The sequence below is a fragment of the Equus przewalskii genome, chromosome 16, assembly GCF_037783145.1.
Source record: "Equus przewalskii isolate Varuska chromosome 16, EquPr2, whole genome shotgun sequence".
NCBI lineage: Eukaryota > Metazoa > Chordata > Mammalia > Perissodactyla > Equidae > Equus > Equus przewalskii.
Window position 1 is genome coordinate 80,028,429 of NC_091846.1, and position 282,640 is coordinate 80,311,068.

Genomic DNA, 282,640 nt, shown 5'->3' on the forward strand with positions numbered 1-282,640 from the left:
GCTTCACTCGGGGCCCACACGCGAGCTGGTGCTGAGCCGTGGACCGAGAACAAGAGAAAACCCGCAGTTTCTAGAGCAGCTTCCCTTTGCACAAAGGGACAAGCAGCTCTCAGACTTGGTAATTCTGCACAGATGAACTGAAACAGCTTACTGAGTTCTCTTCTTTAGCGAGTTTTGTGTAAACAGTGGAAACGTGCATTCCCTGAAAAGTGGCAGCCTAAATACCCGGAAAACTTAAACCAAACTCCATTCAGTTTGTAAAAAGAAGCCTGAAGCATTTTGATCACATAAAATGTTCAAACTTAACATATAAAAATTGATGTAACCCAGAGGATATAATAAAGAATACGCCATTTGTATAAACTCAGAATGCTTTTTATAGAAACAATTATACAAAAGTTACAAAGATACCTTTGTGAACAACACTTATAAGAAGTAAACTACAGCTGCCTTGGAGACAGAGCCCCTCATAGGGTTTCACCAACCTCCAGAGCCAATGGAGGCGTCTGCGTTTTCTGAAAAGGAACTCCAGGTCTCCGTGAGGCTGACATCACCTATGAGCGAGGGTGGAGATTTCACGGGATCCGTGTGCTGGCAGACCCAGCCTCAGCATCCCTGAGAAAGAGCCCACGAGACGCAGCTGCAGAGGACGTCTCGGCCCAGGACTGATTCTGTCCGCGTGACTGGAAACAGGAGGAGCACTGGGCTCCCTCCTCAGGGCTGCGCATCAACACACTGTGGACAGTGGAGGGAAGGGGTTCTGCTTGCTGACGACCAGCTTCTGGTGCTGATGGGAGATATAGCCTTTAATGTGACCCTGCAGGGGAGAGAGGCGGGTGTATGTGTCCGATGAGTTACATCGAGGATGCTGGGTGAGTTAACCACTTAGTCCCAGGGCATAAGCATTCTTCCCCCGTCATTGTGCAATTCGATTCACTGGGAGGACAATGAATAAACACATATATGGTGGAAAATAGAGAAATACCTATTAAATCCACCCACCACACCCCATAAAGCCCTTTGAATATCATGTATTTCCCAGGAGTAAATCAGTTCTCTTAGAAAATGCCTTCACAAAAGCAAAGGGCCTGAAGGTGTCTTTAAGGACATGGTATCAAAGCTTCAAATTCCAGCCCGCATCCGACTACTGGACCAAGAGCTCACACACCATGTAAATCAGGTTGGCCAGAATACACTGGACCTCGTCGATGTCCACGTCTTCCACTTGCATGAATTTCAAGGCAACCAGAAAGGCGTCCAGAGACAGCTGGTGTGTTCTGAGCAACAGGTACCTGGAGAAGGAAACAGGTCACACTGGTTCTAATAGGACGCAAGTCCTCACAGGCCAGGAAAAGGAGTGCTGGCTGAGGCAGGACAGCGTCTGACAGACCCCGTTCCAAAGGGACAGAAAGCCTTCACCTCCCAGACACACTCTAACAATGAGAGCTCTTGAATACAACCCTGACTTTCAATTTAAAAAGCCATGGTACAAATGTAATTTTTTATATCTACTCAATGTTTCATTGACTCTAGGATGCAACTTTTCGCATTTTGACCTCTCTGAGATGAGGACTCGCCTCACAGTGGAGTGTCTTCCAGATTCAAGGACTCACTCTGGGATACTGCCCCCGGCCACAGAAAGCCTGGCTTTGTCTGAAGGTGAATTAACCGTGATCCTGTTGAGACCAGGCCTGAGGGAGTCAACTCCTGGTGTCACGCGGAAGAAAAGGAACAAGTGCAGAAAGAGTCCATTTCTGTCAGCAGGGGCAGCAAGGGTGGCCAGCGGGTCACAGACAAAGGAACGGAGCACTGAGTCCCAGGCGCTCTGATAAAACGGGCAGCACGTGCTTCTTAGGGCTGGCATGTTGAAGCGTCCGTTATGAAGCCCTCTTACCACACACGACCCGATCACCCCTCTCACAGGGCAGGCAGAGCCCTCGCCTGCTCGGAGAAGTGTGGCTGCACCCACAGAATTAAAGAAGTGCTGGCCAGTCCCCGGACGGACACCCAGGCCATCTCAGGACATGCACCTGTCACAGGAAGGCCCTCCACAGCCTGGCGACTCCACTGCGTGAGTCATGCCAGAGTTTAAACTTATCAGAAAGAAAACACTTTGCTTACACTTTCTTAAAAAGGTTCCTGTAGGTGATGATCTTCAGCTTCTCGAGGATGAGGAAAATGCCACAGCGAATGAAGAAGGTCTCGTGCTTTGTGAGAGCCTCGTTCAGCAGGAGGAGATTGCCTTCGCTGGGGACGGTGAAGGATGCACAAGCGCGGGCACAGAACGAAATCCCAGGACGAGACGGCATCAAAAAGCAGTTAGTTTTCACATGACACGCGTGACGTTTTTTAAAACTTCATATTTTAAAAGATCCCAAGTGGAAAAGGTGGAACACTCTACCTTACAGCTTTGGTCACTTCAGCAAACTGCATGAGATGGTACTTTTTCAAGAGCTCAATGGTTGGCATATGACCCTAAGACCGAGAGTTAATTTTCCAGATTGAGAACCCTTTTATTTTTGAGAAGCGTCTTAGATAAAATTCTTATCAAGGATTCAAGTTTTAAAACATGCAACCTGTGTTTCTTAGAATATCTTCTTAAGTAGCTGAACAAAGATGAAAAAGATCATAATATGCTAGAAAAAGACAGACATTGGTCTAGAAATCAGGAAACCCGGGTACAATACAGCTTTGTCATTCAGTGACATCTGACCTTGATCTTGACCTTTGCTAGTCTCTTATGCTTTATATGATAAGAGGGGAGTGACAACTGAAGAAATACTAGTATAAGATTTAGGAATATGGAAACATCTTCCAGAATAAGCAGCTAAAAAATTTAAAACTGGTCACTTCTGTGAAGCAGGGTTAGAAGTGGGGGGCGGGGGGGGAAGGTACAACATCGTTGCTTTCCCATTACAAGCTCTACCCTGAACTATTTAACTTTTAACCATATGTGTATTGCTTTGATAATTAAAAACAATTTTTTAAATGGAAGCTCCATCTATGACTTTGAAGACGTTTTAGTCAATTAACTTGCTAGTTACTTGTCATTTCTTTTCAAGTATCAAAAATAACTTTTGGTGACCAAATAAGATACCTGCAGACAGGCTGGAATGATATTTTCATTTCTTGGTTAACCCATTTATATTAATTTAGATTTTTATGGGGAACAGAAATAACATGCACTCATGTTATTGTCTTACGTACATTAAACCTTTGGGTTAGCTACTGCGAGAGAGAGGAAGCACAGTCTCTCCAGAAGGGCCGGGAAGTGTCAGTCACGGAGATGCACGGCTCAGGCCACACAAAAGCTGACTCTCCCTCTGTCTTTGGGGTGCGCTCACATGCACCTCTGTGATCAACTACACACCATCTGCTGTATTTTAAAAAGTCTGTCAACTTCTTCAAAGCAACGAGATCTCTAAGAACTGAGTAACAGTCACTCACCAGCAGCATTTTCACTGGAAGCAGGTATATCAGAATCATCCTTTTGTTCTTCTGACTGGAGCGGTGGCAGTGCTCAAAGGCAAAGGACAGGTACTCCTCCGCTGCGGACGCGGGCGAGGCGACGAGTCAGACAAGGCAGGCTCAGTGGCCTTCGTGCGCTCTGCACAGCACGCGGCTGCCACAGCCCCCCTGCGCCTCATCCCACCATTTCTCCTTACAGACAGGCTGCAAAGGCCTCAGAACCTGCACACCTCTACCCTTCTTACTAACCAAGGCTTTCTTGCTGGGTTAGGTATTCAAACATACTACTCAATGACTCTTCAGAGGAAAAACATATCGACACCTAGAGAGGCTTCAACAGGATATAATGTAAAAGCTTCTATTCTTATGCTTCATATTTTAAAGAAAAAAAACTGATGGAGAATAACCAAGGACAGCCCTTCTTTGAGAGCTGTAGATCCATTAAAAATTTTGTGAAAGAAAATGAAAAGTTGGTCTGTATAACGCCACAGTATAAAACCCAGAGCAGTGACTGTCAAGGAGCTGCTGGCCCTGTGCGTGGAGGATCCCTGCTACAGCGCACAGAGAGAAAGCGATCTCATGGGTCCTGTGCGAACGCTGCTGAAGAAGTGACTTTAAAGTCTGGTCTGAGTACAACAGGAGAGGTCGGAAAGGAGAGCCTCATGCCAGCTAATCACCTAATTTAAAGTGAAAAAGAATGGGCTTCATGTCCTTGAGAAAGTTAATGGAATAAACTACAAAATAATGTGATTTCATGAAAGAGCAGCTCTGATGTGGCAACGAGGCCATCATTCGTGGACACAAACCCCAAAGCTGACCACAGTCCCAGGACATGTCCCCACCGCCCGCTTGGCCGCTCCACGTGGGATTTCTGAGTCGAGACCAGGAGAGGCAATGGGAGAAAACATTACTTCTGTTCAGTGCAAAGACAGTGGTGTGTAATCATCTCACACAAAAAGGGCCATCATGACAAGAGACTCTCACGTGTATTTCAGACACCCAGTGTGGATTAAGAAACTCCCACTAGGATTCTCCTTTATTTAACCACTTTACTGTTAAAAGTTAACAAAAGAAATATAACTTGGACATGGTTTCTACCTATACTCCACCTTAAGTAATAATAAAATGCAGTAATTATGTTTTCAGAAATTGTACCACTTAAGTTGTTCAGAATGCAATGTCTTCAAGATTCTGGAAGAAACATTAACAACATACCTTGCTTAAAGTCACTATCGAACATAGCCTTCCGCCCAACGTAGTACCTGTACGTCACCCTCTGCGCGGTGCTGTAATCGTCTCTCAGGTTGGAGCTGTCGATGGCTCGGATTAGGGGTTTGCACAGATGGAGCTTGTTGATCTATAACAAACAACAAGCATTTTAAGTATTACTAAAAGAAAACAAGACGGGGAGGACAAACGTAAACTTCTACTTTACCAAGTCTACACCTCCTTACAGTGGGAACCACACTATTAATCATCAAAATTCATTATTTAATAAGAAGAACTAGACACAAGCTGCACGGCATAGGTTACATCCCCTTTGGAAGGCCCACCCAAGGTGTGCGATGGAGGCCCCTGCACCGGGCCAACCTGGCGGGGCAAAGGCTCACTGCTTTATCCACCCACACACGCATCTGTTCCACTCGGCTCCGGTTATGCTAACAGCAGGCAGAAGGCTGCAGACTGCGGCCTCCCTCAGAGCCCAGTCCCACCCGGGCACACTCCTCACTGTCGGTGCCTTAGCTTCCCTGGAGCCAAGAGCTCTGACTTCACAGCACTGAGGTTGAAGTGCGACAACACTTGCAAAGCACTGACGAGACCGCCTCTTAGGGGCCACAGGGCCTGCACTTAGCAGGCGCTCAGCAAACGGTGCTTCTTAGGGACCACGGGGCCTGCACTTAGCAGGCGCTCGGCAAACGGTGCCTCTTAGGGACCACAGGGCCTGCATTTAGCAGGCGCTTGGCAAACGGTACCTCTTAGGGTTATGAGTATGGTTGGGTGATGCCCATTTCCCAAGCAACGTCAGGGAGGCTAGTAGTAATTAATAGAAAGGATATCCAGGAAGATGGGGAGAAAGAAAACTTAAAAAGATATATTACACAGTATTCAAACAGAAGCATACCTTAAAGTAAATCTTGAATAACTGATTCACCAGAAACAGCATCCCCCACTTCTTAGAATCCTCTATACCAGCGCGACTATGGAAAAATAATGTTTTAAAGTTACATAGGAAATAAAAATTTTATTTATAAATCACAAAATAAACTGCCTGAACAAATTAAAATCTTGAGATAAAATCCAACAGCTCAAGTCATATTCATGAAATACAGCAACATTATGAAAGAAGATGTCCTATCTGACAGGTAAAATTGAAAAGACCAAACCAGGAGTTCTAACCCCAGCTAGACATCTGGGAAACACACCCCCTCACTGCAGCAGGTGAAAACTGACTAGTTTGCAGCAATATATGTAAAGGCTAATTGTTATGAAGCATTTCTGAAACATGGAAAAAGTATTCTCTCTTATTATTGCAACAAAATAAACTACTGAAAGACACAACAACATGGAGGAACCTCAAAAAGAGGAAGACACAGAGCATGTGGCGTGTAGGTCCGTTTACATGAAGTCACCAAGTGGGAAGAACTGATCTACAGTGGGAAACACCAGGACCATGCTGACAGTAAGGTCCTTTCTCTCAACAGGGGTTTGGGTTATACAGTGTGTATACTTGTCAAAACTCAGCAAATAGGCAGTTAAGATTTGTGTGGTTCATTGTATGAAAATTTTACCTCAAAATACAAAAGAGAATCTGAAGTATTCAGGGAAAAGTTTACTGATGCATGCAATTGACAATGAAATGCACTGCCTCACACCAAAAAAAGAAAGACAAGAAAAACTGATACAGCTTACATGGGTCGAACTAAAATAAACATCAACGACAGACAAAGGACAGGAGGGCAATGTGCTGTGATGGGCCACGGGGATGTCTCCATCCAAAGCCTCACTCACGTGTCACTGGCACAGACGCGGAAACAGCTCATCAACAATTCAGCTGCCTTTTCCAACATGTCCCCGACTTTGCTTTTTCCTTTCTTCACCAACTGCTGATCTGCCTAATGGAACAGAAAAACATTTATTTTTTATTTCTTCTTGATTCCTTAATTAAAAAGAAAATCACAGTGCAGCCAGAAGCACAAATGGCTACAACCAAGAGTCAGAGTCCGTAAGGTTCTGAAGAAATCATGTCTACACTACAGTATTTTTAAAAATTGAGAAATCTATAGCTTATTCCACCTCTTCCACAAATCAAATCTCTCTTCAGCCAGTTCCAGCTAGTAAGTCAGTCACCAACTGAAGCCTGCATGGCATGTGGCCCTGTGCTGCTAAGAAGCCCTTCCTTACTCGGTCACTGGACTCACCATCCCACGCACCGCTAGTCAAAGCCCTGGAAACACTTTCGATAGGTGTCCACGTCACTACCAAGTCTGACTCTCCTTGTTTTTGGGACAGTCTTGGTGAAAGAAGAACCTGTCTTCTCACTCTCATCTTCTCTCCAACACAGGATCTTGAAGTGTGGCCTGCAAACCCCAGCCCACCTTCAAGACGTTTGCAGATGACTGACATGGTCAAAAGTATTTCACGATAACACTGAGCCATTCTTTCTTTTTATATTGCACTGACATTTGCATGGAAGGCGGGTGGAACCACGGGAGCCTCCCCAGTGGTGCCAAACTGAACCAGTAGTCACAGTGCCCTCGACATCACACACCCGCAACCCCTCATCACGGTGCCCTCAGCATCACACACCTGCAACCCCTCAAGCAGTCAATCAATGGTAAAGCTCATTTCACTTTAAAATGTCCTGTTAACGCAGACATATCAATTTTTTAAGTCTTGGTCCTTGAATATGTATATTTTCAATATCCTTTGTGATGAAACAGGTACAAAGCGTGACGAAGCGTGTACAAAGCAGGTCTGCTGCACACTGAAGTACGACAGCTGTCTAAGGAAAAGCACTTGAGCAGCCAGTGGAGTGGAGCTGGAACGTGGACAGAAAACTGACAGACGAGCGTGGTGGTTCAGTGTGGGCTCTGGGGACAATTTGCTCGAAAGTGAATGAAAGAAGCCTGTCACTTCTAGGCAAACTGACAGCATTTGTCACCAACGAGAACATCTGTGCTTTCAAGAAAAAAACAGAATTTTGGAAAATTTGTATTAAACACCATGAGCTTGGCAGCTTTCCATAGCTTCAAGACTTTTCTGATGAGGTCACTGGAGACACGAACAAACGGAGAGTTTTTCAAACGTTTGGTTTTTTACATAATGATGCACGTCAACATTTGGAACATCTGCACAACTCAGTGAACCAAAATTTTCCAGATGATCAACGTATGATGTTACAAAATCATGCAAGGGTATAAGATCCATTCAAAGTGTGTGACACACCAGTGGGTTTTGATGTAACAGTAGAAAAAGTTCACTGCTAAGCTTCAGAGGCCACAACATGACTAACCTTTAACAAGGACCTCTTGGAGTTTTGGTGTAGCTCAAAGGATATCTACAATGATCCGAAAAGGCCACTAAAATACTCCACCCTTTTCCATCGACATCTGTGAGCCCACTGTCCTCATACGTTCAACCAAAACAACATACAGCACAGAGTGAGTACAGAAGCAGACAGGAGAATCCGTGAGTCTTCTGTTAAACCCGACATTAGAGATTAAAATGTAAAAAAGCCACTCTTCTTAGCACATCTTGTTCATTTTGAAAATATAGTTATTTTTTACTTAAAAAGTCAATTACGTTACCATGTAAAGATTTATTATTTTAGATGAATAAAAATTAAAAATTTTCCCAGTTAAAATTTCTAATACAGTAAATACAGATATAACACATATAAACAGAAGCTCTTTGGGGTCCTCAATAATTTCTATTTGTTATTATATCGTTCAGTTCTAAAATCTCCATTTGGTTCTTTCCAACTCCCATTTCTCTGCTGAGGCTGTCTGCATTTTCCTTTGTTTTAAGCCTGTCAACTGCTCCTGGGGCTTCTTCACGATGGCTGGTGCCAAACCCTGCCAGGGAATTCCACCATTCGTCTCATCTCGGTGTTGTGTTCATTGTCTTTCCTCACTCAAAATCTCAAAAGGCTGACACTCTCCTGATTCTTGGTATGACAGGGATTTTCGATTATATCCTGGACATCTGAGGTATGATGTCATGAGACTGTGGACCTTATTTATCGCATGTCGGTGGGCCTCTGCTGACACCATGCTCGCGGGGAAACGGGGGCTCCAGCTCTTTGCACGGGGTGAGGCGGGTCCAGCTCCCCACGGGCTTGCTGAAGGTGGGGGTACCTGCAGACTTGTGTGTAGTGCAGCAGGAATTGTGGAAAGGGTCTGTCCTGCTGGGCTGCCCCCCCTTCCTGCTCTCCTTGGGTCTTCTTCATCTCTGCCTGTTGGTGTTCCTGGGTCTCAGGCTTCTCCGGGAACATCAGGACAAACAGGAGGCAGACAAGGAGCTCGGGGATCTCACTGCCCCTTGCTCTGCGAGTCGGCCCCTTCTTCTCTCCAGCTCTCAGGGCCTCACTAGCTTCATAACTCCCAGCAGGAGGGAGCAGACAAATGTGCCTGCTCCATCTTGTCTGGAACTGGAAGTCATCAATAATTGTTTTTTTTTTTTTAGGAAGATTAACCCTGAGCTAACTACTCCCAATCCTCCTCTTTTTGCTGAGGAAGCCTGGCCCTGAACTAACATCTGTCCCATCTTCCTCTGCTTTATATGTGGGATGCCTGCCACAGCATGGCTTTTGCTGAGCAGTGCCATGTCCACACCTGGGATCCGAACCGGCGAACCCCGGGCCGCCAAGAAGCGGAAAGTGCGAACTTAACCGCTGCACCACTGGGCCGGCCCCTCATCAATAATTTTTAAAACTGTAAAAGGGTGTTAGGACCAAAAAGTTGAGACCCGCTGCTTCAAAACTAGCTTATACTGACCCACAAGGGGAATCAACCCCACAAAATCCAGGCTCTTCATCTCCTCACAGCAGAGAGACCCTTAGCTACTGTCTGAATCCACTCAGGTGGGATTCTTTAAGACGGGAGGCAGGCCACATCTGAACAGAAAAAGCAGGACCGCTCATCTATTATCGCTCCACCCCTTTTAAAAACAGTGCATGCCATAAACGGCCAACTACACACAGAACAACTCCCTCTACATCTAAAGCGTGAAGACTGATGTTTATTTAAATCTGTTCACATCAACCCAGAAAGAACAATGAGTCAAGCCATCCCCTGTTCTTTTGCTCTCTACAACAGATACATCCCAACCCTAGTCACTTGCTAAAACTTTTGGAAAGAATGACACGAGGGCCTGGCCCCAAAGCTGAGTGGTTAAAGTCTCGTGCACTCTACTTGCGTGACCCAGGTTCACAGCTTCGGATCTTGGGCGTGGACCTACTTCACTCATCAGCCATGCTGTGGAGGCATCCCACGTACGAAATAGAGGAAGATGGGCACAGATGTTAGCTCAGAGCTAATCTTCCTCAAGCAAAGAGGAAAAAAAAAGGAGAAGATTGACAACTGATGTTAGCTCAGGGCAAATCTTCCTCACCAGAAAAAAAAAACAAAAACAAAATCACATGAAATTAAGCAACAGACTGACACCGAGCTTGGGTTTTAAAACAAAAGTGATAGAAATTAAACTTACGTTATTGGCAAATACTCGAAGGTCAAGTGCCACCGCATACATGACAGGCAGAGCCCTGCAGGGGCGGAAAAGCAAGGACGTTTGGGGAGGCTTTGAGGCCACAGATCCCACCACCAGGAGTGGGACAACACCCACACCTGGGGCTACTGTCCAGAACAGGGTCACCACCCTCCAAGAGCCCAAGGGCACTGCTGCCTTCCTCACCTCCACCAGGGCGGGCTGCAGCGCCCTGCCCTCTTGATCAGCAGAGGCCAGACGCGGACGTGCTTCACGCCCACTGCCCTGACCGCCTCAGAGGCCTAGGCCCCTGTCTACCTGGGGTCCCGCAGGCTGTTCCAGGACCCTCTGCTTCCCCTCAACTCCCCACCATTATCCAGACAGCTCCACTGAAACAAGATGGAGTCTAGTAAGATTTCCTAACAGGACACAGATGTGTAATAGACAAAATGTCAGAAAACAATCTTTCAAAAATCAAGCTGGCAGTATTAGTTTTACATGTAAGGTAAGTGTTCACTTAAATAAAAGTGTTTTGGTTTTCTCAGTAAAAGGTATTTGCAAGCCTTCAGTTATTTTAGTGTAAACAAAATTTCAGTATTTACCTACAGTTTGTTAATAACTCATAAATCATAGAATTAAGAATTAGTTTGTTAAGGAATTTAAAATAACCCAATTACTATGTATTATATCACCCCAAACGCACTGTAGTTGATTCTTCTCTTTTACCCAAGTTTAAAACCAAAAGTAAATTCAAAATTGACAACTGAAGGAAAAAAATAGCATTTAATAAATTTTGGGGGTCATGAGAGGACTGAAATAAAAATAATACTTCATCTTTACATAAACACACTGCAAATCATCTAGCTGATCTGCCACCTAGGCTGACATTGACTATTAAAACTCCATTATCCGTGTTTATACTATCACATGTCTACACGTGATAGTAAATATCCCTATAGAAAACACATAAATATTTATTTAGAATAAATTTCTGAAAAGCTTCTGAAAAACAGCCATCTGCTAATCTCCAGCTGCTTCTGTTCACACTTACCAGTTCTCTTCTTTGTGAGCCTGAAATGCCCGCAGGAACGACGTGCTGTGTTAAGGAGGGCATCGCACACAAAACTCAAGTTACGCTACACACAAAAGCAAAGGACAAAGATTTCATTTTTCCTTTTTCTCCCCAAAGCCCCCCAGTACATAGTTGTGTATTTTCGTTGTGGGTCCTTCTAGTTGTGGCATGTGGGATGCCGCCTCAGCATGGCCTGATGAGCGGTGCCACGTCTGCACCCAGGATCCGAACCAGCGAAACCCTGGGCCACTGAGGCGGAGCGTGCGAACTTTACCACTCGGCCACGGGGCGGCCCCAAGAAGAAGAAGGACTTTAAATTTTAGGGTATACTGCTCACCATTTAGAAGATTATGTGTCACAGCAGTAAGTTCTTGAAGAAAAACAATATATATGCCCACACTACAAATATCTGAGCATCGTTAGGTATAAGTGTAGTAGATATATTTATTTCTTACATACTTTCTCCAAACTAAGGAAAAGACTATTGTTATAAGAGTTTTTTAATCAGCAATTTCAAACATTATTTGGTTTCTCTAAGCCCAGATAATCACAAGTTATATGTAATGGACTTCGGAATCTGTAGTATAAAGTTTATTTCATTGATTATAGAATTCCTGAATTTAAAGGAGGTTTAGCTAGTTAGTAACTGACTCTCTTCTGTGTATATTTAAACAAGACGGCTAAAACAAAGGCAAACCGAGGTCAAGAGACACATATCCACGTTAGAAGATCACTGTCTAGGTCCTTAGCTCCAATACACCACAAACGATTTCAGTCAGAAACTGCTTGATTCAAGTCTTTAGTGACCGTCATTAAATGACAGTGTGCGTTGAGTCCACTCTTGTCCACCCATGCCTGGACGCTGGAGTTCTAACCAGTCCCTGTAAAATACTTAATGCTTTAAAGGCAACAAAATATTATTCTTCAGAACATAATTAAATAAAATCCTTAATCATAACCAGTGCTCTTCCTTACTATATAAGTAACTGGACAACAGTCCTAAGGTCCATGGTAAATTTATGTACCCGAGTGAAATAGCTAAATGAGTTTCTCTTCCAAAAGGTTTTAATTCCTTTCTAATTAAAGGTATGAATAAAATTGGCCCAATGTTTCAAGATCTTAAATCCCAAACAATCCACTGTATGTGTTATAAATTGAACAGGAACACAAATGATCAAAGATATTGGACGATGACAGTCTGACATTTGTACGCCTCTATGAAGTCATGGTTCCCCACCGCGTAAGTGCACCTGGAAAAGAAACGTTGGAGACTGAGGACAGAGGCAGCAGAAAGTGCATTCACATGATTAAACCCTAGACGTGAACTCTGTAGACCACACGCCTTTCTTCCATCACAGACACTCTATTCTCTCCCGATCCAGGAGTAAAAGCGGGAGCTCCTGCCCTGCAGGTTACAAAAAGGTGAGGGATGGTAAGAAACACACGAATGACTTCTGGCACCAGAACAAGCTGGTATAAGACGAAACCTGCATTAAGTTTTGAGACTTTTCTTGCAAGCCCCAGAAGAAAAAACCCAGTTGCAGCAGGTTTTATTGGTAACACGCACTGATACACAGTATGGCCCTCTCCTGGATCAGCAGGCAATAACATTCAAACTAGACGCCTGGCTGGGTGGAGTCAGTACTAGTCAGCTCATCACCAAACCTGGAACCCCACGGCACACTGCACAGGCTAGGAAAGTGCAGGTGCCTCCCATGACAGGAGCACAGTGGCACCCCAGCTTTTCCAGGTCTCATAGGTCTGCCCCCACCTGCCCCACACTCCAGCTTGCTCCGAGACACTGGAGGCACGAGGCAGCAGGGCAATCAAACACCACAGGCTCTAGGACACCAGCTTTGCCTGAATTGATGCTCTGGACATGAAACAGGAGCTCTGAAATGTAAATAGAAAGCAGGATTTCGTTTGCTTTGCTCAGCTCGTCTCTTTGCGGGAAAGGCAAAGAGGTTAAAAAATGGGCATACTTCCATGAAAAATGCTAGTCAACAGTGGGCTCTCACCCTCTGAAACAAAAGACCACTATGCAGCCGAGATGGTGAGTAGTAAGTGATTTTACAGTATTACACAATAGATATATAGAGATACATGGTCACAATTTAATTTTAACTTTTAAAAACATATGATCCTTGAAATGAAAAAAATCATATTAAAATTTTAAAGTATTTTAAACTTCACAAAATTTTCACAGGCTTTACCAAAGTGAAATTACAAACGCAATTTTCTACTTTTTCAAAGTAAATTATTCACTGCTGCAAGCATAAGATGCTGTGAAATAAAATCCCTTCAGTTCAGCCATTTCCAGGTCTGCTTGCATTTCCCACTAAGGGATCACCCTCACCAATGGATTACCGTAAATGAGCGGCAAACATTTCATCATAAGGGGGTTCCAAAACCTGTTGACACTTCTCTTCTGGAGAGGCCATCTAAATGACAAGAAGAGAAAGGACAGAAACAAAATCAGCAAGCAAGGAGAGAACACAGCGTGCAGAAAGAGATTTAGACAAACCTCTGTTTCAAAAGAATTCATACTTTAGAGTTAACAGTAACACTTTACACTTCAGCACTTCTAAAGGAAAAGCTCACCACCTCCACACATATTTATGAAGCACGACCTAGGTGTGGGTACCAGAGGAACACAGGCCGTCTCGTCTACCACAGGCCAGATAATATATCTATCTCACTGTTTAACAGCCAGCCAGTCAAGAAATACTTCCTAAGCACCAACTATATGGTTAATAAATAAGGCATAATAAAGCATATAATACATCACACAAAGGCCGACTGAGTGAGAGACAATGCCACGTTAGGAATCTCTCCTCGCTTCCCAGTGACAGAACCACCCTCTCTGCGTCCTGGGCTAGACTAGCTCACGTTTATTTCTAAGTTTTCATTACCTCTCAATGACCAAATTTTAGACAATATAAGCATCACGATAGATTATATAGAACATTGAATTTAAAAAAAAGGAATCAGTGAGTACACCGGTACAACAAATACATATGCATATCTACACATACAAATGTGGGAGGAAAGATGACAACATCAGAAAAATCACCATTCTGCAGTCCCTAATGAAATAACTGACTGAAGACACCAGCTACCAGTGGATGGAACCATCAGATGCAAGGCTACTGGGGAGTTCTATAGCGAACGGGTCAGCCTTGGATTACAACCGGGCAGAGACGCGTGTGGCTGAGCGACAGAGCAGGAAGCAGGCAGCACCAGCTGTGGAGCACCTGGCCTGCAAGCTGAACCTGAATCTCGTCACGTCTCCGGCAAGAACTCCTATCTAGAGCAGTGGTTTTCAACACTGTCTGCACCGTCGAACAACCTAGGGAACTTTAAATTTTACAAAAGCCTGCCTCGGGGCTGGCCCCGTGGCCGAGTGGTGAAGTTCACGTGCTCCACTTCGTGGCCCAGGGTTTCACTGGTTCGGATCCTGGTTGAGGACATGGCAGCGCTCATTAGGCCACGCTGAGGTGGCGTCCCACATGCCACAACTAGAAGGACCCATAATTAAAAATACAACTACGGACTGGGGGGATTTGAGGAAGAAAACAAAAAAGAGAGAGAAGATTGGCAACGGCTGTTAGCTCAGGTGCCAATCTTTGAAGAAAAAAAAAAGCCGGCCTGCACCCAGAAACCGGTTTACTTGGTCTGAGGTACAGACTGTGTGCTGCCAAATACAATCACCGAGTATACAAGCCCCTTTTTCTTTCAGAGGAAAAACTGAGTTCTCTGATAGAAAGACACTCCAATGAATCAACGACGACAGGGGACTTTACAAAATATCAACACTATTTTCTACAGACAATACTGCTTGGGTATCATTTATCCTCTATAACAAGGACACTCATGTTTTAGAGCAGGAGTCAGCAAATGCTTTCTAGACAAGGCAAGACAGTCAACTGTGTAGGCTTTGCAGGTCACAGACCTCTGTCCACCTGTGCCTCCGCAGCAGGAAGGCAGCCACAGACAGCTCATGAACGAGCAAGCGTGGCTCTGCCCCAGTGAAACTTCACTTACAACAACATGGCACATCTCAGGGCTTGGGGGCAGACAGGCTGGGCAGAGCCTAAGTCCTATCGCCTGTCCACTGGATGACCTTGTTAGGCTGCTGCACCTGCCTGAACCTCAGAGTGGTGTGGGAACTAAATATAGGAAGATGAGACACATTGTCTCAGGACAGTATCTGACACATAGTGCTCAATAAATGAGCTGGAGTAACGCAAATCATACAGAGCTTTGACATTTTCAAACAAGAGCAGCAATGTCAGTCTCCTTCTTACTCAAGCTCTGAACTTCTCTCAGGAAGGCTGTTACCCTGCAGCCCTCTCAGACACCTGTGCGCCCTCCTTTCACCTACCTGAAGCCGTGGGTTGGCAACATGAGGATGCTTGAAAGACACCAGCTCTGCACAGGACGCCCCATCTCGGGTGTCGATTGCTTCGTAGACCTGAAGCATTTGAGATGAGAAAAGCTCAGCAGAAAATAAAACACTGTATTCTAACAGAACCTAAACAACACAATGTATACCACTAAAATTCATTCTTGCCTACTTGATAGCAGTCAGAATAATCGAAATACAACAAGGCAGTATTCTCTCTAGTCAGCAAATATCCATTTCAAAGTGAGATCTTCTGGAAGCAAATAAATAGGTGACTTACTGTTAAAAAAAAGTGAAAAACCAGAATAAGCTAGTGGTTTATTATTTAGTTATTAATGAAGGTGAATTATTCTAGTTTTACTGAGTCATACAAACATACATTTGAAAATTCACTGATACAGCTTATGGAAAAAAAGAGCCTAAAAATCACATCTATCCAAAATTCAAAAGGCTTCCACTCAATGTACACACAAAATAAAACAGGAATGGCAATGCTGAATCAACGATGTCACAGTCACAAATAATGACCTGAGTGCTGTGATGTGACAACGTGGGAAAGCGCCCGCAATAGTCTTATTGGTAAGAAAAAAAAAGTTAGTCGGAAAACTGTGTAAGCAGATCCAGGAGAAAAAGAGAAACGGTACGATGTGTCGGCAGAAGAGGAAACGCAGGCCCCCACACCACAGCAGCTGACCCCTGCCCAGAGGGGTGGGGCTGGGGGCCTGAGGAGACTTTATTTCTACACTGCAGGTTTGTGTTACAGCAGACACCTTGTAATCAGAAAACCAAATGATATTTTAAAATTATATTTACCAAAAAATGACATAAAAATCCTATTTATATAAGTGAAGAGAAAGCCAAGCATGAAGCTGCTTACATAGTACAATTTATCTACAATAAAATTAGATACATAAATTTTAGGCCCACACAAGACTCTGAGCAGGGACGTCATAAAGAGGACATCAAATGGCACACGTGAGAAGGTGCTCACGTCACTACCCGCCAGTGAAATGCAACGGGATCCCTGTCCACACCCACAGAAGAGTCAAAGTGGACAGGGCTGACCGCACTAAGCGCTGCCAAGAATATACAGCAACCACAGCCCTCCCTCACTGCCAGGGGCAGGGGGGCATCCGCTCGGGAAGCTGTCAGGTACGGCTGCCAAAGGGAGCAACGCCATTCCCCCACCACCCTCCAGGGCCGCAGGAACAGAGGCCCAGGCCGCCGGGACCCTACAGGACCCGACTCCACCTCTGCTGCACCCCTCGGGGCCTTGACTGGGGAAGTTTACCCCGTCTTTCCTGAGACAAACTACATCACCAAGAACTTGCCACTTCACCATCCAACAAAACCACGCATGCACCTGCATTCTGAGCCAGCAACCCCACTCCTGGGGTTTTACCTTACAAGAAACAAAAGGGTTACTGCATGCATCAGGAGTAACCACAGAACACTGGTCCCCTTGGTGCCCCTGCCTCACAGAAGGTAAGAAAGCCTGCAAAGTTCCCATCACGGGGCGTGAACGAAAACAGAGGGATGGCAACAGGCTACCGCAAACTTCCAAGGGATGCGTCCTCAGTGGACGCCAAGGTCACGGGCAACCCAGTGCCTGGCCTTAGTCACCAAGAACGGACGCATCCTCAGTGGACGCCAGGGTCACGGGCAACCCAGTGCCTGGCCTTAGTCACCAAGAAGGGATGCGTCCTCAGTGGGCACCAGGGTCACGGGCAACCCAGTGCCTGGCCTTAGTCACCAAGAATAGATGCGTCCTCAGTGGGTGCCAGGGTCACGGGCAACCCAGTGCCTGGCCTTAGTCACCAAGAACGGATGCATCCTCTGTGGGAGCCAGGGTCACGGGCAACCCAGGGCCTGGCCTTAGTCACCGAGAATACATCACGCCCCAGAACCTTCCTTCTTTTAACTTAAACACCCTGCACTGGACCACATGGCTGCACTCCGGGGAGCCCGTCCAGCAGTGCCCTCTGGGCCTGGTCCAGGGACTGCAGGGCTTGTCGGGCGAAACTCCCTGGCTCTGGGCACTCCCAGGAAGAAGTTCTCATTCTCACCTGCTGCTGGTCAACTCACATCCTCCAGGCTCCAAGCTGATCCATGGGGTGGATCATCTGCTCTTGGAACTCAGAATGCCTTAAAAATAAATTTACTAGGGGCTAGTCCCTTGGCGTAGTGATTGAGTTTGCACACTCTGCTTCAGCAAACCCGGGATTCGTGGGTTTGGATCCAGGGCACAGACCTACACACTGCTCATCAAGCCATACTATGGTGGCATCTGACATACAAAAAAGAAACAGAGGAAGATTGGCACAGATGTTAGCGCAGGGTCAATCTTCCTCACACACATACACACACACACACACACACACACACACACAAATCAAAACAGCGTGTCTGGAGTGTATTTTGAGGTTTACTGAGACCTGACTGACACACGTGGTGCCTGTCTCCATTTCCCAAGCTACAAGCAGGGACGTGGCGAAAAGATGGAGCCAACCAGGATCTGGTCGTGCCACGCTGGTGCAACGAAGCGAGAGGGCGTCCAGGTGAGGAGCACTTGGAGCGTGATGCTGACGAGGATGGAACGCGGCGTCAGAAGGGAGAGAGGACATCGCAGGTGAGAGATGGGAAGTGGGAAGATCAGCCAACTCACTCTGTCATCTCCCCAAAGACTGAGTGAAACATAAGGGACTCAAGCAGGAGCTCAGAAGGTTTTTAAACAAGAAATAAAGCACAAGAAATAGAGATGAAAGCAGAAATGAATGAATTAGAAATTGGAAAACCACCAGAATTACAGTTAAAAACTGGTTTCTGGAAACAGAAGAAACAAAGTGGATCTATTGGCCAACCTCATCAAGAAAAAGAAGAGACGCACCAAGACTCAAAACAAGAAATGAAAGGGGAAAATGGTCTTGGAATAAGAAAAGTTTAAAAATCGTAAGCAATTACTTTGTATAACTACACAATTATGTTTGAAAACCTGGGTAAAATGGGTAATTTTCAGGGAACATATAACTTATCAAACAGACCAACTTCCATAGAAGAAAGAGAAAAAGTTGCCAAGAGCTACTCCTTCCAAAAGCACCAAGACCAGGACGGTTCCAAAGGGGGACTGTATCAAACCTTTACGGAATGGGTAATTCTGATGCTACTGTCCACCCCAGGGGCAGAAAGAGGACAACTCACAAGTTCTCTTTATGAAGAGAACAAAGCATTGAGACAAAATCTGACGGAGACCGAACAGAGGGAAGGTTACAGATCGTCTCACTTATGAGAACCAGTGTAAATATTCCCTCCCCTGGGTGTGGGCTACACGTGGCAACCCGGTTCCAAAGAGAACGACCCGGAAAGGGGAGAGGGTAACCGTGCAGTGGAGACACCTGACAAACACACCTCAGCCAGGTGGTCGGGGTCGACCCCCACGGTGACGAGCCTGGTGACAGCACACCCTGATGTGACGTGATGGGAAGGGCACTCAATCTCTGGGGCCTTCTTCCCTAAACACAGCACCCCAGCCTAATCACGAGAAAAATATCACATTGCAGTTAAGGGGCATCCTACAAAATACCAGACCAGTCCTCCTCAAAGCCGTCAAGGCATGAAAAACAAGGAAAGTCTGAGAACCTGTCACAGCCCAGAGGAACCTAAGGAGACGTGACAACTAAATATCATGTGAGATGCTAAAAACTAAGGAAATCTGGATAAAGCACGGGCTTTATTAAATAAACGCAGATCAACGTTGGTTCATGAATTGTAACAAATGTACCACAAAAATGTAAGATGTTATTAACAGGGGGAACTGGGTGCAGGGCAGACATGAACTCTGCACTATCTTCACAATGTTTCGTTAATCTAAAACTGTCCTAAAAAATAAAATCTGTTTTAAAAAGGAGAGCTGTCCAACAGTTAAAGTATGCCACATCTGAAATACAACACGAGGTCAGTCTGTGTGAACTGACGTGGAAAGGTTTCCAGCACACAGTACATGTAAATCTCAAACTGGAAAGAAAGGAAGAAAGAAAGAAACGGGACTAAACAGAGTCCAGCATCACAGGAAGAGAGCGGTCCACGACTGGCTGGATTTACGTGAGAAACGCAGAGGAGGCTGCAGAGGATTAAATATGGGAAAACTTACGAATATATCACCTCCTCATGTCATACCCAAATAAGAATGTTGCGACCATCTCCACAGACACCGAAGAAGCACTTGATAAATCAACATTCATTCTCAATCTAAAAAACACTCAACAAAAGAAACTGACGGATATCTCAATACCCACAGACACACCTTCTAAAGAGCCCATCTCAGGGGCCAGCCTGGTGGCATAGTGGTTGAGTTGCATGCTCCACTTTGGAGGCCCAGGGTTCGCAGGTTCAGATCCTAGCAGAAGACCTACACTGCTCGCTCATCAAGCCATGCTGTGGTCACATCCCACATACAAAATAGAGGAAGACTGGCACAGATGTTAGCTCAGGGCCAATCTTCTTTACCAAAAAAAGAACAAAAAACAAAAAACATTTATTAGCTCCATCCACTGAAAAGGCCCAGAAGTAAAGACTCGCTGGCAGCAATGTGCACACCTAGCACTCAGACTGTTTTCTAAACTTCATTCCCCACTAAAAGGGACCAGAACTCCCTAGAGAAAAGACCGATCTAGTGCTGGGACAGGGAAAGAACTAAGAGCCTGGAGCAGATACGTTATTGTGCCAGAAAGCAAGACAGAGGTCAAAGAAGGATGGAGACACGTCAAAAAGCCACAGAAATCAGTTTGAAGGGGCTCCTTCAAACCAAATCTGGGACAATTTGAGCTTCAAAAAGAATGATAATATTATTATTGGTACTGGTTTATAACTTGGCATTAAAAATAATCCATAAGGATACTTTTTAAAAGAGGGGCACAGGGGAAAGTATGTTTAAGTGATGAAAAACTAGTTAATAAAATGTAGAAAGAATGATAGAAAATCACCACTTGGCAGACGTTAACATAATACCTGCCTTGGGAAAGGGCCACGAATGACCCCAGACTGTGCTAATTACAGTGGGAAAGGCAGCTAGCACTGCAGCTCTAACAGCTTCTCCCAGCGAGCCACCCAGTCAGTGTCACCAACACGGGCCTCCTGAGTGAGGCCACATGACACCTACTGCCAATCTGACCTGAACCTAACCACCAGGAAACAGGCAAATGAAGGCAGACTGAGACATCCACAAGTCAACTGGTCTGGACATTTAAAAAAGGTTAAATGTCACAAAAGACCCCCTCCTCCCAGAAAACGGCAAGATGCTTAGATAAAAGACTAGAGAGCAAAGAAAGAAACCCACCAAATGCATGTGGATCCTGGATTTAAAAAAAGAAGTTCTAAAGAACGCTTTGGGGGGACATGAAGTTAAACCACGGATTCTATATTAGAAAGTACTGAGGTTAACACTGACGTTCAATTTCTCGGGCGCACTAAGGGGACAGCAGGTACACGGAGGAAGAGCCTGGCCTGGGTGAATCCCAGCAAGGGGCAGGGCGTCAGTGACTGCCTTTCAGGGGGTTCACGTGCTCAGAGACAGGACAAGGGAGGCTGCTGGCCCAGGTAAGGGGTACGCACGTCTTCATTGCACTTCTTCCAACTTTTCTGTAGGTTTGAAACTTTTCAGAATAAAAGTTAGAGGAAAATAAAAATTTTAACGTAGACACAGTTTTTAAAAAGTAATTTGCCATCTGAAATAAAAGTGTGTGGAACGGACAAAAGAATGAAATAAAGGACACTAAAAAAATAATACCAGCCCTCAAAACCATACTCGAAATGATGAAGAGAGCCCCCTCTGGGGGAGATGTACGAGAAATTAATTCAACCTGTCCCCTCCAAACAGAAACTAAATTGGAAGCCTGCTGACACTTAGAGCACTGAATGAAGGGGGCCTCACTAGATGAGGGCACAGCTTGGCTCAGCTGGTTGTTGGGACACAGCCCTCCTCGGGCCTCTTGCACTGGGTGTGCCAGCATAGCAGAGGCCCTGACCACTGGCTCTCACTCAAGCTGTTACTCAGGGCTGTTTATGCAGCTGGACACCTTGAGAAATGAAGTAATGTCTCCCCCACCCCCAACCCTGGACAAAAAGTAGACTCGCTTACAGCCTGCTATAGAATGAGTGGGTTTCCCAAGTTCCATGTTTGTCTCAGATGCACGTGTAGGTGACCTTCTGGGCCATGGCAATACCATCGTGCTGATGCCATGTTGCTTGCTATGCTGAGTACTAAGGTCCTTGGTCTCTGACCCAGGAACTGCATGTATCCTGCCAGCACCTAAAAACCTGAGAGGAGCACTCCTAAGCTATGAGGAGGGTAAAATGAAAGCCAAGACCCAACAACTAATAGGATGTTATGACAGAACACATGGAGAACGAAAGACACAGCACTTGTCCACAGGTAGCAGCCGGCCGCAGGTATGGTGAAGGAGTGAAATAAGGAATGGAGATGTTTCCAAGTTGACTGAGATTGATTCCAAGGTCACTGAGATTCAAAAAATGTATACTTCGGGAACTGAGAAATAGGCAGGTTCTGACTAGGACAGGAAATGTTGGCTGAAACTTAGGTTAACAGAGGCAGTAAGCTTCGTGTTAAAAGCATGGATTCAGGCTGGAACTCCCAATGTGAACGTGCCACTTACTTGCCGATGACTTTGGAAAGCCACTGCTCTTCTCTGCAAAACGGGGCTTGCAACAGACCTAGCTCCTAGAAAAACAGCAGTGATAACCACACACAAGGGCCTGGCTCTCTGCAAGCTTTCAACGTGCACTGAACATCCCTGTGCTGCTTCTCATCACCGCCCCACTGCTCCATCGACCAAGACACACAAAAGAGGGATTCTCAGAGTGCTCCTCTGGGAACACAGGGAACAGGGCCAAGCGGCAGTCTAGTGAAACAGAGGAGTCAGACAGACCAGTACGAATCCTAACCTTACTGCTCACTAGACTGAGGAGGTCTGAGGCCTGGCAAATTACTCCGGTTTACACCCAGCCCTATGGGCGGGCTTCACCTCCTTCTATTTGCCACCATTTATCCAGTCACCAAATTGGACTGAGCATCCACACAGGTCAGACACCGTTCGAGGCACACAGAATGTCAAAAAGCAATAAGAAAGAAAAAGGAATTAGGTGTGGGCAAGAAACTTGTAAGAGACTGGAGCTGGCCCCACGGCCTAGGGGTTAGGTTTGGCGCACTCTGCTTGGGCAGAGTTTGGATCCTGGGCACAGACCTATACCACTTGTCAGCGGCCATGCAGTGGCTGCAACCCACATACAAAATAGAGGAAGATTGGCACAGATGTTAGCTCAGAGCAAATCTTCCTCAGAAAAAAAAAAGGATTAAGAAAAACAAAATTCTAGAGAGATTCTGTATTCAAATTGGTTCTCAGATGTCTATATTCTTGTTCAACTTCAAACTGTTATTGGAAAATGTTTAACTACAAGGATAAAGCCAAGGCAGATCTATCCTTAAAGAAGAGGTCTTAGGCTTCAATCAAAAGATTGGCAAATGAATGTATATTTGTATGTTTCAAATTAAAATAAAAGCATGTATCTGTTTTTTCATGATTCCCGTCTTAACCAACTTTCTCAATTAACTGAGCAACTAATGGTCCCAATCATGTTAAACCAATCTTCAACTGCCAACTAGATATCTTTACCTGGTTGTCAAGAACCACCTCCAACTCCACATGTCCAAAACTAAACTGATTTTTTCCTCCAAATCTGTTCTGCTCATCTGTTGCCCAGGCTGGAAACCTGGAAACCATTCTTGACTCCTCCCGGTCCCTCAACCACACACTCTTAATCTCCAAGTCGTGGTGACGCTTCCTTCAGGCATTTTTTAAACCCACCCCCTCTTTTCCTCATCCTTATAACCACGGCTCCAGTTCTGCGAAGTGGCATAGCCTAGCGGGAAGAATGCGCGCTTTGAATCCATAAACAGTGTCTGAACTATGCTTCTGCCGCTGACAGCCTGTACCGGCGAAGCCCCTGCGACACCCCCAGGGGCCAACAGCGCGCGTCCACGCGGGAGCTGCGCCGGGGCGCGCGGGACTGCTCGCTGGCCCCATCTCCTACGCCCACCAGCGTCCGTCCGAAACAAAACCCCACGTCCCGCCCGGGCTCAGGCCAACAATGGCCGAGCCCCGCTCCTAGGGGCGGCCGACGCGCCGTGGGGGATCCGCTCGTCCTCCGCACGCCCCTAAGTGCGGCCCCACGACACCCGGGAGGCTGCCGCTTCCCTCGCCCCGCTGCTCGCCGGCGGCCAGGGCTCAGGCACCGTCGGCGAGCAGACTGGCGCGGGCCCGCGGTGCCGACCCCGGCCCGGAGGCCCCGGAGGCCCGAGAGGAGGAGGAGAGCCCGCCCCGGCGCGCGACGGGCCGCGCGACCTCTACCTGCTGCAGGTACTGGTTGATGGTGATGTGCGCCATGGCAGCCCCCACCACCGGTCCCGGACGGCGCCTGCGCGCCCAGTCACGCGTCACTTCCGGCCGGCGGTCCGTCCCAGGCCCCGCGTCCCCGGCGTCCCCGCACGTCGGTTCCGGAGAGAGAGCGTCCGCGGGAGCGCGAGCCCCGGCCGGCATGGCGGCGCGCCCCGGCTGAGGAAGGCTGGGGTCCGGCCGCCATTCCCTGCCTCCCCTCGGCGAGGACGCCTCGTCCGCGCCCGTGGGCGCTCGGGCCGCCGGAGCCGACAGGGCTTGCGCGCCGCCGACCCTTCTGCTGCGTGGCGCTTTCCGCACGGCCCGCGGCGGCCGCGCTCGCGAGCCTCGGGGTCGCGGTCGGGGTCGGGGTCGCGGTCGGGGCCGCGGTCGCGGTCGCGGTCGGGGTCGCGGGCGCCGGCGCGGCGGCGGTTGGGAGGGCCGCGGCGGGAGCGGCGGGGCAGCGCGGGCGGCCGGGCGGGGCCCCTCGCGGCGCCATGGCCGACGAGCCCCCGCGGAAGGGCAGCTTCTCGGCGCTGGTCGGGCACACCAACGGCCTCACCAAGCCCGCGGCGCTGGCCGCGGCCGCCGCCTCCGCCTCCGCGGCCGCGGCCGCCAAGCCGGGCGGCTCCAGGAAGCTGGTCATCAAGAACTTCCGAGGTGGGTGCGGGCCGGCGCTGGGCCGCGCGGCGGGGGTACCGTTCGCGCTCCCCGGCCCTGTGCCCTCCCGCCCTCCTCCCCTCCCCTCCTCCCTTCCTGTCCGCCCGGGGGTCCGCGGGCGGCCGTTCGCGCGTCCCCGGCCCTGTCCCCTTCCCGCCTTCCTCTCCTCCTGTCTTCCGCCCCTGTCCCCCTCCCCATCCCTCCTCCTAGCCCTCCTCCCCCCCGTCCTCCTGCCCTGTCCCCCTCCCCATCCCTCTTCTCCGTACCTCCTCCCAACCCTACTCCCCATCCCTTCTCCCCGTCCCCCTCCGGGCCCTCCTCCCCATCCCTCCTCTCCGTACTCCCTCCCGGCCCTCCCCATCCCTTCTCCCCGTCCCCCTCCGGGCCCTCCTCCCCATCCCTCCTCTCCGTACTCCCTCCCGGCCCTCCCCATCCCTTCTCCCCGTCCCCCTCCCGGCCCTCCTCCCCATCCCTCCTCCCGGGCACTCCTCCCCATCTCTCCTCCCTGTCCTCCTGCCCTCTCCTCCTGTCCTCCCGGGGTGGGGGTTGGGGGGGGCGGTCCGCTCGCCTCCCCGTCCCTGTCCCCCTCCCGCCCTCCCGGGCCCCCCCGCGGCATTAGTCGGCCGGCCTCCGTCCTCCCCTGCCCCCTGTCCCCCGCCGTCACCGGGAGCCCCCTCGCGCGTACCTGCACGTCCCCCGGCGCCTTGACTGTGCCGTGTGCATACGCTTGTAAAGTCAGCTTATTAAGGAAAAGAAACCTTTAAGGTGTGTATATTGGCTCTGTATATTCATCTTAGGTCTCAATACTAAATGTACTTAAGAAAACGAAGGTGTTATGGTTGTACAGTCTGTGACCCAAAGAATCTATAAATACAGTGCTTTGTATTGGGAAAACCTAATTTCTGTGTTCCTTGCCTATGTCTTTTAAGTGCTTTATCCCCCCTGATTTGCTGAGGAAGATCGTCCCTGAGCTAACATCTAGGCAGTCTTCCTCTATCGGATGGGGGTTGGATGCCTCCACAGCATGGCTCAGAGTGGAGTAGGTCCGCCCCTGGGATCGGAACCCAGCAACTGGGCCCGCGGGGGCCCGCGGAAGCCGAGCGAGGAACTTTGACCCCCTCGGCCAGGGAGACCCGCCCCCTTAAGTAGAATGTCTTTTAAAAGATGTCTGACTTAGCGCGGATGCCTTTCCCCACTGACTCTATCTGGATTTACAGACAGACCGAAATTGCCTGATAACTACACTCAGGACACCTGGCAGAAGCTTCATGAGGCCGTGAAAGCCATACAAAGTAGTACCTCCATCAGATACAACCTGGAGGAGCTGTACCAGGTGAGCCGCGGCGTGTGGGGGAAGTGGAGCGCTAGAATGCTGGTTGCAGTATAAATGCAGACTTTCTTTGGCAGGGAGAATGTCAAGACATGGCAAGGCCAGCATCCTGTGTCTCACCTGGTGGTTTTTCCTCGTTGTCCAAATAACACAATTATCCAACTCCAGTGAAATGTGATACACACGCTGATTGTGTGGTCCTGTATTGTTTCAGAGTCAATAATGAAGAAAAATCCAAGTATCTGCCTCCGACAAGAACAGTAGGGGTCCTATGACAGCATGTCCCCAGAGTCAATGAGTGTTTTTGGTGGTTGTGGGATTTTTATTTTATTTTCACGCTACATGACTCTTAACATTTACCAAATATGAAGCAAATTATTATTACAATTCCATTAGGTTATATATGAAACTCTTATTATGGTTTCACTTGTTAAAGAGATTTTCCCCCTTCTTTGTGTGTGATTAATTATTGCAATTAAAACACAGATTTTGCTGCATTTAACTTAAAATAATGAAGCTCCATTTCTAACATAAAAAAAATGCTCACAAGTATATTTTACTGTTTGGTTATTCCATTTACCAGCAGACTGGTTTTTCTAATATCTTGTTTTTAATGAATAGCATTCATTAATATTATCTACATTTTTAGGTAACAATATGATATCACAATTTCTGTTAAGAGACTTAAATTTTTTTTCTGTTTACATAAGTGATTACATTATAAAAATTTTGGAAACTACAAAAAAGCACAAAGAAGAACATTAAAATCACCTATACTCCCACCACCCAAAGAAGACTTCTATTGGCAGTTTAATGGACATACATCCCTTCTTTGTCTTAAGTTTGTGTGTTTACTATTTTTTAATCAACTTTATTGAGGTATGACTTACCTATAATATGGATTTCAGTCAGTTTTAACAAATGTATCCAGTTGTGTAATGGCCACCATAATCAAGATATAGAGGCGCCGGCCCCGTGGCCGAGTGGTTAAGTTCGAGCGCTGTGCTTCACCGGGCCAGGGTTTCGCCTGTTTGGATCCTGGGCGCCAACAAGGCACCACTCGTCAGGCCATGCTGAGGCGGCGTCCCACATGCCACAACCGGAGGCACTCACAACTAGAATATACAACTGTGTACTTGGGGGTTTCAGGGAGAAGGAGAAGGAGAAGAAGAAGAGAAAAAAAGATCGTTAAATACCATTCTTTTAAAAAAAAAAGCAATATTAAAACCATTGTTTAAAACAAAAAAGATAGAGGCTGTTTCCATCACCTGGAAGTCCCCTGAGGCCCCTGTGCATTTAGTCTTCCCCACGACCCCAGCCCTTGGCAGTCAATCACTGATTTACTGTCTGTCGGTCTACTTCACCACTCCTAGAATCTCATCTACGTGGAACCAGGCATTTTGCAGTCTTTTCAGTCTGGCTTCTTCCACTTCGGAGAGTGCTGGTGAGACTCGTGCGCCCTGTGTGATAGTGTGTTTCTTTGTTGCTGGTATGGGCAGCATGCGTACCAAATCGGTTATCCTTTCACCAGTTAACGCACATTTGGGTTTCCAGTTTTTGGTTATTATGAATAAAGCTGCTGTGAACATTAACAAATGTCTTTGTGTGGATATATAGTCTCATTCCTCATGGATCAATATCTAGAAGTGGGTTCTAGGGTCATAAGGAAAGTGTATATTTCAGATGTTTCCTAACTTTTTAGAAATGGCTACACCGTTTTGGGTCTCTGCTGGCAGTGATGAGAGTTCTAGTTGTTTCATGTCCTTGCCAATGTTTGATGTTGTCAGTCTTTTTAACTTTAGCTATTCTAGTGGGTATCTAGTGGAATGTTGTGGTTTTGATTTGCATTTCCCTAATGATAGTAAGCATCTTTTCATGTGTCCATTGCCATTCCATATACCTTCTTTAACGAAGTGTGTGTTCAAATCTTTTCTCATTTTCTATGGGGTTATTTTCTTATTGTGCAGTATTTGAGTTTATTCTGTATTCTGAGTACAAGTCCTATACCGGATAGTGGCCTTGCCAATATTTTTCTCCCAGTTCACAGCTCATCTTTTGATTCTCTTAACTCTGTCTTTCAGAGAGCAGAAGTTTTAAATTTTAATGAAGTCTGTGTGTCACTTTGGTCTTTTATGGGTTGTGCTTTTAGTATCAATCTGAAAAATCTTTGCCTAATGTCAGGTTGTAAAGATTTTCCCTTGTATTTCCTTACAGACATTTTAGGATCTTAGGTTCTGGATTTAGGTCTATCATCTCTTTGGAGTGAATTTTTGCATATGTTGTGAGGTACAGATCCAAATTCAGTCTTTTTCCTGTAGGTGTCCAGTTGCTCCAGATGTTGCCGTTTGTTGAGGAGACGGTCCTTTCCCCCACTGAATTACCTTTGCTCTTTTGTCAGAAGTCATTGTCCATATGGGTGTGGGTGTAAGAAGTCTCAAAATCAGGGAGTGTTGTCCCTCTAACTTAATCCTGTTTCAAAGTTGTTTTGGGTCTTCTAGGTCCTTTGTATTTGCATATGAATTTTAGAATCTGCCAATTTCTACAAAAAAGCCTACTAGGATTTTGATTGGAGTTATGTCAAATCATAGATCAGTGTGGGGAGAATTGACGTCTTGACAACACTGAGTCTACTGATTGATGACAACGGACTGCTCTGCCTTCATTTAGGTCTTCCCTCATTTCTCTCGGCAGTGTTGTTTAGTTCCAGTGTACAGGTCTTATACATCTTTAGTGAAATTTATCCCTAAACACTTCATGTTTCTTGATGGTAGTATAAACGGTAGTATAGATTTTAATTTCTGATTCTTGCTGGTGTATAGAAATACAAATAATTTTTATACATTGCTTTTGTATACTGCTGTCTGGCTAACCTCGCTTACTTCTAGTAGCTTTTTGTAGATCCCGTTGGGTTTTCTACATAGGCAGTCACGTCGCCTGTGGGCAGAGATGTTTTTGCTTCTTCCTCTCTAATCTGCGTGCCTTTTATTTCCTTCTCTTGCCCCACTGCACTGTTTAGAACCTGCAGAACAGTGGCTAACAGAAGTGGTAAAGGCAAGCATCCTTGTTTTGTTCCTGATCTTAAGGGGAAAAGTTTTCAGTCTTTCATCAGTGAGTATTATGTTAGCTGTGGGCTTTTCAAAAATACCCATTATCAGAGTTGAGGAAGTTCCTCTACTCCTAGTTTGCTGAGAGTTTTTTGTCAGAAATACATGTTGAATTTTGACAGTTTCTTCTGTGGCTGTCGAGGTGATCATTTGATTTTTGTTTTTTAGTTTTTAAATTATATTGATTGATTTTTCAAATATTGATCCAGTCTTGTATTGCTGGGATAAATCCTCTTGGTTGTGATATATCATGTTTTTTTACATATTGTTGGATTCAATTTGCTAACGTTTTGTTAATTTTTACATCGATGATGACAAAAGATATTGGTGTGTTGTGTTTTTTTTCTTGTAATGTCTTTGTCTGGTTTTGGTATCAGAGTAATGCTGGCCTCGTAGAATGATTTGGAAATATGCCCTCCTTTTCATTTTCTAGAAGAGTTGGTAGAGAGTTGGTGTTATTTCTTTCTTAAATGTTTGAGAGGATTCCCTGGTGAAGCCACCTTGGCTTTCTTTGTGGGAAGATTTTAAACTACAAATTTCTTTAGTAGATGTAGAACTATTCAGATTATCCGTTTCTTCAAGTTCACTGATCTGCAGTGTCTAATCTGCCGTTCCTACCATTTGGTGTATGTTGACGTCACGCATTGTTTTCTTCTCTGGGTGTTCAGTTTGAATCTTTTCAGTGTCTTCCTTGTCTCTCCTTAGCTTTGTAAACATGTGGAGTACAGTCGTAATAGCCCTTTCCCTCTCCTTGTCTGCCAGGTCTGTCATCTCCGTCAGCTCCATTGAGGGTTGTGTTTTTCTACTTTGCATGTCTGATAACTTTGGATGTCAGACATTGTGAATTTTGACTTGTATGGTAGATATTTTTGTATTCCTGTAAATATTCTTGAGCTTTGTTCTGGACATAGTTAAATTATTTGGAAACAGTTTGATCTTTAGAATCTTGCTTTTATGATTTGTTAGGCAAGACTAGAGGAGTGTTTTGTCCAGGGCAGATTGCCCCCACTACTGAGGCAGAACCTTCCTGAATCTCTGCCCCCTGTCCTGTGGTTTTCCAGTCTGACTGGTGGGCAGGTGCTATTCCCGGCCCCGTGTGAGCACCAGACACTGTTGTCTCTAAACGTTTTGGGTGGTTCTTTCCCTGGCCCTGGTAGTCTCCTCACACATACGTGCTGGTCAGAGCTCTGCTGAATACTTGAGGGGCCTTGAGGTCTCCTTGCCCATCTCCTAGCCCCTCTCTGGCTGTGTCTCTCCTCCTGGACCTTCATCTTGCAGACTTGAGCCTCAGCTCAGGGCGCTGGCCCCAGAGCCTGGAAACTGGTTTGGGAAGCTGAGCAGTCAGGGCTCATTTGTTTCCCGCCTCCCGGAGATCACTGTCTTTCACAGCTCATTGTGCAGTCTGGTGAAAACTCTTATTTTATATATTTTTGTGTTTATTTGGTTGTTTCAGGCAGAAGGGTTAGTCTAGTCCCTTTACTTCATCTTGACCAGAACCAGGAATCCCATCAAGTGTCTAAACTCTCGTAGGTTTTTTTTTTTTCTTTTTTTTTTTGACTTTTGAGTTGTTTAATCCAAGTGTAAATAATTTTCTCTGAAGGTATTTTTTTTTTTTAATGTATGATAGATTACAACCTTGTGAGATTTCAGTTGTAGATTATTGTTAGTCATGTTGTGGGTACCCCACTTCCCCCTTTGTGCCCTCCCCCCACCCCCCTTTTCCCTGGTAACCACCGATCAGATCTCCTTGTCAATATGTTAACTTCCACCTATGAGTGGAGTCATATAGAGTTCGTCTTTCTCTGACTGGCTTATTTCGCTTAACATAATACCCTCGAGGTCCATCCACGTTGCTGCTAATGGGCCAATTTTGTCTTTTTTTATGGCTGAGTAGTATTCCATTGTGTATATATACCATATCTTCTTTATCCAGTCATCAGTTTCTGGGCATGTAGGTTGGTTCCACGTCTTGGCTATTGTAAATAATGCTGCGATGAACATAGGGGTGCAAGGGACTCTTGGGATTTCTGATTTCAGGTTCTTAGGATAGCTACCCAGTAATGGGATGGCTGGGTCATAGGGTATTTCTATTTTTAACTTTTTGAGAAATCTCCATACTGTTTTCCATAGTGGCTGTACCAGTTTGCATTCCCACCAACAGTGTATGAGGGTTCCTTTTTCTCCACAACCTCTCCAACATTTGTCGCTCTTGGTTTTGGATGTTTTTGCCAATCTAACGGGTGTAAGGTGATATCTTAGTGTAGTTTTGATTTGCATTTCCCTGATGGTTAGCGATGATGAACATCTTTTCATGTGTCTATTGGCCATATTTATATCTTCTTTTGAGAAATGTCTGTTCATGTCCTCTGCCCATTTTTTGATCGGGTTGTTTGTTTTTTTGTTATTAAGCCGTGTGAGTTCTTTGTATATTGTGGAGATTAACCGTTTGTCGGATAAGTGGCTTGTAAATATTCTTTCCCAATTAGTGAGCTGTTTTTTTGTTTCAATCCTGTTTTCCCTTGCCTTAAAGAAGCTCTTTAGTCTGATGAAGTCCCATTTGTTTATTCTTTCTATTGTTTCTCTCAACTGAGGAGTTATAGTGTCCGAAAAGATTTCTCATAGGTTTTTAATTAATAAAATGCTATATCTTACAGCCAGGGCTTATTATTCCTCTTTCCTGGAGATTTGACTGTCTATATCAATTGCTCATCATTTTTCTTAGTAGAATGACTTTGCTGTACCTTTTGCCTAGCAATACGTCATGTAATGGTCACCACAGATATTACCATAAACTGTTTCCAGATGCCCCGGGTGTCCATGTGCGTGTCTTGAGACCCTGAGGGCTAGGATGCTTACCCCCAAAAGTGCATCATGCATTCCAGCGGACACCTCGGAGGGCCCATGTGGGGTTCATTTGATCGGCTTCTGGAGGGGCCTGTGCATGGGCAGGCTCGTGGCCACTCACAGAGAGGTGCCAGGCAGGCTGAGTCCATCTCTCTGGAGCAAGCTGTCCCGTTCTCAGCAAGCAGATGGGGTAGAAATAGTAAGTGACATCACTGAAGTTGTTGACTGCTCACTTTATCCTGATCTCTGATAATGTAATCAGACAGCGCATTTGACCTGGTAGTTCAAAATTAAGTTTTTGTCGTATATACTTTGCCAAAGAATCTTATGTGAAAGTAACAATTCTCACCAAAGTTTGAAAGTTTGTTTTGTTTTGAGGAAGTTTTCAGGATGATTTGAGGGAGAACCTCTTATGTTTCGATATTGATGTCTCCCCATAGTAGGGTCTCTTCTCTCCCTGTGAAGGCGTCCTCTACCACTCTAGAACCTTTAGGAGGCCTAGGTAGAAGGAGACACCCACTGCAGCCTGTCTGCTGCGGCTGCCTATGGCTCCTTATTACTTTGTTTTTGTTTGGTGAAAAGGGAGATTCAAAGTATGGTGATGAAGAAGTCTTAAAGACACACTCCACCTGTGGTCATTTTCCTCGTCTGATGTGAGGAGAATATTTTGAATGTCTTGATCTTTTCTGTCTGTTTTTTTGCTGAGGAGGATTAGCCCTGAGCTAACATCTGTTGCCAATCTTCCGCTTTATTTGCTTGAGGAAGATTAGCCCTGAGCTAACATCTGTGCCCGTCTTCCTCCACATTACATGTGGGTCTCCGCCACAGCATGACTGGCGAGTGGTGGAGGTCCACGCCTGGGATCCGAACCCTTGAACCTGGGCCACCAAAACAGAGCACGCCGAACTCAACCACTGTGCCACGGGGCCAGCCCCCTTTTCTGTCTGTTTTTGAGGACCTGAGTTTAGACGGGTCATCACTACTCGCTGAAGAAAGTGTATCTTGTGTATCTTATGTCTACATGATTTTGTCCTACTTGTCAACTTAATGAGACAACAGAAAATTGGAGACTACATTTTCACAAAGGGTTTCAGAGAAAGGCTAAGTGTTGATTTCAGACTAGTTTTTTTTTTTGAGGAAGATTAGTCCTGAGCTAACATCCACCACCAATCCTTCTCTTTTTGCTGAGGAAGGCTGGCCCTGAGCTAACATCCGTGCCCATCTTACTTTACTTTCTATGTGGGATGCCTCCCACAGCATGGCTTGCTAAGCAGTGCCATGTCCGCACCTGGGATCCCAACCAGTGAACCCCGGGCTGCCGAAGCGGAACGTGGGAACTTAACTGCTGTGCCACCGGGCCGGCCCCTCAGACTAGTTTTGATGCACAAAAACAAACCCCTCACAGAGGACTTGTGGTTCTGAGAAAAGCCATGCTTTTGTCTCAAGTCTTGGAGTGACGTCTCGGCAGTCCTCCTCCCTGGTGATCGTTTGGTGAGGAAAAAGGAGTGGAGTTAGGTATTGATGTAGTAGTAGGACGCCTAGGACCCGTTAGAGACATGAGAAAGCCCAGAAGGTAGTAGACACTAATTTGAGAAAGTAACAGATTAATTGAGTGAATTCAACACACAAGATATTCAGAAACCAAGAGGAACACATTCAAACTCAAATGAATTAGGCCTCATAGAAAGTATTTCATAATTCAACAATATTCATCACTGAGTGAAATTAGTCATTTGTATTAGGTAACTTACTTTTAACATTTGGAACCGGGAAGCTGTTGTGCAGTCCATGTTGGTGAATACAGCCATAGGCTGCCTGTGGTTTTCTGTAAAGCTCTCGTCCCAGGAAGCGTCCCTCTCGTGATTTACCCTCACTCGGATTTGGGTCCTACTTAGTCTCTGCACCGTAGTTCACTCATTTCTTACGGGCAGGAGCCTGGCGGGGTGGAGCCCTGCTGGCACCTTCTCCCCGGGTCGTTGGCCGGGCCCTCGGAAAGAGGCTTGAAAGAGGCCTGCCGCTGGGAGGGGTCCGTCCTCACTGCTCACTGTTTGTGGAGAGGCCGTCCCCGCTGAGGGAACCCTCCATCCTGGACTGCTGCTCGGGTCTGTAAGAGCGCTGCCAGCCTCTAACCGAGGCAAGTGTGGGCCCAGCCTCGTGCCCTGTCCAGGGCCTCTTCGTGATAATAGTGACAGGGGCATGGCTCCCCCCTAGGGCTGGGGGGAGTTGTTTGTTTTTTTTTCGTTTTCCCCTTCATCTACATAAATAACTCTCAGTGCTTGCCTGCTGTTTTCCTTTCTGATTTCTCAAAGGGGGATATGTTTCACTCCTTTGTCTCTCTGATCTCAGCTTTGGCCTTCCAGGTCTTTATGTGAAGAGAGAATCTTCCAGAACTGGTGTACCCTGGCCTTGGGAATGCTGCGTAGCTCTTCCTGGTTTGGTGCACCCTGCCTGGGGGAGCATTTTGTTTGAGCAGCGTGAGTGCACCTGAGGGTGAGAGTGTGACACCACGAGCAGACAAGCATTGGACGTTGACGTGCTTGTCTGTTTGCTTTAACACCATCCTGTCTGTCCTCAGACAGACAACCATCTGAAGACTCAGGTGCGGTGGCCTGGCAGACCTGATTAGAGAGCAGCCATAATGTGGGGAAAATTCAGATGAGGACAGTTTTCCTTTGGCTAAGTTGATACAAGGAAAACATCTTTATCCTAACACAAGTAGAAGCCAGGTGTTGCTGCTTTCCCATCTCCAATTACTGGATTAGTTAAGTCCCTTTTCTCTGCAGTGACTTTTGACTGTGAAAAGCCACAGCAGACTAAGGTGAAGCACGGGACCCGTCAGATTAGGTGCTTTATACCCCTCGAGAAGGCGTTTCTAAATCTCAAAATATGACTAGATCTCCACAACTTATTTTGGGGAGGGAGACTCCTGTGTTGTGCTGACCCTTGTAACAGTGCAGAACAGTCTGCCAGGTCCCTGCTGGCACGGTGAGAGTGGGGCCACCTCTGTCCTCCGAGGTCACGAGGCGCCTGTAACTTGAAGATGCCAGCAGTGACTCAGCAAAAGGCACAGAGAAATGAGGCACCCACAGCAAACCCGAGTTTACCCCAGGGTTTGGCTAGTTGTTTTAAGAAGTCCCCAAATTCTCAGTTTTAAAAGCAAAATAAGTCTCATAGTGCTTCATGAAAATAATAAATATATGTCAAATAGGACATATACCAGAAAGACTTGGTTATAAAGTTCCTCAGTGACACTGTGTCACAACTGGGAAAAGGTTGTTTTGAGGGTGTTTAGGAATTAGAGCATTCAGACAATGGTGCTAAGAAGAGGTTGTTCTATGAAAGACATGTACCACTAAGCTGATCTGGACTTTTACCAAAGAAAATGCATTTTCTTCATGTATTTTGTTTAGAACTTATTTTGTGATAATTATGTTTGTGAAATTTATAATGATTAACTACTGGAGCAAAAGCCTTTGTCATGAGGTTATCCTGGTTTTTAAGAGAGAAAAGGATAGTAGATATTCAGCTAAATTGTAAATCTGTGACAACAAAGTGATGGAATTGAAGAGTTTGGGAAAGGAATTGAAGGATGTAAGGACAAAACGCAGATGGGAATCCCTAATTTCTATTGTAAGACAAAATGTAGGGGAATGGTTGTATTTTTTTATTATGCTGATAATAAACTTGCCAGAAAACAGGTTATAATTTTTAAATTATTGTCATTGTTCCATGTTCTCTTTCGACCTTTGTAAATATGCGTGTGTTTTATGTGGTAGTGATTACTGTATTTATTTAATTTAGGTTAATATGTAGCAGTTCTCCTAATATTAAATATTGAGACTATTTATACTTACAAGTATTGCTACAATGAATATCTTTATAAAAATTTAAGTTACCTTTTTTCCTTTGGGAATATAGTATTTGAGTTAAATTTAGATTCTAAAGTGTTTCCAATTCTGTATATGTCCGTATTTTTTTTAATGGTTTAAAACTAGTCAGTAGAAAAACTACATTTCTCTTTATAGTATTTCACATTTGGATTGAATGAGATGCTGCTTTTGTATGTGAGATTTGAAAAGAAATTTTATTAGAACTGGGAAGAGTATACAAACATTTCTTTGATATGGATAAAAGTATTTTAAGAAGATGTTTCTCAAAAATGTGTTTCTTGATTAATTTAAGACAAACTTAATTACATATCTAGGCTGCAGAGAAATAATAGGAAACGATTCAACCTGGCCTGTGTCGCCTGGGCATTTGGGGTTTTTTCCTTTAGCTCATGGGCAGCAGGGAACTGGGATTCCTGTTGTTCCCCCGCCTGTTTGGAAGGTAGTCACTGGGGATGTGGAGCGGTCATTTCCTGCCCCAGTTTCACATCATAATCATCAGGGTAAAGTCACACACACATTCCTGAGGCCCCCACCTCCGACGAATGCATCGGAACATCCAGAAACAGGGCCCTGGGGACCAGCTTGTGCATTGCAGCCAGGTTTTAGAGACTGTTGCGCTAGGAAAAGAATGGAATACTGTGAGATGCTCAGACATGGTGCAGGCACACCACCTGGGATCCCAGGTGGCATGGGCTGTCGCAGGTGTGCCATCGAGTCTGTGTTCGATATTAACTAGTGTTACGTACCATTTTACCACACTTTTACTGGGGGTTCAGTGTTCCGACAGTGATTGCCCCAAACTTAAACATAATCATTTATTTGTAGATGACATGGCTATGGGGGGATGCCTGTCTGTTCTCATTGTCTCCATATGTACAAGTAGGTTTCTTTAAAGAATAGTGTTTCATAGTAAATAATTCATTTATTTATTTTGTTTTTAGGCTGTTGAAAATCTTTGTTCTCACAAAGTTTCCCCAACACTCTACAAGCAGCTACGCCAGGTCTGTGAAGATCATGTCCAAGCACAGATTCTTCAGTTTAGAGAATATCCTTTTTTTGGGTCATGAAGTTTCTATTCATTACCTGAATCTTTTGAAACTGAACATTAATAGGATGAAGAACTAATGAGTCTTCTTAATATTAAAACAAATAAAACCTCTTTTATTTATTGAACAAAAACCTTAAATTTGTTTGACAGCCCAATATAATAGATTTTTTTTAAGTGGAATTTTTACCATTTAAATTGCTTTGATCTGATTAAAGCGAAACTGTCCATTTATTAGGTCTGGTTGAAGTATTTAGAAAGGGTTCTGAAAAATGTCTGGAAGTTTGGGTCCGCTATCCTTTATTCTTGTAAAAACCATCTTTATTACTTTTTCTATGATGTGTAACAAATTCCCACAAACTTTGCGACATAAACCAACACCCTTTGGTCAGCTCGCAGTTGTGTTAAGTCTGTGGTCTCGCCTGGGGTCGTGTCCCGGACTCATCCAGGTATTGGCGGAATCCAGCCCTCAGTGCAGGGACTGAGGTCTCTCTGCCCCGAGAGGCCCCTTCCCTGACATGTGTTTATGGCTTCTTCTGAGCCGTCAGGCATATCCTCCTCTCTGGTCTGCTAGGACAGAGTCTTAGGTAGCGATATAAACCATTGTATTCACAGCCCTACTCACAACTGAGGGGAGGGAGTTATAGGCATGTACATGGGGGCAGGGACGTCTTGTAATTCTACCACCACCCCATCTATGACCAGACATCTACCAAGGAAACGCTTAGATCCTTAGCATCCTGCAGGCAGTCCTTTACCATCTGGCCTCAGTCTCGTTCCCCAGCCCCCTCTCATTACTGTAGCCACCCTCACGTCTCACTGAGTGGGAATTAGAAAGTGATTTATAGAATTGCAGACAGTCTGCTTGTGGCTGCACTTTTCTAGGCCTCTGTTTCTTCATTTGTGAACTTAGGTAGTTGGAGCCCGCTTGTTTCTAAGTTTTCTTCTAGCTGAAGGAACTTTCTCTCCCCTGTCACCCTCACCTTGAGAAACGGAAGCATCCAGAGCTCGTGGAGGTCTCCCTTGGGGCAGCAGAAGCTCTGACACCTGGTATCGAGGTTCTGGATTATCCATGACAGTGAAGCCTGGGGATCCAGAGTGGGGGGTCTCCATTTAGGACAGTATTCGCTCTGCTCCTCGAAAAAGGATGAGTGAAGTCAATTCCAGCTATGTTGCATTGGCATCTGTAAATACACCTCTACAGAACTTTCTGGCAAGGCTCTATCCTAAAGCCTGTGAGGTCATTCAGGATAATGGTGACCGCTCCTTTGGAACTTTGGAACCTGACCAGTATGTACTACATCTCAGAGAGAGACATCCTCTAAAGGCACACAGAGGCACCCCACGCACCTTGGTGCCACAGCTCAGGAATCCCAGGGTCTGGGTTAATGGGTCCAGGAACTCAATCCCAGGATGTTGGCATCTGAAAAGTAGCCGTATACCCAGGCGTGGTGGAAGTCATCAGCAGATTGCCAAGCTTTCTCCCCAAGACAGGCACTGGCAGGGGTGAGCTGGTGTGACTTTGTCATAATCCAGTTGTTGTCCTAGCTTACTTAAAGACTAATTTTGGATTACCTGATCAAATTATCCTCCTGCCAGTTAATCTTACTCTGTGGGTTACATGAATGTGTTCATTAATTCACTCATTCAGCAATTACTTCCTTCTGTCTGCTGTACTAGAAAATAGAAAAATGATTGCCATGCCTGATTTCTGCTCTCCGAGAAGTCACAGTGCTGTGATAGAGGCTAGGGAATGACTGTATTTCCTTGATGCTGTGATGAAACCATGATTATAAAAATTACCATTTTTTCATAAAAGAAGAAAGAGAAAAAGACACTCTGCCATATTAAGTGTCCTTATTGGTGTGAGGCATCTTGACTTCAAAAATGGTAAACTCTTAGAGTCGGGGACAGGAACTGTAGTATATGAAGCTTTTGGGGCAGAGCTTCCCAGAGGAAGTGACACTAGAATTCTGTCTTAAAGGATGAGTAGGATCTAGCCAGCTGGAGACTGAAGGAGGCATCAGAACGTGGAGTGTGGAAGGGGTGTTCGTGAAAACCTGGAGCGGGCTGGCATGACTAGAACCTGTGAGAGTTGGGAGAATTGAGGGCTGTAACGCCACCTTGCGGCTTGGATTCTAATCTCGTGTGCACCGTCAAGGGTTTGGACCTGAGTGTGTGACCATCTGAGAGTCCTTACCGATTTTTAAAGCAAGAACACAATGTAATTAGATTGTGTTTTGGGAAAGTCACTTTGGCAGAATGATAATTAAAAGTAGACCAGAGACAGCACACATTGCGTATCTGCTCTGTGCCAGGTGTAGTGCTAGGCCCTGGGAAAAATAAACATGAATTAAATGGGATTGACAGAAGCATAAAGATAAGCATTTATGAAACCATGCGGTCAGAGTTTAAAAGGTTTAGATAAGCTCCTAGGACGTAAAGGAAGAGCACTGGTCTGCCTGGGCACGTGAGAACGAGGCAGTGCTGTGCACTGGGGACAGAGTGGGTGACGAGGGATGCAGTCCTGCCCTGGGAGCTCATTTTTGCTGAAAGAGGGATGTAACCTACCCTGGTCTTAACGGCCCAGTGTTAGTGCTGTTGCAGGTGCCCAGACACTGACTGGCCAGGAACATTCCAAGGTGAGCAGTTCAGATTTCTCTTGCCTCTGGGGTATCCCAGTATTTGGTGTAACTCTCCTCTCTTAAGATTTAAGGACTGCCACCTACTGTGTATTGATCGCATGCCGCTGTTGAGCCCAAGAGAAGAAGAACTCAGGGAGGCTTCAGGAAGCCCTTCATAGGTTAAACACATCAGGTGTCCAGGTGGAAAAAAGACTCCTGTGGAATCGAGTCATCTGCTGTTATTTTCTTAGGTTTCCATATCCGTTGCCTGTTCATGTGTTTGATAAATTCTGCACTTATCTGTCCTTTCAAAATAAGTTGCCTACTATTGGTGACATGCCCTTCCCCAAAACAAGAGACTCGTGCACATGCACACCTCCACCCAGAGCAGCCTGTGCTGATGCAGGCCTCCCAGTGTGGAAGGAAGCACGTACCTAGGCTCAGCACGTGAGGAGTTCTTCTAAAATGGCAAGCCAAACTCTCCTTGGAATCCAAACCTGTCAATAACTATAGACAGAACTCACTTTTTCCTTTCCCTGATTCAGCTTCACAGCCTCACAGCTTTGGTTAGCCGCAGAAATGTGAGCTGGCCTGGGGCATCAGTGGTCGAATCACACTTGAAGACGGCACAGTCCACCGAAGAGAAGGACCTGTGTGAAACCAAAGCCTTTGCTGCTAGGGAATCATGAAGCCGCATGGCTCCCTCAAAGCCTGTCTTCGTGGCCTGTGCTGATGCCAGCAGGCTGTAGCTCCTTTATGAAGACCCTCTGCCTGCACTCATGAACAGTGTGCAGGGAGTGCTTCTGGCAGTAGGCTGGCTCTGTGCATCCGCACAGCACTCCAAGTCCCCAGTGGCTTCCTTAGACGGGGGCCCAGACCGTGGGGCTGGTGCCTTGCTCTGGGTTAGTGCTGGGCTCGGCCTTGAGCATGGCAGGCCTGCCTCCGTGGGCTTTGTAGACCACAGGCTTACGAGGAGGCAGTGATTAAATAGTCCAAAATGCGAACTTTGATCAACGTGATGAAAGGAAATGTTATTCTTAGCGAGCATAACAAGGGGATCTGATTTAGGTGAGGGGTGTCAGTTGGGCTGTAGTGTGGGATCATTATCGTCTGCTCTGTCCGCTACTGCAGGGGCCACTCAGTGCCACTCTCTTCTCTGAGATTCGAACAGCAGGATGACCTGTGGGCAAAAATCGGACCTGTCACTTCTCTACTCCAGTGTAAGCACTGTCTTTTTGTTGTTGTTTTTAATTCCTGTAATCACAGATCTAGGTAGTTTTCTCCGTGGTACATTATGAGCATTTTGCTGCTGGATTTTTATTTGTTGTTTGAAGACTTGCCTAACTCACCTTGGTAGACTGTGTCACTTCTTTAACTAGGATTGGCCCTTCTATGGAATTAGAAAAAGGGTGGTTGTTGGAGAAGCTGCCTGAAGAATACACTGTTGACAGGCTCTCGGCATGTCTGCCTTACATCCTGGACTACTCATACAGCTTTGTGGCTGCTGCTACAGCTCAGGGTCTGGAATTGGTTCTGCTATTTAGATGTCTGGAGCTTAGTAAATGCTACACCGTGGGGTGTTAGCTTACCATTTCATATTTTTTCCCCTGGGAAATGGCAAAGTTCTTGATTGAAGATCTATATTGATTTTATAGAGCTATTTAAGGGAAAGTGTCTCATTAATGAACCCTTCATCTTGGACCTTCCCGTCCTAACAAAACTTTGTGCTGGTGGAGCTCTGCCTTGCTCAGTTGCAGCGCCTGCGCTGCCCAGTGGAGTCAGATTGGCTGGTGTGAGTTTAACCCTGTGCACCTTGCCTTCTAACAGAGCTCGGCCCAGAGCCAGTGCAGACTGCCTGTGGAGACCTGCCATGGTGTCTGCCACGTGTCAAGTGCCACGTGTCAAGTGCCTCGTGTCTAGCACTGGGCCAGAGCTGCTGGGTTGCCATTGCTATGGCACCTGTCTGAATGTGCTTGTGACTGATGCTTAGTTTGTTTTTTCAGACTGTTTGTATGAGGTTCTAATACAGTGGGTCATTATACTTTTGAGTAATTATAAAAGAGTTCCAGAATAACTTGTTAACCATTGAACTATGAGGTCTTTGCTATGACTGCCTATTTTTAATTTATTAGCAAAGCCTCAAGAGAAAATAAGTAAGATGTTTGGCCAGACCCACTGTGATTGTGGTCAGCTACTCTTACTAGTATGACAAGGACACATGTGTGCCCTCAGTCCCTCCACCGCTCTCCTGATCTTCTGTCCTCTTCCCAAAGTCCTGGCTGGTGTCCTGTCCTCCGCTGGCCACACCTCCCTCTGTCAGAGATCCCTGCTGACTGAAGACTGCAATACCTGCCTGATTTTACATGTCACACACTGGCTGGTGTGTTTTTTTCTTCCTCTCTACATGCCAAGAATTTTCTCTATAAGCCTCACAAGACTCTGAGGGGTGTGTTCTGTTACTTGTGGAGAAACTGAGGCCTAGGGAAGTCGATTGCTTGTCCAGTGGGATAGAGCTAAGAGAACTGAAGCCTGGGGAACCGTGTCTCCCCTCAAGAAGCTGCTCTGTTCGTCTGTGCGAAGGGAGTGGTGTCTGCGTTGTGCTGTGGGAGGCTGAGTGGGCACGGACGTGAAACGTGCTCTGCAGACTGCAAGCACTGTGTGGACAGTTAGCACTCGCCTGCTTGTGTGACCTGTGAAGGCGGTGCTCAGGCACTTTGCCATGGCTTGCTCTAGGAGCCTGTGTTTGGGTTTCTTTTTCCTGTAAACAGCATTTTGAGCCGTTCTTAAAAACACATTCTAAGAGTCAACCTGTGTGGGTGCCTGATTTGGCGCATGAAGGGGCCTTCATGTCAGTTTTCATTGAGACTGAAAGCTAAAGTTAAACCTCAGCCGTTTTCCTCTGGCTGCCAGTCCCCAGTGCTATTACTAGTTGACCTGCTTCCTCAGCCCTGGGACAGCGTCTCCAGGAGCTCAGGTGTGGGACGAGTCAAGAGCTGCCCTTTGCGGAGTAGGGCCTTTGGTCCAGCCACCAGAACCATGAGCCTATGGCCCGGTTGTTAGGTTCAGCTGCCAGGGCTCTGAAAGTAGTCTGGCAGCGAAGTAATACGGGGGCCGGAAGCGGGCAAGACGAGATGAAAGACAGGTGAGTGCAGATGGGATTAATCACAGATAGGCGATGTGAGATGGAAGTGGGAAAAACCACATTTATGGTTTTTGAGCTTATGGTCTTTCAGCGTTGTGATTACTAAATGATGTATAATATTCTCTGTCAAAGAGAGCTGAAATTGAAGGGTTAAAATTGCAATAATTAAATTGGCCAACATTTCTAAAGTTTTCCTTAGCAGGTCTGCACAGACTCATTAGATAGTGTTTTATTTTTAAAGAAGATTAACACATGCTGGCAGGATCATTGCAGACAAATGGTAAGCTGCTTGACTTTTTTACTAATGTCGGTTTTATGTGTAGTGCCCTCCCTGAGTCTTCATCAGTACTGTGTCTCTGTCTCACTGAACACTTTGTCTCTGCTCTTACGTGGCTTCTGGTCTTGCTAGAAAGAAATGAGATTTGAGTAGCTGGGAGTTTGTACCCTCTTTTATTCTGTCTGTCTTTTTCTTTTTAATCCAAGCCTGGCCTCATCCCTCATCCCTCACCCGCCTGAGGAAGGCGTGGGCCCGGTCGTGAGCTGGCATAGGGAAGTTCTGTTTGGGCTTCTGTTTTGGGTCAGTGCTGCTGTCCAGCTCCAGCGTAGGTGGGCCGAAGAGTAAAGTGGGGAAGGTGACTGTGCTCTTGCGCGTGGGGTGGCTGCTTGCTTGGCCCTCCAACCGACCTGACAGGCAGCTCCTGGTTCCCATGATTCCTGAACGGGTCTCTCACTTTCCCTAATGCTAGTTTATGCCTGTTAATCAAGCCTAAGTTCCAGAACTTCTACAAGTAGACAACCAGTCTTAGACTTTGTTATAGATGTATTGATTCCAGTTTGATTTTATGTATGTAAGTTTTTAGTGTGACCTGAGAGAAAAGATAGTATCAGCTTTCCTAAGTAGCTAGGTTCTTTTGTTTCCTAAATGAGGTAAGTAAGAGACAATGAATGAGTCTCTGTTCTGACCAGGTCCCATGGTTTAAAAAGCTTAGGATGGCTCCCCAGTCTCATGAGATTTACCACATCTGTCAGGAAGTGACCAAATTTCAAAGGTGTCCTTCAGGCCTAGTGCTTTAAAATCCCTCCAGTCAGATTTTCCGGATAAAAGGAGATCAAATGCCAAGGAATAAATTCAGGAAAAAGTCAATTTTGAGGGTCTTGGTGGGAAACATCTGTTCATCAAGAAACAGTTATTGTTAGATTTGAGACAACTAGCGTAGTTACACTTCAAAAGGCCTAATCTTGAATATTTTGTTAGTAAGGTACATAAGTATGTTAAGTTCTTTTCTGATTTCCAGATCATGATCAGGAGCATTTTCCTGTTTCTGGATCGCACTTATGTACTTCAGAATTCCATGCTTCCTTCTATCTGGTGAGTGTCCCAGACAGTAGAGCTGCGTCTGCCGCTGTGACTAAGACTGCACGCCTGGCTTGTGTCTTCTGCCAGTTAATCTGTTGACGTGTCTGTAGTCCTTTATGTCAGCCAAAATCTCTAGTGCACACATCCGGGCCTAGGTGGATCTTAGCCCTGGAGTGTCTCTATCACCCGTGAGGGTGATGGGGTGGAGCCGAGGCAGGCCATGCCCTGGAGGAGCAAGTTCTAGCATGTTCCCCAGCCTGCCCTGAGTGACAGCGGGAGGCAAGCACAGAAGTACTGTGTGAAGCCACGTTTCTGTAACTGGACTCTGGACTTGCGGGCTGTCTCGAGCCCATGCCACACTGCTCACCTCTGCTGTGAGGGAAAGGCCAGCAGACTCAGATGTGCTCTCTGACAGCTGGAATTTGAGCCCAGAACAGCTCCTTCCAGTGCTCTGATGAAACTGTGACCCTGAGGTTCTGAAGCCCCCCAACCCAGCTGACCACCGGAGGGCACAGGGCCTAGTTTCCTTCAGGACGTCGAAGCCTGTCGTTTCAATCTGCTCATCCCAAGTCATCTTTTGGGGACATTTTAAATCAGGAACTCCTCCCCCATATTGCTGAGTCCCTAGTCATGGACTTGTACAGCCTTTGCCAAATGATGCCCTTCGCCTCTCTGCCCTCTGCTCCTCCCAAAGGCCTGCCTGCCTTGGACAAAAGCTCGTCCTTGATCTCGTCCGCCTCCTTCCTGGTCTCTGGATGCAGAAGTTCAATCTCCCATTCAGAAGTGATGCTGTGCACTCATTACCTTTAAACCCAAGTTCTTTAGAGAATTGCTTTCTTTTCCAGCTTCCTCACCATCCATTCGCTCCAGCACAAGGCGATGTGATTTCTCCTTTCAGCACAGAAACTGCTCTTTGTCTCTATTTCGCATAACCTAGTATCTGTGCAGCTTTGGACACTCCCTCCTTAATCCCACTTTCCGCTTTGCTCCTCTCACTTCTCCGACCTCCCCTGACTCCTGCACATCTCGTGCTGGACGCCCACGTGTGTCTGCAGGGAGGCTCGCACTGCACAGGGAGGCGGCCTTCGCTCAGAGAGGCGTAAGGGCGGTCAAGCTGATGCTGGCGGCAAATTGCAGAGCTTCTACTCTGCAAGGCCCTGTTCTGAGTGCTTCAGCACCTGCTCATTTACTTAAATTCTTAGAGCAGCTCTAGAAGGGATGACTGTGACCGTCCCTATTTTATAGATGGAGGAACTGAGGCACAGAGAGTTCAGATTCCTTGCTCTACCCAGGTTGTCAGGCTCCCTAGCCTGAACTCTTAATTTATAAACATGTAAACAATGCCACCCCCCAGTCCACTGCAGCAGGAGGAGAAATGGACATGCCAGTATGCCAAGACTGTGGTGCAGGTGCACGAGAAGCTCCCAGGGAGGGACGAGGAAAGAGAGCCCTGGCTAGGCTTCGGAGTAGGCGGGAGTAGTAAGGGAGCCGAGATCAACAGAGGTGGTGAGAGGGGAAGCAGGGAGCTCACAGTGTTGCCCACGGTGGAACCAGGACGCAGCATGCCCAGAAGGCACCGTTTGTGGGAGAGTTGGGGAGATGGAGCTGATATGACCTGACGGCTGTCTTGGGGAGCTACTGAAGCCTCCAGCTGGGGTTTAGAGTTTAGGAAGAAGGTTCTAGTGGCAGTAGAGCAGGTGCGTTAGAGTGGACTGTTAGTGCTTCCTGTGCACCAGAACCTTCTGCCCTGCGTTGAAGTGTTTTACAGGCATAGAAATACGTGTGATCCCCATTTACAGTTAAGGAAGGCACAGGCACAGAGAGGTTAAGGTCCTTGCCCAGGGTCACGGTGAGCAAGGACTGGGACCAGGATTCAAACCCAGCTGGCTGGCTTCAGCCCGCATGGCTGACCACTGTGCTTAACTACCCTGTCTTTGAAGTGCATGGAGGACCACAGCCTGCGGATCCTCCAGGGAGGAGGGGAGGTCCATTGTGATGTAGGAGCAGTGTAGCAAGAGCGGGTTCTCCACCTCAGATGGGGCTCCCCAGAATTCGTGCTCACCTGCGCACTGCTCTTTGCAACTGGCGCTCACCACTGCTGCTGCTCGCCATTTACCACCAGCACCGCCACTGCCCTGAGCTGCCCATTCAGGAGACCTGGCAGGGCCCGGGCGTCTGAGTTTTGTCCCCCTTCTCAGTGTTCGGCACCTAGGGGACCTGCAGAGGTGTTTCACCCAAGGAGGGTCTGTTGCCACATGGTTTTTGTGGACAATAACTGACAGCTGAATTTAGTAATTTTCCTAAATCTCTTAGGCAACAAGCTAAGGAAGTATGATGGACTCTTAAAGTCACATTTTAAATTCCTTCCTCCAATGGAAAGGACCAAACAGGAGAGAACCGAGTGCCAGGGAGGAACAGTGGACAGCAGGCCCCAAAGAAGGCTCAAAGAAAGGGACAGGAAGGGCACGGCGGGCTGGGAGGGTCGTGGAGCAGGGAGGGCAGAGGTTCCTGGAGCCCTGAGCATCTCTCATCCTGCCCCCAGGAAGAGTGGTGTGAGCCATGGGCTGAAGACGCAGGTTTTTGCAGGATCAGTGTACTTTTCAGTGACACGCTGACATGGTAAGGCCTCAGCACTCCTCCTGTGACAGTTGCCTGACCACATCAGGAGAACAGACAGCCTTGAGAGGGAAGGACATACAAGGCACACCAGACTGGCCCAGAATGAAAATTTAAAGTAGGAATTCTTGACACCTGCATTTAGAGAATTAGCAACAGTTTGGGGATGGTATTCATAGTGTAGCTGGAGCTTCACCTGAAACTTCTGAAAAATGAAACTAAAATAATAGTTTTGTTTTTACTGTTTGTACAGGGATATGGGATTAGAACTATTTAGAAACCATATTATTAGTGATAAAATGGTTCAGAGTAAAACTATTGATGGAATTCTGCTGTTAATTGAACGAGAGAGAAGTGGTGAAGCCGTGGACCGAAGCTTATTGCGAAGTCTGCTGAGTATGCTCTCTGATCTTCAGGTAAATATCTCACTGTTCCAATTGTACCAATAATTTTTAGTAGTTGATGAGAAAAACTTGGATCCCTGCCTAACTACTTATGACAAAATAAATGGATGTATCAAAGATTTAAGTGTAAAAAATGAAAACACAAAACTTTGTTGAAAATATGGGAGATTTTTTTAACCCCTGGAAAGGGCATGATTCTTAAGCTAACACTACACCAGGAGGCGCAAAAGGAAAGAGCCCTTAGAACACAGACCCAGTGCTCCATAGAAAGGGGGCTAGGGCCTGTTGGCATTCTCAGGGGAGCAGTGAGGTGTGCTGGGTTGTCTTAGTCCACCAAGCCGGGGTCAGCTAAGCCTCCAGGGTCAGCTGGGCCGGCATTGGCCAAGAAGACTTCAGCTAGGCCAGGATCAGCCGAGTAGAGGTCAGCCAGCCAGGAGTCAGCTGAACCAAAGTCAGCTGAGCAGAGGTCAGCTAAGCCTCCGGGGTTGGCTGAGCAGGGTTAGCTAGGCCAGGGTCAGCCAGCCAGGAGTCAACCAAGCAGAGGTCCAGCTCTGGAGTCAGCTAAGCTGGGGTCGGCTGAGCCAGCCTCCGGGGCCTCAGCAGAGGAGTGGCAGCTATGCACAGCTTAACAGTGCAGGTCACTGCAGCCATGCTCCCTCAAAATTTGGGGTGCATCAGTACTTCTAAAGGTAGGTTTCTTGGGGCTAGCCTGGTGGCATAGTGGCTGAGTTCACACATTCTACTTTGGTGGCCCAGGGTTCACATTTTCAGATCTCGGGCATGGACCTACATACTGCTTGTCAAACTGTGCTGTGGTGGTGTCCCACATAAAAAATAAAGGGAGATTGGCACAGATATTAACTCAGCAACAATCTTCCTTACCAAAAGAAAGATTGCTTTACTGTAATTCGTCAATAACTCTGCTCATTTTTTAGGTGTATAAAGATTCATTTGAACTGAAATTTTTGGAAGAAACTAATTGTTTATACGCTGCAGAAGGCCAAAGATTAATGCAAGAAAGAGAGGTGAGATAACAAAATGTTTCTGAATTGCCTTATTTCATTTTTATAGATGTGCATCTGTGTGATTTCTATAGGTTTGTCTTTTCACACATGCATTTTATTGAAAATCTTCTGAAAGCTTCAATCTAGCTGAAATTCTCAGTAATGAGCTTCATTCTTATTTGAGTAAGGATTTAATTTCTTTCCCTTAACTTAGAAATTCTTTTATTGTCCTCCTCCCCAAATAAAACCAGTAAGATAGCTTCTAAAATATGTAAAGGAACTCAAGTAGAAGCAAGAGGATAAAGGTAAATCTCAGACGTGGAAGATAAGTCTGACAGATCAGAAGTTTTCATCTGTGTGAGCCGCTGAAAAATTCACCCAAGTGAGCGTCAGGAAAAACATGTAATAGTGACATAAACCCAAAACACTTGATAACCAGTTTCGCAGGTATTAGAGCACAGTCCTGAAGAAAGCCCCTTGGGGCCGTCACCCAGATGTCACTTGTTACTGTACAGGATGGACGTGACTATTGGTTCCTTCATCCTGGTTTTGGGGGAGTTGCATGTCAGATTCCAGGCCTGGCTGCCACCACTAGATCAGAACCGCCAAGATCCTTGTCTTGGGGCCTTTCCTGTGCTATCAGGTGACAGCAGGGACAGCCTTTGCCCCTGGAAAGGTGAGGAGCATTTTGAGGTCTTCCGCAACCTCATGTGAGGGATCCTCACGTTGAACAGCCAGTCTGTTGATGATCTTTTGCTGGCCCCTCTGTGGGCCAGGGAGGGCCATTGGGCTCTGCACTCTTCACCCAATGTGCTGCTGCTCACCTGTCTCTGGGGGCTCAGTGATGGGGGGACGCAGGGCATCCGCCCCCAGCTGCTCACCTGTCTCTGGGGCCTCAGTGATGGGGGGGACCCAGGGCATCCACCCCCAGCTGCCCACCTGTCCGTGGGGCCTCAGTGATGGGGGGACCCAGGCACTGACCAGGAACTTCACTGTGAACAGGCCATGACAGTGCTGCCTTGGCTCCAATTCTAGAGGTTAATTTTAATCTCCAGGATTGAGTTTAAAGAAACTTTCTGCGGTGTATCCACACACACATATACTTCCCATTTTACCACCACCCCACCCCGATTAAATCTGTATTCATATTTGGCTTGAACGTATATTCTGCCTTTTTTTTTAAATTTTATAAAGAAAACAGTATTTCAGCTTCTTGAGTCACGTCTTTTTGTTACTAACATATTTCAATGTTTTGTTTGGAAGGTTCCGGAATATCTTAACCATGTAAGTAAACGTTTAGAGGAAGAAGGAGACCGAGTAATCACGTATTTAGACCACAGCACACAGTAAGTACTATTCATTTATTTAGTTTTTGCAATTTGACCGTAGGTGAAACTTTCCCTGGTTGGTTAAACTCAGTACATCTGCGTGTATGTTTACTCCCAGCACATTTTTCGTACGTTATTTGTGATTATTCAGCACTCCCTATCACGCATTACTGTCCAGAGGGAGAAATTCAGGCTGAGATACTTGGCATCTTTGGGTTTTGGGACAGGTTCTATTTATGTTAATGGGTATAATTGCATATTAGGCAATTTAAATTGTAAACATATTGTTATACATCTAATACAGCTGAAGTTTTTATTTATGGTACTCAGTCATATTATTTTCTCTTTTCATCTAATGTTTTTTTCCCTCTAAACTTGAGGTTGATGAGTTAGCTAGGGAAAAATAAATGGGAAAAATTTTATGAGTGTCTGTGTTAGGCACATCATGTTTATTCAAGTGAGGAGAGATAAGAACAGAAACGTGAGAGACAGAAAAGAAAGAGATGATTTTAAGAGACTAAAGTGGTAAAATGTTTAGAAATTGTTGACTCATTGGTGGGGAAGGAGCTGGGCAAGATGGTGACAGTTTGAGAATACAGAGAATGGAGGGTTGTGAGAGAAAAGATGAAGTCACTTTTAGACTCGTTGGGTATGAGATGCCCGTGGGAAATCCAGGATCTGCAGAGAAGTGACACTCGAGCCGCAGCCCAGGGTTACGTCGGGGGGCTACCCTTCTGCTGGGAGTGGGAGGGCCCACGGGGGCTGGAAACAGACAGCGTGGAGAGACCAGGGGAATGGAGGAGAGAGCTGTGTCGGAAAAGCCAGGGAGAAAATGCGAGTGGTGTCAGATCTTACCAGTAGGTCAAGTCAAGGAAGGATGAAATCTTTGTTGTCTGTTATGTACATTTCTATTAATGATATTCTCCATATAGCTTATTCCATTTGTACGTCTGAAGTTCAAGAATGTGCCAAGCTACACAGTGTACTGATCAGGGAGATACATGTATATATGGTCGAATCATGCGGGAAAGCACAGACATTGCACACACAGGCTTCAGTGTAGAGGAGGGGTGGGGACAGCAGCTGATGAGAGGTTCCCCTTTGTGGCCCTGGGGGCAGTGGGCGCAGTGGTTCCTTCCTTTACAGTCTTATATATGCTCATACGCTCTTTGATATGGATGGTATGTTTTAAACTCCTCTCCCCAGTTTTAAAAAATACATTACCTAGAAGTGTATGTAAGTTATTTAAGCAAATGAATCCTAGATAAGGGTGGCTCACCTCTGGCCTCAAGTCTAGATGGGTTGGAGGACTGTGTGGAGTGCTGACGGAGGTGGCTTCTGTGGTACTGGATGATGCAAATAGCATAAAATAGAAAATAATTTTCAGAGAAAGAAGAGGGAGACTGAGGATAAGCGAGCCACACGTTCTTAGGGCTCCCAGGGTCCCGCCAGCCTCAGAGCCCACATGTCCCACCTGCCTTCAGTCAGGGCACGGTGGATGGCAGTGCAGAGGGAAGGGGTGCTTAACAGCAGCAGTGGATTGCTGTCTAGGCCCTACCTCCTTGCTGAGCCACGTGGAACCTCATGCTGGAGAACACGGCCAGGTCACTTGGCAGGCCCTGCCCGAGGGACGCGTTCTTTGTTCTCCAGGACTTGGGCCTGTCAGTGTTGGTCTCCTGAAAGCACCCGCTCTCCTGTTGACTGGAATCACTCGATGCCATGGCGGGAGTTCTCATACTGCAAATCAGTGTGTTGTCACTGAAGTTTATGAATCAGTTTTCAGGGACTCGGACGCTATGGACAGTTACTTCCCCAAGACTGCTCCTGAGCTCTGTGCCCCTCTGAGTCCGAGGAGTTTGTGGTATCGGCCCCTTGGCTTGTGACCTCTCATAGCACCTGGGCTATGACAGGCACTCTATGAACTGTTGGACTGAAAAATGTGATTGAGTTTCTCACCTGCAGAACCAAAGTCTAGACTGTAAATTGTGAAGAAGTGGCGATTCCATGAATCCATGAAAAGCTGCTCAACATTGTCAGTTGTCAGGGAAATGCAAATCAAAACCACAGTGCAACCCCACTTCACACCCACAGGATGGCTGTAACAGGAAAGGCAAGCAGTACAAAGCATCGGTGAGGGTGTGAAGACATTGGGCCCTTGTGTACTGCTGGGGAGAATGTGAAACGGGGCAGCCACTCTGGAAAACAATTTGGTAGTTGCTCAAAATGTTAAACATTGAGTTACCATGTGTTTCTCCAACATACCAGTTCTACTCCTAAATACATAGAGAAATGAAAACATGTCCACACAAAACTTGCACAGGTATGTCCACAGCGGCATTACTCATAATAATCAAAAAGTAGAAACGACCCATTGTCAGCTGATGAATGGGTAAACATACTATGGAATATTATTCGGCAATAAAAAATACTGGAGTATGGACATATGCTACAACATGGATGAACCTTGAAAACATGCTAAGAAAAGGAAGCCGGTTCCAGATGTCACGTGTTATACAATTCCATTTATAGGAAAGGCCCAGGATAGGCAAACATGTAGAAATTAGGGGCTGCCTCGGACTGGGAGGCAGGAGGGGGACAGAGGGAATGGGAGTGACTGCTGATGGCTACCAAGATTCTTTTGGGATAATGACAATGTTCTAAAATTAGATTATGGTAGTGGTTATACAGCTCTGTAAATAGACTAAAAACCATTGAATTTTACACTTTAAATGGGTGAATTTTATGGTATGTAATTACATGTCAAAGCGGTGAAGAGGGGAACAGCAGCAGTGACTGGCCCTTGTGGGATGCTTCCTCTCTGTCCGTCTCACTCCCTCACCTGGCTCACTGGAGGCAGCCTGGAGCAGGTGCTGGCTCGCTGGACTCTACTCCGATTCCCACTCAGTAGCCGTATGCCTGGCAAGTCGCCTGTCTCTGCACTGTTTGCTAACCTGTGCAGGGGAACCAGAATGACTGCTCTGCTCCTCTCTAGGGTTGCTGTGACCATTAAGGAAGATGATGCCTTGAAAAGTTCCTTATAAAATGAAGGCTTGGGAAGATGGCCAAAATGAATAATCCTGGGAATAAAGCAAATGCTTTAATCCTCTAATAGAAAAAAAAAAAACTAAATGAACCGTGGATAACAAACCTAGGAATAGCTGTGCGTGTCCCTATGAATATGGCAGTCACACTTGTGAATTTCCAGATTTTCAGATGCTCTGTTCTGTGTGACACCTACACAACTTAGCCCTCACAGAGGAGCTGCTATGATCAGTAGGATTTTGAGAAGTGGTGATGGTAGAAAACAGGCAGAAAGAAGTGAGGATGGAGAGACAGAGCTCTAGCAGTAGAGGACGGGGTTTCCTGGGACCTGGAGCCAGGAAAGGAATGGGATGGAAGACGAGGGCAGACCTGTGGCCACAGCCTGGGTAGTAACGCACATTGTGTCGAGCAAGACTTAAAACTTTCGAAAACTGGCTCAAGCGAGAGTGCCAGCTGCCATCCACGCTGAGGGTCTACTTGCCTGAAGGCACTGTGTGATTGCCTGTCTGGTGGTGTCCCCTTTTCCCTGGACCCAGTGGCCTGTTCATGTCATCCAGTAAATTGTTTTTGGAGAGACTTCCGCGTCTGTGTCAGTGACAGTGATGCTGTGTGAGAGGGAAGTGCTTGTTCTGTAACCCTTTGGTTTCTGATTGACTCCACACTGTGTCTGTGTAGATGGTAAACTCCCATCCTTTCCAGCTAACTGGAGTCTCTCCTTTAATTTGGTTCCTGATGCTGTCTCTTCTGCCTTCTCTAGGAAACCACTGATTGCTTGTGTGGAGAAACAGCTGTTAGGAGAACATTTAACAGCAATTCTGCAGAAAGGTAGATTTTCCTAACTCTTGTGTCACACTGAATAATAGTCTTTAATTCATTAAGAAAGTAAGTGAAACATTGTAAGTAACAATGTAAGGGTATTTGTTCTTGTAATAAAAGTCACCAAGAATTATTACAAATAACGAGATGTGAGCCCTTGAGGGGAGATCAGTTGAGAGAAGCAGTGAAAGGCGTGGTGGAGCTGCGGTAAATGCTGATGGGACGGGAAGCCCGCACAGGCAGAGAGGTTCCGAGAGGCCCTCCGGACTGCAGGCAGCCCGCAGCTGGGCTCTGACCCAGCATTCGTGTGTCCTTGTCCATGTACGCAACATGCGGGGGGCACTGCAAGGGTAGACGTGTGTGCTTGGGCAGGCTGTTGGATTCTCAGGGATGCTTTGTGTGGCTGAGTGTCAGGTGACATGCCACACGTGTGGTCCACTTAAGCCAGAGGACACCTTTCTATGCTGATTATCTTGAAAAAACAAGCAGACAGAAAAGAACACATTCTATTGCTAATTGTCCAGTTTTGACCCCCTCACATTCCCTGGTGGTCCTAGAGCTTTGCTAAGAGTAATTCAAACTGCTCTGCAGCAACTGTGACACTGATGCTTTTGTAGCTTGTACGTTTATAGTCGATAGGATATATTCACTCAATCTGTCCTTTTTTTATTTCTGCCCTTCAAAGTGTGCTTAATTCTCTGGAAAATTATAATAAGCACAGTCTAACCTTTTGTAACACTTTAGTACTTATTGTTATTTTTTATAGCTCTTACATATTTAATGTTACCGATTGAAACTCATTTTAGAACTACAAGATCTATGTCAAGGTATTGGAAACCTTAAAGTTTAATTTGGGGAACGCCCTACGTAGTACCCAAATATATTCTGGTTTAGGTTCTACTTTTCCAGATAGTAGTATTATCTCTTAAGATTTACCTACAAGTGGAACTTTCCAGTGAAACCAGAATATAAAATCGAAAGGGGAGAGAATTAGCATTATTGAGCATCTCCTGTACTTCCTGTAAATATCTTACAGTCCTCGAACAACCTTGTGAGATCATTACCCCCACTTTACAAGTAAGAAAACTGAGGCTCAAAGCAGCTTAACGCTGGTGCCTAAATCATAGCCCATAAAGAGAGAGCTGGGGTGCAAACCTGGGTGTCTGTCTGCTTAGACTACACTGAACCCACACAGGCCATCTGTTTGTACATGAAGGAGGTCTTAATTTACTGTCCACCTGAAGCAGATGCATTCAGAATTCATGCTAGGTGTTTTCTAAAAAGGAGTCACTTTATAAGAAAAAAGCACTTCAAGGAAATAGTGGAAATTTGCATAAATTGTTTCAATGCAGTTTTCGACAAGCAAAATTATTTCCAAAAAATGGTAAATTTTATATATATATATATATTTATATATATATATATAAAGCTTAATCTAAATTTTATTAGAGACATTTAAAAATATAAAGCTGTAGGGGCCGGCCCCGTGGCCGAGTGGTTGGGTTCACGAGCTCCGCTTCAGCAGCCCAGGGTTTCACTGGTTCGGCTCCTGGGTGAGGACCTAGCGCCACTCATCAGGCCATGCTGAGGCAGTGTCCCACATGCCACAACTGGAAGGACCCACAACTAAAATATACAACTATGTACTGGGGGGCTTTGGGGAGAAGGAAAAAACATACATATATATATAAAGCTGTAATTTTTGAGTTCTTAAAGAAGATATTATTTAGGGTTACAGTAAATTATAAAATAAAAGTTATTTACGTCAGTAGATCAAAATGTAATTTAGAGAAATAACATTCAGAGACCTTGCTAAGGATTTGCAATTATAGCCCCACAATGTGTTTATGCACGTCTTTCAACCACCTTTGATATGTGGACACTGTGCCCGTTTCACAGAGGACCCTGAGACTCGGTGAAGTAACACGAAAGCTCATAGCTTTTCTCCTCTAACTCAGTTGCCTCTCCATACTTAGCATAAAGCAAACATTTAGAAAATCTTCTATGAAAGCTCCTCTGGTTGTGGTATGGTTTTAGAAAATCTTTATAAAATTTATCTAAAACAGTAAAATCTTTTAAAATGCTTTGTTAAGTACTTCAGAATATCTGATAAACAAATGTTTTTCTCTCACAGTTTATTATATCTGGGAATAAAGTTAATCAACTCGAGACTAGATTTCATAGCTTGTCCTTTGATAAATATGCTTTCTGACTGATGGCTAATGAGGAGTAACTTTGAGTCATGGACCTTCCAGGACAGAGGTGGCAAGCGTGTCCTCAGACCATTGCTGCTTTAATGACATGAAGAAATAAAGAATACACCTCCCAGCGTGGTCAGAAAAATGAGTCACCTAATGAGATAATAAAGCTTAATGTATAATTTAAGCACAGTGAGAGATTAACAACAATAGCTTCTCTTTGGCATACCCGAATTGCCAGCATCACTACCCTTGCACTTTGGGGCCGTTATTAGGTAAAATAAGGGTGACTTGAACACAAACCCTGCAGTACCCAACAGTCAATATGATAACCAAGATGGCTACCAAGTAACTAATGGTCAGGTAGCATAAGGAGTACAGATTCTCTGGACACAGGGATGATTCATGTCCAGGGAGGGACAGAGCAGGACAGCACAAGATTTCATCACACTACAGATAATAGTGTGCGATTTAAAACTTATGAATTGTTTTTTGGTGGAATTTTCCGTTTAATACTTTCAGACCACTGTTGACCACAGGTGACTGAAACCACAGATAACAAGGGAGTACTGTACAGAAATAAGCAATATTCCCTAAATTTCTAAATTACGTGTTAACTTTGTTGTCCCGCACACCATATTCTGGTTTAGCATTTATTCGTGCTGATTTATTCGTGTGATACGCTAACGCTGACTGTGTGATTTCAGGGCTTGATCACTTGCTTGATGAGAACAGAGTGCCCGACCTCACTCAGATGTACCAGCTGTTCAGCCGTGTGAAGGGCGGGCAGCAGATCCTGCTGCAGCACTGGAGCGAGTACATCAAGGTGTGTGGGTCTGTCCTGACAGTTGTACTAACTGCTTTGTGCGAGGGCTGGGTGGCCATCTCCAGGAAGCCGCAGCACCCTGGCAGAGTGACCTGGATGATGCAGAGGGACGTGTTTCACTCCCGGTCCTTGGGTGGATGGTGGTCTTCCGTTTCCTTCCAGATACTTGTGCACACTTTTCTTTGTAAGATGACAGCGATGGTGGTGAGCTCCATCCGGGTAGAAACATGACTTAAAGGGCTGCGCTTTGGCTGTTCGTCATCAGCATGAGGACTAGTTTAATTCCACAGTCATGGTTTTCAAAAAGTAATCATTTTTGGTGAATCTGCTTTTTAAACTTGTGTCATGCCTTTGCTCAGTGAGAACTATTACACGTTTTGATATATCAGGTTGGTGTGCATGCTTTATTTCCTAGAATCCAGGATTTATTAAACATACGCTTTTATGTTTCTGTACTGCGTGTGTGTGTGTGCGTGTCCCTGTGCTTATGGTCATAAAAAGGCAACAGGAGGAATCCTTGTGCTGCTAGCATGTTCGACATCTTGACCGTGGTGATGAATACACAAGTGTGCGCAGGTGGTAAAGTCTGGAGGACTTGATACACAGACAGATGAGTTGTGGAACCTGGGGTGGCCTGGGTGAGACGGGGGGTGGCCCAGTGATGATGCTGCTCTAGTTTTGCCAAATGTTACCAGGCAAAATGTGCAGGGATCTCTTTACTATTTCTATTGCATGTGACTCAGTAATTATGGCAAGAAAAATTTCAATTAAATAAAAAAGATAAAGGGAAGCTTGCATACTGCTTTCAAAGCTGATCCTTGCAGTATGTGTACATTATTTTTAAATGCAGTCAGTACAAAGGATACAGAGTAAAAAGTAAGTCCCCCTACTCTTGCTGGTCGTACAGTTTCCCTCTCCAGAAGAGATTTATGCCACTTTCATTAGCATTTCATTACTTTTCACCAGTAATCTTCCACATGCACGTGTGATGTCTAAGTAAATGTGTGTATACTGTTAGATGAATTTTTAAAATATGTATATTACATTGAGTAGTAATTTCATTCACTACCTCTTCAGTTGGTAGTTTATATCATCAGACAGCTAATTGTTGTTGTCATACATAGACTTTTAGTAATATTTAATATAGCATTTCTTTTTTGTTTTTATGATTAGCTGGGTTTTTTTTCCCTAGATTGGCACCTGAGCTAACTGTTGGCCAATCTTTTTTTTTTTTTCTGCTTTATCTCCCCAAACTGCCCCCTGTACATAGTTGTATATCCTAGTTGCAGGTCCTTCTAGTTGTGGGATGTGGGACGCCGCCTCAACGTGGCCTGTCAAGCGGTGCCATGTCCGGCCCAGGATCTGAACCGGCGAAACCCTGGGCCGCCGCAGCAGAGTGCGCGAACTTAACCACTCTGCCATGGGGCTGGCCCCTGATATAGCATTTCTGAATTAAAAATACAAGCTGAAAACTGGGCTATTCATGGTTAGAAGTCAAGGGGAAAGAAAATTAGGGTCAGAAGCTCCAAGTAGGTGTCTCAGGTTAATGGGAATGAATTTCTGTTTGAGGAATTTTTAAGTGAAAGTCCTTTAAAAAACAATGGACAGGGGGCCGGCCCCGTGGCCGAGTGGTTAAGTTTGCGCCTTCCACTTTGGTGGCCCAGGGTTTCGCCGGTTCGGACCCTGGGCGCGGACATGGCAACACTCATCAGGCCATGCTTAGGCGGTGTCCCACATGCCACAACTAGAAGGACCTACAACTAAAATATACAACTATGTACTGGGGGGCTTTGGGGAGAAAAAGCAGAAGAAACAAAAAGAAGATTGGCAACAGTTGTTAGCTCAGGTGCCAATCTTTTAAAAAAAAAAAAAGCACTGGACATTTCCCTGTAATTTATAAATTCTTCCAGAAGCAGAATTGTAACACTAAAACATTAATTGTGTACTCACATAATTTTTAGAACGTGGACTGAATTTGTGAAACTTTTGAAACCAATATTTAATACCTACAGTGATTAATTTATATTAAACAATTGTGATTCTTTGATGGCAGGAGAAAATGTTTCATAAACCTGTCGATGACTTGGGATGTGTGTGTTCTGTAGACTTTTGGGACAACAATTGTTATCAATCCTGAAAAAGATAAAGATATGGTGCAGGACCTGCTGGACTTCAAGGACAGAGTGGACCACGTGATAGACGTGTGCTTTCAGAGGAATGAGAAGTTCATCAACTTGATGAAGGAATCCTTTGAAACATTTATCAACAAGAGGCCAAATAAGCCTGCAGAACTGATCGGTAGAAAAACATTTCTATACATTTTTTTAAATATGGGAGACTAAGCCTAAAGTCAAGGAATTTTTTCCCAGAATATTCAAGCTCCTTGTGGGGAGGGTGAGGGAAAGACTTGTATCATGCCCTATTAGGATACACATTTTCAAAGCTCATGTACACATGTGTGCACATACACACTATATATGTGTAAGTGTGTATATAAGTATGTGATGTTTCCATAAGGGAGAATGTAGTAGTAATTTTGTAAAGAAATGAAGCTTGGCTTCACAAAGGAAGGAAGGGACAGTAAAGATTTGTTCTGGTTTGTATTTCTGGTATTAGTAGCTCCAGAACTGTATTTTGTAAAGATAAACCTTGATTCTCTGTCTTGATTACTAGCAAGTAATTTCTGCTCAGAAATTTGATTGAGGTTTGCTATATTTGAATACTTCTGTGTCATGAGGACAACTTTATAAATCTCTAGATAATATTTAACGTGAGGTGGTATTTAGTCACTATCTTTGCATCCTCTAATCAGTATTAAAATAGGATAAAATTAGATAGAATCTCAAAGATAGCATATTTTAAGATGAAACAGTTTTTAAATTACGACTTTGTATAATTATTTCATGGTAATATCAAAATGTACTCAGGATTTATAGAATTTCACTAAAAGTTTTTAAAAATTTGCAGGAGGGAAACGGCAAAGAAGAGTGTAATACAGTGATACAAGATTGGGCTCATGTTGATTGTGCTGAATATGTATGATGGGAACATGAAGTTCATTATATAATTGTCTACTTGAGTGTGTGTTCAGAGTATTTCATGATAAAAAATTAGCAGAAAAATACTAATAAAAGCAGTGATAGAAGAAATTCACGAGGCAGCTTACTTTGGCCTCTTTGGAGTCTGGGCTTCTGGAAATCTTGGCCTCCCCTTTCCTTAAGCCAGGTCGTGGCTGGTTTGTGTCGCCAAGAGACCAGAAGCCAAGCAGAGCTGTTCTCATGCCTGCATTCAGGGAGGCCACCCCTCGAAGCCCTGAGAAAAATCCTTTCTCTTTAGGAAAGTCTCCTCCAAATCTGTCATGCCGCATTTTGAAGATGAGGCATTCCAGTTTCTGGAGCAATAATGTGTCATGAAACCCAAGCATGTAATTAAAGTATTTATTCTCACCTGACTTGAAAGTACCCATCTTAGGAAATGAGATATTTGCCTTTTTTCATTTAATGTCATTTTGGAGAGTTTCCGAAGTGTTACTGTCCAATTTTTGCTTGTAGAAATTAAAGACTTGCTTTTCTGTTTAGGACATGTATTACATATCAAATCCTTGTTTTTCACATAATTTAAACTCTTAATCTCACAGCGAAGCACGTTGATTCAAAATTGAGAGCAGGTAATAAAGAAGCAACGGATGAAGAGCTGGAGAGGATCCTCGACAAAATCATGATAATATTCAGGTTTATTCACGGTGAGAAATACTCCACGTTATTTCTGTTAACATTGGGCATATTGAAAATGCTATATAATCGGGGCTGACCCCGTGGCCGAGTGGTTAAGTTCGCGCTCCCCTGCAGGTGGCCCAGTGGTTCGTTGGTTCGAATCCTGGGTGCGGACATGGCACTGCTCATCAAACCACGCTGGGGCAGCGTCCCACATGCCACAACTAGAAGGACCCACAACAAAGAATATACAACTATGTATTGGGGGGCTTTGGGGAGGAAAAGGAAAAAAATAAAATCTTTTAAAAAAAATTAAAAAAAAAAAGAAAATGCTGTGTAATCAAAATACCAATATTTGGGCCCTATCTTTCCTTGAGAAAAATTGACTGAAACATTTCCACTTTCATGTTAATACAGCAGATAAATGTGATGGCCATGGGTGATTGTTTTGAAAGTATTCTTTTGTGGAAATTTAACAGAAGGATCTGGTGTTCAACTTGCATCAGAATGCATACTTCTTAGGGTTTTCCAGCAGTTGAAGTGAACATTTGCATATTAACTAACGTCTCATGTTATTCTCATTTGGTTATGAATAGGTAAAGACGTCTTTGAAGCATTTTATAAAAAAGATTTGGCAAAAAGACTCCTGGTTGGAAAAAGTGCCTCAGTCGATGCTGAAAAATCTATGTTGTCGAAACTAAAGCATGGTGAGCATGTGGCCTGGGGCTCTGTCCTGCCTGGGGCTGGGGGATCGCTGCACCGATGGGATGCGGGTAGCTCCGGGTGTTTTCATCTGTCCTTCACTTGTTCCCAGAGTGTGGCGCCGCTTTCACCAGCAAGCTGGAAGGCATGTTCAAGGACATGGAGCTCTCCAAGGACATCATGGTTCATTTCAAGCAGGTGAGTTTTGTTCTTTTCAAGTAAAACAGGTTTTTAAAAGATAACTCACTTTAAATTGTGTGAAATAATTGTGTAAATTACATACATAATTATGTAAATTATGTAAAATCTTGGTCCTTAAAAATTGCATTATTAATGTCTCACATATTCAAATAACTTAAATTCAAAATGAAAAGAAAAATAATCCCTAAAAATGTAGAACAAAAACTTGACTTAATGAGTGTAGTGGTCTTGTGTTGGTGACGCAACCAAAGAGACAGAGTATCTCAGGTAACTTTGGGACACATGTGGCTTCAGGGACTGTGTTCTAGGGACTAAAATAAATGCAAACATGTGTTAAGCTCTATTTTGAAAACTGCACCATTTACTTTTTTACAGATTAGTTATTTTTGACGACATTCTAAAGTAATTTATCATCTTGATTTTGTTTTTAGTATATGCAGAATCAGAGTGACCCAGGCTCTATAGATCTAACAGTGAATATACTTACGATGGGATACTGGCCGACGTACACACCTATGGAAGTCCATTTAACTCCAGAAGTAAGACTTTTAAAGACTATTTGTTGTCTATTGTTAATGTACTAGTCCTGCCGCAGGACTATAGACTTCTTGCCTTGTTACACCCGTACCATGCACAGACATGTTATCTTTCAAGAAGTATTTAATGAGAGGTTTTTAAAACCACACACAGTCAGCAATCACAGTGCTCCTAGTGTTTTGAAGTGACTGCTTCTGTTGCAGTCCGCAGCTCCTGACTCACCCGTGTCTGCTGGCTGACTGTCCAGAAGGCATTGGCACAGCCCTTGTTTCAGAAGTTACTGCTTGTTGAGTGTGACACCATTGGTCTGGTTATTATTTCTTTCCGTCGCAGACAGAGCCAGAGTCTTGTAAACAGCACTGCTGAGGGCCCTGTGTCAGTCAACCACAACTTTGGGTGCTTGGGATTGGCAGATATGAAGGAGAACCCTGGGCTCAGGAACTTAAAACCCAGTCAGGGAAGCAGCATGTGCACCATTATGATACAGGTGCTGTGGAAAAGGGCTGGTTCCAGTGTGCAGACTGGGAATTAAAGATGAGCAGGAATGAGGGCCTTCCAGAAAGGGCAAAGAAAGTAGTAGGAAGTGGGAGCCTGGGTCAGAAACAGTCCCTCTTGAAGCTGTTCTTTCTTTTCTTGATTTTTCTCCTCTTTCTGACCCCACTAGTCACTTGCCTTTGTAGTTTTCTTCTCTTTTTTTTCCTCCACCTATATCCCGAGTGCTGATGTTCTCCAGAATCCCCCTCAGCTCCCTTCTCATCCCACACCCCCACTCTGGCAGCTTAGCCCACACTGGCTCTCAGCCTCTAGCCTGTGTGTCTGCTTTCCCGCCAGACGCACACAGACGTGCCCAACTCAGCATCCAGGAGCGCTCCTCACCTCCTCCCTGCCTCCCTGAATCTCCATCCTGCAGGGGATGGGGTGACATTCTAACCAGTTTGTCCACTAGCTGTGGAGGCTTGGTGTGGCCCAGCCCCCCACGTGGACGTCATACTCTCTCGATTCTGAACTCTGATGGGCCCCAAACCCACCCAGCACGCTGATTCTCTCAGGCTCCATGTGTAACCCTCAAAATGGAGCGTCCTTCTCCAGAAACCCTCCACACCCTATCCGCCCCAGCACTCAACTGTTGTTAGGACTTATCTCCCTAGTCACCTTCTCCAGAGCCCCGCCCTGGCCACCTCACCCCGTTTCACCTCAGCTGGTTGCAGACTCCACCCTGTGCCTGCCTCACTCGTGGCACTGTGAGTTTTTTCACTTTTTATTTGGAAATAGTTCAGACTTAGAGGAAATTTGCAGGAATCGTTCAAAGAATTCCTGGCACCGTCACCCATTTTTTTGAGCATTGCCACACACGCTTCGTCCTTCTCTCTCTCCATCTGTGCACTTTTTCCTGTCCATTTGAGAGGAGGCTGCATCGTGCCTTTACTCTTAGTACTTAGTGGGTGTTTTCTGAAAACACAGCCAGAGCGCGTTGTCAAATTCAGAAAATTTGCCGCCTTGTGAGGCTTCCGTCAGCGTGTAGCCACGTTCCAACTTGGTCAGTTGTTCCCGCTCTGTCCTTTGTGCCAGGTGCAGGCAGGACTCACGGTGCGTTCAGGCCTGTCTCAGTCCCCTTTCCTCCTGACAGCTGCACAGCCTGTCTCTTTCATGATATGCACATTTGAAAGCATAGGACAATTTTCCTGGATGGCTCTGAGTTCAGGTCTGTGTGATTAGACTCGAGTCATACCATCCAGCCGGAATCTGGAGAAGTCGTTTCTTCCCAGGATCACGCTGCAAAGCATTCGCTGTTCCTTTGCCTCCGTTGGGATGTTACCGACAGTCATTTGGTTAGGGTGTTACTGGTTTCTCCACAGTATTGTTTAGAATTTTCCTTTTGTAATTAGTAATTTATGGGGAGATATTTTAGACTGTGTAAAACCTCTCATTCCCCGTGACACTCACACCTGCTAAATGATCCTGCCGGAGTCCGTTTTACCGTGATGGAAAGTGATTTTTTCCAGCTCCATCGTTTCTCTGTATTTAGAAGTTGGTGTTGTGCTCTAAGGAAGAGCCTTCCCTTCTGTCCCATTAATTGACTCATTTATTTCTGTCTTTATCAGTATGAACTCATGGATTCTTACTTTATTTACTCATTTTATCCTCAGATTGTCCCATATTTGGCCAGTGGGAACACCTGTGAGCTGTCTCCTTGTCCTTTAACGTGCCCCCTGCATTTTTGAGAACCTTTTTGTTTTCCAGCAAAAGAAGTTTGAGGCTTACCGTACTGTATGGTGTTTTCAATTGTGAAATATACCTGCAACTCATCATGTTAAAGTGTGCAGTGCAGTAGCGTTAAATTGTGCAACCATCACCTCTGTCTAGTTCAGAACCTTTTCATCATCCCAAACAGAAACCCTGGACCCATGAACCTGTCACTCCCAGTCCACTTCCGCCCCAGACCTGGACAGCCACTGATCCGCTTTCTCTCTGTGGATTTGCCTATTTTGGACATTTCGTGTAAACAGAATCATACATTGTGTGGCCTTTCGTGTCTGAGTATGTTTCTTCTTTCACTCAGTATATGTTTTCAGGTTTCATCCGTGTTGCAGTGTGTCAGTGCTTCATTCGTTTTTAAGGCTGAATGATATTCCATCATATGGATAGAGCGCGTTTTGTTTATCCAGCCATCCACTGATGGGCGTTGGATTGTTTCCACCTTTGGGCTGTTGTGAATAATGCTGCTGTGAACATGAGTGTGCGGTTTTTGTTTGAACACCTGCTGTCAGTTCTTAGGGCGTATCCCTGGGAGCAGAAGTGCTGGGTCGCGGGGTAATTCTGGTTAACTCAGAGGAACTGCCACGCACTGTGTACCGCACCACGGTTTTCCTCAGCATCCACACCACTAGCATTCCCATGCAGTGCACAAGGATTCCAGTTTCCCCACGTCCTCCCCAAGGTTTATTTCCAGTTTTTGATTGTAGGCATATTAGTGGGTGCCAGTTGGTATCTCCTTTTGGTTTGATGTGCTCTTCCCCAATGACTGCTGGCGTTGAGCTTCTCTCATGTGCTTATCGACCAGGCGTAGATCTTCTGTGAAGAACGGCCTATTCATGTCCTTCGCTCATTTTTCAATTCTATTGTCTGTTGTCAAGTTGTAAGACTTCTTTATATATATCTATATACTAGATCCTTATCAGATAAGTGATTTGCAAATATCTTCTCCCATCCTGTAAGCTGTCTTTTTACTTTCTTGATAGTGTCCTTTGCACAAAAGTTTTTAATTTTGATAAAGTCCAATTAATCTATTTTTTCTGTTGTTACTTGTACTTTTGGTGTCATATCTAAAAAACTGTTGCCAAATCTAAGGTCATGAAAGTTTACCCCTATGTTTTCTTCTAAGAGTTTTATAGTTTTAGCTGTTACCATTAGGTCTTTGATCCATTTTGAGCCTGGAATGGTAACTAGCAGAGTTAAGCACCCAGTGTTAGCTGCTGCTACCTAATTATAATCATTATTATTACCACTCTTAGGAATTAATCTCAAGGAAATAATTTTTAGGAAAGGTATGCATTAAGAGGTTTATCACATTATCGACATTAATTTTTTAGGTGTGATAGGATGTAGTAGATAATGTTTTCTAAGAGTCCTTATCTTTTAGGTATATACTGAAACACTTAGAAACAAAATCATATCATGCCTGGGATTTGATGCTGTTGGAGATGGCTAATGGGTCTGTGGGGTGATCATGACTGTTGAGCTGAGCTTTGAAGCAGGAAGAGATGTTTGCCAAGCAGACATGAGCTGGTACACATTTCCTACAGAGGGACCACTTGGACAGACCTCAGAGGCACTGAGGGGCCTGTCGGGCCCAGGAGCAGCAGGCATCAGCTTACAAGGCTGTATGGGGCATAGCAGTGAAAAAGCCGGACCTGGCCTGCCCTCTTTATGAATAAGTTGTTATGAATGCTATCAGAGTTAAGAGCGTGGGAGAAGGCTTCTGAGGAGGCAGTTCTGAAAAATGAGTTGATACTGTTAGTGAGGTGGGTGGGAGGGGGGTCCCCAGATCTGGTAGGGGAAACAAGGTCTGTGAAAACCTGAGGGAGGATAAGGTGGTGCACTCAGTAAAATGGAGGAAGGGACCATGGAGAGCCAGGGTAGGGAGGCACAGGACAGGCCAGTAAGTTCAGACGTTCCAGAGGAAAGGGGCCCTGGTAAGCCATGGGAACCTTGCACTGTTTATCCTAAGAACTCGAAAGTGGCCAAGGACACTGACAGGGAATGTGCGGAGTGTAGAATGGGAGGAGCCGGACCTTAGGGGTGCCAGCCTGTGTGGAGTGGGCTGGAAGACAAACCAGAAATGACCCAGAAGGCGTGGACACACATCGGAGAGACACAGAAGTCCAAGCGACAAGTGTCCCAGATACCAGGAGGGCAAGAGGAGGCTGCTGGTGGAAAGGGGTCATCTCACAAGATGAAGCCTGATGAGAGCCCATTGGATTTGGCAGCACAGCCCATCAGTGATCCTGGGTGCAGAGTGAAGGGGATGTGAAAGGAACTACAGTAAATAACCAGCGAGAGGAAGTCAGAGGAAACCTGGAGTGCACCAGGAAATGTTGACCAACCCTCTCAGAGATGAGAGAGTTGGTCCTTAGATCAGAGCAGGATGCAGGCGTGGACACTGGGGAGGATGAGGAGCTCAGGAACGGAAAGTGAGGTGACAGCAGTAACACCAGCAGAAAGTCTGGAAGATGTGAGAAATCCTCCCAGGAAATGAGGAACAGTGAAAATAGTGGCTGGCTCATGTCGTGCCTCCTGCACACGGGCTGTCCTGAGTGTTGGACGTCATGCCTCGCAGCAGCGTGCCGTGGGGCCTCGCGTGCCTGGGCTCACTGGTGAGGCAGCCAAAACCCTGAGAGCAGTTAGGAGTCGGTGAGAGCCTGAGCTCAGACCTGGCAGGGGCTGGCTGGGTCTGCAGACAGTGTCCCCCGAGGACTGCCCCTTTCGTCCTGGTTCTATGCCACTGGCCAAGGGGAGCTCCGGGTGGGGTGTGCAGACTGCAGAGCATAATGTTTGTACGTTAAACACCAGTTCAAGCATTATCTGGGTGTGAGGGGAAACCCCAATGTCCTAACGTGGTGGGCGTTTTCACAGGTAATAGAATCAAGAAAAATAACTGTCATGGTGTAGAACTGATCTTTTCAGTTGTGAAGAGTTGTAAAAACTTTATAAATTGAACAGTATGTGGTTCTTTAGATTAGTGGTGTTTAGCATAATTTAATTTGTTGTTTTCCTGTGATTGACAGATGGTTAAACTTCAGGAAGTATTTAAGACATTTTATCTCGGAAAGCACAGTGGTCGAAAACTTCAATGGCAAACCACGTTGGGGCATGCTGTTTTAAAAGCAGAGTTTAAGGAAGTAAGTTCTTTGTTTCGTTTATATTTTATTTTTTGTAAGTATATTAATAGAATTTTTGAAAATTGTGATTGAACTTCTGTTCCTAGAAAAGCACTTTCTTTTCTAGGTCAGTAAAATTAAACAGTTGAAGGATTAATATTCCAATCAATAAGAGGAGCCGGCCCCATGGCTGAGTGGTTGAGTTTGTGTGCTGCGCTTCAGTGGCCTGGGGTTTCACCAGTTTAAGTCCTGGGCGTGGACATGGCACGGCTCATCGGGCCACGCTGAGGCAGCATCCCACATGCCACAACTAGAAGGACCCACAGCTAAAAATATACAACTGTGTACTGGGGGGATTTGGAGAGAAAAAGGAAAAACAAAATCTTAAAAAAAAAATCAGTAAGAATAGAAAAGCATTGACCTAATTGAAAAAAGCACAGAGACTGTGAAGTGGCGGCTCATAAAAGCAAGACTAGAAAATGGATGAGAATGTGCCGCACTTACTTCTCTGCCCACCAAAGGGCTGCAGATGGAAAGGCAGCGAAGCGGCACTGCTGGACCCACGGGATTTCTGGGGCCAGGCCGGACAAGACAGCAGTGCGCCCCTCTGGAGCAAGGGTGTGAGCGTCTCCAGGGTGTTTGGGCAGTGCATCTCAAAACCTCTAGAACCACATGCTTTGTTTTGGTAGTTCCAATTCTGCAAATTCATCTTAATAAGACATTTTCACAGGTGGATGGATAAGGGTACGCATTTGCGATCTGCTATTAAAAGTGCCCATTTAAGAGGGGAAAATGCATACATTGTAGTGGTGAATGAAGGAAGCACATCACAGAACAGTCCCTTCATATTTGCATTTAACTTCAGTTTTGTAAATAAAATTCAATTATGAATACAAAGCAAAAAAGATTTCAAAATTCCCATTTTGCTAGCTGTTATAATACATTATCTCTGTACGTTATCATATAAATTATATATACATATATACACAAGTACATATAAGTTATACATACCATATTTCATTGTGTGTTATTGTGCAGGCTTATATACATAAAACCACACGTACTATTCTTCAGGGTACGATGAGAGTTGAGTTGCACGACCCCCTTACTGGCCAGCTTCAGAACTGAGCCTCTACAGGATGCTCGCAGGGCTGCGGTTCTGCCTTGCCATGGGCAGGGCCTGAGTGTGGAGCGCTCACACAGGACACCCCGTCATCCCTGCCATGCTTCTACACACACAGCGAGCATGTGGCCAGTCTCTGCAGTGGGGACTCTAAACAGCAGCGGGGAATCACGTGAGGTCCAAGGCCAGGCTTGCGTTGGTCGTGTGCATCACAGGCACATGCAGCGGGAAGCTGGGCCGAGGCTTTGTGATGGTCCATGTGCTGCGTATGGTCACTCTTCTTTAACAGAGGTGTTGGCTGGATCTTTTGCCAGCTTCCCCTTCCATGCAGGTTTTGTCACTGCATCTTCTCATGCTCTGTCCACTCCAGGAGCGTTCCCACTGCCACTAAGAGGACCTTGGCTGGCTAGAAATAGGACGGAAGGGCGCTGTTAGACAGGTGTCAGCAACATCTGACTTCAAGTAACAATAGTACCTTCTGTTCAACCTGATTTGCTGAAGAACTTTCTTACTACTTTAAAAACTATTTCAAAAGAAGAACTTTTAAGTGGAATACTGAGTCATTTTATTCTTGTATAATCAGTAACTTAATTTCTTCTTATTTGGTGGCTAGTTAGTAATTTCTCACATTCCCCCAACAAAGTTTGAGAGCAGAAAGAAGCCTCTTAAAATTTTCTGAAGATTGTGCACACACAACTTTACATGTGGCGTGTCCATTCTCTTTAAGGGAAAGAAGGAGTTCCAGGTGTCCCTCTTCCAGACACTGGTGCTTCTCATGTTCAACGAAGGAGATGAGTTCAGCTTTGAAGAAATAAAAACAGCCACCGGGATAGGTATGAAAACCCCCTTCGTGAATGTGCAGCTTCTGAATGTCCTCATGTTTAGAACACTTACTTGTTTAAGAATGGACTTGGTCTCTGCTGGCCAACTTGAGGGCGTGGTTTCTTTGTGTCAGGTGTCTAGTTCATTTTCACTGACCTGTGCCCAAATTTCCTCCCCATGCAGAGGACAGTGAGTTGCGAAGAACGTTACAGTCTCTGGCCTGTGGCAAGGCACGAGTTCTGATTAAAAGTCCCAAAGGAAAGGAGGTGGAAGATGGAGACAAATTCATTTTTAATGGAGAATTCAAGCACAAGTTGTTTCGAATAAAGATCAATCAAATTCAGATGAAGGAAACAGTATGTATAAACTTTCTGGTTTTTACTTAACAGAGTATTCACTAAAGAATCATTAGGTTTTATAGTAATTTCTTGAAGTAGGGTTCTGAAGCATATTTCTAAAGTACCTAATTTGAATACATAATGTTTATAATAGTACTCGTTTTAATGTAGCTTTCATTAACTTTACATTCATAATAGGAATGATAATCAGAAAGAAATGCACTTAATAGTTGTCACTCCTGTTCACAAAAATGGTGTGATAAGTCAGGTCTTCCTATATCAGATTCTGTTAGCATAGGGAGCATGTCATTTCCAATACCAGGGACTTACTTTTTATTTTTGTACAGCACATTTCAGCTACTCTGTCAGCTCGGCCTTGGCCAGGGCCCTGGGGTGGGAGTGGTGAGGGTTATGGGTGGAAGTGGCCCACTGATGCCGTATCTGTGATCTGCGTACAGCTGGAGTGTCTGAAGCTTGGAACAGACTCTCATGTCAGGTGGCCTGAGCAGGTTCTGGACCACTGCCCTCAGGCCTTTCCTAATGCATACACCCTTGCACCCCCGGCACCACTTAGATAGCAGGATGTCCATGCCCTGCTTATACATGTGAGGGAATGAGGAGTGAGGTCAGTTCAGACAGGTGGTGTCACAAATGCCTACCTCCAGCAGTAGACAGTGATTGCTTCACTAACCAAGAGGGGTTCATATGTAGCCCAGTCGGAAAATGTGTTCAGATTACACAGAAAGAAATATGGAAGGATAAATATATAAAGGAGGTTCATTGTTGTCAGTAATCTTCCTTAATTGAAATTAAAATAGTATTCCATTTTTCATCTATCAATTTTGGAAATGTTTAAAAGTTTGATAATAGCCACTGTTGGCAAGTAGATAGGAAAACAGGCATCCTTTTTTATGTTTTTATTTTTTAAAAGATGTTTGGATTAGTGCAGGATTTTTAGTGAGGAATTTGACATACATGCTAAAGATAAATGCACATATCCTTTGATCCATCTTTTTACTATTGGGAATTTATAACAGACTGATTAAAGGGTGTAAAATTTTGGAGTTATAATTTCAAAGTGGGGCTGTCATCTCTTTCTCCTGGGGAGTACCACTGCTTCCACCGCAGCTCTTGGTGATGTACATATATAAACCTTTCTTTGTTAAATGGGATCATTCTCTGTATGCCGTTTGTGTGTGCCGTTTTGTACCCTGTTCTTACTCTTCATCATGGCCTCGTTTCCCTGTCAGCACTCAGTGTTTAATGGGAGCGGAGAATCCATTGTGTGAACCCGCGGGAGCCTGGCAGTGCCCTTGTGGAAAGGCACTTAGGTTGTTTCCATTTCTTCCTGCTGGAAATGAGGTTTCGTTAGACATTCTCTGTGCCTGGCGTTGGACTGTTTCCTTAGTGTAAAATCCTTGCCCTGGAAGGGCTGGGTCAAAGAAGCTGTCCTTCCGTTAGATTGACCACTCTTTTCCAAATTACAGTATGGCAGACTTTACTGGATTCCAGTGTCCAGTCTCACAAGAGTGCCTGCCCTCCCTCCACCTGCCCCTGCCCACCTGTTCTCACAGGCATGAAGATCGTTCACTGCCGGTTTAGTTTGAATTCCTATGACTCCTCTCAGCATCTTTATGCCATTTAGTAGCTTATATGAATTACGTAATCTTTCCAGTCTTTGATTCTTCGTCTTTTAAAATAGGCATAATACTACTTCAGGTTTTGAGAATTGAAGAAAAATGTTTATAAAACTCTTGGGCAGGTGCTTGTAAGCACTTTATAAATGCTGGCACTGCTCTCTTATAGTTAACTATTTATATTTTCCTCTTTTTAATTAATTGTTCAAGGTACATCTATCTATCAGAAATTAGTAGATCGTATATTAGGGAGATTGACCTTTTGTCATTTGTAACAGATAATTTTTTTGTTTTGAGAGAGTTTTTCCCCATATGAAAATTTTAAGTTCTCAAATGTTGTCTTATCCTTTATGGTTTCTGACTTGAGTTCACAAGGACCTTCCTTTAATCCAAAATTTTAAAAATATTTACCTGTATTTTCCTAGTAGTTTTCACATTTAAATCTTTCTTTGAGCAACGTAGAAATTATTTTTAGTATCAGAAAGCATTCCGACCCCTCTCTGTTCCAAAGCTGAATTGAAAACACCATTCTCTGACAGCGTAATTGAATCGCCACCTTTCCTGCACAGCAGATGCCTACGTTATGGGCCAGTCTCTCAGTTCTGTACTGCAGAGTCTGTTGACCTATTTCATAGCCAGTGCCCAAATTCTTTTAATTAATGTACTTATTCCTATAAATTTTTTCTCCCAACGAACATGAAAATGATTTTCTCATGTCTTTGCCCCTCCAAATAAGAACATTGACTTTTTATTCAGAGTGTGTTAATTTGAAGTTTCTGTCTTTTTTGTTTGTTTGTTTGTTTGAGGAAGATTAGCCCTGAGCTAACATCTGCTGCCAGTCCTCCTCTTTTTGCTGAAGAAGGCTGGCCCTGAGCTAGCATCCGTGCCCATCTTACTCCACTTTTTATATGTGGGACGCCTACCACAGCATGGCTTGCCAAGCGGTGCCGTGTCCACACCCAACATACAAACTGGTGAACCCTGGGCCGCCGAGAAGCGGAACGTGCGCTCTTAACTGCTGCGCCACCGGGCTGGCCCCTGAAGTTTTCATCTTTATCATACTAAATATTCTGATTCATACCTGTGTGTGTGTGTGTATATATATTCATATATATATGAATATATATAAATCTCTTATCTTCCTCAGAGTTTTCTTCTATGAGTTTTGCATATTTCTTATTTGATAATTAAACAAATACTGGTAAGGCACCTACTGTGGTTCAGGTCCTCTTTGAAGCCCTGAAAACTCAGCTGTTAGCAATAAAGAATAAGTCTCTGTTTCAAGGAGCTTTCAGTCTTGTCCAGCAGACGGGTGCCAGATGACCACACGCTGATGAACTCGTTACAACTGAGGGAAAGGTTATGATGGAGAAGCACAGGGAAGCCCAGTCTGTTAGCTGTGGTCAGAGAAGGCTTCCCGCAAAGGGAAGCTGAGCCAGATCACAGGGAGACCCGGCAGACTTAGGAAGGGTTTGGAAAGTACTAAAGGTTTTAAGCCTGAAGGGCCAGTGAAATGCTGGCACCCTGTAAAGGGGGTGTTTTCTCTTTACACATATAACTAGCTGTTGGCAGTGTGTAGATAGTAGCGCCATTTATCTTTGTGCATTTATCTTGTATCCAGTCAGTTCACGAAACTCTCATTGGCTTTGATGGTTTTTCAGTCGATTTTCTTGGATTTTCGATTCTGCAGCTCATCTACAAATAAAGATCAGGTGTCTGCTCCTCTTCATTGTGCCCCTTTAGGCTGTGCTTTTACCGCATAGCTGGAACCTCTAAAAGTCATACTTTTAAGAAACAGCAGTGGTCAGACTAGGCTTTCCCTTCTCTTCCTGAGGTTTTGTTTCTAGTACAGGAAACATTAACCTTTATGGGGTCATGGACCCCTTTGAAAACAGGAAAGTTTGGGTCCTCCCTTCCTGAAACATACTTACATGCCTGCCTCCCCTCCCCGCCGCTGCCCGCCCCCCCCATCTGCAGACCCCATCAGGCTGCCGTGTGACTAACATGAAGAGGCTACCAGTATTTGCTACTTGTTTCTAATAACACTTCTTTATCATGTTCAGGTTCTTTTTTTTTAATTATTCCTTATATGCTAAAGTTGTTTTAAATCAAAAATAGATTTTCAATTTTATCATGCCTTTGCAGCATCTATCAAGATGACCACATAATCTAACTCAGAAATGCTTGTTATGATCTCAGTTAGATTAGTAGGTTTCCTAACTTTTGAGCAAATGTTTAATCCAGGATTATATAGGGGTTTTGCAGTTTTTTTATAAAAGACATACAACTTTTTCAAGTTTTGGTACTGAAATTGTACTGTTCTTGGGAAGCTAGCTTTTACTAGAACAAATAAAAATGTGTAACAAGAAGATTCATCCAAAGTTTGGCCTTTCTTTGCATCAAAATTTTCTCATCAGACTTATCCTATGAAATAATTAATACTGAAATGTATCTGTACCCTTCACTTTTCTCTTTTTCGTGCAGGTTGAAGAACAAGTCAGCACCACTGAGAGAGTGTTTCAGGACCGGCAGTATCAGATTGACGCTGCCATCGTCAGAATTATGAAGATGAGGAAGACGCTTGGTCATAACCTTCTAGTTTCTGAATTGTATAATCAGCTGAAATTTCCAGTAAAGGTAAATGTATATTAGCTTAATTAAACTTGTGTTATTGTACTAACCAATTGGCAAAGCATGTTCAGTTCTCAGTACCTTCAGAATCATTTCATTTGTCCTACATTGTCAGTGGTCATTTGTGATGAAAATTTACCTTTGTGTACACACTAAGTGTAGAAAAACTGGCAGGTGATGATAGTAGGGACTTGATCCTGAAGCTTCTTCATCACCATTGTAAGAATGATAGACCCCTAAACTCCCACTTGCAAGGAGATTGACCTTGCTTAGACCTTAAGAAGGGAAGAGGCACTGCATGGAAATCTGGACACATTTTTTTCTCATAGTTGTGGCAGTTCAGGTTATATCACAAGATTTTAAGGAAATCATTTTAACAACTAAGTTACTCAGCATTTTACAAGCAGGACAGCGTTTTTTACCTGAGTAATATTTCCTCTATGCTGTTGTGTAAGAAAGTCCACACTAAAAGCTTTCGGTCCGTGCATGTTTCCCGGACTGAGAGTTACTGCCTTGACTGTATTTGGACACAAGTAAGTTGGGGGAGCATCATGAAGAACTCCTGAGAGCATGTGTACCCACCTAGAATGCATGGGACTCGTGAGACCTGGCTGCACGTGCTTTTGGGGTGCAAGTTCCCTTATTCCCTGCTGTCCAGTCTGACGGAAGAGCCACTGACCCCCCTCACCAAGGGAGTCAAGACGAGGTGGACCAGTGAGTCGACATGGGAGTGGCTGGGGGGAGTGCCAGCTGACTTCAGCCAACATTGGGCTCCTGTACCCTCCAGAAGTGACGTGTGCTCTGTCGTACTCTGCACGGTCACAGAATGCTGCTGCATACACCGTTCTTTCCTACCACGAGCCAGGGCCAGTGCCAATTTTCCCTTTGCAGATGTGAGGCCTGGCAATTAAACAAAACACTCAGCAGGGAGTAAGGTGTACAGCCGGCCACAGCACCTCTTCTGCTTTGATAGGTAATTGGGTTTCAGCCGCATCTTGTAAGATGTGTGATCTATCACTGACTAGAATGTCCTGCTGTTTGGAAGACAGAGCCTACCCTCACAGGGAGAAGTCTGCTCATAAATGTCAGCCTCAGCGTGCTTCCCACCACAGCAGAGCCGGAGGCCCCTTCCTGGGCAGACGTGTCAATTCATTTGTCTGCTTTGAACAGGGGAACACTCAGAGTCTGTGGTTCTGCTATATATAGCATGTATACATATATATACGCACCATATGTAATAATAAAACATAGTACTTTGGGAGAAATGACCTTACAAAGGATGAAAGTGCCGTGAGACATTATCAGATGTCCCTTTCAAACAAACAAAAATGCATTACCTAATACGACCAGCCATGGGAACGTGCTCATTAGCAATCCTTAGTGATGTGTTTGCATTTCCCACAGGAAGCCTGGCTCTGACAGTAAAATCACATGGAAGCACTTGATCAAGAGATCTTGTTAAGATTGTCCTTGAAGTAGGGAGTTTTATTCTATTCATTTTATAATTATAAATAGTTTGTATGTAAATATGATTATATATGTAATATATGTACATAATTAGAATCACAGACTTCATGATATGTATATTTCTCTATGTTTGTAAATTTAATGCCACTATAATTGGGGGGTTTTGTTTTTCTCTTTTAGCCTGGAGACTTGAAAAAGAGAATTGAATCTCTTATAGACAGAGACTATATGGAGAGAGACAAAGACAATCCAAACCAGTACCACTACGTGGCCTGAGGCTCAGCCGGCTGTTGCTCAGTGAGACGCGAGAATGTACCTTCCGAGCCGCGGAGCCCGGCTGCACTGCTTCCAGGACTTTCTGGACTGAGCAGCCTGGATGCTCTTGGATTAGGACAGGAGACGACTCCTGCACCCCGCTCTCGGGCTCCAGGATTTGCAAAAGGCACATGTATCTTTTTTCCTCCAGTTCTTCCTCTTGTTCTTTTCAGCGTTTAAATGTTTTCTGTTGCTCTGTGCACAAAGACTTTTGAGATTGGACAAGAAGATATTGGTTAAAAGAGGTTTCTTTCTAAGGTGGCTTTTTTTGTGGCAAAAAGCTGAAAGTTTGGTTTGTTTTTGTGTGTGTGATCATGAATGCACAATTAAAAAGACCCTCCATGCTGCATTCTTTAGCTACAAAGATTACTTAGGGATTCCTGAAGACAAGCTGTCTCAGTTTATGGACACTTAGATTGAAAACAAGAGCCCTTAATTGGTGAACATTAGGAAGAAGAGTCAGTGTTCAAGACTGGCTAATCAATTATGCAAGCTAAATACTGGCATCTGTTTGTTTCATTTATTTTCAGCAAGTTTTACACTTTGATGACTGGTTGTTTCATAATGAGGTTTCTCAGTGAGATCTCTGATGTGCCAAGAGACGTCGGGTCTGATGTGTCTGTCACGGTGAACCCATCAGTGTCTTATTTCATTTCCACTGAGTTATTTGTGACTTTTCTGTTCAAGGGTTTGGGGGATGGGGTGTTTGTGTTTACCATCCTAAGATTGAGTCTAGCAGTCCCTGTTTTTTGCCTTGGGGTAACTGCTGTTTGATTTTTAATTGCAGTATTTGTGTGATTGCCGTAATGAGGTTTGGTTTTACAGTCACGTGCAGGGACGTCATTGTTCCCTGTGCTGTAACCACTGTAGAAAGTTTTATAGGGACTTAAAGTCTTGATATGTGAAGCAGAGGTTAGTTTGTCGAAAGAGGAAAAGGATTTTGTTGGCACCTGGTTTCATGTTGTGTATGTATAGGTGAGGTTGAACAGCGGATGATGATGTTGGTATGGTAACTATAACAAAGACACTTTTGTGATAACATTTAAAAGTACTTTATATTTTACATAATAGCATGTTTCATTTTGATTAAAAGCTACCAAAGGAATTTTGATCATGGTATAAGTGTTTAAAGCAATATTTTCTGGAATATACCAAGTTTATATAATTTGATTTTGTGCTAAATTATTAAAAGATTCTCCCTTTTTGAAACATGCGTGTTTAAAATATGACATCTTATGGGTTTCCATATGAAAATCCTCACTCTTTAAGTATCATCATTATTTCTATATTTGTAAATTTTCATTTGTGAGTTCTATAATACGTGGTCTATCAGAGACCAAATAGATTTCTACTTCTTCTATTTTAAGTTCATTGTCTCTAGAGATTATTAATATTGTAATTTAATGTAGACTTACTCTGAATAAAATTAGTTTAAATGGCCTTAAAATTAGAATAATAAAACTTTGTGTTATGCAAACTACACATTCTTCATAACTCTTCAGCAACTTAACATCCATTCCTCGTACATCAGAGGCCAGCCCCTTGGGTGGTGGTTCTGTCCTGTCCTCCACAAGCCGGCACCCAGCAGAACATTGCAGACCCGGCTCTGACTCCACGGTGATTAAGAGCAAAGTATGCAGTTTCCTTTAGTGTTTTATTATAGTTAAAGGTTAATGTGGTAAAACAAATATTGTAAAGGAAATTGATTGAAAAGGAAAAGGCACTTAGGCAAGAAAAAAGTTGTTATTTACAGATGACTGATTGTGCACCCAGAAAATCTAAGAGAAGCAACTGCAAAGCTGTGGCTAAAAAAGAATTCACTAAGTTTTTACTGAACACAAAATTTACAGGAAAGTCAAAATATAGTGGAAGGTCATTTTTTCAATAGCAACAGAAAATTATAAAATAACCTAATAACAAACAAGAAAATATCTATATGAAAAGCATTTTAAAATGATTTAGAAACACGAAGAAAATCTGAATAAGTGAAAGGTATGGGGTATTCTTAACATTTATTGAGACGGTATTGTAAGATGTCAGATGTCCTACTTCAAAACAGAGACGAGGAGATTGTAACATTAAAACTGAAAAGCCAATGGGACAGAACAGCCAGAAACCGCTTAAACCATCATCACGGACACGGTGTGACTGAAGTGGCATCTGCGGGCACATCCGCGGGCCTCTGCACAGAGCAAATGAATAACAAATAAACCAGATTCACTGGAATGTGGTGTCCTGAAAAGCACGTCAGTGAAAGGGAGACTTTCCAACAAATAATGGAAAATTTGTGTCGCCACCTTGAGAAAAGCAAATAAATTATACTCATTTTTCATACTAACAAGTTCTAAGTGGTCAAAGATTTAAGAGTTTTTAAAAAATGAATTCATAAGAAGAAAACAGACTTTTTTTTTAACTCAGTGGAAAAAAGTCGAATCGTGAATTAAGATCCATTTTTTTCAAAAGAGAATGATAAATGTGAGATGAGTTTTAAGAGAATGGGAGCAGAGGAGACCATGATGTCGAGGAAATGAATGAGACAGCTGGAGCAAGAGTGGAATGCAGGGACAAGCCTTTTCAGCAACTTTGCAGGTGTCTGGGCATCGTCTTGTAGAGAGGCTTACTGACCCGGGAGAGGACGGCAGTAGGAGAGGCCCCGGCTGGCCAGTGTCTGGATGCAGGCAGGCTGGGCAGGAGTGCGACCAGCAGGCGAAGGCTGAAGCCAGGTCGGTCTGTGGGGTGCTGAGAGTCAGGGGGTGCTGGTTATGACAAGGACCCTAGAATCAGCCCCATGAGGAGGGGAACGGGTCAGCACTCTCTGTGGGGCTGTGGCCATTACAGGGTCTGGGGAAGGAGGAGGAGGCTGAAGTGAGATCGGAGCTGGAAAGACAGGAACTGGATGGGTCCAAGCAATGATGGGAGCAGCGGAGGGAACCACCAGTGAGTGACAGGTAGTGACCAAGGGCCTGGAGGTGACCCCCACGTAGAGGGAAGGTCATGGCCCTCGGTAAGTGCAGGAAACAGTGACAACAGGGAAGCCCCTCCCTGTGTCCAGGCCCAGAGACAGGACAGCTCCCATGTGCTGGGCTTCAGGGAAGGTCGGGTCCTCAGGAGAGGCTTCGGGCAGAGGACGGAGGTGGAGCATCAGGACAGGGATGGGGCTCTGCTGGCCAACAACCCCAGTCTCTGTCCCCTCTGATGACTCCCCCAGGGGAGGAGAAGTAACTCTCTGAGGAGTCTGGAAGGAGAGACAAGACTGCACAGCCCACCTCCCCATGGGAACTGAAGAGGCCCTGGCCCGCGTGGGCCGCCTGGGCCATCCCTGCGCCAGACTGTGGCGGGGGAGAGGAATGCTCTTTCTAAGGAACACCTGGTGCGAATGTTCGAGAGACGGGGTTTTATTGATAAGAGACTGAGTTCTGAGAGGTCAGCAGAAAGGGCTGGGTTGGGGGAGGTGGGAAATTGGGGGTACGGTGGAGGACATGGCGTGTGGGCCTCCTTATGGAAGGTCAGCAGAGACGTGGGGCATGGTGGGGTCAGAACTTGTGGGCTCTCGTGGGCTCTCGTGGGAAGTGGGCCCTCAGTCACGATGTGGGATCATGGTTTCTCAGGTAAACTTAAAATCTATTTTAAACTAAAAAACCTCCATACCTTTGACCCAACAAATTCCATTTCTAGGCAAGTATCCTATGACACATTGCCACTCATAGGGAATGACTTCTGGTAACATAATGGCATGTATAGAAAAAAATCCTAAATGTCCGTCCACACGTGTATGATGCTGTGTTCTGGAAGCTTTAACCACAATGACGTCTAGACACTAAGACGGTGCGCATGTCAGGACATACTGTGATGTGAGAGAAGAAAGGTATAGGACAGCAGGACGGTGCGCTCACACCAACACCGTTTGTGGAGGAACAGGGACAGGCATGGATGGGATGGCAACACTGCCCCTCAGGGCGTTCTGCAAGCGGGAGTCAGAGGGACACTTCTCGCTGCACACCCTTCTGCACTGTTTGAATTTTTATCAAAACGATGTTTGTAAATAAAACCAATCACAAATTGTTAAACAAAATGGCTCCACCTACCATACCCTACAGCATCCTATCCCCCCGTAAGAGATGAGGAATCACAACCCAAAGGAACTCTACCACCCCTCCTCCCAGTCTGGCCAACTGTATCATTTTTAGTTCTATATTTATTGTAAATAATACACTGAGACCTCCATTTTCTTGATCCATGAATTTACTGTTTCTTTAGAATGTCTACCCTGAAAATGAGGAAATTAGGGCCTATATTTTTCCCCATGATTTCACCGTCTCTCCTTTCTCCCAATTTCTGATGGCTCTTATCAGATTACTTTTATGTTTATATATTCATATTAATGATTAAACTTTGTACATTTTGTTTCAAAGTTGAAAACTCATTTTTTATATTAGAATTCACCCTAGAACCAAGGAGTGTGCCTAGCCCAAAAACAGTGAAGTAATCTTATACCACCACAGCTCTAAGAATATTCTCATCATCAGAGACAAATGAACTATCTTTTTCCATACTCCATCAAATGCTCAAAATTCATGTCATGTTTTAACTTGCTTTATATTTGGACTGTGGCATTCTTGTCCAGCTTTCTGTTTTCCCTGGAGTTTTTGGTTTTTTTTTTTTTTTGCCAATCCTCCTCTTTTTGCTTGAGGAAGACTGTCACTGAGCTAACATCTGTGCCAATCTTCCTCTATTTTATGTGGGATGCCACCACAGCGTGGCTTGAGCAGTGCTGGGTCCACGACGGATGCAGGCCTGTGAACCCCGGGCCGCCAGAGCACAGTGCACAAACTTAACCACTAGGCCACCAGGCCCGCCTGTTTTCCCTGGAGTTTTTCATTGGTATTATTGGCAAAAGAAACACGTCTTTGTCTTATCACTAAGATCAGTGATTTTCTTATTTCACTATTTGCATGAATCCAATTTCTTCCTAAAGATGTTCTTCTCAGAACCCTCTGACACTCTTCGTTCGCACCATGTGGTTTCCAGATCGGCTGCACAGCTGTGGTCCTGGAAGCCCCTTTCCATTCCTCTTTAGGTCCACATCTCAAATCCCAGTCTTCCTTATTTTCCCAATTTGTTTTACTAAAGTAGACCCTTAGATGATTTTCTCAGAGAGAATGCATGGGAGACAAACTTTCCTAATCCTTGCTTGTCTGACTTATTTTGTACTTACGCTTAATAGTTTGGCTGCATATAAAATTCTAGGTTCAAAATCATTTTCCTCAGAAGTCTGAAGGCACTGCTCTATAGTCTTCTGGCTTCCAGCTCTAAAGTCTGATGCCATTTTGTAATGGACCTGTTTTTTTTCCCACAAGACTTTTGAAATCTTCTATTCCTGAGTTTTTCTGTTTCACAAGAATGTGTCCAGATCTGAGCCCATTTTCACTTGTCCACCAGGACTCAGCGAATCTTCTTCCTCAGAAGACTCGTGACTTCCTTCTTTCTGGGAAGTGTTTCTCACTTACTTTCTATGTTGCATCTTCCCCTCTGGCTTTTTTGCTCTCACTTTCTCTAACAGGAACTTGTCTTAAGCAAATAGGCCAGAAGATCTTATAACGAAAATCAACAGTGTCTGGCCTCCCCCTCCGCACCCCTACAGTAGACTGCTCCATTTTTGTTTCTGGTTAGTTTTTCTGGCAGTGGCCTCTATCAGATTATCATTCCTTGTTTTCTGATTTCTCAATTTTAATAGTACACTGTTTTTTGGTTTGGGGTTTTTTACAGCTACAATATCTTCTTGAAACTCTGAGATGAGGGCACTAATTCAATTGTTTTTTAAGATTTTATTTTTCCTTTTTCTCCCCAAAGCCCCTCGGTACATAGTTGTGTATTCTAGTTGTGGCATGTGGGATGCTGCCTCAGCATGGCTTGACGAGTGGTGCCATGTCCCGGCCCAGGATCCTAACCGGCAAAACCCTGGACGGCCAAAGCAGAGCGCACGAACTTAACCACTCGGCCACGGAGCCGGCCCCGGCACTAATTCAAAGTTTTAAAGTTCTTTTTTCTTCCCTCATGTGTAGGGCAGGGTTGGTAAACTTTGTCTGTAAAGGGCCAGATAGTAAATAGTAAACAGAAACTAGAAGGCAAAAAACATTGGTTCCTTAATCGAGGCTTTTTTTAGTTGGAGTCATAGCCATGTGATCTTTCTTAACGTTTCTGTCTTGGTCTTACACTTTTCTTTTATTAAGCAAGAACAGACAAGGGCCAGATTAACTGATGACTAAGACTACAGGAGCCCCGTAACAGGTATCAAGCCGCACACGTCTGAATTTACGCGCTCGTCTGAAGATCTGTCACACTCCTACTTTTGCTTACGGCCTTCTCAGCCGTAATTTGAACAAAGTTTTGACACACTGGCATATTGCTGCCAGCTTCTGGGTTGCACTGGCAGCACGGAACTGTTGTGAAATCCACCCCTCCCCTCTGACTTACAACCACGAGTTACAAATGTCAAGAGTGGCTTCATGTAGATTTCAGTTCCCATTCTGCATGCTCCACTCTTAGGAAAAGGCTCTGCTTAACCACATTTCATTTCTCAGACAAGCACAGGCCCCAGATAACACTGCCTCAGACCCCCAGGGTTCACAGACAGCGACCAGGTGAGTGTGTAATTGGAAACGTGAACATAACTGAAATTGCACAATTTCTCGTGCTGCAAATGAAACTTAATTTAATCTTCTTTCTAAGAAAGTAAAAGTTTTGGTTCTTTTTTTGGTAAGAGGCTTCCTTTTTCATAACCTCCTAAAAGGAAGACTACCATGGTTTAAGTATTTCAAGGAATCTACCAAAAGGAAATTATTAAAGATGTGCACAAGATATGTGTATAAAAGATACTTTCAATGGCATTATTTTAAATACCATCCTCATTGCTTAATTTTAAAAAAAGGATATCTCCAAAAGAATCAGAAGACATGGAGTTCATTTTCTTTGGTTTTCTTTTTTTTTTTTTTGAGGAAGATTAACCCTGAGCTAACTACTGCCAATCCTCCTCTTTTTTTTTTTTTTTTGCTGAGGAAGACTGGCCCTGAGCTAACATCCGTGCCCATTTTCCACTTTATACGTGGGATTCCTACCACAACATGGCTCTTGCCAAGCGGTGCCATGTCCACACCCCGGATCCAAACCGGCAAACCCTGGGCCACCAAGAAGCAGAACTTGTGCACTTAACCGCTATGCCACCAGGCCAGCCCCTTGTTTGGTTTTCCAGTCTTCCCTTAAATCAGAAATAGATCTGACCTCGCCTATTTTGAGGATTCAACAAAAACGAAAACCAAACAATTAAAACCCAACTGTATTACTTTCCCACAGTCTTTAAAAATGTAGCATCATAGAACATCATTTACTGCTGGGTTTTTATACTCTGTTCTTCTGCTGACAAACTACTTTCAGTCTCTAGTGAGGTTATAATATTAAAAAAAGAAGATTTTAAGTACAGCATGTATCGGGCAAGGAGTCTAAATTGTACACAGTAGAAATGAAATCTGACTGATCTAAGCAGAAAAATAATGTGCTGACAGGACTTTGAGAAGCTCACAGAATTTCCAAAAAGGATGTAGAATAAGGCTAGGGAAATGGCAGGTACCAGGGACCACAGCTAAAACACAGAACAAACAAACTGCTGAAGACCCGGGCCATGCTGGCCCTTCACCCCCGCCTCAGAAATTCCAGAGGCGGGAAAGCACAATTATTAGTCTTTTTATTTCTGTACTCAAGATAATCTGGTAGTTTCTCATCAGAATGTTCAGAAGAAGGATACATTTTAGAACTTCTCCAATTATGTCTGAACTTAACACTCTACTTCGTAGGAACAACCCGGGTTCAAATAACATTTTCACATTGATAAACAAGTGGCAAGCAATAGGATATTCTGGAGTGTATGAAGAAGCCATTTGGTATAAACCTAATTCTGCCTGACCTTGGTTTTCCAAAAGGGCCTGACTGTGGCTGTTGAGCACGCATTGTACATCTGCTTTAAGCATTTGCTGTGTCCCAAAGAATAAATGCCCTTAAGATAAAGGTGCAACTTCCCCACACTGGCATTTCCTTAAGGATAAGCATCTCTCCCTAGGCTAGGAGCTGATTGCTGCACTCAACTGTGACCACCCAGCTCGAGACAGCAGACCTGCCACCTGCTGTGTCCATCGATTGCTGTGCTGACAGGGCAGTCTTGTGACTGTTGTAAAAGGGACATTCCAATCACATGTGATCCGTGCTCTTTGAGGGTATGTAACCACTCTGAACACCCCACTTCTTTGGAGTGTTCCATTCCTTTGTGGAAGGACTCTCCCAGGCTATGTGGTCCTCAGATCTGGCTCATAATAAACTCACCCCAATTTTGATCTATAGATTGGTTATGGACTATTTGCGTCGACAATATATTGGACCAATATCACACATAAACAAATGATTGTTGATAAACTCTTCACAGGGACAGTATGAGCAGATGCCAGGTTCCACATTCCTCTTCCCACAGTGCCCCTCAGGTGGACAGCACCTCACCTCACCTCATTGGCAATCTGCTGCTTAAGCTCTTACCCCGTTTGGAACAGCAACAAACGAAAAATCCAAAGTGAGTTTCAATAGCTAAACCAGATGTCAGCAAATCTACTCTTTAGTAAAAGGACATTTCTGCCCCAAACAAGAGAACAAGTCTCGGGCTCTCTCAGAGCCTGTGCTCCCATTTTACTTTGTCTTATTCAGCCTCGAGACTTTTTCCAGCTGATATGTTAGAAGCTGGAGGGGAAGGGAAGGGAAACTGGACAGGAAGAATTGACAACGGAAGAAGACAAAATCTACAAAAACCAAATGTAAGAACTAAGGAAAAAACGCCACAAGCAGCAAGGGCTCTGCAGGAGAGTGACAGGCAGGATCAGCACACCTGCGCCGACGGGGCTCAAGGCACACCTCCGGAGGCGGTGGGATGGCAGAGTCTCAACTGAAGCAGCCGGGCAGGGTCAGGGGAAGGGGAGGCGGGCGCCCTCGCTGTGCTTGTAAGGGCACCTGCCCAGGCAGAGGCAGGCCAGCGGAAGGGCCAGCGTGGCCAGAGCGCGGGCAGCCAGGGAGGCAGAGAAGAACCACACAAAGAACCTCTAGGAAGACCAAGGAAAGGGACCTTTTCCTGCAGGCATCAGGGAGTGGGCAAGAGGGGTACTTTAGGAAAGTTCCAGAAGCAGCGAGACTGCGATTTCCTTTTCTGTGGAATGTACGGAGCATACAGGATGTACCCGTGTTCCTGGACATTTTTGGTAAGTGCTACACAGCCCTCCCCTCCATCCTTCAGGAGGGTGTCACAGCTGGGAATCACTGGAACTGCTGAACCCCCTTCAACTAAGATTTTGTCTAGCTTACATTCCGTACTTTGTGTTGTTTTAAAAAAAAAACATTTTTGTTTTGTTTTCTGACACACAAATGGCAAGCAATAGGATATACTGGAATATATGAGGAAGCCATTTGGTGTAAAACTAATTCGGCCTGACCTCGTTCTTTCAAAAGGGCCTGAGGTGGCCATTGAGCGTGCATTGTACATCTGCTTTGAGCATTTGCTGTGTCCCAAAGACGAGAACAAATGGCCTTAAGATAAAGATGCAACTTCCCCCACATTGGTACTTCCTTAAGGATAAGCGTCTTTCCTTAGGCTAGGAATTGATTGCTGCTGCTCACCTGTGACCACCCAGCTCAAGACAACAGACCTGCCACCCTGCCGTGTCCACTGACACAGCAGACCTACTACCTGCTGTGTCCGTCAATCACTACGCCGACAGTCTCATGACTCTTGTAAAAGGGACATTCCAATCATATGTGATACGTGCTCTTTCACTACCGTCTCTGTACACCCCACTTCTTTCATGCCCTTCCTTCCCCGGGCTAAGCTAGTCCTCAGATTTGGCTCAGAATAAACTCACCCCAATTTTCATTTATAGATTGGTCATGGATTATTTTCATCAACTCTTCAAACACAAATTGTAATACACATTCAACACGCGTGTTCAAACATCTCCATTCCTTTCTAATGCCCACTTCCATCCTCCCTGAGAACCACGGACTAGAGGACCCCAAAGTTAAAGATGCCAGGACTCGGAGAACTTCCTAACCCCACGAAGGAGAGAAGCGTGTAGGACTCAGGTTGAAGCCGGGTACCTGAGGGGTACTGTAGATACTAAACCAATTTGCTGTTTGCTTAACTTGAGAGGTGACTCGGGTCTCGAGGATTTGTGAGCTTGTCTTGCAGGAGAGAGAGCCCTCGGGAGGTTTCGGTCACCGGACGGCCCTCGGCAGGTCGAAGGCCAGGAGTCAGACTGCCCAGGGGCTGATCGGGAGGGACCCCTTTGTTTCCCAAAGCTCCTCCTGTCAAGCCCCTTAGCGCTGTAAACCCCCTGCTGTCCGCTCTTGGGGGCCGATTCGAGTGAACTCAGGCTGCGGGCTACTCGTTTTGGCCGACTCCAATGAATCTTTCTCCATCTCCAAGCACCCCCGTCGCAGTGTGTGGCTTCCCGGCCTCAGGCATGAACTTGAGATCAAGAAGCCCGGCACCAAGGTCCTTGTGGAAGCCCCACTCCCCCAGGGACAGGCCCCGGGGCCCCTCCCGCCGGCAGGGGGCCCAGGCGACCCACTGCACCTACGACGAGGAGCGGGTCTCCGGGGGTACGCCGCGCTTCTCCGAGTTCAAACCCGGCTTCTCCTCCCGCCGCGCGGCGGCCCTGACGGAGCCCCTGCCCGGCCGCGCCGCCCCTCCGCCCTCCTCTCCCGGACCCGCCGCCCACTTTCCGCCTCAGGCCGCAGCGGACCAGGGGGCTCCCGGCACCCAGCCCGGGTCACGTGGCACCGCGGTCACGTGCCCGGCGGGGTCACGTGTCCGACCCCGGTCACGTGCGAGGCGGGCCCTCGGCGCGGGGAGGACGTCGCACTCGCAGGAGCCGGGCCCCGGGCGCCCGCACGCTCTCGCGAGATCCGCAAGGTCACGTGACGGCACGGGCGCGGCGGGGCCTCACGTGACAGGCGCTGCCGGCCGCGGGTCTCCTTCCAGCCGCGGGCGCCCAAGAGGCCGGGCCTCTAGACCGCGGGACCGCCGCCCCTCGCGCCCGGCCCCCCTGCCCGCGGCCCAACCGCCCCGCGCGCGCGGCTCCCGCTCCGCCTCGCGGCCCTCGCGCCCATGGCGGCTCCCAGCGGCGCCCGGCGGCGGCCGCTTCTCCTGCTGCTGCTCGGTGAGGCCGGCGGGCGGGGTACTCACGTCCGGGGGGCGGCGGCGGGGTCGGGGGGGCGACACACGGCCCGGGGGGCGGCGGCGGGGTCGGGGCGGGGGACACACGGCCCGGGGGGCTGTGGCGGGGTCGGGGGGGCGACTCACGGCCCGGGGGGCAGCGGGGTCGGGGGGACTCACGTCCGGGGGGCTTCGGCGGGGTCGGGGGGGCGACTCACGGCCCGGGGGGCAGCGGGGTCGGGGGGACACACGGCCCGGGGGGCGGCGGCGGGGTCGGGGGGAACACAAGGCCCCGGGGGGCAGTGGTGTCGGGGGGACACACGGCCCCGGGGTGCAGCGGGGTCGGGGGACGACACACGGCCTAGGGGGCAGCGACGGGGTCGAGGGATGGCACAAGGACCCGAGGGGCAGCGGTGTCGGGGGTCACACGGCGGGGGGCGGCGGCGGGGTCGGGGGGCAGTGGGAGCCGCAGGCCGGCGTGGCCCGCGAGTCGTGCCCGCCCCGGCCGAAGTCCACGCGTGGCGTCCTGCTCGGAGCCCGCTGGCCGCTGCCTGGGGAGCCGGGTCCGGGTGGCCGAGGGATCGGGTCTCGGGCGTCAGGTTGGAGTCTGCTCGCGTGGCTTGCTGGCTGCTGGACGGCTGTGGTGGTCCTTGGCTTAGGGCAGGGCTGGCCGCGGAGGTCCATGGGGCGCTGTGCATCCCGGGACGGCAAGGCCTGCGGGGTCCCTGCGACCCCCATCCCGGCGGGTGAGCCCCCGCAGCTCTGCCCCACGGACTGTGCCCGGAGGAGCGCTGGGCGGCGGCGCCCCTTTGAGCGTGGCGTGCGGTGCTGGTGTTACTGGGACTCTGCACTTAGGCGGAGTGCCTGGCAGTTGTCTTGAGTTTAGGAGAACCCACAGTGGCCAGGACGCACGGTAGGACTGGCCTCGACCGACAGCGGCCGTGTTCGTTTCCAGTGAGTCGTGGCACAGCGCGGCCCTGTTCTGTGTGCCGGTCCCTGTGGGTCGGAACGAGGGGCTCCATCCACGCGTTGGGCAGAGTCTGGCTCTCCTTCAGTCTGCCCAAGTCATAGAAGCGCTCAGCGTCTTATTGAGGAATTCTGCTCTCATTTATCTGTCGTAACAATAAAGAGGAGTGTGTGCTGTCCCGTCAACGGACCTCACCACGTGGTTTGACTTTGTCTTTAGAGGCCCTTGGTGAACCCCTCTCCATGCCACCCTCATCTCTCCCCCAGGAACATGGGATGGTTTATGTAAGTGTCAGGGTCCGAAATATACAGAAGACGACTGGCAGGAGGTCGTGAGTTAAGTAGACACGCATACTCTGAGCACACCTGCCCGTGAATTCTTTAAACATCTCTAGGTCTCATCCTACTCTCAAATTATGGTATTGCCACTGAATGGATCTTGGTTTCACATTTAATTGGGTGTGTTGTGTGAAAGGGATTTCTGAGCTGCATGAATAGCCACGAGGGACGACCTCATTGGAGCAGTGAGCTGTGCCCTTCTCTGGCAGGTGTGATCAGCTGCAGGACGAGTTGCTGGAACAAGTTTTGTCCCATCAGAGCAGCTGCACTGACTTTTTTTAATAAAACTCAGACACATTAAAACTTTAATATTTTGTGTCATGTCTTAAAAATTCTGCTTAAAAATGAAGAGAAAAATCCATAATTTCCTTACGTTCTGATACCTTGGTGTGTTGTGCTTATAATTAGCTTTTTAATGCCTATTCTGTCATATCGTTTAAATTTCATATTCAATTAAAATCCAACTTTTGGGAAAGATCTGTTAACAACGATTTAGATTTCTTTAAAATAATGTTTATTTTATTGCAGAATTTCACTAAAAAGCATCTTTTCTAAAAATATTTCAAACTTCTAAATTACTAATTCCTCCTGCATTAATAATTAGAAATTACGTAAAGCTTCTTTTGTGTTTGAGTACTTGGTAGAAAGACTAGACAAGCATGAACTGAAACTTTTTGATATGTGAGATTAAATGTAATTGTGTAATGAGACTCTTTAAACTGTTGATGTCAGCTGGATGACCTCCTTCCCCTTTCCAAATAAAGAGCTGTCACTTAGGAAGTTTGAAAAGTTTATACTAATTAATGTTACCCTTGATTGTGGGAGTTTGTCAGTTACTCAGGTTGGTGGCCAAATTCTTCCCTACCTTTGAGGTCAAAATGTGTTTAGGTCCATAATTTTTAATTTATGTTATTAGACCCATCCCAGGCAGTGTTAGTCCTCCCTTCTCTCTGGGTCCACAGGACTTGACTACATGTGTGCATAGCGTGTGCTTTACTAGAGTATCAGTGCAGCTGTGTTTTGATTATTTGTGCACAAGTCTCCCTTCCTCATCTTACAGCCTCCTCGTGCCTCACGTAGGAAGTACCCAGGACATAGTTGAGACGTCCAGTTTTACAGCTGTGATCCCGAATGAAACGTGCATACGTCGGCTTTTTAGAAATGTGCATACTGGTGCCCTACCCTTAGAGGTGGTGATTCAGTGTCTGCGATGGAACCTTGGTCTTCTTTGTCTTCCTTTAAATCTTGATAGATGATTATATATCTCTGGTTAAAAAGAAGAAGAAAAATACTGGATTTAAAAGAAGCCAAGACAAACTAGAAATAATTTTTTATAAAAATCTTAATGAAGAAATTTATTGACTCATTTCTTTAGATGGCAATCTCTTTCATTTCAAAGGCAAGTGTTTCATAATTTGAAGTGTGTTCCCTCGCTCACCAAATGCTGGCTAGAACGGTGGCTCAGATGTGGCGCTCACTCTGCAGGCAGCCACGGCAGCACAGACGGGCACATGTTTTGAACGGTGGCTCAGACGTGGCGCTCACTCTGCAGGCAGCCCACGGCAGCACAGACCCGGTTGTAGATCTGGCTCTGCACCCTCACTAGCTGTGTGACCTTGAGCAAGTTAACTTCTCTGTGCCTTAGTCTCCACATCTGTAAAAGGGAATTGTAATAGTGTCTACCTATGATGGTTGTCATGATGACTTAGTCACCTGCAGAGTGTTTGGAGTGGCACCTGGCACAGAGCAAGTGTGTTGCAAGAGCTTGTTAAGTGCAGTGCTTGCTTGACTTTGTCAGGTACTGAGGATTCAGTGAACTTGATAGATGAGGTCTGTGTACCACTGGATGTTTAGATGGTAACAGCTGATATTAGAGCCCGTGCTAATGCCCTGTACTGAATGCTCTGCATGCATTGGCTCCTCTGGTGCTCTAATGACCCTGAGGTGTCAGCACCCTCTCTTCCACTTCACGGGTGCCTAGACTCAGGGCGTGGCGGCTGCTGCTGGCCCCAGGTCACACAGCCAGTAAGTGGTGGGGGAACCTGTTGCACAGCAGATCTTACTCAGAAGCAGGCGTGCTTCCCAGCGCTGTACTTGTTTTCTGCAAGGAGGGTGTTTTGAAGGAATATCCCGAAGTTACTCCTTTTTCTGACCCTGGAGCAGTGATGGAGTTCACAGCTGAGTGCAGTACTGCTGGCGATCAGCAGTTGTCAGCAGGCCAGGGGGCTGGCTTGAGAGGGCACGCCTCAAAGGATCGGGCACATTTTACCTGATTTGAGGAGGGTTTTTTTAATCAACTGCTCCTGTTACAGAATTAAAAAAAACAAAAACCGAAAAATTTCTGGCCATTAGCATACATACGTTTCTCTTAGAATTTTGTATTCTAACGGTCTTGTAGACATTTTCCTCTTGACCGAAAGTGGCTTCTGGGGTAAGTGCCTTATTTTAATAATTGAAAGTTTCTGCACCTCTCCAGAATAAATGTCGGCATCTAGTGCTCCTAGAGCTTATTTTAAATTTTAGTAATACTTCTTTGTTTTCCTTTGAAATCTCAGCATATTTACTAAATGAAAAAGTTGTATGAGAAGTTGTTTAATCCGCACTGTTTCTCATGAAGTGCTGTGAGTCAGTAGAAAGTTTTTAATGATTTAGGGAACTTTTTGGAAGGGCAGCTCAGTAAGAACTGACCTGTGCGTGCTCCCATGGGAGGGAGCAGCCTGCTGTGCCACGGCACACGTGATTGCATGGGACCCTCCAGCAGCTGGGCCAGGGCCAGGGGAGGGTGGCTCAGACCTGAGGGAGCCTGCGCCCAGGGCAGGCAGCGGCCCACGTGCGTGATGAGCTGGGTCAGTGTCCACTGTTCCTCTGGCTTTAGCCCCTGTGCTTTAACACGCACTTCTATTTCTGCCTCCTGAACCTGCTTCTTTGCCTTGCTGACCTCACTCCATTGCTCTTGTGCTCTTACCCGATCCCTCTCAGAAGGCCTGAGAACCAGCTTGTGTGTTTTTAGAAACTTTTACTTTGTCAAAAACAAGTTATGGAATTTTCTCTATGTTTTTAAAATGGAATATTCATTCATTAGAAGTGCTTTTAGTGTAGTTTTGCCCAAGTATCTGAGGGGAGGAGATGTTAGAAATTTGCCAAGCAAAACACAAAAAGTGGCATGGCACGGATTTCCTTGTTTGCTATGGTTTATGTTTTCATTATGTAGCAACTTTTCTTTACGATAGGTTTTGGTATCTCATTTACCAGAGGCTTAAGGGGAGATGATGAGGTTTCTGCTCTAGGTCTGTGCTGTAGGTTTGAATAGTAGTTGGCTCTAAAGAGTTTGTTTTGTGGAAGTCCCAGGGGTAAACTGAAGTGGGTTCGTTGCAGTCATTTGCTTTGTCAGGACAGGGATTTTATCTCCTTTTCTTTTTGCTGGGAAAGATTTGCCCTGAGCTAACATCCATGCCAGTCTTCCTCTATTTTTAGTATGTGGATGCCACCACAGCATGTCCACTAACGGAGCGGTATAGGTCCACGCCCGGGAACCAAGCCCAGCGCACTGAACTTAACTGCTAGGCCACTGGGGCCGGCTCAGGGACGGGATTTCAGAGTGAAAAGTTAGAGCGTCCTTTGAGGATGCTGCCTTCCAAGTGTGCCTGTCACATTTACCCTTGGAGCCATCAGAGCCGGGTGTGTAAACGCCTGGTGGAAGGGCGAGCGGGAGCCTGTGGCAGCGCAGACAGGAGGGCACGTCAGCTCTGAGCGTTCCAGCAGACAGTGGTGCCTGACACCTGTGGGGCTTTAGACTAGCAAATGCACCTATTTTTGCCCATCTATAAAAAACAATGCGCTAAAATGTGTGGCTCGTAAAACTACTCAGTTGTCTACCACAGTGATCAGATTACATTTGCCACTAAACTGCTTGGTCAGGGCTGTGGGAGGTGAAGAAGCCAGAGACGGCCTGGCCCTGAGAACTCACTCAAGGAGGAAGCGTGGCGGTGATGGCTCTCGAGCTGCAAGGACACTTGGGAGCTTCGTCTGTCTCTTCCCTCTTGGGTACAGCAGACCTACCCCAAGACATGTTGAGTGATGTTCTAAACTCACACAGCTAACTCCAGGTTCAATTGAAACACTGTTTTTTGAGAACCTTTCTGAAACTGGGCAGAGAGCTCAGACCTTTGAGTCCGTGGCTTTTCTTGCCATACCAGCAGTCCGTGAGAGGCACAAACAGATCCAAGTTTAAATAGCAGTTGAGGATCACAGTGAAAGAGATTGCCAGCCTTCCCAGGGATCTCTGTAGAAGGCCAGTATTTAGGTTGAGTTGTGCCTCCAGAACCCCACCACATATCCCAGAGATCCTCTGAGGAATGAGTGTGGAGCAGCCTATGCCAAGGGGTGACCCAGGAATTGACATGCGACTTCTGCTAAGTATTCTGAAGTAAAGCATTAAAGAGCTGTTGACCAGATTGGCAAACTGATTGGATGGGTTTAGAGTTAACATTTTCAGAATGTGTCCAGGAGGCCAGAAGGCCCAGCTGAACCCAGCCTGGGTATTCCATGTGTGTAGTTCTTTAGTGGTTTAAGAAGCACAGTGCAGTCTCCTAATAAAATCCATTATTGCTACAGCTGTAGACAGCAGAAATATCCAGCTGTGTTTTCAAAAAGGCTTTTGGTCATTTCTGTCTTTCCTGGAGTTAGCAGGCCTCATGCACGGTGCATCAGCAGTGTTTGTGGTGAAAGATGGCAACGGGACAGCTTGTATAATGGCCAACTTCTCCGCTGCCTTCTTGACCAACTATGATACCAACAGTGGTTTTAAGGTAGGACAGCCGCGTGCCGCGTGCATTGCTTGTGCGTGTGTGTTAAGATTAATTTCATCCTTGAAAAAGGATACCACCTTAACACAGTTGTTTTCACGTATGCATATTTCCTTCTGGGCTCATCAGTAGACTATGCCTATATATTATGTACTGCCTTTATTTTACAGATTATGACTGCCTGTAGAAGCCTATGCTGTTTTATCTACTGAAGCTGCAGTCGTAACCTACAGTCCATTTTGTTCTGTGCTGTCACTGATTTTTCCTGTTTTCTTCATGATTATCTTTTACAATCACAATGTAGCACTTCATTATGTTAACCAGCCTGATTTGTTACATCATCCCCTTATTGGTAGTTGTTTTCTTATGTTCTTTTTCATGCCCAATGTATAGCTCTGTGAAGATAGCATTTTTGATTTGTCAAATTTGCCTTAAACTGTTATGTTCTGAGAATTGCGTATAAACAGTTGTTTGATGTGCAGTGCTGTCAGCATTATACCAGTTTGATTAAAATGTCCCTTTGTTCTTTTGTTAAAACAGGCTTTTTGCGTTTACCTGAGTTCTAACAAATGAGCAGCATCTTTTTGTATGTCTTCCTCTGTCAGTTACCTGTTAATGGACATTTCACTTACTCATTCTACTTAACATTCACTCGTTTAAATGTATCCCTAAACCACACTGTCAGTTCTTTGTTGAAACGTCACCCTTCCTTGCCCACCTCCATGTCACAGCACTGTATCTTTCCTGCCGCTCAGAGGCAGTGGTGGGCCTGCGTTGCTGGGGATGTGCAGTTCTCGAGAGCACTTGGACTTTGTGCCAGCTGCTCGGGCCTCATTAGTTCATACAGGCTCTGTACACATGTGGTCGCTGTCAAAACAGAAGAAAACCAGGAAGGTTTGTGTCCATAGAAATATCTCAAATTATAAAGAGTTGTCCAGGCACCTTTTATTTTAATTTCTACTTCACTTTTTTTTTGTTTGGGTTTTTAAAATATTTCGTTACATATTAATTGTGTTACAGTAATGTGATCATCCACATGTTGTTATGTGCCTTACTGTTGCACAAAACATGTCCTTGTCACCTCATGTAGTTCTGTCATTTTTTAGGACAGCTTAACCATAGTACATTTAGCCATTTAGTTAACCATTTAGTTCATTTTGATGGACATTAGGTTGTTTTCTAGTTGTTTGTTTGGCTTGTAATAGTAAGTTAAAACAGTTCTGCAGTAAACACCCTCTTCTCTTTGTTTAAAAAGACGTATTCTTCTAACACACATTTCTATAGCTAACAAGTAGTAATAACTTTTTTTCGAATATAAATACACAGCTCATTCTGAAGCCCATTATAATTATTTCGGTTTGCTAAGATAGCTTTAGTTTTAATTCTATTGTAAATTAAAGTTATATTAATAAAGAATATTTAATTCTATGAATAATTAAGTCAACTTTATCTTACACTTGAATTACTTACTTTTTGGTCTATTACTGACATGTCATATTGACCTTTTTTGTGTTTTTTACTTTTATTAAAAATGAATACCTTAACGGTGATATCTGATCTGGGCCTGAGGTCTCAGTTTGTGTCAGACTCAGATCTTTCTTTGGTATTTCTGATTCCCTTAATAGCCTGCGTTCTAATTGGGGTCTCTCATCGCTGTGTGTGTTCTAGAATGTGACCTTCGACCTGCCCTCTGATGCAGTGGTATTAAACAGCAGCTCTTGTGGCAAAGACAATGCTTCTGGCCCCAGTCTCGTGGTTGCTTTTGGAAGAGGACATACACTGACCCTCACCTTTGCAAGAAATGCCACACGTTACAGGGTCCAGCTGATGCGTTTTGTTTACAACTTGTCAGATGCACAGATTTTCCCCAACGCAAGCTCCAAGGGTACGAACCAAAACTCACCAATTATGAAGGGAAGAAAATTGGGTTGGGGAGTATCTAAAATTACTTTTCACCAAGCACTTCAAGTAGTGAGAACTGGATTTTTTTTTCATACAGAAGTCAAGACTGTGGAATCCGTAACTGACATCAAGGCAGACATAAATAAAACATACAGGTGTGTAAGCAGCGATCAGATCCACATGAGTAACGTGACTGTCACGCTACATGATGCCACCATCCAGGCGTACCTCTCCAGCAACAGCTTCAGTAAGGAAGGTAAGACACTGCCTGCCCTCAGCCCTGGTGCCGTTTGTCTAACTCACGGATGCCGAAGCCACCTTGTGTCCAGGTGCCTGAGGGCCATGTGTGTGAGTGAGCCTCTGTGCCGCCCACGCCTGAGGCGGCGGCTCTCATCTTTACAGTGCTGTCCACCAAACCTTTTTTCTCTTTAGAGAAGGTGACCTCTTTAGATGAGGGTGGACAAGCATTGGTTAAAAAGGGTGAAAGGGCAAAGCAATTGAAATCCTCTCTGTGTCTTCCCTTGTTAGAGAGCTAACGGGGTCAGGGTCACAGGGCCTCTTCCAGTTCAGTCCAGTTGTCTTTACACAGAGACTAGTCTGACCTCATTCCAGCTCAGGCAGGCGTGGGGGCAGGTGGTGGAAGGACAAGGAGTGCCTTTCAGAGAGGTCATGATCCCTTGAGGTGCACCTGCCACCTGAGCTCCAGCCGTGGGCTCTGGGTCCCACAGGCAGGGGCTCCAAGCCCCTCCAGGGTCCCTGGTCTCTGGTTAGGCAGTCAGCCTCCGGTTCCTTCACTTGGAAAATAAGGATCATAACCTGGCTCAGAAGCTTGTTAGGATTAAAAGGGAGATTTATGCAAAGTGCTTATCTCAGTGCCTGGCCCAGAGTAAGTAGTGAATAGTGTCATTTTACTCTGACTTGAGGAAATTCTCTTCCCAAATCCTGCCCGTCAGCTCCCAGATGCCTGTCACTCTCCTGGAGGGAGACCTTGGGCGAGTTGTCCCCATGGACAGAGTGTGAGAGACAGCGCCTCCTTCTAGGCTGCTGGGCCTTTGGTTTGCAGTGTTCCCCAGCAGTCTGGCTGGAACGCTCAGAGTGGCTATGGGAGAGTGGCTAATTTGTGCTGTGTTGCCAGTGCTCGGTGGCACGATGGACCTGTCAGCCCTCTGGGAGGCTTGTCACAGTCCTTCTCAGAGATGTGCGTGCTCCCAGCAGAGCCGGCAGACACCTCTGGGCTGTTTACTGGCTGACCCTTTATGGAGAAAATTTCCTCACCCCTGACCTACTGGGAAGACTGTTAGTGACAGAGCTAGAACTGAGAGAGACCCCGTGTAACTGGGAGAAATACAGCCAGCGGCAAGGTGCAGGGCTAACGGTGGAGGTCAGAGTGAGCTTGACTTTTCCACCACGGAGCCTCTTTCAGACTGCGCCTGGCGGGCCGGGTGGGCGTGCACCTTCACCTGGAAGGGCTCGCAGAAGGTGAGGACTGCCCCCTTGGGCTGGCGTGAGCAGTGTGTGTTTGAGGGCAGCCGGTCCAGGCGTGTGTGAGTCTCACATCCCCCTCCTCAGGCAGGTGCAAGGTGACTTCAGTCAGAGTGGGTAAGTGAGCGAGGCTTAGAGTAACGAGGTAAACACTTCAAGTAATTACTGATTTCTTCACAATCACACGTCTCTGAATAGCTGGGTTTCCATACCTCACACAACACACCTGGGTTGCATCTGTCGTCTTGCTCAGGTCTCAAGAGCAGAAGGAAAAAGCAAAACCCGTCAGAGGGCCTTAGAAAATGATAGTGTCTCTGGTTGCTGGCTCCCTGGAGTGACCTCACTGCCAGCTGGGCCTGAATTTGGCCGTAGAATATGGCTCCTCACCTTCATGACTTGTTTTCTTCTGCTTCAGAGGCTTCTGAACGTGGACGAGATGGCTGGGAGTCCCGGCAGGGCGTGGTGCTTTGAAGTGAGGTGCTGCGCGGCCTGCGTCGTGAGGGCGTTGGGGCCCTGTGACAGGGCTGCCTTTTCTAGTTGAGGGACAGATATGGCAATGTAAAGAGGCTGATTTTGTTTTGTTTTGTGAGGAAGATTAGCCCTGAGCTAACTACTGCCAGTCCTTCTCTTTTTGCTGAGGAAGACTGGCCCTGAGTTAACATCCATGCCCATCTTCCTCTACTTTATATGTGGGATGCCTCCCACAGCATGGCATGCCAAGCAGTGCCATGTCTGCACCTGGGATCCAAACCGGGGAGCCGCGGGCCGCCAAAGCGGAATGTGCACACTTAACCACTGTGCCACCAAGCCAGCCCTAATTACTTTTCTAATGGAGGACATATTCACGTGATTCCAAGTGAAAAAGGTACAAGTGCAAGGCTGTCCTCACACCTGAGACCCAGCCACTGGCCCCTTCTCCGAGGCAGGCTCGTGTCCCACTTAGGGTCACTTGGGGTTTGGCCTTTCAGCTTGGGGCTCGGTGGTTACTTGGAGCTTGTGGGTGGCCCGTCAGTCTGTGCTTTCCAAGACACTGCCACACTCTTAGTAAGTTCTCCTGGGAACAGGAGGGTTAAGAGGCATTCTGAAGTTACATCTTGGAGAAGTTCAAGTGTCTTCTTCTCATAGGCCAGGAGGGCTGGGTGAAGTTCGGGCCACCTGCAGACTCGTCACTGGAATGGAAGAATTCCCTCTGGGGCTTGTGGAGCTCATCTCCTTACACACCCTCTGCAGTAACCCTTATCACTGTGGGCTTCTGGCACTGAGACACAGAGAGGAAGCAAGACAGCAAAGCGACCCCAGGCCCTCTTTTGAGGCTCCTTTGCTAAGGCCTGTGCCTCTTGCCTTGACAGCTGCTCCTGCCCCACCTCTCACACAGCCCCTGACTTCTTGCTCAACACACTGTCTTATGGGATGTGGTCCTCCTGTGGCCTGGATCCTAGGACCAGTGATTAGAGGAGCTCTCGGGCCAGCCACTGGCAGGCAGCTGCTGAGGATGCAGTGCAAGGGGGAGGAGTTGAGGCCTCGTATCCCTAGTGGGGCGGACACTCCATAGGTGAGGGGCTATGCTGTGCAACAGAATATGCTAATTGATGACATGATCTGAATTGTTTTTACACCTCAGCGATTAGCATATTCCACAGTTACTCAACTCGCGGTGAACGTGACTGGAGTCTGATCCTTGGAGAGCCTAACCAGCCAGCATTTTGTTAGACCACTTTTTGTCTATTCTTCGTGTCTTGTTGGGTGTTTGTTTTTATTGAGGTCGTAATAGTTTATAACATTGTCAATTTCAGCTATGCATTATTATTTGTCACCATACATATGCGCCCCTTTACACCTTATGCCCACCCCCTGACCCCCTCCCCCTGGTAACCACTAAACAGTTCTGTTTGTCCATGTGTTTGTCTTCCACATATGAGTGGAATAATACGGTGTTTGTCTTTCTCTGGCTTATTTCACTTAACATAGTTCCCTCAAGGTCCATCCTTGTTGCAAATGGGACAATTTTGTCTTTTTTATGGCTGAGTAGTATTCCATTGTATATATATACCACCTCTTCTTTATCCAGTCATGAGTCCATGGGCACTTGGGTTGCTTCACTTCTTGGCTATTGTGAATAATGCTGCAATGAACATAGGGGTGCATGGGTCTCTTTGAATTGTTGGTTTCAAGTTCTTTGGACAAATACCCAGTAGTGAGATAGCTGGGTCGTATGGTAGTTACATTTTTAGTTTTTTGAGAAATCTCCATACTGTTTTCCATAGTGGCCACACCAGTTTGCATTCCCACCAGCAGTGTACAAGGGTTCCCTTTTCTCCACATCCTCTCCAACATTTGTTGTTTTTTGTTTTGGTAATTTTAGCCATTCTACCAGGTGTAAGATGGCATCTTAGTATAGTTTAGATTTGCACTTCCCTGATGATCAGTGATGTTGAATCTTTTCATGTGTCTATTGGCTATCTGTATATCTCCTTTGGGAAAATGTTCGTATCCCGTGCCCATTTTTTGATCAAGCTGTTTGTTTTGTTGTTGAGTTGTGTGAATTCTTTATATATTATGGAGATTAACCCTCTATCAGGTATATGATTTGCAAATATTTTCTCCCAGTTGGTCAATTGTCTTTTCGTTTGGTTCCTGGTTTCCTTTGCCGTGCAGAAGCTCTTTAGCCTGATGAACTCCCACTTGTTTATTTTTTCTTTTGTTTCCTTTGCCTGAGGAGACGTGGTATTTGAAAAGATCCTTCTAAGACCAATGCCAAAGAGCGTACTGCCTATATCTTCTAGGAGTTTTATGATTTCAAGACTTACCTTCAAGTCTTTGATCCATTTTGAGTTAATTTTTGTGTATGGCCTAAGATAATGGTCTACTTGCATTCTTTTGCATGTGGCTGTCCAGTTTTCCCAACACCACTTATTGAAGACACTTTCCTTTCTCCATTGTATGTTCTTAGCTCCTTTGTCGAAAATCAGCTGTCCATAGATGTGTGGTTTTATTTCTGGGCTTTCAATTCTATTCCATTGCTCTCTGTGCCTGTTTTTGTGCCAGGACCATGCCATTTTGATTAGCATAGCTTTGTAGTATACTTCTTTTTAATTTTAATTCTTTTCCCTGAGGAAGAGTCATCCTAAGCTAACATCCATTGCCAATCCTCCCCTTTTTTTGCTTGAGGAAGATTAGCCCTGAGCTAACATCTGTGCCAGTCCTCCTCTGTTTTTTCCTTTGTATGTGAGACACCTCCACAGCGTGGCTGATGAGTGGAGTAAGTCCACGCCTGGGATCTGAGGCCATGAACCCGGTTGCTGAAGTGGAGCGTGCAGAACTTTAACCACCTGGCCACAGTGCCAGGCCCAACTTTCTGGTATATTTTGAAGTCAGGGATTGTGATGTCTCCAGCTTTGTTCTTTTTTTCAGGATTGCTTTAGCTATTTGGAGTTTTTTGTTATCCCATATGATTCTTAGGATTCTTTGTTCTATTTCCATGAAGAATGTCAGTGGGATTCTCATTGGGATTGCACTAAATCTGTAGATTGCTTTAAGTAATATGGACATTTTTACTATGTTTATTATTCCAATCCACGTGCACGGAATATTTTCCCATTTCTTTATGTCATCTTCAATTTCTTTCAGTAATGTCTTATAGTTTTCGTTGTATGGGTCTTCACCTCCTTAGTGAAATTTATTTCTAGATATTTTATTCTTTTTGCAATTGTAAATGAGATTGATTCTTGACTTCTCTTTCTGCTAGTTTGTTATTAGAGTATAGAAATGCAACTGGTTTTTGTAAGTTGATTTTGTACCCTGCCACTTTGCTGTAGTTGTTGATTATTTTTGATAGTTTTCCAATGGATTCTTTAGGGTTTTCTGTATATGAGATCATGTCGTCTGCAAACAGTGAGAGTTTCACTTCTTCATTGCCTATTTGGATTCCCCTTATTTCTTTTTCTTGCCTAATTCCTCTGGCCAGAACCTCCAGCACTGTGTTGCGTAAGAGTGGTGAGAGTGGGCATCCTTGTTTTGTTCCTGTTCTCAGAGGGATGGCGTTCAGTTTTTCCCTGTTGAGTATGATATTAGCTGTGGGTTTGTCATGTATGGGCTTTATTATGTTGAGGTGCTTTCCTTCTATACCCATTTTATTGAGAGTTTTTATTGCAAATGGATGTTAGATCTTGTCAAATGCATTCTCTGCGTCTATTGGGATGATCATGTGGTTTTTATTCCTCATTTTGTTGATGTGGTGTATCACGTTGATTGATTTGTGGATGTTGAACCATCCCTGTGTCCCTGATATAAATCCTACCAGATCGTGGTGTGTGATCCTTTTCATGTGTTGCTGTATTTGGTTTGCCAATATTTTGTTGAGGATTTTTGCGTCTATGGTCATCAGCAGTATTGGCCTGTAATTTTCCTTCTCTGTGGTGTCCTTGTCCAGCTTTGGGATCAGGACGATGTTGGCTTTGTAGAATGTGTTAAGAAGTGTTCGTTGTTCTTCAGTTTTTTGGGATAGTTTGAGAAGGAGGGGTATTAAGTCTTTTCTGAATGTTTGGGAGAATTTTCCACAGAAGCCATCTGGTCCTGGAATTCTATTTTTGGGAGGTTTTTGATTACTGTTTCAATCTCTTTACTTGTGATTGCTCTGTTCAGATTCTGTATTTCTTAGTGCCTCAGTTTTGGGAGGTTGTAAGAGTTTAAGAATTTATCCATTTCTTCTAGATTATCCAATTTGTTGGCATATAGTTTTCCATAGCACTCTCTTATAATCCTTTGTATTTCTGTGCTATCCATTGTAATTTCTCCTTTTTAATTTCTAATTTTATTTATTTGAGCCTGCTCTTTTTCTCAGTAAATCTGGTTAAGGGTTTGTCAGTTTTGTTGATCTTCTCAAACAACCAGCTCTTTCATTCATTGATCCTTTCTACTGTCTTTTTTGTTTCAATTTAGTTTACTTCTGCCCTTATTTTTATCATTTTCCTCTTACTGACTTTGACCTTTGTTCTCATTTTTCAAGATCTGTTAGGTGTAGTTTAGGGTTGCTTGAGATTTTTCTTGTTTCTTAAGGTGGGCCTGTATTTCTATGAATTTTCCTCTTAGGACTGCTTTTGCTGCATTCTCTAATAGTTGGTATGATGTATTTTCATTTTCATTTGTCTCCACATATTTTTTGATTTCTCCTTTAATTTCTAAAGTGATCCATTGCTTGTTCAGTAGCATGTTATTTAGTCTCCACATCTTTGTCCTTTTCACAGCTTTTTTCTTGTAGTTGATTTCTAGTTTCATAGCATTATGGTTGGAAAAGATGCTTGATATCATTTCAGTCTTCTTAAATATATTGAGGCTTGCCTTGTTTCCCAACATATGGTCTATCCTTGAGAATGTTCCCTGTGCACTTGATAAGAATGTGTATTCTGCTGTTTTTGGATAGAGTATTCTATATGTATCTGTAAAGTCCATCTGATCTAGTTTTTTGTTAAATGTCACTGTTTCCTTGTTGACTTTCTGTCTGGGTGATCTATCCATTGATGTGAGTGGGATGGTAAGGTCCCCTACTCTTATGTTGTTAATATCTCCTTTTAGGTTTTACTAGTTGCCTTATGTGCTTTGGTGCCTCCTGTGTTGGGTGCATACACATTTATACGTGTTATGTCTTGGTGGAGTGTTCTTTTCATCAGTATATACTGCCCCTCTTTGTCTCTCATTGCCTGTTTTATCTTGAAGTCTGCTTTCTCTCTTGTAAGTATGGCAACACTTGCTTTCTTTTATTTGCCATTAGCTGGGAGTATCGTCTTCCATCCCTTCACTCTGAGCCTGTGTTTGTCTTTGGAGCTGAGATGTGTTTCCTGGAGGCAGCATATTGTTGGGTCTTCTTTTTTAAACCATCCTGCCACTCTGTGTCTTTTCATTGAAGAATTCAATGCATTTACGTTTAGAGTGATTACTGATAAATAAGGGTTTAATGCTGCTATTTTATCGCTCATTTTCTGGTTTTTCTGCATTTCCCTTATTTCTTGTCCCATGTATTTCAGACTGCCAATGCAGTTAGGTAATTTCTATGATGGTTTTCTTAGTTTTCTCTTCACTTATTATTTGCGTTTCTCTTCTCATTACTTGTTTAATGGTTTCCATGAGGTATGTATAAAAAATCTCATAGTAGTCCATTTTCTGATAGCCTCTTATTTCCTTAGACTCAGCCAATTCTATCCCTCTCCTCTTCTCTTTCTAAGTTGTTGTTGTCACAACTTATTCCATCTTGTGTTGTGAGTTTATGGTTAAAATGACGAGATTATTTTTGATGTTTTCCTTCCCTTTATCTTTAATGTTATAATTAAGTGTTGGCTAAGCTGTTCTGATAGAGAGCTGCAATTGTATGATTTTGTCTGCCTGTTTATCTCTTGCTCAAGGCTTTCTAAACCTTGTCTTCTTTTTGTTCAGGTTTGAGGGCCTTCTTGATCATTTCCTGTGTGTGTGTGTGTGTGTTGGGGTGAGGTGGGGATCTTGTGGCAATGAATTCCCTTAGCTTTTGTTTACCTGGGAAAGTTTATTTTTCCACCATATCTGAAGGCTATTTTTGCTGGATAGGGTATTTTTGGCTGAAAGTTTTTGTCTTTCAGGATTTTGAATATAACGTTCCACTCTCTCCCAGCCTGTAAGGTTTCTGCTGAAAAATCCACTGAAAGCCTGATAAGGGTTCCTTTGTAGGTTATTTTCTTCTGCCTTGCTGCCCTTAGTATTTTTTCTCTGTCATTGACTTTTGCCAGCTTTACTACCACCTGCCTTGTAGAAGATCTTTTTACATTGATATAGTTAGGAGATCTGTTGGCCTCTTTCACTTGTGTCTCTAGCTCCTTCCCCAGGTTTCAGATGTTCTCAGCTATTATTTCTTTTTTTTAGGAAGATTAGCCCTGAGCTAACTACTGCCAGTCCTCTTTCTGCTGAGGAAGACTGGCCCTAAGCTAATATCCATGCCCATCTTCCTCTCCTTTATATGTGGGATGCCTACCACAGCATGGCTTTTGCTAAGCAGTGCCAAGTCCACACCCAGGATCTGAAGCGGCAAACCCTGGGCTACCGAGAAGTGGAACGTGCATACTTAACCACTGCACCACCGGGCCAGTCCCCCAGCTCTTATTTCTTTGAATGAGCTTTCTGCTCCATTCTCCTCCTCGTCTCCCTCTGGAATACCTGTAATCCTTATGTTGCATTTCCTAATTGAATTGGATGTTTCTTGGAGAATTTCTTCATTTCTTTTTAGTCTTAGCTCGCTCTCCTCCATCTGAAGCATTTCTATTTCTGTCCTCCAGACTGCTGATTCATTCCTCCCTAATATCAGCTCTGTTGTTCAAGGAGTCCAGATTCTTCTTCATCTCATCCATTGTGTCTTTCATCTCCAACATTTCTGATTGGTTTTTCTTTATAGTTTCAATCTCTTTTGTGAAGAAGTTCCTGATTTCATTGAACTGTCTGTCTGTACTTTCTTGTAACTCATTGAGTTTTTTTGTGATAGCTGTTTTCACTTCTCTGTCATTTAGATTATACATTTCTGTGCCTTCAGGATTGATTTCTGCATGCTTGTCATTTTCCTTCTGGTCTGGAGAATTATTTTTTCAGACTATTTGACAGCGTGGATTTGTGCCTTTGTGTACTTATAGTATCTGGTTGCAGCTTCTACCTGCCATGACTGGGTGGGGTCAGAAGCTCTGTATTCTGAGCCCATGACAATCCACAGCTCCTTCGCTCCAGCTGCTGGCTGCTTTTCTGTCTGTGCTGGCTCTGGCCAACTGCTGAGCTGTGATGCCAGGCTGGGGGTCAGGGCTGTCTTGGCATGTGCAATCCTGGGGGTGTTCTTGCTCTGCCCTCACTATCTCCTCTCCTGGGGTGCTGGCTCAATAAAGACACCCCTGCGACAGCTTAGCCATGCCTGTGTGGGGCTTTCCCTCAGGCTCTGGGGGAACTTGGAGAGCAAGGGTGTTCCCATGGAGGGCTGCCCCACCCCCTCTTTTCTCAGAGCCGCGTGGTCCTGCACCCAGGGTCGCTGCCCTTGGGGGAGGGAGAGGAGATCCCTTTCCTCCTTCCACTTCGTCTTGGGGTCCAGCACCTCCACCGTCAGACGTGTGGCTGTGTGGGTCTCTCAGACGTCTTTGTGTTGTGTGCATGTCCTCTGTTGGTGTATGAATGTCCTTTTTGTTGTATCTTAGGGGAGAGAGGCTAAGGGGAGAGAGCATTCCGCCATGATGCTGGTGTCACTCCCTGTCTTGTGTGTCTTTTGATACTGCTAGGTTTTAATGTCACTTTACAATTAAAGGGACAAGTATTTTCCATACAAGTAGGGAATTTGGCATACTCACCACATATACTATCATGACAGCATAAGTCACTTAAAAATAGTTCATTTCCACTAAAACCGAGCCATATTTTTATCCCCTCTTGTACCAATTTTATTCCTTTGGTTCTTAGGCACTTTTTTTAAACTTACTTTTTCCTTGTCTGTTAACTAAATTGAAAGTTTCTTCAGAGAAAAGATTCCTTATCAAATTTGTTCAGTATGTTTTTAGATGCCTCTATTCTCTTGTGCTCGTGGGCTCTTAATAAAGAATTGTTGAATTAACGCATTTCCAGTGAGTCAGTAAGGTTTTGGTCATAAAAGCCCATGCAAAGCTTTTATCTGATGGACTGCAGGCTTAGGGTTAGACGAGGCTCGTGGGGCCTCACTCAGCAGGATGTGGTAGTGGCCTTGACTGACAGCCACCGTGAGTCCTGCCTTTCATGTGTCATCCTGAGAAACCTCAGGGACTTAGAGATTTCATTTTGGAAGGACATAAAGCACAAGCTGAGGCTGAACTTCCCCTGTCAGTTTCACTGATGGAGATGAGTGCTGAAGAAGACAGGTGTCGTCTTTCGTGAAGGGCTGTGAAGTGGGGCAGATGATTATCGTTCTGGAATGGGCTGAGTGGAGCTCTGCTGGAGGCTGAAGTGAACCAGATGGATGGGTGTCACTCTGTGTCCGTCAGGATTGGATTTCCAGCCCCAGGCCCACGCTGGGTTAGTGGGTTGGGATAAGGCCTACCCAGGCATCTGGGTTTAATGACTCACCAGAGGACTTGGATTTTTTCATCTGTTTATCTTTAAGATCTGATACGTGAGTACTTGTCAACTACTATGACCATTAGTTCAGAATGGAAACTACTTTTAAATATAGTTCATCATATAACTGACTTAATACCCAATTTGGCAGTATCTCTTTTTCATTCCTTAGGAACCAGAGTCTCGCTCAGTGTCTAGTTTAAACTGAAGGAATTGATGTTAAAACATCTCTTTCCATCTGAGACTCTTATTAATTACAGCTTCTGGGTTTATTGGAACGTCTGCTGCTGCCAGGAGATCGTTTGGGGCCTTCAGGATGTATAAGCTTCTGCACTTTGTGAGAAGAGCTGCTAGAAGGGTGCCCAGCCCTGGGTCTCCTCTCCCATTGTCTCCTTTGTGGAGAGGACTAAAGGTGACCCATGGTAACCCTGCGTCCCCTGGTCTTCCCAGAGGCTTTCCTGCAGGTGGCACTTTGCAGACTCCAGTGCACTTTATTTGTGATTATCTCTGCGTGGGTTGTGAGCCCTCTGCAGGAAGGACTTTGGTGTTTGTAGTAGGTGACAGCCTGGTTAGAGAGAGGATTTTACGTTTATAAGTAAGATAGAAGAAAGAGGGCATTTTATCCATGCAGATTTCTAAGTCCTGCCTTTTTCTGACTAGCACTTAGACCTAACTGTGTTATTCATGTTTGCAAGTTGACATTTTGTAACTGCTTAATGAAAACAGTGGATTATACCTTGAAAATGACAGTCAAATCCGTGTAGGTTACTCTTCCAGTGTGTTATGGTGAGAAAAACAACTTTGTTTTTCTGAGTTGCTGCCCAGGCCTTTTACAGCTTGACAGCCCTGCTTGCATGTTCTGGACGCTTGGACAGGGACCTGGGCTTAGGGTTCCCACACGCCTGTGCTGTGCCTTTCCCAGGGCACCTTTTAAAATAACCACTTCAGAGTTAAGTTGGTGAAAAGTTAGTGACCTTACCCCAGCCACCTTAGGAGGAGTAGGTGCTTGCCACCCTGCTCTCGTGGCCTGGGTAGGGTACTGTCCTCCCCCGCCGCTGTGCCCCCTCCCTTCCGGGGTCTGTGAGTAACTGATCTTGTGCTTCCTTTGTTTGAGTGCAGTGAAACTGCACCTTGGATCCAACGACCCTGTAGGCTTCGCTTTCCCAGAGCGGTAGCTGGGATGCTGAGGGAGCCTGGCTGCTGAGGCCCTGTGTGGGTGGCTTGTGCCCCTCATTCGGCAGGTCGTAGTCTGCACATTCTTCCTTCAGTCCGCCAGCTCCAGCTTCTGAGTGCAGTTTGTGGCCAGAATTTGGAGACTGGCCTGTTCTCTGTTTTGATGTGGTTTTGCACATATGATATGTTCTCTTCTGTAACAATTTATAAAGTAATGGTGAAGCTACTTGTAAAAGTACAGTTATAACATCAACTTGAAGCTTGGCTCCAGGGTAAGTGGCAGATGGTGTGGGCCAGGACACCTGTGGCAGTATTTGACTTGCCATCATCAGCCCAAGATTAAATCCACTTCACAGAGGTGGGGTTTTGTTGTGTTTTGTTTTGCTATCTTTATCCTCGGTCTAGGAAGGCATTTTGCTCTAGAAGATGGCCTGGTGTGAAGCTGTTAAGTTGCCCTGTGTTGTAGTCCTGCGGGGCAGTTTTCCTGTCTCGCCTCCCTGAGTAGATGGAATATGGAGGCAGAGTCGGCAACTGAAAAAGAATGAAATTCACTGTAGCTTGGAGTAAGAAGGGAGCAGACGGTCAATAAAGTTAGAGCAGATCCCTGGTGGGCTCCCCACGCTGGATATTGGGGCCACCTTCCTGTGGTTCAGCCTAGCAGAAATGTGGAGAGTCGGAATTGGATGGAAATTGTGTAAATAGAATTCTAAACTACTTGATAGTCCACAGAAACAGAGTAGTAGAAGAAAGAACCTAATTTTGGGGGTGACAGTCTCCTAGAAGTGCTGAGTATCTTACTGTTTTAGATCGTTAAGTAATTTTCTGCAATCTTTCATAGAAGGCGTGCATCCATCCTGTCTGCTCCTGTAGAAAATGTTCAGTTGTCTTTCTCCTTTACCTTGATTTTCGATCTAAATTTTTGTTGTACACTATCATGGTGGATAAAATTCTGAGGGACAGAATAACATTCAAATTCCTCAGCATGTCTTCAAGGGGGTGCCATGTGCCCTCTCCCCCGCCAAGCACCCTCTCCCCACCCCGCCGTGCGCCCTCTTCCCCCACACCCCTGCCCCGTGTGCCCTCTCCACACTCACTGCCCTCTCCCGATAGTCACCCCGCCGTGCGCCCTCCACACACACACACACACACACACACACACACACACACACACACACACACACACACACACACACACACACACACACACCCCCGTCATCCTGCACACCCGGGTCTCTGGGTCAGTGGCCCCTGCCCACTCTGAGTGGAATGTTGTCTGTGATGATTTACTCCTGTCCTGTGCTTCCTGAACGGTGTGAGCACATGCCCACTCTGAGTGGAATGTTGTCTGTAGTGATTTACTCCTGTCCTGTGCTTCCTGAACGGTGTGAGCACATGCCCACTCTGAGTGGAATGTTGTCTGTAGTGATTTACTCCTGTCCTGTGCTTCCTGAACGGTGTGAGCACATGCCCACTCTGAGTGGAATGCGGTCTGTAGTGATTTACTCCTGTCCTGTGCTTCCTGAACGGTGTGAGCACATGCCCACTCTGAGTGGAATGCGGTCTGTAGTGATTTACTCCTGTCCTGTGCTTCCTGAACGGTGTGAGCACATGCCCACTCTGAGTGGAATGTTGTCTGTAGTGATTTACTCCTGTCCTGTGCTTCCTGAACGGTGTGAGCACATGCCCACTCTGAGTGGAATGCGGTCTGTAGTGATTTACTCCTGTCCTGTGCTTCCTGAACGGTGTGAGCACATGCCCACTCTGAGTGGAATGCGGTCTGTAGTGATTTACTCCTGTCCTGTGCTTCCTGAACGGTGTGAGCACATGCCCACTCTGAGTGGAATGTTGTCTGTAGTGATTTACTCCTGTCCTGTGCTTCCTGAACGGTGTGAGCACATGCCCATTCTGAGTGGAATGCGGTCTGTAGTGATTTACTCCTGTCCTGTACTTCCTGAACGGTGTGAGCACATGCCCACTCTGAGTGGAATGCGGTCTGTAGTGATTTACTCCTGTCCTGTACTTCCTGAACGGTGTGGGCACATGCCATTCTTGGTGATTGAGAAATTGTGTTCTCCGGTGCTTTTTAGGACAGTCTGCTGGGGTCCGCAGTGAGCTCAGCAGGGTTTGTAGCTCCTGGCAGCTCTAGGGACCCAGGACTTTGCTGGCCTTCCTGTGGGGCATGATTCATTCCCATTTGTCCCTCCAGAGACACGCTGTGAGCAAGATAGACCTTCCCCGACACCAACGCCGCCAGTGACCCCCCACCCTTCACCATCCCCTACGCCTGAGAGCCCCTCAGTGAACAAGTACAACGTGAGTGGCACCAACGGGACCTGTCTGCTGGCCACCATGGGGCTGCAGCTGAACGTCACTTACGAGAACAGGGACAACATGGTAGGCTGGGCTCTGAGGAGTCCTTTCTCTCTCTGTGTTGGCGTGTTGGTGCGCATGAGCATTGGGGTGGGCACGCATGTGTAGTCTCCTAGATGTGGATTGTAGGGAGCAGGTCAGTGTGCCTGTGTCTGTCACAGCCATCCCACCTGTCCACACACTATGGCACTTCTCTCTGACTCAGCAGCATTGAGGCGTTGTGATGGAGACGTCACGTGGTCCACAAAGCCTAAGGCGTGTGTTGTTTGGCACTTTAAGGGACAAGTTTGTTGACCCCTGAAAGAACATGAAATTTTGCTCCAACATTTAAGTGTTGTTTTTGTACTTCTCCTTTGAGATAATATTTCTCCCTACTGATGACAGAGTCTGTGGGGCTGTGGCAGGTAACTCACTTGTGTTGCATGTAAAGTCTGTGGCCATTGGAGGACGGGGTCAGAATGGGGCTGGGATCTGCACCTTTCCTACAGGGACGTGTCCTTCTGAGAGTAGCAAGCAGAAGTAGCTGGACAAGCAGTTTTGGAACCAGAAATCCACACTAGGATAAACTTCTAATGTTTTCCTTCTGGTTTCGGTCAAAATGAACGTGGCCTTGATGTTACTGCTTTAGGATTCTTTGTTTTTTCCAAAGTGGGGAGGACTTGGCATGAGATGGAATGGTAACTTGTTTTTGTCTCTTTCTTAGACTGTGACAAGAGTATTCAATATCAACCCAAATAAGACCCGTGTCAATGGGAGCTGCACTGCCCAACTGGTGACCCTGGAGCTCCGGGACGAGGATGTCACTCTCCTTGTCTTCCACTTTGGAATGGTGAGGGCCCATGTTCCTTTGTCACTTGGGGGCTTCCGTGTCAGCCCTGCCTGGCGTCTTAGCGTGCGCCTGACCTGGTTTTCTTTTGACTGTTTTCTCGTGCGCTTGGTGCCATGTGGCCACAGTGGCGAAGCTGAGTATGTGGTGCACAAGCCGGGGTGAAGGTCGGACACAGGTCCTGAACCCACAGCTCTGCCTTAGGCAGGAGGAGTCTTTTCTCTGCCTTCCTCTGTCAGTCTTTTTGGGCCCTCTGCTCCCCCCCCTTTTTTGTTAACAAATGCCTGCGTTTGTTTATTCAGCATTCATCAGGCCGTGCCTACTGGGTACCCGACAGCCACTGTTAGCACCACCTGTCTGTAGTCAGCGTGGCTGCCGAGAGGGAAGAGGGACTTCAGGGCGGGCGCTCAGCTTGGCCTCCTGCCTCATGTGGTCCCTGCCCCTTTACTGAGGAGCAGTGTCTCTGTGTCCTGTGCCTTCTTGTTTTCTTACCTGCCTCGGCAGAGTCATATGTAACGTTAGCGAAATATGGGAAGAATGGAAATGTCACTCATGAATATTTGTAATACACTATGCAAATGAACTGATTAACAGTTGGGTTTCTCCTAATAAAGTTTAACTTTCAGAATATTTATTGAACTTTTTAGGAAAAGGTTTTCTTTTTACAATACAACTCCTTCAATCCCCATTTTAGCAGAGAATCTGATTCTGTAGAATGGTTTGGAAGGAACTAATCAAAATTTGTTCATGAGAGTTATGCGATGCCTTTTACAGACAGGATACTCTGGTTTTATTCTAAAGCTAGAACTATGGGAGGTCAAATTTATTACCAAATGAGCCTTCAAGTTTGACAGTAAAAATCTGAGTGGTTATAAGGACTGTCTTCTTCTTTTTAAGAATGCAACTTCTAGCCAGTTTTTCCTGCAAGAAATCCAGTTGGATATGACTCTTCCTGACGCCAGAGGTAAGACTCCCACAATTCACGTGCCCGTCCAGGTGCTCCGTGGCACTCACTCTCACGTGCCTTTGCAGACCCCACCTTCAAGGCTGCCAACAGCTCGCTGAGGGCACTTCAGGCCACCATCGGGAACTCCTACAGGTGTAATGCCGAGGAGCGCCTGCGCGTCACAGAGGCCCTTTCTGTCAACGTCTTCAGAGTGTGGGTTCAGGCTTTCCAGGTGGAAGGTGACAAGTTTGGGTCCGGTGAGTAGCATCAAGGGCAGCATTTCAGACTTGCACAGGCTCCGACAGGCTATGGTTCTGTTTGGATATTGAACAGCTTGTGTGTGGGAGGTGGGGGTGGGGGTCCCCTTTCCCAGTCTATGATTTTTAGAGCAAGTTCTTCCTGCGCCACTTCACTGTCGAAAGGGCCAGCAAATGCATGTCAGCTTTGAGCACAGGTGATCGTTTTAAGAAGTAGTGTGGCTCCACCCCTGTGAAAGCAGTCAGTGTTCCAGAAGGGCCCAGGGGCCTGGACTGCACGCCGACTGGCCACATCTGTAACTTCCCAGCCATGTGGAAAGCCCCGTCTCTATAGGGGCTTCTCCGTGTGCTAGCTGATTGGAATTGGAGCCCCTTCTTCAGTTAATCCTCCCCTGCTGGGCTGTGGGAAGGAGGAGGAGGCAGAGGCCAGTCTGTCTGGTCCATGTGGTGACAGCCGAGTGAGCACAGGTCCCTCTGTCTCCACAGTGGAGGAATGCCAGCTGGATGAGAACAACATGATGATCCCCATCGCCGTGGGCGGTGCCCTGGCCGGGCTGGTCCTCATCGTCCTCATTGCCTACCTCATCGGCAGGAAGAGGAGCCACGCGGGCTACCAGACAATTTAGCGCTGCCGCACCACAGACCAGCAGCGGCTGCAGGCCCGCCGTTCGTTTCCCTGAGCTCAGACTGGTTGAGGGAGGCACACTTGCCTGCACACGATTTCCAAATCTGCTTTATCCAATTTGAAGTTCATCTTGCAACATTTACTATGCACAAAAGAGTAACTATTGAAATGACGGTGTTAATTTTGCTAACTGGGTTAAATATTTTGCTAACTGGTTAAATGTTAATATTTACCAAAGTAGAACTCTAAGAAGGGGTGGGTAAGAGGGCTTTTCAAGGGGCACTGGCTCCATATCATTTGGCTTTCTAAGATTCTGGTGTTTGGTCTCTTCACTCTTGATTCAGATCTAAGCCTTACAAAGGGAGAGTCTCTGATCTTAACACTTAGGACTGATGAAAGCTGGCTAATATTAGGCTGATGTGCTTAAGGGATTAGTAGAGAAAGAAAATTGCAAAACAGAAGTACTCCAAAAGACGGAAATCTGGAACGCTTAAATTAAGCTTTAGAAGCCAGGACAGGCCCCGCCCCCATGGGCTGCACACCTCAGCCATCAAGTATCAGAGCTACTGCTGGGGTCTGCCATGCAAGAGCTGGCACTTTTTTAAATAGCAAACTGGGTGTTATTTTTATTTACTTCTTTGTAAAGTGGTTTTCGGTCTTCTGTTTGAGGTTCAGGTGGTCCTGCGTCTGCACTTGTTTGTGTACAGTGATCGCTCTCACTCTGATTTACTGCTTGCAGCTCAGCGGCCTGGGCACTGAGGACCCTCCTGTGTGCAATGCCGTAACAATGCTAATAAAGTGTCTCTTTCTCTTTTTGTCTGGACCCAGCCCTTTTGTCCACTCGTGGTGAGCGGTTGCAATGGGACGAAGGGTGGGTGGTGGTGTGTGAGCTGGGGGCAGCAGCCACAGGTGGGCACTGCCCGTCACCCTGCTTTCAGGAGAGCTGACGTTGTAGCCAGTCTTTGGGGTGGTGACTCGAGAGTGTGAGTGGTATCTTAAGGTCAGTTGTGAGTTGTGACCGTGAGAACGAGGAGGGAGGGGGAAGGGCCACGTGGCTCCCACACAGCACTGTCGGGGGTCCTGGGCTCAGCGCTGGAGGAGGAGCCTCCCCTGGTCCTCAGGAGGCAGCAGCTCGGAGCTCCAGAGCAGGGGCTTGAGCTGGAGCTTGCTTTAATCTTTCCTCTGAGGGCCTGTGGGCTGAGGGCCCTGGGACTGGGCTGTCCCTGACTGCCGTCCACACACTCGAACCCCAGGGCCTGCCCCGGAATCTGCTTTCCACATGGGACCTGGCAGTCGGCCTCCAGATGCCGGGTGGAGATCTGCTATAGAGCTGAGTGGCCCCGTGTGGCTCTTACTTTGTGGCAGTCCTTTTTGAATCGAGCACAGCAGAGTGGGGCCGTGTGAGGAGTTCAAGGTGGGCAGGCCTGCGGTCTCAGGCAGTGTGCGAGCTCTGGACCGCAGGGCAGGGTTCACGGCTCTCGGCAGCAGCGTGATCACAGGCGTCAGAAGGCTCAGATTTTAGTCTCCCCAGTCTGGGTAGTCCAGACACTTTATGCCTGGGCCAGAGCTGAGGGAAACTGGCACCCGGCCTGTCATGCTGGGGTCAGGTCTTTGCAGGTGTGGCATTTGTACATCATCAAAGTTAGGAGAACATTAGAAAAGTAGCAGGTTCTGCATGGAGGGGTGAAGTTTCCAGACGGAGTGCTGTGGCACCGAGGGCTTGGTGCCTGGGCCAGTGATGGGGGTGGTGCCCTAGAGGTGCAGCTGTTCATGTTTCAAGAAGGGGAGCCTTTCTTACTTCGAGGTCCTTCCAGGGAGAGCCCCACTGACTGTTTATCAGCTACAGCCCCAAGTCGTTCAGTCTGGGGTGAGTGCTGCGCAGTTCCTGGGGCAAGGGGCTTGGGGCCACATGACTAGCATCCAAGTGTCAGGACTAGGAGTTCCGAGGTCCCTCTGGACAGTTGTGCCAGCCCCATGGTGGGAGGTGACCACTGGGAAGCAGGTGTGCTCCTTGCTGGACACACCAGGCTTGTGAGAATTTGGGGTGAAAGCGAGGACTGGGAGCGCCTGAGTCAGCCTGCGGGCACCAGTGGCCCCATGCACTCCGCTGTACCATGAGGCTGGCCTCGACGGCCTCCCCCAGCTCTGGCGACCCGCTCAGGCCACCCTTTCCTGCTACATGATCATCCGCAGGTGGGTTGAGATGTTAGTATGCTGTTTGGGTCCCAGTCCGGCTTCATCAGCGCAGAGCCGCAGCTGAAGGTGAGGACAGCCCAGGCTGCTGCTGTCGGGGGCACAGCTGCCAGCACCCAGGTGCCCATACCTGCTCTTCCTTTGGGGCAAGACACCGTGGTAGCAGGGTGCTGACACGCAACCACAGCCCAGTGGATGGGGACGGGGGTTTGTAAATGGAAGGATGATTTGGAGAAACCCAGGGTGTGTACAGGGCAGGTGAGCTTGGGGCTGCTTCGGGGGACGGGTGGGCAAGCTGCCCTGAGTGTGCCCCTCCTGGCCAGCGTGTCCCCACCTGGGCCTGTGTGTCCCCTGCAGGGCTCAGGTTTCTCAGCCAGCCCGAGGCAGCACCACCGACAGGGTGGGATGTTTGGGGCCTCCAGCCCTGAGAGGACGTCCTGCTGGGGGAGGAGGGGTCTTCTGCCTCCAGGGCCAGGATGCAGTGCTGCGTGGAGCATGCGTGGGCCGAACCAGACGCCTGCCATTCCCTGGACCTCACGCACGCATGTGACAGAAACCTAAAAAACCATCTTTAAAAATTTCCTTTCTACCCAGAGATAAAACCACACATCTATGGACAGCTAATCTTCGACAAAGGAGCAGAGGGCCTACAATGGAGAAAAGAAAGTCTCTTCAACAAATGGTGCTGGGAAAACTGGACAGCCACATGTAAAAGATTGAAAATTGACCATTCTTTTTCACCACACACCAAAATAAACTCAAAATGGATCAAAGACCTAAAGATTAGGCCTGAGACAATAAGTCTTCTGGAAGAGAATATAGGCAGTACACTCTTTGACATCAGTTTCAAAAGAATCTTTTCGGACACTATAACTCCTCAGTTGAGGGAAACAATAGAAAGAATAAACAAATGGGACTTCATCAGACTAAAGAGCTTCTTCAAGGCAAGGGAAAACAGGATTGAAACAAAAAAACAGCTCACTAATTGGGAAAAAATATTTACAAGCCACTTATCCGACAAAGGGTTAATCTCCATAATATACAAAGAACTCACACGGCTTAACAACAAAAAAACAAACAACCCAATCAAAAAATGGGCAGAGGACATGAACAGACATTTCTCAAAAGAAGATATGAATATGGCCAATAGACACATGAAAAGATGTTCATCATCGCTAATCATCAGGGAAATGCAAATCAAAACTACACTAAGATATCACCTTACACCCGTTAGAATGGCAAAAACATCCAAAACCAAGAGTGACAAATGTTGGAGAGGTTGTGGAGAAAAAGGCACCCTCATACACTGTTGGTGGGAATGCAAACTGGTACAGCCACTATGGAAAACAGGATGGAGATTTCTCAAAAAGTTAAAAATAGAAATACCCTATGACCCAGCCATCCCATTACTGGGTATCTATCCTAAGAACCTGAAATCAGAAATCCCAAGAGTCCCTTGCACCCCTATGTTCATCGCAGCATTATTTACAATAGCCAAGACGTGGAACCAACCTACAGTGCCCAGAAACTGATGATTGGATAAAGAAGATGTGGTATATATACACAATGGAATACTACTCAGCCATAAAAAAAAGACAAAATTGGCCCATTAGCAGCAACGTGGATGGACCTCGAGGGTATTATGTTAAGCGAAATAAGCCAGTCAGAGAAAGATGAACTCTGTATGACTCCACTCATAGGTGGAAGTTAGTGTATTGACAAGGAGATCTGATCGGTGGTTACCAGGGAAAAGGGGGGGGTGGGGGGAGGGCACAAAGGGGGAAGTGGGGTACCCACAACATGACTAACAATAATGTACAACTGAAATCTCACAAGGTTGTAATCTATCATAACATTAATGAAAAAAAAAAAAATTTCCTTTCTAAAGAGGAGTCACTTGCTATGTGCACAGACCTCGCCCAAAGGTTAACAAACGCCACAGAGAGGAAGTAAGAACACTGACAGCAGCTCACTGCTTTGGTTTTAACTTTGAATCCACTGAGAAGCCGATAATCACAAACTCATAGGTGTTGACATACTTTATTAAATACAAACACGCATCTCACATTTTATATATTATCCATGTTTCAGGTAAAAATATATTTTTAGAAATTCATGACTTCATAGCTCATAAAGAGTTACAGAATGACAATTTTAAATCGGTCTTATAAAAATTTCACAACTCCAGTGTGGACACATTGACTATGTACAGGACTTTGAGACGAGTGGTAGAAACTGGTCAGTGCAGGAGGCGCTCGTCACCCCTGCGCCAGCAGCTTGGCCCTGCAGCGCTCCCGGAGCCTGGTGATGGTGCTCGTGGACAAGCTGCCCGGCTCGGAGAAGATCTTCTGGGACAGAAATGGAGTGAGTTTAAGAACAAACCAGCCAACAACACACTTTTACCTTAGCTGTCCCCTGTTCAACACTAGACTGTGGCAGACAGACAGACCAAAGACGCCCGAGTCCCCAGCCGGGTGGACACCCCCAGTTTGCTGTGTCCCGTTCCTGCCCTGGGGGCCCAGGGCTGCAGGTTGGCTGCCTGACAGTATTAAACCAATCACCTGAATGAAGAAAAGGTCACCTGTTTCCTTTATACCCTTTTCAAAATCAAAGAGTGGGACTGCGACACAATAACGAGTACCCACCACAGACACCACTCAGAGGGGAGCCGCCAGACCCTCCCACACAGCCCCAGGAGGGCCCCGGCCCCACACACGCAGCCATCCGTTTTAGCAGCAGGCCCCAAAGGCCAGCTGGCGGGAGGGGAGCCACCGCGGGGCTTGAGTGTCTCGTTACCTCCACCAGCAGCAAGGCTAGACCCTGCACAGCCACACAGACATTCGCTCATGAACGAGAGCTGTGAAGCGCTGGATCATGTTCTGAAACGCCTCACAGGAGCGGCACGCGCCACTCCAACTGTGCGGACACATCGTTTGGTCTTCAGTCAACGGTGAGGGACATCCCACAGCACAGAGGGCGCGAAGGGAGCTCTGGACACGGGCGTGTACCCGTTCAGGCAAGCGTTCGTTCCAGGCGAGCATGAACATGAGGCAGGACCTCGCTGTGTAGCAGGTCCCAGCGGCTGTCTTCTCGGATGCTCCGATGTTCGCGCAGTGAGCAAACACGACCTGTGCTCTTCTGTGGCCACGTTTCCTTGCCCCCTTTTGCACTTTTAAAAGTTTTGAATCAAATCCATAAAGTAAACATGTCAGATTCTGAAGTCATGGGCTCCAAGCCCTTGGAATTAAAATCAGGTAGCATCTTGTCCAATTTCTGTTTTAGTTGTTTTTTTTATTGTAGTAAAACCCACATACTATAAATTTACCATCTTCACCATTTCTAAGTGTGCAGTTCAGCAAGCTTAACTATTCACACTGCTGTGTATCAGATCTCCACAAGTCTTCCATCTCCCCAAACGGAAACTTTCCCCGCTAAACCCTGAGTCCCCATCCCTCAGCCCCCGGCACCACCATCTACTCTGTCTCTGAACTGGGCTCCTCTCTGTCCCTCGTGTAAGTGGAACCCTACAGCATTTGTCTTTTGTGACTGGCTTGTGTCAGCATAATGTCGAGGTTCCGCCATGTTGTGCCTGTGTTGGAATTCCCTTCCTCTATAAAAATGCTGAGTAACGGTGCATTGCATGTTTATCCACTTGTCTGTTGATGGGCAGTTGGGTTTATTCCACATCTTGGCTATTGGGAATAATCTAGCTATGCACATAGGTGTACAAATATGTGTTCAAGTCCCTCCTTTCAGTTCTTTTGGGTAAATACTCAGAAGTGGAATTGCTGGACCTATGGTAATTCTGTTTAATTTTCTGAGGAACTGCCATACTCTTTTCCACAGTGGCTACAGTATTTTACATCCCCACCAGCAGTGGACAAAGCTTCCAGTCTCTCCACACCCTCACCAGCACTTGTTCTGTTCTGTTCTTGACAGTGACCATCCTAGTGGGTGTGAGGCAGTATCTCACGTGGTTCTGATTTGCATTTCCCTCATGACCAGTGATACTGAGCATCTTTTTATGGGCTTGTTGGCCATTGGTATGTCTTCTTTGGAGAAATGTCTGTTCAGTCCTTTGCCTATTTTTAAATGGAATTATCTGCTTTTTTGCTGTTGAGTTGTAGTTCTTCATATATTCTGGATATTAACTCCTTATCAGATGCATGGTTTGCAAAAATCTTCTCCCTTTCTGCAGGTTTCGCATTTCCTTTGCTGTGCGGGAGTCTTTAAGTTCGAGGTCGTCCTGTTTGCCTGTTTCTGCTTCTGTCGCCTGAGCTCTGTTCTTGCAGCTTTGACCCTTTAACTGTCATGCCCTGTAGCAGCTCTGAAGCCAGTCAGGGCTGTGAGAAACCAGATTTGAGGAGTGGAAGCAGGAAGAGACTCAGAGTCATTTCTAGCAAGTGAGGAACCACCCCACGATGAGGAGAAAAGATGGTGCTTCAGGGAGGGATGCGGGGAGGGACTGAGGCAGCACAGGGCACCAGCGGAGGCGGCCACAGCCTGGAGCTCCAGAGGCTGGCGCGTGACCAGCATGAGAACTAACATTTTAGACCGGGAAACGCACCATCGCGTCCTTCATGCATAATAATTTAATAATTATTTGTGCAGTTACCACTGAGAAATCCACGGTTATAAATTAGGCCAAGTGTAAGGCTAGCATTATAATAGGTTTTTCTTAAAGAAATTTCATTTCAGAAATTCTTCGGTAGGTCCGTGACACACGTCACCCACGGTTGGAGTAGAGCAGTTACGTGGCAACGCCTGCATCCCTGAAATGTGGGAAGTAAATCCAGTCCTCTGCCGTGGGCCCGGACCCCTGTGTTCAGCTGTCCGTGTCCTGCTACCTTGCACTGAGCTCCGATGGGAGGCCGCCGCGTTTATTCTCCAGGAAATTCTAGATGTTCCTGTGAGGACTTCAAGGAGGTCTGTGCTGATGTGTTTGATACAGAAACACAGCCCTGACCTTGTAGAGGTCACTGAGAAAGCAGGACCCACTGTCCGGGGCCGCCTCCCGGCCAGCTCCCCTCACGTGGCTCCATCCACTCTGTCGATGACACACAGCCTTTCTGTTTCGATGTGGGCAGACTGGTGGAACCTGCCTAGTGCCCCCGGGACCCTCTGTGCTTCCCTCGAGCCTGCTCAGCGCTCAGGGCCCAGAGCACCTTCGGGCAGAAGCCCTGCAAAGCCCCGCCGTGGTCGGCCGTCCTCCTGCAGCTGGCCCACGGGCAGGAGACCTGTCGCTGCGCTGCCTCTCGCACTTTACAAGCTCGGGCGCTCCCTGAGCGCTTCCTGTGTGCGGGGACTCACTCAACACGGCGACAGACGACGCCCGTCAGAACCTGACCACCGTGACAGCACACGCGGAGTGAGAAGCTGGACACACAAAGGCACTGTTGACACGTTGACGGGCAAATCCACGGGGACAGAAAGTAGACTGGTGGCTGCCAGCGGGAAGGGAGGAAGTACAGGTTCACTTTTGGGGTGATGAGAATGTTCTGGAACTAGATAGTGATGGTACTTGTCCCATCTTTGAATGTACATGTTACAAGGGTGAATTTTATGATATGGGAATTCTATCTCATTAAAACTAAAAGCACTCAGCAACCGTAGCATGCAGGAACTATTATGATCTCCTCCCGATATTAATGAGGAAACCGAGTCTAAAGGGACCATGAAGCCAGTCAGCGGTCATGTGGAAAGGCCTGTGATTCAGTGTCGGCCTGCGAGCTCCTGGACGCACAGCACAGGCGCGCTGACGGCCTGGGAGAGCTCCCTCCCGCAGTCTGCTGCTGCAGTTTCCCTGTGACACCCTCACTGAGGGGCGCCAGTGTCCTGAAGACTTCCTAGGACAGAGAAGCCGCCCCTCGTGGAGGACTCATTCTGTCACGGGGAGGGGTGCCAGTTCCACCTGGCAAGCCTCTGAACGGGCTGCTGACAGATCTCCCACTTGTCTCATCCGTCATCGTCACCTTCCATTTGTCACAGCCGCTGGCGGGTGAGCACGCCTGGAATGTCAGCGCCCACACCCACCTGCCTGCCATTCAGAGGACACCGGAGCCTGGTGACTGCATGTCCCCGCCACGGCAGTGAAACAGGAGGTCGTCCTGTTCTTCCCAAGGCTGGGGGGGGGGGGGGGCGGAACCCCGTCCCTTAATGGAGCCAGGGGCAGAGGCCGGGGTTTCCTCCACTCCGCCCACGCTGCTCCCTGGAGCCGCCTCGCACCCGCACCTCGCTTCCAGAGTGGCGTGGAGCAGCTCAGGCCGCAGGCTCTGGCTCAGTGGCCTCGATTCTTCCTAAGCCAGCCCCAGCCGTCAGAAGGCTGCCCCTCAGTCGCCTGACACGCCCCCAGGCCAAGCCGCCTCAGCACAGTGGCTGCTGCTCCCAGGAGGTGAGCACCACCTGGCCTTCCTGGGCGTGGGAATAATGCTTCACGAGGCCCCAGCTGTCTGTGCCTCTGTTGCCTCCTCTGAACTGGTATTTCAAACGGAAAGATGAGACACGAGACAAGCCAGGCATCTGCGCTCAAGGCTGCTCAGGCGCCAGCATCCCCTCCCGCCAGGGTCCTTCAGGCTTCAGCCTTTGTTTCCAGGCTCTCGCCCTCTTCCCACTAGTCCACCTACAACCTGCCTCTCCAGCCTCCACAGCCTCATCCTCCTGTCGGACGCAGCTCCACTTCCTTCACTCAGCAGATCCAAGTCGTCTACACAGCCTGCGCCAGGCCCAGTCCCAGTGGGGAGGCCCCCGGCTCGGGGAGCTGCCCTTCCGGGGGTACCGGCAACAGACAGTGTGACCCCAGCAGGGCCAGGTGAGAAGTCGACAGTGGTCGGGCCGAGGAGAGATGGCCCTACCACAGGCGGTGATCAGGAAAGCCCTGAGACTGGAAACGCGGTGCAGCTTGGGAAGGGCCCCAGGAGGGGACAGCAGACCGAGGCCCCGCACCACGCCTTGACTCAGGGGACCCCGCCACCTCCCAGGCCTGGGAGAGACTGCAGTGCCAGCGAGACCGGTTCTGCCCCAGCTGCTTCGACCCAGTGAGCCTGGACTGGGTCTGCAGGGGTTCCCGGTGGCACTGGGCCCCGCCGTCCTCAGGGCCTATGGCACGGGAGCTGGGGAACAGCCACTGGGCTCCAGGTGGGTGGTCACCACCGGTCTGCCGGTCGGCCCCAGGCTCCGGGGGAAGGCGGGCCTAGAAGGGGCTGCTTGCGAGGGTGGGGTGAAGGGGACCTCGGAGGCAGAGGTCTGGAGGGAACACAGGGACAGTCGCCGTGCCAGACAGACAGGCAGAGCCAGGGCACCTGCCTCGCGGGCCGAAGGCAGCAGCAGAGCGCAGCGCACGCTGAGCCCCAACACTCACCTGCATGAAGGTGTGGCACTCGGTCACAAACCTCCCTCTGGTGAGCTCCTTGAACTTTTCACAAACGTCTGCGAAACTGGTGGCTTCCAAAATCAAAGCCTGGTGTTGCTTAATCAGGGTCAGGGCCACCCGGAAGATAATCTTCGAGCCTTCATTGAACAAACAGTCCCAGATCCGAAGCACCGTCTGCAGAGAGACAGACAGGCACAGCATCACTGCACGACGGCCCCAGCGGCCCCGGTCTGAGCGAGCCGTGCGCCCCGCTCACCTCCACGGGCAGGATGTCCACGAACAGGCAGATGAACCATCGAGACACAAGCAGGGTCCACAGGACACCGTGCCCATCCATCAGGGCCGCCACTGCTGGCAGCTTGGTCCTCACCAGCTCCCCCAGGACCTCCTGGTCCGTCTTCAGGCCCAGCATTGCGGGGCTGTAGTAATCTGCCAAGGGGACGAGATGAGAAACCAAGAAACCTGCGTCAGTCGCTCCACAAACCACAGCCCCCGACAGCCTCGTCCCTCCTTCCTGCTTAGCCAGGGACAGAAGACAGGGCTCTCTGCGGAGGATCCTTCCCAGAAGAGGAGGCAAGGTTAGAGGACCCAGGCAGGAGGCTGAGCTGTGCCGAGGCGGGGCCTCCTGGGAGCGACTCCCAAAGCGAGGCCCCAGGGGCCCCCGAGCTCTGGACAGCAAGGCCCTGCTGGTGGGAAGCAGGGATGTTCACATGCCCACCTTCAGAGCAGCATTATTCACACCCACCAAAAGATGTGCACAACTGAGCGTCCACCTATGGGTGACGGAGAAACAGAATGTGTCCGTCCACACAATGAGATATTATTCAGCCTTAAAAAGGAAGGAAATTCTGGGGCTGGCCCCATGGTGGAGTGGTTAAGCTGGTGCACTCTGCTTTGGCGGCCCAGGGTTTCGCTGGTTTGGATCCTAGGTGCGGACATGGCCATGCTGGGGTGGTGTCCCACATGCCACAGCTGGAGGGACCCACAACTAAAAATATACAACTATGTACCAGGGGCTTTGGGGAAAAGAAGGAAAATAAAATCTTTAAATTAGGAAGGAAATCCTGACACCCACTACAACATGGATGGAGCTTGGGGACATCATGCTGAGTGAAAAAAAACCAGTCACAAAATACAAATACTTCTATGAGGTCCGTAAAGGAATCAAGTTCACAGACAGGAAGTAGACGGTGGGGCCAGGGGCTGGGGGAGGGGAGGAGACCGGGAGTGAGCGTTTAACGGGGACAGAGTTTCAGTTTGGGACGATGAAAGTTCTGGAGATGGAGTGTGGTGATGGTTGCACAACAATATGAATGTACTTAATGCCATGGAACTGCACTGAAAAACAGTTACGATGAGACCGGCCCCGTGGTGCAGCGGTTAAGTTCACATGCTCTGCTCTGGCGGCCTGGGGTTCACAGGTTCGGATCCCGGGTACAGACCTACACATGGCTCATTAATTCATGCTGTGGAAGCGTCCCACATAAAAGAGAGGAAGACTGCTACAGATGTTAGCTCAGCAACAGTCTTCCTCACCCAAAAAAAGAAAAAAAAGAGTGGTTAGGATGGTAAATTTTATGTTATATGTATTTTAACACATAAAAATACAACCGTTTAAAATCTGCAGGCGACAGCTGCCGTTTCCCGTCATCCCGACTGAGGGAGAGTCCAGCAGCCATGGCCACGTGGCCACCTCAATGGCCTTCAGCAGCTGGGGCTCTACCTGCCCGGGCTAAGGGAGGCCATGGGGACAGGCACGGGCGCAGGCAGGGCCAGCACTGCCTGACGGCGAGCTCCCTCCTGGGAGCAAGAGGCCACCACAGGGCGGGGGCTGCTGGGCTGAGGACAAGGGTCCAGCCGCAAGTGAACCCGGTGTGCGTCTGACACTATGGACACGCGCACTTGTCCCGCCGACGGGACCCTGCTGTGAAACCCTGCGAAAGGTGTTGCTCTTCCCTTTGCAAACCTCCGGCCCCTCTGACCGTGCCGTGGGGGCCCCATGGCTGGCACCTCCGCAGGGAGGGGCTGGGACCCGCTTCGCTGGCCCCCGGCTGACGGGCCTTCAGATGCTGTGCCCCCTCACGCGTGTGCTCAGGGCGCAGGGACGTCAGCATGTGCAGCTGCTGGAAGCTCTCCTCGCGCTCGTGTGACTGCCACACGCTCCAGCTGGAGGGCGAGGACGCATCATTGCTTTTACCAGATTCCAGGAGGAGCTGACGTCCCCACAGAACACAGAAGGCAGAGGCCACGTTTAGTCTGAATATCTCTCCTCATTCCCAACGAGGGCTGACGGCTTAACTGGGAGAAAGTCCTTTTACTCCACTTAATGGCTTGGGGGCCTCGGAAAGCGGGACCCGCTAAGGGGACCTCACAGCCACTCTGCTCCTCCCACCCAACCAGCCGGCAGCCAGCAGCCGGCAGTGCGCACAGCTCTGTGACCATGTGCTCAGAGGGACAGACAGACCGACACTTTCAACAGGGCGTTACCTGCTGAATGGACGTTTGTCTTACCAAGAACTTTCTAGCTTGTTAATGTGACATGTTGCAACAAACTTTAATGCTTAATTTTTGATATAAAAAATTCAGTAAGTAATCTATGTAATAAAATAGGAAATCTAGCACACACATCCTGTGCCAAACACAGCATCTCGTCCTGCCACCCGTGTTCACCATGGTCACTCACCACGGCAAAGGGACCAGGTGTCCCTGTTAATCAATTATTTTGGTTAAAACAGAATCATTATGAATATTGGCATGATATTGTGCTCATGTTACTAATTTTTAAAGACTAGTATACAATAAACTACGTTTAATACTAAAATACCCTGAAAATAATTTAATAGAAGCCAATTCAGTTACAAAATATTCTTCCCTCTCATATCCTTACTTTGCATCTCTCTTTCTCCCTCTCTCGATGTTTTAATTTTAAGAGCAACATTCTGGTCCAGCTGGGGAGAAGGGAGCACAGATTCTCAGTGTCCTGAGAGCCAGGCGACCCAATTCTGTGAGTGACGGTGATGTCTCAGAGGGAGCCAGGTTCGAGCACAGGAGCGCTAAGGGGATTTGCTGAGCTGCCAGCACAGCACGACCTCCTTCTCCGTTAGCGGCTTACACCAGCTTCCAGAAATAGAGACCTTGAAGTCCCACGCAAGCCGCCACAGGCCTGAGCGGTTCAGGGGCAGGACCGCTGGAGCCCTCGAACACTTTGTAAGACAGACAAGCCGCACCCCTGGCCCGCCTGCAGCCGTCCCTGCCCACTGTCTGAGCCAGAGACGGCACGGCCAGCGCTGGGCTGTGCACAGGAACATCCTAAGCAGCCCCCAAATGGGCCTCGCCCCCTGGAGCCCAAGTCACCTCCTCCTGGGCAGTCCTGCCTTGCAAGCGACGTGGTGGCTGCGTCAGCACCTGGGAGGGCTGACCCTGCTGCGGGCGGGGCACAGATGTAGAAACCTGCCCATGATCATTACTGCCACGTGAGTAGTCAGCGCCAGGGCTGGCACTTAGACCTGTGTGGTCTAAGTCCAACACTGATGCTCGTCAGCCCAGGACGAAGTGCCTGCCGGTGACAAGGCAAACGCTGTGCCACAGGAGTAGGGCGCAGGCGGTGGGGTATGACTCAAGGTAGGGGAGACCCCACAGGGCAGTTCACCAGAGCACAAGCGGAACACCTGCCCGGGTGCGGCTGCAACGAACAGGATCCAGTGGTCCTCGCCTCCCACTGCTGTGAGCCTCACCCGAGAAAGAGCCTTATCGGTCCTCATCTGGGCCACACCTTCGAGGCTGAGCCGGGGTATGTGATGATGAGCAGCCTGTTTCCCTGTTTCAAAGGAAAACAGGTCAGACCAGCTTTCTGGGATGCAGATACATCAGTTCCTTATTGTGTTGACTCATTACTTGATCGAGTGGTGCCGCCTCCATCCTCGGTCAGGTCAGCGAGTCAGGGTCTAGTCCCCGGCTTCTCAGCAAGCTCAGGAGTCCTCCTCGCCCCACAAAGTGGCCACGTCTGCTTTGCCTCCTGCGCCGCTGACTGGATGCCCTGGTTTCAGCAGTGACTAATTGGGACAGCCACCAACGGCCCCCCAGAGGAGGCCACCCAGTGTCACGAGAGCTGGAGGTCCACGGGAGCTGGGGGTCTGCGTGAGGACGTTCGGGGGACAAGTTCAGTGCGTACAGACAGCATCTAGTGGCCTTCTGTTGACTTGGGACCATGAGAGCCATTGGAGGGTGGAAGTGAAATCCTGTGAGTAGATCTTGTCGCAGTGACTATTAAGCGGCAGCTACACTAACTAAGTTAGCTACACTAAAGCTCCCGGAGGTGGCGGTGCCCAGGGAAGGCTCCTCAGCAGGCAGGAGGTGGCGTGGGGCGGCAGAGACCACGAGTCCGTGACTTGGTACCAGCTACTCTCTCCACCTCCGGTTCCTCCTTTGTGAGGAGACAGCAGCACGACATGTGCTCAGTTTAACACCGATTGTCACCCCATTTCCACTGCTCTGAAATCCGGCTGTCACCCACCTGGAGGCGGTGGCCGCCGAGGGGCCGTGCTGAAGGCTCTGACCTCCCGCTTCAGTGTTTGGATGTGCCCCTCCTTGCCCACCAGAGAACCCGTCAGCTCTTTCTAACTCTGTTGGCCATTCAGGTTTCCCGTTCTGTAAATCGCCTATTAGGCATATTCTTCACCAAATTTTCCACTAGATTTTTAGGAACTCTTTACATGTTAATTTTGTGGATCACAGATACCTTCTCCAAAATAGCTTGTATTTTTACTTTGCTTATGACATCTTGTGTCAAAATTAGTTTTTAGTTTTAAGGTAATTAAAATTATCAATCACATCTTTTATACTTTTTGCGTTTTATTCAAGAACTTCTTCCCTACTCCAGCATCGTGAAAGTATTCTATATCCATTGTTCTCAGTTTCGAAGTCTTGCTTTTTCACAAAACTCTTGAATCCATCTGGGATTGAAATGAGGGTCTGATTCTGTTTTCTTCCATACAGTCAACTGTCACCGACGTTTTAAACAGTCTGTCTTTTCCTCGTTAACTGAGACATCTCACACACCAAGTTCCAATACAAAGATCAGCAGACAAACTGATTTCCGGCCTCTCGACTGTTTCCCCACCCGTGGCCCCACACCAGACCGTGTCGACGCCACAGCCGGGTCACAGCCCGCCAACGTTCCTTCAAGCCTGCGTGGCTGTGCTTTGTCCTGATTCTCCCGTGTGGTTAAGCCATCCTTGCATTCCTGGGATAAACTCTCTTTAGATAAAAAAATACTCCGTGGTCATCACTGGATTCAAGTTACTAATAGCAGTATTATTATTTTAATTAGAACGTGCATACTGTGTGCGTCAGTGAGGCGAGCTGCATGACAGCGAGGTCACACTGGCTCCCCCAGATGATGGGCAGTTCAGCCTTTGCTATTTTCTACAAGATGTACAAAAAGCAGGAATTATCTGTTCCTTCAAGGTTGGAGGAGATTTTGAGTGTCTGTGAGGAGTTTCTGCATGTCTGTGCGTCTGCCCATTCAGACGTTCTACCTTCTCTCCAACCAGCTTTGTCAGGCTGCATGTTTCTCAAGATTATCCATTTATCTCTTGATGATTCTTAAAAATCTACAGACTCTCATGTGACAGCACCCCTTCATTTCTAAATACCTCACCCATTTTTCTTTATCAGTCTTGCCAGAGGTTTGTCTACTTTAGCACCGTTTTCCAAAGAACCAGCTTTTGTCTCAGTTCATCTTTTCTATTGTTCTTTGTTTTCTTGTCATTAATTCTCTCCTTCATTTATGTGCTGATGTGCAAGTAGCTACATAAATGCACACAAAGAACTCTGGAAAGACACACGCATGCTGAAGGCAGCACAGCAACAGCTGCCTCTGGGTAGGAGAGAAAGGGGTAGGCACTAATGAAGGAGAAGGGTCACTCTTTGTTCCACAATCAGTACTCTATTTTCCGAACTTTTAAAGTAAGAATACATCTGTGCATTGTCTGTGTAATTAAAAAAGAAACAACTAAGCAGGTTGACCGTGGCACTGGAATGACCTAGTTTGTGCGAAGAATTCAGAGAACATGACATACAGCTGCCTTTTGCCCTTTGAGCAGCTCTGCAATGACAAGAATAATCCCCTTTTCTCCCACAGTCCTAACATTTTTAGTTGGATATTTTGTTTTTGAATCAAGACTTGCCTGCACTGCACTTTAGTTTGATGGAACCTCATAATGACAGGAAACAACATTTTATGGCCTTAAAAATACGTCTGCATATGACACTAGCACCTTAGAGGCAGTGTGAAGCCTCGCTTTTTGTTTTCTGAGTCGACACTGTCACCTCTGATGCCCTCTGTATTCCACCTGCTCACTGTGGGTGGTGATGTGGTTGCTGCCGTCCACCGTCTGACCTCCTGCCACAGTGGGTCCTCTGATGTTTGCCCAACCCCCAGAATAGTGTCTGGAATTGATCCTGGGAACCAAGATTCATCCCAATCCGGTCCTTACAGGTAAGTGTAGCAAACGGTGCAGCTACGAAGCTCTGTTGCCATTCCCCTGGGAGTCTCACCTCCTTGTCCTCGTCCTCATCCTCCCCCGTCTCTGCAGCTCAGGCCCTCACGTGGAAGCAGGACGGCTGGAGCTCCTCCCCAGTCAGGCTCCTCTCCCGCAAGCGGGCCCGCTCCACCTGCCTTCCTCGCGGCGGCTGCACCCAGTCTGGTCTCTGGAGTGCTTGCTCCCCAGGCCACGGAGCATGAGAAGTGACCTCGCTTCCCCGTCCCTCCAGACTCTCCCCATCTCTAACTCAGGCTACTCGTCCACGAGGCACACGCCAGGGTCTCACGTGGCCGTGGGTGTGAACCTGGCTCTGCCACACACGGCCTTGGGACCCAGGCCTTAGCGTCCTCATCCATAAAATGGACTCAGTAGTTGGGTCCATGTGGCGCAGCAGTGCTGAGGGTTAAAGGAGAGCGTAGATGCAGTTCAGCATGGAACCTGAAACGTGCCACGTGCCCACGACGCAGAAGCTACAGTGCACGCCCCTCACGTCTTCAACACAGAGTCCCGGACAGAGGCCAGCTCTCCTGGGTGGTTCTGGGTGCTCTCCCCGGTGGTCCTGGGTGGGTCTAGCCTGACTCAGGGGGGCAAGCGTGGGGGTGGGGGGAAGAGGGGGGAAACTCGGTGGCACCGAAAACAAGACTGACCCAGGGCTCCTCCCACCTGAAGGAGCCCGTAACCTCCCCGTCCATTGGTCACAAGGATTTGCAACTGTGTTTGTCCTGAGCCACGTGTGAGCTCACTGGGACCATCAGCACTGTCACAGCTGGGGGGGCAGAAGGTGGTATCTGCCCCACATCCCCTCCCACCTGAACTGGTTCTGGCCATTCTCGTCCCAAAGTGGTCCCACTGCATGGCTTGTGGTCTACACTGTGCATTACAAAAATTGCAGTTGTTTACTAATAAATGACTTGTTTATTAATTAATCTGTAATTAATGAAAATAATGAATATTCATTAATAACTAGAAAGGTGGAAATGCATGAAAAGAATGACTTTCACCTTAATGAAAGTAGTAATAATGGCTGACGAGCATTTCACTCCATCCGACCTTTTGTGGACTCAATAACAAGCACACACACAGGAGCGAGCTCACCTCTCCCCGATTCTGTGGTCAGTAAGACAAGCAACAGTCCATGAGTCTCCACACAAACGGGACAGGCCCAAGGGGCAGACAGCCAAGCACACGGCCTCAGCCAAACTCCAGCTCTGGGACGCAGAGCGAAGAACGCTCCACGGGGCCCGAGAGGCCGCGGCTCCAGCTGGAGCCATCACCTTAGATCCCGTTCTTCCCTTTAACTCAGCTACAAGAAGATGTTAACCTCAACTGCCTAACAAATTCAGCTGCATTTTAACTAAACCTCAACCTGCCGGCTGAGTCACTGCGACAGCACCAGAACAGGAAGGCGAAGGCAAGCGGGGGAGAGCGCGACATACCGGGCAGGATCCTTCCGATGAGCGCATCCAGGAGCCAGAAGGACTCCTCCTCGTTCTTCGTTATGAGAATCAGGTATCCGGCGATAAAGTTCATGCCCTGCAATCAGAGGACGAGACGCCAGCTCAGGCCGAGCGCTCACCCCACTGGGCCCTGTCACTGCTCGGCCGCTGCTCGTCGCCCCCGAAATTGCACAATTCTAGAACTTTGGTCGAACTTCAGAGATAGGGAGAATCTGCCTTCCAGTGATGCATTTGGTCAAGCCCACATGAAAGGGTAAGAAGAAAACGGTTAAGAGAAACTCTTCTGAAAACTGCCCTAGAAAACTAAGTCCAAGACTCCTTCAAGCAACGGTAACCGTATGCTCAACGTAACTTAAGAGCGGTTTCTAAAAAGATTGCTCTAATACGTGCCAGCAGCAGGAAACCCCTCTCAGAGGGGGACCAGACCAGTGGCCACATTTCACAAGAGCATAAGGCTCCCGGTCTGACACCCGGGGCGAGAGAGAACTCTGACGGACGCTGTTCGGGGGATTCTCGGCACACCTGCCAAAGGGCGCTGTTGCCGAAACGCTTGACGTGTGTGACTCAGCTGAGAGAAGCGGCTAGAAAGAGCCCGGCCATGGAGCCCAGCCACAGCGAGCCGCTGTCGTCACCGGCAACTGGGTTTGAGGTGCTCTACGTTCTTTGTCACTTGTCTGTATTTTGTAAAATAAACGTGTATTTCCCTAATGATAAGGGAAAAATCCAGCCTTTGTCAACCCATAAATGTGGGCACAGGGACATCAAAGAGGGAGAAGGCCACGTGAAGGTGGGGGCAGAGACTGAGCCCAGGGTCGCCAAAGGCCACCAGGAGTGGGAGGCCACGGACAGTCCCCATGGCGGCCTCAGGAGGAACCAGTGGCCGTGTGGCACCTTGTTCTCCGACTTCGGGCCTCCAGATGTGAGACAGTCAATTCCCGGCGTTTATGCCTCTCAGCCTGGGGTCCTGTCGCGCAGCCCCGGGGAAACTAACACACCACACGTGTGTGTGTAAATACGTGTATCCACGTACATGCAAACACATTCCAAACACCAGAGGAGCTTCCGCATCACGCCAACGTTGAAAACTGTGTGAGGTTTCTTTTTTAAAGCTATTTTTAAACCCCACAAGAACAGTACTAGAATAATCCAGACAGTTTCTCGGCCATCCTGCACCTCCCCCGAAAGGCCAAGTCCTTGTTCTGGACGGCAGGTTAACGACGGTAACAAAGCAGAGCATGAGGGGGCTTCCGTCTGGGGGGGACGGGTCCCAGAGTCACCTGCTCACAAGCGCCCGCGGAGCACGGCACCGGGAAACAGCCTAATGGTCACTCAGGGGACACGAGCAGGTCGCTAGCTTCTTTGCGGCTGGTCTTTTCAAAGGGGTCGCTCCTGCTCCCCTATCCTCTCAACCCAAGAGCAACACCACGAGCCATCTATATGGAAACTCAAGTCCCAAAGCGACCCCAACATCTGTGCCAACCTCACAGAGGCCTCAGCGCCCTGGCCTGCCTTCTCGATGAACCGGCCCACGCCCGGCACGGGGGATCTCACCACGTGGTTCCCTCGCTGTCCGCTCAGGACACCTGGGACAAACCTCGGGCCCCAGGAGCTTGGTGGCCCACGGCCCCAGACGCAGGGAGAGCCACCTCGCTGACAGCACCGGCCACACACAGCCACGGCGACGGGCAGCACGCCCGGGACGGGCAGCCACGGCTCCTGCCGACCCCTGCCTCGGCAGCCTCCTGTGAGCCAGCACGGAGACGGCCCACCTCGCGGGAAACCCGGCTGGGCTCTGCCGGCACCCTCAGTGGGAAGAGAAGTGTCCCGTTGACGTGCTCTCGCCTGAGGGCGATCCTCCCGCCTCAGTGCTGCTGCCCCAGAAACCCAGGACAAGGGGCTGAGACTGCAGGTAACCAGGCGACGGTCACCCTCCCTGCGGGGAAGGTCTGGGTTCCCAAAGGGACCTCAAAGGAGCCCCTACGCTCACTCACCTGGCCCCACACACTCACATAGACACACACTCTGTACCCCGGCCGAGGTGCGGGTCACTCCGTGTCCAGAATGTGCAGCCCTGTGCTTGCTTACGTTGCCTCCCACCTGCCCGGCACGTGGGTGTCCTCTGGCTTTCCTCGCTGGGAAACTGAGCCACAGGCCAGCGTGAGGTATTATCGGTTAGGGAGTCTCTGCTCTGGGCTCCTGGGGAACGGTCGACATCCCCTGGACGACGGCCCTGTCGTGAGTCTGTGGGTGTCCACGCTGTCCCCCGCCCCCAGCGCCCGCTAGCTGCCCGGGCTCACCTGGCAATACCCCACGCCCTGGTTGTGGTGCCCATAGGCCAGCAGCACATTGTACAGGGTCTTCTGCAGACAGGGATCCGCGCTCTTGCGGAATTTCACGTTATCCGGGAAGGTCCTGTTCATATCTGCAGGGAAATTCACGGCACAGAATTGTTCAAAGGCTGGAAAGGGAAGACCAGTCTGCGACGAACCAGATCCTCCCGCGCCCGCCCCGAGGGAGGCCCAGCCCACCGCCGCAGCGCACGCTCCGTCCACGCGTGAGGGATGGTCTCCACCCTGGTTACGCGCCTGAGCCACACAGAAAGCTCCACAGGGACGAGCCGTGGGCACCCAGAGCCAGGAAGGAAGACGGGGGCGTCCCCTGGATGCCCTGTCCTGCTCCAGCCGCGCCCCAGGGATGCCAGAGGGTCCCAGAAGCCCTTCCTCCCAAAATCAGCGGTGGCAGAGTGGGTTTCTCTGAGCCGAGGCCGGCCCTGCAGGCCCTGAAGCCTCCTCGTGTCCCTCCGCTGCGCAGACCCGCCAGCACCGCTGCCCTCACGTTTCCCTCTTAGCTGGGGGCGGGGGATTAATGTAGGACAATGGGTGACAAGTGAGCAGTTTACACGAAACCTTAGAAAATTTTCCCAACTCCGACGATGGAAAACCTAAGGAGGCAGCACATGCTGAGACGCCCTTTCAGAGGCAAACAGACAAACCGGAAACTAGGCCCCAAATAGACCAGCACTGCCAGCTGTCTGCAGGCTTCCCTGCCCAGCCTCTTCCTCCTCGTCGGACACCCACTTTGTCCGCCCGTCCCGCCCGACTGGCCGGCCAAGCCATTCTGCACAATGCTGGACGAGCTCGCCAGGACAGACTCCCGCCTGGCACTGAGCTCACACCTGACCGTTTACCGCTGCATTTTGTATGTGACCCCTGCAGACAGGTGGGAGGGCAGAGGGTGTGTGTCAACGGAAACAATGACATCTTCACTGATTCTAAAGGTCCTCCTTAGTGTTGTGTGTGTGACTGTGCTGCCTACAATGACGGAAATGGACTGGGACCCACCATGTCTGCACCCATGTGGACCTCAAGAGGGGACACCCCCACGAGCTCTCCGTCGTGCTGTAAGGTGAGCACACCCGGGCTCTCCCCTCTCTGCCTACAGAGATCCAACCGCTCTTCTCGCACTGACGTCTACACAGCTGCTGGAAAATTCTCTTCCCAGCCTCTGGCCCCACCCTTATCTTTGCTTATAAAAAACTAGATCTGAGCAAAATAGTAAGCTTAGTGCCTCAGAGCACATTATTTTTCATTGTATTTCTTTTACAAAAATTTTTTTTCTCTGGAATTCTAAATGTTCCAAAAACTGAAATCGATCAGGAGGAAATGAGAGTGTTTTTCACTAATTCAGACTAGAGTGATCAGCCCTGCTCGTTCCTAGGTGATATCTCTTATTATGAGAGGCTTCTCAGAATATTTTCAAGTCTCTCCACGCCCCCCTTCTTCCCGTCGTGGAGGGAGAGGCAGACAGGATGTGCTGTCTGTGGCTGCGTGGCACGAAGCACCCACGCCACCATGCCTGTAAAACAATGTAGCCAGAGTCCTCAAAAAAACAGGCGTAGGATCACCATGTGGTCCAGCACTTCCACCTCTGCGTCTATCCCCAAAAGAACGGAAAGCAGAGCAGCATTCTTCACAACAGCCAAAAGGGGGAAGCAACCCCAGCGTCCAGCCACGGCTGGCTGGATAAACAAAATTCGGTCCGTGCACACAACGGAATATTACTCAGCCTTAAACGGGAAGGAAATTCTCTCACCCGCCACAACACGGACGGACCTTGAGGACCTTATGCTGAGTGAAATAACCCTGTCACAAAAGGACAAATGCTGTGTGATTCCACTCACGAGGGACACAGAGCCCTCAAATTCATGGAGACAGAAGTCGATGATGGTGCAGGGGCCGAGGTGGGGGGAGGTGGAGGGAATTTAATGGGGACAGAGTTTCAGTTTTGAAAGATAAAATGGTGAATGTTATGTACATTTTACCATAATAAAAAATATTTACCCAAAAACGCTGGCACTAAACAGGGCCTTTAAAGTCATTTTCAGACACACAGCAGCATTCTGTTGCAGTTCACGGGCTTGGCCTCCCTTGGTGCTAGGTCTCGTCCCAGCCTGAATCAGCATTCCTGGCCCCTAGAGCGGCGCCCCAGGCTGGGCCTGCAGCTTCTGTTCCGAGACCTCTAGCCGTGCCTGCTGTGTGTCAGGATGCAGGCGGCGGCTGAGCGGCCCCAGCTCTCCCCACCGGCTCCAGCCCTGGGGATCGGAGACCCTAGGGGCTGCCATCAAGGGCTGAAGTCCCCTCTTCCCTATGTTGGGGGCAGACCACTCTCACTGCCACAAGCCAGTCCAACCTCTCAGAACTTTAAAGTAATTTTTTTTAATTAAGCATTTTATGTTTAAATTTGCATTTCTCAGAAACTGTGAAAAGCAGAAAGGCAGAAGTGTTTCCTAAAAATCTAATTATTCAGTTTAGGTTAAACATTTCTTTGAGCACTTGGAACTGTAAGAGCTGTGAGCCTATGTGACGGCTGAGGAAGCTGGAAGGAACAGAAGCCAAAGCCCCAATCAGCACCTCCAGACGACAGCTAGAGCTCGACACAAAGAGGACCCCGGGTGAGGCTTTACGACACGCGAGCATCTGTAAGTCAACGCGGGTCACCACCAGGTGACGTCCGGCAGGGGGACGGCTCACTCGGCGGCCTCCTCGCTGACCTGGAGGGATTCTCCACGGAAGAAACCGGTCTTTCTACGACCATTTTCCTTACTGGCTAACTAGGTGCTCAGATGTTTGCTGAGTGAATTACAAACATCATTCTCCCCTCAGGAATTACTTAAGCTCCGATTTTCCTTTGAGAAAAATATAACTTCAAATTGAAATCAGTTGATGCACCTTTAACAAAGAAAGTTTCTCCACCAACATCGTGACCTTAAAGACGGGGTATACACACAGTTCCCCCATCGGGGGCGCCCACTCCCAGCCTCCCGCCTCGGCCACCATCACCAGAGGGGCAGACGCTGCATCACCTGTCCTGATGGCCTCCTCCAGGCTGTCGTTTCTCTGTCCCTGGAGAAGCCGGTGGTAGTAGCCGGGGTTGCGGTCCATTTGGGCCTGGGCTCCACTCACTCCCATCCAGACGCGGGCCCGGTGCTCGAGGGGAACACCCTTCCGGATATAGCGCTTCACTGAAATGGAGAGAGGGGTGGCTCAGAGGCTGGGCAAGCCTCTCCTGAGGTCACAGCCTCGGGCAGGGCCCTCTGAGAAGACGGCACCAATTTCAACGCTTCTAGCTCTCCCCACTTCTCTCCCTAAACAAAACATGAAAAAGATGCAAAACATCACACATCTCCACCAAAACTGGTACATACACTCATCACAGAATTCTCTCCCAGAGGAACACAGACGGGCAGGCTCCAATAACCCCCGGTACTCCACCTCGCTGTCAGCACGCAGAGCTGACGCACTGGGGCTGCAAGGCTCACCCTCTCGTCCTCCCTGGCCACCAGCCCCACCGACCGTGCAAGACGCGGCGGACAGGACAATGGGTTGGCCACAGCCCGGCCTCAGGCTTCTGGTCTGCAGGGACTTGACCAGGAACACTCACTGTGGCCCAGGGTTCCAAGAGCGCAGCTGGTGACCGCACAGACACTGCACATGGGAGGGACAGAAGCCACCCCGAGTGAAGGGACACGGAGCAGGAAGAGACCTCAGGGGCCGGGGGAGCCGCGGCGGCGCAGTGACGGCTGGAGGGACAGACCCGGAGGCCCTCGCATACCAGGCTCAGGCTTGGGTGCGTGGTCCTGCCCTGGAGGTGACAGGGCAACCACAGGGCCCAAGGTCCTGGGGGTTCTGGAAAGCTCTCTGCAGCTACGTGGAGCATGGACTAATGGGGAGAGACCAGTGAGTGTCGGCCGCGGGGCCTGCGGGACACACATGGCTGGGAGCAGGTGGCGTTAGTGCAGGTGTCCTTGTCCTGTTCTGAGGCTCATCTCTGTAACTGGGGGGTACTTTTATTGACAATAAATATGTGAGAGGCAATCAGTGATGTTCTAACGACCAGAGATACATAGGAAAAGAAGCCAAAACCACGTGTTTCCTCCATTGATCACTGTCCCGTTGCTTCCCAGGCAGAGGGGACAGATCTGTGAGACGGCCCTTCCAGCCCCTTTGGTCAGCCTGGGGCCGGCCATATGCTCTCAGTGACCTCGACTTAACCTCCGAACAGCTCATTTTCAAAGCAAACATTCAAAGCTTTGTTGTTTTCCTTGGATGTTATATTATAAATGCCATTATTTTAAAAGAAACCACACTTTAGGAAAAAATAAAAGCGCGTGCAATTAGTGAAATTCCACCAGCTGCCGTAAAAAGAAAAAAATCAGAGGCACCAGCTGCATTTAACAGAAAAAACTACAGGAATAACATTATAGGTTACAGTAGAGAAAAGCAGTATCCACAAAACCTTATCAACTGGAATTCCAAGGCCACCCAGAACCGACAGCCATCGACGTTCCTGACACCTCAAAGCGTACGCCTGGAGGCCTCGTGGAGCACGAGCTGCCCCCTCCCGGAAGGGCAGGTGGGGCAGCAGGAGCCCAGCACGCACCCGCAGATGACGCAGGCGTGACAAGGGACAACGGGAGGAGGAGGTAACAGACTCCAGCACCGTCCGCCAAAGTCAAGGAAAATCAAGAAACCCTCTCTGCCGTTCAGAAGCTCACCAGAGGGTCACCTCGTGGCAAGAACATCTCCGTACCTGGTCTATTCATACTGTTATGAGAACAAGAAAGCATAAGCTTTGTTTTATTTTTACATTTACCGAAAACACTCATTATTCAGCCCACCTTCACACCGACTTGGTATGACTTACGCTGAAGTCTGGCTGCAGGTCTCATGACCCCTCAGGGGGCAATGTGACCAGGAACAACCCAAATGAGTCCTTAATCCTCGTCTGCTGAACAGCAGCGGACAGATCAGCCGACTCGGGCGGGGATCATCCCAGCTTAGACGGCCGCAGACGAAGGTCACGAAAACATCAAAGGAACCTATAGATGCTGACAACAAGCCACTGAAGGAAAAGACTGAAAAGAGTCTCATTTACAATAGCACCAGAAGTAAAAGGGGCAACACTTAGATGCAAATCTGACGAAACAGCTGCAGGATCTGAAGGCCGAGCGTCAGGAAAGAGCTCAAAGACCCAGGTGAGCAGAGAGACCACGAGCACCGCGGCATGGGCTGGAAGGCTCAGTGGCGTTAGGATGTCAGTTCTTCCCAAATTGAGACAGAAGCTCAAGGCAATTCCTATTAATGTTCCAGCAAAAATAAGTTCATAATGACAAGCTGATTCTAAAATTTATGCGGAAAGGCAAAGAAAACGGAAGAACCAGAAGAATTGTGAAAAGAAACTGGAGAAATTGGAGTAACACTCTGACTTTAGGGCTCACCACAGACTTCGAGTGAGCACGACAGTGTGGCACTGGTGAAAAAATACACACAGAGATTAATGGAATGTAAGAAAAAATCCAGAAACAGACCCACACAACCAGAATCAACTGCTTTTTGATAAGGTTACAAAGGAAATTCAACGCAGACAGAACAGTCTTTCCAACAAAGAATGGCCAAAATAAAAAATACCCAAAATACGAAGTGCTGGCAAGAATGTGGACACTAGGACTCTCACCCAATGGCGGTGGGAAGGCGAAATTGGGCAGCCGCTGTGAAAACAGTTTGCAGTTTCTCACAAGTTGAATATACAGTCACCGTGTGGCCCAGCAACCCCACTCCTAGGTATTTACCCAAGAGAAAGGCAAGTGTACGTCCACACATAACCCATGTGTGAAAGCTTATAATGTTGGCTCTCCACATCCCAAATGTCCCTTTGGCTGATGAACAGATGAAGAAGTCTGTGGGGCGGGCCTGTGGCCGAGTGGTTAATTCACGTGCTCTGCTTCAGTGGCCCACGGTTCTGCTGGTTTGGGTCCTGGGCACGGACATGGCACTGCTCGTCAGCCCATGCTGAGGCAGTGTCTGACATAGCAGAGCCAGAAGGACCTACAGCCTACCGGGGGGTTTGGGGAGAAGAAGGGCAAAAAGAAGATTGACAACAGATGTTAGCTCAGGACCAATCCTTGAAAAAGAAAACCTGTAGTGCGCCGTACAACGAAGGGCTCCTCAGCAACGAGGAAGGGACTGCCGATGCGCCGAGGGTCACAGGTGCGTCTCAGAATGCTATGTTAAGTGAAAGAAGCTGGACTCAAAAGGCTCCGAGCTGGGTGGTCTCATCTGTGCGACATCCCGGGGCCTGCCGGACTACAGGAAGGAGGAGAGGTCAGCAGAGCAACAGGAGGGCACCCTGAGGGGAGGGGCTGCTCCGGGGCCCGCCTGTGGCGGGGGCGTGCGGCTCTCGGCGCTTGTCTGAACCCACAGAACTGTATGCCCATGAGAGTGAACCGCACAGTAAATCAAAAGCAATCATTTAAAAACATCAAGCCAAAAAGTGCAAGTGGTCAACCTCGCTCTGGAGTCAGACTCAGCTCTGCGGCAACGTGCCAGGGCAGAGCCTGAGCAGGCCTCGCTCGGGTCCCTCGCCTGTGGAATGGAGACAACGCCCTGGGCCAGGTGCCCGAGGCACAGCCAGGACTCAGGGACCCTCAGCCGGGTCAGCAACACCCAGAAGTTTCACAGAACAAAGGCCTCTGCTACTTGTGGCTGTTCCTTACCTGAATTTACAGTTTCTTTAGAAGAGAATGAATATATTGACGTGTCCTCAGAGACTGACACTTTCCCCGGGGCTGGGCGACCCCACAGACCATCACTAACGTTTGCAGAAGCATAAAACATAAAGGAAAAGAGTTGGGAAATTTGTTAAAAAGAGGTGGGACTCCAGAGAATTACCTTCCAAGTGTCTGCCCCAACAAGGTGAAGCAAATCCCCAGGTTTTTTTTGGCAATTGTCCTTGAAAATATGTTTTTGCAGTTTTATCCTAACATAGATGGTGCTAATATCCGAACCCACAATGAAGGAGACGAGAAGCAGCACACGGCCACGGAGCTTTTCCCTTTCAAAGTCCCTTCACCAGGATGGGAAACAAAGAGGGACGAGGAGCCAGGGCGGCGTGGGACTGCGTCTGTCGAACCTCGTCCCTCAGGTTGAGAGAGGAAGAGTACATTGTGTTAAGGGCTCCTGGTGGATATTCGCTTCGGACAAAGAAAAAGAAAAACATTCATTGTATCCGCAAATATCGTGATCAATACATTATAGCTGTCATCTGAAGACGTGCCGAATGCCAAGATCTGTAGATAATTGTGCTACTTGAGACATTAAGACGGGACAGATGAAAGTCCTTCTAAAAAAGATAAAAGACACAGTAGAACCAAAAAAGCAAGATTTGGTTAAAGAATAGGACCGAGGGAGACTGCCAGGTGTGCTCGCTGAAATTCAAGGATGGGCTTCTGACACTGAGCTCTCTGCCTATTAACATCCACGCTGCGGGCCCAGCATCCCTTACACGTCGTCGCTTCCCTGGCGTGTCACAGACCTGACTACGCTGCCATCAGCCTAGAACATCTGGTAGGAAAAACCTGGATTCCCACTTCTGGGACACCTCGTCCTCCCCTGTTTAGGCCTGAGGCTCTCGTGGAGCGTCGCCAGTGCTAACAGGACCCCTGACCATCAGGCCCAGGAACCACGGCAAGTTTCAGTGGTGACACCCCGGGTCACAGAACCACGGGAGCCACACGCTTCTCACTGGATGAATTTGAGTCCTCGTGCCCTGAAAGAACATGGGCCACTACTCACCTGGACGCTGAACCCCATCCCCCAGGCTGAAGGCTTTCTCAGAATCAAATATATTTGCTCCCAAAACTGTTATGCCAATTATACAGGCGACCACAATCACACAGCTTAGCGAACATTATATAAGTCAAAGAAATACCAAAGCAAAAAAGAACTGTCATTTCAATAAAAACCAAGTTAAATTTTTAGAAGAGCTGATAGAGATAGGTGCCTGAAAAAACCAACAACAAACAAAACCTTCAAGTCAGGCATAGATAACTGCCAAGACGGGAGCAGAAAAGCTGGGAGGATTCTGCATTCAGGTTGCTTTTATTCCTACTCTACTTGGAGAAACCCCATACTGGAAAATAGAGACAATGCATTGATGGTGGTTCCTGCAGGAAAGATACAGGATTTAAATCAGCGGACCGACCCTATTCAGAAAAAAGGAGACGAAAGGACAGAACCACACAACAAAATCAAAGAGGGCAGAACAAAGGTGCCTTGAGTTCAGGTAAAAGCAGAAGCTTTACGAACATCGCGTAGTGACTCTCTGTTTTAACCGACCTCTGGTTAGCAGGCCAGAGGTAGCCACGCTGGGCAGGAGGCCGTCCCCTGCATTAAGAACAAACTGCAGACCCATGGGTGCATGTGTACACGTGTGAGGGCATGTGTGTGCACACTCTGCTCCTGGGAGAGACGTGAGGACAGTCACCAGCGGGCACCTCTGCCGGAGACTGGGGCGTGGGCAGGAGAGAACTCAACGGCACTCACGTCTTTCAGCATGATTAAGATGTTTTACCACGTGCATAAACTGTGTTTATTTTCATATACCTGTATTAACTTTTCAAACAATAAGACCCAGGCAACTTTTAAGAATAAATCAAAAGGGAAAAATAAAGGCAGATGTGCTGCTGGAAACACGTTCACACAGAGGCGACGCGGGGACAGACACCAGCACAGGATTTCCATGGGTGCACAGGGGACACTGGCTCCAGGGGTCTGCAGAGCAGCACAGGACGCCCTGTGAGGCCCCTGTAGCTGAGCTCATGAAACACAGTTTCGTTGTTGCTAACACTTCCCGTCAGGACAGCCTGGAGGAGAGAGCTCGGTCAAGGGAGAGGCGGGTGTTGGCGTCCAGTGTGGATGGACAGCCTCCCTCAGCTCTGCCTGCCTGCCAAGCAGCCAGTTTCAGGTCAGCCTGCCTCCACCCAGCCCTCCTTCAACTTGACTATCTCCTGGGCACCTGCTGTGCGTCAGGGGCACTCTGCGCCCTATTCACTAGCCCCTTTAAAGGCAAAAATTGATTGTCACCCCCTTGTTTAAAAACCCTTTTACAGCTGGCTGCTCTTGGCCTGGTCATGTGATGTGGCCCACCTGTGGCCCGGGACAGGGTCCTGCCCCATCTCCGGCCTGTCCACCCACAGCCCTCATACTCTGCTCACACAGCTCCAGCCTGTGCAGCTGACCCCCAGGCTCACCCCTTAATTGCCATTAATGCCCTATTTCAAGAAGGGTTGACATGGCCCTCTGCCCCAATGATCTGAGTCCCCTCAGCTCCCGGGCACATTCCTGCCAAGGTCCTCACTACCTGCCCCATAGGCACTGTTGTCTGTCTGTCTGCAGGGTGGGGAATGGTGCAGGCAAACACTCCACTTGTTCACATAACAAACACCGAGGCCATCACCCCTGTCAACAAAAATAATCCATAACCAATCTATAAATGAAAATTTGGGTGAGTTTATTCTGAACTGAAATCTGAGGACCATGGCCCGGAGCCTTTCTTCCCAAAGGAAGAAAGGGCACCAAGGAAGTGAGGTATACAGAGTGGTTATATACCCCCATACAGGACATTTCACATGTGATTGAAATGTCCCTCCCACAATAGTCACAAGATTGCCCTGTCGGCACAGCACTTGATGGACACAGCAGGTAGTGGGTCTGCTATCTTGGTGGGCGTAGCAGGAGGCAAGTCTATTGTCTTGAGCTGGGAGGTCACAGGTGAGCACAGCAATCAGTTCCTAGCCTAAGGAAAGATGCTTAATCCTTAAGGAAATGCCAACGTTGGGAGGGGGAGGGAAGTTGCACCTTTATCTCAAGGGCCTTTGTTCTTGCCATAGGGAATATCTAAAGCAGATATACAATGCATGCTCAACAGCCACGGTCAGGCCCTTTTGGAAAGACAAGGTCAGGCCGAATTAGGAGGGGCTGGGGCAGGAAGGAGAGGGGTCCAGGAAGGACGCTGGCTTTCGCTCTGAGGGATGCAGGGAAGGCTCGGTCACAGGTTGGACGAGGGGAGGGTCCCGACCCAGCTCGCTTGGAGGAGCACAAAATCAGTTTTCTTCTGGAAAGAAGGCCGTGGTCCCCATTCCTATCTGGCAAGCAGGCCCAGTGTCAAAGGGAAGAAATGACGCCCTCTACCTTCAAAGGGCGAGTTCTAGCTGAGTTCAAAGCTTCCAGCCTCAACTGTGAGCCTTGTAACCTCTGGGTCCCTGGCACCGCCCCACGGATACCCTGGCCAGGCTCAGGGCAGCCTCCCAGGTAAAGGGTCTAAGGACTGGAACCTCCCTCCTCCCTGTAGTCTACCCGGCCCTGGCTTATCCCCTTATCCCCTCTCCCCTGACCCCCTCTTTCCCGGACCCCTCTCCCTTGTGGACTTCACTCCTCCCTGGACCCCCCCCTCCCTTCTGCATCTCCCTCCTCCCCAGACGCCCCTCCCCTGCCCTCAGTATCTCCCTGCCCCCAGACCCCCTCCTGCCAGGCGCATTTGCCAGGCGCAGGGCTTGTTTGCTGAGGGCGGGGTGGATGGAGCTCGGAACTCACCTGTCATACTTTTCTGCACTCTACCACTTCCCTTTAGAAGTTTAGACCATTTTATTGCTCTTCGAGTGAGGATCACCAGATAGGTGGAAAAAAATTCTTCATAAGCTGCATAATCAAAGTCTTCAGGCCTTTCAAACCCATATGGATCAATCCTACAATAGGAGAAGAAAAGCCCCAGAATAAAGTCCCCTGTAAGCACGTGCGACCTGTGGCTCAGAGCGCCCGGCCCGCGGGTCCTGCTCTGTCCGGCCCAGTCCGCCAGTCCTGCCCCGCCCCAGGGTCCTGCCCCCGGGTCCCCCTGCCCGGCTCTTTCCCCAGCCCTGCTCTGTCCCCTGGGTCCTGCCCCCGGGTCCCCCCGGGGAGGAGGCGGTGAACCAGCGTGGGGGTCTGCGGCCTGTTGGGAACCGTCACCGGCCCCGCGAGAAGCGCGCCCGGTGCCTCCTCTGGCACAGAAGAAGACCCGGGACGCGCGCGGCGGGGGCGGCCGCCAGCCCGGCGACGCGCAGGCGCCGGCACCCCCCAACCTGCATCCCCCCTAATCCCCAACCCGCACCCCTAGGCCGGCTGAGGGGCGCCCCGGCCCCTGCGCGCCCACCTGGGGACGCGGTCCCGCGCCGCCTGCGCGCGCTCTGAGGGCTCCATGCCGGGAGGAGGGGCGCCCCGAGCCGCCGGGACCGAGGGGCCCAGGCCGGTGGTCAAGTCCGTCTCCCCGGACCGCGGGCCGCTGGAGTCCTTCCGCCGGGCGGCGGGCGCCCGGAGGGGAGGGGGAGGGGAAGGGGTGGTGCTGGAGGAGGGAGGGAGGGGGGAGGAGAGAGGAGGGAGGGGGGAAGGGAGGGGGGAGGGAGGGGCGAGGAAGGAGGGGCGACGAGAGGAGGGGAGGGACCCTGGAGGACCGGGTGGGGAGGCGTAGGCGGGGCTGCACCTGCTCCTCCGGCCCCTGACCAGCGCGGCGTCCGGAGCTCCGGGAGAGGCCACGAGGGCGGAGCGCGGGACTGGGGGTGGAGGGGGCCCTGGAGCCAGGGGATCGGGGCCTGGGGGGGCTCGAGGGGGACCCGAGGGCAGATGGGGGACCCTGGGAACGAAATGGGGGACCCGGGGGCGGGATGGGAGGAGATCCGGGGACGGGATTGGGGGTGCGCGGCTGATCCCCCCCAGGTCACACGGTCCAGAGCTAAGGTTGGAGGAGATAGATCGTTTGCATTCTTCCACGATTCCTTCAAACCTCGGTACCCAGCAGGTCCAAAGGCCAGAGTTCTGACCTATGACCCCTATTTTTATTTGTCTTACGCAGTAAAAGAGCAAGTCTCGTTTTTTATTTGCTCTTCGTCAGACCTGAGAACCACACAGATTAGATGATGGTCCCCCTGCGCCCACGACGGAGCCTGCCCTTGCTTCCTGCCTGCCCAGACCAGACCCGGCTCTCCAGCCAGCCGGGCCTTGGAAGCCTGCAGGCCGGCCAGGGGCGCGGAACGCGGCTGCTGCCCCTGCAGATGGTGGGGGGGCCGCCCCGGAGCACGGCCATCTGCGCTGACTGGGGGCTAGCAGCTCAGGCGTCTCCTCCTCCTCGTAGGCGAAGGCGGCAGGGGCGGACCCGGCTCCTCCTCCCTGGCTCTTCCGAGCGCTCCTGTTCGGGATCCTGGGAGCCTGAGTCAGCCAGGCCCTCCGGCTGCCGAGCAGCAGTGTGACCCCGCAGTTCTGTGCGCCTCTGCCTGGGACGGGCAGCCTCCCCCTGTTTCAGGGCAGCCCTGGGCTCCGACTGTCTCCGCTGGTCCCTATTCACCTTACACTACCCTGAGATTTCAAGATGTGGCATGAAAACCATGTCTGAACTGCTGTTCATATCTGGGAGGCCATCGAAAATTTGCCAAAACTGAGGGTTTTGAGTTTGCTTTGGAAATGTGGTGAGGTAACAGGGGATGTAAGATTCATGGTACTTTCTAGCCTCAGCCCTCCACTTCCCAAGGGTCCTTTTTTAAAGATGGGTTCAGAACAGCAGGCAAATCACATGACCTGTGCCCTGGAGCCCACTCCTAGAAGAAGGTCTTTCTGGGACTCCAGATGCACTCTCACATGAAAAGTGCCTGTGAGCCATGGCCGGATGTGGGAGAAATAATGTTATCAGCATTCTCGGAAAGCACCAGGGCTTTTGTGAACACACGTGGGCACCAAACGTTGGTTTTCAGGAATGTTCCATCCGAGGCCTAACAAGGAGCCTGGAAGGTGATTTGTGGAGCCACTGCCCCTGAACTGGGGGTGACTGTCTGTCTGTTTTCACGCTTATCCAAAGCCTGGAAGACTAGAAATTTGGTGCTCAGCTCAGCATAACCCCAAGTGCCGGCTCCACCCGTGCTGTGTGTTTGCTGGTTCTGGGAAAACTCAAGCTTTCAGCTCAGATCATAGGGTTTTGCTTTTGAAAAACGCGGTGACCCTTTCTAAGGCCCCTGATCCATGCCCCCGCCTGCTTGGCACATTCCCAGCAAGAGTGCTTCCTTCTGCAGACTCTAGCCCACAGGGAGGGTGACAGCCTCTCACCATCGTGGGGTGTCCCTGGGGCCCAGGCTGCGTCCACCTCAGCTGGGTCTTACAGAAGGGAGCAAACACATAGCCTCCAGGCTCTCCCGGGCCCCTCGCTCCGTCCCTCTCTCCACCCTACATGGGGCTGCCACCAGGTGAAGCAGCTGACCCCTGAACCTCCTCCCCCCGGCCTTTCTTTGGGGTCCAAACCCCATTTCCCACTTCCTGCCGCCATTTCTGCGAGCATGTTCTACTCTCCTGGCCCCACTTCTGTGCTCAGCTTCTTTCACCCCCAAAACTCCCCGGCTTCCAGCCCTGTTAGCACAGCTCCACCGTGTCCCGCCGGGCTGTCGTGCGGTCACTCTCGCTGCTCAAGCCCTGCCCTTCTCCTGGTGGCCACAGGACTCCTCTTCCCTCCCACCGCCACCTCACAGCCGCCTGGAAGAGCAGCGCTGTTCCTGTCGCTCCGATGCCCCGACAGGGAACGCAGCCCCTAGCGTCCGTGCACTTGGGTTGAGTGTGATGGCTGACTCTGGCCAAGTGTGTCTTGGGGCCAGATGAAACTTGAGTGGAAACAAGCTGGACAAGAGCAGAGCCTCCCTCTAGGAAGAGAGGAAGGACAGATCCAGAGAGAGAAAGACCCAGGCCTGGCAGGTGAGGATGGTTCCTGGCCGGAGGGCGGTGAGGCGAGAAAGCCCTTGGGTGGTTGAAGGGCTGCTGTCCCCACCCCCCAGCATCTGCCCGAGCTCCTCACTTAGGAACAGGAGATATCGGGACCGCTGTATCCTCAGAGCACCGCTCCCCCCTGCCCCAAATACCCAGGGCCCCGAGTGTCCTGGGCACCTTCACTGGCCGGATGCCCTTTCCTCAAAGCTGGCCACCGTGATTGTCCACAGCGGGCAGCGCACATCCTGAGGAAGGAAACCTAAGTGTGCACACGCCCCCCAGGAACGAGCATAGAGCCAGCCCTCCTGCAAGGCTATGTGATGAACCCGCTTTTAGCACTAAAGCTCCCAGGCACCGCGGGGGCCGCTGTCGTCCACTGTGTGAGAAGACCACACAGGGGACCCTGCTTGCCTGGGGAGGCCACAGTGAGAGGCCTGAGGGTCTCTAGGCCACCCCAGCCCCGCCTGAGGCCCCACCCCAGGACGCCCTCTTCCTGCAGCCCTCCCCATTCTCATGCTCGACTATGCGCTGCTGCCGAAGGTTAGAAGTGCTCTCAGAGGTTATAAGCAAGGGATTAAGGAACTGGGTTGGGGGCACAAACATGACCACTGTGAGGAGACCATGAGGTTTCCAGTGACCCCACAAAAACGCCCACATCCCGAATCAGATGTGTTGCGGGAGGCCTGGCTCTGAGGGCAGAGCCATCAAACAACTGTCTCTCCCACCTGGCCCGCCATCGCCCTCGTCTTTGCCCTGTGGCCCAGGCCGGGCACTGGTGAAATCATTGTGCAGGGCCCTCAGGCGACGACCGGAAATGTCCAAGACACACCGGCCACGTGGCCGCCCTACGTGGGCCTTTTCCTTAGGAAAAGCCACCTTCTGCAAGAGGGCCGTGGCCAGCACCTGGGGCCCGGAGGCCGTGCGGGTTCCAGCCTCAGCTCAGGGTTCCTGGATGGGACCTGGCTGGGTCCCGTCGCCTCCCGCACAGGACTCGGGGAGAAGCCCTGAGGCTCGCTGACGCAGGACCGTGCTCAGTGGACCCGGGCTGTTCGGTGTTCCTGCTTGGACTCAGGCGCCTCAGGCGCATTTTCCTCTGCAAGGAGGCCCCGCGCCCACGTGTGCTGCAGGAAGTCACTTCAGAGTCTTTCTTCTGTGAAGACCTTTAAAGAAGAAAAACAGGCTTAGGGAGGTGGCGGGTCCAAAGTCTCCCTGCTCCGGGAGGGAGATTGCCCTGGAGGGACTCAGGCTGCCTCGAGCGCTGTGCACAGGGCGTGGTGACACAGCGAGGGGACGCCTCGGTGAAGCCCCTAAATCAGGCTTCGGCTTGTTTTGCCTCCAGTCCCTGCAACACAGAGTTGGAGCGTCCGGTGTTTTATAGGCTCTGGGCGTTGCGAGAGGCTTGTGATTTGCTTCTGGAGACAACGTTATAGGAGCGTCACCCATAAGCAAGTTTTACTTTTATAATAGATGAAAGTGAACAGTTTTTTTGAGGAAAAAGTATTGTGATACAACATGATGTTATGTGCTAACCCCCGTAAGTTTTCATAGGACAGACTCGATGCGGGAGGAGAGCGGGAGCGGGTACTCGTCCCCAGGCAGGTGTGGCGTTTGCTCAGAGTCTGGATGGACAGGGAGGGGTGGACGGGGAGGGGCCGGCGGGGGCGGCCTGCACTGCAGAGAGCTGGGAAGAGGCTCTGCCTTCCCGGCACCACCGACAGCCGACAGCCGAGCTAGGAGCACAGAGGTCGCAGGTTGGCGCCCCCATCTCACTGCGCCTGCCCACCCACTTTCTCCTTTTCTCCCATTTGTAACAGAAGCCCCAGGTTTTACAGTCGTCTTGTTCAGCTCCGGCCACTGTAAGAGTCCCGGCCTGAGTGGCTTAGACAACAGACACCTGTGGTCTCCCGTCCTGGAGGCTGGACGTCCAAGGTCAAGGTGTCACAGGGCTGGTTCCTCCCTCCTTGGCATGTGGATGCCGCTTCGTCCTGTGTCCTCACGTGGTCGTCCCTCTGTGCGTGCCTGTGTCTTCATCTCCTCTTCTTATAGGGGCTCCAGTCATACGGGATCAGGGCCCACCCCAGTGACCTCATTTTGACTTAATCACCTCTTTAAAGGCCCAGCTCCAAATGCAGTCACGTTCAGAAATAGTTCCACTGTTGAAAAATAGCCACCCTCTCAACTTTGGAGCTTAGGAGCAATGACAACAAGAAAAAACATCCCAGATTCATGACATGAAAGTTACCATCCAGAGAGACCCGCTTCCTACACCTGAACTGGGGCGCACAGATCCAGCAAACACACACGCACCCGGGACACCCAGCCCCTGACACACTCACACTGATGGCGTGTTTGCATGCTTCTGCGCTTCACACCGACGGGTGTTTTGTATTTCGGCTGCCACTCCTATCCCGAAAGCTTACGGAAACTGGCGACCCAGATTTCTTTAAACGAGAGGTAGGGAGATCTTTGTTCCTGGAGAATTTTTCTTAGAGTCTGTCCGGGAGGAACCACAATAACATCCTTTGTTCCCGGCTTTTCCCTGTGGCATCTTCTAACAGCCTGGGCCCTGCCCTGCCTCTGTGACCCTCGCCCTTGACAGCGCCCTTCACCTTAGATGGTCCTACTTGACCCCGCCTTCAGGCACAGAGCCCTGGAGACGTACTAGGTCAGGAAAGGGGGAGTGGGCCCCCAAAGCCGGCCGGAATCAGCCACTGTTTTGAATATATTGCATATCCAATATAAGTCTGTGTTGAATATAAATATCACCAGTCTGGACTAGGAAACCCATCGTTAGAATGTTAACTTTAAAATAAATACTCAAAGCTGGAGTTCGGGCCGTGTCAAAATTGTATTCAAACCCAGAGCACAAACTTCTAAGGTTTCTGTCTTCAGTCAGTCAGTCAACCAAATTTATTCAAGATCACTGTGCTTACTGTCGGGGTAAATGCAAAACTAACAGATAAATTTTCATTCAAAATTTTCCCTAGAAGTTTTTCCTAGAAAGAGGGAGTGAGAACTCCCTCCTCTTGGCCAGCATTTCCTTTAGAAAACTCAACAACGTATGTGTCTCCTCCTCTTGGAGGCGTCTGTGAAGCTTCTAGAAGCTGGTCGATCCCCTCGGCAGGTTGCATCCAGGACGGCTTCCTCGGGCCTGCAGCAAGTCTTTGAAACGTGAACGTGGAGGAGGGACCCCTGTCTGGGGACTTGAGCCCATGAGCTTGTCTGCAAGATGCAACTTCCTCTTGTTGAGAAGACAGGAGTTTCGTTTCTCCTTTGGGTGAAGACAACTGGTGTGTACGTGTGTGTGTGTGTCGGGTGCCAGGACCACACAGAGGACACGGCTCTTTCTGTCTCGCAGTCTCTTCGGGCCGCCCGTGATGTGCACCCCGTTCTGGCTTAGTGCTCGTTCAGTAACAAACCCATGGAATAAAACTTGCAGCAGCAAAACCTGTGTGGAGAGGTTTCCTGGGCTGGGAGGAGAAGTGGTTGTCAATTCTGTTGCTGGGTCCCTGCGCAGGCTTGGGGATTTTTGACGCTTCCCGTGGACAGGACACAGCATTGGGAGGCGCAGACTCGCGTCACCGGAGGCGGGGGTGGGGGCTTCAGGCTTCTGCAAGTGCAAGTGCTGAGCCGCTTTCTTCCGGAGACAGCTGCTGACCCCAGGCCTCCTCCAGCTCCCACCCCTTTTCTGAGCTCTCATACTGGGCTTTGCGACCCACGGATGAACGTTCCCTCCGAGATGCCCAGAGGGTGCCCCCAACTCAACACCGGAAGCTGAGCTCGCCTCCCCAGGCCCGCTGCTCCTCTCACGGCTTCTTGCTGCTGTGGGCTCCGCCAGTCAATCTCTGCCCAAGCCAGAAACCTGGGGCCCACTCCTCAAAAATGCATGACTAGGAAGTTGTAAATGCTCCCTGAAAGGAACTGAAATCATACAGAATTGAGGCAAAAAAGGAAGGCAGCCCTCAGCGCTCCCTCACTCCCGTGTTCCAGTGGCCTGATGGCTTACACTTGTATGTGTGTTCTTCCCAGACTTTCCATCCTGTGCAGAGAATAGAACAGCACTTACCTATGTGCACACACCACACACATGTGCACACACACGCACTCCTTTTTTTATTCTTGAGGAAGATTAGCCCTGAGCTAATATCTGCCACCAATCCTCCTCTTTTTGCTAAGGAAAACTGGCCCTGAGCTAACATCCGTGCCCATCTTCCTCTACTTTACATGTGGGACGTCTGCCACAACATGGCTTGATGAGTGGTGCGTAGGTCTGCACCTGGGATCCAAACGGGAGAACCCCGGGCCACCGAATTGCAATGTGCAAACTTAACCACTGCGCCACCAGGCCAGGCTCCTCACTCTTTTTAAGGGACTCTCATTCTACACTAATTGGAGCCGTTCCTGAATCTTCAACCTACGATAACTCAGTGACCAATCTTGCCCTTTCTACCACATCTAAGACCAGGAACAATTGTTGGATGACTTCCATTCAATGTGCCTAAATTAAAATCCAAAAGGCATTTTATCGTGATAAGGAAAAGAAGGCAAACCCAAAGAGAACGCACTGTGGAGTTCGCTTATGTGACGCCTGAGAACAGGAGACTGATCCACGGTGGTGGCGGGGAAGTGCCGACCTCGACGGGCGTCCAGAGCCGGAGCGCACTGTGCTGAGATCCGTGCGTTTCTCTGTACGGACGTTCTTCCTCCGTTTTTTAAAACGTGAACGTGTGAACCGCCGTGTTTTGTCAGGAGATCCGAGACTACGCAGAGAATGGAGGCCGGGAAGAGGAGAGCAAAGTGGAGGAGTGCGTCCCAAGCAGACGGCAAGACTCAAAAGAAATAAAATAATAATTTAGGCAGTGGTGTTGCCACCGGCACAGACAAACCGACCGGCTGACCAGCTTCCTGTGTCTGCCATAACAAAGCACCACAGGCTGGGAGGCTCAAACAGCAGAGACCCTTATCTCCCAGTTCTGGAGGCCAGACGCCCGAGATCAAGGATTGGCAGGGCTGTGCTCCCTCTGAAACCTGTGGGGGAGGGTCCTTCTCTCTTCTTCCTGCTTCTGTGGCGCTTGGCGCTCCTTGGCGCTGCATAGCTGGTGGATGCGTCACTCCAGGCTCTGCCTTTGTGGTCACATGGACTTCCCTCTGTGTATCTCCTCTTCCTATAAGGACACCCGTCATTAGATTTAGGGCTGACCCTAATCCAGGATGCCTATTCTTTTTTAACTTTTTTTTTTCTTTTTGCTGAGGAAGATTGGCCCCGAGCTAATGTCTGTTGCCAATCTTCCTCTATTCTGTACATGGGTGCCACCACAGCATGGCTTGATGAGCTGTGTGTAGGTCCGTGCCCAGGATCCAAATGCTTAAACCCCAGGCCACCAAAGTGGAGCACGTGGACTTAACCACTAAGCCTCTGGGCCAGCCCCAGGATGACCTGTTCTTAACTAATTTAATCTGCAAAGACCCACAGTGTGAGGTTCTGGGTGGACGTGAATTGTTGGGACACGAATTGTCAGTTGAACCCAGTGCACCGATGGAACAAAACAGAGATCCAGGGATGGGCCCCAGAATATCTGAAAACTTGATTAATGGCAAAAGTTGCAGCTCAGCAGGGAAAGGAGAGAACGTTCAACCAATGGTGCTGGGGCGTGGGCTATCGGGGACAGAGAGGGAGGGACTGTGCTCTGAGTGTGCTGCTCCCGGTGGATTCCTCTTGACCCCCTGTTTGCACAGGAACCCTTTCCCGCCACGCCGGCCCCCTCTGGAACCTCAGCAAGAGCTTCTTTCTGAGGAAGAGACCAGGCGACCTGGACAAGGCAGGGCCTCATCTCAGCCGGGGCTCTGTCGGCCGTGGACAGGTAGTGGACAAACACTTAGGATCCGGAAGCCACTTGCGACAGCTAGAATCCAGCTTCCACAGCCGACTCAGGGACACAGGCCCCTCCTCCTGTGCCCCGTCTGGCCCCCGAGGCTTTCAGGTGGTTCGGGGGCAGGGCGGGTGACGCTGGCCCCTGCTTCCTAATGGCATCGGCCCAGAAGTGGCACGTGTGAAGTCTGCTTGCATCCTACCGGGGAGGGCTTGTCGCAGGGCTTGGAAGCACAGGGGGCCGCGGGCATGGTGACCACAGCTGCCACCACTTCCAGCCACTCCATCATACTGTGGAAGGGGTGGGGATCCTGGGCACAGAGCAGCCAGGCTCCGAGGAAGACCTGCAGCCCGAGCAAGGGCCTCACCCGCCGGGGCCTCAGGGCCTCGGGCCCCTCCTGCCTCCGCCCCATCCCCCTTGTCCACGTGCGCTCGTTCATGTGCTCAGCGGAAGGCCGTGGAATAATTCTAGGTGAGCGTCTGCTTTCTCTCACGAGGACCTTTGACACGTGGGGATTTGGGATGTTTGCAGGGCACTCTGACGAGCACGCTGAAGCCATCCATCGTGAGCAGGGCCACGACTTAGCGGGACAAGAGGAAGGGAAAAGGCTGCTGGGGGCAGTCCTTGCCTCGCTTCTGGAACTTCTCTTTCAAGAGCCGCGTGGTCCGAGGACTCGTGCATCGGTCCTCGCGGGCGGTCATAACGTGAAGTGTAGACTCGCAGCCGCGGCCTCGTGCCCACCGCACTCCCAGTGCCGGCAGCGCGAGGGGCTTCAGCGGTTCTTGGTTTGGGCTCTTGGAGTAGGAGCTGGGAGGTCTCAGAGGGGCCGCCTGCGCCGAGGCTGCGGAGGGACCTGGCGTTTCCCGGGGAGCCCTGGGCGCCCCCGCAGCTACTCCTCAGGTGTGTCATCCAGGTGTCCTCTTATGGACGACGACGAAAGCGAGGCCTAAAAAGGTTCAGCAACGTGGCCGAGGTCCAAGTGAGCACCTGAGGTCGAGGTGAGTCCCAAGGCCACACGATGAGGCTTCGAGCTGGTCCTGAGCGACTCCCCAGCGCTGTGTGCCTGCAGAAGTGTGTTCTCTCTGGTACCAGGGCCCTAGAGGAGAAGGTCGTGACGTACGTTAAAACTAAAAGCACTCCAGTAAGTTTATAATTGTGATTTTCCTGCCCTCCCGCCCACCGCCCAGTTCATCCCGAGACTGAAAAATATTTAAAAAGCCAAAATATGTTTATCTGCTAAATGGCTACCCCTAGATGATAAAATGGTCCAGATGCTTTCCTCTTAAGAGTGAAAATTAATTATGAAATACTTTGAATCTATGGAAAAGTGCACAAGAGATGCCGACCCCACTGTCTGCTCTCGTTGCACTCTCCGTCTAAAGGCCGCCTGACACTGTTGGCGCTCGGCCCCCTGGAGGTGTCCTTGGATGTAGTTCTTAGAGGCAGAAGGACGACTGGGTGACGCTCTGCTGTGACCAGCTCACTGCACCTGTGACTGAGTGATAATTAAAGACATTTTGGTGGTGATGGCAAGTTGGAGCAGAATGACATTATTTGTGAGCTGTTTAAATGTGACCCCCAACTGTCAAGGCAGAGATCAGCCTGGCGAATTCCACAGAAGGAGCTCTGAGACTGTGGGGGCCTCCGAGCACCTCTCTGGGTCTGTGCCTGTGTGGGCTCAGCAGTGCCGGGCGCGGCTCTGAGAACCACGTCTGACCCGCGGGAAGGGGGCGTCCTTGGGCAGCAGCTCCACCCTCACCGCTGTCTTAGAAGGCTCACCTGCTCCACACCGTAAGTGACAGTTTGTCCTCCTTCTCGGCGTGGGGCCTCTCGGTGGGCATCTGTGAGCGCACCCTATGACGTCAGCGTCAAATGATCAGTGTTAAAACGGGGCCTGCACAGGGCTTGACCGTGTTGGCGCCCCTGTTAATTATCACAGTTTCCATCTTCCGCTGTGGTTTTTGTATCAAGAGTAACCAGTGTTTGGTGCTGATTTCTCACTAAAGATGCCCCAGTCCCGCCACGTCCACGGCCCGCAGACAAGCGTGCATTTTGTGGGAGGAGCATCGCCACGGCCACGTGCGAGCCGGGAGTTTCCGCTGAGGAGTTTCCCAGAGTCCCTTCCTTCTGCAGCTGACGTTCAGTCTTCATGACGTCGGCTGCGTTACCAACCGGCGCGTGTTTCTTTCTTCTCTGTTGAGCTGCTTCTCAGGAAGCGAAATAGTATCGTCTGCGTAATCTTTGGCACAAATGTGCCGTCAAAGTCAACCAGACGGGGTGAGAAGCTTTCTTTCTTGTTTCTGAACTTCTCTTAAAAGCGTCCTAAAGGTTTTTCCGGATCCCTCGGAGGGTTTTGCGCAGGCTGACGGCGTGCAAAGGGCCTCAGGAACAAAGAAGCTTAAAGCTAATTTCGTGCACTTCCCGTTCCTGCAAGTAGAGAGTCAAGCAAATTGTTCCCAGTGACCCAAAGGAACTGAATCAATAAAAAATAACCACGTTCTATCCCCACAGTGTGTTTGGAGACACTGCTTGGAGAAAGAAAAATTAAGCAAGTGGCCTGGAGCAGCTGAAGCTCGGGAACGTGTTTACTTTTAGAGGCTCCTTGACATTTCACCACAACCACCTCCAGCCTGCCGGCCCAGCCCCTCCTCCCACACGCGGGCGCTGCAGGCTCTCAGCGGCTCCCAAACTCGAATGCAGGAGAGGTGGCCTCCCCCCCTCCTCCTGTCCCTTCTCCATTCCCGTCCGTGAGCGCCAGGGCCACGTCGTGACCTCTCCCTCCTTTTTAAATTTCAGTAAAATATATGTAACACAAAATTTACCATCGTAACCATTTTAAGTGCACAGTTCAATGGCGTCAAGTGCCTTCTGTTGTGCAACCACTGCCATGACCTCTGAACTCCTTCATCTTCCCAGACTGAAACTCTGTCCCCTTGAATACCGACTGCCCCCGCCCCAGCACCACCATCCGCTCTCCGTCCCTCTGACTGTGACGGCTCCAGGGACCTTCCACAGGTGGCATCACAGGCACTGGTCCTCTCGTGTCTGGCTTATTGCACTCAGCGTGATGTCCTCCAGGTCCGTCCAGGCAGTCGGGAAGGGAGGTTTAAAATTAACCTTTCTGCCGCTGGGAGGTACTCGAGACATAATTTCAGTTGATTCTCTTCCCCTTTGAGCTCTATTGGATGCTTTTCTGGCCTGGTGGGTGAGAGTCCGGGGGAAGAAAGCCCTCTGTGTGGAGAAGGACGTAGCGAGGGTCAGACAGCCCGTGTCCTGCGGGCCGCGTGGGTCTCGAGTCTTGGTGAGAGCCGGGAGGGACCGGGCTCCTTGGCGCGAGCCGAACCGACCGTTGAACCTCGTCTGCTGAAGCCAATGGAAGGAAGACACGTCTGGAACAGAGAGTATCAGCATAAAGTCTGGTTCTCCCGGGAACAAGCCTGCGACTTACAGTGGGTCCCCTCTCACAGGTGTGTTTTTCTCAGAAAAGACGTGGAGAAGGAACCCTAGCCGGTCACGAGCTGGAGAGAGCTAAGAATTTGGCAGCAGTGAAAGCCAGCCCCACAGCAGAGTTTCCAGAGAGAGAACCTGAGGGCCGCCTCCTCGGGACGCGAACAGGAGCCAAGGGCCGCACGCGCTTGTCCCACAGAGGGTGCTGGCTGGGACTCCTGCACCCACCACATGGGGGAGGACTTGTGTCCGTGGCTGGAAGGGCACCAGGCCGCTGGTCTGTGGGTCTGACCACAGCTTCGCCTTTCACTGGGGGACCCTGTTTATCTGAAGCTTGAGGCCCGGGGACACTGACTGAGGACCCTGGCACCCACGACCCTCTCACAGACAGGAAAGCTGGACTAAGGGGATGGCAGAGCAAACCCCGTGACCGACACCCGTCAGGGGCAGAGGGACGGGGCCAGAGGCAGGAGCGCCTCCCGCGGAGGGTCCAGCGGGTCAGCTGGGTATGCAAGGCCAGCCCTGGGAAGCTTCTGTCTGCCACAGCGAGGAACCACCCTGCCTGGCCTGGCAGCTCCAATGACACCCGTGTTCAGAGCGCGGGAGGCCCACACCCGCGGGAGGAATGACGCCCGCCGATGCCTGGGGCCGCCTCGCGCTCCACAGCCCCAGGGCAGACTCCACTTCTCTGATTCTCACTTCAGGGGAGAAAGCTGAGGTGTACACCCATGCACACACACATAGGGCTCTCCTCCTCCCCGTCCCAGATGCTCCCAACATGTGTGTACACGCATGCACACACAGGGAACTTTCCCCAGGCCATGTAACCAGTCTGGGGCACGGCAGGACTCCAGGCCGGTGGCTGGCTGCGGGGCGCTGTCCTGGTCCCAGGAGCCCCCGGGCGGTAAAGCCCCGTGCTGGGCCGCATCTGCATGGAGAGTCCAGCCCGGGGAGGGAGGAGCAGGCTGAGCCGCGGAGGGGCATCTCCTGCGGTGACAGCCGCACTCACCACGTGGGGTCGGCCACTGGCTCACTCCCTTCAGTCTGACCCTCGGGTCACGGATGTCAGCGCTGGCCTGGCCCGGCAGCCCGTGAGTCCCTGGAGCCTGCAGTGCCCTCTGGTGGCCACGGCTCCATCATTCCCAGAACCCGGGTCACTGGGGAGGCCCTGGCTGCCGGGTGATGGGCGTGATGGCTGCGTGAGTCCCGTCCCTGAGCCATCCTGCGCCTCCCCTGCACAGGTGGGCGCCCAGACGGGCAAGGGCACGGGACCCCCTCCTCGTGCGCGTGAGCCGGGTCAGGGTTGGAAAGTCGAGCTGGACCCGCCCCATCCATGGCGCCCTCAGGAATGTGTCCTCTGCGACCGGTCAGACCCCAGCCCGCCCAGCCCTCGACCCCGACCCCATGCCCGCCGCCCGCCTGCAACCTGGCAGCAGGACCAGCGGCCCCAGCTTGGAGATGGAGACAGGCCTGGCCGTGTGGTGACCGGGGAGAGTCAGGGGCTTCAGGCAGAGGCACCAGGTCCACGCGGCTCCTGACCCTGTCCGCGACCGTGACCGTGTCTCAAATGCATTTAAATTAGCTTAGAAAACAGAGACAGACAGAAAGACGAGGAAAGAACGGCCTGTAGCTTCACCCCCGCAGCGGCCACTGTTCGCCCCTCCGTGCGCTTTATTCCGTCTTCTTCCCTTTCCAGGAATCTGACGTTTCGTCTGACATGTTTTGTGTTGGGTTTAGAACACTAAGTGGTAAGACGTTTTCCATCTCACAAGATCATTTTCAGTGTAATTTGGTGACGCGCACGTTTCACGGGCAGACAGACAGCCGTCGCTGAGCCAGTCCTCACGGCGGATGCACACTCGCGCCACACGTGCCTCTCTCGAACAATACCACACCCAACAGATTGTTCCTTACATTTTTATGAAAAGAAATGTTATTTCCTTAGTACGATTCCTAAAAAAGTCGAACGACGGGGCTGAGAACCCACACTTGCTAAGGCACTTTTCGGAAGGAGGCTCCAGCCCGCGCCCGTCAGGAGTGCCTGTCTCAGCACGTTCTGGAAGGTAATTGCTGTTACTGTTTTCCTACGAACATGGCTTTTGGTGGCCGGCTTGAAGGATCAGTATTGTATTGATTCCATTTCTTTGATCACCAGACAGTGTGTGTGCAGGCAGAGCAGCCTGTCCCGATGCGGGCACCGTCCACACTGGCCGTGTCCACGCCAGCCATGTTGGGCGGCCGGGGGCACCACTCCCGGCTCCTGGCTGTGGGAGACGACCCACTGCAGGCGGCGCCCGCGGAGAGGGACCAGGAAGCTGTGCTCAGGGGCCAAAGGCCCGTCAGTGGGAGAGAAAGGAGCCTGCTGGCTGGTTCTGCTCCTCCCGCGGCCCCCGAGTAACCCTTCTCTACAAAACCAGGAGCCGCAGAAGCCCCACTGGGCCCCCGCCCTGGCTATCAGGACGACGGGAGCGCCTGTCTGCATGCGAGTGGCACTGGATGGGCCCAATGTAGACCCAGCCTGGGGAGGCCGGCCCTGGGTTTGGGCTCACGTGGAGGGGAGCCAGGATTACCTGTAGGGGCTGCAGAATGAAAACTCTCCAACCCTGGGGCCACGTGAGGACTGATGTCTGCCCACCGAGGGCATCCCTGATGATGGGTTGGGGCCCCTCTAGACTCTGAAACAAAGCCAGTTTCTTTTCCGGTTGAGGGAGCAGGGGTGGCTTCCCGTTGGGGTGCCTCCCCTCGTCCTCCTGCCGTATATTGTTTTGTTTTAGTCATACGTGTTATAAAACAAAATTAAACTGAGAAAATCTTAAAGATCTTACTGGCTTTATCTAACGAGTCGTGAGTTGGGGAGCATCCACTCTGGCAGAGAGAAAGGAGCCCAAGGAGCCGTCCAGAAGGAGCCATTTATGGGCAGAAGGAGGAGGAACAAGCAGGTGATTCCAGGCAGAAAAGGCAGGCTGGTTCTTGCAAGGTCACTTTCCTGCAGGGCCTGGCCGGGGTCCATCAGGTGGTTTATCCACCTGGCAGTCGCTGACCAGGTGATGCCTGAGTGATGGTGGCCGGCTCCGCTCCTGGGGGAGCTGAAACTGTGATTAGGTCTCGGTTTGGGACGGGGGCCTGGCATAAGCGACTCCACTGGGCCTGCTGTCTTGTTTTTAACTCACTCTAAACGGCCTGCTGCCGCTGTCAGAGCCTGGGGAGGTAAGAAATTCATTATTTTAATTATTTCCTTGTCGTCATTACCGATCAAGGGAGCAATGGAAACCAGTAATTTATTGAGTGATTTCTTTTGTCTTTATTTCTGAAAGATTTAAAAAATCCTCCTCTAGTCACAGATTTGCAGACTCACCCTCTGCTTCAAGTCTGTGATTACAATACGACCCTGGTGGAGCAGACTCCCGAGGACCAGCCATCTGCGGAGTTAGGCAGCCCCCTCTCCGTGGGACCAGGACGACACGGCCTGTGGCCCCAAGACGCTGCGATTAATAAGATAAATGTGTTTGGGTTTTGTCCCGGTTCCCGGCACCGAGCTCCTGAGACCTCAGAAATCCCTGGGTGATGGGGTTTGTCGTTCGTAAGAGGCCCCTTCCAACCACACCTGAGTTCATGCTGGTGCGGTGACTCTGGGAGGGTGGGGCTCCTGGGCTCCGAGCACATCTGGTGCAGGAGGGCGCCGCACCCCAGCTCGGCCGGCACAGAGGCTTCTGTGCTAGGGACCCTCTGGGCCTCGGTCTACGTGCCTCTTCATCTGGCTGTTCACGCGCATCCTTTATAACAAGCCAGGAAACACGAGCAAGTGTTTCTCTGAGTTCTGTGAGTGGCCCTGAGTGGAAGGAGGGGGACACGGTGACGTCATCTCATGTAGCTCCTGACACTAAGGAGGGTTTCGGGACGAGAAGGGCTTGGGGCTCCCCAAACCCACCCCACTAACAGTGCTCAGCCCCCGGGCCCAGCCGCTCTGGGAGGACGCGGTGCAGGTCACCCCCTCCGACGGCCTCGGTGCCCTTTGTGCAGACCTACGAGCTCCCCTCGCTTCGGGCACGGCAGCTCCTCTGCATCGCAAGGCTGTGTCCCGACCCCTGGCCCCCCACGCCCCTCGTTCCTCTCCTGGCCGTCTGCCTGGCGTCCCCGGGGGGTGCTCAGCTCCAGCCCACCTGGCCCACAGAACAGTTTATTCCCTCTCTCCCGGGGCCCAGGGTGTCCTGGGAAGGCCTGCCTATTGCTCCCAAGCACAGCCGCACCCCCAAGGGATTCTCCCCCCACCCAGTGAGGCCTCCTGGAGGATGGAGGAGCCTCCTCCACTGTCACTTGCTGACTGACTCTCCCCACACGTGGCCGTCCAGGGTCGGCCACACATGCTGTGCTCAATCCAGGCCCCACAGCTGCTTTCTGACATGAAATTCCTACCTCCTTCATGAAACCCCTCAGAAAGGCAAGGAAGAGATCTGTGATGAGCAGGTATTTTATTTCCTTTTATGAAATTATTTCCAGCTGAATAATGTTAGTAAAAATTCCAAAGAGAGAATACAACAAAATGTATTTAGTAACTTTTTTTTTTTTGCTGAGGAAGATTTGCCCTGAGTTAACAGCTGTGCCAGCCTTCCTCTGTTTTGTACATGGGTTGCCGCCACAGCATAGCCGCCCATGAGAAGTGTAGGTCTGTGCCGGGAAGTGAACACAGGCTGCCGAAGTGGAGCACGTCGAACGAACTCAACCACCAGGCCGTGGGGGTGGCCCCAGTAACTTTTTCCTAAGGTATCCACTTTAGAGGTGTTTAGTACACAAAGGAGGGTAACGCTGAGTAAACAGCTGTGGGTAAATACATAATCATAGTTAAAAGATAAACAGCAAAGACGCCTCGTTAGAAAGACAAGGAAGCGACACTGAATTTGTAAAATTCTAGATGACGACTTTCTGGGGCGAAGCGTCTGAAACAGAAGCACCTGGAGAGTCTTCAAGGATGAGGGTCCCCTCAGGGAGTGTGCGTGTGGCTCACAGACGCAAAGAGCTGACAGGAGGTGTCAGTGGACACAAAGCATCAAAGCCGCCACCTAAAGGTTAATGTGAAATATCCTTTGTTTTTACTTAGTTTTATTTAAAGTCCCGACGTCCAGGAGCCCACCATCTTCTGCAGTGATGTCCCCCCGGAGGCTCGTGGGCCACCGTCTGTGGAAATGACGGCCGTGTGTGCAGAGTGAACCCCTGCTCCAGCAGCTCTCCTCCGACTGGAGGGTCTCGGTGTCACGTGAACACACACCGACCGCTGTCACATCCTCGGACACGGCCGTTCTCGGCTCTTCTCTGTGGAGCTGCCCGGGGAACGGCGTTCGGGGTGGTGTTACCCGTGGCCGTCTGGTGGATCCGGGGCAAGGCCCTGCAGCTGAGCCGGGGCCTGCCGTCTGGGTCACAGGCTCACCAGCACCCAATGGACATGCAGGGATTCAGCAGACAGCACCCAATGGACGTGCGGGCGACTCCCAACGGACATGCGGGGCTCAGCGGGCAGCACCTAACAGATGTGCGGGGCTCAGCAGGTGGTTCTCTGAAGCTGCAGCCTGGAGGAGATTCTGACCATTTTTTCCAACACTTAAAATCATACCACTTGTGCCTCCTCCAGCAGAGTTTCTGGTCTATGTAAAAATAGCAACAACCCCCACTGCTTCTTATTTTAAAAAGGGAACGCCCAGTGAACATATTTTTATCTCCTCTGTCTGTCCTCGTGGTCTTTGCCAAATGTTGCCTTGAGTGCTTTGTGGAACAAAGTATAAAGAAAGAAAGAGGGGCCGGCTCCGTGGCCGAGTGGTTAAGTTTGCGCACTCCGCTGCGGCGGCCCAGGGTTCGGATCCTGGGCCCGGACATGGCACCGCTCATCCGGCCGCGTTGAGGCGGCGTCCCACATCCCACAACAAGATGGACCGGCAACTAAGATATACAACTATGTACAGGAGGAGTTTGGGGAGATAAAGCAGAAAAAAAAAAAAAAAAAGATTGGCAGCAGTTGTTAGCCCAGGTACCAATCCTTAAAAAAAAAGAGGAAGATTGGCAACAGCTGTTAGCCCAGGTTTCAATCTTTAAAAAAAAAAAGAAAGAAAGAAAATAAATAAGATGGTGCCCATCTTAAGTCCCCATCCCGGCGGCAGCGAGGACGCCCCTGGGGGCGAGCAGGTGCCGTCAGCAGGGCTGGGAGAGCCCCCTCGTCTGCGGGCCTGTGCGCCCACCCTGCGCACTCGTCTCATGAGCCTCCTGGGTTCTGCAGCTCTGGGAGGCAACCCCAAGTCTGGGTGCTGGCTTCCCGAGACTCCTGGGCAGGGGGCACCTGGACCCCCACAGCCGCACTTTGAGAAGACGGGCACCCCATCCTCCCAGCAGAGGTGGAACGAACAGCACCCAAACCAGTGGCCTTGGCCCCGTCCACCCTGTGAGCAGGAGCGACACGCAGTGGGGGAGGCGCCTGCCCGGCTCCACTCCCAGAAGTCAGGGTCCTCAACCACGTGTCCAGACACTGGGCACGGGGCAGCACCGTGCGTGTCGCACACGCCGACTCGTGCTGCTAACAGCCAGCAGGCCAGGCTGACACCCACATGGTTAGGCCCAGAGCACAGTCCCATCACTGCCCTTGGAGGGGTGCCTAGCACTGCGGTCCAGCCCAGCACCCCGGGCGCCCCCACGGCACTCTCAGCTGCGCCTGCTGTTGCACTTGGGGGAGTTTCCCCTCTGCTCGGTTCTAAATCAGTTGCCCGACTGCAGAGGGGAGCGCGGAGGACACGAGCCCATCCCTGGACGAGGCACAGCTGGCAGGCAGGGACCTCACGACTCCGCTCAGCCCGCAGGAAGCTCGGCCACTCGGGTCACGTGCATAGCTGTCACGTCGGACGGAGGAGACACCACAGCGCCCGGCCTCGCCACGGACAGGACGGAAACCGACAAAGCCCGCTCTCACTGAGCGTCTGTTCAAAGCCTAACTCGGAGGAGACCTTCCTCAAAATGGTCCTTCAGATCATGGCACCCGTCGGGGAAGCTCCTCCAGGACTAGCAGATTGTTTAGGTCGCTCAGCTGCAAACGTCGCTGGGTCTTCAAACAGCAGAAATCCACTTGCCACAGGGAGGGTGTCATCGAGAACAGAGAGCTGGGCCGTGGGGAGGGTCCCAGCGGCGGCTCCTTCCGGAAACCCCGAGGCTCTGGTGTGTCCGCAGGGTGGACCGGGCAGCACACACGTCTGGTTTTCAAATGCGACCTCGTGGCCCCTGAAAACACACGTGCGCTGCAGCATCAGGTTTTTAAACCGCACACCAGACATGGTCCCAGCTGTGTCTGGGCCTTAGAAGAGACAGCTGGTCATCCGTGTGACTATGGATGGCTTTTATTTCCTAACCTTCACTGCTGTGCAAAATTCACAATTTCTAGTCTGGAAACGCATTATCTCAGCGACGGAGCAGACGGGAGCAGTGTGAGGTCTCAGGCTGTGGCGGGAAACACCCGTGTGCCCCTCAGGAGAGGAGCAGCCGTCAAGAGAGCCGGCGTTCGCATCGTTAATCAGCGACAACACCAGGATCCCGGCAGGACTCAGAGGCCCCACAGAGGCTGCTGAGACGACGGTGGAGCACAGAGACAGTGTGGCGTGTCGCTTTCCTCCTCGCACCAGTGTCCAAACGACAGCTTCCTCGGGACGGGGCACATGGAACCGCAGAGCTGACGGCGACCATCGTCGCTCTGCATCGTCCCCTCCTGCAGCGACCTGGGCGTGTCCTGCGGGCTGCTCTGCTCCGGCCCAGCTGCCCGGGTGCCGGCCGTGCTCAGCAGGGACAGGAGGTGCCCGACCCCGGACCCCAGTGCCCTAACTCCACCTCCCTGCCTGTCATGCGGCTGGGTGGGGTCAGGGACTCGGTCCTCCCCTGGGAGTCGCTGCAGCAAACCGAGGCTCCTGGCCCTTCTTCCAGAACGTGCGGGGCCACGGGGGCGGCGCCTGCATTGGCATCACAGGCCCTGACTCGGCACTTGGTGGGCGACTCACCTCCCCAGACCACGTCGAGGGGGCCGCACAGGCTGCGTCTGAGCGAGGCAGGGGCCACAGTCCAAGGCCGGCCACACTTGTGCCTGCAGATGACCCCACAAGGGGAGGAAGACACTCAAAGCCCGAAGCTGGGGGCCAGCCTGGTGGCGCAGCGGTTAAGTTCGCCCATTCCACTTCAGTGGTCCAGGGTTTGCTGGTTCGAATCCCAGGCATGGACTTACACACTGCTCATCAAGCCATGCTGTGGCGGCATCCCACATACAAACTAGAGGAAGATGGGCACAGATGTTAGCTCAGGGCCAGTCTTCCTCAGCAAAAAGAGGAGGATTGGTGGCAGATGTTAGCTCAGGGCTAATCTTCCTCAAAAAAGAAAATATAAAAACAAAACAAAATGACAGAAAAAAAGCCCGAAGCTGACCTGGGCCCCCCAGATGGGACAGGACAGACGCATGCAAAGTCCAGCACCGCACGCTTGAGTGCTAAAAACAGCTCTTGGCTCAGTGAGAAGATGGACATGTGCAGACACCCTCGTGAGGCTGCCTCCGATGAAACGGAGAACACATGGACACAAGGGGGCCTGGAGCCAACGCCTGTGTGTCCGAGTCTGTTCCTCGTCCTTGCTGTTCAAACCTCCTGCGGGGAAGCGCTGAGGCCGAGGCGCCGCGGGGTTCGCGATGCTGGGGGTGTCAGTCCTGGAGCCGGGACCCTCTGGGCTGAGTGCCCTCAGAGCGACAGGAAACCACAGGCCGACTGTTCAGGGAAAACGACACTCGGGCGAGGAGCGGAGCCTGGGGCGTGGGATGAGGCGGTGCGGGGTGGGGGCCTCACTTTGGCGGCTCAGCCGCGGCGTCGGCCCTGAGAGCGGCGGGTCTGAAGGACAGGTCGAAGGACCTCTGGTCGCAGAAGCTCTGGGCTCGGTACTTGGCCAAGCGTGCTGACCTCCGGCGATGCTCGGGCTCCCATGGGCCTCTCCCCGCCCCGGGGGTGTCTGCGGGCCCCTCCTGGGCCTGGGCACCAGGTGTCTGGCGGCCCCCAGGCTGAGGTGGGGACCCTGCAGAGCCCCGGGTGGGCTCAGGGCGGGGACACAGCTGGCTCTCAGCCGCCCCAGGCCGCCGTTCTCCGGTCTTGAGCGGCGCTCTGGGCGCCCCCTGGGCGCCCCTGGGAGCCGGTCCCTGGGACTTTCCACTATCGCCTGCAATGGGTGCCACTGCTGCCGAGCCACCTGTGGGCCGCGCCAGGTCGTGGGGCGCCATCCTGCCGGCCTGGGCCAGTGCCGGGCGCCCCAGCTTCTCTGAGGGGGAAGGTGCTTGGCTCTCTTCAGTGGGCGCACCGTGTCCGCGAGCGGGCTCCTCTTCACGCCTCCCCCGCTGCTGGAACAGATGTTCCAGGCCTTTCGCAGCTGACAGCCGGGGCGTCTCCACCTCAGTGGCCGTGGCCTCCACTTCCCGCTCATCCCTGGGTCGAGTCTGAGCCTTTTCAGCCCAACACACTGTGCCATTCTGGCCCCAAGGAGCTGCTCCCTCCTTTCCAGGACCGGCCAGTCCTGCAGGCCCTGAGGCCCCGTCCTCCCGGCCCCCCCGGCCTGCCTGTGGCTGTGGCCTCTCCCCAACCTTGACCTCCTCCAGGACACCGGCCCGCGTGCAGGATGCCATCTGCGGGCGTGCCTGGAGGTTGGGACACTCCTGGGGCACCCTGTCCACCTGCTGGCCCTCTGCTGCCGTCGAGGGCGCCAAGGACGGCTGAGGTGTAGGCCCCGCGCTGGAAGGGTGCTGCTTTCCCGATGCGGCGCGGTCCTCTTTCCTGGCCTGCTGGGGCTCAGAAGGTGCCAGCCCCCTGCCCGAGGTGTGGTGGGGCGGCCCCTTGGTGCGGCGTCCCTGTGGCAGGGGATGACTTGAGGGCGGCCCCGGGGACTTGGTGTCAGCCGCCGCAGGGCTGGCCTGCGCGGACATGGTGTCCCTGCTTCCTCCCGCCGCCTTCGCCGGGCGCGCTGCCCATTCATTGGAAACACACGCGAGGGGATCATCATGCACAGATTGGGTGCCAGCGGCCTTGAGTGGGAGAGCGGCCTGGGGCTCTGCCGGGGACTCCGAGGCCAGAGGCCGCCGCGGCCCTGAGTCTTGGCGGATGCTGCTCTGTGCCGCTCTGCTGTGGGGCTCCCAGGGCCCACCGGGCGCCAGGAAGAGGGGGCGGCTGGGTTCTCGAGCGAGGTCCTCCGCTAGGAGGCCATGGCTTGTTGACAAGCTGCGCTCTCCCCCGTGCAGAGCCCTCCGCTCTTCGGCCACACTGTTTTCGGGGTTCAGGGCGTCACCGGGCGCTGGCGCTGTGTGACTCTTGGCCCCTTCAGCCGTCAACCACCCAGGGGCTCTGATGCTTGGTTCCGGGCGTCCATTTAAGGAGGACGGTCTGTGCTCGCCGAGGCCGCCGGTAGTGCTCTCCTCGGCCATCAGCAGGGGCTGGGCAGACGCGGGCAGTGGGGCTCGCCCGCGTTCTTGCTCATGCAGGATGTGCTTGTCCGTCGAGGTCAAACTCTCGGACCTTGTCCGGTCCTTGGTGGAGGCCGCCAGCAGGGCGGGGCCGCCCGCCCGGTGCTCCTCGCTGGAAGCCGGCCCTTGCTGCCAGCCAGAGGCAGAGCAGCGGGTCCCTCCTGGGCGGCTCTCCGACGCTGTGGTGTACCGTGATGGGGCGCCTTCATCGCGGGGTGGCGTTGCCCCTGATTCTGGCAGCTGCTGCTTCTCACAGGTGAGCTCGGAAACAGCGTCTGTGCAAACGTGCTCTCGAGCCTCATGCCGGTCCAGCTTCCCACGGCCGCCTTCGTGTCCCTTCCCTCCAGGGGAACTTGCCCATGGTTTCGGCATTGGCACTGCCTCGGGGGGGTGGCGATCAGCGCTGGCAGCCCCCTGTAGGGGCGTGGGGCTGGGGTCTGCCCAGTAGCCCTGCCGCGTACCTGGGGGCTCCCTCAGTCCGGCTGTGGCTGGGCCGCGGCTTCTACTCTCCGTGGTGGGAAATGGCGCTTCTGTGTTTCCGATCGCGCTCTCTCCTCCCAGAGCACCAGGACACTGGTCCTCACCACCTGGTGCCCTTGGCGGCGTGGCATGAGGGGGCGGCATTTCGTGGACAACGGGAAGTCTGACCATTATCTGTGGAGGCTCGATGGCCGGCTGAGTGCGCTGAGCGGCCTGGGCTGCGTGCATGTTGAGTGGTGGGATACGTCCTGGTACATTCTCTTCTGGAAAATTCCTCTGGGTGGCGAAGAGGGGGTCTCTCTCTGAGTCTGAAATGGATCTTTCTGTTTCATCCTCCGAGCTGCAAACAGTCAGTGTGACTGCGGGGGCCACCCCTGCCCCTCTCATCCCCCAGGTGTCGTCTGTAGTGCCCTCTGCCTGGGGGGCCCCCCTGCTGTCACCTCCTGCTGCCTGGGTGTACCCTGGGCTGGCTGCTGCCAGTGGGGATGTGGTGGGCTTGCGGCCAGGAAGAGCTTCGCCCCTGCGGGAGGCAGGAGAGGGGGCTGGCTCAGGGACGCACTCGGGCCCTGCTCTGGGGCACACTGTTCCCGTGTGGTCCCTGGGAGCTGTGGTCATGGGCGCTGGGAACCCTGAGCACTCCCCGCCAAGCCGCCCTTTTCCTGGTGTCTTGTTCCCCCCAGGTGCCGTCTCGCCCACACTGGGTGACGTGCCCGTTGCTGGTCTGGGCACACGCCCCAGATCTGAGCGGCTGATTTTGGCACAGTGGGACAGCCAGCTCCTGGGGCCGCAGACGACAGTGGCGATGCTGAAGGCTGGCACGGGCTCAGCCGTGCAGGCCAGAAAGCGGGCGAGGGGCATCCTGATGCAGGTGCTGGCAAGGGTGGCCATGCAGAGCACGCGGGCCTGAGGCCGGTGCATCTTCGTCCTCCGCAGGTTCTTCTTCTTTCGGTCCTCCGTGCGGAGCGGCAACACGCCGGCCTCGGAGTACAGACAGCCGCTCTGCTCGAACTTCTCCCGCAGCTTGGACAGGACTGAGTTCCTCTTGCCCGCTGTCCTCGGCAGGGGGCCTCCCGCAGCTCTGGGCCGCTCCGCGGGTGGCTTCTCCGCAGCCTCCTTCTCCTCTGCGGCCAAGAACATCTTCAGGATGTTTTTCACGGTGCTCTTCCCGGCAGGCGGGCCCCACCGGGGCTTCTGGCTATGGATCGGCTCCCGGGTCTTCTCAAGGAGCTTGCCGATGGTGGCCGTCACCAAGCTCCTGCTGGGGCCCTGCTTGTCCTTGAAGATCAGCCTCCCTACCTCCCGGGTCTTCTTGAGACGGGGCTCCCGTCCAGGGCCCATGAACTTGGCCTGCAGGAGCTGGAAGCGCGTGGGCCGCCGGTGGGCGTCCTGGGGCTCTGGCGTGCAGCTCACCTTTCTCCCCCCGCCCTCTGCCCTGTTGACGGGAGGCAGCCCCCAGGGCCTGTCCTCGTGGTCGGTGACATAGAGCAGCAGGCTGCTGAGGATGGCGTGGGCGGCCGGGTGGCACGTCGCCTTGCTGACCTTCCTTTTCAGGGCTTGGGCATCGATGGGCGTCTTGTCACTGCAGATCTTGCCATTCTTGGGGCTGCAGGAAAAAAATTAATTGTTACAGATTTTATCATCATTTTTTCCAGGGTGACTCCAAAGGACATTTCTTACGGAACTACCCCATTTTTAAATACCCCAAGAAGTCCAGGAGGAGGAACAGAAGGCTGGGGGTCTAGTGCGTCTCGGGGAAGCTGGGGACACCCACCACCTGTGTGGGTCACCGTTCCCTTCTCTGATAAGCAGCAGTGATTTCTGACCCAATGTCCTCCTTCGCAAAGGCCTTTGGAAAGCCGACACTAAATAGATTTGTGAGAGCACTGTGGAAAAATGCTTTGCATATCAAAGGTATTTACATTTTTAAATAACAGTCATATGCTCGTACAAATAGGAAAAAGCCAGCATAAAGGATTTGTATTCTCTGTGTGGGTCTGTGCACGTCTCTGACTTGAAGTATGAAAAATGAGGTTCACATCGTAGTTACATCCTGACTCAGTCCCACGGGCGTGGGGTCCCCAGAGCCCAGCCTCTGAGGGATCAGTGAGACTGCCAGGCCCTGGGCGGGTACGGGGTGGTGGGGGCGCAGCCTTGTGTGGGGGTGTCCCTGGGGCAGGAGCCGCTGGGCCTGGTGGTGGACCCCTGGAGTGGGAGGGGGTGGGCTTGGCTACAGAGAGGAGGGGAAGAGAGCTGGGGGCCCCGGCTGGGACCTGCCTTCCTGAACCCCTTTGAAAACAGTCCCAGAGGAACCCCGACTGAGAGGCCCTGAGCCCAGCCCACACAGCCCTGTCCGTGAGACGCTCATCAGCAAGGCCGCTGTGGCTCCCCCACCCCTGCCCAGCCACTGCAGGCCTCCTGGGGGCGGGGTCTCTGGTGTTTGAGGGGTTTCTCAGCCCAGCGTCCAGGCTGAAAGGCCCCCTCTGAGCGGCCTGGTGGCCAGGGGCGCGTCTGCCGACCACAGTGTCACAGCCGTGGGGTCCTCCCTGGCGGGGCAGAGCCGCCTCCCACCTCTCAGAGGAGAGCATTGCTTGTAAAGATGCGCCTGGCAGCCCAGGAGACAAATGGGACGCAGAGCGAAGAGTATGGGAGGGAGGTCTTTGCCGTGTCGTCTACAATCCCACAACACTGGGAGCACCCTGGACGTCCCCTGTGGGCTGCTTAAATGGCTGCATGTCACGTTTATGGGAAAACAGCCCAGGGAAGTGCTCGTGCTGCGAAGCTGACCGCCGGGCCGCCGTGCCCGCCATGCGCTGTGGGAGCCGCACAGACTGAGAACAGGCCGAGGGACACTCAGGCACACATTTTGTACTTACGCGTCTTTCCAGAAAAAGAGTTCTCTGGTCAGAAGCCACACACGAATGTCCTTTCGCATGGCTGTGGGGACACTGTGCTGGCGTGATGGGGGGACCACAGCGCACGCCCCGGCCTCATCCCCACTCAGTGTGGACGGTTCCTCATGAGGCAACCTGCCCGTCCTCGGGTGAGCCCACGGGCCGACCCGGTGCCTGGGAACGCGACCCCATACAGCAAATCGCAGGAGAATCCATCAGCAGGACCTTGGGCCCCTGCCTCTCAGGCTCCCTGAGAACCCAAATTCGCCTCGATGCCGTGGATTCGGACAGAAAGCGGCTGCTTTAGGAATCCTTGGACGCTGGTGGACATCGGAGAGCCGGGGGACTCCTTAGAATCCAGAGCACTGAGCGGCACCCCCAGAGCCTCTGACTCAGTCCGTCTGTGAGGGGTGAGAACTCGCATTTGTGGCAAGTTCCCAGAGCCGCGAGGCTGCTGGCCCGGGGACCCTGCTCTGAGCACCGCTGGGACGGATGGAGACCTCCCAGCCTCGGACGGCCGTGGGTGTGGGGCACCTATGTGGGGAATCAGGCTCCTCAAACAAAACCCAAACCTGAACCCACTCCCAAGCCACCAGGTAGTGGGAGCCGGCCTGGCCACCGGACAGCAGCTGTGTAGAAACCACTGGCAGCTGACCCCCAGGGTGCAGCTGCACCCTCCCTGGCACGAGGACGCCTGTCCGGTGCACCAAGCACCAGGTGCTCCCCCCGGGAAGGTGCTAGGCTGTGTCCTTGCAGCCGTTAGCCACCCAGGCCCCCTACATGCCCCAGGCCAGCATCGGGGACGGGGGAGCAGAGGGGTGGCCGAACCTGGTGCTGCTGGAACAGCCTTTGGCGCATCTGTTTGAGAAGATTGGCGCTCTCAGGCCACACACATCTGTGGCGCCTGCATCATGCCAAGCCTGCCGCTTTCACGACTGCGTCCCCGGGCGTCTGCATACGTCCTCCCTCCGTTACCTCACCGAGGGCTACCCAGGCGACCGGAAGTCTCTGTTACTTGCGGAGGAGGGCGTCAGCCAATGCCGGGCATCTGGTGGCCTAGGCCAGGGCATTTCAGGTGTTCCTTTGGGTCCCTGACAGCTCCCTCCCCGCCTGTCAAAGGTAGTCTGCAGGAGCCGCGGTGAGGAAGCCTGGGGCCGGCGAGGTGGTGGCGTGGTGTCCGTCCCTGGGGCTGGGGCGACAAAAGCCGTGCTCAGCGCAGGTGGTCCCGTGACCGAGGGCTGCCACACACCGCGTCTTTGCAGTGAGCCAGTGTCACCATGTGGTATGCAGCCCAGTGGCATCTCAGTGGGCAGCCCTTCCTCACTCCCCAGAGGCGTGCGAGACGGTGGGCGTCCAGCTGCTTTGGGGGTTCACCCCAGGCTCCGGGTTAGCCTTGCTGGGTGCTCCTCCCTTGCGGCTGGGCGCTCTGCTCTGTGCGCACACGTTTCTCTCTGTCTCTTGGGGTGATCGTCAGCCCCCCGTATCTGAGCCATGTAACCGCGGAGACCATCAGTGACATGTGCAGAACTGGGCCTGGGACGTGTCTGAGCCTGGCTTCACGGAACGCCAGGGGGCTCGCCCCTAGACTGCCCGGACCTCAGTCCTGGCCGGACATCTGAGCCTCACAGGCACCTCACACGTGGCTGAACTCAACCTCGGACCCCTGAAGCCCTGCTCCCATTTTCCTACCATGGCACGTGGCACCTCCTGCTCCAGAAACACAGTCGTCCTTGTCCCCGCACCCACAGCCAGGGCGGCTGAGCTCTGTGGCCCTCAGCCTGAGGGTGTGGAATCCGCTCCTGCCGCCTCCCTCGCCAGCCCCTCCTGTCTCCCGCTGCCTCTTGCAGCGGGGGCCACATCTAGACACGGCTGCCGCTGTTTTGGGATCCGGTCCAGACCCCTCCTGCCAAAAGGACCACAGACCCCAGCCACTCTCTGTGTCCACCCTCCTCATTCACCACGGCCCCGCCGTGCAGCCTGCCGCCCATCCACGTGCCTCTACCCCCGCTCCCTCCTTCCTGCTGGCTGAGGTCTCAGCACAGACGCCCCTTCCCGGGATCCTCCCGACCCTCCGGCTGGGTCCTCTGCGCTGCTCTGCAGTGCTCAGCACAGAGGCACTTTCTCGGCCTAATTACTGAAGTTCCATCTCTGCTGTCTTGCGTGAGCATCTTCACACAGAGTGGGGACCTTAGCTCTTAGCACATGGCGGGCCCGCAGTGTTTGTTGACTGAATTAACACCCCTGTGGCTAAGCACTGTGTGGCCAGCCTCCTGTCTCCTCAAGGGCTCTGGTCATGGGCCTCGCAGGCTGATTGTCACATGTGTGTGGGAGATCCCAGCTGAATGTGGAGGGGTTGCAGTGGCTGAGATGGGGATCTCAGCACCTCACGCCACGTGGACCTTTGGGGTCCAGGACTCCAGCTTCCAGGAGGCACCGGAAGCAGCCTCGCTGGGTCTGAGGTGGAGACAAGTGAGCTTCCAGAGCGGCCAGTCACACGGCCGGCCACATGGCCGGCCACCCAGCCCCGAGTAGTTGGCTGCCTTGGTCATTTCAATCACCTACATGACTCTGCGGGCTGAGTTGCTCAGATGACTGAAATAGCCACACTGACGACGTGCTTAGGGGACACTGATGTCTGCAGAAAGGCCACGAGGATCAGCCACGTGCGACCTCAGTGCCACCTCACGTACCATGCCTGCCGGCCTCTGCGCCCCACCATCTGGTGGAAGGACAAAGAACCCAGCTGCAGCAGAGGCCCATCAGCCTCTCGTCGCCATCGAGGCGAATCTGGAAGAAGTGGAGAGACACGAAGCTCGGTATGGATTTACGCCATCGCTCGCTCTGGCGGCGGCCAGCGGTCTGTCTCAGCGTCCGGACACCGCCTCCCATGAGCCCCACGCCACAGTCCTGACGCTGATCGTCTGTTCCAGGAAGCACAGCTGTGCCCTTTTGTGACAGTGACACCAGAGGAGCCACGCCCTGGGCTGGCCTTGCTACGCGTCCTTCTGACGGCACGTGGTCCTGCACCTGGTTTAGCTGTTCAGCCAGCGCGGGGCCTCCATGCCACGTGGAGGTTTGTTGGCCAGCTTTAAAGTACGACGTTGCTCAGCATCCCACTCAGCTGACAGCCACCAAAACCGCAGCGTCGCAGATCTGCCCCTCGCTGCCCACGGGAGCCCCAGTGGCGCGCATTACAGCCCACGGGTAGAGTTTCAGAAAGTTCCCAGATGCTTTCACAATCACCTGGAGAAGTCCTCACTCCCAGAGAAGGTCAGGATGCTTTTCTAAGATTTATGGGCTGAGGAATAGGGGATTAGCTGGACCTCAAAGTTCTTTTTCGGGTGAGCCCTCCCTTGCCAAGGTGGCCTTGCCTGCGAGCCATCATGAGGCGTGGTAGATCAGGACAGTATCCCGGGGCTGTGATGAGAAAGGGAGACTGCACGGCCTCCTTCCGTAAGTGGTGTGTTTACAACCATCGTGGATGAACGCTCCTCCTCGAGTTCGGCCTGCTTTTCTCCATGGCTGTCTCTGCTCTCCCTGGGCCGCCCCTGCCACTGGATGGACACCACGTTCTGTTTGCGAGATGTAGTGCATTGCATGCTCACAACATCTGTGTCACAATAACTCTCCGAGCCATGTCCATTGTTGCTGCTGAGCTGGGCTCCTGCCCTCCCTGCAGGGACATCCTGCCTTGGTCTCCAGGCCCACGGGCTCAGCCCATCTGGCCCTCTGACCCCAACTTGCTCTCCCCACCTTGTGCACCACTCCAGCTGTACTGGCCATGGTTCAGTTCCTAGCTCATTCCTGCCCCAGGGCCTTTGTGCAAGCTATTCCCTCTGCTTAGCACAGTCTGCCTTGGGGCTTCACATGCCCCATCCTGAGGTCACCCCCTGAACACACAACCCCCTGGGAGACCTCTTGCTGTAGCACTATTGTCTGGGACTCGGGCACAGTTTCAAACACATCATGCATATTTTTGACTCGCTCCCCCACTAGAACGTAGCCCCGCGGGCAGGGAGCTACTTTGCCCAGAGCTGGCAGTAAGGTCAGGCTGGGCAGGACTCAGCATGGGCCTGCTCCTCCAGGCCGAGCTTCTGTCTTGTCAGCGCTCCCCAGAGGACTGTCGCAGGGTCCCTGGCTTTGTTCTCAGCCGCTGTCCCGCCGAGTGACCTGCCCCTGCCACTGGGGGGTGGACGCGGCGGAGCTGTGCAGGCCGGGAACCGAATAGTCTCTCGCAGGGGCCAGTGTAAACAGGAAGCCTGCAGTAAACAGTCCTAATTTAGCCCCGTCAGCAGCTCTGTTGGCGAGAGGTCACTCAAAAATACAAGGACACAGGAGCCTCCATGTGGGCCTGCCTTGACCACCAGCTGGATGCGCCTGTGGCATTACGGACAGGGTGGGACGGCAGACCCCGCCCTCCCTGGCTGAGATCCCCCAGTCCCTGCAGATCTCCCTGGCCATCCTGGCCAGCTGCGCCCCGACTCTCCGTCCTGCCTTCTCAGCGGGCGCTGGCCGACCCCGACCTGGCCTGCCCCCGCTCTGCCACTCACCAGCACACACCCGCCAGCCTCACAAAGCCTCTTCCCTCCGCCACCCTGGCACGGCTCTGCGGCCACCGAGGCCCCTCCCTCAGCAGGCCCGTCCCGCGGTCGGGGAGTAAATGCAGCAGGGCAGCGCTCCCTTTGACCCGCCTGCACACCTTGGCGCCTGGCAGGGCCCCACACACAGCAGGCGCTCAATAAATGCCTCCCCTCAGGTGCTTTAGAGGCACCAATGGGCTCAGAAGGGGCCGGAATGAGAGCTGGGCTGCCTCCTGGTCTGCTCCCGCCTTTGCGGCCAGGCGGTCCCTGCATTTCCTCCTGGGACACCCCATCCCCACCTAGGGGCGGCTGAGAGCAGGCCATGTGGCTGTCACACAGTGAGCCCACAGGGCTGATGCTGCTGTTGACGGCTGGTCAGAACCGGGAAGCAGCACGTCAACAGCAACTGTTTCCTAGTCAAGCTCAGTAGCAGGTGTCTGTTCCAGGTTTGTTAGTGACCAGGTAGCTCACAGTGGAAACTGTGCCAATGAGTCAGAGTCAGAGAGCGTGAAGCTCCGTGTTTCCCTGGATATGAGTCTGGCTAAAGAACGGCAAGCGGCCGTCTGGGCTGGGGTCCCCCACGGTCTTGCCCCTGCACCTCACAGCCTGGTCCTGGCTCTGAAAGGGGCGTCTGTCCAACCCAGGCTGGCTGAGGCCCCGAGATTTAATAAGTGAGCAGGATGCTCCCCAAGACCTACTTACAACTCCTGCTGTGTGTGTGTGTGTGTATCTCTGTGTGCGTCTATGTGTAGCTCTGTGTGCGTCTGTGTGTGTGTGTAGCTCTCTGTGTGTGTATCTCTGTGTGTGTTCGTGTGCATGTCTGAGGTGTATAGTGAGCAAGAGACAATAATAAGGTGGATGGGCCTGGTGTTGGCAGTTGGCGAAGTGGGTGAGGGGCATGTGGGAATTTTTGGGCAATTTTGTGACTTTTTGTGTGTTTGAAAACAAGCCATCTGGACGGGACGGGAAGCAAGCAAGGCCGCGGGTGACAAGTGGGCTTCGTGTCCACGAGGGTCTTGCTGGGGGAGGCAGGGACCTGGCCGAGTCCCGCTGAATTAGAGGTTAAGAAGCAGGAGCGGTCGACAGGCCGAGTGGGGTGCCCTCTCCATTCACTAACGGCCCCGACCTCTGGGCTGTGTCCTCTCTGCAGGACCGGCAGTAGCAGTGCCTGCCTGCCCCGCCCAGGAGGGAGCACAGTGGAGGGAACACTCGAGCAGTGGGGGTCGCAAGCAGAGCGCCAAGCGCTGAGGTGGCCCTGGGGGTGTGCCGTGGCTGGCGGGGCCGCGGGACGGTGTGGACCTTGTGAGTAGCCTGCTAGTCTCGCCAGGTGAGCTAGCCCTGCGTGGGGAGGGGGGACCGACTCTGCTGAACCTGCCTCGTGTCTGGCTTCCCGGTACAAAACACTGGGAAAAGGGACCTAAATCTAAATGCAAACCTTCTTAAGCAGAGAGTCTGGGCAGGTGAATTAAGTGAAATCGGCCTGCAGTCTGGGAATTTCTGAGCAGTGTGGGGGACGCAGGAGGCTGCCCCAGCGCGCAGTCTTCCTGGGGCAGGACGTCCCAGCCGCAGGCAGCGCTCTGCGTCCGCCTGGCCCCAAAGAAAAGTCGCTGTGCTGCTGGCGGAGGTTCAGTTCTCAGAAGAGATGGGGAAGCCATGTTTTGAAGTAAACGTGAGGAGCAGCATTTTAAAATGTCGCTTAAGAAATGGATACACCTTAAAACTACGTCAACAGGGGTCCAGTTACAATTCCACGTGTAAATGGAGCATCGGGCCGCAGTCAAAAAGACTGAGGTGGACGCGTGATGATGACACAGAAAAACAGTCAAAACCAGCTAAGTGAAAAATGCCGAAAGGAAACCATGGCGTAGTCTAAATTCCTCTTCGTGGAGAGAAATCGTGTGTGTGTGTGTGTGTGACAGAAACGCGAGTGTGCACACGCAGCCCCGGTGTGTGTAGAGACACTTCTGGAAGGATCCTCGAGGAAGCGTGGCTGAGGTTTCTCTGGCTGGCGTGTGAGCCGGGTGCGGCCTCCACACGCCCCGTTCCTGGCATCTGAGACTCTGCAGCTGTGTGTGTGCTGCCTTTATAATAAAATGAAACCAGCAAGGGTCACATTTTAAAAGTTTGAGTAGGTGAAGCATTCACCTCATTCCTGTTTATGGCTTTTTCTTTTCCACTTTTGCGTTTCCCTGTGACGGGAAATAAAGTGGGGGACAGCTTCTATCTTATGATCTATGAATTTTGGTGGGCGTGTTCGAACTCGGAATCTCCCTGTAAATTGATGGTTCCCCGGCTCCCGAGGGCGAATGTAATTCTCCTAAACGGTCAATAAGATGGAGACCGACCAGCCTTCCTCTTCCGCCTGCTCCTGGCTCATTTGGGGCGGCGTCTCTTCCGCACAGCAGAATGGAAAGACCCCCGTCAGTGAGCTGGTGAGGGGTCTCACCCCAGAACGGCGAGCCTCGTGTGACGCGCGTTAGGAAAAGCGTGACTCGCCTTACCTGGGTTTCTGCTCCTGGAAGGCGGTTCTCCGTCCACCTCCCCACACCAGCTCACACCCGTCTGTCCTGCCCCCACAGCCCAGGACAGCAGGGGTGGCCAGGAAGCGGAGGGCGGGCGGGCGGTCCCGGGAGGCCTCAGCGCCCGAGCGTCTGCCAGCGAGGGTCCCAAGGCTCTGGGGACCGTGGGCTGTGCTCAGGGGCAAGCCTTCGGAAGCAGAGGCTGCCATCAACGGGACAGGCCCAGCCAAGCCGCCAAGCGCCATGTCACACATCAGTCGCCAACTGCTGTTTTATTCACACCAGACGCCACTCCAGAAAGATCGTGTCCAGGGTTATTTTTAACAAGAGCAAGTGTTCTCTTTCTCACGACTCGAGGAGAAACCCCAGCCCCGGGAACAGCTCTGTTTCCTCGTCCGCAAGCCCGGGTGGAGTGGGGGTGGGCTGGACCCGACCCCACGGGTGCAACAGCTGCGGACACAGAGGGCAGAGGCAGGGCCAGCACCGGGGCCCTCCGTGTGGTTCCCCGTCACTTGTTCCAAAAGAGGCTGGTCTTAGGGTCTAGTGTGAGTAAAAACGCAGGCTGGCAGGTTAAAGGCTGTGCGGTGGCTGCCCCCGCGGCGCTGGCACCACTGCTTTGTGGGGGACACGCAGAGAGGCAGACGCAGCTCGAGACGCCCGGAGGGCGGCAGAGGCCAGGGAGCTGCCCAAGCGCGTGTCTAAGAGCTAGAAACCGTGAAGGACGCTCCGCGGATGGAGGAGGCCGTCCGAGCAGAGCCGTCGCGGTTAGTTTTGTTGAAGTGAGTCAGCGAACAGCATTAGTTTTGCGACAGAATAAAATACACCAATTGTCCAAGAGGCTATTCGTGACCACTGTATTTGAGGTTTGAGGGTGGCAAATCCAGTGTGACGTCAATAATGCGCTCGGTCTGCGTTAGGACAGGAAGAACGTTCTCATAGGACAAACAATGTATTTTATGGAGCGAGAGGACCGTGAAATGAGGAGGGAGCGTTAAGTGTGACTGTGGCCGGTTAGGCGGGTTCTCGGCGAGCCGGAAGCTGCTCTGGCGCTGCCTGCGGACACCCTGCCACCCAGAGCCGGACTCGGCCCCCCGGGAAGGGAAAGTGGCAGAGGGCTTTACGTCTCCTCCGTGGACAGGCGGTAGAGGGCTGCGCCCAGGCGGCTCAGCTCTTCCTTGTGCTCCAGGTCCTGGTACAGCCCCGGGGGGACGGAGTCCAGGCCGTGCAGCAGCCCGAACAGGCAGCCCGCGATGGTCCCCGTGGCCCCGCTCTCACCTGGAAGGGAGACACAGGTCCTCAGGGGCTTGGGGGCAGGGCGGAAGGGGCTGTCACCGTGAACCCACGCCATCCAGGGCTAGGCTGGCTCAGAGACTCTTCTGGGCCGACCGCCCCGGGACAGGCAGCGCAGGCCTTCCTCAGCCTCCCCGCCCCAGTTCTGCTCTGGGCAGCACCCCCTGGGTCCTGGGGGGCTTTTGCTGTCCCCAGTAGAGCAGGCAGGGGTCCCCTTCCTCCTTCCTGGGACACGATGGTGCACAGACGCCTCTCTGGTTCCAGGAACTGGTCCTGTGAGGACGGCCGTCCCGAGGGCCCCTCCCCTCCAGCTCTCCGGGGTGTCCCGCATCCCCGCGGGCTCCCTTGTCCCTTGCGCTCCCCACCTCCCGCTCTCAGCTCCTGCGCCAGTCTGGGCGGATTGCTACCCTCTGCCCCTTCTGCCGGGCCCCTCCTCCCATGACCTGCCTGCAGCCCTTGGCTCCCTCTGTGTCCTCCCTCCACGTCCCCAGCAGGGAGCCCCCGTTGGCCCCCTGGGGAGCACTGTCCTCTCAACCGTGCTGGCACCAAGAGCAGTGGGGCCCTGGTCACCATCACAGTGAGACTGACAGAGAGTTGATGCCCGGCAGGAGGTGACGTCTGCTGCGGACCCGCTTGCTTCACCCTCGCGGGGAGGACGGCCACGGGAGGGAGGCAAAGGTGCCCAGTGGTGGGACGAGGGCCACCACGGAAGGCCGGCGCTGAGCTCCTGGCCGCTGGCTTTGGACGGTCCCAACGGCACCATGAGGTGGGTGTTCTCCCTTCACAGAGAGACAGGCCCGGAACCAGGGCTCGAACCTGGGCCAACTGGCTCCAAAGGGCAACCTCTGACCACAGAGTCTGCAGAGGAGCCGGATGAGGTGCTGGCGATTGCAGAGAGCAGAGCTCTGTGCAGCCAGCCCCAGTGGATCTGAGCCCCTGGCCCCGCTGCACAGAGGGAGATAGGCCCCCCGCCCAGGCCACCCTGAGCACCACACTCTCTGAGCTCAGACTCGCACGGGCCACCCTGGGGATGCCGTGACCTGCCTGCGGCCTGTGATGCCCGTGCTCCAGACGCCAGGACTGATGCCCAGTCTAGAGAAGGACACACATCCTGGAGGTGGGGAGGCCGGCCTCACGCCTGCAGCCCGACGTCCTGGCACGGTGCCGGGAAGTCCACGGCCATGAGAAGGGGCCTCACCTCCGTGAAACATGGCCCGGTGGCAGAGCTCCGTCCAGCTGCTCCCGGCTCCCAGGAGAGCGTCATATGCAATCATGGGGGCGTCGTGGCCCCGCCGTCCCCCTCGCCCCTCCGAGCTCCACCTCCTGTAGGTCTGAGGAAAAAGCCTGGGTCAGAGGCACCGGCCAAACTGGCACCATGACAGTCTGCACCAGAGCACCGCATCTGGTGCTCGTCCCACAGACGGCTGTTCATGTGCTGGCCGTGCACGTGTGGAACGCCACCTGTGTGCAGGCAGCGCCCTGGGGTAGGGACGCATGGCGGGAAGGAAAGGCACCTCCCAAGGCGCTCACGCTCCAGCATTCAGACACAGTCGCAGACGAACAAGCACGACAGCGTGTCGGTGGCTGCAGAGTGTGATGGGAAGTGGAGCTGGACCCGGGACTGCGAGAGTGTCACCGGGCTGTCAGGACAGCGTGGCAGGGAGCCACTGAGCGGTACCTTCAGTCCCAGCCGCGCAAGGGACAAGGGGTCTCCCGTGGCCCCTGCCACACGCAGCTGCTCCCTGGCCCATCTCTACGGCCTGGGCAGCCCCCGTGGACCGGGGGCTCCAAAGACGATAACGCTGTCCAGATGCAGACGGCTTCTCGGCCTGGGGCCCGCCCGCCCCCACTGTCGACCGCGAGGCTTACCTTGTCCCTCTCCTCGGCGTCATAGTGGTCAGGAAAGGTGGCTTTACTGTCCACGTCTTCACTGATTTTTCTCTCCTCCAAGTAAAACTGCCATTTTGCTTCAAAGTAAAACCAGTGCTCCTGGTACTCTAAAGGTAAAGAACATGGTGGGCAGGACGCAACGGCCCCCACCGGGCGCAGGGCGAGGGGGTGGCTGGCGACCTTGTGGGCACAGAAGGTGCGGGTCCGGGCAGAACCTGCACCCGGCCTCAGCGATTGCGCCAGAAATTTGAAAATGTGCAAATCTGTAGCTACTTTGAAACAACAGCAACGAAGATGGAGATGGGGAAAAAAGCAACTCAAAGAATCACTTCACTATATTCTGAAACTAAGGTAGCAATTGCAGTATTTTGAAGCACATTCTCTTGAAAATTCTGAACCTGTGTGTTTTCATTAACTCAAGTCTGTGCCTGCAAAGTGCAGGGAGAGGCGTTTCATTATTCCTAGTGAACAGCTTGACATCCAAGCCCAGAGGTGTTGACCCAACTTTTCCGAGGTGTTTTGGCGCAGAGGACGTTGACTCAGAAATGAGTGGGAGCGGCAGCGACACTGGTCACAGATGAGGGGAGGTGGCGCTCCTCGTCTGGGAACCGGCCGCGAGGGCCCCGCGTCCCTCAGCCTGGCTCTGGGCGAGCACATCCCACTCTCCCGCCCACTCGATCTGTCCTCTTGGGCAGTGGGGTGTGACTGGCTCACAATGGGCCACAGACCCCGCTGTGCTGTCTGCGTCTGGGGCACCGCAGCACAGAGCCATGACTGCAGACCCGCCGGCAGTCCAGGCAGATCTCAGCGCTCCACCTTCAAGGCCTCCACCTCCCGCTCCTCCAGGACGAGCCAGAGAACTTGTTCTAGAAGGTCTCCTGACGGCCTCAGACTATCACGGTCGCACAAGCTGCTGGCACTCCTCGCGCAGCCCGAGAGCCGTGGGCTTCCTGGTCCTGTGGCCTCTGTGCCAGGCCAGGGACCTCGGGGAACCCGTGGGAAGGGGTGCAGGCGGAGACAAGCACAGGAGGCCCGTGACTGCTCCCCAGACCGCCCGCAGCCCCCTGATGCCATCAGGCTCTGCTGCACGGGCTGAGGAACGGCCCACTCCTGGCCACAAAGGGTGCAAGCCATTCAGACGGACAGAGGGTCCTGGGGGCACGTGTCATCAGTGGGCACGGATCTCTGTCTGGTTTTCATGTGGGAGACTCGAAAGTCTCCGGGGTCAGGCACAGCTGTCTGCTAGGTCAAGGAGCACAGCAGACGTCCGTGTTGGCGTCCCTCCCCCCGGCTGAAGAATGGGCTACTTGAGGACAACATGGAAAATTAAACCTTAGTACGTACCCCACTCCTCACCGGCTGCAGCCAGAGCTGGGGTCGGGGCTCGGCAGGAGCCTCAGATGGGGACGCAGCGGCCAGCACCCGTGGACCCCCGTGCACGCCTGGGGCCCTCCTGAGTGGGTGCCGCCCTCGGGCCGAGCAGTTCCTCAGACCTCCTTTGTGGGTCAGCCTGCTCACGTGGACCCCAGGGGGATGCTCTTGGTTTCAGGCGGGGAGAAGGACCCTGACCTCCAGGGAGCTGGGTCTGTCTGAATCTGAGTGTGAATTGAGATTGCCCTTCTTCCATGGGCCCAGGCCAGGGTGACAGCACGGAGGCCAGGCTCACCTGCCAGGTGCCGGATGGTCTTCTTGCAATATTCTTCCGCCAGAGGGACTGTCCTCATCATGTCCCTCCCCCACTGCTCGAGCGGCTTTCCTTGTATGGCGTAAGATGCAAACAGGGCTGTGCACAGGGACCCGAGGAAGCCTGGAGGGCAGTGGGGAGAGAGGGACAATGACACCTGGGCCACACTCACGCTCTGGGATGCCAGAGGCGCCATTTACCAGGGCATGGAGCCTGGGCAATTGCTTTGAGCATTTGGACCTTCCATTTCCTCTCTGCACAGAGAGTACAATACCCACCTTGAGATGATTCTAGGCACCAGTGAGTGCCCGCCAGGCCGGCCACGGTGAGGGGCAACGCAGACCACGCCTGCCCAAGAGACAGCACTGCCACCACCCTGAGACGCCTCGGTGGCTTGCTGGCCACTCCACAAGGCATCAGGTACGGACCACGCAAGGGCAGGGATAAGGGTCTCGTCCTCAGACCCAGGGTTCAGTCACCATCCTGACCACCTGCCCTCTCTCCGCCTCCTGTCACGGAGGGTGTCAGCTCCGGGGTCTAGGACGATGTACACTGTCGTAAAAACTGTGACACTCGCTCCCGGAGGTGGTTCAAAACTCGAAAAGACGAGTGGAGTTAAAATGCACTTCCCTGTACTAACTGTGTGCAATCAAACCCTTAAGACATTCTCAGTCATCACCCCAGAAATACAGACTATTTAACGACTGAGCGTGTGAAACAACGTTTCTTTAACTAGAGTGGGCAATGCGTAGCCAGTGTTTCAGAGGTTCCAGTTCTCAACCCAGGTTCTCGTCCTCATCATCCTGCTTCCAAATGCTCACGTTTTCGTGTTCGAAGGCTTTGATGTTTCCTGTGCTCCTAGTTGAACCAGTTAATCAGCAGATGCCCAGCGCTGACTCCTTTCCAACTACCCAGGATGCTGCCTGGTGGAACTGTACGCCTCTCTGCTTAAATTTTAAACATTTAATGAACTTATTTGTGGAGTTCGTGGCTCAGGCTGTCACCGCCCGGGTGAACTCATCGGCACACTTTGTGACATCCACTCATCAGGAGCCGTGTTGCACGTCAGCGTGCTTTCCAGGAGGACACGGGGCCCCCTGGCAGCCTCGGCCAGCGACACCAGCTAAAATGGACACCAAAGGTGACCTTGAAAGGGGAGCGCAGTCACCGGAGAGCAGCTGGCGGCCTCCAGACCGCGTGGGGGTTGGGGAGGGGCACGTCACCCCGCTGGCCATGATTTAAGGGCGGTTACAGGTATAAGAGTGTCAAGTCATCCTTCTTTTTTAGAATTAGGAGCTGACTGCTTTTCTAAGTCATGTCTCACAGTCAGGCGCTGGGCCGCCCGCCTGCCCTCCCCCGTGTGATGGATGTGTGATGGGAAATCCCAGGACGCAGCTGGCCCCGCTGCCCGCGCCGTGCAGCAGGCATGTGCTGAGTTCTCTATTCCACTCACTCTGTCCCCACACACACTAGGTAGGCACGGCTCCTGTTCCATAATCATCCCCATGTTGCAGGTGAGGAAAAGAGGCACGGGCCGTGAAGTGACTCGGTCCAGCTCACACAGCCAGGGAGGGGTCTGTCTGTCTGCGAGCCCCAGCCCCGGCACAGCACGGTGCCCAACCCCGGGCTGCTGACACAACGACACCAGCGCTAACTCCAGTGGCTTCCACCCAGACCCCAGCCTCCTGCGGAGAACTGGTGCTCCCCCTTCTCTTTCATTCTGACGTGAATGATGCCGAAACCGGTGAGGAGTCCTGCCTTGACACAGTTCCTCCAACATCACCACGCCTATCGCCAACCCTGCTTTGAGGTTGAAAACAGACTTTAAGCAGAACTGAAGATTAAAGAACACAAGTCTGCCAGCAAATATCCAATCAAACAAAGTGTGTGACTGCGTGAGGCTCCGGTCCAGTCTGTCGGGCAGAGAGCCACACACAGGCCCTGCTGGGCTGCCTGCCTCACCTGTGGGGTGGTTGTGGGTCATCCTGCCGCACTCGACGCTGACCTCGATCAGGGTCTCCAGCCGCTCAGGCCGCCAGTACCGCATGCCGATGCACATCGCCTTGGTGGCAGCTCCGAATCCTGAACCTGCAGGGGGCACGAAACACCCGAATTTAGACTTTCGCTCCAATAATTCCACCTCTGGCCATTCAGCTTTCGTGAATAATCTGATAATTTACAAAAATTTATGTAATAACGTGTTTATCATGGTGTCATTTAAATGAGTAAAAAGTAGGCAAACCATCCAAATGACTGACAAGAAAAGAGATTAAATAAATTGCCATGCATCCATGGGCTGGAATGGTATTTAGCCATCAAAAGCAGAATTTTTGGTGGCATGGGAAATGCTCATAACATGCTCCTACTTGGCAAAAGCGTAGAACTGTCCCACAGCACTCTGGCAATCATCAACACTTTCTGACAACAGCTTCGTGGAGCTATAAACGACAAGACCGCCAAACACACGTGAAGTCTGCAACTTGATGAGTTTTGACACGTGATGCACCTGTGAACCGGCACTGAAATAAAGGTGGGGAACACGCCCATCGCCCAGAAGTTCTCTCGTGCCCCCTGCCCACCAGACACCAATCTGGCGCCACAGAAGAGCTGGCACTTTGCAGAGTTTCACATAAGTGGAATCACAGAATGGACTCTTTGCCTGGCTTCTTTCACTCAGTGTGACTATTTTGAGGTTCGTCCGTGGTGCTGTGTATCGATAGTTGACTCCTTTTCTTGCTGAATAGGACTCAGTGGCATGGATGCGCCACAACCGCTTATCCATTTGCCTGTTGGTGGACATTTGGGTTGTTTCCGGTCTCGGGTTAGTACAAGTAAAGGCACCATGAACTTTCGTAACTGAATCTGTGTGGACACGCACCGTCCTTTCTCCTGGGTAAATACCCTAGAGTGGGAAGTTTGGCTCACATGGTGGATGAATGTTTAACTTTTTAAGAAACTCCCAAACTGATTTCCATAGTGGTTGTGCCATTCCATGCCCCCTGGCAGCTCCTCCACATCCTGTGGGCGGCCTCCGTCACCTCAGCCACGCTCTTAGGTATATAGCAGAATCTCTCTGCGGTTTTACTTTGCGTTTTCCTAATGACTGATGATGTTGAGCACATTTTCAAGTGCTTATTTGCCACCCATGTATCCTGTCTGGTTCTCTCATTTTTTTTATTGGGCTGCTGTTTCCTTATTGTTAAGTTTTAAGAGTTCTTTTATACATTCTGGATTCAAATCTTTTATCAGATATATGCTTTGCAAATATTTTCTCCCACTCTGTGGCTTGCCTTTTCATTCTTTTGACAGAGCTTCTGGAGAGCAGAAGGATGAATTTGGGAGTACTTGTCCTGCTCGGTTTCCCAGAAGAGTTGTGTACGATTGGTGCTATTTCCTCTGCGTGTTTGGTGGAACTCCCCATCGAGGCCAGCTGGATGTGGAGTTTTTTTTAGTAGATATTATACGATTTAGGCCATCTACTTCCTCGTGAGTGACTTCTGGTAGTTTGTGTCTTTGAAGAAATTTGTCTATTTCATCAAAGTTGTTAAATTTATTGGCATAAAATTTTTAATAATATCATCTTATTTTCCTTTAACTTCTGTAGAATCTTCAGTGATGTCGCCTACATTGGTCGTTTGTGTCTTCCTTTTTTTCCTGATCAGTCTGCCTAGAGGATTATCAGGGTGTTTTTTTTTTTTTACCTTCTTAAAGAATCAGCTTTGGGTTTTGGTGAGTTTCTCCGTTGTTTTTCTGTTTCCTGCGTCATTGATTTTTCACTCTGGTCTTCGTTACTTCCTTTCCTCTGTTTTCTTTGGGTTCAATTTGCTCCTCTTCCTCTAGTTTCTCCAGGTGAAAACTGATGTCATTGGTTTGAGACCTTGCAAGGGAAATCTCTGCCTATAATTGTGGACGTGTCTGCTCTGTGCAACTCTATCAGGTTTTGCTTCCTATGTTTTGAAGGTGTGTTATCAGGTGCATAAACATGAGGTTTGTAATGTCCCTGATGAATGGGTGCATTTGTCATGATGAAATGACCTTCTTTTCCCGGCAGGATTCTTTGCTCCCAAACCTACTTTACGTGTTGCTAAGAGAGTCACCGCAGCTTCGCTCTGGTTGGTTACACGGCGACCTCGTTCCAGCTCACCCGTGTGTCTCTGGACATCTAAAGTGCCTTCTTGTGAACTGCACACGCTTGGGGCTCGCTTCTCCACCCCACGCAAACATCTGCCTTTTACAGGGTCTCTGGACCAGTCTCGTTGGACGTGAGTGTTGACAGCGTCGGGGTTAAGTCTGTCGTCTTGCTATTTGCTTCTACTTGTCCCATCTGCTACTTGTACCCTTGTCTCTCTTCTGCCTTTTTTGGATTGAGCATTACGGAGCAGGAAGATCCAGCTACCAGTCTCAGGTGAAGGTTCCCACCACGCAGAGGCTGGAAAGACCCTCACAGCCCCCACAGGAGAAGCCCCAGACCTCGGCCCACGGCACCCTCTACAGGTCAGGGTCCCAGGGAGGACTCTGCACAGGGCATGGGTTGGAGAAAGGTTTTCTAATAACAAGGAGAAGACGCAGCTTGGTCTCCCAGGGCGAGTGGGTCCCTCCCAGGCTAAGGTGTGCAGCCTCTCCTGCTGCAGGTGGAGACCCCGTCTCTCACCCAGGGTGGAGGTGTTGGTGGTCTGGTCAGTCGCTTAGGATGCTCACACTGAAGCAGTGCAAGGAAGACCATGGCCCCAGGACAGGGAAGGCTTCTCCCAAAAAGGAAGACGAACAGGGGCCATACCTGTTCTGTAGGAGGGTGTTCCAGGCCCTGGGCACTGGTCGGCAGGCCCAGGGAAGCGCAGGTCACAGGATGGCAGCATACCCATCAAATGTTGTTAAAATAACCCAGTTTTATCTCCTTTTTGGCTTGCTAGTTGTAATTGCCTTGTTATTGAGTGGTTTCTTGGGTATAGCACACATCTTTAATCTACTGCGGTCTACCTGCCCGTCTGCTGAGACAATCAGTCTACACCCGCAGGTACAGTGCCACTCTCAGTCTACACTCAGACGGACAGGTGCACACTCAGTCTATACCCAGAGGGGCAGGGCCACCCTTAGTCTACACCCAGAGGGACAGGTGCACGCTCAGTCTACACCCAGAGGGACAGGTGCACGCTCAGTCTACACCGAGAGGGGCAGGGCCACCCTCAGTCTACACCGAGAGGGACAGGTGCATGCTCAGTCTACGCCCAGAGGGACAGGTGCACACTCGGTCTATACCCAGAGGGGCAGGGCCACCCTCAGTCTACACCCCCAGAGGCAAGTACACGTTCAGTCTATACCCAGAGGGACAGGTACACGCTCAGTCTACACTCAGAGGGACAGGTGCATACTCAGTCTACACCCAGAGGGACAGGTGCATGCTCAGTCTACACCCACAGAGGCAAGTACATGCTCAGTCTACACCCAGAGGGACAGGTGCATCCTCATTCTATGCTCAGGGGGACAGGTCCGGGGTCTCAGAAGCAGACACCCTGGAGGCAGAGACCGTGGCTCCCTGCGACACCCTGCAAGCACGTGAAATCACTGTGGACACAGACATTTGTGCAGGTGGTTTATGTTTTCCTTGATGTTGTGGGAAAAAGCACAAAGTAAAGGGAAAGCAGTGGAAAATGTTCCATCGAATAAGCCCGGGATCAGAGACAAAGTGCCGGGGAAGCTGGCGTCCTCTGAACAGACGCCCGGGCGGGCGGCTGGCTCTCCGGGCGGCACACTGCCCCACAAAGGACTCGGGCAGATCCCTCTCAGCTCACGCAAACCTGCCGCGTGTGGGTTAGTGGGATGGACGGATGGGTTAGTGTTCCGCGGTGGTTCTCCAGCCATGCAGCTTGGAGGGAGAGAAAGCGTCCCCTCACCCTTCTCGTTGAAGGGCGTGTGCCAGGCGAGGAGATAGTTGTCCGGCTTCAGCTGCGAGCAGCCGTCCATGGTTGCTGGGTCGGCCCGGTGCTCTGGAAGCTTCTCGAGGACTCCCACGTAGCACTTCACCATCTCCCGGTACAGGTCATCCAGGCACCAGTAGTCTGCGGACGGGAGGGGCAGGTCAGAGAACGGCAGGGACGGCCGCCCCGGAAACCCCGACGCAGCAGTGACCACAGACGTGACAGCGAGAACACGCCCAGTGGGGGGGAGAGGAGGAGGATTCTGGTGATCCGTTTCACACAACCCCGGCCACCTGGAGAAGTTTAACACGCAGACAAATACCCCCTTTAAATTTCATTTAGATTTCACACATTATAGTTGTCATGCTTTATTATTCTGGTTACACGTGAGAATCTAGAAAGACCCATGGTTCTCTATCTACTGCCAATGGCTCTATCCTCCTGAGGACAAACTGGACTGAAAGCTGCCTGTCCCCGGGGCTTTTAAGAACCCGCGTCTAAGGTAGGGAAGCTGACCCCCTCCCGTCTCCAGCTCCCTCCCTGTGCAGCTGAGTGGAAGCCCTGACGAGCCACTGCCTCGGCCCTGACTGCGAAGGGCCTGGAACAAGTGTGGTCTCGAGTCCCTCGCAGATTACAGGGCTCAGGGGACAGAGGAGCTGGCGCCCACCGATGGCCGCCCCCCACCCGGCCATGCACCTGGGACCATCTGCACCCAGGTGATCTCATGTGACCCTCCCACAGCAGCGTCATTGTCCTTTTCTTTCAGATGAGGCTCAGGGAGGTTCCTGACTGGCCCAAAGGGGTCTCAGCTGTGAAGCCTGAGCGTTCTGCCATCGCATCCACAGCACTGCCATTGAATCAATCCACAGCTTGGGGTGGGGGCCACCACCCTCCAAGCTGGGCTCCATGCTGCCTGGTCGCACGGAGAGCAGGGCTGGGCAGTGGCGGGCCCCAGCGCCTGGCGCGGCAGGCAGGTACGGGTACACCTGTCAGCACAGCTTTTCCAGCCTCCACAGACTCACTCTGCACTGGAGCTGCATCCTGGCCTGCAGCTACTGCCCCTCCCTGGGGCAAGTTCCCTGTCTGTCTGTCTTTGGGCTGTGGGGGGACAGGAGAGCGCTTGAAGCAGGCAGTGGAGGGCTGATGGCATGAAAACCCACCAGAGCCTTCCGCAGGCTGCCTCGAGCCAGGCCTAACCCGGAGGGCGAGGGCGCTGGCCCCGCACCAGGCAACCTCTCCCTGCTCCAGGACGATGGCCTCGGTCCTGGCAGTGGTTCCGGCAGGGGGAACCCTCGCGGCCGAGAGCTGTGACCTTTTGGGGGTAGGACTTGGTGGAAAGAGTGGCTCTAAGTCCTGGTGTCCACATCCCTGAGGCTCGGCCGCTGCTCCTACACTGGACACACTCCGCGCTGGCCCAGTTCCGGGTGTGGGGCGGAGAGGGTGTCGAAGACCCTGGGTGGGGAGGAGTGAGTCCTGCTTGTCACCGGGAGGGGGGTCCCCAGTCACCCCGCAGGAGAGGATGGACCTCTGCGGGGCCCAGACGGTCAGTGACAGTCAGGGGTTGATAGTCTGGCCCTTCCAGAGTGCCCTAAAATAATTCATTTGTTCTGAAATCACGTCTTTTTGAAGGCGACAAACTCCTTGACATCAAAATGGCAACAAAAGCCTTGTGTTGGCTCCAGTCAGAATTTAAACCAGAAACAGACTTTCTAAAGCTGCAGAGCCTCGGCCCTCGCGCCGGCTTCCTCAACCCCGTGACTCGGCCCTCAGCTCCCTTCTCCACCTCGCCTGCCAGCCCCTGAAAGACGAACCAGCTTACGAAGCCACCCGCGAGTCTCAAGGCGCATCCCAAGGCCAGGCCACTTCAGCACCAAAGCCCCAGCTTCTCAGGGCGCTGCCATCAGGGCCGGCATGGAGGAAGGGAAACGAAGAGCGACTGGAGCGGCCTCATCTGCCACACGGGGCAGGCCCCGCCCTCCCTGCAGGGTGTGGACACGCTGCCCGTCCCCAGTGGGCTAAGGTCCCCTTCCTCCTCTGCAGCAGCAGCGACACGGGCACTGTGCTCGGCCATGACGGCTGGAGCCGCTGACCTTGGTCACTTTGAGAAAGACAGACACTGGCCCCCTCGCCAGGTGCAGCCTCCCCCTAGAAATTAAGCACTTCCTTCCGCTGTCCCACTGACCCCTCATGTGACCCCAGGACGAGGGCGCTACCTTCCCACAGCAAGGCTCAGAGAGGGCGCACAGCTGGTAATGGGGGGGTGGAGACTAGGAGCCCAAGGCTCCAGAGCCCCCGAGGGTGAGCCCCCTCATCCTCGGGTGACGGACATGGGGCCACGCACATGGGAGCCTTCGGGGAGCGTGGCTGAGAGCTCCTTGCCCACCAGCTGTGCATGCTGGGTTGCCCACCTCCTGTTGGGTGCTGGACGCTAGGAGCTGGTAAGTCTGCTCTCGTCCAACACCACGCTCTTCAGAGATACGCCGGGAAGCAGGATGTCACACCAGCACCTAGCCGTCTGCACCACACTTGCTTGATGGCAGGCCACACAGCCACGTGGCTTGTCAGCCTCAGGCACTTACTAGGGAAACTTACTCGAACGTGCCAAGATGCAGCTCCACTTTGTAAAGTCTGCCTGTCTTTGGAAAACATGTTGAAGATGTCCACTGGGATCCTTGAAATACTTGCATGGCCAGTGACCTGAGGGGGTGGGGACAGTGCTCAAGAACACAGGCGCTGGAGCCAGGTTATTTGGGGTCCAGTCCCTACTTGGACACTCACTTCGCTATGTGGCAATGCGCAAGTTACTTAACCTCTCTGTGAGTTGGTTCTTTTGTCTGTAAAACTATAACAAAGTCAACCTTCAGGTGGCACGAGGCTCGGATGATGATGGATGGGGAGTCAGAAGAGTGCTTGGCACACCGTTTGTGCTGTGTGAGGTTGGCTGTCGCCATTACTGACGTGGCTCAGAGGCCCTTCTGGAGACTATGATCTGTTCTCTCAAGAAGGAAGAAGCTGTTTGAAAACTAAACTGAAATTTCAACTTAGTGAGTGGCAGAAAATGTGCTTGAGCTTCTGGAAGAGTGGCTTCAGGGTCCCCTGGTGACCCACAGCCAGAGGCTGCCGCCCGGGTGGCCACCCCCTCCCACAGCGGGGTGTGGTCCCGTAGAGGGAACTCATCTTCCTCCTTGGAAACAAAGCCCCAAATGTCCCCAATCCCCTTCGGTGCAGAAATTTCACACCGGGGAGTGACCATGTCCTATTTCTGCCAAGAGGACCTGACCGACCTGAGCTCAGAAAGCACGGCACCCACAGCACACGTGCCGTGCAGGAGACAGTCCCGGGTCACCACACAGGACAGAAGTGCCCCTGGATCCTGCCGTCCAGCAGGGCTCGAGGGGACGAGGGCAGCACGCAGAGGGCGCGTGGGTTGTGTGGGTGTGTACCTGTGCATCCGACACAAAGGACGGAAGCACAGTCCCCGAGCAGGGGCCAGCGGTGCAGCCAGAGCACAGGACACGCCGAGCTCCGCGCAGGCCCCGGGGTAGCAAGAACGCTGTGGGTCCTGTCAGCACAAAGGCCCGGGAGAGCCGGCCTGGGGACCTCGGGCTCTGGACGGGTTTGGCCTTCACAGCTGTGCAGACATGGAGCCGAGCCACCTCCCGCCGCCGGACCCTTTATCTTATCTGCGGGGCTCTGGTGCTCTCCTGAGTTATTTAGGAACCTGCCAGGGAGCGGACGGCATTCCTGCACGATGACCACAGAGCTAAACCGAGCGCTCGCAGCAGACACGGGGCGGCGGGGGGCGCGCAACCGAAGCTTCATTGACTTGTCAGCTGCCTTCGGATTTTCATTTTGTGATGACATACTAGCAATGCTCACAGGCTTTTAAAGAGCAAGTAACTTACAGGAAAGCTGTGCCACCTATTACACACCTGCTGTTTCTCCGAAATTCACATAAAAACACTTCAATCCTAGAATCAACTTGTTACTTAAAGAGTATTTCAAGAAACTTTGTTTTCCCCCCCAAATCCAACCGATTTTATCACATTTTCTTAGGACATATTTGTGTCTAAGGAACTATCCAATCTAAATCCTATTTTGATAGATGGCATTTTAACCTGAATTCATTGGAATTTAGAAGTAATCTCCAAACAACATTACTTTAATGGGTCCAAATTTCAAACTGGCTTATTATCTTATGTTCTTTTGAAATAAATTCAGAAGAAACCTTAACATCTGTAGTGAAAAGCTAGCCCCTCACCCAAAACAACTCCACAGCGAGAGATTTAATTGGTTTTCACTCCAGAGACAGACAGCTCAGCTTAGTGAACATTTTACCAACACAATGAAAAGCCAGCAAACCCATGGATAAGAAGGTAGACCAGGCCGTCACACGAAGGAACGGCAGAGGAGCAGCCCGCCTGCGCCCCATCTGCCGAGCCACGCCGGCGTGTATTAAATGGCCACTTTTAGCAGCGGCATCGGGTGACACCATGGCTGAAGGCTGCATTGTCCGTCTTCAGAGCTCGGTGCTCCTTCATGGTGAGAGCCCGGCTCACCCGGCGCCGAGGGTGCGGCCACGTCTTACCTGTGGTCAGTGCCCGGGCCGTCGCCACGTGCATGATGCTGTTGTCGCTCACCGGCCATTTCTCTGGTGAGAGCACCAGGTGGTCCAGCCCCCCGCTTTTGTGCAGCTCCCCCTGGGTCCTCGTGCCTGAAACGCTGGTCTCCCCACAGGCATTTCTGTAACCGAGAGCATCCCCGACACTCGCCAGCAGCATCGCGGCCTGAAACTTCTCCATCCTGGGAGGCGGCCCCTCTGCATGCACAGCTGCGGAGCTCTGTGGCCTCAGGGTGGCGGAGGCGGGCTTCAGGCTGCCCCGCTGACCTCTATTTTGGTCATTGTGTTGCTGTCGGGAGCTTCCTGGAATGGCCAGGCACTCCTTTTCTGACTCTGCAGGTGGCACCAAAGAGAAAATCTTTCTAGCCCCGCAGCTCACAGCACCTTCTGGAGAGCCCGCGGAGGGCGTCAGCTCCCTTCTGTGTCCTGATGGAGGAGCTGTGGCTCAGCCGGCAGGCAGAGCCCCAGATGCTCGCTCACAGAGCAGTGACGGCGAAGGAGCCACCTTCACACAGTGTTCCTGAGAGGTGCACACGCTGCTAAAGCTTTAAAGTGGAACTTACACACTAAATTCACCACGTTCCAGGCACGCCTGATGAGTTCGTGCAAATGTGTGCTGCAGTGCAACCTTCTCAGCCATCTCAGCACCCCCATCGTCCGGTCCCCTTGCCCACCTGCTCCCTGTTGCTCCCACCAGGCTCATCTGCTCTCGGTCTCTGTGGCTTTGCCTTCTCTACAGTTTCAAATAAATGGAATCACCCGCCGTGTGGCATTTTGCACCTGGCTTCTTTCACTTAGCATAATGCTGAGATTCATCCATCACATGCACAGTTTTATTTTTTTAGAAAACTTGGTTTTTGATTATAAAGTGTTTGATACAAAACTTAGAAAACGCCAAGTGTAAAGGAGAGAGAGCATCCAGCCCAGTGTGAAAGGTTACAAAGCGGCCTCTCAATCCAGCGTCCAGACTGCAGAATGGAGCATGTGGGCCAGGGCATGGGCCAAGGCTTGGGGGCACCCGGGATGGCACCATCGTTAAGCTTCGTGCATTGAAACACTCGCCATTCAAGACCAGATGGGCCTTGGGGGGTGGGGCGGAACATGTAAACCATGAATCTTTTTTTTTAAAGATTGGCACCTGAACTAACATCTGTTGCCTATCTTCTTTGGTTTGTTTTGGTTTTTTTCTTCTTCTTCCCAAAGCCCCCCCAGTACATAGTTGTATATTCTGGTTGTAGGTCCTTCTACTTGTGTAAACCACGGATCTTGATTTGAAATAAGCAGTTAGGAAAGCAGTGCCTCTGGCTGCCCCCCAGCCCTGGAGAGTGACAGGGTCCCCGGGGGCCTGGTTGCACATCAGACCAGAGGTGGGAGGATGTCTCACCTGGGCTTCTTAACACATCTGGTAAAAACCTCTCTTTCGCTAATAACAAGACACTGAGATGCATTTAAATGGACATATAGTATTGGGGCAGCACTTGTTGAAAACGAGGCTGGAGGGGCTGGCCTGTGGCCCAGTGGTTAAGTTCGTGCACTCGGCTTCGGCAGCCCGGGGTTTCGCTGGTTCGGATCCCGGGCACGGACATGGCACTGCTCATCAGGCCATGCTGAGGCAGCATCCCACATGCCACAACCAGAAGGACCCACAACTAAAAATACACAACTATGTACCAGGGGGCTTTGGGGAGAAAAAGAAAAAATAAAATCTTAAAAAAAAAAACAAAACGAGGCTGGAACATGATTCCAGCTGGCACGATTCTGGGAGGTTCTGAGACAGAGTCCTTCAAACAGCCCAGAGGGCCCTGGGTTGCTGGTATGCAGGCTCCCGACCCAACAGGACAGACGGACAGAGCCGCCCGTCATTTAGACGGCCACCGTCGGAGGCAGGACAGCATCGTTCGGCAGGAGCATCTACTGCTGAGGGCAGTTTCCTCTGCTGCCTCTGAGGCGGTGGAAACCTTTCCTGAAGATGCTGGGAGCAACTCCCCAATATTTGGCCTCTGTCAGCAAACAGCAAGAGGCGAGAGGAGTTCACTGACTTGTTCATCCAACATTTCCTGAGCCCGACCGTGTGCTGCGAGCTGTGGATATAGGAACAAACAGGAAAAATCCTACCCCTGCTCACAGAGCCAGAAGTCTGAGATGCATGTAACGCCACGCTTAAACTTGACTAAGTTAAATCTCTCGTGTATTATGTCACTAAGGCAGAAAGGCATGTGATGTCTCTCCCAGAAACTCCTGGAAGGCATCTACGAAGGCACAGGTAACATGTATTTATTAAAGCTATGGTGTTTCGTTAATTTGTGTATTTTCACTATTATTTAGAGTTTGCATTTCAGTGTATTCTAGTATATAATTCCCATCGACTCAAGGAAATTCTGTATCGGATCTGTAATTTTTCACATGGAAACAGTCCTATTTAGCTCGCTATGTGATACTTACCAGGAAACTAAATGACTGACGCTGACCGTCTGGGGCGTGGTCATTTACCTGGGGTGGCAGGCCGCGCAGGGGTGGAAGGTCCCCACAGGGCCTGGTCCACTCACCATGGAGGCGGCTCTCCTGATATCTGGTATAAGTATCTGAGCGTCCGGGAACAGAATTAAAAGGACGGCACCACGACACCAGAGAAAATAATTTATTTTAATGTTTCTGAAGTTCTCGGCACTCTCAGAGCATGCCTGACTTAAACGTGTGTAACAGAAGGAAAAGAAACCCACGAGTCTTTGAAGAGCCTTTGTCCAAATACTAATGTTTGGATACCTATCGATAAACAACTCTGCAGAGCACTTTTTCTCCATAAACTGTAAATCTTAAGAAGTGTCGCAGACCTCCATAATCTATACAGGATTACCTGGGTTCTAGAACCTTCTCGGAACAGAACACTTACACGTCAAGAATCCATGAAGCCTTGAAGGATGCTTTAAAATTGAGGTTTTTATTAGAGTCAGATTTATCATATAAAATAAGTGCTCTCTTAGAGTCACAGACTTGCAGGCGGAGACGATCTTTCTCCCTTTGCAGCCGTGGAAGCGGGGACCGGGGGAGCCGTGACTTAGTGCGTCCTGCAGCAGCCTCGCCTGCGGTCTCCAGGCCCCCAGCCCCCTTTCCAATCCTCCATGGCCTGCTGCCCTGAGAGACTGCTTCTCGAGGCACACTAGTCCACACACAGCAGGTGCACACAAACCTCACGGCGACACCGACGCTTCCTGCAGCACGGAGTGAATCTCCATCTGGGAGTCAAATCCAACGACGCATTTCAGGCACCCGTCACAGGAAATCTGAGGTGCATCTCCTCTCTCCTGTGAAGTAGCCCAGTTAGTCTGTCTCATGACCTGGGCTGCAGGCCGGGCAGCAGGCACGCTGGTGACGTGGAGGTCTCTTAAACATGAGGTAGAGTCCACACAGTGATTTTCCAAACACCACTCAGAGCTTCCTGAGAGGAGAGCAGGCGGCACGGCGGGCTGCCTCTGATGGCACAGCCTCTGCTCCCAGCTGCACCGGAGAGGCGGAGGATTCCGCTTGGGGTTTTTTGGACAGTGATGTGTATTTTAGCTCCACTGTATACGGCCACACGAGGGGCTGGAGGGGGACATTAAGGTATTCAGACATCGAAAGAAAACCACTCACTTGATTTTTAAATCTATAATTCATCACTCATAAATATTTTTCATGGAAAAAGTCTTTTTAAATGTGATAAAATACATTTTTTAAAAAAGCATACTTTATGAAACTTCTTAGGAAGTTTAAATGACATTATTAGAAGTAAAAGAGGCCTGCTGACTTGTCAACAGTTGAAAAGAAAACTCCTGGAGTCACACCCTGTGTGCCATCGCTGTGCAAACAGCAGCGGGGAATTAAAACCATGGAGTGATTCTCAGATGACCGTCTGTAGGAAACTAAAGCAAAAATAAATCTGGCAAATCTAGATATTTGATAATTCAAAAAATATATAGCTTGAATTCCTGGCATCAACTTTAAAAAACCTTAGAACCCACGACAAGATCTTCTTCAGCGCACATTTTAACAGACCTGACTTGTATAAAAATACAACCGCCTCCACTGTTTTCAAGTGTAATTAGGGTAACTCGGCGGGGCATGGTGACTGCTCTGTCCACTTCAAACCACGGCCAACAGCGCGCTCTGCTGTCCCGCAAACAGCTCCAGGCTACTTTTCCATAAATATAAAAACCATGCAGAAATCTCCTAAAGTGACAGCTACGTGGCCCATCCCCAGACGCTCCGAGGCAGCCGTCCTCTGAGGGACTCCAGGCACCTTCCTTCGCAGAGTGAGGAGGTCGTCCCACTCAGGACCCTTCAAGGACGACTCCCGACATCAGCGACACACGAGCACAGCAACTGACCAAATGTCTCCTCGCCGGATGCCCTGCGCTTCATAATCTTAGTCCACCTGAATGTTTGCCACCTGTGACTACTGGCCGTGCATACTCCACGAAATCATCTATGAGAACAGGCCACGCCCCTAAAGGAAAGCAAAAAGATTCAAAAAAGTCAACACTTTAGAGCATGATTTTATATCCAAGCATTGTTTTCACAATCCAACATTTGCATTTCAAGAACTCAAATGAGCCTGTGTTTCACTTAACAAGTGGGCTGAAGCTGCCGTGTCTTCTGCTCTGGCCAGACCAGGGCCAGCGGATACTGCTGTGCTCCTGTAGACGCGGCCCTCTCCAAGGATGCTGCACAGGGCAGGCCGCCTGCGTGTCCTCACGGCAGCCCCACACCGCAGCAGCCCCACACCGCAGCTGTCAGGAACCGCAGGGGACCCTTTGCCCTCTCAGGCTGAACCCTGCAGCTGCTTTCCTCAAAGCTCGGCGTTCTGGCCAGTAGGAGTGCTATCTTCTTCCTGAGCCAAGCCCCCACCCAGGCCGGCCCACCTCCCCACTCCAAGGGGCCCCTAAACGCCCAGGATACTCAGACACCATCATTGGCCAGCCAGACACTCGCTACTTTATGCTGCTGGCACCTTTTCATGTAGATGTGCCTTGTCTCACCCACTGTGGCTAGAGCTCCTGAAAGCTGGGCTATTCGCCTAACTCTGTGTGAGGGATGTGAGAGTGCTGAGGACACAGTACCACCAGGATGGTGAGTGCTGTCACTGAGTGCCTCCTCTGTGCAAGGGGTGTGAGGGTGCTGAGGACACAGCCCCACCAGGGCAGTAAGTGCTGTCATTGAGCACCTGCTCTGTGTGAGGGTGCTGAGGACACAGTACCACCAGGGCAGTGAGTGCTGTCACTGAGTGCCTGCTCTATGTGAGCCAGTGAGAGTGCTGAGAACACAACCCCACCAGGGCTGTGAGTGCCGCCAGAGGAGCCTTCACTTCCTAGAACAGAGAGAGGAGGAGGAGCACGTCCCTGTCCCAGAGGGGTCACCTCCTAGCTGGGCACCAAGGAGGCAGAGGGGCAGGTGCGCAGGTTGTCCGTTCCTTCCCTGTGCAGCAGGGTGCCCAGCGAGGCCGGCATTCACACGTTCCTGACTGAGTGTCTCGAAATACCTGGGGGTGGGGACGACTGCATGGGATTATGTTCATGTAAGTAAATATGAGCTGGAATCTCCAAATAAGCTTAAATAGCACGATGGTAACACGGCCCTGAGTCATCCCCAGATCAGGAACTTGCCGCAGTGGCTTCCAGACACCTGTCTACGCCATGGCTCTGCCCCAGGGCCTCTGCACGTCCAGTTCTGGAAGCTTCACTGGAGAGGACGTCTTCTTCTTGTAAACTAAACACGAAGCCCTGTTGTCCTTTTGTGTGATTCACAGGACAGAGTGAAGTGGATACTATCATCATCACCACCCCATGTCTCTGATGGGGCAGCACCAGGGGTCAGCTGGGGCCCGTCATCCGGCCACCTGGTCCCTCCTTGCTGTCCCGCATCCCAGGGCCCGTCACCCCACCGCCTGGCCCAACTCGCTGTCCTGCGCCCTGGGGCAGGAGAAGTCCGTGCACACATTTCGGCGGTCACCTGGAGCACAGCAGCCTCTCGTACCTTCTTCATCGTAGTTGGACATGTCATCCGCAATCATATTTCCAAAATCTAGCAGAAGGTTCCAAGTGTCCCTTGGGATCGATCTTTTGTGATGTTCCTAACACAGGAGAGAAAAACCCACCACATTTACCACAGATGTAACTCTCAGGCGTTCTGGGGCCTGGTCACCTCAGTGCATAATTTGATGAGGAATAAGCACCATAACAAAATTGTTAACAGTTAAAAATAATGGTGCTCGGTTGTAGAATTTATGATTTACACATCATTTTTCTCAGCCTGTAGCTCATCTTTTCATCTTCTTAAGAGAGTCATTTGCAGGATAGAGATCTTAATTTTGAAATTTCATTTATCATTTAAAAAAAATTATGGAAAGACATTCCATGTACATGGATTGGAAGAATAAACATAGTTAAAATGTCCATTCTACCTAAAGCAATCTACAGATTCAACGCTATCCCAATCAGAATCCCAATGATATTCTTTACAGAATTAGAACAAAGAATCCTAAAATTCATATGGGGCAACAAAAGACCCCAAATTGCTAAAGCAATCCTGAGAAAAAAGAACAAAACAGGAGGCATCACAATCCCTGACTTCAAAACATACTACAAAGCTACGGTAATCAAAACAGCATGGTACTGGTACAAAAACAGGTGCACAGATCAATGGAACAGAATTGAAAGCCCAGAAATAGATCCACACATCTATGGACAGCTTATCTTCGACAAAGGAGCTGAGGGCCTACAATGGAGAAAAGAAAGTCTTTTCAACAAATGGTGCTGGGAAAACTGGACAGCCACATGTAAAAGAATGAAAATTGACCATTCTTTTCCACCATTCACCAAAATAAACTCAAAATGGATCAAAGACCTAAAGGTGAGACCTGAAACCATAAGGCTTCTGGAAGCAAACGTAGGCAGTACACTCTTTGACATCAGTATTAAAAGGAACTTTTCGGACACCATGTCTTCTCAGAGAAGGGAAACAATAGAAAGAATAAACAAATGGGACTTCATCAGACTAAAGAGCTTCTTCAAGGCAAATGAAAACAGGATTGAAACAAAAAAACAACCCACTAACTTGGAAAAAATATTTGTAAGTCATATATCTGACAAAGGCTTAATATCCATAATATATAAAGAACTCTCACAACTCAACAACAAAAAATCAAACAACCAGATCAAAAGATGGGCTGGAGACATGAACAGACATTTCTCCAAAGAAGATATATGGATGGCCAACAGGCACATGAAAGGATGCTCATCATCGCTGATCATCAGGGAAATGAAAATCAAAACTACACTAAGATATCACCTTACACCCATTAGAATGACAAAAATATCTAAAACTAATAGTAACAAATGTTGGAGAGATTGTGGAGAAAAAGGAACCCTCATACACTGCTGGTGGGAATGCAAACTGGTGCAGCCACTATGGAAAACAGTATGGAGATTCCTCAAAAAATTAAAAATAGAACTACCATACGATCCAGCCATCCCACTATTGGGTATTTATCCAAAAAGCTTGAAGTCAGCAATCCCAAAAGTCCTGTGCACCCCAGTGTTTATTGCAGCATTATTTACAATAGCCAAGACATGGAAGCAACCTAAGTGCCCATCAACAGACGAATGGATAAGGAAGATGTGGTACATATATACAACGGAATACTACTCAGCTGCAAAACAGAACAAAATCATTCCATTTGCAACAACATGGATGGACCTTGAGGGAATTATGTTAAGTGAAATAAGCCAGTTAGAGAAGGATAATCTGTGTATGACTCCACTCATATGAGGAATTTAAAAATGTGGACAAAGAGAACAGATTAGTGGCTACCAGGGGAAAGGTGGGGTGGGGGGTGGGCACCAAGGGTGAAGTGGTGCACCTACAACACGAATGACAAACATTAATGTACTACTGAAATCACACAAGATTGTAACCTATCATTAACTCAATAAAAAAAATTATGGACTGTGCTTTTGGTGTTAAGTCTAAGAACTCTTGGCTTTACGTATCAAAAACTTTGTCCTATGCTTCTTTTCTTTTTATACTATACTTTTATACTTTATACTTTTAAACTATAAAACTTTTATAGTTTAACATTTTACATTTATGTTTGTGATCCATTTTAAATTAATTTTTGTACAAAGTGTGAGACTTAAATGTTCATTTTTCTTGGATATGGCTGTTCACTTGCTTCAACATCATAAGTTGAAAATTTCTTTCCTCCATTGAACTTCTTTGGCACTTTTATTAAAAAAATCAATTGGATATGTTTGTGTCTGCTTATGGGCTCTCTATTCTTTTCCATTGATCTCTGTGCCTATCCCTGTACCAGTAACACACAATCTTGATTACTGTAGCTATAATTTGACATCAGGTAGACTGATTTCTCCCACTTTCTTCTTTTTTCAAGATTGTTTTAGCTATTCTAGTATCTTTGCCTTTTCACATAAATTTTAGAATAATCTTGCCAATATCTATAAAAAATCCTGCATGGATTTTAACAGGAACTATGTAAAATGTGTATATAAAATTGGGGAGAATTGATTTATTTACTGCTTTGAGTATTACAATTTTCAAACAAGCAAATAAATAATAGTGCTTGGGACAAGCGTGGGGGGCTACACAATGCCAATGAGCAAATATAGAAAGTAAATATTTAAAAAAATAAAACCAAAGATCTAACATACAGAGATAATAACTCCTGTTTCAGTCAAACAGGAGGACAGTGTGAATCCCCACTAGACCCCAACAGCTCAGAAACACTGAGGAAAACAGGTAAGCTGCATTTCGAGACATTTATTTTTCTATATACCAGGTAGATCTTGGGGTGGGATGGGACAATTTTGTAAAAATTTCTTTGTTATTCAGTATTTCAGATTTACCAAAAACCTGGAGAGTAACACAGAGCTGAAGAAGGAAAGCCGAAACCCCCAGCCCTTGTCTCCACACCTCCTGACGGTCTCATCTCCCTGCCTCCAGCACTCCCACGTCCGTCCCTGCACACCCAGCACGGCCCTGTCTCCCCTCCTGACGGCCTCTGTCACTCTCACGCCCGTCCCTGCACACCCAGCACGGCCCTGTCTCCCCTCCTGACGGCCTCTGTCACTCTCACGCCCGTCCCTGCACACCCAGCACGGCCCTGTCTCCCCTCCTGACAGCCTCCGTCACTCTCCCGCCCGTCCCTGCACACCCAGCACGGCCCTGTCTCCCTCCCCTCCTGATGGCCTCCGTCACTCTCACGTCTGTCCCTGCACACCCAGCACGGCCCTGTCTCCCTCCCCTCCTGACGGCCTCCGTCACTCTCACGTCTGTCCCTGCACACCCAGCACGGCCCTGTCTCCCTCCCCTCCTGACGGCCTCCGTCACTCTCACGTCTGTCCCTGCACACCCAGCACGGCCCTGTCTCCCCTCCTGACGGCCTCCGTCACTCTCACGCCCGTCCCTGCACACCCAGCACGGCCCTGTCTCCCCTCCTGACGGTCTCCGCCACTCTCACGCCCGTCTCTGCACACACAGCACATGCGCACAGATTCATCAACGACTTAAAAGCTTGTCTCATGCCTCACAACATTTATCTAACCGCTACTACATCATACATCATCCTCTGCAACTTGTGTCTTCCCCGCACACTGTGTTAAACGGATCCCGAGCGAGGTGTGTAACGAGACTCGGGCACCTCACTGCTCCGCGCTCTGCATTCCTGTCCTGCCCTCTACTGCCGGGCGCCTGGTGTCCCCATGTGCTGCTCTCACAGTGAGGTGGGAGCGCCCCTGCTCCTCTTGTGCACGTGTGTGGAGGTTGTCTTGGGAGCGTCTGCCACGAAATCTTTGAGTGCTGGAGCCGAGCCCCTACGACCTGCTGGAGTGAATCCAGGCCTCCCCACCTGCTCCCAGGAGGGCCTGAGACCCTGCTCTCTGCAAAGGGCCTGTGCCGCGTGACGACCGGCCCATGCGCCATGGACGGGACCCCGGGGCTCTAGGCACAGCCGCCAGCGCAGGGCTGTCCAGCTGGAGTCAGGCTGTACCCCGTGCACTTCAAACAGCCCACAGCTGCCCCTGCTTCCCACAATTCACGCCAGGAAGACCCGTCTGGCTAGCAAGGCCAGGCACGACCAGAACGCCTGCCTCCAGCACAGAGGACTCGCTCCCCAGGGCCTGCTGAGCGCTCCTTTCCTCCTGAGCACCGTGAAGTACGTTTTCAGATGGCATGACTACGAGCACACACAGCGGCGGGCTTCCACTGACAATGGGACGCCGCCCAGACTTGGAACCCTATCAGCCGACAGACGTGTGGTACGGATACTTTCTCAGAGGAAGTGCAGAAGTAGTTTGGGTTCCTCAGAAAAGGTGATAAACGGGTGGCTGCCAAGGTCTGCAGCAGATATCTGAAACCCCGCCCAGAAGGAGCCATGCGTGGCTGCCTCGAGCCACCGTGGGCCAGCCCCAGGCAGCCCGCCTGAAGCTCGGTGGCTGTGCGTTCTGCTGGCGGCAAAGCCGCGCAGCAACCTGGGGGCTCCCTGGATCTCTGGGTGGGCCTTCCATCTACCACCACACCACGTCTACCACTTTGGCTAGACATATGTACAGCCACGCCACCTGAAGAGCCCCCACCCCTGCCTTCACGCTGTGCACACGGCAAGAAGCAGGACACTTACCAACAGAAAGGTGTTCCACAGATCTAAAAATTTAAACCTTCCAGATAATACTAAATTCCAATATGCAATAGCCATTTCTAAATCTGGCAAAAAAAGAGAAAGAACAGTTAATAAATCCCAATTTCTTTTTCCATGCACAAAAGATGACCACTTATCTTAGCACATTGATATACACTTGCTTAATAAAACTCAGCAGTCTTACCCAAGCGTCATAAGAGGCCTAATCCTTACGGAACTGTTCCGAAGTTGTATGTAATCTAATTTTATAACTCTTGGAAAATGCCTTTTAAAAAAGTTGTCTATTACTTTATTTGAACATGTAAATAATTATCACCTAATTAATCAGCTTTGAAGACTTATTTTCATACACATCCAGCTTCCCTTAAACCTGAACCAACTTAGATACTATTAATGTATATCACTTGTTTCTTAGAAATAGGCCAATGTGCTTTCTAAGGGCCGAACTACAAGCTAAACAACTTGTTTAGAAAGGAAGGGGTACAGTGCTTTTCAAACGGACCTGTCTCGCCATTAAAACAGAATCGGATTCAGAAGCCAACCACAGAAGCTTTTTAAGGACTTGAATTTCTCCAAGCGGAGTCAAGAGAAACGAACACATTCAGGGAAGATCACTTTCACTGATGCAGGATCTTGACAAATCGAGACTGGCTCTTAACCCATGTCTGTCCGCATTCTCCCCGACCGCCAGGCAGCAGCCCCCCACACTCAGTGCAGACCCCCGCTGCAGGGCTCCCTCTGAAACTGTGTTTTAATGGAATAGGAACGTGAGTTTAGGCTGCATTAGAATATTATCCCGATGCATGATTTTGGAATACTGATTTCTTCTCTGCCCACGAAGTTTAACATCTAGTTCTTTCTATACGCTTGATGAGCAAGCACCTAAAGGGGCTGAGGAGCTTACTTCTCACAACTGACCACCTCAAATCACGGTGAATGGTGCTCTCCACTTTTAGACGATAAAAGAACAGTTACAACAATATCTAACTACACGTTTATGTATACATGTCAGATAAACTAACGCGAAAAGCAGATGAATAAATACTTAAGGTGACAGATTCTTTTAAATGAAAAATACCAAGAAAACACTTTTCAGAAGAGTTTCACCTACATCTTGTTTGGTCCCACTTGGACAGAATTTATGAAAGTCGGAGCTCTCACCTGAGATTTCCGGGGTGGATCACTGTTAAAATTGGATAAGCAAAAGAGACACCTGTGTAACAACCAACTCTAAATAAAATGCCTGCGCCCCCTGTGTGTTTAAGGTCCGTTACAGACTTCCCATCTTAAACACCCTGCAGTCTTCATCAGAAAGAGACAAATGGTCAGAAAGTTTCAAGGAACTGAGAGGCCGGAAGGGCTGGCGGAACCTTACCTATGGGGCCCGCCGTGTAATGCTAAGGTGGTTAGTCTTGTCCTGCTAACATTAACTGAAATCTATACTCAACTCATCGTAATGATGCAAAGTCTCACACTGACAAATGGAGGTAAACCTGGGGAGGAAAGAAAAATACAGTTTTATATTGGATAGTTAATCTGGTAACTTCTGGGCTAGTTTCGTCCTAGAAACCTTTCTTAGAGAGTTCCTGATCTGTGGGTCTGCAAACAACACGACTGAAAGCGAATGTATGCACTTTCAACGTTTAGTGTCACCCATGTAAAAATGTTGAATGTTGTCCTGATGGACTTAGCCATTTGCAAAATAACAACAACACAACTCAAAACGACAGAACTGGAGAACTGAGAGCAAGGACAGCAGGTGCTCTGGCGGCTACGCAAAGAAGCTTTACAGCAGCTGTTTTCTGCCCAATAACCTCTGAAAAGTCTTATCTCCTGAGTAAGAAAATGTTTAGAAGAAGGTATAACTATTTAAAATTTATGTTTGTGATGCTTCATTTAGAATTAGATAATGAAGATGCCCCTTCTGTCAAAAAAGGATCTTCAGGCAGATGAAAATTAGCTAATTATCATGAAACTTTACTTCCTCAAAAATCAAGATTTCTCAAAGCCAACTGATTCCAGACTCCCGCCAGTATGAAACTATGCTAAGCTTCTTGCATTAAAACAAAGAGTCAAATAACTTTAATTATCTTCTTTATTAGGATGACTACCAGTTAAGTACAAGCTACAGAATAATCTGACATAAAACAACACAGCACACAGTCACACACACACAGACACACAAACCTGAAGGAAATGAAGGACAGGTCTCTTGTTCTGACCCTTTTCCACGGCTGCCTATGCTCTTTCTAGAACTACAGGAACACCTCTATCAACCTCTTTAATTTATGTTTAATCCTTCAGAAGACAGAGCATGTAACACACTTTGGAAATTGTAAATTCAATTGTTCTACTTTTGGTTTGTCGTCATAAAATCATTCATCCTTCTTTCTTTTAAAAGCGTTCAAAAAGCCATCTAAAATAGAGTGTGAAGTACTTGAAATGCTCAATCTAATCGCTTCCCTGAAGAGGCTAATATTTTCTTCAGTACAATTTCAGAGTCTCTCAATCTCATGAAGCAAAGAACCAAAATCAATAACTGTTCTACTACTCTAGTGAATGATTTTGATAAACATCTTACTTAATTATCTATAGACATAAAATAGATTATTTTTTCTCAGTAAAGGAATTACAGGATAAACTGTAAACTTTACCTTTTCTGCTGCCTGATTCTAAGGCAAATCCATTTAAAATAGAGGCTAAACACATTAAGCTCTCAATTGCAAAAATGGTTCAAAACATTCCTTATCCTCATACTGAATTTCTTTGAAATATTCATGGAGAAAGAAAATGAATGTTTAAACTGGGTAATCAATTACACTCTAATTTACACCCTTTTGGAAGTTACTATGGAATTAAAAATATGTGTTGAAAAAATTAAAAATAGAAATACCATATGACCCAGCCATCCCACTGCTGGGTATCTATCCAAAGAACTTGAAACCAGCAATTCCAAAAGTCCCATGCACCCCTATGTTCAGCGCAGCACTATTCACAATAGCCAAGACGTGGAAGCAACCTAAATGCCCATCGACTCATGACTGGATAAAGAAGAGGCGGTATATATATACAATGGACTACTACTCAGCCATAAAAAACAATAAAATAGTCCCATTCACAACAACATGGATGGATCTTGAGGGTATTATGTTAAGTGAAATAAGCCAGATAGAGAAGGACAATCTCTGTATGACTCCACTCATATGGGGAATTTAAACATGTGGACAAAGAGAACTGACTAGTGGCTCCCAGGGGAAGGGGGGGGCACAAAGGGGGAAGTGGTGCACCTACAACAGGACTGACAGACAATAATGTACAGCTGAAATTCCACAAGGCTGTAAACTATCATTATCTCAATAAAAATTTTTAAAAAACTGTGTTGAATGTGACAAACAGAAGTGATGCTGGAGGATTTCCAGGGCGGAGCCTTCAGACATACTCGGCTCCCGTCTCCCCTGCTTGGAGCACCGCGGCCTCTGCAGCAGCACCCTTCCGGCCTGAGGCCACCACGCTGCAAGAAGCCATGGGAGCCAAGAGAAGGAGCACAAAGGCATCAGCCCCTCGCGCAAGTCCCTCCTGGCGTTTCAACCTAGACCAGCCGCCAGCTGAAACATCCTGAATGTCTGAGCTGACACCCTTGGAACAGAAGAGCTGAGCCCCGCCCACACCCCGACCCATGGGATCCGAGCTATAAAAAGCGATCCTTTGGCCCGGCTGATGGGGCAGCGGTTAAGTGTGCACGTTCTGCTTCAGCGCCCCAGGGTTCGCCGGTTCAGATCCCAGGTGCGGACGTGGCACCACTTGGCAAGCCATGCTGTGGCAGGCATCCCACATATAAAGTAGAGGAAGATGGGCACAGATGTTAGCTCAGGGCCAGCCTTCCTCAGCAAAAAGAGGAGGACTGGCAGCAGTTAGCTCAGTGCAAATCTTCCTGAAAAAAGTTAAAAAAAAATGATCCTTGTTTAAAGCCACTAAGTTTTGAGGTACTTTGTTATGTAGCAATTACTAACCTGAATAGGGGTCTGGGTTGCCACCTGAGAATCTGCAATTCTGGCCCCCAGATGTGCTGATGTGCGGGTCTGCAGACCCTGCTGTGCAAGGAACTAAGGTAAAGTGTAACTTTGAGAAAATTTCCTCAATACTTTTCCATTTCTGGCAGGTTAACTTGGCATTACAAGATAAAAGTTCTTAAAACAACACCTACACATAAAGTTAAATGAAATGCTAACCCTTCTCAAACATTCGCATTTCAACATTAAGGAATCCCATAGATTACAAAATATCAATAAAATCAAGTAATTATTTCCAGCAGAAACTTAATTGTCCTAAGTTATACTAACAATATTAAAGTTACAGAATGAAACAGAAAGAAATAATATCGTACTACCATTTACTAATATTTCAAGGTGCCCTTTCCTGGTAACCATTTAATAACAACAAAGAATAACTGTCATTATTTTAAAATTTGGATCAGACTAATTATCACTTTGAAAAATGAAGCTAAATAAGGCTCTAAGAATTAAACTGGGGGCCGGCTCCGTGGCCCAGTGGTTAAGTTTGCGCGCTCCGCTGCGGCGGCCCAGGGTTCAGATCCTGGGCGCGGACACGGCACCACTCGTCAGGCTACGTTGAGGCGGCCCCACATCCCACAACTAGAAGGACATGCAACTAAGATATACAACTGTGTACAGGCGGGGTTTGGGGAGATAAAGCAGATAAAAAAAAAAGATTGGCAACAGTTGTTAGCCCAGGTGCCAATCCTTAAAAAAAAAAAGGAAGATTGGCAACAGTTGTTAGCCCAGGTGCCAATCTTTAAAAAAAGAAAAAAGAATTAAACTGCTCCAAAGTAAAGCATTACCTAAATCTTGCTGTTGAAGTATAATAATTATACTCAGACCTGAATTAGCCAAATTTTAGAAAGGCATGGAAAGTGATATTTCTGTTTGGGTGACTATTACTTAGGGGAAACCAGGAAATGGAGAGAAGTCAAAAAAGAAAAGGCAGCATAAGAAGAAATAATATTCACGGCAGAGAGAACCACTTGCCAGGAACGTGGTGCCCGTCCTTGCTAAGCGGGCAAGTCTTCCTGAGACACCCCAAGAATGCTGAGTGAGCCCAACTCAAAGCTTCTTCAGTACCGTGATGCTGGTGCCTATCTGTTAGTTTCTAGAAGAGACCGGTAACGTTTTCTCGAGAACACTGATGATAGTTACGGGTAATCAAGGTCCAAACTAAAGGAGGCTTTAATTTAATTGCACACAATGAGCTTCCAACGGCCTGTCCTGGCAGACAGCGAGGCAGCCAAGCCCTCCCGGGTCACATCAAAAGGATGCACCAACCCAAAGGGACCCCCCGGCTACAGACAGGACAACCTGAACTTCAACAAGGGGCAGAAATGCACCGATTGAAACCCTCATATGCATTTAGATCCGTGAGTTCACAACGATACAATAAAAATAAACACCAGCAAGTCCTTTTCAAAGGATGCTAGGGAAACAACTCATTATCATGACCACTGTTAGGAAAGGGCAAAGAATCCAGCATTTATCCTGCCCTCCCTAAATGAACTGTGCCCCTGGGAAGCGAGACACTAGAAGACGGGAAGCATTTCCTTACAGGATTATCCAAACAACAAACAGAAAGGAAGCGACAGGACCAGAAGGCCACCCTCGATGGTCCATGAAGCCAGGCTGTGAGCTGCGGCAGTGCCAGCGTCCCGGCCAGAGGTGAGGTCTGACCCAAGACAGCAAAGGCACCTGCAGAATTCCCGAAAGATGGAACGCGAGTGCATGCAAGCCCCAGACTCGGCTGCCAGCCGTCTGACCCCCGAGTAACAGCCTGCTGTGGTCCTTCACGTCCATGTGGACAGTTACACAGCCACTCTGTCCGTCAGCACGATCACGCCTCCGACTTATACTTTATGGGTGTCTGAGCTAATAACACCTTATTCATTTTTCCTAGTCTTCCTGACATAATTAAAATAGAAAACTCGCTTATAGTGTTAAGCAAACCAGGAGTTAGCAGCCTAAGAGCTTCTGACACAAGGCGGCTGTGCAGGCGACGCAGGACGGTGCTGCAGCAAGGCCCACGACGAGATGGCCTTGGGCAGGCCTCCCTTCCCTGGCGGCCCATCCCTTTCACAGACGGCCCCTCCCAGAGGCATGGCTCCTCTAACGTCGATCCTCACCCCATTCTGCTCCAACTCGCGGCCACCTAAGCCTGGGGCCATGGAGATGGCAGTGTCCATCACAGGAAAGGAGAGCGGAGGGGCAGCTCCTCCAGACAGACACGAGAATCTTGAAGAGAAACACCTTCACAGGTGGAAAGACCATAAAAACACAAAGCTGAGGTGGGACGTGCTGTCAGTGGCCATGGCTCCGGGATGCAGGGTTATCCCTGGGTGGGGCAGGGCAGGGAAGTGAGGAGCTGAACACGGTGCCTGGTCTCCCTATGACCTACTCTGCCCAGTGAGAGCAAGCTCATGGCTGACATCTTCAGAAGAGCGTCACACTCAAGGCAGGATGACACACCTGACAACTGACTGTTGACAGCCACCACAACCAAGTCACACGCTTGCCCACTGACTGACTCAAGCCCTGTAATCTGCCTTAAGACTGGGCCTGCCCACTAGGGGACATGCACCGGCCAGGACACATGGCACACACACCAGGGGACAGAGACCAGCCAGGACACACGGCACACACCCCAGGGGACGTGCACCAGCCAGGACACACGGCACACGCACTAGGGGACATGCACCTGTCAGGACACACCTGCACACACACCAGGGGACATGCACCAGCCAGGACACACGGCACACACACCAGGGGACAGAGACCAGCCAGGACACATGGCACACACACCTGAGGACGCACACCGGCCAGGACACATGGCACACACACCCGAGGACGCGCACCAGTCAGGACACACGGCACACACACCTGGAGATGCGCACCAGTCAGGACACACGGCACACACCCCAGGGGACATGCACCTGTCAGGACACACGGCACACACCCCAGGGGACATGCACCAGCCAGGACACATGGCACACACCCCAGGGGACATGCACCAGCCAGGACACACGGCACACACCCCAGGGGACATGCACCAGCCAGGACATATGGCACACACACCAGGGGATGTGCACCTGTCAGGACACACGGCACACACCCCAGGGGACATGCACCAGCCAGGACACACGGCACACACCCCAGGGGACATGCACCAGCCAGGACACACGGCACACACCCCAGGGGACATGCACTAGCCAGGACACACGGCACACACCCCAGGGGACGTGCACCAGCCAGGACATATGGCACACACACCAGGGGATGTGCACCTGTCAGGACACACGGCACACACCCCAGGGGACATGCACCAGCCAGGACACACGGCACACACACCAGGGGACGTACACCAGCCAGGACATACGGCAGCATCTGGAGACAGCAGGAAAGCTTTTCCTGTCCACACACAGGAGTGAGTGATGCAGCACGTCACTTCAAAAAGGTTCCCACCTTGACACAACCCGATGCAGCGAAATCACATGAGGAAATCACTATTTTTTGCCAATGTTTGTTGCTTTGAAAAACTCAGAAGTCATTTGTGTTGAAACAGACTGAATATTTTAGGAGGTTTAAAATTATAATATATTTTGCTCATACAATACATACACATAGTATGAAGCAAGTATGTTGAGATCGAATAATACAAAATGGAAGATGCAGGGAGAATGGTGGGTCCTGGAGGGTCCCGAGAAGGTGAAGACGAGCGGAGAACGTGCAGGCCAGCGAGGCACGGAGAGATAGCCCTGGAAGGCAGGAGCGCTGGGGCAGGTGGGGGGCTGGGAGCGGACGTACGGGGCCAAGACAGCTGATCCTACTCTGGGGTCCCACCTTTCCCTGCAGGCCCATGACAGCGAGACCTTGAGACATGTGTGTGGCTCTCTCCTGTGCCTGCAGACTCCCAGTGCACCCCAGGCCCTGGCTCCCTTGGGCTCTCAGCCCACGTGAGCTGCCCACTAGGGAGGTGTGAACACAGTGGACAGGAGAGGCTGGGCTCCAGACCCCACGGCCATGGCCTGTGTTCATGCCTCAGCTGCAGTTTCCCTGCTTACAAAATGGAGGTAATGCCACATGTGGGTCAGACGAGAGCACCTGGCTGCCACTCCTTGGGTGCTGGGCAAGCAGCAGTTTCCAGCTTTCTTTTCAGTAACAAGGTAAAAGACAGAAGCAGCCCCTACAAACGAAAGCCACACTGGCTGTCGAGGCCAGTCCTGTGTCTGAAGACTAGCTGAGGAAGCACGCCAGGACGGCTGCTAACACTCCACTCCAATTTCATTCCTTCTGCTGAGTAATACTGCAAGAGTTTTGTTTTTGTTTGTTTTTGAGCTAACATCTGCCACCAATCCTCCTCTTTTTGCTGAGGAAGACTGGCCCTGATCTAACATCCGTGCCCTTCTTCCTGTACTTTGTATGTGGGACGCCTGCCACAGCATGGCTTGATGAGCAGTGCCTAGGTCTGCATCCAGGATTCGAACTGGCCAACCCAGGGCCACCGGAGCGGAATGTGTGCACTTAACTGCTGCGCCACCAGGCTGGCCCCTGAGTTCTTTCTTTTTAAGGTATGCCAAGCATTTAAATTTTCCCAGGGACACAACTCTGTAAGTCCAACTCTCCCGTCTGCACTCACACAGTGGGATCACCTGAAGTTCTAGTTTAACCAGGTCCTGCTGCCAGTGTCTCAGTCTGGTCTCCTCAAGGTCCCCCTGGAAGCACGGGCAGCTCTTCCCCGGGCGACATGATGCCCGATGGGAGTCGTGGGCCAGAGAGGCCACCTGAGCACTGGGGCAGGCGAGGGGTCACGCCCAGGGCCCCCTGCTGTCCTTCTCCCAGTCGTCTACCACGGGCTGGTCTCTGTGAGGGGGAGGTGGACAAAACCCAGCAGGCCTGGCACCAGCTGGCTCTTCTGCTGCCCACGCTTGGCGTCCAGCGTGGACTCTCCTCTCCTTTCAGGCTGGACTCTCATGAGACCAGACCCTTTGCTGGCATGAGGCCAAACGGGGAAGCCAGTGCTGTCCTCACACACAAACACATCAGAACAGCTCTCCCGAATGCCTCGACGTCCCACATGACCTCAGCCCTCTGCCTCACGAGCAGGCAGGATGTGAGTGGCCCCTGCTGTGGGACCCTCGCCGCTGCGCCTCCACACACAGGCAGGCTCCATCTGCCACCCGCCTTCTCGAACAGGGAAACACACGCCCACCCTTCCTCAGCAGCCCCTCGCTGCCACCTTCCCAAGTTTTAAGCAGATTTGTTCACGAGAGTTCCTGAACGGACCCTCAAGGCGGAAGCCTCATCACTCCTGAGGCGGCAGCTGCAGGGTCCCTGAGGCGGCACGCGGGCGAGAAACTCGTTCTGGCCAACCAGCCCAGAGAGGGGTCTGATGGGAGACTCACCACAGTGCAACAGGACAAAGCTGGAAACAGACAGCACACAGGAGGAAACAGAGGAACCACCCCTGCCAGGGAACGGGAAAAGTGCTTGAGAAAAGACAGCCACCCACATCACTGACTGAGACAGGAGAGACTGGCCCATCCCTGACCCGATGCGGGGGAGCCCGCGCCCTGTCCCCGATCTGAGATAGGGGAGCCCCCGCCCCGTCCCTGATCCCACGCAGGGGAGCCCAAGCCCCGTCCCTTATCTGATGCAGCAGAGCCTGCCGCCTCGATGTGCGCCTGTGCTTGATCTGTTACAGGAGAAGGACAGGACAGTGTCAGAGGGACAGAAGGGACAGGAATGTCTCCACACACACACCTGCCCACATGCACGAGTGAAGTCAGCATCTGAAAGCACATGTGAAGTGGATTTTTCTACCTGAGGATTTTCAAGCCCACTTTGTGCTTCCTACCTAATTTTGGTCATTTATAATATTGCTTTTATTTTCAAGAACCTTTCCTCAAAACATACTTTCTAATAGACCACGTAATTCCTCTCTCCAAGCCTGTAAGAGATTTTACTGAACTAAACATAGGTTTGTTACATTAGCTACCAAGTGCAGGTCAACACAGACTGATGTTTGGAAAGAAGACGACAGAAATAAACTGTGTAGTCCTTACGGGCAAAACATGAAAATGAGCTGAATAAAACACTCAAATGAACCAAAAACCCAAAGAAAACTAAGTTAAAGAATTTTCCAAATGTACCATATACAGTAATACACGAGTTATAGCATGGCAAAACCACACAGCTCTGAAAGAAGCGCCACAATGTAACTCAATGCACACGAGAACGGGTTTCAGGTAAGGCGACTCCAAATCTCCAGACTGCGACAGGACTGATGTCAGCCGGCCAGTCTCCACCACAGCATCGGCCGGATCACACACTCCAACGTCCGTACCAACTAGTGACTTCTCCAACCCATCAGTCAACCAGATATCAATGCGAGAGAATAGACAGCAAATTAGTTTACGTTTCAAAATGTAAATATTTTAACCTAAAAGTCGCGAGTGACTACTGGTTGAGGTGTTCAAGTATGCAGTGCTAAACCTACTCCATCTGCACGTGGAGGAAACCAGTGGAGAGAACAAGAAACCAGCAGAGGAAGGAGAGCAGAGCAGGCAGGAGGAGAATCCTGCTGATGGTGTCCACGTACAGTCTCACCGAGACGTGGCGTCTCGTCTTACAAACCTGGATTCTATACTCACCTAAACCCTTCTGCCCGGGGTTCTTGGCAAAGGAAAAGGTGAACTGATAAAAATCCTTGAACTTCACTGCGTCCTTAAGCTCTTGCTCCAGTCTTGGCAGAAGGGCTTTCAGCTTGTCTGTGCTGTCGCACCTGCGACGAGAGACAGTGCTGTGTGACAGTGGCAGACGTGCCTCCCAGGCCCGGGCAGCTCCCGGCTCCCCCGCAATGTGGTGCAGCCTGAGGCTCAGGGCTAAGAGCAGCGAGGTGCAGTTCTTGTGGGCCCCTTTCTCTGGCCGAGCACTCGAAATGCTCTAAAACTGATTGTGACGATGTGTAGACTTTAAGTGGGCAGATTGTACTGTATGTGAACTATATTTCAATAAAGCTGTCACTAAAAGAAAAAAACCAAAACTGCTTGCCCTCCTCTGTGTGGGCTGGAAGACAGGCACGGTTTAACCGTGCAGCTCTGACCATGCACAGGCCAGTGCCTGAGACGGCCGAGTGGCAAGAAGGAAAGACCCCATTTCCTCAGGGACTCCGCGAACTGAGCCGCTCTGCCAGCTCTGTTCTGTCCCACAAGGGGAGAAGACCCCTGCTGCATGGAAGCTACTGTACCTGGCGGTCTCTGCATTATAGCAGGTCAGATTTTGAATATCCAAGTGTGATAGACACAACTATTGCCCTAAAATTGGATTTTCTTCCAAAAAGTCAAGAACCTTTAAGAACATTAAAAAGCCTGTAAAGCAAAAATCTAGAACAGAAAAACATAAAACTTGTCTTTTTTATTTCCACTGAAGCAAGGAAGCAAATAAAAGTAACACGCACTTGTCCTCGCGCCCCAGTGAAGCAGGGCTGAGGAAGGACAATGGGGACGCCTGGAGCAGCCAGCACCCGCCAGGCCAGCAAGGCCATGCTCACACAGGGCCCGTCGTGGTGCACGAGCACAGCCCCACATCGAGGATGGGCCAGCAGCGGCACCTTTTGCCCACCAGGGCCTCTTCCTCCATGCGGTCACCTTTTACTCTGCTTTATGCCTCTGTCACCCTGACGAGCACTCCTGGAGAGCGTAGGTTAGTTTTCCCTGGTTTTGACTTTTATAAATGGGAACAAACAGTGTATATTATTCTGTGTCTGGCCTTCTGTGCTAACATTCTGTCCGTGAGGTTCACTCGTGCTCACATGTGTAGCTCTGGCTGGTTCATTTTCAGTGCCATATAGCATTCCACTCTATTCATGTTTTAGAGTTTATATATCCTACTGATGACATATATTTTGGCTGTTTCCAGTTTTCTAGTTACAAAGTGTTGTAGAGAATGTCTCTGTGTGTACCCGGGCAGCCAGGTGAATGTGCTGTTAGGCACACACCCAAGAGCGGATGGCTGGGTCGCAGGGACCATGCACCTGCAGCTTCCTCAGTCGCATCCAACTGTTTGTGGAGTCGCTGTCCCACTGCACACCCCACCAGCAGTGCCCAGAGTTCCTGCTGCCTCATTTCCACTATATGTGCGACTGTGTCTTATCTTAGCCATTCTGAGTGGCCTGTGAGGGTCTGTTCCTTTGTCGTCTTAACCTGCACTTCCCCAGTGAACGAGACCGCGTACCTCGTGTTTTCACTGGCCATCTGGAAATGGTTTCGTGAAGTGCTCGTTCAATCTTGCCCATTTTCAATTAGGTTATCTTTTTCTTACTGTTTTGTAGGAAATCTTCCCATGCTAGGGATATAAGTCTTAGTCAGCTGAGTACATTAAAGTGCTCTCTCCCAGCCTGTGTGCTGCCCTCTCCCTCCCTGGATGGTGTTTCCTGACCATCAATATGGGCGCTCATCAGTCTTCCTCTTTATGGGGTTTTTGGGTGACATTTTGAAGCTTTCCGTACTGCATGGCCATGCTCTCCTACATTATCTTCCAGAGGCTTCTGGCTTTAGCCTTTCACATTGAGATCTGCAATCTACTTGGAACTGATGTCTATGCAGTGTGAGGTAGGGATCAAGATGATTTTTTCTGTATGACCAGCCAATTCTCCCCAGACCATTTACGGAAAAGATGTCCTTTCTCCACCTCTCTCTGGTTGCCACCTTTGCCATAAATCAAACCTACCTGAACACATGCGTTTGCTTCTACGCTCCCCATTCTGTTCCCCTGGTCTATGGACTATTCTAGGCTCCCCTCTCTGTCCCCCTGGTCTATGGACTATTCTACGCTCCCCATTCTGTTCCCCTGGTCTATGGACTCTTCTAGGCTCCCCATTCTGTCCCCTGGTCTATGGACTCTTCTAGGCTCCCCTCTCTGTCCCCCTGGTCTATGGACTCTTCTAGGCTCCCCACTCTGTCCCCCTGGTCCATGGACTCTTCTAGGCTCCCCATTCTGTCCCCTGGTCTATGGACTCTTCTAGGCTCCCCACTCTGTCCCCTGGTCTATGGACTCTTCTAGGCTCCCCACTTTGTCCCCCTGGTCCATGGACTCTTCTAGGCTCCCCACTCTGTCCCCTGGTCCATGGACTATTCTAGGCTCCCCACTCTGTCCCCTGGTCTATGGACTATTCTAGGCTCCCCATTCTGTCCCCCTGGTCTATGGACTATTCTAGGCTCCCCACTCTGTCCCCCTGGTCTATGGACTATTCTAGGCTCCCCACTCTGTCCTCCTGGTCTATGGACTATTCCAGGCTCCCCACTCTGTCCCCCTGGTCTATGGACTCTTCTAGGCTCCCCATTCTGTCCCCTGGTCCCTGGACTCTTCTAGGCTCCCCACTCTGTTCCCCTGGTCTATGGACTATTCTGACACTCAGTACCGTGTAGTCTTAATCACTGCAGCTTGAGAAGTCCTGATTATCTGGTGGAGCAAATCTCCCCGCCCTCTTCTTTTTCTTTATGAATTGTTGGCTACTCTCAACCATTGTTTTCATACAAACTTTAAATCTGCTTGTCAAATTCCACATTCATAAATCTACTACTTAGTGGGGTTTGGACTGAGATCACTAAACGTATAGATAAATTTAGGGATAAAACGCTGAGCGTTCCAACCTATAAATGAAGTATATTTCTCCATTTCCTTGGGTTTGCTGTCTCTTGGTGGCTTATTTTCTCTATGAAGGTAGCACACATCTTTAAGTATACTTATCTTAGGTGTTGAGTATTTTTGACGCTACTGAAAATGACATATATTTTTATAATTCACCATTTTGTTGCATTGTCGCATTCAGTGTTCTGAAATCTGACCAACTTTTGTTTTGCTGACCTTGGGTCCTGCAATCTGGCTAAACCCACTTCTTGATCCTAATATTTTACCTGTAGATTGGACTAGCTACGACCCCCTGCTCAACGTTGAACAGAGGCAAGCATGCAGGTTCCAGTAAGCACACTGAGTGCTGTAGAACTGGTGGGGGTGGGGGTTGGGGCCAGATTAAGGCCTGTCCCTTTTATTCTTGGTTTGCTATGAGTTCTCTCTTTTTTAAAAAATCATGAATGGAACTGAATTTTATCAAACCCATTTTATGCACTGAGATAATCTTCCTTGCCCTCTCTCCTCTTATTACTGATAAATTACATTGATTGCCTTTGTAACGTTAAACAAATCTTGCATTCCTGGACTATAACAAATTTTGTCATGATAAATTATCCTGGTTTTTCATTTGATTTGTTTTTAGGGCTGGATTTAGTTTGCTAACAATCTGCTTAGGATTTTTGCTTCTTATGTTCATCTTATGCATCTTTTGATTCTGATGACTGACAGTGGCCTCTAATTTTCCATTCTCAAAATGTTCTTTCTAGGTTTTGTTAGCCAGGTTGTGCTGGCTTCAAAACAAACTAGGGAGTGTTTCTCCCTCTCTTCTCAGGAGAAGGCTGTGTACAATTGGTGTTATTCTCTTCATTAAAAGTTTGGTATGATGTACTATGAGCCAAACCTGGTCACGAATTTTCTCTTGGAAAAGATTTTTAAATTATGAGTTCAAATTTTTCAAGAGTTAAAGAACCATTTCTTCATGTAGGCATTTTAGTAAGTTGTATTTTTAAAAGAATTTCTCCATTTCATTTAGGTTTTCAAACTCACTGGTATAAAGCTGTTTATAACACAGTCATCTTTCCATGTCTGTAAGGTCTACAGTGATGTCCTTCTTTTCATTCTATACTGGTTGTTTGCTATTTATTACTTTTATGAATCTTTTCAAATAAGTTTCTGGCTTTATGGATTCTTTCTACTGACAACTTCTTTTCTATTTCATTGAATTACTGCCTGTTTAAAAAAAATTAATTCCTTCTTCTACATTCTGAGTTTAATTTCCTGCTTCTTGAGATGGATGCTTTGCTTACTGATTTTCAACCTTTTCTTCTTCCTAAAATATGCACTTAAAAAGCTAAATCCTGTAGGTTTTCCTATGTAGTATTTACTTCATCATTCAAAATATTTTCTAATTTCCTCTGTAACCTTCCTCAACCCAAGAGTTATTCAGAGGTATACAATATCCACACACATTTCAAACTATCTAGTTATCTTTGTTATGTTCCTATCTTAACTGTATTCTAGTCAGAAAACATTCTCTGTATCATTCCAATCCTTTGAAATTGTTGCAACTTACTTTACGCCCAGTTTATGGTCAATATTTATAAATGTTCCATGTGTCTTTTTGAAAAGAATATGTATTCTTCAACACTGAAGGCAATGTTCTAAATATGCCCATTAGGCCATTTGTTGTGTTGTCCAAATTTTCTATTTCCTTACTGATTTTTCATCTGCTCATTCTATCAGTTGGTAAGATATGTGTAAGAATTCTCCACTTTGATCATAGAATTGTATCTTTCCCTTTATAATATTTATTTTTTCTTTAAATAAACTATTGCCTTCCTGGTGAAATAAACCTTTTATCATTATGAAATGTCCCTCATTATCTCTATAATTGTGAACATTTAGTTCACTTATATTTAATGTAACTATGTAAATGCTTGGTATACTTGGGTTTAAATCCTCAATTTTATCACATGCTTTCCATCTATCCTGCCTTTAAATTAATTTTTCCTTGTGTTCTTTTTTTTCTTGCATTCTTTTGGATTGAATTTATTACTTTATTCCCCACTCTATTATTTAGAAATTATATATTCTTCTATTTTTATAGTGATTACAATATATACAGAGAGAAAGCAAATATTTTCTCTTACTGTTTTATCTTTTTCATTTTAATAGTATCTTTCGATAAGCAGAAGTTTTTAACTTTGATGAAGTCCAATTTTTTCCTTTATGCCTAATGCTTTTTATGTCTCCTCTAAAGTGTTGCTTAACCCAAGGTCGCAAGGACATTTTTCTATGTTTTGTCTAGAACTTTACAGTTTTAAGTTTCTGGCGCAGGGCTATAATCTAGCCCAAATTAATTTTTATGTATGGTATGTGGGGATGGAGGTTACTTTTGTTTCATGTTTACCCAGTTGTTTCAGCATCGTTTGTTGAAAAGACTCTTCTTTCCCCCATTTAAATAATAAAAATTGACTAATGATCTTGAAACAGATGAACAAAGTAGGAAGACTTCACGACAATTCAAGACTTACTCTCAGGTTACAATAGTCAAGACTATGCGGTGTTGCAATAAGGACAGATAAAAAGACCCATGGAGTGCAACAGAGAATCCAGAAACAGATCCACACATACAGTCAATTTCTTTATTTCTACAAAGATAAAGTGTTTTATAAATTTGCTCAGTTTACTTAAGAATCCTCACGCCTCAAGGAACGGATGTAGGATTCACTGTTAAATGCAGGCCCTCTAATCACTGTTAAGAAGTAGAAGCCCAGAAAAAGTGTGAAAAAATAATAGAGCAGACACAATGCCAAAGCGTTTTTTAAAAGTTGAGTGATACTTAGACTAGAGGCACATAGTTCTTCACAGCCCTCCAAGCACTGAGGTTATCTCTACAACGGTTTCCTGACACATTAACAAGACTTCAGTCTGCAGCACTTCAATATTTACCAATGCTTTTACCTTCAGTGCCCTGTGAGATGTGGAGAGCAGTACCACTAACGCCATCCACTTGTAACCTTAAATTACGTTCTGTGTACGGTCATGCATCACCTCATGATGGGACACGTGCTGAGAAATGAGTTGTTAGGCGACGTCATCACCATGTAAACATCACAGAGTGCACTTACACAAACCTAGCTGGTTCAGCCTGCTACACACTGAGGCTGTACGGTACTTATCTTATGGGACCACCATCCTACATGCGGTCTGCCATTGACCGGAACGTTATTTGGTGCACGACTGTGCTCCATATAAGACGGCATGAAATTACCTAACACATTTTGGGAAGATTCACTCTGAAAATCTTTAAAACATGTTTTTTTTTAAGTTATGACACTTAATAGGATAATGGACATGAATTTAAAAAATTTACTTGTACAACATATTTCTAGATAATGTCTAAGAAATGCCAGTAAGTGTTTCTACAAGCACTTACTTCCAAAATCTCCATTTTGGGGAGATTTTAACAGATGGGATAATGTAGTACAATGCCAAGTGAAGGCTTCGTTAATAGGTGTTTTCCATTCTGACAGTACTGGGGACTCCTGCAGGCTCTCCCAGGTGCAAAGAGCACGAAGTCCTACTGATATCTTTCATTTGGGTGGTATTATACAACCACCAGGAATATAAGACATTAATAGAAATAAAGAAGTTCTTGTAGAGTTTATCACCTCAACAGATGAGGCTGATAAACGTGACAGATTCATCAGTTTTGTGGAAACAACAAGCGCTCTATTTTCCCCGGGATGCTGTAAGCACATCCCGTAAGACCACGTTAGCCTTAGGCTTTCAAGCTCCTTCAGCAGCTAAAAATAAGCTAGTTTAAGTTGTCAGCACTGAAATACCAGCATATCAGCAAGTCAGGCAAGCTGGCTCTTACACCACCTCAAAAACAGTTTAATAACTTAATGGTTAAAGACATGTTATGTGCTTTCATTTACTTCTCTGACTTATCCGACCAAGTGAGAAACATCTTAAGTCATTAATGAAGCCTTTATCCCAACCCAGTAGGTAGAACAGAGTGTTACAAGCAAATAAAATAAAATGAGTTTATTAGTGTTAAATATAGCAACACAATAAATTATACATTTAGTACATAGTATTAGGAAATAAATTGATGGCTGAAAACAAACAAACAAACAAAAACACCATGAGATCTACTGTCATTTCAGAACTGCAAGGGAAAAAATTTAAAAGAAGAAAATAAGTTACAAAAGGGATTAACCTGAATAAAAATATTAAGTAAAACTTTAACTGGAATTTAAAAGGAAAACAAAGTCTTAAAAGTGCAGATGTGTAAGAATTTGTAAGCTACACAAAGAACATGAATTGATATGAAACTAATTTTACAGGGTGTTGAAAAACAATTAACATGGAAAGTATCTTCCAATCTGAAAAAATTTAACTGAGACCAATTTACTCACCCAAGCTCTGTCATGCCATCCACAAACTCCTTTTTGCTAAATTCACATTGAGTCGCTGCCCTGAATTTCCAGGCTATAACCAAAGCGCTGACACTGGCGGGATCCAGGCTTAGATCCTCACAGAACTGCTGAATCCCATCAATTCCAATTTTATTTTCATCCTGTGGGTCTATAGTCAAAATTAAGGGAAGAAGAAGTTACACCATTGTGAAAAGTCTTACGAAATGGGTAGTTGAAGCATCCTCTGCTACACAGTGCCCCAGTGAGCAAATTTCAGATACATCCACGAGAGAACTATAATTTTCTACTATATATGAAAGAAACAGCAACAAATCATAACTTGTCCAGGAAATACTTCTATTTTTAAAATCTAGTTTTCTGGGTTTTAGGGGGAAAAAATCATTGAAACTTCTTTGAGAACACTTCATCATTAAGAAAAAATTTAATTTCCCTAAAGTAAAATAAAAATTCAAGTTTACAGAATTTTAGTTTGCCTAAAGGCAAACTGCTACAAAAATACTGTGTTGGGGAGTTAAATATTTCATTTTTATCACAATCCTACTGAAGTAAGACTGACGTTTTTCCTTTAAAAGTAATTTCTTTTGCTATAGTCCTAATGCTATTGTACAGTATTTATTTTTCAAAATCACTTATTTTATGCATCAATTTTTCACAGCTTAGAAAATTAGACTTCTCTCTCCCCCCATCTCCTGTTTAGAAACAAAATTAAGGAATTTGTGATTTCTCTATCAGAAAATCAAATAGTAAAATCTACTGAAAGAACCCCAGCAAGGCCTCACCAAACTAGGTATAGTAATCTCAGGCAGACTGTGTGCACCCAACATAGCATCATAACATATGTGTTCGTTCTCCTGGTTTAGAAGGTGCAGACAGAAAACCTGAAGCTCCTCTGCTCAGATAATGATGAAGTGTGATAAACTTTCCTCCCGTCATACAAAATTTAACTTTGGTCATTTAAGGACTATACACCACATTTTTATACATATGTTTTCACCAAAGAAAAATTGATGGCATAAATTAAATGAATGAAATTACAAACATCCTTCCAACTCTGTTCTCCTCTATGAGTGAGAACAACGGTGGCCGTGGGCTTAGGGAGAAGGGGCAGTAAAACATTCTCATTACTCCTATTCAGTTCTGCGCCCCTAACACGACAGATCTTCAGGATAAGAGAAACACTGGTCTACGAGCTCTCACCTGAAAAGCCATCACAGTGAATTCCACCTATAATAATACTGATGATCTTAAAGGAACTTTGGAGGACTCACTGATTTGTATACATTATATAATAACCAATATCTCATTTGTCAATAGTCTTTGAACTGTATATTATTTTTAGAGCCCAAAATGATTGTACCATCTATCTACTTTAAATGACTAGAATTGCATGAATAAAATTAAATGATGACGGGATGCAGCTTAAACTAAAAACTAAAGACAATTTCCACTTATATAAAAGTATTTTTTCAACAGTAGCTGCATATATTTGAATAACTTAAAAAATATGCATAGCATATGACTTACAAAATTAGCTCGACAATTAACTTAGCCAAAAAATTTAAAGCACACTAAAGCATGAATACAATGTTTATTTTTTGAGAACTCTAACAACTACAGATCTGTTTTTTTACCACAGAATATGTTTCTGAACCAAGAATTTTTTTAAAAAAGAATGCAATTTTCAATCCACTTTTCAGATCTAAATAGACAGCTTAAAATATACACACAGTCTTCTCAAAAGTAAAAAATGAAAATAATAAACCAGAATTTAAAGCCAAGGAAGTTATTTCATTTGGGTTAATATTTGTTGAAATGAGCAGTTTTGGTTTGTAGTGTTTTTTTAAGTTTTGGAAATATAAAATTAACCTTAGAAACTGCTGGAAAGAAAAAATAAGCCGACTCTTGAGTGGGGCTGCTTCTCCCATTAGCAAGGATGTGACGTTCGAGGTGAAATGGCGAAGCCGGCTGAGCGAGGGGACCTGAGCACGTGCATCAGGCAGGTGGCCTCTGCAGTGCGACTCTTCAGCAGGGAAGCTGCCCCTGCGTGCCGGCCTCAGGACGGAGAACATCGTCCCCAGGCCACGCACACGCCTCCTTCTCCCAGAGCTCTCCCAGCCCCTGACGCTGCCTCAGCCTACACCACCTGGACACAGTGCAGAGAAGGACGGCTGCCACCCTCGCGTCAGAGTTATTTTTACGATTTGGTACTGTTCTTAAACAACAGTCTCGCCACAAATATTCCAGCCTAAATGGGGGTGCCTGGGAAAACACTATTAACAGGTGCGGCCGCCCGGCCAGGACACTCAGACACAGAGCGATGGCTTCCCTGCCCCGTTGTCCACAGCTCACACTGCCCAGACAAGTGGGGGAGGGCTCACAGCCAGTCAATCTTTAGACTCCTCTCCTCTCCTCCCACCCCTGACTTGTATCAATTAACAGTCACAGGTCCACTTAAACTGACTGGACCTTGTGGCTAAACATCAAGAAGAGAAGGAACAGCACTTTGGAGGTCTTTAGATACGACACCAGAAATTCAAGAAAGACCACATTCATTCTGCTCGCCAGAGACAGAGGCAAGCTGCGTATGGCCTGCCCTGTCACCGTGGCCGCCTTACCTTTGTACCTGCTATACAGCTGCTCCAGCTTCTTCTTGTCCACGGTGTTTCTCATGGAGTCCTGGTGGAACGAGTCCGGGTTTTGGAAGAAGGTGTCTGTGGCCAGGTCTAGTTTCCACTCATTCTGCGTCAGGCAGTAGATGGCGGTTCTTTCGCCAGTCTGAGTAAATGCCATAAACTGGCGGACCTTGTCCTTCTGAGATGGTTTAAGCTTATGCTTTGGGATGCAAAAGAAGCAGGACAGCCAATGAAGCCGGTCCAGAAGCTTGTTTCAGCATTCTATCACTATGCGTATATTCTAACAGGACTTAGTTTTTTCTTGTTGGGTGACTCAACTTCATTCCAGAATTACAGGAAGACAAAGCCTGTTCTTCATCAGTTAAAAAGACTGCACAGTCTTCTGAAAATTCAAACGACAGCATCTATATAGTAACAAATATGCGAAGTCTACTCTTCAAAAAATCATGCGAATCAACGTTTTATACAAAATACAGTTTGATCTCTACCCAGGTCACTTTGCATGAAGTGACGAAGTGCAACATTATTTTTTCCTAAGTCTCAGTAAGCTCCCTTTATGACACACATGTAGCCCTCTGATGAAATGAGGCCAGGTGCGACCCACGGCCTGACAGTGTCACTGCAGCCCATCTGCAGGGTCCTCTTTGCTTCAATTAACTTCAGGCTCTAATCAACAGGAGGAGGGCTTCACATTTTGGAAACATCATTTAAAAAAGTTTGTGCCAGTTTAAAATCAGCAGAACCACACTGATGAAAACCTGCACAAATAACTAATAGTGTTAAAAATAATCTACAGAAGTTCCAAAAGCAGGCACAAAAAGCCTGTTATGACTAAATGAAGATGATACTAATAACAAGAATGTCTGTGTACATGAGACAGAAATAAAATGGAAAAATAGGGCAGAGGGTGTGGGTAGGTAATAAATAAAACTGCCAAGTAACTGTACTATATATAGTCTATAATGAAACAAAATAACATCTTAATACTCCACATACAGGATGGCTAAATTTCTACTTATCTAAGGTAACTTAATGACAATGACACCAGAAATGAAAGCGATTCACTAATTTCTATAAATCAAAACAGACTCTATAATCTACTAAACATTAATTCTTTTCACAATAATGTAAAGGGAAAAGTTTTATTTAAAATGACTTATACTCAATCTTGTTCAAAAAAAGAGAGAGTTTATAGAAACATATACAATAAAGTATAACTTACAGAAATATGTAAATGGAAAAAAGATGTAGATTAAGAAATAGAGAGGGAAAAACGACAATGAGAAAGAAGAAAGCAAGCCAGGAATGAGGCACAGACACATACACCATACACAAGAGCTGAAAATTAGGTTTTGAGCTTCCCAGTTGCCAAAGCAAAGAAGAAAATAGGATTAACGAGGAAAATCTGTTTTCATAAGATTTAAGAACCTACCAGCAGCCCAAAAGTGGCCCAGCTCCCCCGGCACTGAAACTGAAGGAAGTGGCTGCCATCAAGGGCCACACGCACCGTCCTGGTTGCACAGACCAGCTCCTCACCCAGATGCCAACAGCAACCAGCAGAGCAGGCTTCTGAGGCTTTTCCTCAAGCGCCTGAAGTGCATGCTGATGCCCAGAGCAGAGCACAGCTCAGCAGGAAAAGACCATGCAGCCCACACACCCCGCTCTCCTGGTGTGGCCCGGGGCCTGGCTCTGACCTTCCAGGGTTCCACGGGACAGAAGCACCTGCGCAGCGGCCCCGCAGTGCCTGCCTCTCTCACTCCATGCGCGGGAGGGGCTGCACGACGCGTGGGGCACCACAGACAACGCAGATCTGAGAACCTACCTTGCCGAAGACAGACAAAGATACTTGCAAAAATGTAACGTGAATGTGTAATGGGTTTATTATTGTTATTTTTAAATCTGTAAATGCATACTTTCAAACTTCCAACTTTAATTTCTAATGTGGTAAATACTCGCGGCTACAACCAACACAAACAAAAGCTCCTTGGGGTCCCATGAGTTTTTAGCGTGTGTAGGTGACCCGAGACTAAAACTGCTGTTCTAGGGCAACAGGGAATTAACGTTTTGGCTACATAGAGGGATGACTGTTGATCACTCGCAGTCTTTGATCCCTTGTGGATTCTGATGGAAGTCATGGATCCTCTCTCCAGGAAAACACGTGGTACGCACACGTGCACGTGGCTTCAGGTACAATGTCAGGGTCTTCACAGACCATTTAAGCCCATCTATGCCATCAGGGGGCGGGGGTGGGGCTCAGGTTAAGAACTGATGAGCTGCGTCAGGAGCCAGGGGCCTCTACTGCAGCTACTCGGCTCTGCCACTGCAGCGGAAGCAGCCACAGGCAACAGGCAACAGGCAACAGGCAACACGCAAACGAGTGGGCGCGCTGTGCATGATAAAACTTTACTGAGAAACACAGGCCGCTAGCAAGTGGGCTGTGGTTTGCAATCCTGATCTAGATTCCAGGAGAAAACATGGAATACACGCTCCATACGTTATCTCCTGAAATTGAGCCTTTGAAAAGAACTAGACAAAAAGCTAAAGGTGACAATATTTGGTGAGATCAAATTCAGTTAAATTAGGGCAGATCCCATATGCTTTGACAGTAAGCTGACAAAAGATAAAGCTGGCATCTTTTATGAAGTTGATAGCCAAGGGCAAAGCCAAGGGTTACCTCAGAAACCTTAAGATAGAGACAGACGTTCAACCCAAAAATGGTACACCATTAGGAAGAACCGTCATATCTTTATCATGAAATTGCCATCAATGCTAGATTTTAAAATCCTGTCATGGTGGTAAAACAAAATTTGGTATATACAGACAACGAAACTCACCCATAAAAATGATACACGCTATGACATGCATGAACCTCGAAAACATTATGCGGAGCGAGAGAAGTCCGACACAAAAGCTCATTTACTGTAAGACTCCACTTATGTGAAGCATCCAGAACAGGCAAATCCACAGAGACAGAAAGCAGACTGGCGCTGCCGGGGGTGTGGGGCTGGCGGGGGGCACCGCCGAGGGTGGGGTTTCTCTTGAGGGATGAGAATGTTTGGGAACTAGACAGAGGTGGTGGTGCACACTGTGAGCGCACTTTTAAATAGTTAACTTTAGTTATGTGGATTTCACCTAAAAAAGCCCTGAGAACCTCCAAGGTTAATGAGCAGAGCAGTGCAGTGTCGCGTAGCTCGGCTATCTGACCAGCACGACGCGACCGATGGGTGCAGGCCCAGTAAATGCTGAGAGACACTGGCAGACAGGACGACGTCTGACCTTGAGGTGCTTTTCCTGACAATCACCTCTTGAAGCCCCTCCTTATATGTGACAAAACAGCTCTATCAACAGCGTGAGGGAGAATACTCTCTGAAAACTCCAGAAGAGGCGCAGGAGTCTAGGGCTCCAGGCCTCGCGAAGTGGTCTGAACTGCCACAGCGTGAGGCGCAAAGTGCGAGACGTGCAGGTACAGGCACAGAGGTCCCTCTCCACTCTATTCCCCGACAGCCCTGAAGCTCCAGGCGGCAGAAGGTGCTGGTTCTGAACGAGCACCGAGCACCGGCAGCCGCAGGTCTAAGCTCAGCCCACAATACTTCTTTGGCCAGAACGAAAAACAAGGGATTGTCAATAAAGTCACAACAATTTGATGTCATCCCTGAGAGGTTTCTCCACAAAATAACAGTGATTAAAACAATAAAGGTTCACAAACTGGCAGGACCAGGGCTTTCCCTTCAAGCTCCGATGGCCTCCACTGACGTTTACCATGTCAAGGAAATTAAATTATTAACGGCAGCTATGGGGAGGGGGCACTTTCTATGTTTCCTTGTTTCACTGTTAAAATGTGCAAAATTCTTGAAACAAAGATCTGGACAATCCAGTAGAAACATAAAATGAAATTTCTAACCGATGAAAAAAGTCTCAAACATTTTAACTGTGACCTTGAGAAAAATCACTTACGTAATCTGGGCACTAAGAATGACCATATATAAAATAAAAATGAAAGTATTCTTAAAATGCTTTTCCAGAAACACTTAATGCAACAGAATCTTCTCTTAGGGTCAACTTAGGAGGGGCTGCCAGGGCAGCCATAAGGATCACGTCAACTCACAGACGTGGTCACCTGACCCTGCTTCTGCACACAGCAGACTGGGGGCAGAGTCAAACGCCAGCGTCCCCCCCACACCCTGGGGTCTCGAGCCTCTGCAGCGGCTGCACAGCCCTCTGCCCCAAGTCAAGCTCCTGCCCCGCCCCCCCCAGCAGCTGGGGAGCCGTCCCTGCTGTGGAGGTGGGTGCACCCCGCCGGGGCAGTGCAGCTGCTCCACCTGGTCATCAAGGCCTTCTGGCGGCAGTGCTGACCGCGCCCCTGGTTTCTAGTCTTCCCGCGTCTCTGAGCAGCCCTCCTCCATCTTCCTCCACCCTGAAGTCCTGCCCGCACGCCTCCGCTTTCCCCTCCGCACTCCTCTTGGACCGTGTCTCCTTTTCGAAACGCTCTCACTGGCCTCCCACTACCATTAGGACCAAAACTAGCATTTTCCTCCTGTGCCCCAGAAGACGGCCCGATCTGCTTCCAGCGCCGTCCCCCGCCTCTCCGGTGTCGCTTCTCCCCGGCTCTGGTGCGCTCGCCCGGCGGACCCTCCGCCTCCCGCAGCGCAGCACCTCCCGCCACCCCCCTGCTCCTGCTGCCTGGAGCCCGCACAGCCCCAGCCGCCCCTTCCACCCCACACCTCGAGGGCTCAGCTCGCGCCGTGTCACCGTAGCTACGCCCCACTGCCCCATCTGACGCCACGCACCCACCCCGCCACACGGGCACCTGCTCACCCGGCTCCCGTTCGCCCCCTCCCGGTCACCCCGCTCTGGTCACTTGGCTGCCGGCGCGTCCGCGGCAGCACGTCCCGAGTCCTCCGCCCCTCCGGCCACCGCCTAGACCGCAGCGCCGCACCGGGCCACCGGGCCACCGGGCAGCAGTCACCCGCGCCGCCACCTGCAGCGCCCGCCCCGCCGCTCCGGCGACCTTCACGCCCCGGCCCCGACCCTGGCTCCGGCCCCCCGACCTTGGGCCACCCCCTGACCCCTCGGCCTCGACCCCGGCTCCCTCGACTACCCAGGCCCCCCGACTCCCAGCCTCCCGGGTTCCCGGGTGCGCAGGAGGTGCCGGGCGGGAGGCGACCCCGCGGGCCACCTACCATTCTCCTCCGCGCTCCCCCGCTTCTCGCCGGCCCCGGCCGTCTGCGCAGGCGCCCCCGCCTCAGCCCAGGCCCGGCCGCGCCGTCCTCGTCCTCGGCACCGGCATCGGCTCCTGGGACGCCCGCCAGGAAGGGCCGCCGGGAGGCGGCGACAGGGCGGCCCGCGGAACTCCAACTCCCGACGTGCACTGCGCCGTCCGGGGGCCGACGGGACCCAGGCCCGGTCCCGCCTCCGACTCCCGTGTGCACAGCGCCGCCTGGGGGCCGACGGGACTCAGGGCACCCCGACCCCGGACGCCCGCCTTCCTACAAATCCCAGCGTGCACCACGCCGCCCCGGGCCGACGGTACTCAGTCCCCGCCGTCTTAAAGGGGCCGCGAATCCTTTAGGCCGCGTCCGTAGAGACAGCGTTCCGGAGCGGGCGGCCCGGGCTCTCCTCGCCCCGCCCCGCCCCGCCGCCTGGGAAGGAATGCGGGAAAGCCGTGGGCCCGTCCGTCCCTCCGCTCCCCGCACCCGAGAGTCGGGCCGGAACGTCCTGGTGAGCGCTGCGCGCGTTTCGGGCGGAGGCGCGGGCCCGGGGGTCTCCCTCCCATGTCTCCCTTCTCTGGGGCCTCCTCCCAGGGGCTCCCCTTCCCCTGGGCGCTCCTCCTCCCAGGTCTCCCATCCTAGGGTCTCCCCTTCTGGGGGGTCTCCTTCTCCCGGGCGCTCCCCCTCCCAGGTCTCCCATCCCGGGGGCTCCCCTTGACCCGGGGGCTCCCCTTGCCTTGGGCGCTCCCCCTCCCAGATCTCCCATCCCGGGGGCTCCCCTTGCCCTGGGCGCTCCCCCTCCCAGATCTCCCATCCCGGGGGCTCCCCTTGCCCTGGGCGCTCCCCCTCCCAGGTCTCCCATCCCGGGGGCTCCCCTTGCCCTGGGCGCCCCCCCTCCCAGGTCTCCCATCCCGGGGGCTCCCCTTGCCTTGGGCGCTCCCCCTCCCAGGTCTCCCATCCCGGGGGCTCCCCTTGCCCTGGGCGCCCCCCCTCCCAGGTCTCCCATCCCGGGGGCTCCCCTTGCCTTGGGCGCTCCCCCTCTCAGGTCTGCCATCCCGGGGGCTCCCCTTGCCCTGGGCGCCCCCCTCCCAGGTCTTCCATCGGGGGCTCCCTTGCCTTGGGCTCTCCCCCTCCCTGGTCTGCCATCCCGGGGGCTCCCCTTCCCAGGTCTTCCTTCTCTGAGGTCTCCCCCTCCATGGTCTGCCTCCCGGGGGCTTCCCTTCCGAAGGTCTCCCTCCCAGGTCTCCCCTCGCGGGGTCTCCCTTTCTCAAGGTCTCCCGTCGCGGAGTCTCTCTTGCCGGAGTGGGGGGGGGGGTCTCCTCCTCCCGGGGCCCTCCGGGCGGGCTCCCCTCAGTCTGTGTCTTCTCGGAGGCCCCAGCCCCGTTCTCCGTTTCCCCTCGTGCGCGTCTTGCTGGATGTGTTGGGGAAGACTGCTCAGCACCCGCCCAGCCCCGCTTTCAGGACACAGGGGCCTGGCAGCCCCCGCGGGGTTCAGGGGTGCACGGAGCCGTAGGGAGAAATGCGGGTCCTGGTGCCGCTGGGGCAGCCGCGCAGCAGAGGGCTCCCCACTCCCAGGCCGGGCCCAATCCCCTGGCTTAGGTGTGATGTTCCCGCTGTCGCAGCCGCTCACAAGCGGGGTCTCGCACATCCGCGCTCCTGGGAAAGAGGGGAGACCCTCGGCCTTCAGCTTCTCTGCCTTTCCTCACCCTCCGTGCGGGCCCCTGTTCAACCCCCGCCCCTCTCCTGGCTGCCGAGGGAGAGCAGATGCCCGCGGTGGACCTCCGGCCTCCCGGGCCGCCTCGCGGTTCCTCCTGGGGCTCACCTGCGAGCACCCGCGAAAACCGGTGGTTCTCGTAAACTCCCCGGGGGCCCTGCGACGCGCCGACGTCCACGTGCTGCCCGTCTGTAATTACCTGGCTGTAAGGTCGCTTTTCTGATTGTTCTGCGGATCCATCATCTTACCGGTTCCAAACTTCTCTTGGAAGAACAATTTTTAAAACAGCAGTGTGTCAATGACTGGATTACTTAATAGAATATTTGGTTTTTGTAGAGTTTAATTAACATTGAATACTTTAAAGCTTTTTAGTGTCGGTAAGAATTTTCTTTCTCTTTCCTTCCTCCCTCCTTAACTCATTGCTCAATTCTTTTATTAGATGTGAATCAACCATAAATTGCATTTACAGGATTCTAAGTGCTTTATGCTTTAAGAAATATACATTACATCATTCAATTTGTTGAAGTTTAACATACGCTTCTTAAGTCAAGTCCTCCACAAATTGGATTGAGGTAGTTTGTTGCTGCTGGGGGTTTCGTGGAGTCCTGACACCTTTCCACGAGCCCCTGCTGTGCGGCCTGCGCAGTTCCTGTCCTGTGCTGAACCTGGAAGTGCCGGTGGTATCACGAAGAAACTCTAGTTTTGCACCATTTACTGCAAATAATCCTCATGTTTTCCTTTTTTCAGAGGCAGCTGAATACGAGGTACTGGGCTGGTTAACCCAGTTCCTGCCACACCCCCACCGCTCACTTGGAATTTCCTGCCGTAGCCCCAGGCCGGCCACACTTAGTGCACGATCAGTAGATCAGTACCCCCTCACTTAGGGCGGGGTCAGCTGAGTGGGTGCTGGCTGGCCCCCAGGGCGGGGCGGGCTGTCCCGAGAGCTGTGCTGCACCCGCCCAGCGGCCTCTGCCGGACAGGCGGTGGCTGCCAGACTAGTGCAGTGAGTAAACTAGATTATTTTTCAGCAATTTGATGAGGTAAATCCGAGTTGGCGGGTCTGGAAGGGCCTGAGGGAGAGACGGGATGGAGTGTCCTGTAGCAGACAGCTGGGAGGCAGAGCTGCGACGTTTTCAAATTTTAGCCCATTATGTAAAATTGATAAAACAGAAGAGCTGCTTCCGCCCCCCCCCCCCCCGCCCCCCGGCCCCCCGAAAGGGCTCCAGGGCTGTGGTCCTGACAGCGAAGGGCTAAGGAGACACCGCAGACCTGAGAACTCAGAGAGGGGTACATGGGAGGAATCCTTTTGCTGTGGAAAAGCCTGATTTTAGACTGCATTGTTGTGCTTTGCTTTTGAGCTTTTTATCCAGTAAATGATATGTGACATTTCTGAGTTACTGAAAATTCTCAGTAAAGAGTAATGTGATTTTTATGTAAAATGACAGTGAATTAAAAGTATTGGAAGTTTTTTTTGAGTAGGCTTGATGGTCAACCTATTTGCCTTTTTATTCTAAATCATTTAAGATATTTATTACAAATATTTTTCTTCTTAATCAAATAAGCTCATCAGTTTTAAAGTAATTTTGGGGATTCTTGTTCTGCATTTAGAAAAACAAGCAAAACCCATTAGAAATTTGGCAGAGTTAGGGAGATATATTTTAATTAATGTTGGAATATGCATAAATAGAAACTTTTGTGCCCAGAGTGTCGATTTTGCTATTGCTCTGAAAGAGAAGTCACCTTGGGTGTACTGTAGCTGAGGCATCCCGAAAACCTCTGGCTCTGATTTAGGGATTTCCTAGTTTAAAGCACAAAAAGTGTCCCGGGCATGGTTTTCTTGCTCTGCAATGTAAATGGTGAACATCGCACCTAGTGAGGGTTGGTGGGAAACGGTCAGCATTCATACAGCAGTTTTGAACCTTTAGTTTGAGATGATTGCAGATTCACATACAGTTGTAAGAAATAATACAGAGAGCCCTGTAGACCCTTCACCCCATTATCTCCAGTGGTAGCTCCTTGCAAACCTGGGGTGTAAGCCGGAGATTACACTGACACAGTCAGTGCACCCCACCTTGCTCAGCTCACACCGGCTCTACATGCATCTGTGTGTGTGTCTAGATCTGTGCAAGTCTAGCACACGTGTGGACCCGTGTGGCCACTACCACTTACAAGACAGAGTGTCTCTGTCCCACAGGGTCCCTCCTGCGGCCTTGCCCCAGCCACGTCCTCCCCTTCCCCGGCCCCCACCGTCCGCTCTCCGTCTCTACAATTTGTTGTTCCAAGAATGCTGTGTAAATGGAGTCACACAGTGTGTGTGACAGGCCTCCCTCTCAGCCTGAGGCCGGCCCGGGTTGAGTGTATCAGTGATTCAAGATAGGGAAATTTTAGCAATTCATTATAAAAACACAACAAATCCAAATTGTCTTTTTTATAATTAAAAATGACAATAACAAAACAACACTGAAGCTAAAAATGCTTACTATTTACTTGAGAAAAAGCATGCTACAATTTAGTAGTCCATAGGATTTGATGGCCGAGTTCGAAGGTAAAATGAGATAGTTTATGGAAAAGGGATGATCTATATTTTAAGGGTCTATAAATAATTTAATTTCGTGTTCATGATGTAAGTTTGTTTCAGTGGGAATGTTAGTATGCCTACAACTAAAATTCTCAAAGATTTCTCATAAAAGTTAATAGCTCCCTTAGTATTATGGGTGGAGGGAAAACTATTGGATTTCAGGAACTGTTTGAAGAAGGAACCAGAAATGAAGGGAGCAGTGTCAGGCACACAGGTCATTTCCCTGAACTCTGAAATCCATAAAAGAATCCCTTTTTGAGATCTTTTGGGGAAAACAGTAAGCATAAATGAAGCCTTTGAAATTTCTGTCTTTGCTGTGCGAATACTGAGAGTGTGCACTTCTGAAGGCCATGGAGCTGTCGCTCTCCCTTGGCGCAGGAGACGCTCAGCAAGTGAGTGAGTCACTAAACTAACAGGTCAACAACTACTGTGATCGGCTAATCGTTTGTTTATTTTTCAGGTGGGGGCATTTACTTATATCGAAACTGTAACATACCGTTGAGCAGCTCACACCACACGCTCTCATTTACCGTCGTCAGGAAGTGAACTCTTGGAGGCAAGTCAGTTCTCTTTGTGACGTTAGGACCCGAAGTATCTAAAAATGTGTTGGAATTGAACAGTTCCTGACTTTTTAGCCAGAATATAGTCTTGTCTTGGTGACTTTGCCTGTCATTCTGTACTCGAGTCACTCTCCTGTCCCCCGATAGTGGTCTTTTTGCAATCCGCTGAAGTGCACGAAACACTGGGCCTCCTGGGGTCCCCGGGCTGCCAGGCTTCACTGAGCCCTGTGTTTGTTTTTCGTGAGCTCTGATTTGTCTCCTCTTCTATTGGCTGTTATTTCTCGTTTGGTCAGAATGCTGTCTCTAGAAATGCTGCCCTCTTATGTTTGCTGTATCTAATCTGCTTGGCCTGGGTTTAACCAGATTACACTCATTAGAATTGGGATTACCGGTGAAATAAAGTATAGACATATTTTAGTGGCAGATCCCCAGGTAGGGGAAATACTGGTACATTTGACGACTGGGTAGGAGTTGTTGACGTGATGGTCCGTTGGGTGCTGCTGTGAGGATGGTTAGATGGTGTGTGTTAACATCTCGTTTCGTCTACACCACAGTCCCGTGTAAATGGTGGGTTTGGTTTTTGTTTCCTTTTGGCACGACTCCCTGTGCGGGTGGTGGCCAGGGCGCCAGGTTCGGCGGGTGTTTTCAGTGCACATCTTTCTGGGCTCTCTTGCGTTCATGACTTCTTCCTCCTTTGGTCTCTGTGGTCCTCCCTCTGAGGTCACCCTTTATGTAGTGACCTTGCTGACACTGATGGGGCTCTCCTCGCTTGTGTCACCGGCTGTAAACAGAGGTTCTTTACCCGCCAAACAAGAGGGGCCAAACACAACTGGAACGCCAGGCTTAGGGCAAGGGAAGGGTTTTTATTTCAGGTGATAGCAGCCGGGAGACGAGAGTGAGCCCTCAAATTTGTCTTGTTTCGTCTCGTCTCCCCGGAAGAGGGGATGTGAGGGGTTGTAAAGGTTTGGGAGGAAAGTCGCTGCTTGTAGGTGGGGTGGGAGTCAGTGGCCTTGCTGGTCGGAGCTTTCCCACCAGCCTGTGTTCGGCTTTGGGACACTGCTTGCACGGAGGAAGAGGAGATGATAAGGAGTCCTGGTGGGCGACCTTGGACGTGTGTGTCCACGGTGGATAGTGGATTCTGGAGCCGGCAGTGAGCAGGCAGAGAGTGCCGTGGTTTTTACCCACACAAACAGGGTTTGGTGTAGGGGAACTGGTCTCAGGGCTGGCCTCACTCACACGCCCGCCCTCAGCTAGTCACAATCCAGACCCACGGCTGCGGCTGCCCCTGCTGCCCACACAAGCCTGACGCTCGGCAGGTCTGGATCCGTTCACACTGCTGCTTGGGGTCTCCCTAAGGAGGGGCAGCGGGGCCTGGATTTGCATGGTGGAAGACGTTTGAACGCTTGATAACGCCCTAAAGATCCAGATGTGGTTGTGTTTTGTGATTTCTTTTCCTACCCTTGACGTCTTGTTAGCACTTAACTGTAGACTGACTTTGGAAATTTGGCAAAATTGCGAATGATTTTAGACAGCAAACAGTATGGCAGAGCAAGCTAGTAGCAGCTCGAAAAACGTCACTTCCAGAACGACCCGGAGCACGTTCCCCTGGGGTCACTGCTCTGTGCGAGGAGTCGACGGTACTTTCTGGCCTTCAGTACGTGGACCCTCTGAAAGAGAATGGTTTTGTCTTTTGCACATGGTAGATTTAGTAGATACATGAGGCTGAGTTTTCCTTAAAAAAATTGCCTTTAAATTCAGATGTAGCCTTTAATCTCAACTGTTTACTAGATACCACACTGAACAGTGAGGGTTTGATTTTAATCTAGGTGCAGTAAATAGTTCAGATGTTAATATTAACCTGGGAAAATAATATTTTCTTCAGAAAAGTGATAGTCGTCTAGATATAATTTAATACTTTAACTATGATCTCAATAGTGATGAATCGTCATTTAACTGTGTGTGACAGTAAATCTCTTTTTCAGCTGAAAATGTGTGTCTAAAATGCAGTCTGAGCTCAGCAGAAATCTTTGGACTGCCCTCCCCTGTCCTCCAAAATTGGATCATGAAGGTGTTGGAAAAAAATTGCTTGTGGGTGTTGCTTCCGTTGCTTCACTTGACAGCGGGTGCCGCGGAGCACGAAGAGGCGGTGAAACATGCCATCAGGTTGCACCGAGGCAGAGGGGCGGCTGTCGCTCAGAGGAGGCAGTGGGCCCTTGAGAGCTGCAGAAAGCTCTCCGGGCTTCTTCGCCAAAAGGCCGTGGTTCTTAACAAACTGAAAAATGCAATCCGAGCCGTGGAGAAAGACGCCAGCCTGTCGGACGAAGAGAAGCTGTTTCAGGTGCACACATTCGAAATTTTCCAGAAAGAGCTGAATGAAAGTGAGAACTCGGTCTTCCAGGCCATCCATGGGCTCCAGAGGGCCCTGCAGGGCGACTACAGGGATGTGGTGAACATGAAGGAGAGCAGCCGACAGCGGCTGGAGGCCCTGCGAGAAGCTGCCATCAAGGTGGGTGCCGTCCCTGGGGCCACGCTCACACTGGAGTGGGAGGCTGGGGGTGGGGCGGGGGGTGGGGAGGGCGGCCGGTGCTGGCCCGGCAGGTGTGGCCATCCATGGGTGTCTGTACCGTCACACGTGGGCACGCAGGAGAACCCCGTCCTTTCGGTAACGTCTCGGCACAGTTATGCTCTGTCCTTCCAGAAGGAGTTGCTCCCAATGCTTCTCCCCCTGTGGGAACCCTGGGTGACTGAAATAGTCACTTGCGTTGTCCCAGGACATGGCGTGGAAAGAAGTGGATTTGTAGCTGCAGTCACCCTCTGGAGCTTCCTGACAAGAATTCCTTTTAGTGTGAAGGTGGACTTTCTTCAACGTCCATATGCAGAAGACAAAAATATGAAAATTAGTTCTAAACAAATGTGTACATTTGAATGAAGGGCTTTGATGAATACACCTTTAAAATGATGAGCAAACACCATTGCTGCACTTAGATGATCTAAGCCACCACTGGAGCCGTCACTGCGTGCCAGCCACTTTACATATATAAAACCTCACTTCCTCTTCATGGGGGGCTGCGGTGTTACTACACAGCTTAAAAAGTAGAGAAGAGAGAGACTTACTGTCTTTGCCAAAGCCTGGGATTTTTGGTGGAAATATGGTCGGGGGCCAACAGCTAAGTTGGGGTTTTCAGCCACCTTGATTCCATCGCCTGGTTTGCTTTGTGTGTGTTAATGTGCATTAGAGACAGACCAGGATGCTCCCCTCTGAACCGGGTTCCCGCCTTTCCAGATCCGCTGGACAGCTGAGACAGGAAAGCTCCTTGGTTTTGAAGAGGGGTACTTAGCAGTGAGGATACTTAGTGATACTTAGTGGTATCGACTTGGGGTATAAATGGGGAGCAAATGTGAGTCTGAGGGCGCTAATCCAAGGATGCGTGTTTTCTGCCCTTGAGTGGACAGTGTTGCAGCGCACGCTGCTTCCCGCCTCGTATCTGAGATAGTCCAGGAGCTGGCAGCCCACAGCCCTGTGTTAGAGATGTTGCCGTGACGCTGAGTTGAGATCTTGTCCCTGGGACTGCCCGGCCGCCTCTCTGTCCCAACTATGCCCCACACCTTTAAATGCAAATAAATATTTTAATAGTGAGGTTATTGGTCTGATTAAGATAACTTGAGTTTGTGTGTTTGTACAGCATGGATGGATTAAACTCTGTTTCCAGCACCGTGCATCGCTTTTCCGAGTGACTAGTGCTGTCAGATCTTCTGGAACAATTTCCCCTTTGTGACTTGGAATTTGACTGTGGGTGTCCTGCTTAGAAGTTCATAGCCAAACCATCAAGCATCACAGCTGTTTGAAAGGACAGCTGTACCTCCATACATAGCGGGCAGGGTGCCTGGAACATGCTCGGTGTTCAGCGAGTGATTTTCGTATGAACAGATGACCTGCAGATCTGTTTGCAGTACCATGTCACATTTGTGGACGTATCCGTGTAAATAGCTTTCGCTAAACACTTTGCTACACTCGGTTCTGTTTGCATAATCTGGGACGCTTGACCATTCCTAATTGACCGGAGCTAGAATTGTGCATTTATGAACAGGAGTATTTGACAGACTGTGTTGGTTGGTGTGGTCAGGCCAAGCTCCTGAGTGGAAGTCGTATCCTGGTTTATTTCTTAACAAACCCCACTCTTCATTTCTTACAAACGGACAGGAAGAAACAGAATACATGGAACTCCTGGCAGCAGAAAAACATCAAGTGGAGGCCCTCAAAAACATGCAACATCGAAACAGAAGCTTGTCCATGCTTGATGAAATTCTGGAAGACGTAAGAAAGGCAGCGGATCGTTTGGAGGAGGAGATAGAAGAGCACGCTTTTGACGACAATAAGTCAGTGAGTAGCTTTCCGGAGCCGTCTCCTCTGCACCTGCTGAGCTGCTTGCTGAGAGGATGTGCTGTTGAACCTGTTTGCGTGTGTGTGTGAGTGTAGACTGAGCGCGCAGATGACACGGGGTCCTCCTGCATCACCGATGGTGGTCGGCTTGGCCTTGCAGATGTGCTCCAGTTGTCCTCAACTTGCCCTTTGAGTTCTTGCCAGCCCGTCAGCGGCTCATCTGTTCCCAGTTTGCCCTCAGGTGGACTGGGCCTCTGGTCTCCAGAATGCTCCCTGGACAGTCAGGTTTCCGTGTCGACCCTCCAGGGGCGCAGTGAGGTCTCAGGGGAGATGGTCTTTGTACCTGGAGCAGAGTTCAGACAGCCCAGTTGTCATAATGTGCTTGGAGTCTGTAGAAAGGATGACATGAATTCTGAAAACTGACCGTGAGTCTTGGAGTGAACTCAGAACAGGGTTGGATACTAAAAACAAATCAGCGCAAGATTAGAGAAGATGGGAGAATAAAAATAGAGTGAAAGGGAGGGGTGTCATTAGAACTCACTGATGATGGGATGAGGGGGCGCGTAAGTGTTTCAGGGCTGTGAATTTTCCAAAGAATATGCCCTTGAAAGTAAAACCCTCGTCCCCTTTATCCATTGCTCCCCAAGCACTTCTTCCTCCCCGGACGTCGGGTTTTCCGCGCCAAGGAGCTCTCCAGTTCTCTTCGGCACCTGCGGGGTGTCTGCAATTCACTTCAGTGCTGACACCATCTTCAGGGTTAAGCGCAGACCCCACAGATGAGGGCTCAGTCCCAGACTGCCCCTCCATTTCAGAAGCCAATCCCAACCTTGGAGGGTCCCATGACCCCCTCCTCAAGCTCCATAATTTGTAGAGCGGCTCACAGAACTCGGGAAAACAGTTTATTTACTAGAGCACCAGTTGATTGTAAAGGATACAGCTCAGGAACAGCCGGATGGAAGAGACGCACAGGGCAGGGTGTGGGGAGGTGTGGCACTCCCCGCCCCTGCCCTCTCTGGGCGCCACCCTCCTGCTGAATGCCTCCACGTGTCCACCAACCTGGGCGCTCTCTGCCCCTGCACTTCTAGGATTTTTACAGAGGCTTCATTATGCAGGCGTGTGATTAACTCGACCCCCTCTGGGAGCTCAGGGTAGGACTGAAGTTCAACCCTCACCACGGAGCTGGTTCCTCGGGGACAAGCCCCGTCGTCCGAGGCTGTCTAGGAGCTTTCCAAAATCGCCACCTCCCGTAAGCGGGGAGGCTGCAGGTGCTTGTGAGTGATGAGCGGCTCTTTTCGCCACTGTCGCTTGGAGCTGTTTCAGGAACCCAGGACGAAGACCAAAGAGAACAAAACGTTCCGTTGCCCTTGTCACTCAGGAAGTTCCAGGGGTTTGAGAGCTGTGAGCCCGGACAGGGGACGAAGACCAGGTGCATGTCCTGTTACAAATCGCAGTGTCACACCCTGAGTCAGGTTAAGTAGGCATTTGGAGGGAATAGGAATCCTAAATTCCATCCTTAAATCACTTTTTTAATTGAAAAATTCTCCTAATTCGTGCGAATGAACATTTATTGATCTTTCGTTACTTGATAGAATACTAAAAATATTCCTATCATTCTTCTGTGTATAAGTTACTCTAAAAATTGAACTTGAAGACATTTAGTTGATTTTAATCACGTAATATTGGTTATTCTTACAGGTCAAAGGGGTCAATTTTGAGGCCGTTCTGAGGGTGGAGGAGGAAGAGGCCAATTCCAAGCAAAACCTCACAAAACGGGACGTGGAGGATGACTTAGGCCTTAGCATGCTGATCGACTCCCAGAACAACCAGTACATCTTGACCAAGCCCAGAGACGCCACAATCCCCCGTGCAGATCACCACTTCATAAAGGTAGGCTGGCTGGCTGCCTGCCTGCCTGCCTGCCTGCCCTGCTCTCAGAATCGAGTGCGGCTAGACCCCCGCCGGCCCTCGCCCCTCCTGGTGTGCGCGTCCAGAGAGACTGAGCTTTGTTGTCTGAGCGTGTCTGGGGGTGTGGCCTTCCTCCTCACACAGAGATTCTGCTGCAACCCCCTACGTTTTCTGTGATTTGAAACGTTTTCTCTTCATTTTTAATTTTGTTCCCCGGAAGAATAAGGCACTTTAATATTTAAGATGAAAATTAATTTTGCTTTTGAGAATATGGGCGAGTTTTGAAGTTAGGAGGTACCATGAGGGATTAAAGCTTCGGCTATCTGAAAACTGTTTTCGCTGGAACAGAACCTTCTTACGTGGCAGAGCAGTCTTGGCTTAGGCACCGACAGGCTTTATTCAGACGCAGGTGCAGGGTGAGGACTCCAGCGGCACTGGGGCTCCAGCCAGTGTCGGATTCAGGTCTCGCCCCCTTGAGGAGACCAGCCCGGTGAGAGGACAGGGAGTCCTTTAGAGACATGAGGTCGCGGGGTTGCGGTTTGAGATCGCTGCCTGCACTGATGGAAGTGAGCAGATACAGGGGCAACAGTGCGCAGCCCGCTCAGGGACGGCTGCTGGCACCTGGGTAACTGTTAGGTCTCTAACAAACTCCCTGACGCTGGAATTTGTAAGGAAGAGAAACCTGGCCAGGCACCTGGTAGTGGAGACGCTAAGGAAGGTAAGTGACCGCGGGGGCTGCGTCCGGGGTCTGGTCCCTGTGCTGACAGATATGACGTGACGGGTGAGAGTCCACAGGTGCTTCCCTGGCCGGACGGGAACGGAGCCGGGAGGGACGGGGTCTGCAGATGCGCGTCGTCCCTCCGCACAGGCCGGGGCCTCCACTGTGAAGTCTCTCTTTATTCCCCTTTGCAGTTAGTAGGTAGCTTCTGGAGAAATGTTTGGGATGTACGAACATCCTCTTCCTCATCAAACTTTCACCAGCAGTTTCACACCCGTTGATGATGCTTGCTGGAGTCAGTTGTTAATGTGATGGCTGTGTTGACTTGGGGTGGTGGGGAAACAGGTGAAGGCACGTGAGCTGTGCCGGGAACCGGCGCTGCGGCTTCCCAGGCAGAAGCCTGCATGGGGTGCTAGAGCTCTGAGCTCGGAGAGCACCCCTCCAGGGCTTGAGCCAAGCAGACAGATTTTGCTGTAACTGTCGGACCCTCGGGAGCTCACTCCTCCACTCCTGGAACACACCCTGGCTGTTTGCTGCTGCTCTGGGAGTGGAGTTCCCTCTGGGCGTCTTCCCCACCGCTTGCGCCCCGCCGCGAAGCCTGGGGACGTCCTGTTCTGCTTTCTCCACCAGCCAACCCTTGCCTTGCCAACTCTTGTCTTAAATTTTTGTGTTTCTTGTTTCCTCTTACATTAGGACATCGTTACCATAGGGATGCTGTCTTTGCCTTGTGGCTGGCTGTGCACCATGCTCGGGCTGCCCACCATGTTTGGTTATATTATCTGTGGTGTACTCCTGGGACCTTCGGGGCTAAACAGCATTAAGGTAAGAACAAAACTTGACTGTCTCAGTATCTGTTCAACACAGTACAAAAGCAACATTCCTGAAGACTGAAGTTTTGAATTAATGAAGGTAGCAGTTTCTTATAAACCGTGTTAAAGAAGAGACTCTTTAAAGTTTCGTGAGAAGTCTCTAAACCGTGAGAAAGTCGTTTCATTCTTTATGAATGGGCGACTGGACTAGAGAGAATAGCCCTGTGCAGGTCTTTACGTTACATTAGTTTTAAAGATTCTGTTTCCAGGAATCTGGGTTAGATTATTCAGACACTGATTAAACATGTTTGTAAAAAACTCTTAACGCATTGCGAAGCTGGCAAAGCAGTGAGGAGTCAGGGGTCTTATGTGAGGTGTTGTGAGAACCCCGACAGTGCAGCGCTGGGCTGCATGCGGGAGCCTGTTGCTGACAAGTTGAAGTGGGCTTCCTCCTTTGTTGATGACACCTTCTGACAGCAAGGAAGGATTCCCAGGCTTTTGTGGGCTTCAGAATTTGTCATCTAAATACACACAATTTGGACAGAGTGGAAAGTGAATGCCAGGAATAGCTTGTTGACTCCCACACAGAAGGAGCGATACGGAATGGGGGGAAATAAGCGACAGTCCTCAGAACCTCACCGACACTTCCTGGCCGGTGGAGCGGGAGGAGGTAGGCGGGGGACAGTGCGGGCGCTCCACGTGCATCCTCGTTCCCTTGCTCCTGAGCGGCACCCCTTACCCCGCTCAGAAGGACCGCTGTGATTCCCCCGACAGGGCAGCAGCGGAAGAGGGCGTGAAGAGATCCTCACACCAAACTAATTGAGCAGAGGTCAGAGTGGCCCCGTGGGGAGAGGTTTGCTGGAAGCCCGGAGCCCTAGCCAGTGGCAGCTCAGCTGACCAGCCTGGGACTCAGCTCATGGGCGGGGTGGCCTCTGCAAAGACTGATGTGACTGCAGTCTTTGGAAGATAGTGTTCATGTGATTGAGAGCAGTATGAACAGCCACAGGGGAAAACTCTTTCCGCCAGTCCCCCCTGCCCCCAGGGTGCTTGAAGCAGAGCGGATGCAAATATTCTTTCCTTTTCCCCAACAGCAGGGGTAGCTCATAAGCAAAGAATCAGGGCTAAATAACTGGGAAATAGGTGCAACTGGATACTATAAACATCACACTTAATAAATCATCCATACCTTTGGAAAAAAATGTAATCACAGTAGACCAAGATAAAACCCGAGAGCCTGCTCGCCAACCTGGGAGGGGGTCAGTGGAGGACGTGCAATTGTCCTGAGTGTCTGTCTCGTCCTGGGGGGAGGCGAGAGGCTTGCCTCGGTTAGGCTGAGACACGCAGGCTTAAGTAAATTCCTTTGAAGTCATGAGTTACAGCCTGACTTTGAAAAGGGGAGAAAAATAAAAGTAGCAGAGAAGTGTAAAACCCAGAAGACGTGAAATGGAAGAAGTGAGAGCAGCCGTGTGACAACCATAAATAAGTGGAGTGAACTTCCCTATGAAAGGGTGCGGGCTCTCAGATGGTGGGGGGAGAAAAAGTGAACGATGAGATTCAGTGAAAATCAAGGGACTGAGAGTTGAACGTGACAGGAGGAAAGGCAGGGCTCATGGACAGCTGACCAACTGCGTGGGCGTGGGGCGCGAGGCCTCCGTGTGAGCAGTATGATGGGACAGGCAGCACGCTCCACTGCAGTGGGGTAACATTAAGAATAACAAAACAAACACAGGACACAGGAGCACTGTCCGTGAGAGCCTGCAGGGCGTGGCCGGACGCGGTGCTCAGGAGAAAGTCCACACGCTGGGTCCCACTCAGACCAGAGGAGAGGAAAACGCTCTGAACTTGCGAGCGTTAGACTCGGGTCCCCAAGGAAGCTGAAGACAGGAGCTAATGAGATGACAGGGGCAGTTAATGAACTCGAACAGGTGAATTCACGAGCTGGTTCTTAGGAAATAAAGTAAAACTGTTCCCCTAGCTGGTCAAGGAAAAAGGAAAAAACACCTCATACAGAGGAAATTCCAAGAGTTAGTTTTTTAAAAAAATACTGTGCTTTTTCGTAGATGGTCTCAGTGTGTTAGTACAAGATTGTTCTAAGAACAGCTGACATGGCAAATATTAAATTGTACGGTTTTAAAACTTTCTTGTTTTTCAGTCCATTGTACAAGTGGAGACGTTAGGAGAGTTTGGTGTGTTCTTCACTCTTTTTCTTGTTGGCTTGGAATTTTCCCCGGAAAAGCTGAGAAAGGTAAGAACCTTGTGAACCCACATCGTTGCCCCCAGTTCAGTATAACCTGGTTTTGGTTTGTTTGCTTTTAACATTTGTTCATGACTTGGCTCTCAGATATTTTTAGAATAGAATATGGATGTTTTAGTTTGATGTTATTTTTGGAACATAGATTCTGAAAGATGAACGTTAGGAAAAGTGAAAATTCAATGAATAAATGAAATTAGCTTTCTTTTGGCTAGTTCCAAAACAGGTCTGAGAAGTAATGTTTGCACTTCAATATATGCGTCCCTCCAAGAAGGTCCAAAACTGTTGGAGGCTGAAACATCATAGAGATTGAATATTCAGTGTGTCACCCTAAAAAAATTCCTAATTCTAATTCCTAAATAAGTGGCAGACTTTGATTTTATTGTTCTATCACTATGAAAAGAAAACACCTGAAAGATTAGTGGTGGTTAGGGCTATGTGCTGAGTGAAGGTGAGCTGGAGGCAGCAGTGTCTTCTAAACGTGTCTGCTTCTGGAGAGGCGGCGTTGGACGCTGGGGTGTTCCGGAGTGGAAACAGAGTGACGTTGGAAGTGAACTAAGTGAAAGTTATTTTGCTGTTGAACAGACGCATCACGGGCGAGGGAAACAGCTGATTCAGAAGCTGGTGTGAGGGTGGGGAGCAGAAAGAGCACAGCTGGTTACGTGAGCATGGGAACTAGAACCAGGTGCCACGTGTCCTCTGGAATTAACTGGATTTGGGGTGTCAGGTTGGCAGAGGGTTTTTATGACTGTGAGGGTCATAGAATAGGCCTCCGGGGCAGGGGGATGAAAGTTAGAGCCGGCATGCCCCTGCTGGGGAGCAGTCTCGCGGGGTGACTTAGCGCCTTAACATGCTCATGTCCTTTCACCCGGCAGTTCTGCGCCTGGGTCTCTATCCAAAGGAAAGAATCAATAGAGTTTTTAAAAAAATTAACCCACAAAAGGTATTCAGCTCCTCGTGGTAGCATTTTTGTAAAAGATAGAAGCAAGCTGAATATCTAATGGTTAAACTATGACTTAGCTCCTTGGTGGAGTATCATGTAGCCATTAAAAATATTGCGAGAATGTGTAGTAACAAAGAAAACTATGTTAAAATGCTAAACTTAAAAAGAAAAAAACGAGCACACAGCATGAGCACGGCCGCGTGAAAGGAGCCCACGTGCAGGGGAAAGAATAACGCACCAGATAACCACGTGCAGCGTCTTCTCTCCTGCTCCCTATTTCCCTCGTTTTCTGTAATAACCAACGTATACTTTTTATAACCAGGAAAAATAAACTTTTCTGTAAAGTCTGTGTTTGTTCTCAAGGAGGAACTACTCTGGCTGCACTGACGTCTCATCCCATCTCCCTCCTTCCTCCCTCCTGTTACTTTGACCTCTGCTCTCTTTGACCTGTTTTTCTATGGAAGGCTCCACCTGTCCATCCACTGATTACTCTCACTTCCTTTAAGTGGTTCTTGAGACACGCCTCCTCATCAGGCCTTCTGGATTACTGCTTCGTTTTCTCCAGGTACTTTTGTATCATGTTACATGCTCCTGGCATGGTAACCTCCGCATATTAATTCTGAATCCAAAGTTTATAGGAAATCGGCCATGTTCCTGGGTCCTAAAGAAAAGTGGCCTCGCTCTTCCAGTTGATGCTACTGGGGTGTGTGTTGTGGGCGGGATGGAGGAAGACGGGCTTGGCAGTGAGAACCCCCTAGGTCTCCAGGGGAGCCCAGAGCAGGGTCGCCGTGGGCCAGTCCACAGGCCTCCGCCCAGCAGCACAGCGCATCCTGGGCTCCCGTGGGTCAGTTCAGAGCAGTTCATGGCGAACTCCACTGGGTACCTGGTGGTTCCGAGCCAGGAGGGCTGAGTTCTTGCTCTCCGCCGACTCACGTCACCATCCCTACGAGGGGCCTCGCGTCCTGGATGTTGGGTCCTTATCCCTCTGGCGAGGGGTTTGGAAGGTTGACGTTTCTCTGGTCCCATGTTTTCGTAGTTTGTTTCTCTCCACTATGGTACTCAGTGTTAAACGAGAGAATGGTGTTCTACAACCTGGTCTTAACGAAACTGAGAGCATGATAGCTGCGTCTCTGTCATGCGATGACACTTGGCGATTCTCCTGGGTTTGCGCCCCGTGGTCAGTCCCGTGTGCTCGGCGCTGCAGCCTGGAGGCCGGGAAGGAAGCGCGAGCTGTGTGAGGGAGTTGGGAAGCCTCATGCTGTCTGTCAGGTGGGGGCCGGGCGGGGCTTCGGCCACCCATCTGGTGACCTGGTGGTGCTCCTCACGCCCTTTCTGGGGTGGGCGGGGTCTCCACTGTCCCCTCTGCTCTGCCGGGGTCCTCGCTCACCCGTTCCCGAGGGCCAGGAGCCCTGCCTGCTGCCCCACAGGTGGCCCTGCGCCGACTCGCAGCAGGAATGCCTCAGTCGCCTTGTGGGCTCGGACTGCACGAGATTTATGTCTCCCAAATAAACTGCATTGTTAGGCAACACGTTTGTTTTCCTGTTTTTATTTCCCAGGTGTAGATAACTGGCAGCGCCTTAGAGCAGCCTGCGTTAGCCGGTGTGACTGTCCTGATCGACAGGACTTCGGCGTGTGGGTTGCGGTGTGTCCCTGTCGTGGTGGGAAATTAGTGAATGGGGCTGCGAGAGGGTGATAATCGCCAAAGGCCCCTCCCGGTCTTCTGTGAGCTCTCCTAAAGGCCTGATTAGCAACTATTCAAAAACAACAAAGTCCAAAACTGCCTCTTTCCTTGATGCCGAGGAAAGTCGTGGTCTCTGTCCTGCCCGCAGGGACGCTGACTGAGCCATCTGTCCGCGCGGCAGCATCTGACGCCTTTGTCAGCTCTTCGGCTTCACTGAAGCCGTCCTCTGGGTTTCGTGTCGTGGTGGTGGTTTCTGTCTCTAAGCAGGTTATATCACGTTGGGGGCAGGAGTTGCCCCCAGGAGTTTTCTTCTCTTGTTCCTCCTCTCAACAGACTCTTGTCCGTAGAATGTTCCAGATGCTCTTGTGTTTACTGAGTGTAAGGCCGTGCGCACACTCACTGCGGTCCCTGCCCTTGTGGGGCTTATACTTTGGGGTTTGAGAAGGATGTGTGAGAGTTGTGGACAGGAGTCCTAGGAAAGGAAAGAGGAAAAGGCCCGGAGAGGGTGTGCAGAGTGGGGCAGGGCCCGGTGGGGTCCTCGCCCACGCTCCTCAGACTCCGAGGAGGGCCTGCACTTCCGTGCGTGCTGCTGGTCAGATGCTCCGCCCTCGGTCCCTCGCAGATGCTGCCTGGGGTCTTCTCTGGAGTCCCTGCCACACCGGCTTCTCGGGCCTCATGGATCTGCTGTCCTGGCTGAGGCGTGGCTGACGCTCAGCGGTGAAGTCACAGTTTGCTCTGGAACGCCAAGAAGTCGTTCCATCTCGCCGGCCTCGCAGATGTGGACACTGCAGTGGAGAGGTCGGAGCCTGCCCAGGAGCACAGCCGGTCAGGGCAGGCTTGGGCCTGGACTCAGGTGCCCCTTGCGGGCAGGCACACCTGCCTGAGGGCCATGCTGGTTGGAGGGGGACTCCATAAACCTGCGCACCTCAACCCACACGCCCGGCCTCCTCAACCCACTCGCCCGGCCTCCTCAACCCACTCGCCCGGCCTCCTCAACCCACACGCCCGGCCTCCTCAAGCCACTCGCCCACCCTCCTCAACCCACTCGCCCGGCCTCCTCAAGCCACTCGCCCACCCTCCTCAACCCACTCGCCCGGCCTCCTCAACCCACTCGCCCGGCCTCCTCAACCCACACGCCCGGCCTCCTCAAGCCACTCGCCCGGCCTCCTCAACCCACTCGCCCGGCCTCCTCAACCCACTCGCCCGGCCTCCTCAAGCCACACACCTGGCCTCCTCAAGCTGCTGCTGGGTGTGTGAGTCCCCCGGCACGCCACCCCTCCCTGGCCGCCATCTCGGGTGAGGAAGACGCTAGCTTGTGGTACCTCTCATCACTGCCAAACGCGGGAATGAGAGATGTGAAGCTGGAACTTTGGAGGAGCAGCCTTTGGGGGCTTACCTCTCCCCTTCTGGAAGGAGGGGCCTGGGTCGGCCGGAGTCACACAGCAGAAGACAAACATGCTCTGCATCGAGGGCCGAGTGCTCTGTCCCCTTCCCTCTGTGGGTCCCCCGCTCTTTGACCTGGAACTCTGGGGATTGGGGGCTCCTGAAACTCATTTCCTGAATGAGTTTCCTCGGGGCCTGGCAGGCTGGCAGCTCGATCTGGCCGTCGGAAGGGCCGAGGGTGCCGTGCTCGCTGGGCCACAGTGGGAAGTCACTGCCCAGACGAGGAGGAGCCACCCAGCTGCCCCGACTCCCAGCTGCCCCGACTCCCACAGAAAGTGTGATTCTGCAGAACGTACTGCTTTCTACCCAGAACCAGGGCAGGGGAGCGGGAGCTCACAGCCCCGAGCCCCAGAGGCGAGGGAGTGAGTGTGAGACGCAGCCGGGGCCCAGCCAGTGGGGGCCGAGGTTTGCCCCTGACCTCGTGCCCCACCCACAGCCTCTGCTGACAGCATCTGCCACAACTCCCGCGTGGAGAGGGCCCCGGTGAGGCATCGGCTTTGATGGGAGGAGAGGAAAGCGGCAAGCGCTCTCAGGTGGGGCAGGATGGGTTTTGGGTTCCTCTCTTCTGTTGATACGTGATGTTCGTGCTTGTGTAAAGATCATGGTTTTTGTCATCTTGCCTCTTCAGCTGGATTGGAAACCCAGCGGGTTAGGGTCAGATCTGATCTCTCCTGCATTTACATCGAATCTCGCATGCCGGGGCGCTGGTCAGTATCTGATCATCACGCCACGCTGCTGGCTCGTGTCCTTATGCTGACTCCGTAGGACCCCCGCCACGCCATCTGCCCACCTCTGTGGGCCTCAGAGTGCTCCCAGAAATGGGGGCAACGGTGACAGCTCTCTCTGAGACATGTTGTGAGGATTAAATCGTGATCACAGTTGCGCACAGGCAGACGTGTGCATGTTCAGTCCTGTAGCAGCGCCGGGCACTCGGCAGCCGGACTGAGTGTCCGCCGTCTTTCCTGTGCTGAGACGACGGCTGTGGGGTCGTGCGGCCATATCCACGGCAGAGCTGCTTCCTGGGAGGCTCCGGCCTGCCCTGTGCCAGACAGTGGGTGCGCCTGTGCGCTGCAGGGCACTGGTCAGCAGATGCCGCTGTCGCTGACACGTGTCTGTTGTCCTCTTGCAGGTGTGGAAGATTTCCTTACAAGGACCGTGTTACATGACGCTGCTGATGATTGCATTTGGCTTGCTGTGGGGACATCTGCTCCAGATCAGACCCACTCAGAGCGTCTTTATTTCTACCTGCCTGTCCTTGTCGAGCACACCCTTAGTGTCCAGATTCCTCTCGGGCAGTGCCCGGGGCGAAAAAGAAGGTAGGTGATGACGTGTTGTAAGTACATGCTCAGATATTATGTGTGTGATCCACTCGAATGCACCCAAAGGCCTGTTCCCCTCCTCAGGGCCCCTAAACCAGGTGCCGTGCCTGCCTTCCCGTGGGAGCTGATGCCCCGCTCACCTCAGCTTCTCCAGACCTCCCCTGGGGTAAGAAAAATGCCTTTTATGTGCTCGTCAGTTTAGGATAGTTTGAGGACCACGTTTCAGAGAAACGACTCTACATGGAAAAGTGTCCTGTGGAATTGGTGGGTTTAAGAGATTAATTGCTGCACCAGACCGGGAGCTGCCACCTCCAGAATTCTGGCGACGTAGGATAATGAAATGTGGTTTTGCCTGCACTGCTGTCGACCAGTTCTGTTACACGCAGCCTGAGACGGAAACGGTGGCCGTGCCGTCTCACGGTTTAGTTCTGGCAGTGCTGGGCCTCACATCCTTCTGACGCTGTTTCTCCATAAAATATATGGAGTGCTGTGGTAATTCAGGGCATTTTCACCTCTCACACTTGGGCGTTGGATCCATCTACGTGTGTGAAACGTCACACTGCTAAGTCGTTGTTTTGTGCGGTGCGGACAGCCTTGACCAAAATTCTGCGCTGTACGCAGGGGCTCCGTCTTCGTACACAGCTAAACCTCGACAGCGTTGCCGTTTTTTGCATCATGTTTGTTCATTGTGGTAACTTTCACTGTTTTGCTTTTACTTTGTGAAAGTCAGCAAAAAGCAGGGTTAAAATGTCAGAGTAACTTCACACTTATACACACTTTGTGCCAACGCACGGTGATGAAGAGAACGTGGAAGGAACACCAGAGCGGTCGGGCCGCCTCTCTAGGAAGACCGACTTGCCCTGAGCAGAGCCGGCCGGGGCTGCAGGCTCCTGGGCCCATGGACGCCCACACACAGAGCACGCTCCTCTCAACGCCGGGGGCTTCCAGCTGCCTAGAGGAGGTTGAGAAACTGAAAGGTCTGGTGCCTTGTGCTGACCTGCGGGCCAGGGGCTGTGGCACAGCCTCCCACCGGCATCTGGACTGGCTGGCACTGCCTAGTCCGTGGAGGTCCCAGCTTCCCTGCGGCCTGGTGCTTAAGGCCACCCCTCACAAGGCCCAAGGATGGAAGGAGGTGAGGGGTGCCAGTGCCGAAGTAGGAAAATGTAAACAACCTCTAACAAACTGGCCCCCGGGATCCGGTGTGCGAGAGGAAATGGCAGCTAGAACAGACAGCTGGTGGACCCCAGTGTTGGCAGAGGGATTCTCCCTGTTTATGCAAAGTCTGATGAAGACTTGGCAACAGGCATGTCTGGAAGCTCACGCATGGACAAGGAACTGTGTCTGTTTGGTTAGGTGAGACAGAGACAGAGCACCGTACAGACAGAAGAGCGAGAAGAGCGTTTGAGGCATGGAGAGCACGGCAGATGCTCAGTGAGCATACGACACGAGTCCTGGGAGAGGAGAGCGGAGAACACGCCTGGTCGTTTTTCAGAATTAGAGGAAGACGTGAGCCCTTAGATTGAACGTACATCTCCAAACCTGAGCAGGAAAAGGGAAAATAAAGTCACTCTAGATGTGTCCCGGGACACCAGCAGAGCCTCAAGGACGAAGGAAAGTCTTGACACCTGTCAGAGAGGACAGGTGACCCAGAAAGGAACGGCACACGTCTCCTCAGCAGCACTGGGCGCCACACGGCAGTGCAGGCGTGTACATGCCGGGGTCGAGAAGGCACGTGTCCAGCAAACCGTTACTGAAGAGTGGGACGTGGCATGGCACCCTCAGACATACGCAGCCTTCAGAGCGTTGCCCACCCGTCCAGTCCTGCACCAGAGCGCCAGCACAGGACGGGCGAGCGGGGAGAAACCAGAGAACGAGGGAGTGCGGAAAGGGATCTCCTGAAGTTGTAAACTTAATTAACTATGGACTGTTAGGAAAGGAGCTTTTTGCATTTTCTTAAAAGGCCAAGCTAAAACAGACTGTAAGAAGACGGAGTCGTCTAACGAGCTGCACGTTTGGGAGGGAGTAGACACACTGAAGGACTGGGACTTTGACAGGAAAGTTTATAGTTAAACGTACACGTCAGAAATGGAATATACCAGCAGCACAGTTAGAAAATGGAATTTGGGGAAAAAACCTTCAATTTGTAATAGCCACAAGAGATTCTAGGTACTTAGGAATAAATCTCTGAACAGATGTGACACCTTTGAGGATAAAATTACAAAATGTTATTGAAGAGAGAGCCCATGTTCATGGATGAAAAGACAACACAAAAAGATGTTTCTCCAAATTTGTAAGCTCACAGCTATCCCAATTAAAAGTCTGGAAGAGTTTTTCATGAAACTTGCCAAACTAATCCTAAAGTTTATTTAAAAACAGAGGCCAAAAATGGCCAATATTAATTTGAAGTGAGGCGCTTCCCCTCCAGACAGCGGGACATGTTGTAATGCTGCCGTCCTCGGGGCGGCATGGTCCTGCGCCCGCAGAGATGGGGCAGTGGGGCAGGGTGGACAGCCGGATGCTACAGAGGAGTGGGAGAAAGTGGGCTGGCGGGGAACGAGAATTAGTTATCCACGTGGAAGAAAATAAAATTAGAGCCCTGCCTTGAACTGGGCGCAAACTCGTTGCTACGTGGATGAAACACCAAAATGTGAAGAGCAGAACTTCGGAGCTGGTGGAGGAAAGATGGGAAAGCCCTCGTGACCGTGGGGTAGAGAGAACTTCTTAAAATGCACAACGCAGCATCCAAAAGGGAAAATGTCGATAAGTTCGAGCACATTAAACCTTGTAACTTGTGTTAAAAAGGTACTTTTTGTAAGCCACAGACTGGAACATTTGCTAGGTAAGTAAAACTTGCAAGGGAGTAACATTTAGAACGCATCAGTAACTTCAATAAATCCAGACAAAAGGAAACCCAACTGGAAAACGTCCTAACGGGTAGTGAGGAGAGGAAACCCGAGTAACTGTGGACACCAGGGCCCAGACCCTCGCCGGCTTTGGGGAAACACAGGGAAGATCACTGGGTGCCCTTTGCCTTGTGAGCTGGCATAAGGCTTGAAACCACGGAGCTGTGTCCTCGCAGACCTGTGCGCGGAGCACGGGCAGACGGGCCAAGGATGCTGCTCCTCACTTTTCACTGTAGGTTTTGTTGTTGGTTGTTGCCAAGATTCTCCTGCTTCACAAGTTGTCCAGCCAGTACATAAATATTGGGGCCCAAACCCTCAAAGGGGTCCAATAAATGACTCCACCTTCCATGCCTGTGCTCAGAGCCCGTGGACCGGTGAACAAGGGTGAGGTGGCTGGAGGTTGCAGTAGCGGCTTGTTGTGATGAGAGGTGGCGTGGAAGAGGCAGCAGTGGATGTTGGATACCCAAGCCCACGATGAGACTGGCCACCAGCCCACGCAGGGCGAACATGCAGGGGCTTCCCCTGGGGGCCTGCAAGAGGCCTCGCCTGTGACCTCACGTGGGCCACTGCTTTCCAGGAAGGAGGAGCACCCCCAGGCTGATGCAGCGCCCTCATCCCCCTGGGAGAGTGAGCAGGGTTGGACACGAGGCCAGCAGTGGAGGCCAGGAGAGGCCGGGGAGATCTCTTCTCATGAAGACACAGCAGCGGGGGATGTCTCAGGAGACGTATCGAACGTTCCACGCAGCGTGTCTATAGCAGAGGAGGAACTGAAGACCCAAGTGACCATCCCCTGGGGAATGGGCAAATTGTGGTGTATTCTGCAGCAGCTTTAAAAGCGAATCATGATAATAACATAAAAATCTTTGTGCTTCCACATGGGTGATTTTTTAGACATAATGGTGAGCAAAAAAAAGCAAGTTGCAGAAATATTGATTATATACTGTTTAAATTTACAAAACAGTGAACTCAGTGTTGTGCTCAAACACAGAGATGTCACCATATTAAAGTGGAAAACACCCAAGGGCATGTTAACGTTAAAGACAAGGTGGAGAGGAGGAATGTGGCCTGAGAGTGGGGTCTGCCCGGTGCTGAGAGTCCAAAGCAGCACCTGCTTCTCTTCAAAACTCTGAAGCAAATCTGTCAAAATTTTAAGATTTAGCAAAATCCAGCAGTGGGTGTTTGTTATCTTCTTTGTTTCCTATACATTTACCGTGTTTAATAAAGGGATGGAAAACAGGAGAAAATTAAATTACTTGTAGTAGGGGCCGGCCCTGTGGCCGAGTGGTTAAGTCTGCGCGCTCCGCTTTAGCGGCCCAGGGTCTCGCCAGTTCAGATCCTGGGCGCGGACATGGCACCACTCGTCAGGCCACATTGAGGCGGCGTCCCACATGGCACAACCAGAGACACTCACAACTAGAATATACAACTACGTACTGGGGGGCTTGGGGGAGAGGAAGGAAAAAAAAGGAAGATTGGCAACAGATGTTAGCTCAGGTGCCAATCTTTAAGAAAAACTTGTGGTCGTGATAAGCAAAACGCAGACAGACAAAGATGCCAGAAGTGGTGAAGTGGTGTCTGAAGTCTCGCACTTCACTGCGGACGGTCGTTGCCACCTGTCCTGCTGGCGCTGCTCCCATTCTGTGCTTGTCATGCTGGAGCGTCGGTCCTCCTCCAGCCTCGTGGACTCGCCCCACGCAGACGAGGGCCCGCATTGGGGACCCCTGGCTCTGCTCTGGGGTGCCTGTGGGCAGAGGTGGATAATTGTTTGTCCCCTGAATTAGGACAGTTGACTGTCCTCAGGTGCAAAGGGAGAGAACAGAATTGTCACAACGTGTGCAGAGTGCCTTCAATGCTGTTTCTCACGAGTGCGGCGTGAGGCGACATTCCCCGTCTGCTGTACGTCAAGACGGGACGAGGCGCAGTCCTGGGTGCTGCCGTGAGCACAGTGGTCTCGTGGGAGGAGGGGCCCGCCGAGAACCCGCGAGCTGGGGGCCTCGACGTTTCCCAAGGTTGACAGTCCCGGTCATCGTGAACCCACCAAGGGGTATGCTGAAAATCAGAGACGTCTGAAGCGTCCCCACAGCCAGCGGTGGTTGTGAGGGCGTTGTTCTCCACTCTGTTGAGTCACAGAGCCCTCCAGGAGACGGCGCTCCAGCCCCCACCCCTCGCATGGTTGTCCATTTGGAGGGTTTTAAAATTCTTGGCCAAGACAGTTTATTTACCAGAAATGCAACTTTGTATGGTAAGTGAAACAAGCCTCCTGAAAGGGTTACCTGACTTGTAATCAAGTGAGACTTTTGTTGGTAACGAGGGTTTTGATTTGGTTTGGTTTGGTTTGATTTTCTGCTGCTTTTATATAAGATTACTCTGTCACATGGGTCTTTAAATATCTGTTACTACCAATAGCTTTTTTTAAAGGAAAAGAAAGCTTACTTTAGGGGAGAACATGACTATTTAGCATTTAGAAGCACCTTTAATAGGGCCCAAGCCAGAACTGTTGGTTGAAAATGGAAGCATAGCAGGCCTGTGTGAAGTGTTGCATTCTTGAAGAATTGATCGACTTCCTGTCTTCTGTCCTGAGGACTCGTGTGGTGCCTTCAGCCGGTGCTGTTCCTGCCCCCCTGCTCTGTCCGTCTAACGTTCCTCTCCCCCATCTGCGTTTGTCTCAAAGGGAAGGGACCTGCGGCGTGGGGGCGATGGGGGCGGAGGGAAAGTGACCCTGCAGCCACGCCCGGCCAGCGGTGTGGCAGAAGGGGTGGGGCCGGCTCTCTCTGGAATGGCTTGGGGGAGACCGAGGCGGGAGGAGGCCACTTCCTGCGCCTAGGGACACAGTGAAACTGGGATGACTATCCAGGCCTTTCGCGTTCTTGTTTGCAATGCCATCTTTTCCTAGTGACATTTCCCTGTAATCACATGAGTAACACGTACCTAATGGAAATAAAATATTCTGGAGATTCTCTCTACAAAAGGTTTTGTAATCTTTAAAATGTTTCAGTGTCTCCTCTCAAAGAGAGTTTAAAGTCTGTCTTCTTATTTAAGGTGTCGAAATTATTGGAAATGTTTTAGAAATATGCATGATGACTGTATCTTGACTCTGGACCCTTTGAAAGGCCGTAACCGTGCCTTGAGTAGCCGTTTTCTCCAGCAGGCGACCTTGACTACAGTGCCGTGCTGCTTGGGATGCTGGTGACGCAGGATGTGCAGCTGGGGCTGTTCGTAGCCGTCATGCCCACGCTGATCCAGGCGGGAGCCAGCACGTCCTCCAGGTGAGCGCTTGTGGCAGCTTGTCACACGGTTTGTTTTCCTCCTTTCAAGTGGCTTATTTATGAAAATACTGTTTAATACCTTTTCCCAAAGAGACGTTCAGAGCTTGTACAGCACGGGCGTGGGAGCACAGACGGAGTAACAGTGCTCAGCTCAAACTCTGGTCCTCTGGTCTCGGGCGAGGTGCTTCACCTCACTCTTCAGGTAGTATCAGTACTCACCTAATCGAGTAGTTAAGATTAAATGAGTTAAGGTGTGAACGTGCTTAGAACACTGCCTGGAACACAGTGATGGGGGGTGTGTGTGAGCGATCGTTGTGGTTATTGTCCGTGTCATCCTCGTTACCATTTCCCCTGATCCTTCTTTCCTTTTTCCCAATAAACTAATCCCAAAGCCTAAGCTACGCGTGTTTCCACTTGTATGGAGAGAGAAGCCAAATGGGAAAAGTAGATTCACCCAGAAAGCTGGAGGTGGTGCTGCCTGTACAATATGTTACAAGAACACCAGCCAGAAAGTGAACACACTTGGAAAATACAGGGAGCCCTGTAAAAGTTAAAGGCAAATGCATGTGGATTAGGACCGTAAGCTTCAGTTTATTTTGAGCAAATGTACTAAATGCATAAAAATATTGTGGTGAAATATTTCCAGAGGCTACATGTGTTTCATCTCTTATAGTAATGATATGATGGGCCAAAAATTAGTAGACTTTTTCAAGAATTTTTCTGGAACCACTTTGAAACACTGAGATGTGTCTCGTTTACGTTATTTCTTCCTTTCTAGCCTGTATGCCTTTTATTTCTTTTTTTCGCCTCTCGCACCGGCTAGAATTTCCAGCACTTTTCGAAGGAGATGGGGTGAGTGGACACCCTTGCCTTCTTCCTGATCTGGAGAGAGAGCGTTTGTTCCGCGGCACGTGGGGTTTGTACCTGTTCTGCATGCAGTTGGGGAACTTCCCCTCTATTCCTAGTTTGCTGAGAGTTTTTATCATGAATGGATGTTGGATTTTGTCGAATGCTTTTTCTGCACCTGTTGATGTGCTCGTATGGTTTTTCTTCTTTGGCTGATTTACGTGGTAGATTACATTGATTTTTGAAAGTCCAACCAAGCTTGCGTACCTAGAATAAATCCCACTTGGCCATGCTGTGTAATTCTTCTTCTACATTGCTGTGTCCAATTCACTGATATTTTGTTGAAGATTTTTGTGTTTCAGTTCTTGAGAGAGATTGATGTGTAGTTTTCTTTTTTTGTACTCTCTTTGTCTGGTTTTGGCCTTAGGGTAGTACTAGGTTCATAAAATGATTTGAGAAGTCTTCCTCCCTCTTCTGTTTTCTGGAAAACGTTGTATAAAATTGCTATTAATTCTTCCTTAAATGCTTGGTAGGATTCTCCAGTGAAACCATCTGGGTCTTGAGATTTCTTTTTTGGGACTTTTCTTAAATTATGAATTCAATTTGCTAGTAGTTATAGGGCTATTCAAATTATCTACTACATATTGTTGAGTTGTGGTAGTTTGGTTTTTTGAGGAATCGGTCCATTCTATTCCACTAGTGATTTTGTGTGTGCAGGCTTGTTTGTAGGATTCCTTTATTATCCTTTTGACGTCTGTAGGATCTGTGGTGATATCCCCCGTTTTGTTCCTGGTGTTGCTAACTTGCATCTTTTCTCTTTTTCTTTGTCAATCTTTCCAGAGGTTTGATGATTTTATTGACCTTTTCAAAGAACCAGCTCTTTGTTTCATTGAGTTGTCTCTTTGTTTTTCTGTTTTCAATTTCATTGGTTTCTGCCCTTTTCTTTATTATTTCTTTCCTTCTGTTTGCTTTGGGTTTATTTTCCTCTTTTTTTTTCTAGGTTCTTGTGGCGTGAACCTAGATTATTGATTTGAAGCCTTTCTTCTTTTCTGCTGTAAGTATTCAGTGCTATAAATTTTCCTCACAGCTTAGCTGCATCTCATTTATTTTGATATGTTGTATTTTTATTTTCATTCAGTTCAATGAGTATAAAACGTTTCTTTTGATACCCCCTCTGTGACCTGTGGATTGTGGAGACATGTGTTTGCGGGTTTTCCTGCTGTCTGTCTGGGTTTCTAGTGTGATTGCACTGTGGTCGAAGAGCAAACACTTTGTGTGATTTCGTTCTTTCACGTTTGTTGAGGTTGCCTCATGGCCCCAGATATGGTCTGGTAAATGCTCCAAAGCAACTTGAAAACAAAGTGCGCGTCCTGCATTGTTGAGTGGGGCATTTTATGAGCGTCTGTTAGACTCGGTCCCCTCATCGTGTTGCTGGGTCTTCCTTATTCTTGCCGTAGGTCTGTCGATTGTCAGGGAGGTGGGATTGCCCTCCCCACTGGTAACTGCCTGTGTCTGCTTCTCCTCTGAGCTCCATTAGCTTTCCTTCATGTGTTCTGGGCTCTTTGGTTTGGCGGACACACATTTAGGATCGTTTTGTCTTCCCGGTGGATTTGGTTACCCTTATGTGATACGCCTTTTGTTTCTAGTAATTTTCCTTGCTCTGAAATTAACTTTACCTGATATTTAGTATATAGTCACTCTTGCCTTTTTTTTTTAATTAATTCCGCAATGGTGTATCTTTTCCGTCCTTTTACTTTCAACCCACTTATGCTGTTGTGTTTGAAGTGAGTTTCTTGTAGACAACATATTGTTGGATGATGTTTTAATCCACTCAGCCAATCTCTGTCTTTTTATTTTCTAATCTTTAGGGGGATCCTTTATTTCCTTCACTTTCTACTTATAAAGTGGAATTTCAACGTGTAAAAGTTGTTTCTTCTAGTTCAGCCAATGGCTTGGAACATCACTTTGTCCTAATTCCATGATGTAAGTGGTCCCCAGGGCAGGTCCAAGGCTTGTGGGTTCACAAGGACTGGATGCACCGGATAACCTCTGTCTTTTAACTGGGGTAGTGAGACCGTTTACGTTCAAGGTAAATATTGATATGTTAGGACTAAGTCTCTCATTGTACTTGTTTTCTGTCTGTTTTTTCTCTTTCTTCTTCCTCTTTTCATTTTTCTTACTTCCCTGTTAGTAACCTGCGTATTTTTAAGGATTCCGTCTTGATTTATTTATAACATTTTTGAATCTATTGCTTTGTGTGGGTTTCTTAGTGGCTAATCTAGGTGTTACTATACACGTTCGCTTCTTCTAAATGAAGAACATGATTTCCATTTAGGTCCCTTCCCTCTCCCCACTTTTTAAATATAATTGTTGTATTTTCTCTACTTAGGTTGAGCACAACTTCAGATGGTTTTATAAATTTTGCCTCAATAATCAAGTAAGATTTTTAAAATTCATGAGAAAGATTGTCTGTTATACTTACTACTTTGACCCTTTCTGATGTTCTTATTTTCTTTCTCAAGTTCGGCATTTCTTCCATGAAAATTCCCTTTCTATTTGAGGACTTTCTTTGGTCATTCTTTTATGGTTAGTCTGCCACTGGCGACAAATTCTCTTAGTTTTCCCTCATCTGAGAACGTTTCCTCCCCCTTCTGTGCCCGAAGGACACTTTGACTGGACGTAGATGTGGCCGTTGCCCATTCTTTCCTTCTGACACTTGAGAAACGTTGTGCGGCTTCTCTCTGGCCTCCAGTGGCTTCAGGAGAGATTGGCCCTGTTCTCCACCAGTGATGCGTGGTTTCTCTCTGGCTGCTTTCAAAATTTTCTCTTTGTTTTTACTTTTTGGAAACTTAATTATGTGTCTTGGTGTCTTAGTCAGTTCCGGTGGCCATGACAGAATACCGCAGACTGGGTCTTGTTTAAACAGACAATTAGCTCTCAAGTTCGGGGGCTGGAAGTCAAGGTCAAGGTGCTGGCCATGTGGTTCCTGGTGAGAGTCCACTTTCAGACAGCGTGTCCTCACGGGGCGGAGGGAGAGAGCACACAGAGCTCTCTGGTCTCTTCTTACATGGGCACTAATCCCGTCCTGGGGCTCCACCCTCATGACCTCACCTAATCCTCATCACCCCCAAAGGCCTCACGTCCTGGTACCGTCATCTTGGGGCCTCCACGTATGAATCTGGGGGGATGCAAACATACGGGCCCTAACACGCTTTGGGTTTATCCTATTTGGCCCTCACTCAGCTTTTTGAATCTGTAGGTTTGTGTCTCTGGCCTAAGTTAGGAATTTCGCCATTATTTCCTCAAACGTGTTTTCAGCCCATTTGCTCTCTCTCTGGAACCAGGGGTACAGATGGCAGCTCTCTTGTCCCACGCGTCTCCGAGACTCTTCCTTTTCAGTCTGTTTTCTCTGTCGTTCAGCCTGGGTGATTCCATCTGTCCGTCCTCAGGTTCACGGGTTCTGTCCGCTGTCATCTCCACTCTGCTATTTAGCCCACCCAGCGAGGTTTTCATATTGGTTATTGTATTGTTATATAGTTTCCATTTGGTTCTTCTTGCTATAACTTGTTTCTTTGCTGAAATGTTCTATTTTTTCATTTGTTTCAAGAGAATTTTTAATTGCTGTTGAATCATTTTCATGATGCCTGCCTTAAAGTCTTCATCAGAGAATTCTGACAATTCATCCTGCTGTTGGGGTCTGTTGACTCTCTTTCTCACTAAAGCTGTGGTTTTCCCCAATTCTTGGTGTGATGAGTGATTTTCGATTGTACCCTGGACATTTCACATATTATGAGTCTCTGGATCCTATTAATCCTTCTTTTTAAGCAAGCAGCGCCCTGCGTAGCTGGGTCTGAGGGCTGGTGTGTGTGTGTCCATCCTTCCTGCCCAGGTGGAGTCACAGACCTGCCTTGTGGAGACGGGTGGGGCGGACGTATTTTGTATTTTTCAGTATTTACCTTTTGCCAGATGTTATATTAAGTTTCAGCAATCCAAAGTGATTAAGGTCTCATCTCTGCTCTCGGAGAGCTCAGCCTGACAGGGCAAGTAGGAGCCAATAGCTCCTTCTCTTTCCACGGAGATTTCCGGAGGTTCAGGCTCAGGCCCCGGGGCGAGGCCTCCTTGGAGCTCTGTCGTTTACCAGCCTTCAAGCCCTGGCAGCTGACTGAACATCTCTGGGCTTCCGTGTGCTCAGCTGTAAGATGGGCCCATGTGGAAATCGTACCTGCCTGGAGGAGTGTGTGAGAGTCGTGCGAGAGAGTCCCGTGGAGCACGCAGCCCGCTTCCTTGTGTGTGTAACTCTTACAGTTAGTTTAGAGAGAGGGTCCTTTTGATTGTCATTTTCCTTTGATGCAAATTTTTTTAACTATCAGAAAAGCAACACTTTTGGTCACACGCAACTCAAAATCAGAGCCAGTTCGTACTCCTTCTGGCCACGGATTTTCAAGATAAATAACTGAACGAAAATTTGGGCAGCAAGAGGTGGATTTATAACTTTAGCTGAAAATCATTCGAGTCTACTTCAGAAGCATACAACAATTTATTGCTCGTAGAGGCCAGAGTCTCCTCGGTGAGCAGGAAGCGGGCCCTGGTAAAGCACATGTCACATTCATCTCACCGGATTCCCTGTCAGGTACAGACGTCTCCATCAGAAAACTTTAAAGCTTTTCTCTATTTTCCAATTAGAAAAATTAATGCAGCACAGGTATTGATCTCAATGATATGTTCCACCTTAGTCAGGAAGCAGCATGTTAGCAAGAGTTTAGTGACATGGAACAAATGTTCTCTGTTACGTTAAACTGTAGAAGCAGAGTCAAATTCATATGCAATATTCCTCAAAAGTTTAAGCATAGAGTTACCGCATGACTCAGCTATTCCACACCAAGGCCTTCACCCAGGAGAAGTGAAATGTCTGTCCACGTAGGAAGCTGTGGGTGGGTGTGATGCTGGCACAGCCTGTGTTGTGCTTAATGCCCTGAACTATACAGGCATACCTCGGGGAGGGCGTGGGCTCGGCTCCAGGCCACCGCCCTAGAGCAGATAGCGCGATCAAGCGAGTCACACGAAGTTTCCGGGTTCCCACTGCATATAAACGTTTGCACGATACTGAGTCTGTTAAGTGTGCAGTAGCAAATTGAAAAATGCTGACCGTCACCTGAGCCTTCAGCGGGTTGTAACTTTTTTGCTGGTGGAGGGTCTTACAAAAAGAGAAAATGCATACCTGTGAAGTCCAGTGAGGTGAAGCACAATAAAATGAGTCGTGCTTGCACACTTTGAAATGGTTAAAGTAGTAAATTTTATCACACTAAGAAAAGCATGTGCATGAATGTTCATGGCAATGTTGTTCATCATAGCTAAAAAATGGAAACAACTAAAATGTCCATTAGCTAATGAATGGATACGTCAGATGTGCTGTGACCACACAATGGAATATCATCCAGCCAGAAAAACGGATGAAGTCCGGGCATTGGCTACAACATGGACGAACCGTGAAGACATGGCACTAAGTGCAAGGAGCCAGACACAAAAGGCCACGTAGTGTATGATTCCATTTATGTGAAATGTCCAGAACAGGCAAACCCACAGAGACGGAAAGCAGGTTGTGGTTGCAGGGCTGGGGGAGAGGAATAGGGAGTGAGTGCTCATGGGTAAGGGTTTCTTTTGGGGGAGGTATATTCTGAAGTGGATTGTGGTGATGGTTGCACAACTTTGTGAATACACTAGAAACCATTGAATTGTATGCTTTAAATGGGTGATTTGTATGGAATGAGAATTATATCTCAATAAAGCTGTTAAAAATTACGTACAGTATTATTTCAACTACATGAGAAGGTGAATGGAGACTGGAAATACATGTATATAAAGCAAGGTATATCTCTTCTAATACACATCAGTCATGTAAACGAGGAGCAGGATGTGTCTGGTGGCATACAAGTGACACGAGCCAGTGGAAGCTTGAGAAATGAGACACTGGAGCTGCACGTGACTCTGGCTTTTTGTCCTTTCTGAGCTGTTGGACTGTTTTGTCCTCGTTGTGGTGTGTTTAGACAAGTGGGCGGCTGACCTGAGAGCAGGCCTGGGTGTGGGGATCGCAGAGAGGTGGGGCGTGACCAGAGTGTGCCTGGAGCCTCCTGGAGCCAGGCACCTGCGCGGACCTGGAGCAGGGGGCTTCTCGTCTGTGAGGTCGGATGGTGACAGCATGCATCGCATAGGGCTGCTGTCAGGATTGTCATGAGAAACGCAAGGCTTAAGTGGCTGCGATGTCTTTATCAGCTAAATAAGTCAGGACAGACCTAGAACACGTGACGTGCTGTGTGCAGGGGAGGACTCCCACTGTCTGGGAGTCCCGTGCTGTCAGGGAAAGATAATGAATGAATGTGAGTATAAGTGGGTGGCCAACAAGGCCACGTCTAGTGTAGATAAGTGCTGAGTGGAGAACTGCAGCTACAGCGAGGTGACCCGTGGGCGAAGGACTGATGGCCACTTCAGATTGGCAAGGCCTCTGCGTAGTTGGCTTTGAGGCTGAAACGTGAAGGACACGGCTGAGCCAGGTGGGAGAACCTGGGGTGGGGACTGAGCACCCAGCCAAGGGGGCCCAGCGCACAGGTCCGGCAGCTGGAGGGAGTGTGGCCTGTCGGGGGGCAGAGGCTGCTTTGTGGGTGAAGGAGCATGGGAGGCGCAGTAGGCTGAGGAAGTCTGGGCTCCTCTCAGGGTCCCGGGTGCTTTGAACGTTGGCCTGCTGTTTGGCCTCTGGAGTGGGAGCGAGATCGGTTAGGAGGTTGCTGGAGTTGTACAGCCGATGCTCCTGGGGCAGGAGTGCCCTGAGCTGGACACAGGGCCCGTTCAGGGTGACCCTGGTGCGGAGCGCCCTGACGCGCTGACGTGTGGGGTGAGAGGTTCGCGCAGTGTCTGCTGCTGGGCTGCAGGGACCGTCAGGAAGTGCAAGTGGACCAGCCTTCCTGCTTCTGTCGCAGCGAGCACACTCCTGCCCCCCAGGCAGCAGACCCCCTCTCTCTCTCGTCACTAACGGCGAGGCGTCTTTCAGCCCTGTCTGATTCCCTGAGCGACCAGGCGCAGCTTGAGGGTCGTGTCCAGGCTACTCGTTTAAGCCTGGCTGCAGTGGTGAATTTTCTCTTAGGAATCAGATCTGAATTCTTCCGTCAAGAGCTTTTAAACCAGAATTTTGGACTGAGTGGTGTCCTAAATATGGTGGAGCGCTAAGCTTAAAAAAAATGTCTGCTATTGCCAATACTATCAATACGCCATAGTACCTTTCTTGTGGGGGTCTTGAGGCTGAGATATGAGGAGCATGTTCTAACAAGAGCTCAGCGCGGAGTCCGTTCTCTGTTCCTACATCACAGACATAATCTTGAGAGCTCTGGCTTTGGGGAGGGAACACCGTGCTGGAAGTCGCTGGATGTCTTTGGTCACGCGTCCAGCAGCGAGCCTGCAGCGTGCTGTCACAGGGCGGCCTTTGCCTTACAGAGAATTTCAGACAGGTTAGTTCCCGGTGAAGGGTTCACTATCTGTCATCCACCGAGAGGTATATGCTGTCAGTCACGAGTCATTCCGTCCTGTAAAACGTATCTGCTCGAAAGTACAGATTGTGAAATAATCAGTGTCTGTATTTGATTCCGATAACTTAGCTTCTGAGATTAATGTGATGGATAGATTTTGTTTTACTATTTAAAATAAAATAAAATAAAAATGTGTGTGATTTTGTAGCATGTTAAAAAGAGTGAAAGATCATTTATTGGGTTTTGTAGAAATATGTTCTGGGCGTGAACTGACACGTCTCTTTTTTCTTTCCTAGCATTGTCATGGAAATGCTGCGAATCCTGGCTCTGATCGGTCAGATTCTGTTTTCGCTGGCTGCTGTCTTTCTCTTATGTCTTGTCATAAAGACTTACCTCGTGGGGCCGTATTATCGGAAGCTGCATGTGGAAAGCAAAGGGAACAAAGAGGTCCTTGTCTTAGGGGTCTCTGCTTTCATCTTCTTCATGTTGACGGTGATTCCCAAGATACCTGTGTTGTTTCTGTCATCTGGTGTATTGTCGTCCACTGGGAGCTTCTGATCAGTTCTTCGTCTTTTTGTTTCAATAATTGTTGAAACATTTGGAACACATATAGTGCTTTTTGCTTCATGCACAGTTGCTGTGCCCCCATCAGCATTAGCCCCGTGAGCTCTCCTGCTGAGCTTTGTACACACACTCTTGAGGCTGCATGAAAACAGATCAACTGTGGGAATGAAGAGCCATATAAGCACCCGTGTGTGTATGTGTGTACGTGTAAATGTGTATTTGCTCTGCCAGGTCCAGGAGGCTGTCTTTGGGTGGGAGCCCCACCTGCCGGGAGGTGGTGGTGACTGGTGGCTCTGAGTGACGTGTGGTCCTTCCCTGCTCCCAGGTCACAGAGCTGTTGGACGTCTCCATGGAGCTGGGCTGCTTCCTGGCCGGAGCGCTCATCTCTTCCCAAGGCCATGCGGTCACCGAGGAGATCATGGCTTATGTGGAGCCTATTCGAGACTTCCTGGCGATTGTGTTCTTCACGTCCATAGGTAACCTCTCCTTCCCGTGCGGTGTCCAGTCGTGTGCGCTAACCACCAGGTCGCCTCTGTAACCTGTGTAGACACGTGTTTACATTTATAGTCTCTGCAGTGAAAGCAGCTCCATAAGAATTAGAGTCTGAGGGGAAATCTTACTAAAAAGAGGGACAGTCTGAATGAGGGGATGTGAGTTTGTTGATGGTCGCTCTCCTGCGCTGACGTCTCAGCGTTGTGCCGGCCTTTTCCTGTCAGGCTGTCCTCCTGTGTCCGTGGTCTTTCCAGTGTCCACATAAGTTCCGTATTCAGCTTGTCAGTTTTCACAGGAGAGTTCTGTGCAACCCCAGGCTCTCGACTGGCGGTGCTCCGTCAGCACTGGGATGCACGTAGCTGGGCGCCTGTCCCCGACCTTGGGAGGATGACGCGCCCTGGGGCTCCACAGGTGAGCACCTTAAAGTCAGGATGTCCAAGTGGGAAGTTTGGAAAGAAATACTAATTTTGGTATTAAAAAAATTAAACTGACTGTGTCAGGATGTACTGCTCTGCAGATTTCCGTGTCAGGGTCCCATAGCCGGTCCTGGAGAGGGGCGGGCGGTGACCTGCGTGTCCTGCGTGTCACAGCCCGTCTTCTCGCTGCCCCGGGAGCCCAGGCTCTCTGCACTCGTGCATTGCAGGGGAACTGGACATTCACGTGGAGATGGGAGGGCCCCGACAGAGGAGCTGAGTGGGGGCCGCACCGGACCCGAGGTGCACGGAGACGTGCTTGGAGCTGCTGAGCATCGGCTTCTCCGCGTCCCTCAGAGAGCCCTCCCAGGACCCCGCTCTTCCTCTCTGCCGCCTTCCGCCCCCATCATCCTCCTTCTCCCTCCTCTCTCTCTCTGTCTCCCTCTCCATATTCACGTCTCTCTCTCTCTGTCTCTCTCTCCGTATTCACGTCTCTCTCTCTCTCTGTCTCCCTCTCCGTATTCACGTCTCTTCTCTCTCTCTGTCTCCCTCTCCGTATTCACGTCTCTCTCTCTCTCTTTCTCTCCGTTCCGTCTCTGTCTCTCTCTCTCTCGTATTCACGCTCTCCGTATTCACGTCTCTCTCTCTCTCTGTCTCCCTCTCCGTATTCATGTCTCTGTCTCCCCCTCTCCCCTTCCCCTTGCTCCTTGACCCCCTCTCTGCTGCCCCTCTGCTCCATCCCCCCGCCTCCACTACGGGGGACGCCCCTCAAGGTGCTGAGTGAGCTCTGCCCGTGCAGATCCCTTGACCTTCCATTCCTGCTGGTGACTCGCTTCTCTTCTGTCAGTTCTTCTCCAGACAAGGCCTGATGAATCGATTAGATCGTAGCCTGTTCCCACTGCATTCCAGTCCCGCGTCCGCTCCAGAGGCCCCAGGCCACCTGACGCGCGGGTGTCACTCCATGTCCTGCCTGCCAGGGCTTCTTGGAATGTGCAGTTAACAGACTAAAATTCCATGAATATGTCACTTAAAACGGGCATGTTTGTATAACATTCCTCAAATTAAGATTCTTGATCCATCAAGAACGTGCTTCCTAATACAGCTGTGCATCGTTCAGTGATGGGACGCGCTCTGAGAATGCATATTAGGGATGGTCGTCCCTGTGTGAGCCTCGGAGCATGCTCGCAGCCCGTGACGCACGAGCTCTGTGGTGCTGATCTTGTGGGACCCCACCACTGGTGCGGCCCCGTCATTGGCCAACACGTGGGGATGCGGCGCATGACGGCAGGCTGATCCCCAACATGTTCTGCCTTGGCTGTCTGCACTCAGCGTACAAGGGGCTCCGTCAGCTTCCTGCTGGCCCAGAGTCGTCTGTGCAATGGGTTCTATTCTGATGGTCAGGCGCTATCTTTGGTTCCAGTTCTGAGCAACAAGCACACGGCCCCCTTTGAGAAGACACCTTTCTTTTCTGCAATACTTAGGCCTCAGTGGGATGTAAGTGAATGGGGGGGGTCCCTGTATTTAACGAACATCCGCTGCCCTCCTGCCCTGTGCCAGGCCCTGTGGAACCGCAAAGATGACCCAGACTCAGCTGCTGCGTCCAGGCCCCTTAGCCACAGGCGGTTCCAGTTGGGGAGAGTGAGTCCCGGGGTGTGTGAGGGGTTCGGGCCGTGCTCCTGAAAGAGACGGCTTTCGAATGGCGTGAACAACAAAGGGCAGTTTATAGGCCCCAAGCAAGGAGGGAGGGTTTCTGTGCTGAAGGCAGAGCCAGGGCATAAAGGTGTGGGTGCCCGGCAGAGCGTGGGGCAGGAGACAGGGCGGGAGATGACCCGTCACGCCACCCGCCACCCTGAAAGGTGGAGGTCGTGAGCTGCCTCGTCTGCGCGTGTGCACCCCAACCCTCCAAAGTAGCAGGGTCCTGGGTTCACGCGGACAGCAAGCGGCAGTGCACGTTTCCACCTATGTTCTTCCCGCTGGACCAGGGCCCATGCCTGAGTCCACCAACGCCTGATTTTACAAATAATGTTTCATCGGAACACGGCCACACTCGTCGTTTGTTCGTTAATGGTGCTTGTGTGCTTCTCAGTCTGCTCTGCTGCCGGCGCAGCACCACGGGCTGGGCTCAAACAGCAGACGTTTACTTCCCATGGTTCTAGAGGCTGGAGTCCAAGGTCAGGGTTGGGTTCTTGACAGCCCCTTCCTGGCTTGCAGACGCCTCCTTCTCGCTCTGTCCTCACACGGGCTTCCCTCGCAGTGTGTGCACAGAAAGGGAGAGTGGGAGAGAGGGGAAGGGAGCGGGGAAAACGAGGGCGGGCAGCGAGCGCTGGTGTCTCCTCCTCCTCGTGGGCAGACTCCAGTCCCATTGGATCGGAGCTCCACCCTGTGACCTCCTTTCACCTTAATTACCCCCGAAAACCCTGGCTCCAAATACGGTCGCCCCAGGGTTCGGGCCTCAGCACATGCATTTGGGGACCACTCAGTCATGGCGGCTCCAGCGCCGATGGAGTGGGGGCGAGAGAGCCCGCGTGGCACCCGGCCGCCCTGCACCAGACAGCATGATGACGGTTCTCGGTCCCTTCTCGTTTTGTGAGCAACGCCAAAGTGTGGTTTTTCTTTTATAAGATTTTCATCCCCTCCTCCTCACAGCCTGGGCCTGGGCCATGGCGAGGACCTGGGGGACTGCCCGTTCCCCACTCCCCGTTCCTGGGGGCGCCCTGGAGGGGGCTGTCATGTGCAGCCCCGGGTCCTCACTCCCTTTTGTACCCGTGGGCCTGGTGTGTGTGCACGGTGACCGTGAGAGCTCACGCTTCCTCACACAGACCGTGCGCCAGGTGCCTGCCTCCCACGTCGGGTTGTGTCCACTCATCCCCCAAATCCACGTCTACCCCTAGGAAACTGTGGCAGAAGGAGGCGAAGAGCTGTGCCAGCGTCCTCACGTGGTCAGTGTAGACCCGGGACCTGAGCCCAGAGCCTGCGCTGCGTGCCGCTGGGCCACCCCCGATAGTGTTTGGAACTTGTCGTGAGGACGAGGGGACGTAGGCAGGAAAACCATAACACAGCTCCCCGTCAGTCACATGCGGCGGAGACCCTGCCCCACGGTGCATCTCCGTGTGGCTCATGTCAGGAGTGCTGGCTCCGGTCGGTTTGGCATCCGTGTTGCGCTCCACTCGCCATTGGAGCTCGCGGAGTGAGTGGCATGTCCACCCTCAGCGCGAAGGCCTCTGTCGTCTGGCCTGTGTGCGGAGGCCCCCGGGGGCCGGGCACCTGCTGTGACAATGAGGTGCTGTGTGATCATGACCCTCTATGGAGCTGTCAGATCAGGACACTACGGCACGATGGGGTCAACGACCAGGCTGAGGTCCCATAGGACTGACCCACCGCCCCAAGGTGGGAAAGGCAGGCGCTTGTCCCCATGAGACGTGGGCAGCAACGTGACCAGATGTGTGTGGTAAAAACAGCTCTGCCCAGCAGCGTGCCGGCGGGAGAGCGGGTGGGCAGGGAGCCCTGTGGTGCCGAAAACGGTTGCTCCCCGGGACGCGGCCGCAGCCTGCTGTGCGTGTGAACTCCGCTTGGGGCCTCTGGGTGAGACGGGTGGGTTAGGACCTGTCCCTCCTCGCTGCACATTCTCGTGGACTTGTTGCAGTTGGGGACGCGTGGACAGTGGGGTGTGGCCCGGTAGTGCAGGAGGGGGGCTGAGGACTTGGCAGAGCTGGATGTGGGGAGGGAGGAAGGCTCTAGGTGTCGGCTCGGGCACATGTCGCTGGACCAGGGACCCAAGAAAACAGATGCCGGGGTGGAGCTGCACCACGGACTGGGTTAGCGGGGGGCCAGCGGTTCACCCAGAGGTGTGCGCCGGGCAGGTCGCCACAGTTCAGGGAAGGGCCGGACCCCAGGAGCCGAGCCGGGCCTGAGGGCTGCAGTGGGGGAGACCTGGAGGCCAAGGCTGCGCTCACTCCCAGGTCCCAGCCAAGCACCCTGTCGTGTGAGGGGCGGCCACCTCGGAACTTTAGGGAGGAGACTGTCTCCGGAGGAAAGGGACTTCGGATGTGTTTCTGAGTAGAATACTGATGGGCGCATCTGCCCCGACACGCTGTGGTCCCGCAGCCTGACAGCAGGTTCCAGGTAGCAGCACGTCCTGCGGGCTGGACAACCGCCTGCCTGGCTGGTGAGCGAGGGAGGACAGCCAGCCCCTTGCTCCCCAACCCGAGTCTGAGGCCTCGGGAGGGCACTGAAGGCAGCAGCGGAAAGCGCTCCTTGCGGTTGATCAAAATGGGCGAGGCAAACAGAAGAGGCAGAAGACACAGGCGGCTCGCGGCCTGTGCACACATGGGGTGAGCACCTGGGCTTCCCGGCCTGAGGGTGGATGCCGGCCGTCCTCTCCCGTGGCCACTCTTGTCCCCAGGCTCCGGGAGCCGTTTGCATCCTGGCCAGAATGTTCTCGTGAAAGAAAGTCAGACTCAGCGGCTGCTCGCCCTCGTGCTTCCCCACGTCACAGCCGCGCTCGGGCCGCTGTCGCGGAGTGGGTGGCTTGGGGCCGCGGGCAGCCGACGCTTGGGCAGCGCCCGCAGGCCCTCCTCCTGCAGCTGCAGCAGCGCCAGCAGCCAGTGGTCGACGGGTCGTGGCCGCGGCGAGGGCGCGGGAGGCTGGCCGCGGGGCCCGGGACTCACGCTGCGCCCTCTCCCGCAGGCCTGCACGTGTTCCCCACCTTCGTGGCGTACGAGCTCACCGTGCTGCTGGTGCTCACCCTGTCGGTGGTGATCATGAAGGTACCCCTGCGACTGGCGGACTGCATGCCGGTTTGGTGTCACGTGTCTAGGGCGCACGTTACTTCCCCTTGGGGGTAACCCCTGCCCGTAGCAGCCCCCTCTGTGGACCCCCAGGACGGCCCCGACCCAGAACGCCATCTGAGAGGCGTTCTGCCGCGGCACAACCCAGGGATGGGTTTGGGTCAGCGTGGGGCACTTTGGGTCTGTTTTCCTCTTTGTCTCAGAATTGGGTACTTTTAACATTGGGGTTAAAAAGCTGGGACGAAGCAACGGCCTCCTGGGTCCTCCAGGGAAGCCCCTGCCGGCAGCTCAACTTCCACCCGGGTCTGAAGCGGCCCAGACGCCTGCTCCCGGGACGGCCACGGCAGGCTCTTCCCGCTGTCTCCTCCGCGGCCACAAACCGCTGAGTTGCCTGTGTTGACGTTAGTTCTGGGTGCGACCGCCTGCTCGGTAGCTGCCCGGCTGTGTGGAGTATGACTTAAGGTACTTCCTCCTGAAGGACCCAGGACACCTGACGGGTCGGGCTGCCCCCAGCTCCAGCGGCTCACCTCTGGGTTTTGTCTACGTGAGAGAGACATTTCTTTCTTATTAAAAATAGAACTTCCATTTTGAGTGCTGCCTAATATTTAATGCTGTGAATTTAGTTTTGGGGGAAAAACCTTGTTCTCTGCTAGTGATCCTAAACCCCTGGTTCTGCCTTGGTGCCTGTGGTCTCCTTTCCGATGCTTTGAGTTTCTTTGGTGCCTTCTGCGTAGAAGCCCCTCTGTTTGCGTCCCCCGGGTGTCTCTCGGGCTGTCCCTGCGTCTGTCCTTCTGTTTTCTGGGGGCTTGGCTGTCAGGCTCAGTTAAGAGTAACACCCCGCTCTCGCAGTTTGTCCTGGCAGCCCTGGTTCTGTCTCTCCTCCTGCCGAAGACCAGCCAGTACATCAAATGGATCGTGGCCGCGGGCCTGGCCCAGGTCAGCGAGTTCTCTTTCGTCCTGGGGAGCAGAGCGCGCAGAGCGGGCATCATTTCCCGGGAGGTGAGTCTCCCCCACTTCCGGTGAGAGTCGCGGTCGGGCAGGTGCTCTGCTGCTCCCTGTCCTGTGGGACGCTCCTCATGCTGATGCCTGAACGTCTGCGGGCCGCGGCCGGGTCAGCAGCACAGGGACGGGCGGCCGGGGGAGGGAGCACTGGTCCAGGCCCCGTCCCCCCACAGCTGGCATGGGGGTTGAGGGTTTGTCTCGCGGTGGGCGCAGAGGTAGGCCCCGCTGTCCCCTCTCACAGGATGAGGAGCTCTTAGGTTAAAGTCACTAGTTAATACTGCTCCAACTGTGACCCTCTCTTTTGCAGCAATTGTAATTACTTGCTCTGATATTTCTTGTGAAAAGAGGAAAACTGATTTTTAAAGTTCAGCTGCTAGCTTGTGCATCATTAGTGGTTCAGAAATGTGGAGGTGCGCCTTTGTAGAAAACCGGCGTGAACTCCCCTAGCCATGGACCAGGCCCTGAGCACCCCGTCCTTCCGGGGACCATATCTTCGAGAGGCATCATTGCTCTTAGTTCTTAGTTCCACTTAGAAACCCTTTAAAAGGCACAAGAGAGAACGTTCTCCTGTGAAAAGACCTGTTTGGTTTTTTTCACAAAACATCTTGTGGTAGTTGCCTGCTTGCAGGAGGCGAGTTAGGATTGTCAGAGGTGCTTCTGAAGGCACCGTGTCTCCAAGTTTTAAGTAGCTGGAATTAAAACCTTAATACAAATGGTGACGAAGTTTCCTATATATCAAACGTGGAGAGGTTTTTGTTGCATGTAAACATATATGAAAGTTTGGGGTTTTTCTGATGGGCCCTCCTCCGCCCACCACAGTGTTAAACACCACTTGGTGTCCTCACAGCTCCAGACACACAGGTCGTGTGTGCACAGCCCCAAACACAGGGTGCACCAGACCCTCGACCCTCAGTGTGGTGCCTGAAAGGTTAACCGTCCACCTCTCTCCCTCCCCCTCCCGTCCCCCTCCCCCCCATTTGCCACCTTCCTTTTTGTCTCTGGTCTGTTCATCCTGGGTCTGGCTTTCTCTGTGTACCTCTGTGGTGGGTGTGTGTGTCTGTGTAGAATTGTGTGTGTGCACACAGTTGTGTGTGCATTTGTGCATGCACAGCTGTATGCGTGTAGTTGTGTGTATGTGCAGTTGTGTGTGCATTTGTGCATGTACAGCAGTGCGCGTGCAGTAACATGAGTGCAGCTGTGTGTGCACGTTCATGTCCGTTTCCACCTGCCGTGTTGCGCTTAGCTTGTATTTCCTCTCCAGTTTTGTTCATTTCCCTGTTTTACTTCATTATGCCCGCTTTGTAAACTGGCTGTGCGTTAGAACTTGATGAGCGTCCTTCGATGACCGTGTTTCACTTTAGATTTGATAAGGAGGTTTTGTCCTCACCTGCGGGGTGTGGGTTGTGGCTCCAAAGTGACAGAAGGCGCCTACCCAGGGGCGAATCAGCTGCAGCCTGTCATCCCCGATGTTCAGAGTTTAATATCATTTAAAACCTGAATCTTCTTTCAGGGCCGGAGGACTGAATGAGCCAAGGAGAAATTGATGCCGTGACTCAGAAAAGCATTTTGTAACCAGCAGTTGCGTGACTGTTTCAGAGAAAGCAGGGTGGCGGGTTTGTGTTGTCAAGTGGATGGAGTGTGGGGTGACAGCGTCCAGACCTGAACGCCTGCTTCTGAGCTGCTGGTTCACTGAGTCTCATGTGTGTCAGAACACCGGGCGCTTTCCGTGTAGACCGGCAGGCTGTGGCAGTCGGCTGTTCCTGTATTTCTTGGCTTGCAAACAGTTAACTTCAGGATGTTTTAAGTTGTGGCTGTGCGGACACACAAGTTCCCGAATAGTGATTTCTACGTAGAATTATTTAGAGCTCCAGCCATCTCCCACAGTCTGTTTTGCTCCTTGCCGCTTGGGGTGTCTGCGGGAGCACGTGTGGTCTTGTGGGGGCTGATCCTTGACACCAGGGCAAGGCTTTCCCTCCTGCTCTCAGCCAGCCGACCCCCCAGGGACCCCAGGCGCAGCCTCCCGACTGCCCCCACCTAGCAGCGCCCCCCCTCAGTTGCGATATTGCTGCTAAAACCCTTTTTGCACCCTCGCTCTCAACTGAATTTGGGCTGAATGAGTATGAAAGTTCCTGTTGGTGCACACGAAATGCAGCCACAGATTCAGAGCTAAGAGGTTGTCTCCTTGTATCCGTTAAGTGTGAGGAAGACAGGATGAGTCTTCATGTTACACAGCACCAGACACGATCACTGCAGAATGCCTCTGTGCACCGTCTCCACTGGAGATGGGCCCAGGGGCTGCATGCTCACTGTGAGGGACCCCCGGGGGGCAGTCTGACTGCCCACTGCACCCAGGGGAGACCCCCAGGCAGCACAGACTCCAGTATCTGAACCCACAAGGCAATGATCTGACAACCGTCTCCACCGATGGTCAAATCACAGCCCATCTAACATACAAATGTCCATGCTCCTGTGGCCGGAGGGGGCGTGTCGGAGGGAAGGAGCGCGCTTGTAGTTTGTAGGTGCACCTCCTCACCCTGAGTGTGAGCGCCCCAGCCTTACCTCTGCAGGTGCACCTAATCCTGAGATGACGCCCCGCCTTACCTGTTGCAGGTGTACCTCCTCATCCTGAGTGTGACCACGCTCAGCCTCCTGCTGGCCCCAGTGCTGTGGAGAGCTGCGACTGCGAAGTGTATGCCGCGACCAGAGAGACGGTCCAGCCTCTGAGGGCCCCGAGGTGATACGCCGCCGCTGTGGGAGTGCCATTTGCACAGTTCTGTAGTCGCACATTCCTGTGAGCCCTCCGTGGAAGGGAGGCGTCTTCATTTCTGCCAGCTTTACAAACTCTCTCGGCCCCATTTAGGATCTTCAGAGTAATTTATTGCGTTCATCGATCCTGCACAGCATAGCGTAGCGCTGTTTACAGATTGCCTTGACTATTTTGCCTGGATGTGCCTTTTTTTCTGAAATCAATGTTAACTTTCTATTGTTATTCATGATTTTATTCATCAGTTCATGACTTTTTGGTAAAGAAAAATTTCGAAGCTTTTTTATTTATTGTACAACTCCAGTGTTGTAATCTGTTGGTCAGTATTTGTTATTAAAACATTTCTGTGATGTGAAGTTTTAATTCTGGCAATGGGTTTAGAAAGTTACTTTTAATCCTTAAAGCCTATGTTTTCTACAATGAGACAAAAATCTTCTAAATGTCTATTTGCTTTTTACTATAAGAATTTTAAACAAACACTTTCATGTCGATGTTTTATTAGGTGTGTCATTCTTTTAAGATATTTGGTTTGAGTCACAAGAATATGCGTTCTTTAATAAAGATCATTTATGGTCAGCGTATAATTGAAATTTATTGAAAATCTGCCTTTTCAGGTAGATTTTTGTGTTGAACTTATCTTCGCCAATTTTTTTTTAGTTAAGAGGATTCGTGTATTAAGAGACCACGTTAACGCAGTGCTATTTGCAAAGGCTAAATTCTAACTTCAAATTTTAGAAGTGCGTTTTGGTTATTGGGGCCCTTTTTTAGAAAACCACACAGATGAAGAGCAGATCCTTACAAAGGTTCCCTCAGGGCAACTGTAAGTGGAGTTTCCTGTAAGTGAAGAGCCTAACAATTCAACCCAAATACTTGGAGTAGAGGTCAGATATGTTGGGTTAATTATGGATTGCAGATATAGATTATGGGTGCATTAATATAAATTAAAACCTCAAGATGAAGTAAATTTTATCTAGTCTGAAGTAAATCAGGGAGAAATGAAGTAAACGTGTGCCTGTTTTTAGGCAATAGCGTTGGTTTGATTCATTTCTAAATCACAGCAGATGGGTGCCATTCCCTCCGAATGGCTGGATGTGTGGACACTGCCATCCTAGACCATCCATACCTGGGGTGGGCGGGCAGTGGGCTCCCCCTCCGCCCACCCTCCCCACCCGCCTCCTCCCCACCTCCTGGCCGCAGGACTTGGCCTCTTCCCCCTCACTCACCAGGCTCACCCCCACCTCTCCATGTTTTCATCTGTGAACTTGGCTCTGGTCGGTTGGCCCCACACTGACTGCACGGAGCCCTCCCTGACCCCTGCCCTCTCTGACCCCTGTGCTCCCTCCATCCTTGAGCAGACTCCCAGAAGGCTCTGAGCACTGCCTTTCTGCTGATCCCTGCCACCGAGGGTGCTGCCACTCGAGTTTCTTTGGCCGGTGGCAGGAAGGTGTGTGGTGTCCTGCATGGACACTTGTTGACCAGCCCGGCCGTGGCATCCTCATCTTGAACTCAAGGCTGAGGGTCGGCTCGAGTCTGCTGCCGTAGACGACACTGGAGACGTGCTTAGAAGGGGAGGTCTGAACCCCGATTCGGAGGCAGACGGGGAAGCCGCGGTGGCCCCGCAGCGCCGGCAGAATCTGGACAACAGGAGCCGTGAGGGCGGGCTGTGTCGGGGGTCCCCGGGCACTGCGCCTGGAGTCCCGGCCTGAAGCTTCTCCGCCTCCTCACACGCTGGCACTGCCACCCGGTCCCCGCTCCCGACACGCCCGCCCCGGCTCTGGCCGCCCGGTCCCTGCGGGCGTCCATGTGCCCCAGCCTGCGGTTCCCGACTCACCAGTCTGTGAGTCCATCTCCCAAAGTCCTGACAGCGGGGCTGTCCTGGTCCCCAAGTGTTGCGGCAGGGTAGAGAGCAGGCTTGAGGTAAACGGGCTTCCTGAGTTCACGCGGCTTGAAGCCCCCGCGGGAAGACGTTGCACTAAATGTGGAACCTGGTTGAGGCCTGAAGGGATGGACAGGAGGACGTGAGACATGGTCAGCTGCTCGCTCCATGGAGGACAGTGAAGACGCAGTGACCACTGTGGCCTGGGCCCTCCGAGGGAGAGCGGTAAAGAAATCTCGCCTCAGTGTGTTTAAGCAACAGACGCAGTCAAGCCTGTGTGTGCAGCAGTGGTGAGGGCGTGTGGAAGTCCCACGGTTACCGCCTCTGGGGACGGTGATCTGTGGCAGGGACACAGGCGGGTGTCGCACACGGACTGGGCTGTGAAAGCCGGGCACACAGGCAGCCGGGCAGGTGGGCAGGGAGGCTGCAGGAGGAGTTTGATGCTGACAGTGGTCCTCATGGTCTCTTGGGAGAGGCATCCGGGCTACACTTGCAGGAAGTCAGAGGTCAGAGATCAGAGTGCAGGGGGAGGTCGTCCCCCCGCCTCCCGCCTGGCAGAGTCATGGCTCTGCAGGAGGGTGGCTCTGCCGCATGGGGGCGACAGGTGAGGTAAGTGACCCGAGCAGAGGCCTGAGGGGCCCCGCGTGCCCCTGGAGGGTGGCGGCATCCCACGTCTCCCTCGCCGGTGCACCGTGTGGGGATGGGAGGTGGGTGGGAGCCTGGAGGACGGTGGCAGGTGCCTGCACGCAGCTCTCGGGAGCAGCGCAGGCCTCGGCGCCTGCTTGGATGTGACTCCTGTGCCTGAGAACAGGCGCTGCGGGAGCTTCGGACGGTGAGGGGGTCCAGACACAGGACCTCCTGCAGGGACGAGCAGGCAAGGCCTCGGTGCCAGGCCAGTGTGGCACGGAAGGGCCCGTGGCCACAGGAGGCTGGGACCCCCCCAGCCTGTGCATGTGGCTCTTCAAGGCGAGCAGGGCGGGTGCTGGAGGGGTGTGCAGGTGGCGGTGAGGAAGGAGAGGTGGTGCTGGCTGCAGTGGGAGGGGCACTGCTCTGACCCCTGACTAGACGTCCTACTCCTGCTGCCCTCGCTCAGCTCAGCACTCGGCCAGCAGCAGGAACGTCGGGGCTCCGGCAGCTGCGACACGCACAGTCCTACCATGTGCCCCTGCCTCCCCACCACATGACACAGCTGTCACCTGCGCACCTGGGCTGTTTTTCTCCTGTGCGATTGCAGCACCAGCCCCTCCGTGGTCACCAACCTGGGGAGTTAGCCAGCCGGCTCAGCGGGCTTCTTCACCTGGGCATCCTTCTCCTGCTCCCTCAGTCTCGGGCCCCCCACCAGGCTGCACACCATCCCCGGCCCCCACCCCAGCTCTGCCTCTCAGCCCTCCTCTGTGGCTGTGCGGCCCCAGGCCAGCGCCTTCAGAAACCCTTTTGCAACTACGTCAGCGAAGTCTCTGTGTTCTGCAGCGCGGGGCCTTGAGGCTTGGCAGTGGAGGCCCCAGCTCGCTGTGCTGGGTGACGTGCAGGGGGTGGCTGGCTGCATTTCCTCCTGTCACCAGGAGAAGGCAGTGTGCCTTTCCTGGGAGCAGGTCGGATCAGCGTCCCATAGGGCTCTGGCTGCCCACCCCGACAGTGAAGACAGCGTGCTCTGCGTGGTGCAGGGATGGGCCCACCACGGATCAGAGAGAATTGAGCCAGACCAGGGATGATGGCGGGTAGGACAGGAGCAGTGGAGGGAACAGGGGCGGGAGCGGCTGGTTGTCAAAGCCCCTGTGACCGGGAGCCCAGAGGGCCTGGTTGGAGTGCTGGGGGATGCAGGTGGAGGGCAGCCCGGGGGCCTCAGGTGCTAAGGGTCTTATCGTGGGTAGGACTATGTCCTTGAGTGGCCCTAATCCCATGACTGGTGTCCCGATAAGAAGAGGGAAATTTGGATCCGTACAGAGGGAAGAAGGCCACGTGACCACAGAGACAGAGACACATGAGGCCGCCCCACACCAAGGACTGCCGACAGCCAGCCGGAACCAGAGGAGGCAGGAAGGACTCCCAGAGCTTTCAGAGGGAGGGCGGCCTGGTGCCACCTTCATCTCCAGCTGCTGCCTCAGACCCAGGACAGATGAGATTTCTGTTGTTCTAAGCTGCCCAGTCTGGGTGCTTTCTTGCTGTGGTCCCAGGACACTGACACTGGCTTCTTGTACCAGCTCAGAGGTGAGGACTTTCTCCACTCCCGGCACGGTTTCCGCGTGGCTGCAGGACTGAGCAGGGTGCTGTGTGAGGGAGGTGACCGGGGGCAGCCCCTGGGCCAGCCACACCCCAGGCTCAGCAAGGAGAGGGGCCCTCAGGGAGGGCGGAGGTGAGGCCCAGGCAGAGACGAGACCTGGGTACAGGTGAACGCCCCATAGGTGAGGCCTAGGGTACAGGTGGGCTCCCCATAACGAGGCCCGGGTACAGGTGAGCCCCCATAGGTGAGGCCTGGGGGGTACAAGTGAGACCCCATAGATGAGGCCTGGGGCACAGGTGAGCCCCCATAGGTGAGGCCTGGGGCACAGGTGAGCCCCCACAAACAAGGCCCGGGGCACAGGTGGTCTCCCACAGACGAAGCCCTGGGTACAGGTAAGCCCTCCATAGATGAAGCCTGGGGTACAGGTGAGCCACCCCCGGGCGAGACAACCGGCATTGGTGGGCCCCCCGCATGACTGCAGTGCTCACTGGAGCAGAAAAGCCCAGACCTCCAGGGAGCGGCCAGGTGCCGGGGTCTGCTGGTGGGTGCTGCCCTTGAGTCGACAATCATCTGGGGCTCGTCACTGTCCTCCAGCTCCCCACGTCCACACCTGCGCACGACCTGATAACTCGCTGCTCGGGGCATGTCGGGGGTCGTCTCAGCATCTCCACAGAATGATAGGGGTGATTCCAGTCCTGGTAGGCCAGGCAGGCACAGGAATGGATGCCTCAGTCTTGGGGCAAAGGGAAACCTGGTCATCAGAACTAGATCCCAAGGTCATGGCAGCTCAGTGCAGGCACTGGACTCCACGCGGCAGCTCGAGGGGGACACCAGGGCCCCCTTTGCCCTTCCCTAGGTGCCACCCCACGGATGAACAGACCCAACCCAGAGACCCAGAGCATCAACGCTGAAAAAGTGTTTTATTTATTTTTTCCTTTTCAAGTCTGTGTTTTTTGTTTTTTGTTTTTTTGTTTTTTTTGGTGAGGAAGACTGGCCCTGAGCTAACATCTGTGCCCATCTTCCTCTATTTTGCATGTGGAATGCCTCCACAGCATGGCTGACGAGTGGTGTAGATCCACACCTGAGATCTGAACCTGTGAACCCAGGCTGCTCAAACGGAGCACGCAGAACTCAACCACCAGGCAACGGCACCAGCCCCAAAAAAGCATTCTATTTTATGACTGTAGTTGTGGATTTCATAAGCACCTTACTTCCCTCAATGGCTTGGTGCTCAGGGCAACTTTGGGAACCTGGGGCCCTTTAATGACCTCTAGTGACCTCTGCTCTTGGCCATACCAGGCAGGGGATTTTCATTTTGTTCCAGGTGGTTTGAGAATTGAAAAAAAATACAGAGCTATTTCCAAATAGTGGCGATTCCCAGGTCCTGTCTTCACTTCCGCTTCAGCAATGTTTGAGATTCTCTTCGTCGAGCCGCCTGCTGGTGTGAACTGTGTGCAGCTCACACCTGCTGCCTCAGTTCTGGTCCCCGGGCAGGTGTTCAGGTCTGGCCAGGTCAGGGTCGGGGGCCCTCAGCTCTCTCCAACGCACATCTCATTGCCTTCCACTGCTCACACCTGCCGTGGAAACAGCCCGTCACAGCGCAGCCACGAGTTGGGGCGGAAGCACCTGTTTGGGGCGCCTGTCTGGTCTGGTCCCGCAGCTGGCGGTTTCACGCAGTTCCTCTCAGGGGAGAGCTGCCAAGGAGGCAGTGGGACCGTCCTCTCCACGGCTGAGGCTCGGACACCTTTGTCACAGGGTGGGGCACCCAGGGACTGCACTGACCCAATGTACCAGGTGCCACGTAAAGGATGACATGGAGCAGGAGGGTTAATTTGAGGTCCCCTGGCAAACAGACCCCAAGCCCCTACTGGTGATGCTCAAGCCTTTCATTTTGGAAGTTTGGATTTTCGTCACTGCCCCGTGGGGGTCAGGTTGATCGTGTTAACATTTCCCTCTAAAGTGGCTGTGCAGGACCCTTTAAATTGGAGAAACGGTGAAAAGGGCTCTGCCTAGTGTTGTCTGAGTACCGCTGAGGCTGCTGTGGGTGCCCGGCCTCCCCCGGCCCTGCCTGACCTGACCTGGTCCTCCTCCATGGCCCGCTGTGGTTTGAGCCAGACACGGCAGAGCCCGTGTGGCAAGTGAGAATGTCTCCTTTCAACATGACTTTGGCGTTTCTTCAAAAGGCAGGACCCTGGCTGACACCCAGCATCTCTTACCTTCAACTGGCCCCACGTCGGGTCTGTTCTGCATTTCTTCTCGGTTTTCAAGGGCTTATTTTCTTGCATCCCCAGTGGGGTAGCTCTCAACAATTCAGGCCAACAGCCCCCCAATACCCACACACCACCCGCTCCTCGTCCTGCCGGTCCGGGTCCTGCCCAAGGTGGGAGCTGACTGGGACCTGCATTCCAGGCTGCCCCACTGCCGAGGGGTGACCTGTTGAAGGTTTGTCCCTTCTCCACCAAGGAGGACTCGTTAGACCAGCCGATTCTCAGCTACTGAGGGAGTCGTCTTTCCCGGGAGGACACAGGAGAGAGAGAAACATACCAGGTAAAGGAGGGAGCGAGGCAGAGAGAAACCACAGACGCGAGCCAGGCGCGGTGAGCTGCCCCACAGGGGGAGGCCAGGACCTGGGCCTCCGCTATGCACGGACAGGAGCCAGGCCACCTGACTCCTTGAAAGAAGCTGCAATCTAGAGTTCTGCATACAGCTTGTGAGTTTTGAATGTTGGCAAGCTTCTTTGCTTTTTTTCCTTCTTAGTCTTGAAAAGGGCAAACCGTCACTTAGCGGCTTTCCTGCTGAATGATGTTCTCTAGATTTTTAAAACTAAGATTTTGTTTTATATGGAAATACAAAAGAGTTAAAGAAGGAAAAAGTGCCTATAATTTCACTGCTATAAAAACTATGTAAAGCAAGAAGAAAAAATATTCCTAAGGTCCCCTTCCTTCTGGGTCTGACGGAATAGAGTCAACGAGGGGAACAGTCCAGACCAAAGCTGAGACATCACAGGCCCGAACCACAGGGCCAGGTGGACAGAAGTCTGGACTGAGGGAGGGAGGAGATGTCTCAGGAGCTGGATCGCAGGTAGAGAGACGAGATTAGTTGTCGCATTTGGTGCAGTGTCAGCCGCGTGGTCCATGCTTGGCTCACTTGTCTTTGTCTGTCCATGGAACTTAGCGAAGACCAGCGCACCTCACCCCACCCAGAACACGGACAGCCAGTGTCTCCCGAAAGATGTAACTACTGCCTAAAGTTGATGCTTAACATCCTTCTAGCTTTTTCCTTTTCCTGTTTATTTTCCTTTGTATATATTTTGCATGTGGGTCTTTTTTTAAGATTGGTCCTGAGCTAACGTCTGTTGCCAATCGTTTTTTTCTTCTTCTTCTCCCCAAAGCCCCCCAGTACATAGTTGTATATTCTAGTTGTAGGTCCTTCTAGTTGTGCTTTATGGGATGCTGCCTCAGCGTGGCCTGATGAGCGATGCCAGGTCCGCACCCAGGATCCAAACCGGTGAAACCCTGGGCCACTGAAGCAGAGTATGCAAACTTAGCCACTCAGCCATGGATGGGGCCGGCCCCGTACACGTGTGTTTTAAACTTTATAAGAAGGGGAAGATGTTATATGGCCTTTGCGAGATTTCCAGTGTGGCTTATTATTCTATTGTGCAAATACACAGCCCTCTATTTATTTGGTGTCCTGCTGTTGGACATTTGAATTGTGTTCCAGCTTTTTGTTAGTGTAAACATTGATGCTGAGCACGCCCCGGGACACATCCTAGAAGTGGCGTTGCTCACTGGTAGGATACGCAGATATTCTACTTAATAAGATGGTGCCAAAGTATTTTCAACAGTGGGTATCAGTTGACACTCCTGCTGGCTGAGTGTAGGACCCGCTGTTGACCCACAGCCTCTCCCACATTCGCTGTTGTCAGACTTACATTTGCATATCACCTGCGTTAACCCGATTTCCGGCTGTGGTCTTATTTGTATTTCCCTGACAATTAATGAGACTGAGAATCAATTCTTATGTATACATATTGGCCAGTTTACAATTCTGACTCTGCCAGTCCATGAACGCAGCATATCCATGTACTTAGTTCTTTCCGTTATACTTTGTAGATTTCTGTGAAGTCGTCTTAGGTATTTTTTCATTAGATTTATTCCCAGATATTTCATATTTTTGATCTATTGTTAAATGGCATTTTAAAAACTTTTTATTGTAGTATAATGTACACACCTCAAGGTGCAGCTATCACAAGTTTACAACTTCATGAATTTTCACTGAACTCACCTATCTAACCCACACTCAGATCAAGAAACCCAATGTCTTCAGCTCCCCGAAGCCCCACTGTGTCCTCTTCCATCATTTCCACCCCCCAGGTGACCACTGGCCTGACTTGGGTTAGTTTTTCTTGCTCAGTACTTCATCATAAGGGACTCCTACAGAACGTAACTTTTCTCTCAGGCTACTTCTGCTCGAAACAGTGTGAGGAATTGGCCCATGACTGCCTACAGGTTAGGACAGTTCGTTCCGCGTGTGACTCCATCCCAATTTGTCTTTTCTACTGCACGGGAGCGCTGGGACAGGTTCCACTTGAGCTGCTGTGGACATTCCAGTAGACCGATGTGTATGCTTATTTCTCTTGGATGTCTTCCTGGAATGCACTTGCTGGATCACAGAGCCATTATATGCTCGACTGCATTGGAAAATGCCAGTCAATTTTCCAAAGGGATTTGAACATTTTATTCCTGTCAGCAATGTGTGAAAGTTCCAGTTGTGCCACATTTTCACCAACACTTGCTATTGGCAACCCCTTGCTTTCTAGCCATTCTGACGGGTGTGAAATGGTATCCTGCTGTGGTTTTAATTTGCATTTTCCTGATTACTAAAGAAGTTGGGACCATTTTCACATGCTTCTTAGCCATTTGGATTTCTTCTTTAATGTAGTTAATATAGTTCAAGTCTTTTGACAATTTTAAGACTGAGTTCTTTTTATTTTATTTATTGATTTGTAGTTATTCTGGATATGAGTTCTTTATTAGATATATCTACTGTGAATGTTTCCCCCAATCTATGGATGTTTTTTAAACTTGCCTTTGATGAGCAAGACTTTTAAGTTTTGATAAAGTCCAATTTATACATTTCTTCTTTTACAGTTGGGGCCATATTTGTCCTATTTTTAAAACCCTTGCCTATCCTAAGGTCCTGTTTTCTTCTGGGAATTTTAGATTTAGCTTTCAGAAATTACTTTTTGGCTTTGGTGTGAGGGACCAATCAAAGTTCATTTTTTTCCCACATGGAAATCAAGGAGATTGAGCACCATATATTGAGAAACTTTCTCTTCCCCCTTGAGTTGCATTGATGCCTTTGTTGAAAATCAAGTAACTATAAATGTGTGTGGGTCTTTGCTGGGATTTTATACTCTGTCTCATTGATCTATCTATCTATCCTTATGCCATCACCACACTGTCTTAATGTAGCATCAAAATCTGGTCCCGTAAGTCCTTCAGCATCATTGCTCTTCTTCAATTGTCTTGGTATTATTAGGTCTATTGGTATTCAACGTAAATTTTAAGATCAGATTGTCATTGGAAAATTTGCAAATACGTGGAGATTAAACAACACACGTCTGAATAACACATGGGTGAAAGAAGAAATCTCAAGAGAAATTAAAAAGTATTTTGAACTGAATGAAAATGACAACATGACATCAAAATTTGTGGGATGCAGTGAAAGCAGTGTTTAGGGGGAAATTTATAGCATTGAATGCATGCCTTAGAAAAGAAGAAAGATTTAAAATCAATCACCTAAGCTTCTACAGTAGGAGATGAGAAAAAGAAGAGCAAATTAAATTCAAAGTAAGCAGAAGAAAAGAAATAATAAAAATTAGAGTAGATGTCAATGAAATTGAAAGCAGGAAATCAAAGAAAAAATCAGTGAAACCAAAAGCTGGTTCTTTGAAAATATCAATAAAGTCATAAACCTGTATCTGAGCTAAGAAAAAAAGAGAGAAGTCACAAATTACTGATATCAGAAACGAAAGAGGGGACATCACTGCAGATCCCATGGACATTAAAATGATAATAAAGGAATGTTATGAACAACTCTATGCCCACAAATTTGATAACCTAGATGAAATAAACTAATTCCTTGAAAGACACTGTAGTTTAAGTGCCCAACATTAAACTTTTGATTGCTGAGGCATCCATTTCAACAGACATGCATCTTATATAAACATATTGGCAGCTGTACCACACAGCTGTTAGCGAAACAACCAGATAAGGAGCAAGGTAGCCCCCACCCAAGAAGCTCCCTCTTTCAGAAAGCTCTGGGTAACATAGATAACTGACCGTTTGCGTGAGCCCGCCTCCCCCTCCCACGCCCTAATTCCCACTCTTATGCTTTAAATTAGCCAATAAAGAATGAACCTGCAAAACCCTAGACACCCCACCTTTGGACCCTAATAAAGGCAG

The 282,640-nt window shown here is 50.2% G+C and overlaps 7 protein-coding genes across 46 annotated transcripts; 3 read left to right on the forward strand and 4 right to left on the reverse strand.

Moving 5' to 3' along the window:
- Positions 1-353: 353 nt before the first annotated feature.
- PCID2 (PCI domain containing 2) lies at positions 354-24,411 on the reverse strand. Of its 7 annotated transcripts, XM_070579383.1 has the most exons (15): positions 24,071-24,135; positions 15,630-15,719; positions 13,613-13,686; positions 12,430-12,495; positions 11,225-11,266; positions 10,177-10,231; positions 9,928-10,007; positions 6,478-6,581; positions 5,591-5,666; positions 4,684-4,825; positions 3,448-3,548; positions 2,402-2,475; positions 2,122-2,247; positions 1,169-1,292; positions 354-817 (listed from the first exon to the last, which is right to left on the reverse strand). In XM_070579383.1, the coding sequence occupies exons 7-15, from the start codon at positions 9,934-9,936 to the stop codon at positions 728-730; spliced, it is 846 nt and encodes a 281-aa protein (XP_070435484.1). In that variant the 5' UTR covers positions 9,937-10,007; positions 10,177-10,231; positions 11,225-11,266; positions 12,430-12,495; positions 13,613-13,686; positions 15,630-15,719; positions 24,071-24,135; the 3' UTR covers positions 354-727. The 7 variants fall into 7 exon arrangements, 6 of the variants coding, with proteins under 6 accessions (XP_070435484.1, XP_070435479.1, XP_070435480.1 ...); XR_011528280.1 differs by lacking the exon at positions 9,928-10,007 and having other exon boundaries at positions 3,208-3,548; positions 24,071-24,411; XM_070579378.1 differs by lacking the exon at positions 9,928-10,007 and having other exon boundaries at positions 24,071-24,405.
- Positions 24,412-24,591: 180 nt separating this feature from the next.
- Positions 24,592-76,668, forward strand: CUL4A (cullin 4A). The gene is made up of 20 exons (XM_070579366.1): positions 24,592-24,754; positions 25,972-26,087; positions 36,864-36,967; positions 42,944-43,013; positions 44,029-44,102; positions 46,960-47,122; positions 48,046-48,135; positions 49,378-49,460; positions 53,242-53,309; positions 56,206-56,324; positions 58,430-58,622; positions 59,962-60,066; positions 60,634-60,744; positions 60,852-60,937; positions 61,372-61,479; positions 66,763-66,876; positions 68,706-68,811; positions 68,984-69,156; positions 73,260-73,412; positions 75,054-76,668. Exons 1-20 carry the CDS (start codon positions 24,592-24,594, stop codon positions 75,147-75,149), a joined length of 2,295 nt encoding a protein of 764 aa, XP_070435467.1. The 3' UTR covers positions 75,150-76,668.
- A 9,393-nt stretch (positions 76,669-86,061) lies between these two features.
- Positions 86,062-112,008, forward strand: LAMP1 (lysosomal associated membrane protein 1). Of its 2 annotated transcripts, none has more exons than XM_070579376.1 (9): positions 86,062-86,431; positions 92,419-92,540; positions 94,206-94,422; positions 94,537-94,695; positions 108,376-108,563; positions 109,243-109,368; positions 110,263-110,329; positions 110,398-110,568; positions 111,055-112,008. In XM_070579376.1, the coding sequence occupies exons 1-9, from the start codon at positions 86,380-86,382 to the stop codon at positions 111,192-111,194; spliced, it is 1,242 nt and encodes a 413-aa protein (XP_070435477.1). In that variant the 5' UTR covers positions 86,062-86,379; the 3' UTR covers positions 111,195-112,008. The 2 variants fall into 2 exon arrangements, with proteins under 2 accessions (XP_070435477.1, XP_070435478.1); XM_070579377.1 differs by having other exon boundaries at positions 86,103-86,431; positions 92,422-92,540.
- A 3,402-nt stretch (positions 112,009-115,410) lies between these two features.
- On the reverse strand, positions 115,411-142,666 carry GRTP1 (growth hormone regulated TBC protein 1). Of its 2 annotated transcripts, none has more exons than XM_070579385.1 (8): positions 142,282-142,666; positions 141,687-141,838; positions 134,120-134,278; positions 131,055-131,179; positions 128,737-128,833; positions 121,012-121,184; positions 120,744-120,929; positions 115,411-115,734 (listed from the first exon to the last, which is right to left on the reverse strand). In XM_070579385.1, exons 1-8 carry the CDS (start codon positions 142,326-142,328, stop codon positions 115,645-115,647), a joined length of 1,029 nt encoding a protein of 342 aa, XP_070435486.1. In that variant the 5' UTR covers positions 142,329-142,666; the 3' UTR covers positions 115,411-115,644. The 2 variants fall into 2 exon arrangements, with proteins under 2 accessions (XP_070435486.1, XP_070435487.1); XM_070579386.1 differs by having other exon boundaries at positions 115,411-115,731; positions 142,282-142,619.
- Positions 142,667-158,637: 15,971 nt separating this feature from the next.
- ADPRHL1 (ADP-ribosylhydrolase like 1) lies at positions 158,638-227,322 on the reverse strand. 3 transcript variants are annotated; one of them, XM_070579387.1, is made up of 8 exons: positions 227,194-227,322; positions 185,910-186,074; positions 181,981-182,106; positions 180,001-180,141; positions 178,314-178,441; positions 177,643-177,775; positions 176,276-176,429; positions 158,638-166,767 (listed from the first exon to the last, which is right to left on the reverse strand). In XM_070579387.1, exons 2-8 carry the CDS (start codon positions 186,040-186,042, stop codon positions 163,026-163,028), a joined length of 4,557 nt encoding a protein of 1,518 aa, XP_070435488.1. In that variant the 5' UTR covers positions 186,043-186,074; positions 227,194-227,322; the 3' UTR covers positions 158,638-163,025. The 3 variants fall into 3 exon arrangements, with proteins under 3 accessions (XP_070435488.1, XP_008516365.2, XP_008516364.2); XM_008518143.2 differs by lacking the exon at positions 227,194-227,322 and adding an exon at positions 190,522-190,861; XM_008518142.2 differs by lacking the exon at positions 227,194-227,322 and adding an exon at positions 188,526-188,628.
- DCUN1D2 (defective in cullin neddylation 1 domain containing 2) lies at positions 193,179-227,334 on the reverse strand. 19 transcript variants are annotated; one of them, XM_070579406.1, is made up of 8 exons: positions 226,735-226,788; positions 223,446-223,831; positions 221,996-222,395; positions 219,360-219,528; positions 211,953-212,083; positions 201,224-201,306; positions 196,564-196,660; positions 193,179-195,037 (listed from the first exon to the last, which is right to left on the reverse strand). In XM_070579406.1, exons 3-8 carry the CDS (start codon positions 222,168-222,170, stop codon positions 194,949-194,951), a joined length of 744 nt encoding a protein of 247 aa, XP_070435507.1. In that variant the 5' UTR covers positions 222,171-222,395; positions 223,446-223,831; positions 226,735-226,788; the 3' UTR covers positions 193,179-194,948. The 19 variants fall into 19 exon arrangements, with proteins under 19 accessions (XP_070435507.1, XP_070435508.1, XP_070435498.1 ...); XM_070579407.1 differs by having other exon boundaries at positions 223,446-223,835; XM_070579397.1 differs by having other exon boundaries at positions 196,540-196,660; positions 226,733-226,765.
- A 104-nt stretch (positions 227,335-227,438) lies between these two features.
- Positions 227,439-272,654, forward strand: TMCO3 (transmembrane and coiled-coil domains 3). 12 transcript variants are annotated; one of them, XR_011528282.1, is made up of 15 exons: positions 227,481-227,731; positions 231,973-232,068; positions 234,055-234,578; positions 236,274-236,453; positions 238,149-238,340; positions 239,770-239,898; positions 242,038-242,130; positions 247,333-247,519; positions 253,571-253,691; positions 262,348-262,543; positions 262,941-263,091; positions 268,207-268,286; positions 269,157-269,306; positions 270,820-271,824; positions 271,920-272,654. XR_011528282.1 is itself a non-coding variant. In XM_008518137.2 (14 exons), exons 3-14 carry the CDS (start codon positions 234,135-234,137, stop codon positions 272,031-272,033), a joined length of 2,037 nt encoding a protein of 678 aa, XP_008516359.2. In that variant the 5' UTR covers positions 227,481-227,731; positions 231,973-232,068; positions 234,055-234,134; the 3' UTR covers positions 272,034-272,654. The 12 variants fall into 12 exon arrangements, 8 of the variants coding, with proteins under 8 accessions (XP_008516360.2, XP_070435492.1, XP_008516359.2 ...); XR_011528284.1 differs by having other exon boundaries at positions 253,574-253,691; XR_011528283.1 differs by lacking the exon at positions 231,973-232,068 and having other exon boundaries at positions 227,439-227,731.
- Positions 272,655-282,640: the final 9,986 nt, after the last annotated feature.

Coding starts and splice junctions, on each gene's coding strand:
- GRTP1 (XM_070579385.1), bottom strand. CDS start 142,328: ATGGAGCCCTCAGAGCGCGCGCAGGCGGCGCGGGACCGCGTCCCCAG. Junction 131,180..134,119: donor GGAGGAGGCCATCAGGACAG/GTGATGCAGCGT, acceptor ATTTCCCTGCAG/ATATGAACAGGACCTTCCCG. Junction 128,834..131,054: donor AGGGCGTGGGGTATTGCCAG/GTGAGCCCGGGC, acceptor CTCTGATTGCAG/GGCATGAACTTTATCGCCGG.
- LAMP1 (XM_070579376.1), top strand. CDS start 86,380: ATGGCGGCTCCCAGCGGCGCCCGGCGGCGGCCGCTTCTCCTGCTGCTG. Junction 108,564..109,242: donor ACGAGAACAGGGACAACATG/GTAGGCTGGGCT, acceptor TCTCTTTCTTAG/ACTGTGACAAGAGTATTCAA. Junction 110,330..110,397: donor GACTCTTCCTGACGCCAGAG/GTAAGACTCCCA, acceptor GTGCCTTTGCAG/ACCCCACCTTCAAGGCTGCC.
- PCID2 (XM_070579378.1), bottom strand. CDS start 24,259: ATGCCGGCCGGGGCTCGCGCTCCCGCGGACGCTCTCTCTCCGGAACCG. Junction 10,232..11,224: donor GCTCACAAAGAAGAGAACTG/GTAAGTGTGAAC, acceptor CCGCCCCTGCAG/GGCTCTGCCTGTCATGTATG. Junction 6,582..10,176: donor TTCGAGTATTTGCCAATAAC/GTAAGTTTAATT, acceptor CTGTTCCATTAG/GCAGATCAGCAGTTGGTGAA.
- ADPRHL1 (XM_008518143.2), bottom strand. CDS start 190,735: ATGGAGAAGTTTCAGGCCGCGATGCTGCTGGCGAGTGTCGGGGATGCT. Junction 182,107..185,909: donor CACGCCCTTCAACGAGAAGG/GTGAGGGGACGC, acceptor TGCCCCCTGCAG/GTTCAGGATTCGGAGCTGCC. Junction 180,142..181,980: donor GACCCACAACCACCCCACAG/GTGAGGCAGGCA, acceptor ACTGCCCTCCAG/GCTTCCTCGGGTCCCTGTGC.
- DCUN1D2 (XM_070579394.1), bottom strand. Junction 212,084..219,359: donor GATGGCATGACAGAGCTTGG/GTGAGTAAATTG, acceptor CTCTCGTCGCAG/GTGCGACAGCACAGACAAGC. Junction 196,661..201,223: donor TGTGGAACACCTTTCTGTTG/GTAAGTGTCCTG, acceptor CTCCTGTGTTAG/GAACATCACAAAAGATCGAT.
- CUL4A (XM_070579366.1), top strand. CDS start 24,592: ATGGCCGACGAGCCCCCGCGGAAGGGCAGCTTCTCGGCGCTGGTCGGG. Junction 44,103..46,959: donor TCCATGCTTCCTTCTATCTG/GTGAGTGTCCCA, acceptor CTGTTTGTACAG/GGATATGGGATTAGAACTAT. Junction 53,310..56,205: donor AACAGCAATTCTGCAGAAAG/GTAGATTTTCCT, acceptor GTGTGATTTCAG/GGCTTGATCACTTGCTTGAT.
- TMCO3 (XM_008518138.2), top strand. CDS start 234,135: ATGAAGGTGTTGGAAAAAAATTGCTTGTGGGTGTTGCTTCCGTTGCTT. Junction 236,454..238,148: donor CTTTTGACGACAATAAGTCA/GTGAGTAGCTTT, acceptor TTATTCTTACAG/GTCAAAGGGGTCAATTTTGA. Junction 269,307..271,919: donor CGGGCATCATTTCCCGGGAG/GTGAGTCTCCCC, acceptor TACCTGTTGCAG/GTGTACCTCCTCATCCTGAG.